The following is a 236,156-nucleotide window of genomic DNA, read 5'->3' as shown; positions in this document are numbered from 1 at the left end:
AGCCTTCACTCTGACACATCACATTAAAACACTGTCTTTAAACACATCTTAGCTGTCACATTTAAAACTACTTTGAGTTACAGTACACACTATGTCTCACAATGTCAGGATGAGTTTATAATCTTTAAGTTTAAAGGGGAAACTTTGGCTGTTTGCTTTGAACTGAACTATTTTTATCATAAAGGGCGTTCAGTCTTTTCCTCCCTCTGATAAATGTAAGATCATGTTAATCAAAGGAGTGAGATGACAGTTGACAACCAGAGGAAGACAAGAACGTAAAGAAAGCAGAACAGCTGGGAGGTTCTTGGGGGCATTACTGCCTTTGTGTTGAACCAGTGACCCATGTGACGAGGACCATAGCCTCTGTCCATGAGACACACGTTTAAAACACAAGGTCAACGGCGCCTCAGAGCTGTGAGTTTTTGACCTGATTTTGAAGCAGTGTCACTCTTAAACAGATGCCTCCATGATAGACAGAGCAGGTCTAGACCGTACTCTATGTTATAATATTAACAAAGACCCAACATCAAGACCGGATAAGATCCAGTCCCATCTTACAGTCAGGACTCAGTCTGATCTCATCTTAATCCACCATGAGCAGAGCACTTTGCAGCATTTAGCAAGTTACAGTGGCAAGGACAAACTTCCTTTAACAGGCAGAAACCTCCAGCAGGACCAGACTCATGTTAGACACACATCTGCTGAGACCGTGTTGGAGAGAGGGAGAGAGGGAGATGAAGAGAGAGAGAGATGATAGTGGTGAGATAGATAGTAGTAGTTGTAGCAGCTGGAGTCTGGCACGTCCATAACAGCAGGAACCTACGAGACAAGGGAGCTCAGGGACTCCAGAAAGATCTATGGTTAGTAACTTTAATGGGACAGGGAGAGTTAAAGCAAGTGACAGGCAGAGAGAGGGGAGAGACAGGATCCCAGTGTGTCAGTCTAAGCCTATAGCAGCATAACTAAGACCTGGTCCAAGCCTGATCCAGCTCTAACTATAAGCTTTATCAAAAAGGAAAGTTTGAAGCCTACTCTTAAAAACAGAGAGGGTGTCTGCCACCCGGACCCTGACTGGTACTTGATTCCAAAGGAAAGGGGCCTGATAACTGAAGGCTCTACCTCCCATACTACTTTTAAGTGTCTGAGGAAATGACGTGTTGCTTTAAAAACAGTTATGAGCTAATGTAATGTGCAGAGATTACAGAGCAAACATAACTCAAAGACTTGATGACAGCGAGCGTTTAACATTCCTGTGATGTGACTAAAGTACAAAGGTGTACAGAGGCATGCAGCAGAGCAGAGCAGGCCTCTGATTGGTCGGTTAGATTCAAACAGACCAATGGGGAGGAAGGAGAGCTTACCTTTCTCTTTTTGTTCTCACGCACACACACACACACACACACACACACACACACACACACAGAGAGAGAGAGAGCCTGGGGTCGAGGAATTACAGGTATTAGAGAAGCAGACAGACAGGTATGTCTGCTCTGCTTCACATATGAAATGAAGGCTGGAGGCATTTTAATAATACACTTGTTTGTGTGTGTGTAAGAGAGAGAGAGTTACTCGAGGACTCAGTTACACATAAATGGAAGAAGCTGTGTTATTATCAATCACTGACCGTGTCCAGGTTAATACTATAACATGATGTTTCAGCAGAGAGAGCAGCAGAACTAAAGGAGCTTTATGGTGCTCAAAAACAGGAAATTAGACCAGACTTGTTCAGACTGTAACTCTTACAACTGGCTGATAACTTTTAAACGATTACGGATATGTGCACCATTGTTCCTGGTCTGCAGAGGTCAGTACCTAAGAGAACCAGTGAACCAGGGACAGGGTCACGGGGGGCCAAGGCTCATTGATGTGTCTGGGAAATGAAAGCTGGACTGAAGAGCTATTGGAGCCCATCCTGCCTCTGTTTAATTCCAAAGGAGCCTACAGTGAGCAGTTTCCTTACAGAGTCATAGAGATTGAGGGCTTTAGGAGGATGGTACACACTAGAATCATGCTATGTCACCAACATGAAAATACATGACAGAAGTCACCGTTCCAAAGCTATACATGGGGTAAGGGAAGACCTTGTTGAGTTGTTGAAGTCAGAAGAGAGAGCTTAGACTGTTTGTTAAAATGAACGTTGTCATTCTGTAAGAGGGTGAAGCTTTATGAGCTTTATGGTGTTTGAAAACAGGAAATTACACGTGATTTATTCAGAGTGTAACTCTGTTGTACCTAAAATCTCTAAAAGTAGTATGGGAGGTAGAACCTTCAGTTATCCGGCCCATCTCCTTTGGAATCATCTACCAGTCAGGGTCCGGGAGGCAGACCCCCTCTCTACTTTTAAGAGTAGGCTTCAAACTTTCCTTTTTGACAAAGCTTATAGTTAGAGCACCCCCAACCCCCCATCACTTACTTTAACTCTGCCTGCCCCATTAAAGTTACTAACCATAGACCTTTCTGGAGTCCCTGAGCTCCCTTGTCTCGTAGATTCCTCTGAGCTGCCGTAGATGTCCTCCTGCTGCGGACGATCTGGACTCCAGCTGATACGGACGTGCTTGACTCCAGCGGCAACAGCTTCTACTACTCGTCTCATCACTATCACCTCTCTCTCTTACTCCCCTCTATCCCTCTTTCCAGACCCAACTCGGTCGAGGCATGATGGCTGCCTAACATGAGTCTGGTCCTGCCTGAGGTTTCTGCCTGTTAAAGGAAGTTTTTCCTCGCCACTGTAACTAGCTAAATACTGCGATGTGCAATGCTCATGATGGATTAAGGTGGGGTCAGACTGAGTCTTATCCTGTCTTGAAGTTGGGTCTCTGTTCATAATTTGTGGCGGTCTAGACCTCCTATGTTTGTAAAAGCGTCTTGAGATAACATTTGTTGTGATTTGGCGCTATACAAATAAAGATTGATTGATGATATTGGAAATGCTGAACTCTACCTAACTTCTGTCCAGCTAGTGTGAGGTGTTTCTGAAATCTTCTGTTCCAGTTGAGGCGCTTGGTTCTGGGTATTTCTTCAGTATGTGAAAAACTTGGATTCAGGATATGTTAAATGTCAGGGACACAAATAATCATACCGCATATTTATTTATGAAGACCTTGAAGATTATGACTTCAAGCCTTAGTGTGAAAATTGAGGACTAGGAGAAAGATTTGGAGGTTTTTCTTCTTCTTTTGATGCTCTCTAACGCTTCACACAGTCCTCTGAGGGCAGGATTCAGGACTCCAAACCGAGCTGGGCCACACTCTCTAATCCCAAACCCCTACCTGCTGCAGAGTCATGGGAAAAAACTTTCTCACACGCACTCGCCCTGTTTCTCACACACACACACTTTGCTCTCTTTTCTCACCCAATCCTGCGGCTCTCTCGCCCTAAATCCCTGCTGGAATCTCAGACCTGTGTGTGAACCAGACTGACTCTGACTCATATGAGTTTCTAAAGACTTGGACTCAAACTGAGCCTTTTTGGTTTGAAGACACCCACAGCCTCCAAATCTTTAAAATCGCCCCACTTTTGACAAATAAATGTAACAATCCAGAGTTTCTCTCTGAATTTACTTCTTGTCAGAGCTGAAAAGCCTCTGAAACTAAGTGTTACTTACTGGTAGTGCTGGGAGGAACACACACACACACACACACACACACACACACACACATACAAGACCACGTTTGATTTTCAGTAGAGCTGTAATAATCTAATAAAACAATACAATCCTAAGCCAGAGATAATAAAGACATCCACCAAGCTAGACAGACAAAAATGTTATTTTTATTACCTTCAGGAAATATTTCAGAATTAGGTCGTTCATAACACTGCAGTGAAGATTTACTTGTGAAGGAAATTCATGGTTTTTTTTTCATTCTTCTCAATTTGATGCCAAAAAGCAATGTTCACTCAAAGACACAACATTAAAGTTCAGTATGATTATCACCCGGCTGTGGTAGATGCTTGATCCTCATTGGTCAAAACCAGTTAACAGTGGTACCTGATCTCAAACACTACATCAATCTGAGGAAAGGAGTCCTGGCACATCTCCCATCGCCTGTTGACACTTCTGTTAGCTTTAAATGTTGAACATGCCGGTTATTCCTGTTACTTTTAATTCATTTTGGGAAACCAACCCTAACGACTTTACTGAAATATCAAATCTAACGACTCTCTTAGGACCCTTAACCAAAGATCTATGCTATGACCCCAACCCTAATGACTCTGTTACGAATCAAAACCTGATGAACCTTCCACAACCACCACCATAACAACTCTCCTATAACTCAACGCTAACCACATTTATGAAATCTCAAACCCAACGACTCTCCTATGACCCCAGCCCTAATGACTCTCCAACAATCTCAACCCTAGCAAGTCTCTTACAACCCTTAACCAAAGATCTATCCTCCGACCCCAACCCTAATGACTCTCCTATGATCCAAACCTTAACAACTCTCCTACAACCCTTAACTCAAAATCTATCCAACGACCCCAACCCAAACAACTCTCTTACAAACCAACACATGACAAAGCTCCAACAACCCCAATCCTAATGACTTTTCTACAATCACAAATCTAACGACTCTCTAATGATCGCAAAGATCTATCCTATGACTCCAACCCTAACGACTCTCTGACAAACCAAAACCTGACAAACCTTCTACAACCGCTGCCCTAACGACTCTCCTACAACCGCTACCCTAACGACTCTCCTATGACCCTTAACTCAAAATCAATCCTACAACCCCAACCCTAATGACTTTTCTACAATCACAAATCTAACGACTCTCTAATGGCCGCAAAAATCTATCCTATGACTCCAACCCTAACGACTCCCAACAACACTTAACAAAGGATCTAACCTACAAACCCAACACTAACAACTCTCCTACAACCCTTAAATCAAAATCTATCGTACGACTCCAACCCAAACAATTCTCCTACAAACCAAAACCTGATAAACCCTCTACAACCGCAACCTTAACGACTCCCCTTCAACCCTTAACCAAAGATCTATCTTACGACTCAAACCCTAACGACTCTCTTACAAACCAAAGTGTGACGAGTCTCCTACAACCCCAACCCTAACGACTCTCTTACAAATGAAAATGTGACAAATCTCTTACAACCCCAACCCTAACGACTCTCTTACAAAACCAAGGTGTGACAAGTCTCCTACAACCCCAACCCTAACGACTCTCTTACAAACCAAGGTGTGACGAGTCTCCTACAACCGCTACCCTAACGGCTCTCCTATGACCCTTAACTCAAAATCAATCCTACAACTCCAACCCTAACGACTCTCTTACAATCCAAAATGTAACAAATCTCCTACAACCCCAACCCTAACGACTCTCCTACAACCCAAACCCTAATGACTTTTCTCAAATCACAAATCTAACGACTCTTTGCGAGCCCAGCCCTACTACCTCTCCAACAATCTCAAAACTAATGACTCTCTTACAACCCTAAACCAAAGATCTATCCTACAACCACAACCCTGACGACTCTCCTATGACCCCAACCCTATTGACTTTTCTAAAATCTTAAACCTAACGACTCATTACGACCCCAGCCCTAATAACTCTCCACCAATCTCAACTCTAACGACTCTCCTACACCCCTTAGCCAAAGATTTATTCTTCTACTCCAACCCTCATGTCTCTCTTACAACCCTTAACCAAAGATCTATTCTTCTACTCCAACCCTCATGTCTCTCTTACACCCCTTAACCAAAGATCTAACCTACGACCACAACCCTAACGACTCTCAAACATTCAGAGCTGTAAATGAAGAGGTGACTTGATGTGGCTGTTACAAAGTTAAACCTCTAATGTTTGTATGTGCCCACTGCTGAACAGGAAGTATGGATTAGCTCCAGTCATTACAGCCCCCCACTGAGCTGATGTTTGATTAACTAAACACTCTCTCAACAGGATCGATAACACTCAGGATAACTGTGTGACGCTCTACAGCTCAAGTTCACACAGGTCTGTGGCCTTGTTTGAACAAGAACGAGACCATTATAAAAAGAAAAGTCTTTCTTTTGCATCTGACCCACACAGCAGCTGTCTTTCACTGTTTCCACACAGTGGACGGTGTCTCCAGTCTTTGCTTTTAGCAGCATGTGTCTGTGGCGAGCTTCACTTTTAGCCTCAGCCTCTCTCCGGGTGTTTTTAGGTGTCAGCCTCTGCCAGCCGTGGTCACATGTGTGGACACCTCAGCAGTTAGCCGTCATTAGCGGTTTCAGTATTTTCTGCAGCTAAACCAGAGATGAGCTCATGTCCTGCTGCTACTGCTGCTGCACAGACATGTCTCAGTGTGTTGGACTTCTACATTATCCTGATGCTTTTCAGGGTTTATTACATGGTGTTTGAGGTTCTTTGGAGGCGGTGAGAGAGTAGACAAAACAAACAAACATGATGATGTAAAAAGAAAAGAACAGCCGAGACAGAAATGGAAGAAAACGTAGAAACATGCTGGATTTGGCGTGTTTGTTTCACATATTCATTTGGAGAAGGTAATTCTTCGTATGGCAGGTGCAGTGAGATTTTAAAGCTCCTGTGAGGAACTTTCAGTTTGTGTCTGTTTTGGCGCCCCCTGTGGACAAAGTGGGAGCTTTTTCTCTCCAGATTTTTTCCTGTACGTTTTTCCTCATGAAAATCTCGCCTTGCTTTCATTAAAAGGTCAAACAAATCACTCACAATGAAAAACAAGGCTGTTTCTACTGCCGGGTGTTCCTTTCCTTGTCCCACATCATCCTGGTTTAATCCTTTCATGAATCTGAAACCAGTAGAAATCAATCAAAAAATGCAATTCCTGCACATAGTCCAAGTTACATAAATATATGAAATAGCAACGTTTTCTTTACTTTATTATGATCTAGGACTTAAGTGTTGCTATTAATTATAAATCTTTGCAAAACTGGACCAAGAGTTGGAGTTTGCATTTTCTGGAACCAGAAACAAAACAACAGTGAAATGTCTTGTTTTCATGGCTTGTTTGTTTGTTTATCTATTTTTATAAGTCTACAAATCAAAGAAAGTTGATCAGTTTATTGATTTTTTTGAAAGTAATGAGTTAGAGAATGAAGGGAGGTGGTTTCGTTTCATGGATCCAGAGATAAAAATGTCAAAATAACAAAAATTGTTAGCGTTTCAAACTTTTTGATTTCAACACGGATCAAACTTTGGAACCCTGACTCTCAACCATAGACTGTATAATAAATGGACGTAGTATCCATGACGTCACCCATCTGTTCCTGAAGTGCTGTTTGGAAGCCAATCGTTGGCGGGTGCCATATTGGAAATGCTGAACTCACCCTACTTCATCTGAGCTAGTGTGAGGTAAAGAGGCGGGCTTTGAGCCTCTAACAGCTACAGGGTGCCCACCTGTCAATCAAGTGAGCCATGCCCTTATTTGGGCAAAAATAATGAGTTATAAAAAAAAATGTACCTCCCGTACAGTGTGTGCCGATTGAGAAATAAGCTACTCAGACTTAAACATGTTTTTTGAACCAGGCTGTAAACATGTTTATTTCTGCTGTAAAGATCGTCTTCTCTGAATGGGTGTGTATGTGGTTTCCTGTGTTTCTGCAGCCTCAAGTGGACGCTGGATGAACTGCAGTTTTTAGCACATCTGCATGGGCTTCATATTTTAAGACTGCGGGTTGCCACTTGCTTGCAACCTGTTGTTGGAGTTCCTTTGGGCACCATGCTTGTTGATACAGTACATCTCTCACACACTCATGTTCAGTTGATTGTTGGAGCTGCAGAAAGGATCGTCTGATTGATCATCGGAGAGCTTTGGAGTTTCTCTCTCAGCACGACGCTCTCACACTTTCTGTTACTGTACGCATGAGAGCTCGGTGCTTGGTGAAACCCTCAGCTGTGCTCCAGTTAAAGTATAAAAAGATCTTAGAAAGCCGGCTCCTGATTCAGAAAGATGTTTTGCTTTTTGATTTTTTATCCCTGACAGCATTGTTGTGAGTTTGTGTGTGTGTGTTTCTGTGTGTGTGTATCTTGTTTGTAGCGGGCTTCATACTGCAAACAGGCTTAGTGTTTAACAGCAGTGACAGCAGGGAGTCACTCCCATAAACATTCATTGTAACTGAGTGTGTGTGTGAGAATGTGTGTGTGTGTGTGTGTGTGTGAGTGTGAGTGAGAGAGAGAGACAGAGATACCAGACGATCTATTGTTATGTGTTTGCTGACATGGTGCATCATCTACTGTCGCTTTCCCATCAGCACAAAGAACAGAGATGCTGAGCCCAACACTCCACGGCTTTATTTAGCTGAATGACACACACACACACACACACACACACACACACATGCAACACAGAGAGAGAGAGAGAGAGAGGGAGAAATTATTTAGTGTGTTAGCATCACAAAAGAACCAAGTGGAAGAGAGGTCAGAAGTCTCACCAGTTAAAGAAGCGGTTCCTTTCAAAGTAAGACGTTGAACCTCTGATGCAGCTCAGTCAGAACTCAGAGATACAGACGGTTAGTTTGTGGAAGTGAAGCTGCATCTTAAGTCGTTCAGCTGAGAGCACAGCAGACACCGATGCTCCCTGACTGCAGCACTGAGGGTCATTTAAATCCCAAATGTCGAAAATGAGACAAAAATATGCGTGAGTCATGAAAGCCTCATTGTTTAATATCCGCTCACTCATGTTTGGGAATTTGGGAGAGGCAGATTTAATAAATGCTGCTTGCACTAAGATAAAGCTGAAGTTGAACAATACATAAAGATAACTTCAGCATTAAATTACAATAAGTGTGAGGATACAGCTTTAAATTCTGGTTTAGTTGAATTTCTGGACTGTTCTCTGCTTGTTCTCTGATTTTTTCTGTTAGTTCTACCTTTTCTGTCTCTGGAAAAGCACTTTGCAAACATACATTTTTAAAGGTGCTATATAAAGAAAGTTATTACATTTATTTTTTAAATTTAGCTTCCACTAGGAAAGCAATTTGTGCAATTGTGAGTTCGGATCGTCTGCCTTTAGTACCAAAATAAAAGCTTTATTTCCAAATCATAGTCTGTCAGTACGGACTCCTATGGGTTACTATCCGTAGGTAGTTTTAGAGGCCATAAAGAGATTTCACAACGCCCAGAGACAGAGCTGACCCAGTTTATGGTACGGACAAGCTAAGTTGCTATTGCTAAGTCTGTATCAATTTATGAAGCTATTATTTTAGTATATCCGCTAGGCAGCAGTGTGAATTAGCATATTAGCTAAATATTTAGGGTTGCAATATTTAACACTAAAATTTAACATTTAGAATTAACACTTTGATTCAACATTTACCATTTATATTTAATATTTAGAATTAACACTTTGATTTAACATTTAACATTTAGATTTAGATTTGACATTTATATTTTACATTTAACATTTAGATTTAGATTTAACATTTAGATTTTTCATTTAACATTTAGATTTAACATTTATGTTTATTTTTAACATTTAGATTTACATTTAAACTTTACATTTAACATTTAACATTTAGATTTACATTTAGACTTTACATTTAGATTTATATTTTACATTTAGATTTATATTTAACACTTAGATTTAGATTTAACATTTAGATTTAGATTTTACATTTAGATTTAAATTTAACATTTAGATTTAACATTTAGATTTAACTTTTAACATTTAGATTTAACATTTCACATTTAGGTTTATCTTTCACATTTAGATTTATTTAACATTTAGATTTAACATTTAGATTTATTTAACATTTATATTTAACATTTAGATTTAACATTTAACATTTAGATTTAGATTTAATATTTAGATTTAAAATTTAGGTTTATATTTCACATTTATATTTCACATTTATATTTATTTAACATTTAGAATTAACACTTAGATTTAACGTTTAACATTTATATTTAATATTTGGATTTAGATTTAGCGTTTGGATTTAGCATTTGGATTTAAACTTAAATATATTTTTACAAAAAAAAAAATGTGAAGAAGATCACAAATATTAGATAGAGTTATTTTCATTGTTAATATAAATCTACACTCTCCATGGGCCAGCAGGGGGCGACTCTACTGGATGCCTAAAAGAGGTCTGATTGTATTGTCGTCCAAAGGCTCTTACATGTTACCATTTAAAGGCTGATTCACTGTGTAACGTACAGAGGCGAGACAGTGAGGTGTTCTGCCTCTGATCCCCCCTCAGATGTGGTAACAGAGGTGGATCAGAGGGAAGACAGTGGTGATGTGTAACAGCCTCAATGAACTGCCTCTTGCCGTAATGTAACATGAGATCACAATCACACACTGGGACTGATATCACACCGTTGCAGGATTCAGTGTGTGAGTACAAAGGTTAACAGTTGGACTCTGTCACTGCGCTGTTACAGAATTTCAGTGAGTAAGCTGCTTATGAGAAAATGAGTTGTTAACGTACTTCCTGCCCCAGTTTACATTTTCCAGAGAAGTTCAGGACCGAGATCACTTTTTAAACTTTCCTTCCACAATCCTTACTTTCTGAATGATGTGTATGTTTTAGGATTGATAGCTGGGATTGAAAGGTTCAACTGCAGGGAGACAGACCCTCCTCACCAAACTTTATTTATTTTAATATTTATCTCTTTGTTGATTGGTTGGTTGGTTGGTCGGTCTATTGGCTGGTTGTGTTGTGTCTTCTGGCTCCAAACAAATACCCCCAAAAAGGCTTTTTTGAAATGTCAAACCTGGGGCTTCATGACATCAACAGTGACTATTCATGTAAAAACATTCAGTGTAAGAGTTCAGTTTGTTCCTGCATTTTATCAAGATGAAATTTCGGAATTAAACTAGCTGCAATTTTAAAGAGGTTGTATTTATGTATTTATTTAACCTTTATTTAACCAGGTGAGTTAATTGAGAACCAATTCTCATTTGCAATAACAACCTGGGCGAGAAGGCAACACAGGTGGCATGACAACAAATAAAAGACAAAACAAAAAACAGAGAGGACATACAGAGAAACCTAGAGACAGAACAATACAATACAAATATATGACAGCAGTGAACAACTTAAAAGCAATTTAAAAGCAAGTGCAGTGATGTTGAGTTATGGGGTGTATTAAAGGTGACATATCACGCTTTTTTCATCAACATATATTGGTCTAAGAGGTCCCCAAAACATGTCTTTAAAGTTTATGCTCAAAAAAACACTTTGAAATCAGATTTTGGTCTGCCTGAAGAACCCTCTTCTTCAGTCCTCCTCAGAACACTCTGTTTTCTCTCTGACCACGCCCCCTCAGGAAGTGGATGTGCCTCGGCTGTCCAGCACGTTGATCTAATGTTTACATGTTGGCTGAATATACACGGCTGCTCAGAGATCCCGTTACTTCAACCCTCTGAATCTGATCCTGAATCTGATCCTGACGGAGAGGCGCCTGTAGCAGGACCTTTCTGAAGGATTTAGTGTTCCTTGTTGTTTTATTTATCAGTATGTAGACGTGTGTCTTGGTACACAGCTACGAACATGTAGCTATGTGGCTATGCTAACTAGCGCTAGCACTTATCCATGATAAATAAAAATCATCCACTAGATCTTCAAATCTGCAGACGTGTGGAGTAAAACCGACCTCTACCAGAAAGGCAGCAGGACCTTTCTGAAGGATTGGTCACAGATTTAGTGTTTCTTGTTGTTTTATTTGTCAGTATGTCGATGTGTGTCTTGGTACACAGCTACAGCTACAGCTATGAACATGTAGCTGTGTGGCTATGCTAATTAGCGCTAGCACTTATCCATGACAAATAAAAATCATCCACTAGATCTTCAAACCTGCAGACGTGGGGAGTAAAACCGACCTTTGAGTTTATTAAGACAGCCTACAACTAGCATGCAAGCATTCAGTATTATTTTATACAGTCTATGGGCTGAACAAGCTCCGAGCTCTGACTCCGTGACAGACCGGATATTGTTGTTACGTAACAAAAACACGGAAGTCTGAAACGGCTCGTTTCACACACATTTACAGAAAGGTGGAGAAATCAGAACAGGGGCAGAATGGATTTTTTTCATTCTCAGGGGGTTTGTAGACAGGGACACATATTTCAGGTAAAGAACCATTAAAAAGTCAATTTTGCATGATATGTCACCTTTAAGTTTTTGAAAGTGGCGAGTGGAATGAGAGAGGTCAGCTTTAGGGATTGTTGAAGGTGATTCCAGTCATTTGCAGTGAAAAACTGGAAGGAGGTGCGACCAAAGGAGGTCTGGGCTTTGGGTGTGATGAGTTTGATAAGGCTACTTGAGCGCAGGCTCCGGTTTGTGCTGTGTAGTTTGATTAGTGACTGCAGATAGAACGGGGTTTTACCAGTGAGGGATTTGTAAATGAATAGAAACCAGTGTGTTTGTCTGAGAGAGTGGAGTGAGTGTATCATTTTTAAAGTGATACCCTGCATGCCTGTCATGTTATATATTATGGTTTCTTTTTTATTCACACAGGATTAAGAAACAGAAACACACAGCAAAATTGAAATCATCTTTGCAGCATGCACATGTTTCTTGAAATAAGTATTCCATCTTGTTTTAAGAACTTCTTGCTACTTTTACTTGTTAAGCCTGATTTAGACTTCTGCGTTGAATCGACCTTCGCAGAAGCTTCCATAAGTAGCCTGACGTGCACCTTTGCAAAAATGTAACTCTGCATCAAAACAATGCAGGCAGCGAGCCCTGTGATTGGTCGACTGAGTAGCATCATATTTCCTGCATCCCAAATAATTTCTGCTGCAGCCTGCAGGGTGGTGTAAAGGTTAGCACTGTTGCTTCAAAGCAGTTTGCATGTTCTCCTCATGCATGCACTGGTAATCTCTGGCTTCCTCCCACTCACTAGGTTGATTGCTGACTCTAAATTCTAGATGTGTGTGTGTGTGTGTGGGTGGGTGAAGTCTGTTTGCGTTCGCACATGCAGCCAATCCAGAGAAATGTCTGTAATCTTTAGGAATTTTGTGCAGGTGTGAAAACAGCTTATGATGTGTTCAAAGGAGTCTTTGATCAACAAAATTACTTAGTTCATTCCAAGAGAGCATCTTTTTTTCTTCTTCAGAATAAGCACAACAATAAACTTTAAACTTACAGCCTGTTTGGAGTGCAACTTTTAAAAAATCAAAGCCTAACACTCAGAGAATAGCTCACAAACAGCCTCATATCACAGTGTTCCCCTCTTTTGTTACATCAATAGAAACTGTAGCTGATATCAGGCTCAGTTCAAGACCGTCCTCTCCTCTCTCAGCGCTCTACGTGAGGTTAAAACTCCAGAAACAGAAACACAGAGAGGAAAAAAAAACAACAAAAGAAAGCTCCAATCGTAAAAAAAAAAAAAAAAACCCTCCATGAATAATTCAACTCTTCCTTTGTGTGCTCTCCATTTATCTCTCAATCCTCTCTTTTTCTCTCTCTTCCCAGAGATGCTGCACACTCTGACAGCTTTATTGTTGCTGCTGGGAGCTATACTCAGTGTGTGTGTGTGTGTGTGTGTGTGTGTGTGTGTGTGTGTTTCTATTCTGATGTGAAGCTCTGGGCGTTTGCGATGAGTGTGTTCTGTGTCAGTGTTGTATTATGCAGCTACACACTCACATCCCTTTAAATAGCCCGGTAATTAGACAGGCAAATTACAGTCCTTTCTGCCCGCCTGCAGCTGAGGACTGTGGGAAACGTAGGCAGCCTAAGTGTTTCCTTTATTGCAGGGATGGCAGAGGACCAGGGGTGTTTTTATAATTTGTAAAGGTAGAGGGAAAAAAAGCAGACAGGGTGAGTGTGAGTCTGAGAGAAGAGCTGGAAATAGATGTTGATTAATTGCTTGTTTTATTATGTAGAACACTTTCCCGCCTTCACCTGTCTGTTTTTGTTTCCAGTCATCCAAACTAGCATTGTGCGTGTTGTTCCTTCAGTCTTACACTGAGTGTTGCTATCATCAAAACCTCTTTGTAGAGATCAGCAGCTTAGAGATGCAGGGTGCTGCTCCACTGTTCCCTCTCAGAGATGGTTGGGGTCCAGCAGCTCCTCAGGCTGCTCTCACATCTGTGCCCACTAACTGTCATTATTTCCCCACGACCAAGACCAGCCTGAGACCACACCAACGTTTTTACCACAGTGTCAACAGGTAGTGAGGGAATGTGACGGACTACTTTCTGTGGATTGATTTGATGTGACCTGTGTGATCAGGTTGTCCCTGATAGAATGAAACACGGTTCTACTTGGCTTTCATCAATCTATACATTCCATTATGCTGTGATGTGTTCTATTCTGTTTCGTAACATACTATTCTCCTTACTGTGGATTGATTTGATATGACGTGTGTGTGATCAGGTTGTCTCAAGCATCGCTTCTGATGTTGAGAATTAATCATCGCTGTTATGAGGTTTTGACCAATCAGAAGGATTCTATTGCATTCTTTTACATTCTGCTTTGATCCATTCCATTCTATCCAATACCATTCTAACATTTTTACCACAGTGTCAACAGGCAGGAGAGGTACGTACTGGACTCCTTTCTGTGGATTTATTTGATATGACGTGTGTGATCAGGTTTCTTAATCATCATTGATATGGGGTTTTGACAAATCAGAAGCATTCTACTCTGTTCTGTTACGTCCCTTTTCCCTTCCAGTCCATTCTATCCCATTCCACAGTTACCTTTTTACCACAGTGTCAACACGCAGAGGAGAAATGTCCAGGACTCCTTTCCATGGATTGATTTAATATGATGTGTGTGATCAGGTTGTTTCAAGCATCACTTCTGATGTTGATCATTTATCACCATTGTTATGAGGTTTTGACCAATCGGAAGCATTCTATTCCATTCTGTTCTGTTCTGCTTTGATTTGTTCCATTCCACTCTTTTCCTTTCCATCCCATTCTATTCTAACATTTTTACCACAGTGTCAACAGGCAGAGGAGGACTATCCCAGAGGAAAATTTTAATGCTCAAGGCTTTCCCTTCTAAGTCTCCAGAGACAAAATTGAGATTCTCACTTCAGCCTCAGTCAAGTTTCAAATTGCTCTCATTGGTTTCTCATCAGTTTCTCCTAAAATTCACTAGGAGGAATAGTTGAGACCATGACATGAGTCTGATTTGAGACTTAAATGAGAGATCTCATTAATGGCTCATTTTCTTCTCTTTTTTAAATATATATTTTGGCCTTTTTGCCTTTATTTGACAGGACAGCTGATGAGAGACAGGAAATGTGGGGAGTAGTGAGCGGGGGAAGACATGCAGGAAATGGTCGACCGGCCAGGAATCAAGCCGGTGACCCCTGCGACAAGGACTATAGCCTCTGTATGTGGGGCACTTAGACCGCTAGGCCACCAGCGCCCAAAAGAATCCACCCCTTTAATTATAATAATCTGGCTAAATCTGGTCAGCCCTTTTGCGGCCCATATATTAAATAAATGGTCGGTCATACCTGGTATGAAATCTCTATCTTTTGCAATTTCTCTCAAATCCACTAAATCTTTGTGAAGTTGTTTTGTTCCAAACAGACTTGTAAAGGAAGGACCATAGTGTGAAGTCAAAGAAGAGATCATTTCACATCTAAATATCTGATCTTGAAGTGGTTCAAATGTTTTAATGAGAATTGTAAGTTTGTGGACAATTACATTGAAATCTTAATTTTGCAGGGCACTATAAATGTTCATGAAAAGATGAGCTCAGGCTCTTTCTTTGCTCCATCTGAGCTCAACTTGAGACACAAAAACTGAGTCTGACAAAAACAAATGGATGAGGTTAGATTGAGACAATTGAGAGAGCTCCCTGATTTCTCCACCTGAGCTCAAAAGGAGTCACAACACTTGAGAAATACCTGAGAATCATTTCAGATTGTGACCAGATCTCCTTTTGAGCTGAAAGGGAGACTAAGCTGAGACTTTTTACAACTTTTTTCTGGAGGCAAGAATGAGAAACAGGAGACATAAGCTATAGTCTCATTTTGCTTTCAAACAGATCTCATTGTTGTCTAGGAGACATAAATGAAACACTTTTGAGATCTCCTCTCTAAATTTCTTTTCCTATGGGATGACAGACACCTGTATACAGGTGAATTGATAGGACATGTCTGATCCGGTTGTCTCAAGCATTGCTTCTGATGTTGAGAATTAATCATCATTATAATGAGGTTTTGTCCAATCAGAAGCTTTCTATTGCATTCTGTTCCATTTTATTCTATCATTTTTACCACAGTGTCAACAGGCAGAGGATAAATGTCCCGGACTCCTTTACGCTGGTTGATTTAATGGGACCTGTGCGATCAGGTTGTTCCTGGTGTTGCTTTTGCTGTTGAATCCCTGTTGTTATATCAAGTATTTAACATATCAGGACAATGTGAAGCTGAAATGTGTTGAAACATGAACAGAATTAAAAGTTACATAGGCATATGCAAGAAAAACTATCATATTTATCTTTAAATTTCCAAAACTTTCTTCATCATCTTCATAAAAAATGATTCAAATCTTCTGAAAACACTGAAGAGGAACCTTCATAGTGGTGCAGAGGTACAGACAACAACAGAGCATAAACAATAAATCATATGGGAACGCTTAAGGGTAACAAAAAAGAAAGAAACATGGACAAAACAAGGAAAAATCAATATATTAGAAGGTAAAAATGTGCAAAATTGGACAACACATGTGATAAAGATATCAATGAAAAATAATATTTAGTATGTTCCTCCAGTGTGGACACATTTGAGCAGATTCCCAGCACATTTTAAAGCATAAATCTGTCTGTGTCCTGTGTGAGGAAACAAAATAAGATGTAAATAAGTGTGACTTTGATTCAGCCTGAATGCAGGAAGTGTTAATTACCCCAACAAACAGGATGCAAGAGAAAAAAAAGCTTTTAATCCCATTGTTCTCAGGAACGAGCCGACCAGCTGATTCTGCACAAACTGGTTCCTGCTGCTTACACACACACACGTGCGCGCGCACACACACACTCATAGTCACATGATTTAGCAGCTTCCATGCAGACAGGTAGAGCAGCATTTACACTGTGTGACCTACAGTGTTTGTAGTTTGAATATTTGAAACGGGTCTAACCGGTCATGCAGCTCTGTGTGTATTACAGGTGAGATATGAAGGAGGCAAACACGCCGCACACAGAGAGCACAGGGTTTGACTCAGTCAGCTGGATCAACAGTTTAAATCGCTGCAGGTGTTGTTGCCTTTTTTTGCTTGACAGAGCCGAGAGACTGGTGTCAAAGTGTTTCAGGAATGACATCATTATCCAATCACAGCTGAGCAACACAGCAGGCTTATTATCTGACTTTAAAGACACCTTTTACGAGTCACATAATTTATGTAGCCTCAATTAACTTCATATTTACTCAGAATTTATATATAAGCAAAGAATAGCTCCTTTTAAATCCAAGGAATGGGTTACATCAGGCAGAGTTTGATAGTTTGATGACAGTTTTTTCCCGCTGTAATCACTGAATCAAGGATTCTCCTCCTCCTCCTCTCCTCATCCATGTTGTCTTTCTGGTCCTCTGAAAACCTCTGACCTGTTGACTCCAGGCCTGGCTCCGCTCATCATGACTTTGGTTTGTTGTTGTAGTTAAGTGAAATACGATCTGGTGATAACACAGAGTGTTTTATTCTGAAAATTAACCGGATGTTTTCATTTTGTTTTGGTGAAACCTGACTTCCTGTCCCGCTCCATCTGCTCTGTTGAGTTGATGCGTCGTGCTCCGGCATCCGGCAACAATAGAAGTCTTGTGTATCTGATCCGGAGGGGTTCTGACCTGCCGGATCAGAGATGCAGCCGTAACGCAACGGAGCGGATCCAGTGGAAGTTAACACATTAAACCTATCAGATCCGGTGCCGTATTGGATCAGACACAGACCGGACACGGATCTGGCGAAACTTGGCCGTTGGTCTTTAGCCTCTTTGCTAACAGCTACAGGGCGCCCACCTGTCAATCAAGTCAGCCATGCCCTTATATGGGCAAAACTCATAAGTTTAATAACAGACCTAAACTGTTTTTTGAACCAGGCTGTAAATATGTTTATTTCTGCTGCAAAGGTCGTCTTCTTTGAATGGGTGTGTATGTGGTTTCCTGTGTTTCTACAGCCAGCCTCTAGTGGACGCTTGATGAACTGCAGTTTTCAACACTTCCGCATGGGCTTCATATTTTAAGACCAGAGGTTGCCACTTGGGTGTGATGCTTTAATGTCCTCTGTTGTCTGGTGACCCAATGATCCTATTCATATTGTAAGACCTCATCAGCGCCGTAATGCAGCTCTGATATCATCACGCCTTTGTGCTTACATTTTGATCCTGCAATGTTGTAATATTGGGGCCCCAACGTGTCATGACTTCTTGTCTGTGAGGATGAAGTCATGTTTGTGCTCATGCAGCTCACCTAAAAGATGTCAGGACAGTTTCAGGAGTCTGCAGCTCGTCATGTGATTACAGCGTCTCCGTCCTCGGTCGTCCATTGACTGGTTTAATGTCACTGGTTCTTTAGCTTCCTTTGTGTGTGTCTGTCACAGTCTGCTCGTGACTACAGCTGACTTAATGAAGGTCTGCTGAGTGGTGGAGACTGATACTGATACTGTCAGACTGTGTATAAAACCCTGCTATTGTCTCATAAGTTTCTCTTTTGATTGACACGATATCATCAGTATAAGGAAACCCTTGTGGTGCTACTTTATCCGGGTAGAGTGGAATAATGTCCTTGAAGGGGGGTTATGGTATTTCAGGGTCAGTGGGTCGTCTGGCGCAGTTTCTTTGGAGGATTAAGGTGAGGTGGTGCAGTGAGTTTTTTGGCTCCAGGTGGAAAAAATCCATCAGATCAATTTGAGAAGTAGATCCAAACAGAGGTTGTTTCCCGTCCTTAACCTGGGTTGTTTGGCACTCTGATGCTGTATCTATTGTATAGCATCAGTAAACAACATGGAGAATATTTTAAATGTTTAAATGTGACCAGACACCAGGAAAACCTCATATTGCACATATTCTGCGTGATAAACAACACAAATAAGTGAAAAAGATAACAACTCTTGCTAAACTCTGCTGGCTGAAAGAAACATGTAAAGTTTTGATGATGTTATAACACTCTGAGATAATCCAGACTCATCCTCAAACAACATATGCAAACACTGAACTCCCTCTGCCAGACACAAGCACAGGCATCCAGCTCTCTCAGCCAGTTCCAGAGCAGCCTCCCTCCCTGACCAGCAGCAGTGTGTTAAGTCCTCATGTGAACCAGGTGCAGCTTTACTCTGCAGCAGACTCCAAACCCTCCTCTGGTATCTGGATCTGTGCCCACGGAGCCGAGGTCCAAGTATGTTGGTAAATAAATCCCTGCGGTTCTCCTCCACACCTTTTTTTATTCTCTGAAAGAATAATATCATAACCAAGTCTTGAGAAGCAAATGACTTTCCTCCTGTTGAATCAACAAGCAGACCACCCAGAGCTGAAAGCTCATTAACATCTGAGTGTGAAACAGAGATTACAGAGGTCACAGCATTCAAAGAGCCTGTTTGTGTGTAAAGGTCATTGTAATGAGTTCACTATGGCAACAGTGATGGCGGTAACAGCTCCCACAGTCATTAAAAGTCTGTTACCTCTACGTGCTGATGCAGATGTTTGCACAGATGTCTGAGGAGAGAGAGAGAGAGAGAATCAGTGACATGTGGAGAGTTTAATTTAAAGTTTGTATAGAGCTACAGTGGAGTGATGGTAAATATATTTATGGTTACAATGGAAGTCCATTATTTCTTTATTTTGACGTTCATATTTTAAAGTTAGATATTTTTTGGCCTTTTTGCCTTTATTGACAGGACAGCTGAAGAGAGACAGGACATGTGGGAGTAGAGAGTGGGGGAAGACATGCAGTAAATGATCGACCGGCTGGGAGTCGAGCCGGCGACCTCTGTGACGAGGACTATAACCTCTGTCCATAGGGTGGCTTAATCCGCTAGGCTATATTTGGAGTTTTTAATGTATCATAATAAAATGTATCGGATCCTATCATATGGCATCGGATTGTATGCACCACTGGAAACCAACACATATCACATTATATTATATCCTGTCGTATCTTAATGTACCATAATTCTATCATATCGTATCTTATCATGTCTTATTGTGTGGTTGCATCCTGGCATATAACATCTTAATATAATATGTTCCATTCATTATCTTCTATTATAAACAAAGACCCAACATCAAGACAGGATGAGATCCAGTCCCATCTTACAGACAGGACTCAGTCTGATCTCAGAAAGGTCTATGGTTAGTAACTTTAATGGGACAGGGAGAGTTAAAGTGAGAGACAGGCAGAGAGAGGAGAGAGAGGGAAAGACAGGATCCCAGTGTGTCAGTTCCCACAGAGCACAGAGCTGGTCCAAGCGCCGAATCCCAACAAACGTTATCTGAAGACTCATTCCAAACAGGGAAGGTCTAGACTGTACTCTATGTTCTATTATTAACAAAGACCCAACATCAAGACCGGATCAGATCCAGTCCCATCTTACAGACAGGACTCAGTCTGATCTCATCTTAATCCACCATGAGCAGAGCACTTTGCAGCATTTAGCAAGTTACAGTGGCAAGGACAAACTTCCTTTAACAGGCAGAAACCTCCAGCAGGACCAGACTCATGTTAGACACACATCTGCTGAGACCGAGTTGGAGAGAGGGATAGAGGGAGATGAAGAGAGAGAGAGTTGATAGTGGGGAGACGGATAGTAGTAGTTGTAGCAGCTGGAGTCTGGCCCGTCCACAGCAGCAGGAACCTACAAGACAAGGGAGCTCAGGGACTCCAGAAAGGTCTATTGTTAGTCACTTTAATGGGACAGGAAGAGTCAAAGTAAGTATTAGCAGGGGGGAGACAGGATCCCAGTGTGTCAGTTCCCCCAGTAGTCTAAGCCTATAGCAGCATAACTAAGAGCTGGTCCAAGCCTGAGCCAGCTCTAACTATAAGCTTTATAGGAGAGGGATAGAGGGTGATGAAGACAGAGAGAGATGATAGTGGTGAGATGGATAGTAGTAGCTGTAGCAGCTGATCCACGGCAGAGAGCCAGAGGAACCTACGAGACAAGGGAGCTCAGGGACTCCAGAAAGGTCTATGGTTAGTAACTTTACTGTACTAAAGAAGTCATCAGCACAACTTCTCCCTTTGACTCATGTATGGAAATAAGACACTGAATAAGGCAAAACTGGCTTCCTTTGGTTTATCAGCCTAGCTAACAAGATCACACCGGTGAAATGTTAAAATTGAGGTTATTGATAATAATAAAACCTGTTACAAAATACTAAGTTAGTCAAAAGTAGAGAATCTAGCATTTCAGGTGACATGTTTTGGTAAGGAGGCTAACAGAATAGATAGAAGTAGTGAACAAATCAGTCTCTTTAGGTCAACGTGGGCTTCAAATCTTAAAATTTGGCTCAACATATCTTAGTTTTGGAGCTTCTACTTCCTAACAATGCTTTAAATGAAATCTATATGAAAGGCGTACAGCTGTTCTTCTTCCTCATCCCACCCTGCAGCCTCTCCAGTGTTTGTTTTCCATTCTGCATCTATATGCTCACCAGATTATTCCAGCCCAGTTATAATGTTTACATACGTCAACCAAACTGTCCCTGCAGCTGTTTTAAGAAAAACCACGTTAAGACGAGAATTCTCCAAACCTCCGACCGCAGCTGCTGATGCTTTCTCCAGATGTCTGCCAATGGTCGCTCTGCCAAACACCAGATCCCCAAACATCTGTCGGACTCTGCGGCTTTGTCACCTCCTTCTTGTTTCTGGAATGTTCCTGCAGCTTCGCATCATTGTTGGAGATGAACGGCAACCAAAGTCTCTGTGGGCTGCAGCGAGCACCCACAAAACATAGATGTTCTCTTTCACTGTGTTTAATTGCTACAGCATGGAAGTTAAAGCATCGGATTGTCACACCTTCATACTGAGGAGAGAATAATTCTAAATAGAACAATTTATTCATCAAACTGGAACATAACATAACCATCGTGAGGACCAGCAGGGGAAATGTCTTCAGCTGTGTGTGGGTGGAGTAACTTCCACTGTGTTTCGTGACTAATAGATGTTCAGTCAACAGGACAGATCAACAGATGCTGCAAAGCCCCTGTGGCCCTTCAGCAGGCACACAGCTCCACTATGCATGCATAGCACAAAGGTAAAGGTACAGCACGGTTCTGCACTGTAAACCAGATCACAACAAACATTATCTGAAGACTCTTTCCAAACAGAGCAGGTCTAGACCGTACTCTATGTTCTATTATTAACAAAGACCCAACATCAAGACAGGATAAGATCCAGTCCCATCTTACAGACAGGACTCAGTCTGATCTCATCTTAATCCACCATGAGCAGAGCACTTTGCAGCATTTAGCAAGTTACAGTGGCAAGGACAAACTTCCTTTAACAGGCAGAAACCTCCAGCAGGACCAGACTCATGTTAGACACACATCTGCTGAGACCGTGTTGGAGAGAGGGATAGAGGGAGATGAAGAGAGAGAGAGATGATAGTGGTGTGATGGATGTAGTAGTTGTAGCAGCTGGAGTCTGGCACGTCCACAGCAGCAGGCAGAAACCTCAAGCAGAACCAGACTCGTGTTAGAGAGCCATCTGTCTTTGCCGAGATTCTACAGATCCAAAAGGTTCCACACAGTCAGTCCAACACTTGTCCTCTGTGTGATAACTCAGAAAATTTACGATGGGGACTTGAATCTGATTCCACACTGGCTCTGCGAGTGTCCACTTGAGGCTGACTCCAAAAGCCAACAAGTAACACTCTTTAGGTCCCGTGTTAAAACGCTCATTATGTTTCCAGCCTGGTGCAACAACAATTTCAGTCTCTGTCGCTTGTTCCTTTATACATTTGCAGCATTTAGCAAGTTACAGTGGCAAGGACAAACTTCCTTTAACAGGCAGAAACCACGAACAGGACCAGACTCATGTTAGACACACATCTGCTGAGACGGATAGTAGTGGTTGTAGCAGCTGGAGTCTGGCACATTCAGAGCAGCAGGCAGAAACCTCAAGCAGAACCAGACTTGGTCGAGACAGATGGCTTTCTAACACGAGATTCTACATATCCAAAAGGTTCCACACAGTCAGTCCAAACATTTGTACTCTGTGTAATAAATACGAATATTTACGATGGGGACTTGAATCTGATTCCACAGCAGCTCTGCCAATGTCTACTTGAAACTGACTCCAAAAGCCAACAAGGAACCCATGGACAAACTTCCTTTAACAGGCAGAAACCTCCAGCAGGACCAGACTCATGTTAGACACACATCTGCTGAGACCGTGTTGGAGAGAGGGATAGAGGGAGATGAAGAGAGAGAGAGATGATAGTGGGGAGACGGATAGTAGTAGTTGTAGCAGCTGGAGTCTGGCACGTCCACAGCTGTAGGAACCTACAAGACAAGGGAGCTCAGGGACTCCAGAAAGGTCTATGGTTAGTAACTTTAATGGGACAGGAAGAGTTAAAGTAAGAAAGATAGGATCCCAGTGTTCCAGTTCCCCTGGCAGTCTAAGCCTATAGCAGCATAACTAAGACCTGGTCCAAGCCTGATCCAGCTCTAACTATAATCTTTATCAAAAAGGAAAGTTTGAAGCCTACTCTTAAAAGTAGAGAGGGTGTCTGCCTCCCAGACCCTGACTGGTAGATGATTCCAAAGGAGAGGAGCCTGATAACTTCAAGTGTAATCTGCCTAAAACATGTATGAAATACATTGTAATGATTGGTATGATGAGCATGAAGAGGTTTGTGATTGAGGCACATCAGGTTACTAGCACTAATAGATCAAGCAAGATATTCTGGTCACCAGCAACACAATATGTTCACCGTTATTTAAAGGATGCGTTTGCACCATTCACTTCAGTCTCTTAAGTGTAGGCCAGAATCATCTTGTTGAAGTTTCATGTTCCACCATAGCGTGGAAATAAAAGCAGATTCTCCAGCATAGCTCTGACTTTAGGACTCTCCAGCTCTCTATTCCTTCACAATTTTCTGTCGGTCATTGTTAAAAATGTGCGTGTCAGAGTTCACCAAAGTTCAGCCAGACATGAAAGACGGACAAGGATTTACTTTCCCCCTGTGAGGCTTTTTAAAAGAGCTGCTGTGACCGAGCCTTTAATGCTGTTAGTTACACCTGAGCGTCTCTGGCTGTGAGCAGAGTAAAGGTCTACTGTAGGAAAGACACGCTGCAGAAAAGGTTGGAGGGAGAATAAAGTGAGAGTCTGAGGATGTCTTCTTTCAGGTCTTACATTTTACACAAACTTGACTGGGAAGTGTGAAGAGCAAGTCACTGTGGATTAAACAGAGGGTTTCATTTTTATTTAACCTTTCAGTGAGGAAAAACACAAATCAATGTTTGATCTTTTCTTCATTTTGTTCCCCCAAAAATGAAAGTATTTCACCTTTTTTTAAATAAACTTAATATTTTTAACAATTTTTAAGGATACAGGATTTAAAATAGCTCTGTTGCACAATATCAGCCATGGAAAGAAAAGAGTAAAAACTTAAATTAAAAATAAATGTAAATAAAATAAATAAATGTAAAATAATAATAATAATAATAATAATGATAATGATAATAATGATATAATAATAATAATAATAATAATAATAATAATAATAATAATAATGATAATAAAAATAATAGAATGATAATAATGATATAATAATTTAATAATAAATGTAATTATAATTATAGTATAATAATAATAATGATAATAAAAATAATAGAATGATAATGATGATGATGATGATAATAATAATATTAATAATAGAATGATAATAGAATGATAATAGAATGATCATGATGATGATGATAATAATAATAATAATAATAATAATAATAATAAAAATAATAGAATGATAATAGAATGATAATAATAATAATAATTATTATTATTATTATTATTATTATTATTATTGTTATTGTTATTATTATTATAACAATAACAATAATTATTATAATTATTGCTATTATTATTATTATAATTATAATTATTGCTATTATTATTATTATTTTTATAATAATAATAATAATAATAATAATAATTATTATTATTATTATTATTATTATTATTATTATTATTATTATTATTATTATCATAACCACCGTAATGAAACTAATAACCGTAATGCTAATAATAGTTAATTATATGTCACCTGTTTTTAAACCACGGTCATTACAATAACAGTCCCACATTGCCAGACCAGCATCCACACTTAATTTGAACCTTCTTCTAGGAAGACCTGGATTAGTCTGTCATAGTCCTGTACCAAGGGGAAGAAAGGCTCTAGGTTGTTTTAATTCTTTAAACCAGTAACAATAATCTTGATTGGCACGGGGCCCAGGATGCAGCAACTGTGCACTTAAAATATTTCTGAAGGGGAGTTTTTTTTAAAAGCATGTCAGGACATGAAGTTTTGTATGTAAATGGATCCTGCAGAAGAAAACAACATGTCTGCTGGGCAAACAGGGAGAAGGAAACTATTACAACGAAGCCATGAAGTTTGTAGAAATAATGTTTCAAAATTCTCGTTTCAAATTATTTTATCCTCCCTTCTAGAGTATCTTGTTTTAGTCATCTTAAAATAACTTCTCCTAGCGTGTTGTTGCTTGTTGCCTTGATGCTTTTGATTCCTCATGTGAAGAACGTAGAACTGCCTCGCTGTGAAAATGTGTTATACAAATAAACTTGTCCTGCCGGGGCCTAACTGCATGTAATTGCACAATATCCTCATTAAAACCTGCCGTTTTCAGAGTAGGGGATACGCTAGATTATTTCTGTTTCACATTGTGATTGTGTTTCGAACATCCTGTGAGTAAGACTAAAAAAAGCAACATGTTTTGGCACCAATTAAATCCACAATTACCATTTTCTTGTTCTGCTTCGTTTTAATCCTGTTAGGGTGAATTTGAATTATGTACACTGACTAATCCCTCCTGGTTGAAATTGAGCTTTCCACATGTGATCGGTCTTATTTTGTGTTTGTACAGGCAGAATTAGAATCAAAAACTACACTGATAATTTTAACAAAATACATTAATATCTCAGATGAGTTTGAACAACTATGATCAGCTGAGATGTCCCTTAAAAACAGGATTGTGCCTGTATTTTTTCCGTCTCTGAAAAGATATCAAAACTCCATCAAACACTAAAGTTGTGGTTCAGATTATCTGAACCTCTGTGAGAGAGGTGGGTGCCTGTTTGTGGCTAAGCTCTTATATTTTTATGTCAATCAATCAATCAATCTTTATCTATACAGTGCCAAATCACAGCAAACGTAACCTCAAGACGCAGGTCTACACCGTACTCTATGTTCTGTTATCAACAAAGACCCAACATCAAGACCGGATAAGATCCAGTCCCATCTTACAGACAGGACTCAGTCTGATCTCATCTTAATCCACCATGAGCAGAGCACTTTGCAGCATTTAGCAAGTTACAGTGGCAAGGACAAACTTCCTTTAACAGGCAGAAACCTCCAGCAGGACCAGACTCATGTTAGACACACATCTGCTGAGACTGTGTTGGAGAGAGGGAGAGAGGGAGAGAGGGAGACGAAGAGAGAGAGAGATGATAGTGGTGAGACGGATAGTAGTAGTTGCAGCAGCTGGAGTCTGGCACGTCCACAGCAGCAGAGAACCAGAGGAACCAACAAGACAAGGGAGCCCAGGGACTCCAGAAAGATCCAATTAAAAGTCTTTAAACTTTCTAAGAACTTTCAGGATTGTTAAAAGTTGAATATATAGATATTTTTATAAGGACAAACTTCCTTTAACAGGCAGAAGAGAGAGGGATAGAGGGAGATGAAGACAGAGAGAGATGATAGTGGTGAGATGGATAGTAGTAGTTGTAGCAGCTGGAGTCTGGAAAGGACTCCAGAAAGGTCTATGGTTAGTAACTTTAATGGGACAGGAAGAGTTTAAGTAAGTGACAGGCAGGCAGACAGAGGAGAGAGAGGGAAAGACAGGATCCCAGTGTGTCGGTCCAAGCCTATAGCAGCATAACTAAGACCTGGTCCAAGCCTGATCCAGCTCTAACTATAAGCTTTATCAAAAAGGAAAGTTTGAAGCCTACTTTTAAAAAGTAGAGAGGGTGTCTGCCTCCTTACTGGACCCTTACTGGTAGATGATTTCAAAGGAGAGGGGCCTGATAACTGAAGGCTCGACATCCCATACTACTTTTAGAGACTACTTTAACCAATCAGAATCAAGTGTTTAACACAGATGGGTGTTGAGTAATAAAGCCTGGTAATAAGCCAACCTTACATTGAGAATGCTGTGTTTATGTGAATACATATAATATATATTTATAATAACAGAATAAATGTTGGTTCAGTAAAAAGAGAATCCTGGACCTGCAGCATTATTCCTCTCTAGCCATCATGATTCAGAAGCCAGGTTACAGTACATGTTTCAGTGTGATGAATACTGTAAAACATCACATGCATACTCATGCTGACAGTACAAGGTGTCTCCCTAAGCAGCCTTTGCTGTAATCCAGTGCGTCTCTGTCAGATGACGAGCCTGTCATCTTTTCTTGAAACGAGCATTATCTACAAAGAGAGAAATGTACTGCAATGATCCAACATGCTGCTCACTCTGAGGTCGTGTTATTTCTGTTACAGGGGCGTACAGTCATTTGTTCACACCTTTAAATTCGTACAGTACGCTCTCCACCTCTGCACCTATCCTGTAAGACCACGTTTCATACCGCAGCAGATGTTTCCTGTTGCACTGAGTGGGAGAAATCAATGTTTTTCTTGGAGTATGAGCAACAGATGGTGAGAAGAGAACAGGAAAGGAGAAAGGTGTGTTGATAGATAACACTGAATCATGCTGACATGCAGAGAGAGAGGTGCATATTTTAGCTGCCTGTCTGATCACATGTCTGCGTAACAGGAGTTATAAACAGATCAAACACTGGAAGATAAAACCGCACGGAGCAGAGGCCGGGAGTGGAAATGTGAGCTTTAGGGAGGTTTTATTGAGCAGATGATGAGAACTCTAAAAATGTGTCTACAGTAACTCCTTGTCTCTCTGTGATGCTTATGATTTACATTGTTGGGTGATGAGTAATTTGCCTTATGCTTCCAAATCTGGCTTATCAGGTTACCTGCGCTCTTAATACGATTACACAATATGGTGGGACCTTTTAATCAGCTTTAATACATTTAGTTTTCATGAGAAGAAGAGAGTGATCATGGGAGCTGACACCTATTATGCTCCTAAACTGTGGAACTCTGCATCTGGACATTAAAACAGCGAGCGCTCTGGGTGTTTTAAAAAGTAAATTTAAGACTTACCTTTTCAATCTGGCTTTTATCTTGAAGTAAATTCTTTTAAGCCCTGGACTGCATTACTACCATTATGACCATTGTTTCTATTATCTATTTTGTTATCTTATTTTATTTTTATCTTTATTTGTCTGATATTTATCTGATTGTATTTTATCAATTCATTTTATTTTTCTGATATTAATCCGATTTTATTTAATTTAATTAATTGTGATGATTTGATTTGATTTGTCTGATATTTATCTGATTTTGTCTTCTGGATTTTATTTCAATTTTTTGGGGGGGGCATTTATCATATTTTCATTTTAGTGATTTTATTGTAACATTTTTTTTTTATCTGATATTTATCTGATTTTATTTTATTGATTTTATTTTTTATTTTTCTGATATTTATCCGATTTTTTATTTTTATTTATTGTGATGATTTTATTTTGTTTTCAGATATTTATCTGACTTTTTTATTGATTTTATTGTAATGATTTTAATTTATTTTTTTGATATTTATCCAATTTTATTTTATTGATTCGTTTGTAATGATTTTATTTTATTGTATTGATTTTTTTTTAATTCTGATATTTATCTGATTTTATTTTATTGAATTTATTGGAATGATTTTATCTTATTTTTTTATATTTATCTGATTGGATTGTATTTTATTGATTTTATTGGAATGATTTATTTTCTGATATTTATCTGATTTTATTTTATTGATTTTATTTTTTATTTGTCTGATATTAATCCGATTTTTTAAATTGTATTTATTGTGATGATTTTATTTTGTTTTCAGATATTTATCTGATTTAATTTTATTGAATTTATTGGAATGATTTTATCTTATATTTTGATATTTATCTGATTGGATTGTATTTTATTGATTTTGTTGGAATGATTGATTTTCTGATATTTATCTGATTTGATTTTATAGAATTTATTTTAATGATTTTTATTTTTAAGTATTTCTTATTACTTTCCTCTTGTTAAAGCCTTGTATCATTTCACCCATTTCTGTTGTTTTCTGCCTCTCTGTTCTTTGTGAAGCACTTTGGGCTGCATGCTTGAATGCATAAAAGGTGCTATATAAACAAAATGAGTTGAGTTGAGAGTTAACAACCATCACAGCTTGGGGCGAACAACTCCCACAGCATGACCTAATAAAATCACTAAAAACAGCATCAACAATCTAAACAACAGGGTTGCTTATTAAATGACAAATAATCAAACAACAACAAAGATTAACTGAAGAAAATATTTACAAATGCAACACAACAGAGGCACAAAAAAGTCTGCATGAGAGGCTGCAGTGCAGCAGCCCTTACTCCTAATGCCTCTGTTCTCTGCAGGCAGCACACCCAGCACCAGGCATGCCCACCTGCCAACCATTCACTGAGAGAAGAGAAGACAGAGGGGGGAAAGAACGTAGATAGGGAAAGAGCAACATGCAATAGGATGGATAAAAGCATGTGGTTGAATAAGAGCAGCACTGATATCAATGCAACACATGCTGCAGGTCTTTGCTGCTTGGTGCACCATCATGTTAGCGTTACACTGAGGCTTTCACAGCATGCTTTTGATGTCATGAGACTCATCTCCGTCCCCCGCCCACCACCACCTCCCTCGCCTGACAGTCTTCCCTCGCATGTGAAAGAGGCTTCTAACATCTCTCCTTTAAAGCATGTCCAAAAGGTCCTGTTAGTGTTTTGGGACTGTATGTGTGTAGCATGTTTCAATAACAGTACGTCTTCTCCTTCTTTTCACTCCCTGCAGAAGCACTCGTGACGTTAATTCCTCCTCTCTTATCCGCCTAAGAAGCAGAGTCTACTGATGATAATGTGAGTTTTTTTAATCTTCCACACTTGAAGATACTCTCTCTTCCCTTAGAAACCAGAGGGATAAAGATTATGTCATTAAAGGGAAGGTCTGATAAGGTAATTTTCTGGTTATAATTGGGAGTATGATCTGAGCTTTTACTGTTTGAGATTAACACTTGGTGAATGAAAACAGAGCACGGCTGACCTCGAGCTGCAGGCCTCACATATCATCATTAAACATGTCGTGTAAGGTCAGGTACTCTCCTCCACAGATCCTCTTCATACCTTTATTTCTCCTTTCTTTTATTGTTTCCATCTTTCTCCTGCTTCTTTAATGAGCTTTTCATATCTCTACTTTGCTTCTCCCTGCGTCTCGGTCCATCTGTTTTCATTAGCAGCCACACCCACTGTGTGTTCTCCACGGCAGAGCGTAGATTAGATTATTAATAAGGCGGACGTTCAACGTGACGTCAATATATCCAACACCCTTTAGACAACAGCGCACACACACACGAACACAAACACACACACACAGGTGATAAATTATGGGGAGGGGCCCGAGGCTGAGCAGCACTCCTGCTCATGAACACATGAACACAAATGTAAGAGGTCGGGTCTATTGGCTCAGCTTATTGAAATACATAAAAGACCGCAGTCGGGCAGGGAGCACCAAACCTCAGGTCTGAAATTAGTCTCTAGCACCCAGTGTTAGGTCAAAGTTGGCCCAGGTCACCAGTCCAAGTTGAGTCCCAATTACCTTGAGTACAAGTCCAAGATAAGCCCCCATTATTTGAGTGCAAGTCCAAGTAAAGTCTCTAGAAACCAGTGTTCAAGTCCAAGTTGGTCCAAGTCACTAGTCCAAGTTGAGCCCCGATAACCTCGAGTCCGAGTCCAAGATAAGTCTCCATTAACCGAGTACAAGTCCAGGAACAGTCTCTGGTAACCAGTGTTTAAGTCTGTGTCCAGGTCCAAGTTGCTCCAAGTCACTAGTCCAAGTTGAATCCCAATTAGCTTGAGTCAGAGTCCAAGATAAGTCCCTGTTATCTGAGTACAAGTCCAAGTTAAGTCTCTAATACCCAGTGTTCAAGTCCAAGTTGGTCATAGTCCCTAGTCCAAGTCACTAGTCCAAGATAAGTCCCCATTACCTCCAGTATGAGTCCAAGATAAGCCCCTATTATCTGAGTACAAGTCCAAGTAAAGTCTCTAGTACCCAGTGTTCAAGTCAGAGTCCAGGTCCAAGTTGGTCCAAGTCACTAGTCCAAGTTAAGTCTCCATTTCCTTGAGTACGAGTCCAAGATAAGTCCCCATTATCTGAGTACAAGTCCAAGTTAGGTCTTTTGTACCCAGTGTTCAAGTCAGAGTCCAGGTCCAAGTTGGTCAAAGTCACTAGTCCAAGTTGAATCCCAATTACCTTGAGTATTAGTCCAAGATAAGTCCCCATTATCTGAGTACAAGTCCAAGTTAAGTCTCTAGTACCCAGTGTTCAAGTCCAAGTTGGTCCAATTCACTAGTCCAAATTGAGTCCCCATTTCCTTGAGTTGGAGTCCAAGATAAGTCCCCATTATCTGAGTATAAGTCCAAGTTAGGTCTTTTGTACCCAGTGTTCAAGTCTGTGTCCTGGTCCAAGTTGGTCCGAGTCACTAGTCCAAGTTAAGTCTCCATTTCCTTAAGTACGAGTCCAAGATAAGTCCCCATTATCTGAGTCCAAGTCCAAATTAAGTCTCCTTTACCAACGTACAGGTCCAAGTCTAGTCCCCATTACCTGAATCTGAGTTAAGTCCCAATTACAGGGTCAGGGTTGACTTCCCATAACCAGAGTATAAGTCTTAGTTGAGCCCCAGCTATCTGAGTACAAGTCTGAATCAGGTCCTTGTCTGATTTATGTCCCTATTATTAGTGATCAAGTAAAGACCCCATAACCTGAGTCCAAATTTGAGTAAAGGCCCCAGCACCTGAGTCTGAATCCAAGCTGGGTACAGATAACCTGAGCATGAATCTGAGTCTAGTCCCAAATATCAAAGTACAAGTCTGAGTCTAGTTCCAAGTACCAATGTACTAGTCCTAGTTGAGAGGCCTCTTTAGGCACCCTGACCGAAAATGATGCCAAACAATTCAACCTGTGAACTTTGATGCAGGTGAACACGTGTGCCAGTCCTTAGTCAGGACTGAATAAAGTATCAGGGGCATTAAACTAACAAACAGGATAAGGAAGGAAGGAAGGAAGGAAGGAAGGAAGGAAGGAAGGAAGGAAGGAAGGAAGGAAGGAAGGAAGGTGATAACCCTGTTGATTGGTTGGCTGCCCATCTAGTTCCATGGTCGTGGTATGGGGGCCATTAGGATCTAAGTGCTAGGGTCATGTTGTGTCTCAGCCCTGGAAAGTCATTAGTCTTTATCCCCTTGAGACCATGAACGTCCACCAACATTTCTGGATGCTATCATGGCTGAAACTGGCAGGTTGGATAACAAGGGATGAGTGAAGCCAAGAGGAGATTACAGTCCTCCAGATTTTCTTACGTGAAGCTTGTTGCACTTCAAACCGCCTCATAAATAACTTTATCTCTCTCCTGCTTCCTTGTTTTGATCAGGTCACAAAGGAGCCAGCTTCCTCTTTTCATATTGCATTGTTTGACTCCATGTAGGCTGACATGAACTTAAAAGAAGAAGACATATGACCACGTTGTTCTCTATCTCTGTGAATAAGTACTGAGTGTGCTGAAATACTTCCTTACTCATTCTTTATCAAATGTTTGTCACCCTTGTTTTGTCTTTAAAGCGTGTTTGCATCAACTTCAATCGAACATTTGTGCTTTTTAAAAACAGACAGATTCAGTATCAGCTCAAAGCTGCTACTGTCAGTGAGATAAGGAGTAAAACACGTAACGTTCGTGCACGGTATCATCTCAGCCAGCAGATTAGAGCGGATTGTTGTGGTCCGGGCAGGAGACAAAATAAGTGATAAGCATTTAGGTGGTGCGGATGTTAAATAAGCATGTGATCTCATCTCTGTGAAGTTTAAAGATGAGAATGAAAGCAGATGATGTCAGTGGCTTTTAATCAGAACATGAAGGGCTCAACCTGTTATCAGTGATGACCAGAAATGAAGATATTTCAATGGAAACACTGGCAGCAAGAACACTGGGGTGTGTTTTTCCCCGTACAGATTTGTAGAAATCAGTGTAACCTCTGAGTGAGTGAGTGTGTGAGTGTGTTTGTGGCTGACTCAAGCAGTGATAGCATCACAGATAGAGGAAGTGGCGAAGCTATCTGGTGAAGTTGGTTTCCTGTTGTGGTTTCTCACTTCTGCTGCCGATTTCACTTCAGCAGAAACTTTTCTCACCAGTGGTGGGAGAAAACCCTGAACTCTAGAAAACACCCAAATAAAAGAGAAGAAGGAAACGTTAAAATAATAAAAGTTTTATAAGTTTCATAATAAGTAAAAGTCCTGGATTGAGAATGAAATACTTAAGTATTTCGTATAGTGTATAGAGAGCCTGTGGTAATGCAAAATAGAACAATTTTTCACCATGCTATACAACACTGATGTAGTAATTTTTTTATTGATTGTGTGAAATATTCTAATATTTGGAGATACGCATTTTTACATTTTTCAAGCTTTAGACCTTAATTATCTAAATTAAAATCTAAAAACACTTGAAACATTTTAGTTTGCATGAAGTGAGTTGAATATATCACATTTTTACTGTGCTGCCTTAAGAACCTTTTTGATAAAGCTTATAGTTAAAGCTGGCTCAGGCTTGGACCAGCTCTTAGTTATGCTGCTATAGGCTTAGACTGCCGGGGGGAACTGACACACTGGGATCCTCTCACTCTTCTCTCTGCCTGTCTCTTACTCTAACCCTTCCTGTCCCATTAAAGTTACTAACCATAGACCTTTCTGGAGTCCCTGAGCTCCCTTGTCTCGTAGGTTCCTCATAGAGCCCTATTACCCCTCGAGAACACCACGCCTCTAAATGTAGTATGGGAGGTCAAGCCTCCAGTTATCAGACACCTCTACTTTGGAATCATCTACCAGTCAGGGTCCGGGAGGCAGACACCCTCTCTACTTGTAAGAGTAGGCTTCAAACTTTCCATTTTGATAAAGATTATAGTTAGAGCTGGATCAGGCTTGGACCAGGTCTTAGTTACGCTGCTATAGGCTTAGACTGCAGGGGGGATTGACACATTGAGATCCTGTCTTTCCCTCACTGACGTTAACTCTTCCTGTCCCATTAAAGTGACTAACCATAGACCATTCTGGAGTCCCTGAGCTCCCTTGTCTCGTAGGTTCCTGCTGCTGTGGACGTGCCAGACTCCAGCTGCTACAACTACTACTATCCGTCTCCCCACTATCATCTCTCTCTCTCTTCATCTCCCTCTATCCCTCTCTCCAACACGGTCTCAGCAGATGTGTGTCTAACATGAGTCTGGTCCTGCTGGAGGTTTCTGCCTGTTAAAGGAAGTTTGTCCTTGCCACTGTAACTTGCTAAATGCTGCAAAGTGCTCTGCTCATGGTGGATTAAGATGAGATCAGACTGAGTCCTGTCTGTAAGATGGGACTGGATGTTATCCTGTCTTGATGTTGGGTCTTTGTTAATAATAGAACATAGAGTACGGTGTAGACTCTGTTTGGAAAGAGTCTTCAGATAACATTTGTTGTGATTTGCCTCTATATAAATAAAGATTGATTGATTGGTTGACATACATTCATTCAAAAATATAAGAGCTTAGCCACAACAAACTCTGACACACTTCTGTCATGTTTGATGAAGAGTGTTATTTTCATTAACATGCTGAAAAAGATCCAAACACACTTCCTCTTTGTTGGAGATAATTTGGATTTATTTGTGGTTGCACATCTGTTTTTTTAATCTACTGTACAGAGTAATCAGATGCTCTAATAAAAGCCTTTTTTGGTTTCATTACTCAAACATGATGTCAGCAAAGCACTCACACCCACAAATACATGCACAGTGACTAATGTGTTTATAAGAAGCCGTTCTTCACCCTGTCAATGAGAGGAAGAGGAGGGAGGGGGAGGAGGAGGGAGGTGGGAGGCCGACATGACTTACTCACCACTGTATCACGTCTATTTTTGTAGCTGTGATCATCACTGTATTCCTGACATTTCACATGTATCTGCCTGATATTTAGTGACCTTTCGCTGTCACTGACAACTGTGTGTTAATAAAGAGCTGCTGTTTGCATAGATGGAGCACTCTGCTGCTCATTTACACACACACACACACACACACACCCACACACACCCTATTACCTGAAACAGCCCACAGACTAACAGACAGGAAACCAACATTTGCTGATGGTGTTGTAGTTAGTCCACAGGAAGGATGCGTGTTATCAGCGATACAGGGCTGCAGACAATGGCTCATCCATCCCGTGCATGCAGACAGGAGATGTGCGTCTGAGCTGATGTCAGGAGAAACAACACTGCCCTAGAAAGTCGTAATAAATTACAGCAACACAGCAAAGGGCAGGCTTGTGTTGTTATTTTGTTGTCGTCCTTGTTATAGTCCCACTGGTGTTGGTTACAGATGGAGAGGGCTGAATGATGCACGCCTGCAAAGAAGGAGGATGCAGTCCTTGACCTAGTGGTCCCTGGTGCAACAATGACCCTTTGATGACCCTCTCTCTTCTACACACATTTCCTCTCTAGTCCAGGCAAAAATGCACCAAAAGTAGCTTTAAAAAAGGCGATAATAAATTAAATAAATACCTTCAAAATTCATACCTCAACAATAATTTTACAACAGTTTGTTCATACAGTGGGATTTTTATTCAACTGTTAATCCAGTCTGGTTGGGAAATGTGTTTAAAATATTTTCAAATAATTAGATGGATTTAGGGAATGTGGAAAAGTATTGCTTTAGCCTTTGTTTACCTCATTAACCTGTCATTATGCAGCTCATGGATGTGTTTGTGTGTATTTGACACATAATTAGCAGCAGTGTGTGGCATTCAGCGCCTGCTTTCTAGGACTTAATTAGGGGACAATATCACAACAGGAAAAACACATACTACTTCTCTCTCTTGCTGTTTGACAAAATAAATCAATACAAAAAAATGTGTACATGCAGATTTAACAGTCACAAGGTTGAGCCTTAAACCACAACTTTTAAAGAATATTTTATTTTAATTTAATTTAATTATTTTTGTTGTTGTTTTTGTGCTTAAAAACTCATCCTGAAAGTTTTAGGTGTAATATTTGTGCAGGAGAATTCTCACAGATACACTTTAATGAGACATTATTCAGTGAAAATTATATTTTAAAAAATTTGTTTAAGTCCTGCAATGATAATACTTAGGCTAACAATCACTTATTAAGTATCTTAAAATGTAACACTGGGCAATATAAACTGAGAAAATGCTGACTAAATATAAACATGCATAACCTTTTTGAAATGTACGTTCTTCCCATCTTTCCTTACTTTACTGTAGTTTTTAATTTTTTTTTCTTCCTATATTTGATGAATAAATTAAACTTCAAACATATCAGCATACATACAATTGTCAATATAATTCTCTTTATCTTTAAATTCTGTTTTGACCTGCCGGGGACTAAGGATGAAAATTAGCCTTATGGCTAACTCCATATTTACATTGATGCAAACGTTGAAATGTTCATTAATATGCACTGTGCCTTCAAATAAATTAATAAATAAATACACAAATAATGTTCTTAATTTATTTCATTATTTTATTTGATTATTTATTGTTTCTTTTTTTTTTATTAGTTATTTTAATGTTCCAAATGTATCTTTTCCATTTTCCATATTCTATTTTAAGCAATATATGCCTTCCAAACCAGCAAAATGCATCTTAAAAATCTGTGCAGCATGTGACAGAAGAGGTGTCGTGTTAATTTATCAACATCACTTCCTTAAAAAATAAAAAAAATAAATGTAGAATAAAATAAATAAAAAGATATGTCTTGTAAAACTATTGTATTTATATTTAGGGCTTTCCAACATACATTAAAAAAAAGTATTTTAATGAAAAAAGAGTGAGTTATCCTCATTGAATCATGATCTGTGAGAATTAAAGAACACCAGTGGACTAAATCTTGATTTAAATGGTTAGTAATGGAGTTAAAAATGTGATTAGAAAAAATGTGTATTGGGATTTTTTGAGGTTCTGACACTTTTGGATAATTAATTATGCCCCAGGTCAAATTGACCCAGGAACATTATTGCTGTTCCAGAGAAATGAACATAACAGGAGGGTTAAATGAAAATGTTTTGTTATGCATTGCTACCTTTCATAATTCTGTATAAGGCTGTATTGTTTTTGTATTGTAAAGATTTAATGACCAGGTATTGTGATCTGATGAACTAATGATTAAATACAATTTAAAAAAACAGAAAACATGTGTTTCATCTCTGGATGTATGTCTTATAATAAATCACTGATGTCCCAAACACTGTGTAGATGTGTGTGACATTAAAGGAGACAATAAATCGGCTTAATTAAAAAATGGGGGCTTAACTCCTAAAGAGTGACGTAATCCTCCTTCCTCCTCTGAGCAGTCATCATTAACCCCTTCACTGCTGCAGCGTCACGATCCGCGCGGACCTGGCGCTCAAACAGTTAACTGCTGCTGCGCCTGCGCGGACTCTCATACAGAGAAGCGCAGCGAGAACGCGCGTCAGACCCAGATCAGACAGCAGGTCGGTCTGTGAGCAGCGGGGACGGACCTTAGACCAGCAGACAGGACTCTTTGAGGGGTTGGTTTTTTGTGTGTGGCGGTGTTTTCTCCTCCTGTGGACTAACCGTGAAGGGGAACTTTTACTCTAACCACACCGGGGGACCGAGAGGGTCAGAACAGGCAGTCCACCATGACGGGGAGCAGGGAGGAGGAGAGGAGGAAACTGGCCGACATCATCAACCACTGGAACGCCAACCGGCTCGACCTGTTCGAGATCAGCCGGCCCACAGAGGTAGGAGACCCCCCCTAGGAGGAGCAGGAGAGGCCGTGGTCCTTCAGGAGGCCTACTGCTGTGTGGAAGGAGGCTGTGAAAGTATCTGTGGCTGATTCTGGAACATGTTGGAAGCTTGAATGTTGTGGGCAGCGTGGTTTAGCCCCTGTACGTGTGTGGAGATAGTGTCGCCAAACTCCATTGAAAAAAAATGGCTATTTTACTCAAACATGTCTGAAACACTAAATTAACACAACACACAACCTTAAAAGTTAAATTAATCTTCAGTTATTGAATTAAAGGGCCTAACGGCTGACTTTCAAGGTTGTAGTTTGTGTGCAAATGTGTCTGTTTTGACGTCATGCTAGCTAACACCCTGTACTATTTCTGTGAAAGCACACACAATTAATCATTTTTAAAGAAAACTGTGTATCTGACATGTAAAGTATATACGCCGATTTGATAATGGATGTGTAAGGTAGCAGAATATGTTCATAATTATTCAGTTAATTGTCCATATACACGTTAAGAGAGGCTTCTTTAAAAATGCTAATATCTGAATGGGGTTTGGCGTGTTGTTTGCAAGAGGGAACGGCACGTATCCAGGCTAGCTAGCTAGTTAGCAAAGCACATTACCTGTAGAGCTGGCAATGAATGCTGCCATTGTGTTTAACAAAATAAGGCCTAGCTCATGTCATGGTAACATCACTCCTTGTTTGAATGCAAAACATATGTCATGATACACGCAGCTTATGCATATTATGCTAGCTGTGTGTGTGTGTGTGCAGGGATAGTGGAGGAGCGGGGCTTGCAGCAGAGCCTGCAATGGCTGACCACTCACACGGTGAGGGTTGTTTGATACGCAGAGCAAATAGATAAAAGCTTAAAGTATTAGCAACACGCTGGGTGTAAATGCTCACAACAGGTAGTAGCCTTCCAAACCTCCCTGTCAGAGCAACACAGACACACACACACACCACTACCTGCCTACCTACCTACCTCCCTGCATTGTCCTGACTCCTGTTAGCTTCATGCCTGTTTGCAATCATTTGACCCTGCAACATATGGAGGAGCAGGGCTGCAATCAGGGCGTGCAATTAACTTTTTACCTCATCTGTATGGTGGCCCTGAAGTGCAAATCACAACAGCAATTCAGAAAACACTAAGGCAAATCAGAAAACACACACTATGGCAATTCAGAAAACACTAAGGCAAATTGGAAGAAGTAGGTACCCTCAGTCCAATCAGGGACGAGTCATGTCCGTATTGTTTTCTGATTTGCCGTTATGTCTTCTGATTTGTCGTTGTGTCTTCTGATTTGTCGTTGTGTCTTCTGATTTGTCGTTGTGTTTTCTGATTTGTCGTAGTGTCTTCTGATTTGTCGTTGTGTTTTCTGATTTGTCGTTGTGTTTTCTGATTTGCCGTTATGTCTTCTGATTTGTCGTTGTGTCTTCTGATTTGTCGTTGTGTTTTCTGATTTGTCATTGTGTCTTCTGATTTGTCGTTGTGTTTTCTGATTTGTCGTGGTGTCTTCTGATTTGCTGTTGTGTTTTCTGATTTGCCCTTCAAGGCCACCGTACATCTGCCATTGGCTAGTGACCTACAAGAATGTACGGGTCAAAAATATTTTTCACCGGCCAAATAAAAGAAATCATGCCTTATTTGATTTAAAACAATTACCATACGTTTTTATTAGGGATGCATAAAATTGGATTTTTTGCCGATATCCGCTAAGTCGATATTTTAGCCGATACCAGTATCGGCAGTAGCTCAGTCCGTAGGAACTTGGCTTGTGAACCGAAGGGTCGTCGGTTCGAGTCCCAGTATGGACAAAGTTTGGCAAGTGGACTGGTGGCTGGAGAGGTGCTGGTTCACTTGCCTGGGCACTGCCGAGGTACCCTTGAGCAAGGCACCGAACCCCCAACGGCTCAGGGTGCGCTGGTTGATGGCAGCATCCTCACTCTGACATCTCTCCACTGCATGTGTGTGTGTGTATGATTGTATGTATGTATACCAAAAAAAACTGTGCGTGTAGCATGACCGAAAAACAACACAAGTGAAAAAATTGAATTTCCTCCCTTGGGGTTAATAAAGTACGTTTCTTTCTTTCTCTCTCTCTTTTTTCCACAAACCTAATTGCAGAGATCAGTTCTCTTCTGTATTGGAATTAGAGTGCAGTATTATGATGATACTCTAACTGTATTTCTTGAATTGCTTTCAAACAAGATTCATACGTAAAACTTGGATGATGCTCACCCTGAGACAATCGTAACAAAACCCACAACCAGGGAGAATTTGGCCAATTTCACATTTGACATAGTAAGTAAACCGAACCTCTGTTCACAGGGAACATGTGCAAAGTGCAACTGTACAGCAATTAAACCTAAATTAAATAAAAATGTTTACTCTTAGACAGTAAATGTGCCTAAATTAGTCAGCTACATGTACCTTACAGACTGCTGCTTAAAGCTGCTGTGAGGTACTTTTGCTTTGTATCAGTTCTGGCGCCCCCCTTGTGGACAAAGTGATACCTCTTATCTCTTGTCCTATACATACAAAAGTAGTGTTTTCAACAAAAGCCTCATCCTGTTGTCTTTTAACAGTCAACTTTATCAGGCAATGTGATTATTTTCCATGAAAACAGTCAAATAAAGGCTGTTTCTGAAGTGAGATGTCCATCATGTGGTCTGACACCTACCCCCTCAGGGCGGTTTCAGGCATTAAAAATGTCAACAGAGAAGGTGTCAGTGTTGTCGCCGATGGTCTTGTTTGCTATTGAAGGTCATAAAGAGGCATCGGTATCATTTTCAGTCTGTTTCTCAGCCAGTTCAAAACTCCTCACAGGGCCTTTAAGTTTAAATTTGACTTAAAACATGAGCCCAACATGTGTGCAGCAGCCCATTATTTTATCGGTGAATTATATCGGCGCGTTGGACGACATCCGATAGTTCATTTCAGAGCCAATATCAGCTGATACCGATAATGTGCCGATAATATCGTGCATCCCTGGTTTTTATTATGAAAATCCAACTTAATCATCACTTAAAGAACACAGTTATGTACAGATACAATTAGATTATTGCTGTTTTATTAGGTTACACTTCATTTCAAGGTGACTGCTGCATCATCATGTATTAGAAATATTCAAAAGAGCAACCTTTTACATCGACTGAGTGAGCCAAATGTATAAAAAACATCAACTGGGATTGAGTCTACATGAAATGAACTCCACAGACCAGAGATATTTTTCTAGAATGCTATATGACTACAAGTGCATTTGGCTCACGCTGGGAATGTGTCGCCATATCTTCCTTGAAACGCTCTTCCCGCCGTGCCTCTTCAAGCAAAGGGAATGAGCCGTTCCTGACCAAATCACAACACGAGTACAGCGCGCCGCGAGGGTCAAAATAGCCTGACAGTCTGCAGAAATGGGCAAAAGTATGAAAGCAAAACCTCACATGCAAAACAACATTTTCCATTTCCTGGCGGGTGTGCGTTTTTGTTTCACACGCCAAACAATTTTTTTTACCCGCCATTGGCGCTTGGCGGGTGTTAATTTTACGCCCTGGCTCGTCTGGAGCTTGTGGATGTTTACTAACAACGTGCCAGGATGAGGATCTCCTCCCTGCACGCTTCAGCTAGCTAGACACAAAAGAACAGCAAGGTCTGGGGGATGTTTGTACTCCTTAAGGAGGTAGTCAATACCCATCTAACCTCAACCCCTCAACCGGTGCATCTCATGGCTAAGTAGTTTTGATTTATAGCTATGACTGTGATTGCGTCAGCTGCTGTGTCTTTTTAGGCGGGCGGCTCACAACCCCCACCTCTCCTTGGATAAGGGTGCAAGGGGGAGGGGGGGGGGGGCACAGGGTCCCCCGCTCCTCTTCTTGAGCCGATTAATTCATCAGGATTGAAGCTGGAAACCGTTGGCCAGAGTTGTGTACTGCACTCACAACCCTCTCCATCCTGTGAGCTGTGAGGAATGAACACCCCCCCTCCCTCCTCCACCTCCCCCAATCCAGTACAAGTGGCATTGCTTTAGCTTTGCTGCCCACGACTGCTCAGTCCAGCAGAACATGATTAAATGTAAGCAGATGCATGTCCTTCCTTCCTTCCTTACCACGCCACACCCTCCCCATATGTCAGCTGGTGGAGCCCCCGAGCTGCACAAGTGTCCTTCACACCGTCTAGACCGCTCCTCCTGAGTGCAGCTGAATGAATCATGCTGCGTTCTCTTACATGATGGAGTCGTGCTTTACTTACAGTTTCATTTACAACACAAATAATCATCATAACAGAAATGTGTTCTACATTTTAACATAACGGTCAGAGAGATGGAGGGAGGGAGGGAGGGAGGGAGGGAGGGAGGGAGGGTAGTGAGATCATTCGTGTGATTAGATTAGCAGTGGATGGCTGATTAGTCTGGAGCAAAGGTTCTGAAACTTTTTAATCTTGCAACCCAAACTGAATGAACCCTGCTGTGCAACTTATGCCGGGGCTTATTATAACATAACAGGTACCCCGTGTCACGTGGGGACTCGCCTCAGGGCTTATTTTTGCAGAATTCAATAAAGGGTCGGGCTTGAAAGACGGAGCACAATACATGGGATGAGATTCAGATTCAATCTCGCCACCAGTTTATTTGATTTGGATGAAAAGGTGGAGGGAAAGTTTACTTTGCTTCACTTTTGTGTTTTGCAAGTCTGAGTTACCCCCCAGAAAAATCTGGGAATGGTGTACGGTTCTAGGTTTTTGGTTTTGTGTGTGATGGTTATGATAGATGTTTCCCCTCTTCTTCCAGGAAGTTCTCACTCTGTTGTGAAAGCAGGCAGACCATCAGATGAAAGCCTCTGCAAGCTTCTTGATGCTGTCGCCTGGCTGCTAGTTTGAATGTGCTGTTGATTTAAGGTGAGGTTAAGGGACATACAATAGAGTGCAATAGATGGTCAAACAAACTAAGGATGGGCATTTCAAGCTAAAATACTGTCCGATAATCTCTGACATTTATTCGGTGATTATTCATAACCAAGCTCTCTGACAGCAGGTTTAAAACGTTAAGTTGACACAACACTTGTTGTGCTGCAGGTTTCGACAGTAAATGTAACCAGTCGTGTTAACCAGCACCGGGACAAGGTGCTGCAAGTAGTGGGGACTTGCAGCGTCCGTCTGGACCTTTATGTGTACTAGGGATGTCCCGATCCTGATCTCAACTATCAGATCACAGCCGATCTGGATGTTTTTTAATTGATTGGTGATCGGCATTTGATCCGATCATTTACACAATTTGCAGCTGAAGGCTAACGCACAAGTGTAGCTAAGCGTTCGGAGTTTGCTGAAAGCTAGGGTTGGTAGTCACAGAAAACTAGCATGAATTTGAATGTAGCATTTCCCCAGGACTCCGTCTAAAGGCTGATTTATACTTCTGCGTCTCCCCTACGCAGCAGGGGCTGTCGCGGACATGAGCACCACATACTTGTGCGTCGGTGTGTCCGTGTCGCGCAGCAATTCTCCACCGAAACGCCTGAGGGCAGTGTGGTCTCTCTGATAGCCGGTCGCCTGCTTCCGGCCCCGCTACGATCTCTGTTTACTTTTCCACATCGATTCAGAGCGTGTTATGTTAATCTACAGCTGATACATGTTGCTGTTTATCATACAGACATGATTACATGAAGAATAGAGAGGAGGAGACGAAACACACGGCCGATGTCCGGGATCCAGGAAGTGCTGTAAATGCGGGAAAGACAATGCTGCCAAGCGGACCAATCACAGGGTTTGCGGTCCGCGTCGGCTCTATGGGTAGTTACATTTTGGAGCAGGTGCACGTCAGCTACCTACATATGCCTCTGCGTAGGTACGGGAGCTACGTGGACCCCCGGCTTAGGGTACGCCGTCGATTCGACGCAGAAGTATAAATCAGCCTTTACTAAGGTAAAAAAAACAAAACAGTGTGCAGCTCAACTCTCTGACCTCTTGTGCAACTATTATCTAAGCAAACACAAGTATGGAATCGGGACTCGGTATCGGCAAATATTCAGTATTAAAAAATTGGATCGGGGGCCGAAAAAGCTGATCGGGACATCGCTAGTTAGCACTCTTCTTCTCCTGTTGCTAAACACGGTTAGCAAACAGCTTTAAGACGCTCTTTAGCCACCGTCTGGCAGGAATACTGTATTACAACCACGCACTGGTGAAAACATGTACTTTTAAAATGAGATAATATTCACATTAACTCTTCAAATTTTTAAAGAAGATCGCTGCTTTTGAAGGTACACAACACATGTTGGATGCTACACATATGTATGCTAGCTATAGGAGTTCTGCAGTGCTTAAATATCACTCCTACAGAGCTCTGTCTTATTAAAACAGTGTGAACAGTTGCCTTATGCACATTTGAAGTGGTTTAAATAAGACGTCATAATTTCCCCATACCTTAAAATGTTGTTAAATATTCGGTTCCTGCATTTCTATGTGATGCAAAGCCTATTGTCTTAGACCATGCTTCTGAACTGGACGTCTTTCGAGTGAGAAGTTGCCCGCTCAATCTGTTAGCATGTAATAACTCTGCATGTCCCACTCATAATAATGATGATACTCTGAGTCCTGTTTGAAGAGAAGCTCTGCACCTCTCTGGGATTCGAAGGCTGCAGCAGCATCCACAGAAATCCTCCCCACCTCAAAATGTGATTCATGTGTGTGAGAGAGTTTGATCGTCGACAGCTGATATCCAGTATTCTCCTTGTGCCTGGAAAGCTGCGCGCAACCGAGAAGTTGTTGTCAGGATCGTACCTAAATATAACTTCCAGAGAGTTACAGTCACACTGGATCTCAAAGCCACGACGGAGGGACGTGAAAAGAGAGTTTCTGAAGGAATCTTACAGTTTGTGTATTTTATTTATATGCTCAGGAATCACAAACAAACACGTCAGGCACATTTCTATATAACAGTATCTACTGACACACACTGTACAGGACGAGGAGACTCTGCACCGAAGCAGGAAGTGTTGTAATTAGCAGGTAGCTCCATGTAAGCCGGTAATTATATGTAGCATTGTTGTTAAAGAGGCAGCTCTGATGTCTGTTATGTTCCCCGGTAGTTGCAGTTTGATGTTTCAGTAAAACGACAAGGTCACCGCCTCTGCATGTGTGATTTCTCTCAGACGATGAATGCTGAATCATAAAAACCTGGCTGCGTCTCTTCATCACGGAAAGATCTGAGTTTAGGTGAGAGTCAGATCTGTACCTGTGATTCTCATGCTGCAGGCGAGTTCAGTTTTAAAGCCCCTTCACTGCAGCGCTAACATAAGGATTTATTTCCCTTTTTTTAAGAGCGAGTCCAGAGAGGCTTATGATTTAAAACTGGAATTGTCCACACAGTTCTGGATTGATCCAGCCTCCAAACCAGTCCTACTTCTCCAATAAACGCCAACCTCTTAAGATCCCCAAGTGCCAACTTTGCTTATACATTCCTGCTGTGTCTTGATTGCGTGTCAGGCTGTAGATTACAGACTTAGAGGATGCCGGAGTGTCTGGGTGTCTGCAGGGGCTTACAAAGAGAGAGAAGTATTAGATCTAAATTTGAGGCATTAAAAAAGAATACAGGTCTTGAAATAGACCTTTTAAAGCAGAGCTGGAGTTGAAGATGATATTATGTCAGGTAACATACTTTCAATCCAGTTCGGCTGCTGTTAGACAAACGAGCTCGAACACAGAAGAGTACGGAAGAGGATTAGGGACACTGGAAAAAAAATGAAGGTGCTGTATTTTTTTCTTCCTAGATTAAAGTCAGAATTCTCATTTTTTGCTCGGAATTCCGTTTTAATCTCAGAATTCTGACTTTAATCTCAGAATTCTCACTTTTTTCACAGGATTCCGATTTAAACTCAGAATTCGACTTGAATCTCAGAATCCAGATTTAATCTTAGAATTCCGATTTAATCTTAGAGTTCCGATTTACTGTCAGAAGTCTGACTTTAATGCCAGATGTCTGATTTAATCTTAGAATTTCGATTTAATCTCAGAACTCCGATTTACTGTCATAATTCCGATTTAATCTCATAATTCTGACTTTAATCGTAGTATTCCGAATTAATCTCAGAATTCCAACTTGATCTCAGAATTCTGACTTTAATCCCCAAATTCGGATTTAATCTCAGAATTCTGACTTTAATCTCAGAAGTCCGATTTAATCTCAGAATTCCGACTTTCTCAGAATTCGGATTTCATCTCAGAATTCTAGATTAATCCAAGAATTCTGACTTTAATCTCAGAATTCTGACTTTAATCTCAGAATTCTGACTTTGATCTCAGTATTCTGACTTTTTTCACAGGATTCCGATTTAAGCTCAGAGTTCGACTTGAATCTCAGAATCCAGATTTAATCTCAGAATTCCGATTTAATCTCAGAATTCCAATTTACTGTCAGAAGTCTGACTTTAATCCCAGATGTCTGACTTTAATCGTAGTATTCCGAATTAATCTCAGAATTCCAACTTAATCTCAGAATTCTGACTTTAATCTCAGAAGTCCGATTTAATCTCAGAATTCCGACTTTCTCAGAATTCGGATTTCATCTCAGAATTCTAGATTAATCCAAGAATTCTGACTTTAATCTAAGAATTCTGTTTTTTCTCAGGATTCCGATTTACTGTCTGAAGTCTGACTTTAATCTCAGAAGTCTGATTTAATTTTAGAATTCAATTTAAATCTCAGAGGTCCAATTTAATTTCATAATTCTGATTTAATCTCAGAATTCTGACTTTGATCTCAGTATTCTGACTTTTTTCACAGGATTCCGATTTAAACTCAGAGTTCGACTTGAATCTCAGAATCCAGATTTAATCTCAGAATTCCGATTTAATCTCAGAATTCCAATTTACTGTCAGATGTCTGACTTTAATCCCAGATGTCTGATTTAATCTTAGAATTCAATTTAAATCTCAGAGGTCCAATTTAATGTCATAATTCTGATTTAATCTCAGAATTCTGACTTTAATCCCAAAATTCTGATTTAATCTCAGAATTCCGCCTCAATCTCAGAATTCTACTTAAATCCCATAATTCTGATTTAATCTCAGAATTCTACTTAAATCTCATAATTCTGATTTAATCTCATAATTCTAGATTAATCTAAGAATTCTGACTTTAATCTAGGAATTCTGTCTTTCTTCTCAGGATTCCGATTTACAGTCTGAAGTCTGACTTTAATCCCAGAAGTCCGATTTAATTTTAGAATTCAATTTAAATCTCAGAGGTCCCATTTAATGTCATAATTGTGATTTAATCTCAGAATTCTGACTTTAATCTCAGAATTCTGACTTTAATCTCAGAATTCTGACTTTAATCTGAGTATTCCGATATAATGTCAGAATTCCGATTTAATCTTAGAATAAAAAAAAAAAATTGCACAGTAATTTTTTTCCCCCAGTGGCCCTTATCCTCTTCTGTAGTAAAGGGTTAACACAGAGTGATAGTGTGCTGACATCACACTTCCCATTTTACAATGCTTACTCTTCCTGATTAAATCCCTCGCTCATGTGTTGCTTATTTATAGATTTGCAACTTTTCAGACGCTGGTTTTTCTCATCATGTACTTTGTTTTGACTCCAGCCTAGTCTTTAAGTGTTTTAGAAACATCTGTGAAACCTGCAGCAGTAACTGTAGAGCCAGCTTTACTTCTTACTACAGCATGACGTGACAAAATGACACATGTGAGGGTGAAGTGTGACAACTCGTGTAACCTGTGTGAATGACAAACTGCCTGAAGAGGTGTGGAGGAGGATCCTGCATACCATTGTGCTTAGCTTGATGCACTAACCCTGCAGAGTGAGTGCTTGATGAGCGGATATCAGGATGGCTGCTTGTGAAAGACGTAGCTCAGCATTGCAAGGATGTAGAGGATGACGATGTGAGGGTTACTCTGACGGCCAAATTCCACCAGATCCTTGTCCGGTCCACCCTTGCCTTTTATGCATGTTGCAAGAAGCAGCAATAAAACATGCAACCACTTTAATGTTCAACAGCAGAAGCCTGAACAATAAGAACAGCAGTGTCTTGTTGTTTGTTCGAGTTAATCACTGCAGGCCGATGTGTTATATTTCTCCTGGAAAATGTCCATGTGTCAGGATTGTCAGGACTCGCAAAACTTGCAAATGTTTGTGAGTTTAGAAACTCAAACTGGGTCAGTCGTCTTGAAAAGTCTCACTTAGAGGAGCTCTGAAACTCTAAAGTGCTGCAGACGAGAGGTTTAAATATAGTAGAAGTTCCACGCCTTCACATGAAAACTTATTAGTGTGGATGTAGCCTGAAGGTTTGTTGTTTTTGCTCCTTGTGGGGAAACAAAAACAGAAGGAAAGAAAGCAATTATTTACTTTCATACTGCAACACGTCACGCAAGTTCACTTGTTCCTTGCTCACTCTTGTCAAGACATCCTGAACTTAAAGACACAGGAGTTAACTTTGCAACTACATGACTATAAAGTACAGGTATGCATATTTCACTCGCAAGAAGCGTGTATCCGAGTCTCCGACTTCTTCCTAGGTGACCGCAGCGTGCAGACAGACTCACGGTTACATCAGCGGCCCCTCCCTCCTTGTTCCTACGGCAGAGGAAGCAGGAAGCCCTCAGGAAGCGTGTGTTGTGTGGAGATAGTGTGTTTCCTGTGGTTGTAGGTGGAGTGACGCGGTTGTTTTCAGACTGATGTGTGATCAGATTTTATTTTATTTTACCAGACGTTTCCAGATCCCAGCGCTCCAGACGACTACATCTCTGTGCCTGTGGAACCAGATCTATTGTTAGCATGTTCGGACTGCTTTGTTTGGCATCATTGATCATGTATGGGCATTGATTATCAGAGAGCTTTCTCCTTGTATCTGTTTCCTCCAGATGTGTGGGGTTAATGCATATCACAGGTGTTGAACTTGTTAGCCTTTTTAAAAGATGTGCTACTTCTCATGTGCCCGGCTATTAGAAGTAGAAGAGGAGGAAGGAAAAGACCACTGTCGAAGACTTACGTCGGACTTCCACCAGATCTGTGTCTGGAGCAAGACCAACGGAAAGCTGGAGTCATGTCATGGAGTCACTGAATCAAGGATTCTCCTCCTCCACTCCTCATCCATGTTGTCAACCCCAGATCTGTGTTCGGTCCGTCTCTGATCCATCATGGCTCCGGATCTGATATGCTTCTAGCAATGTGTTAACTTCCACTGGATCCACTCCGTTGAGTACCAGCTGATCTGATCTGATAAGATACGCAAGACTATTTTTTGGGCATTTTCGCCTTTAATGGACCGGACAGTTGGAGAGAGCCAGGAAATGTGGGGAGTAGAGAGTTGGGGAGAACATCAGCAAATGGTCGAGACTGGAATCGCACCTGCGCCCTCTGAGACGAGGGCTATAGCCTCTGTATATGAAACGCGCTCAGACCGCTAGGCCAACGGCACCCCAAGACTTCCATTGTCGAGTAGCCGGAGCACGACGCATCAATCTCAACAGAGCAGATGGAGCGGGACAGGAAGTCAGGTTTCACCAAAACAAAATGAAAACATCTGGTTAATTTTCAGAATTAAACACTCTGTGTTATCACCAGATCGTATTTCACTTAACTACAACAACAAACCAAAGTCATGATGAGCGGAGCCGGGCCTGGAGTCAACAGGTCAGAGGTTTTCAGAGGACCAGAAAGACAACATGGATGAGGAGAGGAGGAGGAGGAGAATCCTTGATTCAGTGATTACTGTAGGAAAACCACGGTCACATGACTTCAGCTGTCCAGCGGTCTTGCTCTGTGCTCAGATCTGAAACACAACCGGTGGGTGTTTACGGACGAGAGAGCATGGGGCCAGACTACAGCGGATTTGACACTGATCTGGTGGAAGTCCCATGTTAAACTTAATCTGTATTCTTTACTTTAACGAGTCAACATTCATCCACCTACAAGCTATCTTCAGCAAACGTAAGACCCGTTGATTACAAGAACATCAGTTCCTGTTTCAGGTTCATACCGCTGAAGGAAGCCAGAGTGAAGCCTCTGTTTACAGTGAAGCTGAGACTCACCAGAAGTAGATAGATGGGCCCTACTCCTTAGGATGTAATGACCTAGAAATGACAGTTTAACCTCTTCAGACAAATTTGGAGACACAAATGTCAATTCTGTCTTCATATGAACGGGTTGTTTACTTGAAACACAGCAGTGGTGTTGACGGACGAGAGAGCACAGAGCTGGTGGAAGTCTGATGTTTGATTGTTTTGGATCTCCACTCTACTGTTGTGTATTTCTTCTAGCTCTAGTTGACATCTTGGCTTATTTTTGTCTTACTAATGATACAAAACAAAACATATAACTTCAACAGACATGCATGTACAAAGCTGGAACTGCAGCATGTTTCACATTTCTCTTTTTGTAAAGACTAAATGTTGCATCAGTCGTGTCAGCAGTGATGGTTTATGTGTTTTGAAGTGCTGCAGACGAGGTCACGAGGAACACGACCTGTTGTGCAGAGTGAGACACGGTGCTGGTAGAAAGGGTAGTCTGATGTTGGATATATAGCATGTAGTGTTATCTTCTGTATGTCGTACACTTACTGATGTTAGGTACCCTCATACAACCCCCTCTTAATAAAACAACAAGATGCAGAGTTGATAAGAAACGACTGTTATTGGTAGGAATAAAGGCTGTTGTGTGATTTGAAGTGAAAGGTCAGTATCAGCTCGGTGTGTGTGTGTCGTTGTTTGCTGGCGGTCGTAGCAGCATGTTTGGCAGCAGCACGGTGAAGGCCTGGTGAACAAATGTGCTGGCCTCAGCTACAACCACAATACCACGAGGTCCTGCACACACACAAATGCACACACACAGAAATGGCTCTGTGTTTGCATTGTCCCCGTGTGTGTGTGTGTGTGTGTTCATCAGCCCTCCCTCCCTCCCTCCGTCTCACTCTCATCATGTCATGTAGCTGCTAGCTGGCTGCATTGCTATGATAACACTTGTTGTGGTTGTACAGGAGCTCAGCTAAAGAGGCCTCTCTCTCTCTCACACACTCACACACACACACACACACTCTGCAGCTGACAGGCATGTGTGTGTACGTTTCAGTGTTTTCACTCTGCAGAGATAAGAGTTGTGTTTGCAGTCTTTCTTAATAAATCACCATCATCATCAGATGTTTGACGGTTCAGCTCTGAGCTTGAAGTGAGCGGTGTTGACTGACTCTGCTGCTCTCAGAGTAGCAGGTGAGTGGGCTGAGTGCGTCGAGGTGTCGCAGTTTTTTATGTGCCGTGATTCTCCAGGCCCTGAGGAGGATCCCACTTCAGCTCGGGCCCCATTTACACCATAATTATCAGATCATGGGTGTGATTAAAGTCCCTTTTTGGTTTTCCCAGGCTACATCCAAATCAAGCCTGTGCTGCCATTCAGCTCCCCTGAAAGGTAACTCCGTGTCACAGTTGTTGGCATACCTTTGAGGGAAATTAGCTTGATGCTAGTTTGTTGTAGCTGCAACATGAAGCTAAAACTAAAGTGGTGTTTTCCAGGCGTGGCGTTGTTAGACATACTGTGACCACTTTTTCCTTTTTTGTGATGCAGCAACTTTCATGAAAGTAATTGTTCAACATGTATTTGTGCAGACAGTTATATTTTGGGGCTTTTTCACCTTTTATTGACAGGACAACTGAAGAGAGAGAGGAAATGTGGGGAGGAGGAGGCGGGGGAAGACATGCAGCAAATGGTCAAGGCCAGCGACCTCTGCAACGAGGACTACGGCCTCTGTATATTGGGCGCACTTAGACCGCTGTGCCACGGGAACCCCAATATATACAGATATATATATATGTTTTTTTAAGTTGTATTTTTTGGGCTTTTTACACCTTTTATTTTTAGAGAGGACAGTGGATAGTGTAGGAAACTGGGAGAGAGTGGGGGGGGGGGGGGGGGGGGGTTGACATGCAGGAAGGACGCTGCAGGCTGGAGTTGAACCCGCGCCACCCGCTACAAGGGCACACAACTTAACAACTAGGCTAAGACCACGCCCACCCCATTACTTTTTTTTTAAGGTAGATAAAGCTCGACTGAATTTCAAAGAGCACCAAACTATCAACATGAATTTTTGCAGAGAAACTGAGAATGACACAAGATCAAAAACTGGCCTGTGCTATGTTGCTCCTTTGCTAGTAGCCTGCCGTGCCTAAAACAATGCAAGGTGCAATTCTCTACTAACACATCATCGTCAAATAGTCTTTATCATGTTTGAAAATCTTCTTTTTTTAAACTGTCAAAGTTTGTCTTTTGACTAGACTTCTGAAAGATCTGTTTCCAACCGTATTGAGATCCTGTCTATTCAAACACCTTCTTCAGACGCATTGTTCATTTACATAGAAATAAATCCTCCATACTGTGCTAAATGGGCTTTATGATGTTAACTGGAAGGATCAGAGTCTTCTCAAAGAGCGGTGTTAGTCTTTTTACAGGACAAGGAAAAGGAAGGCTGCATGCACCTGGATGCTGACTCAAATATCATCTTGTTCTACCTTCTTCAAGGAAATGTGGTTGAGAGTGAATATATATGATAGATGAGCACATTGGGTGTATTAAGAAGCCCATTTAGCGCAGTATTGACGATATATTTCTCTGAAAATAAATAATGCGTCTGAAGTAAGTACGTGTTTGAAGCAAAATAATCTTCAAACATGATCATGTAAGATTATTTGAAGACTGATCCCCAAAAAAAGTGGCTTGGGCCCTGACATGTCCTTAGAGGGCCGGGTAAAGGCTGATTTATACTTCTGCGTTGAATCAACGCCGGGGGTCCACGTAGCTCCCGTACCTACGCCGTGGCCTACGCACGTAGCTGACGTGCACCTCCTCCAAAATGTAACTCCCCGTAGAGCCGACGCAGACCGCAAGCTCTGTGATTGGTCCGCTCGGCGGCTTTGTCTTTCCCGCATTTACAACACTTCCTGGATCCCGGACATCGGCCGCACATCGGCCGTGTATTTCATCTCCTCCTCTCTATTCTTCATGTAATCATGTCTGTATGATAAACAGCAACATGTATCAGCTGTAGATTAACAGAACACGCTCTGAATCTCTGTGGAAAAGTAAACAGAGATCGTAGCGGGACCGGAAGCAGGCGGCCGGCTATCAGAGAGACCACACTGCCCTCAGGCGTTTCGGCGGAGAATTGCTGCGCGACACAGACACACCGACGCACAAGTATGTGGGGCTCATGTCCGCGTCAGCCCCTGCTGCGTAGGGGAGACGCAGAAGTATAAATCAGCCTTAAGGCCACTTGATGAGCAGACACAAACACTGGTACAAGTGCAGAGATGCCCAAACCTTGTAGGCCATTTGTTTGGGCGTTAAATCAACACACAGGAATAAATCAGATTGATCTTTTCAGGTTAGTTTAATGTAATTGATTGTATATCTGTAAAGAGACCGTGTTCAGAAGTAGGTTGGTTGTAAAACATCTAAAAGGTGGTGATTGTCGGTGATGCACTGAAAAGTCTCTTTATTGTACCCAGTTGCAAACCTTACTCTTCCAGCTCCCTGACACGTTTCTCTAAACTCAGCTCCTGGAGGACTCACATTTATGTACTGCCAGCCAGACACAAGCTTTATAGTCTCTCCCTCTCTCTCCTCAGTCATCTTGTGCTCCTCCTGTAGCATCGCTTGCTCTGAAACTTCCTCCTTCACTTTAAAGAAACAGGGAGAAAGAGAGTGTCACTTCAGCTGACGTTATCATGAAAGAGACCCTGTGAGAGGCTATTCTTCCTCTTTCCCTTTCTGATTCAGATTCACAGAGAGAAAAAGAGACATCTTGGATCAGATGCATCTTCCACTTTTCCGTCCTAGACGGCGTCTCGAGCCGCGTCCTGAGTGCAAATGAGGTCTATTATGAACGTCTAAAACTGTGGCTGTGAGGAGACCGCAAACACAGCTGCCGTGTTTTAACTCTCTCATATCTCCTGGTGGAGTTCGGTCTGAGGGGAGTAGAGTTTGAAGAATGACGCTGGAATAGCTCTCTGTGTGAAAACTGGCGACGGCTCAGTTGGATGTAAATAGAAAGCAGCTTTATCAGCTCTCTGGATGAAGGTAAACACACAGTGGTTGGTGCAGAGCTACACCAGCTACACATACATTCTCCTGCACTCGTTAATCTGACCTCAGATGCACCGAGACGCTCCGGTCCCAGTTCCTCCCACCTGCTCCAGCCTCCCTCTAACTCTCTGCAGACGTGGGACAATGTGAGCTCAGCTTGTGTCCACCTGTGTCCTCCTTGCCGCCGCTATCCTCTGCCAAGCTGTAAATATGCTGGATGTCACATTTCATGGCCAAACAGTTTGTGCGTTAGTGTGTACGTGTGAGTAATCGCGACACGGAGGTTCATTATGAAGCAAGGGGGACGGGATGGAGACTTATTGGCCTGTCCGGCAGAGTTATGACCCAGCTCTGTCGCACATATGTGACACACACACATGAGGAATACACTCATAAACACACATGGACTGATATCATCTGACCTTGCAGCCCAGTTCTGTTAAATTTGTGTCTCTAACACAAGCTGTTGTGTTTCCTCCGCCTGTTTTTAGAGATAAAAATATTGAACTGTACCCAATCTGTGTCTCGCCACATCGCTCACTGTAGTAGCTTCAATTAAAGCAGCCGGCTCGCTCTATTGGCTGCTGCCTGTTAAAGAGAAGGATGGGGGTCACACGGGACAGCCAGGATATTTATCACCTCCTGTGTAATTTTTCTTAGCACGTGAGGAAGTTCATCTTATCCTCCTGGAGAGTGATTCACTGTGCAGGTGAGACAGTCTGTATCAGGATGTTTAAAAACCGAGCAGCAGGTCTAGACCGTACTCTATGTTCTATTATTAACAAAGACCCAACATCAAGACCGGATAAGATCCAGTCCCGTCTTACAGACAGGACTCAGTCTGATCTCATCTTAATCCACCATGAGCAGAGCACTTTGCAGCATTTAGCAAGTTACAGTGGCAAGGACAAACTTCCTTTAACAGGCAGAAACCTCCAGCAGGACCAGACTCATGTTAGACACACATCTGCTGAGACTGTGTTGGAGAGGGGGATAGAGGGAGATGAAGAGAGAGAGAGATGATAGTGGTGAGATGGATAGTAGTAGTTGTAGCGGCTGGAGTCTGGGACGCCCACAGCAGGAGGAACCTACGAGACAAGGGAGCTCAGGGACTTTAATGGGACAGGGAGAGGGGAGAGATAGGATCCCAGTGTGTCAGTTCCCTCTGCAGTTTAAGCCTATAGCTCCATAACCAAGAGCTGGTCCAAGCCTGAGCCAACACTACAAACTTCCTTTAACAGGCAGAAACCTCCAGCAGGACCAGACTCATGTTAGACACACATCTGCTGAGACCGAGTTGGATATTCAGCACACCCCAGGAAGAGTGATTGCACAGCAGTGATGAGAGATGTTTGGAGTATCTGCACAGCTACTTATGAATTAGTTAGAATTTAGTTACACAACATTCAAAAACACTGGAGCTAACAGCTACACACAAGTGCTGTGAAATTTTGCGTCTGCTCAAACCTGGTCGTGACTTAGTATTGTTTTTTAGTAGTTATGACTGATGCCATGCTCAAACTTTCATTGGTGGAAATAAAAAATATTTGCATTCCTGTCTCTTTGACATTACCTTTGCTGTTATGAACAGGGATTGAATCAGTCTGGTGATAGATGACCGTGGTTCAACCATACACTGTATAATAAATGGACGTAGTATCTGTGACGTCACCCATCTGTTCCCGGAGCGCTGTTTTTGAAGCAGATCGTCGGCGGGTGCCATATTGGAAATGCTGAACTCAACCTAGCTTCGTCCGAGCTAGTGTGAGGTAAAGTGGCGGGCCTTTAGCCTTTTCGCTAACAGCTACAGGGGGCCTGCCTGTCAATCAAGTCAGGCATGCCCTTATTTGGGCATAACTTGTACATTTAGTAGTGTGTGCCGAGAGAGAAATGAGGTATTCAGACCTCAACTGTTTCTTGAACCAGGCTGTAAACATGTTTATTTCTGCTGTAAAGATCGTCTTCTTTGAATGGGTGTGTATGTGGTATCTTGTGTTTCTGCAGCCAGCCTCTAGTGGACGCTCAATGAACTGCAGTTTTCAGCACTTCAGCATGGGCTTCATATTTTAAAACCGGAGGTTGCTGCTTGCAAACTACAAAGCGCTGCAGAAGTCTGTGGGCGTGTTAGCATTGGAGTGTCATCAGCATGAAACGCTCTGTGACCTTGAGATGGAGCAGACAGCGGGGGGTTGATGATGCACATTTCTTGGTGCTAATAGAGGAGAGGCTAAAAATCACATCACGTTTGCATAAATGATGTTAGCAGCCTTCTTTAGCTGGCTTTAATGTCCATCTGCAGTCAACAGACTGAAATATAAATACAGTATTTTGTCCTTTTTGTGTGTAAAACGCAGCAACTTGTCTTTGACCTGCATTTGCAAATATGCCATTTAAAAAAACATAAGCCCAGCATGATCCACTTCAGTGCCTTTGCATCATGACGAGGAGATCAGAGAAACAATAACACGGGATTTAGTTGGCAGCCGCCGTGAAACAGCAACAGAAGTGTATCCCAAACACTCATTCATGAGGCCTTTGGGAACCTGAAATTAATTCTGCTCAAACTGATCGCCTTCAAATTGAACGTGAAGTCCTCCCAGTATAAACGGTGAACTCTAGTAACCCTCAGTTTTTATTCACACGTTTGTTTAGGTGGCGACTGCATCAGGTAATTGATTGCTACTTAAATGTAGAGGTTCTTTAAGCCTTGAATTAAACTCGGCCGGTCTTGCAGAAGCCGTGCAACGCTGTGGAGGCAGTTAATTCTCCGGGACGGGCCGCCGAGATGTGATCAATAAAATGTAAAGCAGGCCTTAAAGAAGCCTCCCTAAGCAGTCCAGTGCAACACATCAGCATGCTCTCCGTGAGTGGGTGGTGGGTGTGTGTGGGTTTTCAGGATCCAAATGGGTAATATGTCACAGGTTTCATGGTCCCTGCTGGGGCCGGGAATTCCTGGAATGCAAATGGAGTTTGGAATGGAGGATTCCAGACGGAGAAGGTCAGGTAATGGGATCGATGCTCTGTGGAAATTGGGGGGATTTTGCGGTGGAATATGTTTTCCTTTGAGGAGTTTCAGCTTTCAGAGGAAAACTTGGAAGGAGTCCAGACTCTTCAAAGAGGAAGGACAATTAAGAGAAGTCATGGAGGAGTCATGGAATTCACATTAGAGCCTCAGCGGGAGTTTCACATGAGTTGGGAAGCACCTGTGGTTCGTAATCTCGCTCTCGCTCTGCACTCTGCTCACATTCCTTCTCCGTGATTTGGCCTCTCTCTTATCTCTCTTTTCTCTCTTTCCTCTTGTTCTAAAACAAGCAGTGTATTGTGTGTGCTCAGCAGAGCAGCCCGCCCTAAAAGCTGCATGAGTGTGTGTGAGTGTGTGTGTGAGTGTGTGTGTGAGTGTGTGTGTGAGTGTGTGTGTGTGTGTGAGTGTTTGTCCCGGCCAGCCTGTCAGACCGTGTTAATCCCTCAGAGGCCCCGGCTCACCTCCTAACCCGCCTCGCCCCTTTTTTTCTCCCTCCTGCCCTCCATTGGTCTGCGTCCTCTCTTCAGGCAGCCCATTGGCTCTCCCACCTGTCAATCACTCCCTCCTTGTCTCACTGCGGGCCAATCACACAGGAGGTAACCCCCGGGTGACCTCACAGGATCAGACAGCAATCAGGGACCAATGACTGTGAGTGTTTAGCACCGCTCGCTACCAGCTCCCATGGTGCTTTGCAGCAGATCAATGTCTAAGTCGTGGCCCACAAGGAGGGAAAACAAGGAGGGCCGGCCTGTGTAGTGACTGGGAGGAGAAGCTATTGTCTGCCACATGTTGGCGGTGTGTGTGTGTGTGTGTGGTCAGAGGGGGGTGGCAGCAGGGCTGAGACCTAAATATTACATTTGGGTGGTAAACAAAAAACACTTTGAAGTTCAGACGTTCAAAACAAGTTTATTGAACATTTCTGTGCTTTATTGCTCAGTTTGATGATAAAATGTATTAAAAGAAACCGTCTCTGCCTTTTGCAACACTAGTGGTGGATTACCTTGTAACAGTCACACCAGGAGAACACATTATAGATGACATGAGAGTCTTTATAAAGCTCTGCTAGCTAACATTTATACCCACAATGAGACTGAAATGGAAGAACCAGAGCTTCTTTTCTTGTCTTAGAACAGCCTGGACATCGTTCCTAAACTAGTGGCAGCTGACGTTCTCTATACCGGCATGCCACTCAGTAGCTAGCGGCATGCTACCAGGCGTAGCGTAGAGTTCAGAGCAGCCTCGGATTTAATCGTGCTGTAACGCAGGGGTTCTCAGACCTTTTGGGGCCAGGGACCCCTTACAGGTGAGAACATTTTCCCCCCTCATAATTGTAACATAGATTAAGAACATGCTAACTACCATTTGCACTCTTAGATGCCCTTGGAACTGTTTGTATTGTAAAACTTATCAATGCAAATACTTCAGACCTGTTCCATAGTGATAAACAGATGACACTTCAATTTGAATCAAGTAAATACCACTTGTATGCTTTAAAACAGAGGGTCATTTTATTCCTTGTGGACTCAACATGACAGCATTTATACTTTTCAAGTAATTGATCTTAAAAGCTTTTGGAAAATTAACAGTAGCAAGACTGGCGTATACCTTTGAGCCACTAAATAAGAAGCCTTCTGCACTTTCTCTGAAGTTGTGGTCGCTTTAGCTTGGCTGGCTTCATAGCTTCGTTCGCTAGCATCTGAAGACACATGATGCATTTTGGTCTCCCATCACTGTTCCCAATAAAACCAAACTCTATATACTTGTCGTCATATTCTCTTAGTTTAGCTAGCTTTGACTTAGCATCACTTGAAGATGTGAACTGATTTAGAAATGGCTCCATGCTTGGGAGCTAGTAAGCAAAGCTAAGTAGTAGCAGGAACAGTGTGAAGTGATGAGTGAATGAGTGATACGTGACTGATTGATGTGAGTGTCACAATCATCTCAGTTTCTATTGGCCCAAAGCTAACTAGGGTGGGAGTAATGGGCACAATATGCTGGTTTCATTGGTGCAAATGGTCCTCATCTGTATATATGCTGTTTGTAATGACACAGCACAATTTTATAATTGATTAGAAATGTATTATAATTACTTCACAGACCCCAAAGCTATGGTTTGCAGACCCCCAGTAGTCCGAGGACCTTACTTTGAGAACCACTGCTGTAATGCATGCACACCAGTTTCTTGGTTTCATACAGCAGAGCTTGTAAACCAGATTATGAGTTCTACAACAATGCTAGCTGGATGAAGTTGACATTGCTAATAATGTTGACAAATTGCTGCATAATGTGACGGAGGAATTGGATTCTGTAGCTTTTAAAAAGATGGTTGTTCAAGACCAAAGACATACAGATGTCCCCTCAGGTTTTTGGACATTTTTGAGTGCACCCTTGATGATTTTCGGACCTGTTTTGGACAAAAGTTTGGTGCAGTCCTTCAAAACAGGAGTGATCTGATTGTATGAATTTGAAGCAACACCAAATATTCAGATGATTCTTGCAGGCTGAATGTTTCTCCAAACAGCACTGACAGAAAGTGGAGTCAGAGCCAGTGTGAAGCTTGAGTTGTTGCATTGTTGTATTTGGCCGGGGAAGCTGCCTCGGGGTGTGATCTTTTTTGATTGGTTGAACTTTATCACCAACATTAAAAGCTCCCTGTGACATTGCACAACTCTTGACTGGGACCGCAACATTTTTGTGTGTTGAAATGTATTTGCTGGTTTGGTGTTTTTGGCCTGTGAGACGTATCAGCATAACAAGCTAATGACGGCAGATGTGCAGAGGGACTTCACTGGACCCTTCACGATTTCTTAACTGAGAAGGAATCTGATGGAGCTGAAATGTGCTTTTGTTTTTTGGCTCATGGAATGAAATGCTTTCAGGAACTGTGTGTCCTACAGTGCCTCTGCAGCAGCAAACAGCAGAAGGAGGCTGATAACATAGATGGAGCATTGGCAGCTGAAGGACCAGGGCATGTAGCTGCAAACCATGATGGGATGTTAGAATCAGAAATACTTAATTTATCCAGGGGAGGAAATTCAGTTATTACAGTATGCTCTTATAAACAGTATGTAAGAATGAAAGAAAGTCAAAATATGAATAGAAAGAAGGAATGCAACAAAATATAAATACCAACAAAATAAAATAAAAGAACTAGTTTAAGTAAAATATTAAAATAACTAAGATAGATGAAATAAAATAACTAAGACAAATAAAATTAAATAGAATATCTAAGATAATTAAAATAAAATAAAATTACTAAGATAAATAAAATTAAATAGAATATCTAAGATAATTAAAATAAAATAACAAAGATAAATAAAATTAAATAGAATATCTTAGATAATTAAAATAAAATTAAATAACTAAGATAAATAAAATTAAATAGAATATCTTAGATAATTAAAATAAAATTAAATAACTAAGATAAATAAAATTAAATAGAATATCTTAGATAATTGAAATTAAATAAAATAACTAAGATAAATAGAATTAAATAGAATATCTAAGATGATTAAAATAAAATAAAAACTAAGATAAATAAAATAACTAAGATAAATAAAATTAAATACTATAGTAAACTGAATTAAAATTGATAAGAATAAAGTAGATACAGAATAGTTAGAATATTTAATGTAATAGTTAGGTGGACAGTAACACTTCCCTAAATTGGGCATCCAGGTGCTCGAAGCATCCTGTGAATTATCAACATAGTGCTCCGCTCTTAAAATATGAAGCCATTTGGAAATGCTAAAAACTGCAGTTCAGTGAGTGTCCACTAGAGGCTGGCTGCAGAAACGCAGGAAACCACATACACATCCATTCAAAGAAGACGATCTTTACAGCAGAAATAAAACATGTTTACAGCCTGGTTCAAAAAATGAGTTTAGGTCTGAATAGCTCATTTCTCTATCAACACACACTGCTATTATTTTTATTTATTTATTTTTTGAATGATTTTTGAAGATATTAAATGTACGAGTTATGCCCAAATAAGGGCATGGCTGCCTTGATTGACAGGCAGGAACACTGTAGTTTTCCAATATGGCACCTGCCGACAATTAGCTTCAAAACGGAGCTTCATACACAGATGGATGACATCACTGATACTACGTCCATTTTTTAATACAGTCTATGGCGTCCATGCACAAAAATGTAGCAAGCTAGCTCCTTTGTTTCATAAGTTGAAACAGATTTTTGAGACACCAGCAACTCCTCATCAGAGAGGCTCTTGTTTTTGTCCTCTCATCTGCTCGTTGTTAGAAAGCCCCCTCATGACCCCGTATGGAGCTGCACCCCGTCCTCACCCTGTCTCCCAGCTCAACCCCACCCGCCTGACGGGGTCTGGTGGAGAATCTGAACAGATACAAAAAAAAACAATAACACTGTGTGGGTGACCTCAGTGTGCCTGGGACTTCCCTACACACACTGCTCCACCCGCTCATATTTGTTGATCTTAGCTGTCCACCCTGTTTCGTAAGAGTGGCTTCACTTCAACACACACACACAGACTCTGACACATTTTACACACACACACAGACTCTGACACATTTTACACACGCACACAAACACACAGCGATGCAGCGGGACAGTGCTGATGTGTGACTGAGGCTGACATCGCTGATGCAAGCATAGCCTGTGTGTGCGTGTGTGTGTGTGTGTACCTGGAGTTCAGGGTGAGGTGCGATCCCTCAGAGAGAGAATACTGTCACTTTCTGCCAAGTGTGTGTTTTGCATTAATGTGTGCTCTGAGTCTAGCAGGCCTGCATGTTCCTCCTGTGTGTTTTTTGTAGATGGGGAGAGGCTGCAGCCCTAGCTCTGTTCCTGGTCAGTTGTTTGTCAAAGGAGGCCGCCGCGCTTGATGCAAATGCACCACACTGTAGCAGCGTTTATGTGGCAGTCCTCACCACATAATACCGTCAGTGATACCAGGCAATTTCACCCAACCAGCGGAAAGTATTTAAGCGACGTCCTGCTGCAGTAAATCCTGCACATGTGGAAAACTCAGGACTTTTCCTGCTTCAGACCAGAAGGCCACATGATGTCATCTGCTAATTTGGATACTTGTGGCATCAGTTGCATCAGGGTATCTGCAAGTTTCATCAAAATGTTTCCAAAGCTAGACTGGGTAGGAGTCTGCCCCAGACAGTTTGAGGTCCGGGGAGTTTTTATATGAATAGATTGAGGTTTTTTTGGAGTGTCAGAGAAATTCAGGTATCATCAAAGTGCCTAAAACAACCTGTAAACACCTATGTAGGTTACAGAATACTTTGGGACACATCAAGTGTTTTAAAGGGATCTGAAATGTCCCTGCAGACAGAAAGAAGATGCATGATTGTGGAGCTTTCACTGTCCAAAGAAGAGCTTTAATTTGACCTTATAAACATGGTATCCTCATTAATGGGAGGTCTTTGTTTGTCTGACCTGAGTAAAGGACATTTTTAACCCTTCTTTTAAAAAGTAGTTGTTATTTCATTTTTTACCCTAGTTTATCTCCAGGTTTTACCCTCAGAGTTGCCAGACTCGACTCAGTGAGGAGAGGAGATGAAATAAGAGGATCTGATGGGTCAGTCAGGAGAAGACATTTCAGATGTTTTCCAGCATTAGTGAGGATTTCAGGTATTTTGGTACAGAACTGAGAGTCCTCATTTTGCAGTCAGAGGCATCGTTTTTTAAAGTTTTCACCAAACAAGGCGAGGATTTGCTACCACAGCATATCTTCCTCCCTGCTTTCCATGTTTGTCCACCTGATACCTGAGTCCTGGGCATGACCTGCATACCAGCGATGCCTCGGACACATGACACCCAGCTGTAAAAGTGTTGTCATAGCAGCGGTCAGTAGCTCGTCGGTGTTGGGTTTCTTCGGCGTCTGTTTCTAACAGGAGTGTCAGCTGTTGGTCCTCAGAGGGATCCGTGTGTCAGTGTTTGGGACTCCAGTTGTAGGAAGAGTCATTTTAATGCATTGTATTAGTAAACGGTTGATCAGCCGTAGGGGTGGGCGATACGGCCTCAAATTATATCAGGATATTCCAAGAAAATTTGCCATAACGATATCACGATATTTTCCATCAAAGCATCAACTTTTTGGTTCAGCTGCCACTGATGCTTGTGGATTCCTAAACCTACTAGCTACTAGGGCTGTCAATGAACATTCTAAATACAAATATATATTAGAATATTTAAAAAAAATGGAGATTCGATTGTGAAAATGAATATTCGACTGTGGAAAAAAACACATCTGCTTTGCGAGTGGGCGCACTGCATGACGGGTCAGGGACAGGTCACAGGAGTCACATATGAACAGCGTGAAGCAGACCGCAGAGAGAAATCCTTCCGTCCCCCGATCCTCAGTGCGCCCTGAACGTGTCTTTTCCTCCGTTGGGAATACAGTGAATAAAAAGAGATCTGGCCTCTTCACATGTGGACTGGCCTCTTCACATGTGGACTGGCCTCTTCACATGTGGAATGGCCTCTTCACATGTGGACTGGCCTCTTCACATGTGGACTGGCCTCTTTACATGAGGACTGGCCTCTTCACATGTGGACTGGCCTCTTCACATGTGGACTGGCCTCTTCACATGTGGACTGGCCTCTTCACATGAGGACTGGCCTCTTCACATGTAGACTGGCCTCTTTACATGTGGACTGGCCTCTTTACATGTGGACTGGCCTCTTCACATGTGCACTGGCCTCTTCACATGTGGACTGGCCTCTTCACATGTAGACTGGCCTCTTCACATGTGGACTGGCCTCTTCACATGTGGACTGGCCTCTTCACATGTGGAATGGCCTCTTCACATGTGGACTGGCCTCTTCACATGTGGACTGGCCTCTTCACATGTGGACTGTCTTCTTCACATGTACAATGGCCTCTTCACATGTGGAATGGCCTCTTCACATGTGGACTGGCCTCTTCACATGTGGACTGGCCTCTTCACATGTGGAATGGCCTCTTCACATGTGGACTGGCCTCTTCACATGTGGACTGGCCTCTTCACATGAGGACTGGCCTCTTCACATGTGGACTGGCCTCTTCACATGTGGACTGTCCTCTTCACATGTGGACTGGCCTCTTCACATGTGGACTGGCCTCTTCACATGTGGAATGGCCTCTTCACATGTGGAATGGCCTCTTCACATGTGGACTGGCCTCTTCACATGTGGACTGGCCTCTTCACATGTGGACTGGCCTCTTTACATGTGGACTGGCCTCTTCACATGTGGACTGGCCTCTTTACATGTGGACTGGCCTCTTCACATGTGGAATGGCCTCTTCAAATCTGGACTGTCCTCTTCACATGTAGAATGGCCTCTTCACATGTAGACTGGCCTCTTCACATGTGGACTGGCCTCTTCACATGTGGACTGTCCTCTTCACATGTAGAATGGCCTCTTCACATGTGGACAGGCCTCTTCAAATCTGGACTGTCCTCTTCACATGTAGAATGGCCTCTTCACATGTGGACTGGCCTCTTCACATGTGGAATGGCCTCTTCACATGTGGACTGTCCTCTTCACATGTAGAATGGCCTCTTCACATGTGGACTGGCCTCTTCACATGTCGAATGGCCTCTTCACATGTGGACTGGCCTCTTCACATGTGGACTGTCCTCTTCACATGTAGACTGGCCTCTTCACATGTGGACTGGCCTCTTCACATGTAGACTGGCCTCTTCACATGTGGACTGTCCTCTTCACATGTGGACTGGCCTCTTCACATGTGGACTGGCCTCCTCACATGTGGACTGGCCTCTTCACATGTGGACTGTCCTCTTCACATGTGGACTGGCCTCTTCACATGTGGACTGGCCTCTTCACATGAGGACTGGCCTCTTCACATGTGGACTGGCCTCTTCACATGTGGACTGGCCTCTTCACATGTGGACTGGCCTCTTCACATGTGGACTGGCCTCTTTACATGTGGACTGGCCTCCTCACATGTGGACTGGCCTCTTCACATGTGGACTGTCCTCTTCACATGTGGACTGGCCTCTTCACATGTGGACTGGCCTCCTCACATGTGGACTGGCCTCTTCACATGTGGACTGTCCTCTTCACATGTGGAATGGCCTCTTCACATGTGGATTGGCCTCTTCACATGTGGACTGGCCTCTTTACATGTGGACTGTCCTCTTCACATGTGGACTGTCCTCTTCACATGTGGACTGTCCTCTTCACATGTGGACTGGCCTCTTAACATATGGATTGGCCTCTTCACATGTGGACTGGCCTCTTCACATGTGGACTGGCCTCTTCACATGTGGAATGGCCTCTTCACATGTGGATCGGCCTCTTCACATGTGGACTGTCCTCTTCACATGTGGACTGGCCTCTTTACATGTGGACTGTCCTCTTCACATGTGGACTGTCCTCTTCACATGTGGACTGTCCTCTTCACATGTGGACTGGCCTCTTAACATGTGGATTGGCCTCTTCACATGTGGACTGGCCTCTTCACATGTGGACTGGCCTCTTCACATGTGGACTGGCCTCTTTACATGTGGACTGGCCTCTTCACATGTGGACTGTCCTCTTTACATGTGGACTGGCCTCTTCACATGTGGACTGGCCTCTTCACATGTGGACTGGCCTCTTCACATGTGGACTGGCCTCTTCACATGTGGACTGTCCTCTTCACATGTAGAATGGCCTCTTCACATGTGGAATGGCCTCTTCACACGTGGACTGGCCTCTTCACATGTGGACTGGCCTCTTCACATGTGGAATGGCCTCTTCACATGTGGACTGGCCTCTTCAAGTGAGCTCGAGTCAAGACCCGCAGTAATCACTGAATCAAGGATTCTCCTCCTCCTCCTCTCCTCATCCATGTTGTCTTTCTGGTCCTCTGAAAACCTCTGACCTGTTGACTCCAGGCCTGGCTCCGCTCATCATGACTTTGGTTTGTTGTTGTAGTTAAGTGAAATACGATCTGGTGATAACACAGAGTGTTTTATTCTGAAAATTAACCGGATGTTTTCATTTTGTTTTGGTGAAACCTGACTTCCTGTCCCGCTCCATCTGCTCTGTTGAAATTGATGCATCGTGCTCCGGCATCCGGCGAAAATAGAAGTCTTGCGTATCTGATCTGAGGGGCTCTGACCTGCAGAATGCAACTGAACGGATCCAGTGGAAGTTAACACATTGACTAGAATAGAAACCTATCAGATCCAGAACCGTGACGGACTGGAAACCAACTAAACTCCAGAATCTCAGGGGCCCAGGTCTTTGTTTCTTGTTGCAACGATATCACAAAAAGATATCAACATCCTACAGTTGTTGCTAGTACCACATGACAGTGTAAGAATCTGATGTTGTTGGATTATAGTAGTTAAAATAAAACACTATCTTCTTCATAACTGAGATTGCACCATCTCCACATTCCTCTAAGTGCTGAGTCGCCGAATTGTTCCCAAGAATTTGCACCCGAAATGCTGCGAAGCCGTCACTAACGAGTGTCACTGCAGCTTTTCACAGCAGAGAAAGAGAGAAACACACACACACACACACACACACACACACACACACACACACACACATCATATCTAACACAGAAGAAGCCCTCTGCATGAACTACATAAGACTCATCATATCAGATGACCTCTAAATCAGAGCTCATTTGCTGCAGAATTGTTGCTCTGCAGATTAGCGACACAGCAGATTCACGCAGGATTAGACCCACAGGCGACCTCTGTGCTTATTAAAAATCTTAAAAGGACCCCAGATAATGCTGGTCCTGTGTGAATCCAGCTACAAAGGCTACATTACACAGCAGTTAATTACTGTGGAGGCCTTGGGTATACAGCAGGTAATCAAAAATGGGACTTATGAGGACTTCTTGTGGACCTGCAGACATCCTGACTCAGTCCGTTCATCAGCTGGTTTTCTGTGTGACTGGTTGGTCGTTATTTCACCCCCCCCCCCTCATGTTTTGCACCAAAGTCACTCCAAGGCTGAGAGAGAGAGAGAGATGTGGGCGGACCTGCATAATTCAGCGCCTCATCCCAACTGTGTGTGTTTGTGTGTGCGTGCATCTCTATTCTCTGCACGTTAGGACCTTCAGAAACGCCCGCTAAGGTCACGCGTGTGTGTGTGTGTGTGTGTGCGCACGAAGCATGTTTGTGTGTAACTCCATCGCCCCGATCACAAGGTGCCGTGTTCATCCAGCCCCCAGTGTAAACCGCTGCTATTGATCTGTCTTGTTCATACACACACAGAGACGCCGGCTCGCACAAACACACCCAGAAGCATGTGTGACCTTTCCGGGCCCTTTCTGAAGTCTCTATTCTCTCTCCGCTCGCCCCTCCATTCTCTTCCTTTTGTTTTTTTTTTTTTACAGAGACTGAGAATGAGGGCAGAAATCTCAGTAAATGGAGCAGAAGTGAGCGCTTCCTCTCATTATGCTGCGAGTTTGTGACTCTGGCTTTGAACATTTCCACTGGAGTCAGACTAATGTGACTTTGTAGTGGAGGATACAAACACATATGGTGGTTGTTTTTTGGGTTTCCCATGGCAGGAAGTCCGCGCATCTAAATCTGTCCAGTTTGAAGAACACTTATATTAGAGACGTGATATTATTACCCCTTAATGCATGATGTGTTTGTGTTGTGGTTTATCTCTCTTGGTGTGCTGTGTCACTGTTTTGTTAGTCATGTGTTGTGGTTTGTGTAAACATCTGTCTGCACTGAAGCTGGAGGCAGCTTTTTCTCTCACTGACAATAACGCTAATCTTATCATAGTCATCGGTATTCTGCTTCAGGAAGGGATCTGAGAGATATCTGTGATTGGTCCGATCTTTGTCTCTTTCCTTTAATAATTATGTGTTTAAAAAAACTTCAGATCTAGAGGATATGTCTAATTCTTGCAAAGTAGGCCTGAGTGATTCTATTGTTCAATTTTGCAGTAACTATATGAAGTAGGATAATTTAACAGATATTAAAGAGTGCATATTTACTGTAACTGAGTTTCTTCTCTGTCTGCCTTTTTATATTTTTTTACTCAATACCTGTGTTTGCAACATGTCCCTCTTGAACACAGATAATATCTAAGATAAGATAAGATAAGATTATACTTAATTGTTATTGGGGGAAGATTTGGTTGTTGCAGCAACACAGACATAATAGCAAGAGTAGTACAAGAATAATAGAGCACAAATGGAGAATACATTTAAATTAAGTAATATTAAAAATAAAATAAAATAGATACAAATAAGAATACAACTTAAAAATAAAAAATAATAATAAATTATGACATTTTTAATATAAATACAATTAAAATTTAGATGAAGTAAAAATAAAAATGGGAATACAATTTTGACTTAAACATTTAAAAAATAAAAAATGTAATCATTAAAATGTTACATATATAAGCATTTATAGTAGCTTTATTTGTATTTGATGTCTTTATGTTAAACATGTAGAGAACAGAAATAACAGAGAAAGATTCAGAGAATAAATTTGACATAAGAATAAAAACAAAAATAGATTAGTACAAATAAAAATATTTAATGTAATTATAAAAAATACATTTTTTAAATTTAAATATATAAGCATGTATTTTCTCTACTGCATCATGACCAGTTAATCTGAGAGTAGCTTGATTTGATGTCTTTATTTTGAACATGAAGAGAACAGAATTAACAGAAAAAAACATAGAGAATGAATGAATTAAATTAAAAAAATAAAATTAAAAATGTAATTGCAAAAAATGTAAAATTTAAATATATAAGCATTGATTCTCTCTGCTGAATAAATTCCACTTTATTTGAGGGTAGCTATTTTGAACACGGAAATAAAAAATAAAATAGAAAAAACATACAAAAAAAAAAAGTTAAAAAAAATAAAACAAGTAAATTCCATCATCAAGCACTGAAACATTTATCATTTACAGGAGTAGGAAGAAGTAAACACGGCCATTAAACCCAGGCCTCCATCCAACAGCTAAGATTTACACATAAGTGAGAGAGCATTGATTGTTTATGAAAATGACTTTCAGTGTGATATATTCAAACTTTTTCCATGTGTTTTGGGATTTCATCGTTAAGCCCTGATGCAAAGCTTGCCTACATGGTCTCTATTATCACTGGGGCATTGGATATTTAACCTCTGTAGCAGATGGACTCAAGAAACCAAACTTCAGTTTCCTTATCATGCCATAAGACATGCTATGAAGGCTAATATCAGACAATAGTTGCATCACTAAAAGTGGATTATCCATTCTATGGCCTTAAGTGACTCCCAAATTGGGAGGGCGTGACTCGAGGAGGCAAGGCTTGAAACTATTTCCATCCACCAACGTCGTGTTGTTTTTGTGTCCTAACTGAGCTGAAACATTACGTTCATCATGGAACAATTGCTTCCCTGTATCTCTCAGCAGCCTGGGCCTCCTCTTATTATCAAGAGTTTTTGTTTGTGTGGAAGTCCAGTCATACTTGACATATATAGACGAGTTCCCATCATCTGTTCTCACAGTAAAACTGTGGTAGGCCCCATCGACTTCTCTAAACAAAGGTCTGAGTTATGCTTTGATCAGCAGCTGAAACGTCCTGAAAAATCAGCATCATGTTTATTTAGTTATGTATGCATGTGTGTGTGTGAGTGTGTGTGTGTGTGAGAGGAAGTTTTCAGGTAATGAAACATGGTTAGACTGGTTGACAGCCTTGTCAGCCTCACATCATGCCTCCTATCACCTGTGGGGTTCTGCGTTTGAGTGTGTGTGTGTGTGTGTGTGTTCGGATGACTGCCGGACACAAACTCATCAGCTTCTAACGGCCTTGTCGTGGGCAATTACCTCCCACACACACACCTACACACACACTCTCTTGGACACACTGCTTTCCTCCCGGTGGCGGTGCAGTTATCAGCCAGCCTTGATCCCCGTGGGTTGCTCACGGAGGCGTTCGAGGCAGCAAGCGGGTCTGATTTGCGGCCAGCCGTCACCGCTGGGTCCAGACGATTTATGCCCTGCCTTCCCACAATGCCTCACTCTGTCAGGATGACAGGGCGAGCTGGGTGATTAGGGGGGTGGCTGGCTCGATACCGAAGCAGAAACTCACCTGAAACAAAGAGGCTTTTCTTTGCGGCCACAGAGGAGATGTGTGCATTTGGTCTTTTCATTCATTCAGGACAACAGGCCTCCGCTGCTGCTTCTACCGCTCGTTGTTTTTTCCTGCTGGTTCAGGTTGCTGCTGCTGTATCCAGTCATTCCAGACTGATACCGTCATCATGCTGCTTTTTCACTCCACAGTAAAGGAAGTCGTCTTTGTCATGTTTTGACTTCCTGTGAACTGGGTGTGACCGTGCTGCGATTGTGGGTTTAATTCTAACTGCAGGTCTCCCTGTAGACGGTTGAAAAGGTCAGCTATAAATCAAACAACAGCTCAAGGTTTCCTCCGTCTATCCCCCCCCCCCCCCCCCCCCCCGATAAAATACCTGAGAATGCCTCAGATTGAATAACCTCGCTGTTTACTGCCTGATTGAAAGAATTTGTCTCACATTCCCGGAGCTACTTCTGCAGCTCAGGAGATTTACCTGTGCTGCTTTTCTTTGAAACACATTCCAGTTTACTGCTACCTCTTAAAAAGAGCATTAAAACCCACGGCCAATGATTTAGGATGTGTTTAAGGGAGGAGCAATATCTCAGGGTTGATGACTGTAGACTGATATTAGCTGACCACTCTTTTATCTGCAAAATATACCAGTGTGCTTTTGATATGCACCACTGGGGTACATTTTTCCTACACGATAATGCTAGAAGGGATGCACAAGTGTGTAAAAAATACTGTCATCTGGGCCCCCGTTGGCATAGCGGTCTAAGCGTGCGCCCCATGTAGAGAGGCTATAGCCCTTGTTGCAGAGGACGCAGGTTCAATTCCAGCCTTGACCATTTACTGCATGTCTTCCCCCACTCTCTACTCCCCACATTTCCTGTCTGTCTTCATCTGTCCTATCCACTTAAGGCAAAAAATGCACAAAAAATAAAAGATAAATATAATCATCTGATAAAAAAGTGATAATATGTCTGCGTTTAGTCGATTTAAACGATCAAATGCCGTCCTTCTCACCAGTCAGCATCAAAACTCCCAATCCGTCAAACTAGTTAACATGATTGTCGGCCTGAAATGCCGCTCATATGTTGAGTCTAAGTTGTAACACGGCCATCTGCTACTGGTCGGGGCTGTAGCTCCAGTTAACACTATAAGGTTCACCTACTACCTGGATGTAAACAAGCACAGATGACTGATGATAATAATAATAATTGATAAGATTTGTATAGCACTTTCCTGGGTACTCAAAGTCGCTTTACAGAAAGTGCAAATAAATGAAACAGAACAAAGACAGAGGTGGGGCGGGAGTAGAGGTCATGTGTTGTATGTTTTTTTGAACAGGAAGGTCTTGATGTGGTTTTTAAATGAGGGAAGAGAGACAGAGTTGCGGTGCTTGGTCTTGCTGATAGGGGACAGGAGATTGGCATCTGATGATCTGAGGCGGTGAGATGGGGAGTGGCGTTTGAGGAGGTCGGTCAGGTATGAGGGGGCGAGGTTATCGTTGATTTGGTGTTGTATGGGGAGCCGGTGGAGGTGCTGAAGGATGGGTGTGATGTGAGCTCTGGAGCGGGAGTGATGGCGTCTCGTAGCGGGGTGCGGTTTGTCAGTGTTTTATCTACAAAGCAGGCTGTGTCTGGTTAAACTGACATATAACCACGCAACAAGAACAATGTGTAACCAGCACAGGCATGAAGACGCTAACCTGCAAGGAGGACAGAAGGCTGGTAGTGCTAGCTCTGCTATTGTTAGCAAACCAGTCTGATGTTGTTTACCTGCAGACTCTCTGATCCCATGTTTAGCTGTTATGCTGAGTGTTTCCTAACCTGTGGACTAGTCACTTGTAGTCAGTCTGAATTCAACTAAATATAACTTAATGAGGATGAAGAAACTATTCAGCGGTTTTGTCTGACTGATTTTCTTGGACGTAGGTCGTAGATGAAAGCTGAACAGACCTTATAGGAATCCAAACTGCATCTTGTTGTTTCATTTCAATCATATTTGTCTTGTCTGATTGCAAAAGCACAATTTCAACTGAAGCAAAGTTGGAGAGACTGAATGTGACGTTTCCTCCAGCCTTCTGTTCTGGAAAAGAGCGTAAGAGAGGAGGTGGGCTTGAGTTTCTGATGATACATCTGCAACCACAAGAACCAGGGAGACATTTGATACCGTGGCTACAGAGCCATGAGCCTGGCTGCATCTTTTGGCTATTTAAAGCAGGAGGAAAGTAATTCTCCAGCAGCCTCATGCTTCATGATGGGATTCTTTGTCTTCACTCCTCCTCCTCCACCTCCTCCTCCTCCTCCTCTTCTTTTTTTTTCCTGTCTCTCAGTCTGTCGGTGCGTCTGAAGTCTTTGAAAGCTCTCTGCTGGGATCTGAGGTTGGATGAGTTTCCCTCCCTCCCAACATCTGAGTTGAAATCTCAGTCCTGCTGACCTTAGACGGGGGCTTAGGGAGGAATCCCCCCACGTTACTGCAGGTGGGGCTGCAACAATATTGTCTCAGGAACTCAGTTCATTTTATTAGACTCATGTCAGTGTGTGTGTGTGTGTGTGTGTGTGTGTGTGGAGGAGACTGAGATGACGCACAGCAGCTGGAATCTATTCTCGCCATCATCCAGAAAGCTCCTCTCCTCCTTTCTCTTAAGATTCATCTCTCCGGAGCCAAAAAGAAGAACATTTAAATTCAAGTATTCAAGTGTCTCCATGGAAACTACTGTAGGGTTCACCTTTTCTCTTTTTGGTGTGCAAGTTCTGGTCTCTAATTAACCACAGGACTGCAGCGTGAGTGCTGGTGTTGGTACACAACATACATTTGGATGTTCACAGTGAGAAATAGAGCCTCAAACTGGGCCTCATGTCGCCTGAAGCTCTTTGTGTTCGGGGTCCACAGTCTCACTTTAACTTAACTAAATATTTGTTTTCTCAATTTCATCCAGAATAAAGAAAATCTGGTGAAAACAAGAGTTAGGAAGTCACAGAAGAGGGAGACTGCCCAGAGATTGTTGGCTTATCCGAGCGCCAGAGAGCCTCGGCTGTGAAACAGGAAACATTTTATTGCCTCTGATTGTTTTCATATTGCATTTCCATCTCAGGCCAGAGAGCTTCCCCGCCCAATCCAGGTTGTTTTTTTAGAGATCCTGACGCCTGCAGAAACTGCTTAGTCGTCACAGATCCTGATTAGATTAGATTCTCAGTTTTGAAAGTTGCATTTTTGGCAAGCAGCAGTCTCAAAATATGAAGCCCATGCGGTAGCGCTGAAAACTGCAGTTCATCAAGTGTCCACTTGAGGCTGGCTGCAGAAACACAGGAAACCACATACACACCCATTCAAAGAAGACGATCTTTACAGTAATAAATAAACATGTTTACAGTCTCGTTCAAAAAACGGTTTAGGTCTGAGTTGCCAATTTCTCTATTGACACACACTTTAGGGGGGTTAATTATTTTATAACTGGAAGATATTAAACTTATGAGTTTTGCCCAAATAAGGGCATTACTGACTTGATTGACATGCGAGAACCAAGAGTTACCTACCGGTCTCAAAATATGAAGCCCATGTGGAAGTGTTATACACCTGTAATTCATCAAGAATCCACTAGAGGCTGGCTGCAGAAACACAGGAAACCACATACACACCCATTCAAAGAAGACGATCTTTACATTAATAAATAAACATGTTTACAGCCTGGTTCAAAAAACGGCTTTGGTCTACTTAGCTAATTTCTCTATTGGCACACACTGTAAGGGGGGGTTCAGAAGGTATTAAGATTACGAGTTTTTGCCCAAATAAGGACATGACTGACTTAATTGACAGGCGGGAACACGTAGCTGTTGGCTAGGAGGCTCTAACTCCGCCTCTTTACGTCACACTCTTTCAGGATTTCCAATATGGCTGCCGCCGATGTTTGGCTTCAGGCTCAGGAGCAGATGGGTGACGTCACGGATACTACGTCCATTATTTATACAGTCTATGGCGGGAACACTGCAGCTGTTAGCGAGGAGGTTAAAGGCCCGCCTCTTTTCATCACACTAGCTCGGACGAAGTTAGGTTGAGTTCAGCATTTCCAATATGGCACCCGCTGACGATCGGCTTCAAAACAGATTGGTGACATCACGGATACTACGTCCATTTATTATACAGTCTATGCTGAAGAGAGACTGGAAATGTGGGGAGAGGAGAGAGGGGGAAGACATGCAGCAATTGGATGAGGCAGGGAATTGAACCAATGATCGTCACTTGGGAGTGCGCCCCATGTTTAGCCTCTGTACATGGGGCGCACTCCTTATACGCTAGGCCAACGGCGTCCTGCAGATTCTTATTTTTTGACATACAAAGGGTGGCAAAGATGGAAATGAACGGTGCTGACTCATTTCAGTTGATCTGTATGAAAGGTTGAGGCCTTCAGAGTGTAAACAGGATGTATTTAGTTACAGTGAATGCATTAAGGGAGACTTAAGCTTCGATTGAATTGTTCGCTTAAACTTCCTCACTCCAGGATCTATGCTCCGTGACTCACTATTGACTCATTTCCTGTCAATCCCTTCACAATAAAAGAGAGAAAATGCCAAAACCAGAGCTGGATTTTCACTTGACGTGCTTGTTAGTTATGAAGCATTGTGGATTTCTCGTCTATCAGTAAGGATGTTAAATGAATATAAAACCTGAGCCAACAGAAAGTTTTCCAGCTTGATTTCATTGTACTGGAAAAGATGTAGATTGTACTTTTTTCTAACTAGTCACAATCACAGGAAGCAGCAGCTGCTCCCTCGGGAGGGAACTGGAACATTAGCATGCAAAAATAAGGAAGCAACACAGAAGAAAATGAGAAGTTTTAGGATTTAAGAGTAGAAGGCCACAGAGAAGCATTGACAACTGTTCTTCTTCTTTGAATTGAGGTTGCTTTTTTGTCGTAGGTGGTCTCAATGTTTTTAGAAATGAGTTTGAGTCATCTCTTTGAAAATACATTTTTTTATGGATGTACTTTTACAGGAGATGTCACCTGAGCAGGTTTTGGCCTTTTCTACCTTTTATTGATAGGACAGATGAAGAGAGAAAGGAAACGTGGGGAGTAGAGAGTGAGGGAAGACATGCAGCAAATGGTCCATCTGGATGTCAAACCGGCGACCTCTGTGAAAAGGACTATAGGCTGCATGTGGGGCGCTTACCCGGGACCGGCAAAAATAGAAGTCTTGCATCTCTGATCCAGAGGGCTACAACGTGCTGGATCAGAGACTCATTGGAACGCAACAGAGTGGATCCAGTGGAAGTTAACACATTGACTAGAATAGAAACCTACCAAATCCGGGGATTGAGGCTATGACCGGTTCGATGAGGACTGCCTCTGTACACAGGGACTGAGCTAAACCAGCAGCCTCCCGTTTTAATCTTGCATCTTTTGTTGTTTTTATTCGTCCAACATTGTTTTATTTCTTGGCGGACTTCCTTTATACCTCTGTCACTTCTTCCTCACATCTCTCTTTAATTGTCTTTTAGTCTTATTTGTGAAGCACTTTGTAACCCTGTTTTGAAAAGTGCTATTTAAATAAAAACTAATATTATATATAACCAAAACGAAACCAGTCCCAAAGTCATGCTAGCAAGATGTCATTCATTAATCTTTTCCTACTTCCAGCATCACTTGGAGGTTGAAATTTTTTTTTTCTTCCAGTGTTTGAAACACAAACAAATATTCTATCGGAAAACACAGTGCAAAAAAACCCCAAACTGCAGTTCCTTGAGTGTCCACTAGAGGCTGGACCCAAAAGTTTAGCAATCCCCATTAACACCCATGTTAAACCGCCCATTTTTAGAGCAACATTAAACATGTTTGCAGCATGGTTTAAAAATTTTTTTTGGACTCAATAGGTAATGTTTTTATCGTACACACGCACAGGGTTCTAGTTTTTAAGATATTAAGTCTAAGAGTGATGTAAACATTAGCACAATTGGGGGTGTGGCTTTGTTGATTCTTGGTTTTACACAGTCTGTGTTGGAAAACCAAACATAAGAACAAAGAGGCTTTACGGTTGATGTCATCTTAAAGTTTGCAGACATTGAATTGATGTTTACAGCTTCAGTGGTGAACACCTTGTCTAAGAGAAACTTGAAGTATCTTCATTTTGTCTTCAGGACTCACTCAGTCGTGCAGCTCTGCTCAGCCTCGGCACAGCTGCGTCAGTCTGGAGGCTAAAAAAGTGTTTTACGTCTCAGGGACTGGAGCTCTGGTTAGTTTCCTGAACACCTGATAACCCCCTACCCACCTCTTGCCTACTTTCTCACACACACATGAATAAACTCAAGCTGTGTGTGTGTGTAGCAGGAGTTTAAAAATGGCTGAGAGGCTTGCTGCTTCAGTTGCAAGACGGAGGGGGGAAAAAGGAGATGTGGGAGAAAGATAGAGGGGCGAGTGAGACGTGATGGAGAGTCCTGAGACTGATAACTGTATGTGATGAAGTGCTCCTTATAAGCAGAGTGTCTCATACGAAGGTCGTAAATGAGCTGAATGAAGACAACAAACACTGAGTGTGTCTGAACTGTAGTGACTCTCGCCGTGTTTATGAAAGATATTCAGTCTGCAGAAATCCTCCGCAGCATTTTGAAATCGCCTTCACAACACTCATAAACACCGACCGACAACAACACCACTGGAAACTCCTCTCTCACATGACGGGGACGCTTCTGATAAGGAAAACAAAGACGGACGTGAGGAAGGCTGTCTCGTGTCTGAGCTCCACTCTCCTCCTCCTCCAGCAGCATTTTATTTGTCTTCTGTTTACTTCAGAGGCTAAAATAAATATTTATCTCAGTTGCAGCCACATTCCAGTGGTTGTTGATGTTTCTCTCAGCCTCTCTGGATCCCATTATTCTTCCTTGTATTTGACATACTGTGGATACCTGGATGCAGAGTGTGGGTAAATAGGGACTTCTGTGGCAGATGCTATTTATAATGCACAGGACAGGGTCAGTGATGTGGATGGACTCTACAGAAAACAGGGTGTGTAATATAGAGTGATAGTTTATGGGCCCCTTGCTCAAAGCCTGGTACTTCAGTGTGTAACATTGGTACTCTAGGTCAGGGGTTCCCAAAGTGTGGTTTGGGAAGGCATTCTTCATCACCAAACTGCCCTTGGATGGTTGGGAGAAGTTGCTCTCGGAGGACGTTCTGGTACCATTCTTTATTCATGGCTGTGTTTTTAGGCAAGATTGTGAGAGAGCCCACTCCCTTGACCGAAAAGCAACCCCACACATGAATGGTCTCAGGATGCTTCACTGTTGGCAAGAGACAGGACTGATGGTAGCGCTCACCTCGTCTTCTCCGAACAAGCCTTCCTCCAGATGCCCCAAACAATCGGAAAGGGGATTCATCAGAGAACATGACTTTACCCCAGTCCTCAGCAGTCCAGTCCCTGTACCTTCTGCAGAATATCAGTCTGTCCCTGATGTTTTTACTGGAGAGAAGTGGCTTCTTTGCTGCCCTCCTTGACACCAGGGCTTCCTCCAAAAGCCTACGCCTCACTGTGCGTGCAGATGCACTCACACCTGCCTGCTGCCATTCCTGAGCAAGCTCTGCACTGGCGGTGGCCCGATCCCGCAGCTGTAACACCTTCAGGAGACGGTCCTGGCGCTTGCTGGACTTTCTTGGGCGCCCTGGAGCCTGTTTGGCAACAATTGAACCTCTCTCCTTGAAGTTCTTGATTATTCGATAGACGGTTGACTGAGGTGCAATCTTACTCGCTGCTATAAACTTCCCTGTTAGGCCCTTTTTGTGCAATGCAATGATGGCTGCACGTGTTTCCTTGCAGGTAACCATGGCTAACAGATGAGGAACAATGGTGTCATGCACCATCTTCCTTTTAAAGTGTCCAGTCACTCAATCATGACAGATTGATCGCCAGCCTTGTCCTCATCAACACCCACACCTGTGTTAATGTGTGTGACACCTGTGTGTCATTGAAATGATGTTAGCTGGTCCTTTTGTGGCAGGGCTGAAATGCAGTGGAAATGTGTTTTTGGTGATAAAGTTCATTTTCAAGGCAAAGAGGGACTTTGCAATGAATTGCAGTTGAGCTGATCACTCCTCATAACATTCTGGAGTATATGCAAATTGCCATTATAAAAACTGAAGCAGCAGACTTTGTGGAAATTAATAGTAGTGTCATTCTCAAAACTTTTGGCCATGACTGTAAACTAGCCTTTTGGCTAACTCTGGCATATTTACAAAAGTGTTAATTAATATGCGTGGTCCTTTTAATGAGATGTCTTCCAGAATGTTATGTTAAATTATCTAAAAACAGGATATTTTACCCATTACAGTAAAAAATATCGACAAAAATAGTAGCTAAACTTGAAATAAGACTGCCGCTAATGTTTTCTTCTTCTTTTGCTATTAAACGCGTTAGCATTCTTCTTCTGTTTGCTAAAGGCGCTCTATAGCCACCGTCTGGCGGGAATACCGTATTACAACCAGGCAGCGGTGAAAAGTTGTACTTATAAAATGAGAAATTATTCAAGTAACTCTTTCGATTTTTACAAAGTGAACAAATATTTAAATATTCAAAAATCATTGCCCATCCCTATGATATGATATATAACCATTTTATTTTTTTTGGCTCAGTCTTACAGGCATTGTAGCTTCAAATAGCCGACAATGAAAGTAATATTTGATGAAAGGATAAATTCAAGAAGTTAATTTATCATAAAAAGGACCAAAAATGTGAGGCTAAGCAACGTGGGTCTCATTGAAAACAGGAGAAGTAAAACATATCCTAATACTAGGGGTGCAACGGATCAAAAAACTTACGGTTCGGATCGGATCACGGTCTTGAGTCACGGATCGGATCATTTTTCGGATCAGCAAAAAAATAAATAAATTAAAAAGACAAATATAACTGTGTCCTCCGTTTATTTTGTAAAACATTTGTAAACTTTTTCCCATTAAATAAAAACAGCAGTCAACTCAAAATGTACTGTGGGCCCAGACCTGCGTCTTTCACTGCATTTCATGGCATGGCAAGTGAAGGAGCAGAGGAACTTCAAAAGTTTCACTCCATTCTTGTTTTATTTGCTGATTTTCACCATCCACTTTTCTTTGAGATGCAAACTGAACACACCGTTTTCGTGCATTCTAGAGTCCTACAGCTGGCACAGTGCCAATATGCAAACTGCTCCATAAACGAAAGTGAAAGTAAAAAATTGCACTCGCAGCAGTGGACTCTAAGAGACCCAGTAACAGCCTGTCTGCGTATCGTTGGCATGGAGACAAGTCCCGGTAAACACGCGGTGATCCGACCAAAACACAGAGTGAAGGAAGAACAGTTCGGGGGCACAAATAGGCGGCCGGATGCGGTCCGTGGGGCGCGTATTGACGGCCTCTGGTCTAGTGGATGCGCGACGGAATTTCATAACGTGGCTCAATCACATTCAGCATTCACTGTATTTCACAGGGAAACACAAAATGCTCCCATTTTCAAGTTCCTCTCCATACATGTGACTTACAAGATGCAGGAGGGTTTTCCAAGTTCCTCTGCTCCTTCACTTGCCATGACTACCGCTGTGCTTGACGAGTGAGTGTGGATTGAACATGCGGTCATCACGTGAACACGTGCAACTTTTTTCATCAGCCGATCCGCTGACCACGTCCGCGCCGAACCGTGGAGAGGCATCCGTACGGATCACGGATCAACGATGATCCGTTGCACCACTACCTAATACCATCGCTGGACTGTAGTCCTTCCTGTCTGGCGTCTCTAATCCGCCATCAAAAATCAGCACCTAGCTAAACGCACTTCTGCCACCACGTTTGTTTGTTTGTTTGTTTCTTGATCTGCGAGTACTATAAACAAAACAACTTCTAGAAGGTCAGGGTATTCGGTGTTTCTTTAAAGCTGCTGTGAGGAGCTTTTGTTTTGGGTTGATTTTGGCGCCCCCTGTGGACAAAGACGCACATCTTGTTTTTTGACGACACTTCCCCCCTCGCTGCTTTTGCAGGCATTGAAAGTAGAATTTATAAGTCACATCATATTACTGATGGTCCTGTTTGCTTCTGTTGGTCATATTGAGGCATCACTATTCATTTCATAAGCAGTTAAAGACTCCTCACAGGAGCTTTAAAGATCTCCCCCTCCGTCCTCTCGTTGTACGGTGAATTGAATCTCACTTGTTGCACATTTTCTAGGGGAACGTTGACCGCTGCTCTGCTGCTCACTCAGCTGTTACTGGAGCACAGAGAAAGAAGGGCGAGGACGCACCAGTAGCGTTGACAAAATATGTAATAGGTGACACATGAGTGACTGTTTTCATTGGCTGATCCGGTTTATTAAACACTGAACAAGTGATGTTACTCATTGCATAACCAGAGAGTCTGAAAGAAGCCATGCTGTCGGGTAAACGGGTGTAACTTGAACTCCATCTATTCCTGTCTCCAGACAATAAGAAGGTAGAGCAGTGGAGCGGTTTAATGCAGCGTGTACATTATCAGCAGAGTGATTGATGGGACACTCTCTCAATGGGAGGTGCAGAGTGTTTCCTGTTCCTTCCTGTGTGTGTTTACACTCAGACATTCCTCTGTTCAGAGGTGTGAAGTCACTCAGTGAAAACGCAGAGGGAGGAGGTGAGAGTACGAGAGGTAATATTCAGAAAACACTCTCTCTAAGGTAACAGGAATGTAGACCAAATCCAATCCAGCCTGGAAAGGAATTCTCTGTTTTACAGGCAGGAAAACTACAGTCAGCTTAGAGAATAATCCACACACTCACACACACACTCACACACACACTGACATATGAGAGACAAGCACCAGGTGGGATCTGCTTTTTACAGCCAGAGAGTGAAGTTCAGTCACTTTCTCATAAGAACACAGAAGCGACCTTTGACCTCTCCCCAGGCAGACCTTTGACTCTGAGGTGTTAGTCAGAGAGGGTGATGGGTCAGGGTTATCTCTCACGCAGAGTGCTTACCCCGCAGAGTCTCACTTCAATCAGAGTCTTCTTCTTCTTCTTCTTCTTCTTCTTCTTCTTCTTCTTCTTCTTCTTCTGCTCAGTGTTATAGAGGATTTGATGGAGATGAAATAAGAATGTGATATAAACATTGAATAATATGAATAAATAAGTAATAATACATAATAAAATAATTCAGGAATAATAAATAAGAGCAAGACTAAAACATAGAACAAATTAGTTATAATAAATAAAAAATAAAATAGATTAAGAATTAGAATAAATAAAAACCATAAATCCAAAATAAGTAATAACTAAATATTAAGAATAAATAATAAAATAGATTAGTAATGATAAATAATATGAAATACATAAGAATAAATATAGAATAAATTAGTAAGAATAAATAATTAAATAAATTAGCAATAAAAAATAAGAATAACTAATTAAATAAATAAGTAATAAGAATAAATATCTAGAATAAATCTAAAATAAAGTAGTAATAACAAATTTTCAGAATAAATCATAAAATAGATTTGTCATAATAAATAAGAATAATACGTAATAATACACAATAAATATTAATGATGCATAATAATAAATAATAATGCAGTGATTAAGAAACTTATGTCTAAGTGTTTAAAGCTTGTTTAAATTTTGATGGTTTTAAACATTTTCAATACTGAGAAAGTTTCAAAAGAGACGCAAACTACAGACTTTTCTTTGACACAAGTTTGTCTCTGATTGTGGGAGTTTCTGTTTATCCCTACAATGTTTCAAAGAAGATTTTATTGAATTAAAAATCATTTATTTACACAGCTTTGTTATACAGATTATTTTCTATAGAGTGAAACATAGGTGATTTGTATTCTGGGGTGTTATCAAAGAGTGTGGCTCAGTGGCAGAGTGGGTCGTCTCTCAATAGGAAGGTCAGGGGTTCGATCCGTTGTACCCCAAAGTGTCCTAACCCCGACTTACTCAGCTTTAAGATGGTTTATACTGGCTAATATTGACAACTAAGACCTGAAGTATATAGCCCCTGAGCTTCACACTTAAAGACACACACACTTTCTCCCTCTCCTGTCTCCTTCAGGTTTTATCTCACCGATAACAGCTATCTGCAGAGCTGCCCTACTTTGCGCGTGTCATAAATAGTCCTGCCTCTTAACTTTAGTCACAGGTATCCCTCACATACCTTCGCTTACCCTCTCTTGAAGTGTGTGTGGGACTCTTCCTTGCACAGCGAGCGGAGGAGGAAGATTACAGCGCTCACATATCGTCCCAATAAACACTTTAAGTAGTAGCTCCAAACCTGAGTTAATTAGACTCCGACTCGGAGGCAGCGGTTTGCACACACTCTACATGTTGATCCACTTTATAAACACATTCTGACTGTGACAGAAGTAGTCCAACTTCAAAGCCTTCCCTAAACCTCGGCTGATACCTCAGCGCCTCGACTCGGCTGGAAGTCTGTGACAGACGGCGTGCGGCGGGTCTCATCCCGGTTTGTTGTTTGGTGACATATTGCTGCATTAGCATCTCCTCCCTGCCTGTGTGCTGTTTGCGAAATAAAAAGCTGTTAGGGATTATTAGAATGAAAGCTGCACAGAGGATAAACTGAACAGTTTGTTCTTGTTTCGCCCGAACATTTGAACATTTTGCAGTTTTTGAGCGTTTAGCTGACACGCTCAAATAAGCTTTAATTATACAAGCAGCTAAAAACGCCGCCCGAGGTCAAGCTTGTGTCCTAAATGTTCTAATGAATCTGTCCCTTGTGCCTTTTTCTCCTCCTCTGTTTTACATTTTCCTATTTGTTAAGTGGAGCTAACATCACAAGCATGAAGCCTCAGCTCTTTATGTTCTCTGGATCTGGTTGTACATCCAGCTCAGAGAGAAGTTCCTCCCTCACACTCCCTCACATTTCAGACCAGCTGTGTCCTCAGGCAGGAGGTTGTTGGAGTTAATTGTTGATGTATTAAGTTTCCCTGCTTCCTGACCATAAAACAACACTTCCCATGATTCACCTGGGCGGCCCTGTATCGTCAGAATGTTGTTGATTGTTTAATGAGTGATTCATTATTTATAAAGGAGGGGGAGTGTGTGGAGAAAGGAGAGAGAGATGTCCCTATTGTCCAAGAGGTTTCAGTGCTTTGACAAAAACTGAACTTTATGCAACACTGGTGGAAAATGTTCATGTTGCAGTCAGTTTGTTGTAACTAAACATGGGAGTAATAACACCTAGAGTACCAATGAATGTGTTTTTGGACAAAGAGGTTCCATACAAGTGATGTTTTTGAAATACTTATGGTTAAATCTGCAGAGTTGTGGGAGTTGACCCTGGTCTTGAGCTATGGGTCTGTGGGAGTGTATGTGTCCTGGAGGCGTTGTGCTGGACTCAACTCAAGCATTCATTATTTTAGTAAGAGCTGCACATCTGTCTTCATCTAGAACAGGGGTTCCCAAAGTGTGGGTCGGGACCCCCTGGGGGGGTAGAACATAGAGTACAGTCTAGACCTGCTCTGTTTGGAAAGAGTCTGAGGACAAAGTTTGTTGTGATTTGGTGCTGTATAAATAAAGATTGATTGATTGATGTGTTTGCTTATTTTTAGGTTGAACAAAAGTTAGGTGGAATCATCATTTCCAATATGGCCGCTGCCTTTGTTGGGCATAAAAAGGTCACTACATCCACGTTTTATAGACAGTGTGTAGTCCAGAACTTCGATCTGGAGGTACGGAAGTGTAGGATTGGACCATGATGGTGGATTGGCACTGGATTTTGGCCTCCACACATCAGATTTTGGACTTGACTGGCATCAGGATGGATAGGAGTGAAGGACTTGACCATTGCGTCCAAGTAAGGAGTCCTTGAGGTGGTTATAGTCCGCACATAGGTGGGTGGGTGTTAAACTAGTCCTTGGAGACAGGCAGGTGTGGAGTTGACCATTCTTCTGTAGGAGTGTACCCTGTCCTGTCCTGGTCTGGAGGTTTGTTGGACTAGACTCTGTTAGAGGTGTACATAAGGTGCTGAAATTTTCAATACTTTAGTCTGCAGAAGGTTTTTTGCAGTTCTGGTCAGTCTGGATTGGCACATGTCCCGGATGTGAGATGGATTAAAGGACTTTGGTGCAGAAACGTAAGGGGACGCTACCATTTTCAGACTAGACAGGAGTGTAGGACTCGACCACGGCATTGAACTAAGGAGACCTCGGTGGTCTATAATATATAAAAACAAGCGCATCAGACTGGACCATCGCCATGAGCATGTGGGTATGGCTATGGACCATACTCTGGGTGGTGTGGCCCTGCAGGACCGTACCATTTCCTGGACTTAAAGGGGTGCATGACAGTTGCAATGGACTTGAACTCCTTGCGGCGTCCGTTCCCAGTGCTCAAACTGGAGACTGTGGTTGTACTGGGCAGCGTGTTAATTATCCACTGCTGTCTCTTTGCTGGGCTTTGTTTGAACCCAGAGCGGACTCTTGTGTCTCCACAGTAACAGTTACCAACAGTTACGCAAGCTTGACAACAGCAGCCCTCAATGACCCACATTCCAGCAGTAAATCACAACTCTCTCTCTCTCTCTCACACACGCACACACACACACACACACACACACACACACACACACACACACACACACACACACACACACACACACACACACACACACACACACACACACACACACACACACACACACACATTCCCGGCTCCACCCTTCCCCTATCGAAACTGCACTCGGTGCTTCCACTCTGCCTACTGTTTCTCTATCAAAGATGGGAGAAAGAGGGGGGGAGGAAAACATGGGAGGGTGTTGTCTTTTATGCAAAAACACAACGTCAGTCTCCTCCCCCCTTTTTTCTAACACCCTGTTTATCCAAATTTATGAATCAGCCGTCCCTCACATCCTCTTAAATCTCCTCTTAACTGTGTGAATGTGTGAGACATGAGCAGACTTTAAACCGTGCTGCATTAATCTGGTTCAAATCACAGTTGCCTTAAATCACCTCGCTCACACACCCCTCAAACACACACACACACACACATCCACTCGATCAGTCCACTACCTCTCAGGGATGCCTGTCTTTACAATCAAACTCATAACCGCTCCTCGTGCGTCGCTGAAAGAACCACATTCAGGGTCTTTCCCACAGCAGCTTTACGAGCCACAACACCCTCTTCTTACATCAATACTGAGACTCAGTTAAATACATGAAAACATTTTCATCTCGTGAGGAAAACCCCTCCAAAAACCCACAGTTACACTTGTTTTTTAAAACTTCAGTGCAGCTCCAGGGGATGGGTATTATAAACTGAATAAAACTTCACTCATCAGTTTGTTCTCTGCAGATCTGAAGCCACAAGTTCAGCTTCTTTGCAGACGACACCTTGATTTATTTTTGAAGCAAGTAATGAAGAAAGAAGACTTTTAGAGCCATTAAACTTTGTGCAACCTGACAAATGTGTTGCTTTCGATGCACGACATTAAGGCATCAAAGTAAGAAAATATCCAGACACACATGCATGTCGCCATCTTGGCTTTGTTGTGTGTTTTGTCTTGGGTGCATACCATAGACTGTTTAGCTCGTCATAGTCTCGTTTTCGTCATGAAAAAATGAGACGTTGACGCAGATTTATCGTCGTGGGCGTAGGGGATGGGCATATAGGGCAGTAGGGCTCCATCTGATTGGCCAAATACATTGTCATGCAGAGGGTGAATGCATAACACATGGAGTACAATATATTGCAGTCCAAGCAGCCTTTTCAATATGTATATCATGCATGTTCATTTCCCAATGACGGTGAATTTTAGATATATTGTGCAGCACTAGAACATACCATTGACCGTGTAATATATGGACATACTAGTAGTCTCAGTAACATTTCGCATTTGTTTGAATACCCAACGTTAGTCATCATATTGGAACCCTAGCTTATGGTTAATCTACAGACAAAGGATGAAGATGAGGCAGCCATAAGCCTCCTAGTGTCAATCAAGTTGGCCACGCCCCCTTATTACGCCTTATTATGCAGAACGTGCAACCTTAATATCTTGAAACGAACATAGACTGCATAAAAAATGGGCACAGTATCTGTGACATCACCCATCTGTTTCTGAATCCGATCGTCAGTGGGTGCCATATTGGAAATGACTCAACCTAATGTCTGTTGAGCTAGTGTGAGGTACAGAGGCGGGCTTTGAGCCTCCTCGCAAACAGCTTCAGGGTTCCCGCCTGTCAATCATGTCAGCTATGTCCTTATTTGGGCAAAACATGTAATTTTGATATCTTCAAAACTGCTGAGTCATGAAAAACTCTCCTCCTGTACAGTGCGTGCTGATAGAGAAATGAGCTATTCAGACCGTGTTGTTTGAATGGGTGTTTATGTAGTGTCTGGTACTTCTGGAGCGAGCCTCAAGTGGACGCTTGAGGAACTGCAGTTTTTAGCACTTCCACATTGACTTCCTTTTTCGCGGCTTGAGGTTGCCGCTTGGTTTAGTCTCTTGTGGTACTGACAATTTGATAAATCTTCAGTGCCCATCACCCTCTTTGGATACAAACAGCCTAATAATATGATTTCAATCAATTAAACCACCCTGCTCTAAGCTTTGTATTCTAGTTTGCGTCTCTAACGGTAGAGATGTGTGTATGTATTCCCACACCAAGTACCTCATCTCTGAACAGTCATGTTGTAGCTTCTACTGTGATATTAAAGCACTCAGTTTGACCTCTCTGCGGCAGCACAGGGGCTGTTTCTGTCCCACTTAAAATTAGTTTTCAGCTGAGAGCGAGATTACGTCCTCTGTTAGCTCTGATTCTAGAGGAATAGCACACGCTGGCCGTCTCACGTCTACAAGCTCCTACAGAGATCTAAGGCTTTCTAAGACACTTTTAATGGCACTGGAAATGAAATATGAGGCCATTTCCACCCCTGAACCTTAATGAAATTCACACACACACACACACAGCTGCAAACTACAGCTGCTGTGTCAGCACCGTGTTATGTACGATGTTCTCTGGGTGTGTATGTGTTTAAGAGTCCTTGTTCTATGGTAGACCGTGCTGAGGGGAAATGTCAATATGTAGGTGATAAATTTGCACCTGCATACGGTCTCGATACCCCCCCGGGTGTCTATTCCAGCGTGCCACGGCCTGTGTTTTGAGTGTGTGTGGAAAGAGAGAGAGCACATATGGTGAGAGAGGAAATCTCAAACCCAATCAACGGCTACGCTTCACTCCTCAAGACAGGAAGTGGAGAGGTTTCCTGGAAAGAGGCGAGTCATTTGGTGCAAATTATCGAGGAAAATTACAATTTGCCTCCAACAAAAGAGGCTTTCAGAGCTGAGTTAATAGAAATGATTCAAAGCTTTATCATGAAGCTTTTAAATACATGAACTTTCATCTGTAAAGCCATCAGTGCAGAGAGTTAACAGGCTCCAGTTCGCATAAAATCATTCACGTATTGAATTTCTTCCATCAAGTTTAATCAAACCCTTTTCTCCCCGTGTCTCTCCAGGACTTGGAGTTCCATGGCGTGATGCGCTTCTACTTCCAGGACCGGGTCGCCGGTAACTTCGCCACCAAGTGCATCAGAGTGTCAAGCACGGCGACCACACAGGATGTCATCGAGACGTTAGCGGAGAAGTTCAGACCCGACATGAGGATGCTCTCCTCGCCGAAGTACTCCCTGTACGAGGTCCACGTCAGCGGCGGTGAGTCCCGTGAATACAAAGCCGAGCCGATATGAGTGAACATGTTTTAAAGAGAGGAATACTGATGATCTGAGGAAGCCGACTCTGAGATGAACTGATGTGTGTGTCTGTGTGTGTGTGTGTGTTAGAAGAGCGTCAGCTGGACCTGGACGAGAAGCCTCTCGTAGTTCAGCTGAACTGGAACAAAGACGACAGAGAAGGACGCTTTGTCCTGAAGAACGAGAACGACATCCTCCCCAAGGTCAGCTGCTCCGTCTGTTCACGTCTGTTTACTTGTTTGTTGTTCACTTGTTTGTCTGTTAACCAGTCGGTGTACTTGTGAGCAGACTCATCAGGTCATCCATCATGTGTAGAAGAAAATAACACCAAGTTTCAGGACAGTTGTACTATTATTGATCAGTTGTAGAAGATGAACACAGCACCAACACGCCTTATGGTTACCATATGATTACTTCTGTTTGAGCTCATTCCTCAGTTTCATCTCATTAAGCAGCTGTAGCTTTCTTAAAGATTTGATACAATCTATTCAATTATTAAACACCTGAAGGTTTCCCATCATATATAGTAGCGATAATTTTATACTATATATGTTTTTCTGATGTAGACTCTGTCGCCAAGAGTTTTAGATGGTGCTATATTTCATCACAGATGGATTCACTGAATCAACACGTGAGAGGAGATAAGCGCCAGTAGCAAAGACGTTTCAACACGGCTTTAAAATCCTTTTGAACTCAAAAAGCCGTGGCAGAGATCGCCCGGTGTTTTGGTTTAAACAGCGACCCTGTTAACTGGAGACTCTCAGCCGGATGCATCCCTCATAAACGTCTTTAGACGATCATTAAATATCTGATGAGGATATTTTGAAATCTTAATAAAAACTAAACTAGTTTGCATTCCCAGGAACTCCCTCTGTGTTTCAACAGCTGTGTAAACTCCACAAACACTGACACGTTCAGCTGAAGGTCTCCAGTTTACAGGGTCACTTTTAAAACCGGAACACCGGGAGGAGAGACGCATTCACGGTGGGCTGAGAGAAGACTACTGTTACAAGCTGCTAAATCAAGAGAATCACAGCTTCTTCTTTTGAAAAGTACACACACATACAAAAAAGATAGAACAAATAAAAACTAATGAAAGAAAGAGAAATCAAGAAAATCACAGATGGAAAAAACAATGACTCTGAATGGTTTTTGGAAAAATTTGAAAAAAAAAAATTGACAAAAATTTTTTTTTGACAAAAAAAAGTTGAAATATTTGAAAAAAAAAAAAAAAAAAATTGACATGAAAATTTTTGAAAAAAAACATTTTGACATGAAAAAATTAAAAAAAAAAAATTTGAAAAAAAAAAGAATTTGGAAAAAAAAAAACTTTGAAAAAAAAAAAATGGACAAATTTTTTTTTGAAGAGAAATCAAGTGATTCACAGATGTGTGTGATGTTATTGTGGACGGAGGGTCAATCGACCAATCAGACACGTTCAGCATTGCAGGCCCTGCCCCCCGAAAGTCCTGGGACCTTTGAAAAGTACTACCCCCCTAGCAGGTGCTTTTCAGGGAGGAGATTGTCTACCCCTGAACTAAATTTAGACCCTGGGTCCACCGGTCCAAACGCCTTGACTTTACAGTAAAGCTGATGACTTTGCACCAGCTCTGCAGTATTTCCTACCATTACATAATAGTATACTTATAAACCACATTTTTTAATCTATCGGATCATTGCATCGACTGGAATACCCCAAGATACACGACTGCAAAGTTTAGGCTGTAGTTTAGTAAGACAACATTGAAACATCTAAAAACAATACAAAGCTTCACAACAGTGTCACATTAACACATATATCTAGAAGACTGATGTATACAAAGGTCAATCAGTGATCACATGACCGGTTTGCCTTGAGCAAGCGAGTATCAAAGGCAGATACTGGCAATGATGTGGCATGAAGTCTCTTTTGGCATGGCATCATATTTAACCTTCAGTGGTATTTTTACAGCCCTTCAAAAAGTTTGAAATTTAGCTTTAACATATTGTGGATGCCTCTGGATTTATTTATTCCTTGCATTGTCAAAAAGCCCACTATTGAATGACAATCATCACTATTACTATACAATTACATATGTACCAATAATGCTTTAAACTAGTCAAAAACCTGTATCTGTATTTGTTTTATTTAATGTTAAAGGTGACATATCATGCAAAATTGACTTTCTAATGGTTCTTTACCTGAAATATGTGTCCCTGTCTACAAACCCCCCGAGAATGAAAAAAATCCATTCTGCCCCTGTTTTGATTTCTACACCTTTCTGTAAATGTGTGTGAAACGAGCCGTTTCAGACTTCCGTGTTTTTGTTACGTAACAACAATATCCGGTCTGTCACGGAGACAGAGCTCGGAGCTTGTTCAGCTGTAGTTGTAGGCTGTCTTAATAAACACAAAGGTCGGTTTTACTCCCCACGTCTGCAGATTTGAAGATCTAGTGGAGGATTTTTATTTATCATGGATAAGTGCTAGCGCTAGTTAGCATAGCTACATAGCTACATGTCCTAGCTGTAGCTGTGTACCAAGACACACGTCGACATACTGACAAATAAAACAACAAGAAACACTAAATCTGTGACCAATCCTTCATAAAAGGTCCTGCTGCCTTTCTGGTAGAGGTCGGTTTTACTCCCCACGTCTGCAGATTTGAAGATCTAGTGGATGATTTTTATTTATCATGGATAAGTGCTAGCGATAGTTAGCATAGCCACATAGCTACATGTTCGTAGCTGTGTACCAAGACACACGTCTACATACTGATAAATAAAACAACAAGAAACACTAAATCTATGACCAATCCTTCAGAAAGGTCCTGCTACAGGCGCCTCTCCGTCAGGATCAGATTCAGAGGGTTGAAGTAACGTGATCTCTGAGCAGCCGTGTATATTCAGCCAACATGTAAACATTAGATCAACGTGCTGGAGAGCCGAGGCACATCCACTTCCGGAGGGGGCGTGGTCAGAGAGAAAACAGAGTGTTCTGAGGAGGACTGAAGAAGAGGACTTTTCAGGCATGCCAAAATCTGATTTGTGTCTGAAGTGTTTTTTTGAGCATAAACTTTAAAGACATGTTTTGGGGACCTCTTAGACCAATATATATTGATGAAAAAAGCGTGATATGTCACCTTTAATGTTTAAAGTATTATTTTCTTTATTACAATCTGTGGGAGTGTCCCCTCGGTTCCTCTAAGAGCCTCATTCACTGTTCTTCCCTTTTCTACCAGAAGAGTCAGAGTAATGGTCCGGAGAAGGAGAAGGACGGAGTGATCCAGAACTTCAAGAGAACTTTGTCCAAGAAGGAGAAGAAGAAGGAAAAGAAGAGAGAGAAGGAGTTCGCCCGGATCCCTGATGGAGACGAGCAGGGGCTCAACAGGGAGGACGGGTAACACAAACGCACACCTCCACACTCGCAGTCATCCATCTTACTGTCCTGCTCTTACATCCTCTCAGTCCTTGGAGGGGGACTTAGCTTTTTTTTTAACGCCAAGAAAAGCACAGAAGAGGAAAGAATAGTGTTTTAAACTCTGACCTTTCTGTTCCTCCATCTGTCTTCTTCTTTTTATTAGTATTTTTCCACTTATTCTGTCGTCTCCCGCTCGTTCATCATTCTCTCATTGTGTGTTTTGTAGTGAAAACAGTCGTCTGGCTGCAGAGGTGTACAAGGACATGCCAGAAACCAGCTTCACGCGGACTATCTCCAACCCGGAGGTGGTGATGAAGAGGAGGCGCCAGCAGAAACTGGAGAAACGGATGCAGGAGTTCATGAGCAGCGATGGGAGGCCAGACTCAGGTATGCTCAACTCAAAGTCTCCAGGATTGAGGGAAGGGTTTAAACATGCTGTTAAAGTACACAACGTGATTCAATATGAGCTAGAGGGAGGTTTAACAGCACAAGAGGTTCCTACAGCCGGTCATCTATCAAGATGCATCACCTGGAGGAGAAGCTCTTTAGTCTCAGGGAGTTATTTAGGGCTTGATGACTCCCTTATAAAAGCTTGAGGACTTCTCAGTGCAGATTGGAGGACTTGCTGTGAGACTAACATCCATGCAACCTCTAACCAATCAGACAGTTATATCACAACAGCTTTACAGGAACAGCTTCTGAGCAAAAGACATAACATGCTTTAGTTGTCTTTAACTTTTATGAGTTAGAATGAAGACTTTTTTCTCATCTGCGCTCATGTGGATGATGCAGCACATGCAATATGACCTCAAATACAACACTAAAGCCAAAGATACAACTGAAACCAGATACTTTTTGTAACTAGACTTAAGGCCTCATTGATCAAGCTACCATTACAGAAACTTAAGCAATACTGATTTGATAACTTTGCAGATACCTGACATTTATGTTAGATGCCTTTAAGATCATCAGTATTCAGAAAGTCCTTGCTAATTTATGACTGGTGGTGTAACATCTAGTTACTACTACTGTAATCCATATTATGGCAAAACCAGATTATTTCATATTTATGATGTCTTCAGTATTAACCTACAATGTCAAATAATTAAAAACCATTGAATGAGAAGGTGTGTCCAAACTTTTGACTGGTAGTGTATATCCAGCAGTTTGGGCCTACGATAGCAATTTTATTTATAAAGCACATTTCATTACACGTACGTTCAATGTGCTTTAAAGGTGACATATCACGCTTTTTTCATCAATATATATTGGTCTAAGAGGTCCCCAAAACATGTCTTTAAAGTTTATGCTCCAAAAAACACTTTGAAATCAGATTTTGGTCTGCCTGAAGAACCCTCTTCTTCAGCCCTCCTCAGAACACTCTGTTTTCTCTCTGACCACGCCCCCTCAGGAAGTGGATGTGCCTCGGCTCTCCAGCACGTTGATCTAATGTTTACATGTTGGCTGAATATACACGGCTGCTCAGAGATCACGTTACTTCAACCCTCTGAATCTGATCCAGAATCTGATCCTGACGGAGAGGCGCCTGCAGCAGGACCTTTCTGAACAATTGGTCACAGATTTAGTGTTTCTTGTTGTTTTATTTATCAGTATGTCGACGTGTGTCTTGGTACACAGCTACGAACATGTAGCTATGTGGCTATGCTAACTAGCGCTAGCACTTATCCATGATAAATAAAAATCATCCACTAGATCTTCAAATCTGCAGACGTGGGGAGTAAAACCGATCTCTACAGCAGGACCTTTCTGAAGGATTGGTCACAGATTTAGTGTTTCTTGTTGTTTTATTTGTCGGTATGTAGACGTGTGTCTTGGTACACAGCTACAGCTACGACATGTAGCTATGCTAACTAGCTCTAGCACTTATCCATGATAAATAAAAATCATCCACTAGATCTTCAAATCTGCAGACGTGGGGAGTAAAACCGACCTTTGTGTTTATTAAGACAGCCTACAACTAGCATGCCTCCCTCCTAAGCTCCTTGTTAGCACACATTTGTGCAGGGAATGAAAAACGGAGGGGGGATTCAGTATTATTTTATACAGTCTATGGGCTGAACAAGCTCCGAGCTCTGACTCCGTGACAGATCGGATATTGTTGTTACGTAACAAAAACACTGAAGTCTGAAACGGCTCGTTTCACACACATTTACAGAAAGGTGGAGAAATCAGAACAGGGGCAGAGTGGATTCTTTTCATTCTCGGGGGGTTTATAGACATGCCAGGGAAACATATTTCAGGTAGAGAACCATTAAAAAGTCAATTTTGCATGATATGTCACCTTTAAATCGAGAATTAATAACATAAAGACATTTTTACAAATAGAATAAATAAAAACAGAAAAAAAAAGATGCAACAAACATCAGACACAGCAATCAGACAAACAGCAAATGTTGCTGCACATGCATCCAGTCACATCACTCATTAAATCATTCATACGCTTTAGAAAATAAATATGTTTTCAGTCTTTTTTTTAAAGTGGAGACAGTTGTTATGGACCTGAGGGCAGCAGGCAGTTTGTTCCAAAAAGATGGACCACAGTAACTAAAGGCTTCTTCACCGGACCTAGATTTGACCCTGGGTACATTTAAAAGACCTCCACCTGCTTTACAGTCATGAAAATATCAACAATTTGTTAAAGCAACTAGCAAAGGTTACCACCCCTACCTCTAATAATTGTAGATTTATCACACATTGGAATAGCACAGATGTCACAATGCTACTTATTTTAGAAGGAGCTACAGTACGATTTGAGTGGTCTCCAGTGTTTCTGAGAATTTGCTGTTGACATGAGGGTGGTCGGATGTCGGATGTAGCACCAATGAGTAACCATGCCAGTGCACAGTCTCAACATCTGGTTCCTTACCTGCAAAGTGATCAAAGAACAGCCACCTGGACCTATCCTACTTTTGCAGAACCTGTGTTATATCCATGCTGTTTGTCACCTTAAAGCTCCTGTGAGGAACTTTCAGTTTTATCAGTTTTGGTGCCACATGTGGGCCGAATCCAGTCTCTTATCTCTCTGCTGATTTTGTCATGTGTGTGCATCTGTAGGGATCACTTCCTGCTGGAAATATCCATCATATCAGTCAATTTGAAGCTCTGTAATTCACTTTGTCTGACACCTACCCCAGGAACTTCAACTAAAACTTGTCCATTCAAGCTTTTTGTGTGCATAGTATGTCAGTTTTGTATTATAATTAAAGTTGCATGTATATTTTTCCATGACAGCTGCATTAATATAAAGTAGAAAGAACAAATAATCAGTGTGGATGAGATTTATGCAGCTTTTTATGCTGGTAGTTTGACTTCCTGAACTCTTAATCGGACATAGTAGTGACTTTTTGAGTGTTTTTACAAGCTAGAAATGACATCAAGAGATCAATAAGTCCCTGTCTTCTGATTGGTTGGGGCTAATCAGAACCAAACCAGGCAGAAGCTCACAGCACACATCACCTGGCTCAAACCTCCCCTGATGGGATTTAAAGAGGCACCTCACAGCAGCAGAAGGAACTAAAGGAACCTGGAAAAAGGAGGAAAAGGTAAACAGAGCCGAATTTAAAAACCTGCTCCCGGAGAGAACGGGACACCATGCAGAGATTCACCTTTTCCAAATGACAGTGACCCAAATCTCACAGCCAAACACACACAGCCCCGGACCGGCCTCAGAACAAGTGTGAGGCTTAACGAAAACCTGACGTGAACCTCTGAGAAAATCTGCAGAGCGACCTGAAAATCACAGTTCACTGCCTGCTCCTTATCCAGTGTGACGGAGCCGGAGAAATCTGCAGGGAGGGGGGTGGAGGGAGCGGCTGCCGGAGGTGTCCTGGAGATGTTATCACTGCCAGACTCGCTCATTTTTCAGAGGAGAATACATTCAGAACCACGATATGAAGATTGTTTTTACCCCTCAGGAGATAGCGACGCTTCTTTCCTCCTTTTGAATCCACATCAGCTCGGGGACAGGGCGCCATATGTTGTTGGAAAGTGTCACGCTGACATGTTTACACTCACAAAAAGACATGTTAAGTGAAACAAACACAGGCTGCTCAGAGTGTGACTCAGGCATTACCTAATCACTCTGCCAGACAGACAGATGGACCAGTGAACCGGCTCTAAAAACAGCTTTAACCACTGTCCTCACTCACACACACACACACAGACACACACACACACTGGGACAGGACTGCTTGTGGTTAGACAGTGACGTTCTCCCAGGAGAGAGAGGGCTATTTTAACTAAACTCACTTTATGTAATGCGCCTGAAAATCCTGTTTTGACTCACTAAAGATCGCCTTGTGGGATTTACAAAGGTGATCATTTCTAGGTTGACACATCGCGGGCTCAGGGCCGCGTGTTCCTCGTGGTGACAGCGTGATAAATGTTCATTTTCAGAGAACTACAGTCACAGCTGAAGGTGTTAGGACAATTAATTTAGACCTTCAGATTATCAGGTTGTGACCCTAAATGTGTAGAGCTTCAAACAAAAGCCAATTACTCCATGGTAAGAATCTAAAACTCCAGACTTATTGATCATGTTGGTTGTTTTTTTAAGCAAAGATGTCAACACTTTGCAGTTTTCGGCCCCTCAAATTGAAGAGTTTCCTGCTTTTCTTCGTCGTCGTTCTCAATGTTGAGTTTGTAGGTGTTGGAAAGTTTGATGGACTCAACAGGCAAACAAAGGATGCTACTCTGAGCTAGGGGAACAATTACACAGGACTTCCACCAGATCCGTGTCCTGTCCGTCTCCGATTGGCGGCGGTCCAGCTCCGTGCTCTCTCGTCCGTCAACACCCACCGGTTGCGTTTTTGAATCCGGTGGGCATCTGGCAAAAGATAGAGACGCAACCGGAATGCAACGGAGTGGATCCAGTGGAAGTTAACACATTGGCTAGAATAGAAACTTATCAGCTCCGGTGCCGTGACGGATTGGTGACGGACCGGACACGGATCTGGTGGAATTCGGCCGTTAGAGTAACTGTGACCAGCAGATGAGTCAAAGGAATAGTTTGTTGGAACCATAGACTGTAAAAATAGTCCTAACACACCTTCAAATTGAGCGGTTTGTTTGCAGTAGGGACACAATAGTCATCGTCTCCAGCTACGCTACAGCGTTCGTCTCAGTGACGTCACCAATATGCATTATGAAGCCTTTAGATGATGGTCGCCATGTTGGAAAAGCTGACTCCAACTGACTTGCTCCTGGAGGCGGAGTTGCTGCCTGGCAATCAGCTACAACTTTCTCACCTGTCAGTCAGATCAGCCACGCCCCCTGTAACCAAACCCCCCAAAATAGAATACCTGACACAGTCTTTCTTTCTTTTTGTACCTGGCTATAAACACCTTAAATTCTATGAAAACTTGAATTAATCTGTAATGCATGTAAATGAATGTGATCACTCATAGGGTTTCCTCGTCTTTTGGAGCCAGCCTCCATTGGACACTAGGGGAACTGCAGTTGTTTTGCACTTCTGTATTGGCTTCATTTTTTAGCGCTGAAAGCTGCCACTTTGTTGGAACCCCAAATCTAAGAGTTTAATCTCCATAACCAAGTTTCACATTTTCATTGGTTGGATTCTAAATTAAAGATGCACAATGGAAAGACTTAGGAATTAGTAAGGGAAGGTAGAGACATGTCCCTACTGATATCCAGTTACTGGTGACCCAAAAACCCTTGACTGAAGCCGGCGGTTCTAACCACTTAGGGTGAAACATTCAAATGAATAATGCAAGTTTTAACCTTTGATGATTGGGAACTTTCTTGTCCGTCGCCATGTTGGAAAAGCTGACTCCAACTGACTTGCTCCTAATTTAAAAACGTGCAAACAGCTACAGCGTACCCACCTGTCAGTGAAACTAGCCACGCCCCTAAACAAAGCTATAAAAGGACTTGTTTAACCAAACCCCCCAAAAATCATACCTGATACAGTTTTAGGATTAAAGCATTACTTTTTATTTTGGACCTGGCTTTAAAACACGTTAAATGCTACGAAAACGTGTATTAACAGTCAAAGTGTTTCCTCGTCTTTTGGAGCCAGCCTCCATTGGACACTAGGGGAACTGCAGTTGTTTTGCACTTCTGTATTGGCTTCATTTTTCAGCGCTGGAAGCTGCCACTTTGTTGGAACCCCCAATCTAAGAGTTTAATCTCCATAACCAAGTTTCACATTTTCATTGGTTGGATTCTAAATTAAAGATGCACAATGGAAAGACTTAGGAATTAGGAAGGGAAGGTAGAGACATGTCCCTACTGATATCCAGTTACTGGTGACCCAAAAACCCTCGACTGAAGCCGGCGGTTCTAACCACTTAGGGTGAAACGTTCAAATGAATAATGCAAGTTTTAACCTTTGATGAATGGGAACTTTCTTGTCCGTCGCCATGTTGGAAAAGCTGACTCTAACTGACTTGCTCCTAATTTAAAAACGTGCAAACAGTTACAGTGTACCCACCTGTCAGTCAAACTAGCCACGCCCCCAAACAAAGCTATAAAAGGACTTGTTTAACCGAAGCCCCCCAAAAATCATACCTGATACAGTTTTAGGATTAAAGCATAACTTATATTTTTGACCTGGCTTTAAACACGTTAAATGCTACGAAAACGTGTATTAACAGTCAAAGTGTTTCCTCGTCTTTCGGAGCCAGCCTCCAGTGGACACTAGGGGAACTGCAGTTGTTTTGCACTTCTGAGTTTGATCATTTTTCAGCGCTGAAAGCTGCCACTTTGTTGAAACCCCAAATCTAAGAGTTTAATCTCCATAACCAAGTTTCACATTTTCATTGGTTGGATTCTAAATTAAAGATGCACAATGGAAAGACTTAGGAATTAGGAAGGGAAGGTAGAGACATGTCCCTACTGATATCCAGTTACTGGTGACCCAAAAACCTTCGACTGAAGCCGGCGGTTCTAACCACTTAGGGTGAAACATTCAAATGAATAATGCAAGTTTTAACCTTTGATGATTGGGAACTTTCTTGTCCGTCGCCATGTTGGAAAACCTGACTCCAACTCACTTGCTCCTAATTTAAAAACGTGCAAACAGTTACAGTGTACCCACCTGTCAGTCAAACTAGCCATGCCCCCAAACAAAGCTATAAAAGGACTTGTTTAACCAAACCCCCCAAAAATCATACCTGATACAGTTTTAGGATTAAAGCATAACTTATATTTTGGACCTGGCTTTAAACACGTTAAATGCTACGAAAACGTGTATTAACAGTCAAAGTGTTTCCTCGTCTTTGGGAGCCAGCCTCCAGTGGACACTAGAGGAACTGCATTTTTTTGCACTTCTGAGTTTGCTTCATTTTTCAGCGCTGAAAGCTGCCACTTTGTTGGAACCCCAAATCTAAGAGTTTAATCTCCATAACCAAGTTTAACATTTTCATTGGTTGGATTCTAAATTAAAGATGCACAATGGAAAGACTTAGGAATTAGGAAGGGAAGGTAGAGACATGTCCCTACTGATATCCGGTTACTGGTGACCCAAAAACCCTCGACTGAAGCCGGCGGTTCCAACCACTTAGGGTGAAACGTTCAAATGAATAATGCAAGTTTTAACCTTTGATGATTGGGAACTTTCTTGTCCGTCGCCATGTAGGAAAAGCTGACTCCAACTGACTTGCTCCTAATTTAAAAACGTGCAAACAGTTACAGTGTACCCACCTGTCAGTCAAACTAGCCACGCCCCCAAACAAAGCTATAAAAGGACTTGTTTAACCAAACCCCCCAAAAATCATACCTGATACAGTTTTTAGGAATAGAGCATAACTTTTTATTTTGGACCTGGCTTTAAACACGTTAAATGCTACGAAGACATGTGAATTAACACTCATAGGGTTTCTCATCTTTTGGAGCCAGCCTCCAGTGGACACTAGGGGAACTGCAGTCTTTTCGCACGTCTGTATTTGCTTCATTTTTCAGCGCTGAAAGCTGCCACTTTGTTGGAACCCCGAATCTAAGAGTTTAATCTCCATAACCAAGTTTCACATTTTCATTGGTTGGATTCTAAATTAAAGATGCACAATGGAAAGACTTAGGAATTAGGAAGGGAAGGTAGAGACATCTTCCTACTGATATCCAGTTACTGGTGACCCAAAAACCCTCGGCTGAAGCCGGCGGTTCTAACCACTTAGGGTGAAACGTTCAAATGAATAATGCAAGTTTTAACCTTTGATGAATGGGAACTTTCTTGTCCGTCGCCATGTTGGAAAAGCTGACTCCAACTGACTTGCTCCTAATTTAAAAAGGTGCAAACAGCTACAGTGTACCCACATGTCAGTCAAACTAGCCACGCCCCCAAACAAAGCTATAAAAGGACTTGTTTAACCAAACCCCCCAAAAATCATACCTGATACAGTTTTAGGATTAAAGCATAACTTATATTTTGGACCTGGCTTTAAACACGTTAAATGCTACGAAAACATGTGAATTGATGTGAATGAACACTCATAGGGTTTCTCATCTTTTGGAGCCAGCCTCCAGTGGTCACTTGGGGAACTGCAGTTTTTTTGCACTTCTGAATTTGCTTCATTTTTCAGCGCTGGAAGCTGCCACTTTGTTGGAACCCCAAATCTAAGAGTTTAATATCCATAACCAAGTTTCACATTTTTATTGGTTGGATGCTAAATTAAAGATGCACAATGGAAAGACTTAGGAATTAGGAAGGGAAGGTAGAGACATGTCCCTACTGATATCCAGTTACTGGTGACCCAAAAACCCTCTACTGAAGCCGGCGGTTCTAACCACTTAGGGTGAAACATTCAAATGAATAATGCAAGTTTTAACCTTTGAAGATTGGGGACTTTATATTGTAGAAGCAGACCTCAATCATTTCAATAAGATACGATTTATTCAGACATTCTCAGCCATGAATGAGTGCATTAAAACACACCTTCGTTCATGCCTGCTGGTCTTTTATTTGTAGTGCAGTCTCAATGGTTAAAACATCTTTCTGTTCTTTCCTGCAGGAGGAACTTTGCGGATATACGCCGACAGTCTGAAGCCAAACATCCCGTACAAAACCATCCTGCTCTCCACCAGAGACACGGCCGACTTCGCCGTAGTGGAGGCGCTGGAGAAGTACGGGCTGGAGAAGGAGAACCCCAGAGAGTACTGCATCGCACGGGTAAGAGACCTTATCGTGTAATCCTGAGCTTAACTCTGTAAACAAACCTCCTGAACCTCCTTGTCCAACATAAATCACATCCTGCCTCTCAAGTTGAACTAGTCTGAGTGTAGCGGACTGTGAACTTGTGGTGTTGTGTGATTCACGACCCCTCCAGCTGCAGATGATCCCTCCGAACACATCATGACGATCACACTCTGATTAATCACAGATCTATTAATTGACTCTTTTAGTTTGGAGAGTGTTTCTGCTCTTCCCTTCTTCTTAACACCGACATCCTTTTTCCTCCCTGCTACACACAACCTCTGTCTTCATGTCTCATCGATAAACACCTCCATCACTCTTCAGAGGCTGTGAGGAGGACAGCCAAGGTCACGGTCATGCTCACACTCACACATAGACACACAGATGAACGCACACACGCCTCTCTGGACGGGTGGATTGAAACAGAACGCTGCTTGGCACTCAAACCTTTTGGGAGGGATGCAACTCAATTGCTTTCAGACTGAGTGCTGTAGCAGCAGATGCTCTACGTCTGTGTGTGTGTGTGTTTGTGTGCGTGTGTGTGTGTGTCTTTCTGTGTCAGTGTGTGAAAGTGTGCATGTTCGTGCATACGTGAACTTGCCTGCCCCCTCCACAGCCTCTCCCGTATCTATCCTTTCAGATGGACTGTGTGTCGATAGCCAATCACATGAACTAACTCCTGCTCCCTCAGCCAATACAGTGAAGGACCCTCCAGAGACCACACAGACACACACACACACACACTCACTGACGCACACACACTGTTAATAGTCAGTAGCAATTTGCTGATGAGGCCGCAGCACAGGGGAAGTCCATTAGCTTAGTGAGCATGAGGACTAAGCAGCGGCGTACTAGCTGGTAGCATGTTTGCTGGTGTGTTTATGTGCAGGGGGAGGGGACGTGAACTGATGAGAACCAACAGGATGAAAATATGTCGGGCGGCTGTGCTTTACTTTAAAGAAAACTCAGCCACACTGTTTTATTCATGGAGCCTGAGAGCATCTTTATCTCGTCACAGAGGAGAAAAGTAAGCCTTTGGGGAAAACAGAGTACTTCTTCTTCTTTCTTAAAAACATCAACACACCAGTTAGTCATCACAACAACCTAAACTAGAACAATTTGTTACAGCAGAGTCATCTCATGGGGAATAAGAAGATTAAAGTTTGATCATTCTGATTTATAGAATCATTATTTTAAGATAACCGCCAAGGCTGCACGATTTCTGCCAAAATGATCACCATGTTTTGTTTTTTTAAAGTAATATTGCAATCAAATTTCTTAAACACGATTATTTATTAACTTTAGGGACATTTTTAAAATTTTATTCTTAAATAATAACATAAATATACTAATTGGTTTGGATTCAGATTTGAAAATGATGCATTAAATAACAAGAATATCCCAGGAAACCGACCCAGGTGTTTTTAGCTCACACTGACTGCAAACATGAGCTCTAATACAGCTTCAGGTGGTATTAAAGCTCCTCTTTTATGAGTAGGCTAACTTAATTTTGATGCTAACAGATGTAGCCGCTCATGCTACCTTTCGGCTTCTCGTCAGGGTTTATTGTAGAATTCTAGAATAGGAAAGTCGTTCCTCGTCACTTCCGCTTCCCGTTAGGACCGTTAACTCTGTTTTAAAATGCTCTGTAAGCTTCATACTCGCTTTAATTCAACGGCATTTAAACTAGAAACTGTAAAATCTATTGATGGAATCGAGTCAGAGCATTAGCAGCAGCTCTAAACTTTGAATTTGTACACTGAAAAAACAAGTGTGATAACTTTCTGTTCTGCAGGGGCCTCAAGTTGATATCTAAAGTCCCGCCCCTTCTTGATACTGATTGGTCATTGATGAGGAAGTGACATTAAAGCTGCTGGGAGGAACTTTTGATTTATATCAATTGAGGTGCCCCATTGTGGACAAAGTGATACCTCTTATTTCTTATTCTTATCCAATCTGCAATGATGAAATGTTCAAACCAAGCCAGAAACCTTGGTGTAGTCAGAGACTCAGACCTTAATTTCAGCAGCCACATTAAGACAATTACAAAGTCCACCTACTATCACCTTAAGAATATATCAAGGATTAAAGGACTCATGTCTCAGCAGGATGCAGAAAAACTGGTCCATGCATTTATCTTTAGCAGACTAGACTACTGTAACGGGGTCTTTACAGGACTCCCTAAAAAGTCCATCAGACGCCTGCAGCTCATACAGAATGCTGCTGCTCGAGTCCTAACAAGGACTAACAAAGTAGACCACATCACTCCAGTTCTTAGATCCCTACACTGGCTTCCTGTCTGTCAGAGAATAGACTTTAAAATCCTGCTGATGGTTTATGAAGCACTGAATGGTTTAGGCTGATCTGCTACTACTTTATGAACCACCTGGACCTCTGAGGTCATCAGGTACTGGTCTGCTTTCAGTCCCAAGAGTCAGAAGGAAACATGGTGAAGCAGCGTTTAGTCATGATGCACCACATATCTGGAACACACTCCCTGAAAGCTGCAGGTCTGCTCCAACTCTCACCTCTTTTAAATCAAAGACTAAGACTTTCTCATTTACCACTGCCTTCCTATCTTAGATTATTTTAACCCACTTTAAATTAAAATTTTAATGTAATTTTTTATATATTTCTAATTTTCCTTTTCTTCTCTGTTTTATCATATTTGTCATTTTAATTGTGTTCTTTTATGCCTGTCTGAATGTCTGAATGACAAATATAAGGAAAACATAGAAAAGCATTTAAAGCGAGTTAAAATAAGCTATGATAGGGAGGCAATGGCAAATATAAAGGTCTTAGTCTTTGATTTAATAGAGGCGTTTAGGATTGTTATAGTTCAGTGTGCATATTGAAAGAAACAGAGGCTAACAAGCTAATGAACAAACTAAGATGTAGCTACAGCTAACAAAACATACGGCTGAATCTGTCTTTGTTTCCTCGCTGCAGAATTGTTTTTCATGCTCTGAAAGTCGTCTCAAGAGGAGCTTTAGGAATCCTGATCTTTGAGTCATATAATGATCGTAACAAATAAGAACTAACACAGGCTCAATCAGCATCATCGCTCCTTCACATCGAGACATGTTAATGGAAGTGTTGGAGCCTCTGAACACGAGGAGGACATCATAGTTCAGTCTGATGTTGAAGTATCTGTTAGTCATTCAAAGCTTCTGGAGCTCTCACATTATATCTGTCAGTCACATGAAAATAAGAGGGCAGCTCCACAGACTGTCATTACTGAGCTTTGTTATCAACTCGCTGAGTTCGACTTTGTTCTTTTCTTCTCTGCAGCAAGATGACAAGTCAGGCAAGGAGGCGATCCTGGACGACTTAGAGTGTCCCCTGCAGATCTTCAGGGACTGGCCTGCAGACAGAGGTAACACACTCATGCAGAAACACACACGTCACTTTCCTGGTGTCCTGGTTTCTTTGACTCTACCGCCCCCTACAGCTGCTTCACAGTCATTACAGCGTTAAAGTAGCACTGCTCTCCTTGTGTCCTTTACTCACATTGAAGTCACAGACGAGCAGGGTTTGAGACATGAGCACACGATGTACGGATGGGCTTTCATTTTTAGGAAGATGAAAATCAGAGTACAACAGGACATTTCATGAATCAGCTGATCATTCCTTATCATTAATGATCTATATTCTATTTAAAAAAAGGTGAAAAATGAACAATTTTCATGTTAAAATGTTCTAAAATATGTCTGATGTGTGTCAGGTGCACTAGTGTTCCAGCTGAAGAAGAGACCGCCAGACTACCAGGGGAGGAAGGGAAGGAAAATGGAGGAGAAGGGCCTGAGGAGAGACGGGAGCAGCAGCTCACTGCCGCCTGAGAAACTGCCTTACCTTGTGGAGCTGAGCCCAGGTACGACCACAGCACACACACCGTCCTTATGTCAGCTTCTGCATCTGTGATGTCTTAGCTCTCCATCTGTCGTACGTGTGACAGTAGGAGAAGTGTTGCAGACGCTCCTGTTATGACGTGTAGTGGCCAGTAGGGGGCACTACAGCTGCATTAAAACAGCCCCAGCTCCTCTCCCTGCTGAGGTGAGTTCATCACATGAGGCTGCTTTATGGATCCCAGCTGTTCTGTGGTTTCTGCAGGATTTCCTCAGTGTTTAAAAGCCTCAGCAGGAGGTCGCTGAAGTGTATAGCTGGGCGGAGATGGCCGTTAGATGTAGCAGCAGGTACCTGTGGATGATAGTTAAACTCAACTGAGACAGGGAAGCTGATTTTAAACACTTAAATCTAGAGCAGATGTTATGGTTGTAATTTAAGAGCAATAAAGAAGTTGTCAGTATCCCTACCTTTTAAAGCTCCTCATAATTTATACTTAATCATGACAACTTAGCTTCTACACCTACAAGAGACTTAAAGATGAGGCATGATTGGCGCCTTTCTAGAGTATATAAGAGATTGGAAAGGAGACTCCTCGTAAATTCTGGTAACACTATCACACTTGAAGTGAATGAACGCAAACGTATGCAATCAAAGTAATTTAATTAAACTAAATTAATACAATTATGTCATAATTATATTATAATTGTATTATTATATTATGTATTATATTATTTTATTTATTATGTTATTTTATATAATAAGTGAAGCTAAATTAAAGCTCCTGTGAGGAGTTTTTGAGTGGTCATGAAATGGACTGTGACGCTTTCTTATGACCTAGAAAAGCAAACAAGGTTGTTAGAAAAGATATTATTCATTTCTGTTTCTTTATTTTAAAGCCTGAAATCGCTGTGAGGGGGTAGGTGTCAGATGGGGTGATTGACAGCACGTCAAGAAAAACCCTTTTTCTGCACTAAATTATTCTTAATGAGTGAAATAGTTAACTGTTAGTTGAAAGCAAGACGAGATAACATAATTTACACATGTACAGGACAAAATAAGCAAGATCACTTAGTCCACAGGGGGGCGCCAAAGTCAACACAAACAGAAAGTTCCTCACAGGAGCTTTAACTAAATTATGTTTTAGAATTATACTATCATTGTATTATTGTATTGTTTATTGTATTTAATTCATGATGTTATTTTATTTTATATAATTAAAGTAAACCCAGTTAATTAAATTTTGTTAAATCATTATATCGTAATTTTATTCTCATATTAATCATTATAATATGGTATTTATTATATTATTTTATATAATTAATTTAAACTAAATTCATTAAATTATGTTTTATAATTGTATTATTATAGTATTCATTATATTGTATGTATTATATTATATTATTTTATATAATTAAATTAAACTAAATTAATCAAATTAGCTCATACAATTATATTTTAATTGTATTGTATTATTTATTGTATTTTATTGATTAGATTTTATCTTTTATATTTTATTTCATTAAATGAAAATAAATTAACCAAATTAAATTAATTTGAAATAATGCAAAGAAAAATCCTAACTGTCATTCATACAAATAAACTTTGTTTATTTTGAAATTCTAGTGTTTATGTAGGAGCCAATTCACTATATGTATAGTGTTGTCTTGTGAGGCTGCTGTGTTAGGTCATTGGTCATGTGATTAGGTTAGGTGTTGTAGGTTGCAGGTGAATAGGAAGTTAATGAAGCACAGGTGGAGGGAGCATGCAGCTCTTAACTTCATCTCTACAGCAAACAGTTTGAACTTGTATCATCATCATTGCTGCTCTAAACAGAAACCCTGAGAATCAGAAGGATTGTGAGGCAGCTGTCATACGACTGAAAATAAAAAAGCTGACTTAGAGTATCTCAAAAGGTCCCTAAAAACCTGAGACACTGTTTGAATTAGAGGTAGATTTGTCTGTGTGAGGAACTCAGAGCAAATTAAAAGGTAAGTTGCAAAAACCACGCTCTGGGAATGCGGTATGGAAACCTGTGACACCACCTACGGGAGCATTTTGAGAACCAAACCCGTCCTGAGTCTTGCTAAATGTGTGTCATGAAGCCCTAACAGCTTGTTTCTTGCTACTGATCCCCTCTCTTCAGCCTCCTCTCTCTCTCTCTCTGTCTGTCTGTCTGTCTGATACCTCATCTAATAATCCAGCCTGATGAAGCAGGAATGAACTAACTCATCTTCACACACCGTCAGGTTGACGCTCACTGTATGAGGACGAGATATGGGGACTGACTTTGTTGGCTGTTGTAAATAATGGGTGCTGGGTCTGTGTGTGTGAGTGTGTGTGTGTTTGTTCTTGTACTATCATAACCAGGTGACATCAGAGCTTAAAGTCCATCATTTATTACTGTATTTAAGCATACATTAATTACCTTATTACTGAATATGTTAGATTTTAATGCTACTTTTTGGTGAAACATCAGTAAGAGTGAACATTTATCTGAGATGCCAGGTGATGACACCCCTTGAGGCACATTTCCAGCCTGAATTAAATGTTCTGAGGCTGTAATCTGACTCTGTTCTCTACTTTGTGTTTACATCGACACATAGAAGCACATAAAGCGTCATAAACACACAGGAAAGGACGTATAAATGTGTGTGTGTGTGTGTGTGTGTGTGTACATGCAATTAATGCTTTAACAAGGAAATGCTGCATTTTTCCTCCTTGCTGCATTCTCACCCTCTGCTATGTGTCTTTTCTTTTCCCTCTTCTTATGGCATGGTGTGTGTGTGTTTGTTTGTGTGTGTGTGTGCGTGTCTGCTCGTGTTTGTGTGTCTGGGGGTCTTGTGCATGTGTCCTTCTACCTCTGCACCTGCCTGCCTGTTTGCCTAGGGCGAGGGAATCACTATGCCTACTACGCCTATCGGCACCACGAAGGTAAAGAAACCCACCACACTTCATCTGTGACTCGTGCACAAGCTCATGGGATTGTTTTAGCTTACTTTTGGGGGGTGAGGTTGAGGGGCTTTGTGCTCTGTTGAGAGTGGAGAGAGTAGGGAGTTGGGAGAGGCTGGAATCAAACCTGAGCGGTCTGCAGCTTCTGCACACGAGGAGGGCTTAACCTGCACCTCTTCATGGGATTTTCTGATGCAGTGACCCTCTAAATGTATTTTTATGATGTGCTTGTAGTCCTCAGTAGGATAACTGTGCATGTTTTTAAATAAACAAACTAAATCTGCTCAGAGAAGTGAGAGGAAGTCAGTTTAATATTCTTTTTCTCCACATAACACTGACTGCAACTTTGAGCATATGAGACTTAAAGGTACAGTGTGTCATTTTTAGCTGCATTTATCAGAACAGACTTGATACAAATTAAACATAATATTTATAAGAAGGTTTGTAAACATAAACATTATTTTGATTAAGTAAACTCAGAATGAGCTTTTAAATCTACATAAGAGCGGGTTCTCTTCCCCGGAGGCGGCCATCTTGCACCGCCATGTTTCTTATTGTGGTCAGTGACAGCAGACGTAAATGATCGGATGAGATGTTCGGCTCAAATGCCGATCACCGATCCGATAGTTGACATCGGGATCGGGACATGCCTGATTTCTTCCAAACTGGGAACAAACGTGCCAAAAATTGCTTTAATTGAAGTTTTTGATTTTCAAAGTTTGACAAATGGAGGATCACAGGAGCTTCTTGTCCTTGAAGGCCACCGTAGCTTCACTAAAAGAAGGTGTGAGCATGGAAGCGTTCAGTCTAGAATCTGACCTTCCATTTCTACACACTGTACCTTTAATTCCTCATCATAGCAGCTCAAAAATTATACAGATTTATGAATATTTTGCAGACACCTTGACAAAAAATATTCTAAATCTCACGATTGTTTGATAAATGTGAAGCAACAGCTTGTTAGCTTAGCATTAAGAGTGGAAGCAGGGAGAACAGCTAGCCTGGATTGTAGTTGAAGCTTTTTGTTTACCCTAAAAAATGCAAGAAAGCAAATAACTGCTTTCTAAAATGTCAAACTTTCTCTTTTCATGCTATATTAAGTAAAAATATTACATCAGTAAAGGAAAAGGTGCAGATTTAGAGTCTTTTAATGCTTTAAAGACATTCCTGAGCACTTTTTAAAGACAGTTTATGCTGCACTTGGGTTTTTATTGACAGGTTTAATGACATTTTTCAGCTAAGATGAAGCAGCTTTACTTCAATAAAGATGATTGAAGTGCATAGTTTTACATATTGCTGTAGAAAGGCAGAGAAAAGTGAGTAAGAAACAGTAAGTTTGATGTAAAGAATGAAATGAAACTTGCACAAAGTGAGCTTCAGTGCAGGAACGAGTTGTAAGAACCGAGTAGAGAGAGCAATCAGTGACGATCACATTGATCCTATGATCAAAGCCTCAGCTGAAATCTAGGACATGCTAATGCTTCTTATTAGATCTCAGTATATAACATGGAAGGAGGACATCAGCTGTCCTCGTAGCTCCTCCTGGTGATTTTTCTGCTGTATTATTTTCAGAATGTGGTTCTGAGGTTTTTCTGAAACTCACTCTTTCTTGAACCAGAATCTTATTTTCCCACAGAAGCTACATTTCCCCTTCTTCCCTTTTTGAAGTGAACTAATATGCTTTGCTTGTACTAAACTCCTGTTCACTAATAACTGTCACCACACGCCACCCACTCCTCATGCCACATTAGCTTTATATGACCCGCTGTAGACCAGTGTGTGTTCAGATGATGGATTGATTCTTCCCTCAGAGGCTGATAGAAGTGTGCAGTAAAGTTTTATGTAACAGTTCTTCTTTGTGATGTAAATCTGATGTGAAGAACGTCCTGCTCAGTGCTGAATGTGTCCATGTGTGTGTGTCTAGACGGGTCTGACTCCCGGGACAAACCAAAGCTGTACAGACTTCAGCACAGCATCACTGAGGTCGGATCAGACTGCACAGAGGACGGGGCCATCCAGGTAACTAGAGACACACTCAAGGGTGGTAAAGATGAACTCAGCTCCCATCTTTGATCTGGAATAGACATGTTTCTGTTTAATGATAAAAATAGAATACTTCATGTGACAGTTATCTCAGCTGAAAATGTATGGTTGTGATGAGGTTTCAACTGTCACACCATTAAAAACCAAAGAAGAAGAAGTGAGAGATTCAGAACTAGAGAATAAAGCCGAGACTTCTGCAGCCGTCAGAGATCTGAGAGGAACTCCAAACTGTGCAACCTAAAACTAGAACACATCTAGATCATACCTGTACATTAATCTAACCATCATGTCTACAACTGTGCAGAGTCATAGAGCTCTTAAGATAAGATAATACTTTATTGATCCCAGGGGAGAAATTTGGTTGTTGTAGCAAAAGTAGTACAAGAATAAAACAGCAAAAAGAGAATAAATTAAAGGTGACATATCATGCAAAATTGACTTTTTAATGGTTCTCTACCTGAAATATGTGTCCCTGTCTACAAACCCCCCGAGAATGAAAAAAATCCATTCTGCCCCTGTTCTGATTTCTCCACCTTTCTGTAAATGTGTGTGAAACGAGCCGTTTAAAGACTTCCGTGTTTTTGTTACGTAACAGCAATATCCGGTCTATCACGGAGTCAGAGCTCGGAGCTTGTTCAGCCCATAGACTGTATAAAATAATACTGAATCACTCCTCCGTTTTTCATTACCTGCACACATGTGTGCTAACAAGGAGCTTAGGAGGGAGGCATGCTAGTTGTAGGCTGTCTTAATAAACACAAAGGTCGGTTTTACTCCCCACGTCTGCAGATTTGAAGATCTAGTGGATGATTTTTATTTATCATGGATAAGTGCTAGCGCTAGTTAGCATAGCCACATAGCTACATGTTCGTAGCTGTGTACCAAGACACACGTCTACATCCTGATAAATAAAACAACAAGAAACACTAAATCTGTGACCAATCCTTCAGAAAGGTCCTGCTGCAGGCGCCTCTCCGTCAGGATCAGATTCTGGATCAGATTCAGAGGGTTGAAGTAACGTGATCTCTGAGCAGCCGTGTATATTCAGCCAACATGTAAACATTAGATCAACGTGCTGGAGAGCCGAGGCACATTCACTTCCTGAGGGGGCGTGGTCAGAGAGAAAACAGAGTGTTCTGAGGAGGACTGAAGAAGAGGGTATTTCAGGCAGACCAGAATCTGATTTCAAAGTGTTTTTTTGATCATAAACTTTAAAGACATGTTTTGGGGACCTCTTAGACCAATATATATTGATGAAAAAAGCGTGATATGTCACCTTAAATGAATAATAAAAAAAAGTAGATACATTAAAAATTGAAATAAAAATTAAAGGTATATACAAATGTTACACATGATGTAAATAGTTGTAATTACAGGCAGTAAGCAAATGTGATTCAGTAGTGACATGGTGTTATTATGGTGTGGTTATAATGGATTGTATGCAATCTACATAAATAAATGTATATGTATATATAGAGATGTCTGTATACAGAGATGGATAATAGTAAAAAGTACTTTATAACAGTAACATGACCAGTTGTAATAAATGATAATATTATAATAAAATAATAATAACTTTATTTATATAGCACCTTTAAAAACAAATTTTTACAAAGTGCTTTGACAAACAAAGCATGGCAGGATTTAAAAGAGTAAATGCAAATGAAACAGAATTAAGTGGTGAGACAGTAGACTGATAAATCATGAACAAAGTGGTTTTAAAAAATATCTAAATAAATAAATGAATAAAAATAAATAAATAGGCTCATAACACTAAACGAATAAATACATATAAATAAGTAAATAGAAGCATTAATGGACAATAAAGATGTTTTAAGAGGAATAATCAAATCAGAGAAAATAGAAAATGGAAATGTATTGATTAAGAACATTAAAATAATAAATGAAAAAGGAAATAATAAGAATCAAATACAATAAAAAACAATTAATTAGTTAGTTAAAAGAGGAAAAATAGATAAATAAGAATAAAAAGTGGTTACAAGAGTGAAGTCACATAAAAGCAAGTCTTAAAAAATGGCTGAATGATATAGCCAAAAAATAACTCATTGATTTTTTTCTCACCAAACTTGATGTTATGATTTTAGCTGATTTATTTTCCCTTTTTAAATTTTCTTTAATGACAAAGAAGTGACTCAGAACAAGTTTTTAGCCCCTGGGAGATAAGCTGATATTACAACTATTGAACAGTAATTTTGCTCAAAATGCCCATCCATAAACTACAACTATCTATTCATTTAAGGAGAGGTGTAAAACATATAAAGCATGAATATATTAATATATCACCGTCTCTTTACATGAGCTAACATATTTCTTGATGTTACTGTCGGTGGTTTAAGATGTTTGTCTCTTTACATCAGGCACACTATGAAGATTGAGGCTGTCTAGATATTAGACTCAGCTCGAGTTTCCACTTGACATCACTTTTATTTACGTCCCAGGTGTTGAGTTTATTCATGCTAATTTAAAAGCTGTGACATCCTCAGCAGCTCCTGCTCACTGAGCGTGTGTTCGTCTGACACTGAGTGTAAGAATAAGGTGTTAACTGGAGGATGCTGACGTAGGAACATTGTCACAGTTTAAAAATATCATCAAAGTCTTTTTTTTTAAAGGAATATCATCAAAATTCTCAGATTTTAGAGTCTAAAATGTGTTGATTGTGTTTGTTTTTCTTTTCATCAATGATTTTAAACTTTATCTTTGTGTCTTGGTGAAAACAAGACATGTGAGAACGTCTTATCTGACTTTGTGAAATCTGCTAAATCAAAGAAATGAAGGGGGGAATAATTCATGAAGAGAATAAATGTTAGCTCCTGCACAAAGTCATAATAGTAACCAGGTTGAAAACATTTAAAATGCAGCCTAACAATGTGATATACATGTCTCCCTGCAGCTGCTCGGTCCAGGGATCTTGCCCCACCACTGCAACCTCATGCACACCGAAGGCATGGTGACGGTGACGCCGCACGGCCCGGACGCCGACACCTTCGTCGACGGGCAGCGAGTCACCGAGACGACGGTGCTGCGTTCAGGCTCCACCATCCAGTTCGGTTCTGCGCACGTCTTCAAGTTCGTGGACCCGATGTTCGACCAGGGCGGGAAGAGAGAACCGGCGGCCATGATGAGAAGCCGACACAAGTCTGGGTGAGTGAAGAGAGAGTGCGAGTCCTCCCTGCACGCTGCCTCCTCCAGAAAGAGGGTGTTACTGAAGATGAAGGGAGGAGAGGCTGAGGTTTGGCAGCCACACTTAGAGATGAAGGGGGAGGGGAGGGATGGAGAGAATGAGGAAATGAGAGGAAGAGCGGAGGTCTGGGGTTATGGCAGGCGGTCTGCCCTCTAATCTGATCAGCATGGTGCTGGGTGTGGCCTCCTGCTCGCTGTCGTCTCACACACCAACGCGAGAGAGAGAGGGAGAGAGAGAGAGGGAGAGAGAGAGAGAGAGAACACAGCAGATGAGAGGAGAGGGAGTGTGTGAGCTGTTATGGATGAGTGAGGGATAAGAAAGGAGGTCTGGATTAGAGATGAATGGCCCTTTAATGACTCAATGGAGGACTAACACCGGGAGGCAGAGAGAGGTGTAAGTACCACGCTCTTTAACTCACGCTCTGTGTGTTTCTGCATGAGTTAGCTCTTTCTAATGAGTCCAAACCAGAACCAGAACTTACATGTTCCGCCCTCTCGTGTTAACATCGTGTTGTTTGAGGCTTTTCAGGGTTCTGGAGGTCAACCGTACAACTTTATGAAGTGTTTTTAAAGTTGTTTCCTGAAGTTGACCTTGTTCTTTTAACGTTGAATGCATTTAGAGTTGTCTGAAGTTGATGGCAGAGTATGAAAGGAGGACTTCTTGAGCTCCGTAGGAGACGTGAAACTCGTGTGTTAAAGCAGTGATGTATAAATAACAGACAGCAGGAGTTTCTAAACTTTCTGGAGGCACCATTTAGTCGAGTCCATGTGGCACATTTCAGCCACAAAGCTTTGCACAGGACATCCAAAGCATCGTGAAAAAATGGGAAGAGAAACAGATTTTAAAACGAGACATTACAAGCTGAGAGAATACAACAACAAGAGCCAAACCAGGAGAAGTATCAAGAGGAATTAACCACCAACTTTGGTTGTCAGTTGGCGTTAAGGTAGGCAGTGGAAGTTTTAAGTTGACTGGATGTGGATGACATGAAACCAGTGACTCAGGCAGTCTTTTTAAAGAACATGAAAACAGCTGGGAGGAAAAGTGGCACCCTTTTTTTTTCAGCTTTCGGCAACCAGGAATAAATGTCCCTGTGTGTAACAGATACCTCACACCGTGCTCTCAGAGGGTGAGAGAGTCTGTAGTGCAGGTCACATTCCTCAGAGTCTGTCAGGTGTATTTGATTAGCACCCTTGACCACAGAGGAAGAGGCGATCAACAGGAGTAGAGAGCTGGAGCTACTCTACATTCACAGGCTGCTTCTAAAGTCCTGGTTCAGAAGCGGAGGGAGTCTTTCTTTTAACTTTGATTAGTTGTGACGTTGAGGCAGCATGGAAGCTACAAAGATGTGTTGAACTTCAGTGCTTAGAGCGTAATGTTGATGCTGTTTTCATAGTTTGCTGCACAAGAATATTCCCTTAAACCACTGAAATATGGATGTGTGTGACTAGTAGACACCTGCCACCAGGTGGGGCTGTAGCTCCAGTTAGTGGCCCCTGTCACGATATTGTAATGCTCTACTACCTGGATGTAAACAAGCACAGATGACGGATAGCCTCATGTTGCGTAGTGCGGTTTGGTGGTATTTTGATTTAGAGAATTGAGATACAGTTGCCAGAATGAACTGGTGGATTGACAGAAAAATGATAAAAGTAATAATAATAAAAAGAAAATAAAAGATATAATAAAAAGAAAAAAAGAGAATAAAGAATTGAATAAAAAAGAGAAATAAAAAATAAATGAATATGTAAAAATAGAATAAAAATAAATCAATAACAAATTTAAAATAAAATAGAATAAAAACAAAAAAATTATAATAAAATGTGTGAAAAAATTAAATAAAAATAAAAGATGAATAAAAAAAAAGAAACGATAAATCAATAAAAAAAGATTAAAACAATCAATAAAATCTTATTAAATAATTAAATTCATAGAAATAAAATAAAAGAACAATAAATAAATAATGGATAAATTAAAGAAAAAAAATAAAAGATAGATAAGTAAATAATTCAATAAATATAGTCTGTCTATGCCCCTGATTGGAGGTAAATTAAATGGGGCAAATGATACTTCTGAAGGGATATTTATCTTTTTTCTCTGTACAAAAAATAAATTATTAATGAATTAAAGCTCATATGAGGAACTTTTTGTTTGCTAGATTTTGGCGCCCCCTGTGGACAAAGCAGGACCTCTAATCTCTTTGTGGATCCTGTCTTGTATCAAGTGTATTCTGATGTAAAATCTCTTCCCGCTGTCCTTTAACATCAAACCTATCACTCATAGTTTCAGGAGATTTTATGGCTGCATGGTGTAGCATCTTAAAAACATCTAAAACTAATATATAGAAATAAACAGGGTTGTCGCTGACAGGCTCATTAGCATAGAAATGTCATCATCAAGACACACTAATGTTAGTTTCAGTCAGCTTTATAACCAGAGACCTCCTCTGTAGATCCTCTGAGCTCTGTGTCGTCTCATATCCTCTCTCCGCTCTTTGTTTTGGTTGAAGTCTCACATCTCTGGTAGTTCCAGCCTCATCACTTTGGTCTGCTCTCATCTGGAGCAGGCAGCTGTTTGCAGCGCTGCAGATCGGCTGCCAAGCACCGAATAAAAAATGCAGACTGAGTTAGCGAGCAGCTGCTGAAGAGGATTTGGCAGCTAAAGAGGTAAAAAAAACAAAAAACACTCAGGTTGGTGAGAAGCTTAGGGAGAGTAAATATTTGATTTAACATTCATCTGGTGGACAGAAACAGGGCTTTAAAGTTGATGCTATGGTGCAAACTGGCTATCTGGATGTGTAAACAGGCAGCAGATCTGACACAACACTGCAGCTATATAATAAATAAAGCTCTGATATGTTTGTTGAATGTTTACTGCTTCTTTTGCTGCCTTCAAATACTAAAAATACTTAAACACAGCTGCTTTAAATGAACAAAAAATGATCCAATCAGTCAGAAATACAACTTTGTTCATAATTAGACCAACGATTTGTCTCTCTGGATATCAAATGTGAAAATGGGAGTAATATCTGGTGAGTTTCTGTCACTCTGTGCGGCTCAGTGTCACCTCAGCGTGGAATAAAACCCTGATGCTGTGGATGTGGTTTTCCAGGCTGCTCTCCAACGCTCCGCTGCACAAACTCAGGAGGATACCTCGTTCATCCGAGCTGGAGACGCATCAGGATGTTCAAAACGATTAGCGCCACAGTTTGGCATCCCCCCCTGATTTTTTCAGATATTTGGCACCATGTTTTTTTGGCAGCTGGTCAAATGATCTTGTTGCTCTGAGTGTTGTGAACTTTAATCTCCTGCCTGTCAACAAGTATTTGGAGTTAGTCGGCGAGAAAAGGGCATGAAGGACGGGAGAGTCTGGGATGAAACGTAATCCACCAACATGTTTGGATGTCTGAAACGTTAATAACGAAAAGACATCTTATGTAGACTTCATTAATGTGGACATGGACATTTTGAAACGTCATTTTAAAGACACTTTTCTTCTTCTGGTTGTGTAAGAGGCTTGATTCTGATTGGTCAAAACCCCTTGACAATGGTTATTAACTTTCACTAGCATGAGCAACACCAGAGGCAAACTGATCACACGTCATGTCAAATCAGTCCACGGAAAAAGAGTAGCAGAGACGTTTCAACACGGCTTTAAAATCCTTTTGAACTCAAAAAGCCGTGGCAGAGATCGGCCGGTGTTTTGGTTTAAACAGCGACCCTGTTAACTGGAGACTCTCAGCCGGATGCATTCCTTCATTAACGTCTTTAGACCATCATTAAATATCTGATGAGGATATTTTGAAATCTTATTAAATCTAAACTAGTTTGCATTCCCAGGAACTCCCTCTGTGTCCCCCTTTTTTATTAATACAACACAGCAGGAACTATCGGTGCATTTCGACCAAGAGTTCCAGGGTCTTTTAACCCCCAGAACTACTTTACTCTGAACTAAAAGGTTCCTGAGCCCCCATTGTTGTCTGCGTTTTGGCCGCGGGCTGAAGTCCTGGGTAGATTGTGCAAATCAGGCCAGTGACGTATGGAGAGAAAAAAAAGTAAATGCCCTACACCACCAGACCAGTAGAGGGCAGTAAAAAATGACTGTGAATGTTTTTTGGAAAAAATTGAAAAAAAAATATTTGAAAATTTTTTTTTGACGAAGAACATTTTTGAAAAAAAAATGTAACAAAAGATTTAAAAAAAAAAAAATGTAGAGAAAAAAAAATGTAGAAAAAAAAAATGTTGGAAAAAAAAAATAATAAAATAATTTTTGAAATTTTTTTTGAAAAAAAAAATGTTGGAAAAAAAAAAAATTAAATAATTTTTGAAATTTTTTTTGAAAAAAAAAGTGTTAAAAAAAAAATCTTGTAAAAAAATGTTGAAAAAAAATTTGAAAAAAATGTTGAAAAACAAACATTTTGGAAAAAAATTGGACCAAGAAAATTTGAAAAAAAAAATTTGAAAAAATAGTTGACCCGGAGCCTGTTTTAGATGGTGCTATATTTCAGTACACACACATACAAAAAAGATAGAACAAATTAAAAAAAGAGGAGGAGATTAACTACCCCTGAACTAAATTTAGACCCTGGTTCCTCCGGTCGAAATGCACGTAGTTCCGGGGTAAAGTCCATGCGGTCGAAAAACGCCTTTACACTACTGCAATGCATGATCTAAACATTCACATGTTTGAATAGAAGTTAGTTTATATTGCATTAATTAGGCTTTAATGACAAGGTTGGTCTGTTACTCTGTGTGTTTGTTGCTTTGGATGCAGGGATCATGGGCGGTCCTAAATGTGGTCTCACGTGAGCACACACTGTGCTAGACCAATGTGTGTGTCCGCCTCTGTGTGTGCCCTGAGTTATGAGACCTCTGTCCTCAAGGTGGAGACGGGGGCTCCAGGTTCAATAACTTGTGACCGTTGTGTCGCATGTTGTACAAGTTCTAAAACCCTCTGAGGCAGATTATCACTTTGTGCTTTCAGTCTCTTCGATAGAATTGACTTGTTTCTGTTTCCCGGTGCAGAGTTCATCAACTTCACTTCATGATCGTGAACGTTACTGACACACCAGCTGAGAGTCGTCACACGTCGTCTTTAAAAACAGTCAGGATCAGGATCTAGAAGACCGGATGTGTCGTTCTGGATTGAAAAATGAATCTAATTTCAGGTCCATGAAGTGGAGTCCTGCTGTTAACGGTTTAACCTACTTCCACTGCGGCTGGTTTTTTGTGTACATCACAAAGAGCTCCCCGTCGATAACACACACCACCGCAGCTTTGTGTGTTTGTGTTCGTGTAGCGCTGTTTATTTGACACCGATGCCCTCCCGTCATGTGGGGCGTGAAAAGCAGAAGCCTGTCTTTTAAACTCAACTCCTGTCACTCTCAATTACTGTCACTCAAACACACACACATCCACACACACATCCACACAAACAGTGAGCTGTCTGTCGGTACTCCTGGCATTGCCTCTTTATACCTAATTAGAGAGTTATGTAAGTGTGTGTGTGCATGTGCATAAAGCAAACTGTCTGCATGTATTAGTGGCTCATTCATTTACTGCATCTCTGATCCAGCTCTCTGCTCCCCGACTGTGAGTTTGATAAGAGTGTGAGTGTGTGTGTGTGTGTGTGTGAGAGTGTGTGTGTGTGTGTGTGTCTGGATTAAGCCTGAGCTCTTGTCGTTGTCAGTAATGAAAAGTCAGCTGTAGGGAGCACAGTTCTCGTCTAAACTGCCGCCTGTCTGTGTGTCTCTGCTGCAGCAGCGTACCAGAAACCACCTTCGACCTTCACGGAGACATCCACAGTGGAGCTGCCCTGCCTACCAGCAAGGTAACACATGCACACACTCACACACACACCCACACACACACACACATGGAGCGTTTGAATGTTTGCTGGAGGTGTTGTATCCTGTTGAGCATCGGGACATTGTGCTCACTTGTTCTTCTTCTGCAAAATGATGTTTTAAATTTGGTTTAAATTCTTGCTTTAGACGTCTTGTTAAAGTCTTTAAAATCCACATTAGATATTGTTAAAGTCCACCAAGTGAGCATGAGTTCATTTGACATACATGCCTTTGGGTTTGGATCCTGTACAGGAACATAGAGCGTGAAGATCCCCATCTATGGTTGTAAAATGCTGCAAGGTAAAAGATGATGGATAAGATCTCCTGGGTCATCAAAACAGAAGGTTACAGCTTTGCACTTTTTAATATTTAATGCAATCACATGAAGTACAAAGCTGAAGTGATGCTTACAAAACTACAACTACATCCGTCGCTTGACTTCTCCGTCACCACCGCTGCGGCGTCCAGCTCGTCCACGTGCTGCGAGACGACTTGTCAAGTCCGCAGCTCCCTCTGCCGTGTGTTTCATCCACCTGTTAGCGTCTGACTTTTCAAAGCATGAGGAAGATTCAGAACACAAGAGTGAGCTAGTTTATTTATTTAATCGTTGAACTAATTCAAGCTTGTGTAAGCTGAGGGCTTTATGTTGGTTAAAAAAAGACAACATCCTCCTCACCAAGGGAGCAGCATGTGCACAAAAAGGGAACACTGGACGCAGAGTCGAGTCACTTGATAGTCGGTGAGCTACAAGTGATTCTGTTCATGTTTGATTGATCAATTAATCCACTTATTTAAGCAGCTATCTGCATTTATATGTAAAAAAAACTGAATTTTTTCTTTCTTTTCTGTTTTTATGAATTTTAATCTGCTGTTTTTCATCAGATTTTTTATTTTGAATGTTTTTATTAGACTCAGCCAAAATATCACAAATAAACAATGCAGCCATCAGACTCAGAGGCAGAAATAAAGGCTTTTTAAAACACCTGGTCCATAGTCTGAAAGTAAAATAAATAAATAAATAATACAAAATTAAAAATAAGTAAATAATGCATACAAAATATAATAATAATAAATAAATAATATTACTCTCTGTTGCTAGGATGAATCAGGCAGGCCAGGTTATTCTTAAAAACAGAATAAATGCACTCAACTTGGCAAGAACTACATTATGAATTGACTTGTTACATTTGGCCATTGTATTCATATATTAATATCAATCCTGTATCTATTTACTTATTTATTTATTCATGCTGTAGTCCTTTTTTTCTTGTTTATTAAGTTGCCTATATATTTTCCTGACTTAAAGTTAATAAAAACTGATCACTATGTTCTCATTGTGTTCTCTTATGCATTGTCATCATCACAACTGTGACTGTATGAATTGTACAGACAAAATATTGCACAATGTGTACCTGAGAAATCAGTCAAAAATGAATAAAAAGTTAAAGAAAAAATTATAATAATAATATTACAATTACTCATAATAATTAAAAATAAATACATACATAAAAAATAGTAATAATAATAATAATACAATTATTGCTAACTATTGAAAATAAGTTAATAAATATATACACAATAATTATAACAATAATACAATTTTTAAAAATAAGTAAAATTAATAAATAAACAGTTTTGTAAATAGTAATTAGGATGATGATAAAAGATACATATGGTTAAGTTGAAAAAAAAAAAGTAAATAAAATAAAAATAAAAATATTTATCACAAATCAGTTCATCAGAAAGTCAACCAAAAACAAACAAAGCTTTTTAACTGTAGTCTCACAGTTTTACTCTCCTTTATACGCACTACATGTAATGACACTAAAGATACATTCTATTCTTCTATTTCTTCTATTCTTTATCACACACAGTAATAATTAAAAAACAGTGCAAGAAACAAAAGTTTACTTTTGTGTTAACTTTGATTTTAAAGAGCTAATGCTGATGTTTCTATCCAAAACAAGACGTTGAAGCAGTTCCAGTTGCGTGTTGTGTAATCTGACTGTTCGCCGTGGGAGTCCTGATCGTTAACCTTAACACAAGACATCATGTCGGCGCTTCCAAACAGAACCACATGAGACCACATGAGACCCTGATTGAGATCAGATCAAGTCAGAAGCACCCACGTTGAAAGATTTGAGTTGTTGAATTAGTACACTGAATGTAAAACAGGAGCTCTAATCTACATCTCTGCACATTCTCACATCAGGAAAGTCTCTGCTAAATAGAGTTAGAGTGAAATTAGATTCCTGTTTGACATTATGTGTGTGTGTGTGTGTGTGTGTGTGTGTGTGTGTCTGTGTGTGCAGAGCTCAGGAAAGCTGGAGATGGAGCGAGGCATGGTCAAACCCATGATCAGAGGAGAGCAGCTGGACAGCAGGTCAGACACGCACTCTTCTCCTTTTTCACCCTCCATTTTTACTCCCTCCTCCGTCCTCTGCCTCGTCCTTCTCTCTCTCTCTCTCTCTCTCTCTCTCTCCGCTCCTCATGGCGTGTCTTTGCCTCCTCAGGTCTCAGGACGTTGCGGCAGACAGATCCGAGTTGACTCTACCGGCCGGCATCGAGTTCAGAGACAACTGTAAGTATTCGTGTCCTCTCTGCATTCCCCCGCTCTGCGTTAGTGAGTCAGTCATCAATAGCTGGAAACTATTGAACCCTCCTGGTTGTCTTTACATTACACACGGACAAACCTGCTGACCTCTCTGCTCCTGCGTTATTGGTGTGCTATAAATAACTTGTTGTAAATGTAGGACTAAACTGAATGCAGGATATGTCTGATTGTCTGCAGACGTTGTCAGTGCAGAGTCAGGGCAGTGTGTCATCATTACACAGATGTGGACAGGATGGCTCAACAAAGAGAAATATGGAAGCATAAAGAGTAAACAATGCTGGATTCATGTATTCATCCAAGATTATTTTCAGGGTGTAAGTGACCGAATTTCAGTTAAAGCTGAAGAGGAGAAATCAGCATGAATAATGTATATTTTTGATGTTTTTTAAGCTGCCTTATGCCCCAGGTTACCCTACTTCCTTTTATTTTACAAAGGCAGCAAAAGGGACTTCAAGTTGTCGTTGTATCAGTATCTATTATATCTCTCTCTCTCTGTGTGTTACTACTCAGGATTTGTATTTGAGAAGTAGAGGAAGAGAGAGTGTCCTCTTATTTGTTGATAGTGGATAGCTACTTGTACATCTATGTGTGGGACACACTGACAGAGCATCCTCTTCTATTCAGTTACAGCTACAGACGGTATAAAACATGCATTTAGTCTCAGTGATATCACCAAGTGGTTTCTGTGGAGGCTTTTTTTTTTAAGTTTTATGTTTTGGGGCTTTTTGCCTTTATTCCATAGGACAGCTGAAGAGAGACAGGAAATATGGGGAGTAGAGAGTGGGGGAAGACATGCAGGAAATGGCCTACCGGTCGGGAATTGAGCCAGCGACCCCTGCGACGAGGACTGTTGCCTCTGTATGTGGGGTGCTTAGACCGCTAGGCCACCAGCGCTCCTGTAGAGGCTTTTTTAACCCCAACGATGGTGGTTGCCAAATCAAAAATGCTGTCAGAGTTTGGCTACAACACACCCACCTGTCAGTCAAATAAGCCCCGCCCCTAATCATACAAATATTTCAGCTGTAATTCATCAAAACAGATGAGTACCCCGCATAAAATATGTTCATGTAGTCTTGCTATACAAACAGGCATTTTAACATGGATGTCAATGGGGTTTCCTTGGCTTTTGGAGCCAGCCTCTAGTGGACACTTGTGGAACTGCAGGATTTTTGCACTTCTGCATTTGCCAAGTTATTTTTTGCCTTCATTGGATAGGAGAGCTGGAGAGAGGCAGGACCAAGCGTGCCGGACACGGCCCTGGTGGTGAGGCTTTCAGCAGTGTGTCTGCCCCCTGGTGGCTGGCTGCGGTATAGGTCAAAAAATCTGTCTCCCCCATTCATTTGAATGGGGGAGCAGTCAAACTTTAAAAAATAAATACACGTCGTACGAATGTTTCTCACATCCGTATGCTGTGGTGATATGTAGTTAGTATTTGACTGTTTTGTGTCCAAGGCCTCTTTTTTTTGAAAAGTTTCTTTTTCGTTAGTTATTAGAGTTTAAAAAACGGGGTTTTACTTCCTGTTTCCTTTGATTCACAGCCGCCGTGGAGTGAAACTTCAGAGGACACACAGCGTCTTGTGACGCAACGCTGTAGGGCGGAGCTTATTACAGTGGTTTCGCAGGCTCTGGCTGCTCAATGGCGGCGCCCAGGAGAGGGATTTTTTGGCTTCAGAACCGTACAACGGGAAGAGGCGGAGCAACGCTGTCCATTTTATTTACAGTCTATGGGCAGGACATTGGGGGGGTAGAGAGTGGGGGAAAGACACGCTTAGACCACTAGGCGAACAACGCACCTTTGGCTTAATTTTTAAACACCCCAGGTTTCTACTTGTTGCTTGTCTAATGACATCAAACTACAGAAGTTGAAGGCAGATGGCGCCCTCTGCTGGTCAAAAAGGGTATCACAACTAATTTTCATCTCACTGATTTGAATCCTCACTTATGTGGGCGGATTCTCGACTTCTCTCGAGAGCTACTGTTACAAGTCAGAGTTACCGTTGTCAAGTCTGACACAAATCTTAAGAGAAAGGGAAGTTAAGTCTCTTTTTGGTTACAACATGTGATTGTGTTTCTCTTTAATCAAATCATGTTGAGATTTAACAAGGGGATAGTCTAACCATCAAACACTGAGCACACAACCAAACAAATAACAAAACAAAACCGGCTTTGTGAGTCACCATAAACTCAAAGGATTGTTCTTCTCAGTCACGCTCTACTGCCTGTTACAAACCATCAAACCAAACAATGAGTTTATTACATTTGACACAGATCTTAACTCTTGTTGTGTTTGAGCTTTAGATCTCTTTGTTGATAAAATAACACTCCTCTCTCTCTCTGTCTGTCTGACTAAATCTCTTTAGTTTCATCAGACTGAGCCGGTCTTGGTCGGTGAAGTCGTCTTAAATCAGTCCCAGAATCTGAGGACGTCTGTTTTTTCTGACACTGGATGTTTCCCACACTCTCTAGCTGTTTAACGCGTCTGTTTGTTGACTTTATTGTGCTCTGGGTCTTAGTGTGACTGTTTGCACTCAGTGTAGATTTGCTTTAATGTGAGATCATCTGTTTTCACCAGCCTGAGGAGGATTTTGATTGGTCATCGGTCAGAGCGTGGTTATGAGTCCTGTACCCATAATGCACCGGGAGAAACCATATGTTGTAAGAAGGACAGAGAGTGTGGGACAATGACGCACGCACACTTTGGAAAAACTGGGAACTTGCTGCTGATCCGGTGTTCAGGTTTTCATAAAGAGAGTTGTTTCAGTGCAGCTGCAGCCAGTTTGCCATCAGATACTGAACCAACAGAGCGAAACTGAAGGAAACTGACACCGCAGACGGGCTCAGGGTGGTTTCACTGGTTTATCCCACATGAGGCATGTGGTGCCAAGATCTGAGACCAAGCAACCACCAAAGTGACTTAAACAAACTGCTCACTGCTGCTCCGAAAGATCTATTACAGTCAATGTCATGTGTGGCATGATGAATAACGTCTGATGCCGTCTGAGGTTTTTTTTAAGGTTTGTTTTTATAATAAAAAAAGGTTTAATAGTGTAATGCTATTTATCCCCAAAAATCCTCTTTATTAAACACACATTTTACATCATAAAAATGCACCACAGTTCAGGAGACAGACATAAAAACACAGTAAAATACTTGAAACATAGAGAATACATTTAAATAAAGTAAAACAATACATTACAAAATAGATAAATGAAAATAATTATAATGATGATTATCAATCAATCAATCAATCAATCAAATGTTATCCTCAGACTCTTTCCAAACAGAGCAGGTCTAGACCGTACTCTATGTTCTATTATTAACAAAGACCCAACATCAAGACAGGATCAGATCCAGTCCCATCTTACAGACAGGACTCAGTCTGATCTCATCTTAATCCACCATGAGCAGAGCACTTTGCAGCATTTAGCAAGTTACAGTGGCAAGGACAAACTTCCTTTAACAGGCAGAAACCTCCAGCAGGAAGGAAGGAAGGAAGGAAGGAAGGAAGGAAGGAAGGAAGGGAGAGAGGGAGAGAGGGAGAGAGGGAGTGAGGGAGTGAGGGAGGGAGGGAGAGAGAGAGAGAGAGAGAGAGAGGGAGAGGTGAGCGAGGGAGAGAGAGAGAGAGAGAGAGAGAGAGAGAGGGAGAGGTGAGAGAGAGAGAGAGAGAGAGAGAGAGAGAGAGGGAGAGGGAGAGGGGGAGAGGGAGAGGGAGAGAGAGAGAGAGGGAGAGAGAGAGAGAGGGGGAGAGGGAGAGAGGGAGAGGGAGAGAGGATGAGAGAGAGAGAGGATGAGAGAGAGAGAGGATGAGAGAGAGAGAGAGAGAGAGAGAGAGAGAGAGAGAGAGAGAGGATGAGAGAGAGGATGAGAGGATGAGAGGATGAGAGAGGATGAGAGGATGAGAGAGGATGAGAGAGAGAGAGAGAGAGAGAGAGAGAGAGAGAGAGAGAGAGAGAGAGAGGGGTACGTCCACAGCAACAGAGATCCAGAGAGAGAGAGAGAGGGGTACGTCCACAGCAACAGAGATCCAGAGGAACCTACAAGACAAGGGAGCTCAGGGACTCCAGAGAGGTCTATGGTTAGTAACTTTAATGGGACAGGGAGAGTCAAAGTGAGGGAAAGACAGGATCTCAGTGTGTAGCAAATTACAGTGGCAAGGACAAACTTCCTTTAACAGGCAGAAACCTCCAGCAGGACCAGACTCATGTTAGACACACATCTGCCTGATAGTATAAGATAATACTTCAGAGGGAAATTTGGTTGTTGCAGCCACACAGACATAATAGCAAGAGTAGAACAAGAACAGTCGAGCATAAATAGAGAATGCATTTAAATATAATAAAAAAAAGGGGGTACATAGAAATAATATTTAAAAATAATAATAATAAAAATCATAATGTAAAATATTTAATTAAAGTTAAGAAAAAGATTAATACAAATAATAATTGAAATATTAATAAAAATGATGCAGATTACTAAAATTGAAGAGATGGGACATCAATTTATGGATGCAAATTAATATATGAAAGTGTATAAATACATAAACTACATTCACCAAGCATCTCATACTCTTATTATTATTATTATTATTTATTCATTATTTTTATATTTTATTTTCTGATCTTGTATGGGTGAAAACAATAAATAAATATGAAAATAAATATATGTTTTTATTTTCTTTTATTAAATATGAACAATATTGACACAATAAAGTATTAAAAAAAATAAAAGTGTATTAAAAATAATTGAAAAGTGTCAAGTTTTACCACAGCCTTACTTCTAAGTATTGCACTTGCTCTGTGAAGCTCCTCTTCTTTAAAGGCTGCTGTTTAATTTTGTCATAATTTAAAATCTTCAACCCTTCAGTGCCTTTGATCGTCTCCATATCAACTCATTATCTTTCCTTTAAATGAAGATTTCAAGCTGTAGGGAAACACTCCAGTAAAGCAACTCTTTGAGCTCCAGATTGTTATCATTGTTGTAATTCTTCTCTAACCACGAGTCCGTGTAGCTCTGTGTCAGTGTACGTGACAGTGGTCTAATTACTCTCCTCTGTGTCTCTGCAGCTGAAGACACCTTCCTGTCAGCCATCATCAACTACACCAACAGCTCCACGGTCCACTTCAAACTGTCGCCCACCTACGTCCTGTACATGGCCTGTCGATACATCATGTCGCCTACCTACCGGCCTGACATGTCGCCTTCTGAGAGGACGCACAAAGTCATCGCCATCGTCAACAAGATGGTGAGCATGATGGAAGGCGTCATCCAGGTCAGTAAACACTTCTTCAAAACTTCATGTCATTGTACATCGGACTGACTTTTTGCATTTCCACAGTGTGTGCTGCTGTTAGTTTGGCCGCGCTTCTTCATCCCCCTGAGGTTTATGCACTTCATACTGGATCATTTTAAAGCGTGTGATATTTCTTTTGCATGCCCCCTCCCCCCCCTCGTGTTCCTCCACTCTTACAAACCGTTGTTGTAAGATGTGTTTAAATGTTTGTACGTTGCTGCTTTCTTTCCAGCAGCGGTCTCTGCATTTGTCCTGTGTTTGTCTTCATGTCAGTGTTAAACGCTTGTGATGTGAAGCCTGCTATGAAGCGATATAGTGTTTACTAAATGTCAGCTGGCATGGCGCTACGATCACTGGCAGTAAGAGCTGGAAGTATGCTGATGTGACAGCTGAGAACGACCCTTAGTAACCTCATTAATGTGTGTTTAAAAAGCATAAACCTGGGGAAGAACGTCCTTAAGGCTGCATTAACATATCGGCTGTTCAACAAGATGCATCAATTTAAACCTGTCAGAGAAAAACAAGACACAGGAAGGGACTAACTTCTAGAATTTGACTAATTTTTAAATGATTTTTGGTAATTAATCAAAGGAGGTATTACTCAATAAACAGAGAAGTGATTGATTTAAAGTATTAGAATAAAGTCTAATGTAATAATCAGTATCACTTGGATTATGGTACCTTTAGAAGAAGACACTTAATGAGTTAGACACTAAATTTGTAGATATGTAGCTTGTGCTTGCATTTTTAAATATATCAACACATTAACCAGGAGATTGTGTTCAATATTGAGAACTTAGAAGACTTAGGGCCTGTGTCCACTAGTGGCGTTTCTGCTCTGATAGCACCAAGCAGCAACCTACGGTCTTGAAATATGAAGCCCATGCAGAAGTGCTAAAAACTGCAGTTCATCAAGCGTCCACTAGAGGCTGGCTGTAGAAACGCAGGAAACCACATACACACCCATTCAAAGAAGACGATCTTTACAGCAGAAATAAACATGTTTACATCCTGGTTCAAAAAACAGTTTAGGTCTGAATAGCTCATTTCTCTATCAGCACACACTGTAGGGGGTGAATTTTCAAAGATATTAAACACACGAGTTTTGCCCAAATAAGGGCATGCCTGACTTGATTGACAGGCGGGCACACTGTAGCTGTTAGGGAAAAGGCTAAAGGCCCGCCTCTTTACCTCACACTAGCTCGGACGAAGTTAGGTTGAGTTCAGCATTTCCAATATGGCACCCACAGACGATTGGCTTCAAAACAGATGGGTGACGTCACGGTTACTACGTCCACTGCTCAACTGACCAATCAAAATGAAGAAGGGGCGGGACTTAGGTTATCAACTTTGTCAACAACAATAGGGAAGGATTTTTTTTCCATTTCCTTTGCTCTGTCTGCTTAAATAAGAGCTTTTATTAAGCAGACAGAGCCATTTATAACACATGTAATGTGTAACCACCAAGGGAAGTAAAGGGGTGTTAGAAAGCTCTTGTAAAATAGCAACAGTAAGCATTAGTGAGAAGTGTTTTGAATTGAGGTTGTGGGTGTTGCCAGCGCAAAAACAGCCATTAGTGGAGACAGGCCCTTAATCGTATCTGCAGATTGAAGCCACATTAACTTTGTGTATTGCATCCTTGTGCATCCTGCATTACAATCTGTCCTTGATTGATCACTTTGAGCCTTACGCAATAACAAAGTTTGACATGTGAAACTATTTGTAGTCACAGTTCTTTGTTATACTGAGACTACATTTCCCATGAGCACCTGCTGCTTGTTTCTGCAACAATAACTGAGAAGGCTAACACCCTTTTCAGTTATTTTAAAAGGGAAATTTGCTTTAAAACTCAACTTCTTAAATATGATGAAGGTTTTATTCATGTTACAGGTCACTTAAAATGTCGACAGGAGTTGAGGAAATTTAAACTGTTTTAATTTAAAATATTTTTTTTTTTGTCTTTTTGTTTTAAAAAATCTGTTAAAATTAAATAAATCAATGCATTTTTAAAGTTTTTGTTCTGTATACACCTTAATATATTTAAAAATCTAAGTATTTTTTAAAAATTAATCATGTTAATTTTTCAAAGGTCGTTTCTTGCCTTCGTTGAACTAGCTAAACGTGCAGACATTTGCAGTATTTTGTTTTTAAGCTGACCTTCATCCATAATTATCTTTACTTGATTATAACGGCTTTACATTGTTCACCATGAACCATGTGTGTGTGTGTCAAACTGTACATATATGTGTTTGTTACATGGCTGTGTCCATACTGTAGCTGTTGACGTGTTTTCTCTCTGTCCTGTGAACGTGTTCCTTCCTCCTCCTCCTCCTCCTCCTCCTCCTCCTCCTCCTCCTCCTCCTCCTCCTCCTCTTCCTCCTCCCCCTCCTTCCATCCAGGAGATTCCTGAAGGGGATCAGGTAGGATAGCACATTAGCACACCATGATACGGCTGCTACAGACTTCTTGTCTTCCTCCCTTGCTCTTCACTTCTTCCTCTCTGTCTCTCTCTCTCTCTCTCTCTCTCTCTCTCTCTCTCTTCTGGTGTGGGCAACATGGATAAAGTAACATTTCATCGCAGTAACTCTCTGCTTCTGTCAGGATCTGGTGGAAGTTTTGACTCAATTTAAACTTACTAATAAACATGTCATGCATACGTGTATTTTAAAACAGGCAACATAGAGTAAGAAATAGCTCTTAGAATTGAATGAATGGCATCACATTTTGTTGCAGGTACTTCATTTTCTTGATTAATAAAGATGCACTTTAGTACCGCTAAATTAAATTTGTGATCTGGCGGACATAAAGAGCACGTCTGCAGATATTTCAAACTGCTTGGCTCTTTCAACAGCTCACTTTAAATAGGTGATCTAGTTCATTTCTAAAACACTTTACACCTTTTAAAATTGTTGCAAAGGTAAATATGACTTGCTTCCTGAGATGCCTATGATGTAGCAGTTCTCTTAATTTGGCAATAAATAGGATTAATACCATATTAAATTCAGAGCAACACAAATATAGATAAAACAGCATCAAATGTAAAACTTTCCTAATAAACCAGGTCCAGGTAGGACCGCCGGACAGCTGGAGTCATGTGACCAAGGTTTTCCTCTCCTCATCCATGTTGTCTTTCCGGTCCTCTGAAAACCTCTGACCTGTTGACTCCAGGCCTGACTCCACTCATCATGACTTTGGTTTGTTGTTGTAGTTAAGTGAAATACGATCTGGTGATGACACAGTGTTTTATTCTGAAAATTAACCGGATGTTTTCATTTTGTTTTGGTGAAACCTGACTTCCTGTCCCGCTCCATCTGCTCTGTTGAGATTGATGCGTCTGGCAGAACCTTAAAAATAAGATAAGATATTACTCTACTAGTCTCACAACGGGGAAATTTAAAGTGTTACAGCAGCAGAGTACACAGTGCAAAACAGTATGAAGTAAACAAGAGCATATATAGCAATTATTAAAAAGTTATTAGCAATTAAAATAAAACAAAGTAAAAGAAGCATATCTTAAGAATGTAGATACTAGGGGTGAGCCCGACTAAGGATTTGCTTAGTCGAATCTGATTCATCAGATTTTGCCCATAGTCGAATGTTTGTTGTTTTTCCTTATTGACCCAGGATCATCTGAAGTTTTATTTCCTAACATTTTGAGCTACCATGAACGTAGAAAGATTTAAAGGCCAGCTGAGGTACGTCTGCTCCACAGGTACCCACTAAATGGGAGAGTCCACCTTTAATTACCAGGGGAGATTTAATTACCACTTTAAGGAGATTTAACACTTCAAGAGCTGTTCTCAGAATTACATTAAATAAGTCTATATTTATATCAAAATAGGATAAATGAGACACTATTTTTACGGGAAAAGGGAAAATAGTGTAAAATTAGACATTGAGCACCCCCATGGTTTGAATGGAATGATCCACATTTCATATGCAAATATTCGACTTTGAGATTGGCAGTCGACTAAGACTCGTTAGAACCAATCGTCGAATATTTGACTATTTGGGGTCACCCCTAGTAGATACACACAACTAAATAAGTGCATTTAAAAATATTTACAAAACCAGTGATGCAGTGAAAAATGTGCACAGACTGGTAACATAGGTTAAAAGCGATGTGCAGAACTGAGAAGATGGGTAGTAAAATGTATTGCACATGAGGAAAAAAATAAAGATTAATTCAATTAATGTGAATCATTTCAATTTCAAATTTAAACTGACAAAACGTAGAAATTCCAATTTTTTTTTTGCCAGTTCTGTTTACTGAGCAAAAATCAATGACATTGTAATTTGTGTACAAGTTTACATTTTTTAGTTTTTCATTTAAACGGAAGAAAGGGAAAAAAAAACAAAAAAAACAACACAACAATGAGACTGGGAAAAACGACACTCCTATCAGGAGAAACAAGGTGCATACATGTGCATAGTTATATACCTGTAGAGGTCCATAGATACAGAATTACAAGGGAGCTCAGGGACTCCAGAAAGGTCTATGGTTAGTAACTTTGAAGGGACAAAAGGAGTTAAAGTAAGTGAATAAGTGAGGGAAAGACAGGATCCCAGTGTGTCAGTCTAAGCCTATAACAGCATAACTAAGACCTGGTCCAAGCCTGATCCAGCTCTAACTATAAGCTTTATCAAAAAGGAAAGTTTGAAACCTACTCTTAAAAGTAGAGAGGGTGTCTGCCTCCTGATCCCTGACTGGTAGATGATTCCAAAGGAGAGGGGCCTGATAACTGAAGGCTCTACCTCCCATACTACTTTTAGAGACTCAAGGTGTGAAGAGCAGGCCTGCATGTTGGGAGTGTAGCGTTCTAGAGGGGTAATAGGGAGGTCCATAGATACAGAATTACCTGCACATTTACAATATAAATACACCAGTCCCAGAACTCAAAAAGAAAAAAAAACACCTTCCTCCCTAGCCCAGCTCAGCAGGAGAAATTAATGCACACAAATGCGGGAATACAGCAAGAAATTCCAATATTGAAAATATCTTTGCATACAGCGACAGTAGACTAAAATCTGTAGCAAAATAATGCCACAGTTAACTGCAGCAATACTTAAAGATCACTTGATAAAAAGCTAAAGGATCCTAGTTTTAAAAATGAAATGAAGACAACAATATGCAGAATTTAAAAATGTGTTGTGTCTTTCCAACCATAAGTCTATTTATTCTAGATCTTTAAAGCACAGAGAAACTGTTCTATTGTACTTTAATCTGTCACAATGTCTGGGATAGAGCTCAAACTAACCCTGATCATCATGTTGCCTCTCAGATCTCTGAACTCTCTCTAACTCTCTCTCCTCTCCGCTCTCTGTCGGCTTTTGTGACCAGCCCTTCATTGTTGCTGCTGCTTCTTTTCCTCCATCCTAACAGAAATGTCAAATAAAGCCATGATAACTCGTCCTCCCACAGCTGGAAAAACTAAGCAACAACAGCAACATCAACCTGACTAATTCCATTCAGCTTCCTGGACCTGCCTGGTACTAAAAAAAAAACCAAAACCAAAAACAGAACAAAAAAAATAAACAAAGCAACCACCCTTTCTGTCATCGCTCCATCTCTAATGCTGGCATCCATTTTTATGTGACCACGTCTGCTTCTCCTCCTCGACAGTGTGGACGAGAGACGAGTCTCTTCGTCCTCTGACCTCCCTCACCTCCTCTGCTTCATTCAGATGTTAAACCACCCGTCTGTGTTTTAATGTTCCCCAAATGTTTGACTGTCTCGTTTCGATGCACTCGGCTCCATCTCTCATCCTCTGGCTGTTCTGAATCTGAATGAAGGGTTTTTTATTTGTCTTTGTTTTGTTTAATTCCAAGGCGGGGGATAGATGAGTGCGGGGGAGCAGCGTCGCACATTCCTCCCTCTTTGAGTGGCGGGGGTTATTAACCAATCAGCTCCTCAGACACTCGGCTCCGTCCTCCCCGTTGATCCCATGACCTGAAATCTGTCCTGTAGACTGTAGACTGACACATGGAGCAGACGCTCGGCTTTACATAGAGCCTGGTATTATCCACTTCAAGATAATTGTGTCATGAATTATTCTCTGGTGTTATCCTCCTGGTCCAGCATGTTGCTGCTGGTTCAACCTGTGAGCTATGAGGCTGATGAATCACTTTCCTCTGCACAAGATGAGGCATTGAACATGTTTTCAAGAGCTTACATGCTCCTCTCTAAAAATGTAGAGTTTAAAAGACAAGAGGACGACATTTTGAGAAATATGTTTGTCAATCAATCTTTATTTTTATAGCGCCAAATCAGATCAAATGTTATCCTTAGACTCCTTCCAAACAGAGCAGGTCTAGACCGTACTCTATGTTCTATTATTAACAAAGACCCAACATCAAGACCGGATCAGATCCAGGACTCAGTCTGATCTCATCTTAATCCACCATGAGCAGAGCACTTTGCAGCATTTAGCAAGTTACAGCGGCAAGGACAAACTTCCTTTAACAGGCAGAAACCTCCAGCAGGACCAGACTCATGTTAGACACACATCTGCTGAGACAGAGTTGGAGAGAGGGATAGAGGGAGATGAAGAAAGAGATGATAGTGGTGAGATAGATAGATAGTAGTTGTAGCAGCTGGAGTCTGGCACTTCCACAGCAGCAGGAACCTACGGGACAAGGGAGCACAGGGACTCTAGAAAGGTTTATGGTTAGTAACTTTGAAGGGACAGAAGGAGTTAAAGTAAGTGAGAAAGTGAAGGAAAGACAGGATCCCAGTGTGTCAGTCTAAGCCTATAACAGCATAACTAAGACCTGGTCCACGCCTGATCCAGCTCTAACTATAAGCTTTATCAAAAAGGAAAGTTTGAAGCTTACTCTTAAAAGTAGAGAGGGTGTCTGCCTCCTGATCCCTGACTGGTAGATGATTCCAAAGGAGAGGGGCCTGATAACTGAAGGCTCTACCAACCATACTACTTTTAGAGACTCAAGGTGTGAAGAGCAGGCCTGCATGTTGGAAGGGTAGCGTTCCAGAGGGGTAACAGGGCACTATGAGCTCTTTAAGATACGAAGGTGACTTTCTTTAACAGGCAGAAACCTCGAGTAGGACCAGACTCATGTTAGACTGAGTTGAGGTTGGAGAGAGGGATAGAGGAGATGAAGAGAGAGAGATGACAGTGGTGAGATGGATAGTAGTATTTGTAGCAGCTGGAGTAAGCAAGGAGGTAGAGATCGTTTAATATTGACTCCAAACTTTCCATGATGGAGGTCTACAGTCTCAACACTCACTGAAAAAGCTCAAGCATCAAAAGTTAGAGGAGGAGGAGTCCGGTGTCTGTGAACCTGCTAACAAAGTCGTGTCTGAGAGGAAACGGCGTGGTCCCTCATGTCTCTCATAAAGTCAAAACACATCTCTTTGTGATTGACAGTGACGACCACTCTTCTTCTCAGCACTGGGTTGGCTTAGAGGGAGGAGTGGGCGGGGCATGAGCCTATCCCTGAAGTAACAATTGCTCCTTCTGGCTGCCACTCAAACAGAACGCCCCCCCGTCCCCCCGTCCTCTCTTACCTAACGGTTTCTCCTTCATCCTGCCGCTCTAACAGCTCCCTCCCTATGTTCTTTTTTTGTCTCCGTCTGTGAATGTGCGCTTGTACGTTACAGAAGCAGAAGAACATCGCGGGAGCTCTGGCCTTCTGGATGGCCAACGCTTCCGAGCTGCTCAACTTCATCAAGCAGGACCGAGACCTGAACCGCATCACGCTGGACGCACAGGACATCCTCGCCCACCTGGTCCAGATGGCGTTCAAGTCAGTCCAGAGTGTGGTTGTGAGATTTGAGAGTTTGAGAAAAGTGTGTGATGTCTAACGAGCTGTGCTGTGATTGGTGCAGGTACCTGGTCCACTGTCTGCAGGCCGATCTGAACAACTACATGCCGGCTTTCCTGGACGACCCCGAGGAACACAATCCACAGAGACCCAAGATCGGTAATCACACAGACACATTCAGTATCCCAGAAAAGTCCACAGGGGGACTTAAAATCTCAATGACCCTCTTGTTTCTCCACCTCCCTCCAGAGGACGTCCTGCACACGCTCACCGGAGCGATGTCGTTGCTGCGACGGTGTCGAGTCAACGCCGCTCTCACCATCCAGCTCTTCTCGCAGCTCTTCCACTTCATCAACATGTGGCTCTTCAACAAGCTGGTGACCGACACGGATTCGGGGCTCTGCTGTCATTACTGGGGCGCCATCCTCCGTCAGCAGCTCAGCCACATCGAGGCCTGGGCGGAGAAACAGGGGCTGGAGCTCGCCGCTGACTGCCACCTCAGCCGGATCGTACAGGTGAGACAAGGATTGAGGAGTTCAAGGGCTGTGGGATTTATTTTATGTAGTCCTCCAGTGTTTCCCTTGTTTGTAGCAGCTGTTTAAGACGACTTTATTATTTAGCTCTGGTGGTCTTAAGTTGAGGTTGTGCATTTATGGGAAGAAGTTAAAAATTCAAGGATGTGTGAGGATAAATAATCTTTAGGGAGCAAGAGTTCCATGTCCAGTCTGTCTCCGATCCATCACAGCTCGGGATCTTATAGGTTTCTATTCTAGTCAATGTGTTAACTTCCACTGGATCCGCTCCGTTGCGTTCCAGCTCCATATCTGATCCGGCAGGTCGGAGCCCTCCGGACGCATCAATCTCAACAGAGCAGATGGAGCGGGACAGGAAGTCAGGTTTCACCAAAACAAAATGAAAACATCCGGTTAATTTTCAGAATAAAACACTCTGTGTTGTCACCAGATCGTATTTCACTTAACTACAACAACAAACCAAAGTCATGATGAGCGGAGCCAGGCCTGGAGTCAACAGGTCAGAGGTTTTCAGAGGAAAACCAGAAAGACAACATGGATGAGGAGAGGAGGAGGAGGAGAATCCTTGATTCAGTGATTACAGCGGGAAAACCTCGGTCACATGACTCAAGCTGTCCGACGGTCCTGCTCCGTGCTACATTCTGTCTGAAAATGTCGACAGATGAGAGAGAACAGAGCTAGAACGCAGCAGATTTGAGACGGACCGCACATCTGCCTCTCGCTGTTGTTTGATCAGATTTGACTGACGAGGGCGTCTCCCCTGGAAATAAAAGCAAACAGCCTCACAGCTGTCATCACGCTCTGATTATGAGATTGTTCAATTTGAAGCGGTGCATGGAAACAACACGACCTCGCCTTTTCAAAAGCAGTGAACGGAGCACAGTCAGAATAAAGGAAACACTCCTTCTAACTTTAGATTGTTTGAGCATGTTGGGCTCCATCGCTTACGATCAGAAATCAGATTAGAGGATGAAGCTGTGGCCTGCGTGTTGAAAGGGAGTTAAAAATCAGGGTTTAAAGACATGAAAGGATGACAATCAGTGTGATTCTAACCTTTGAATCCACCACATTTGGGAATTTGATACCTCTTGTAACACAAACATACATCCTTTATCCTCTGGTGATAGATAAACCGATGCAAAAACATGCAAATAAACGTCATACCAGCTAAAAACATGCGCAGGTGTGTCCTGATGTTGAATCTTTTGGGCTCATTTTCCCAATAAAGGGACAATCTCACTGTAAAAGAAATATATAAACATGTAGTTTTGTCTTTTTGCTTCCTTCATATTCACAGAAAGCAGCATTTAGTTTAATTCCACTTAAATACAGAGAATAAAATGTTTGTTTTGTGTCTTCCAGGCCACCACCCTGCTCACCATGGACAAGTACTCCATGCAGGACGTGCAGAACATCCACAACACCTGCTTCAAGCTCAACTCCCTGCAGCTCCACGCCCTCATGACCAACTACCACTGTGCTCCCGACGAGCCGTACATCCCACCCGTGAGTCAAACGCTCCGAATACAGCATCATGTCAAAAACTTAAAACCGCTCTGCTCATGTTTCTGTGTTCTGTTTGTGCGCAGGAGTTGATAGACCACGTGGTGGCGGTGGCGGAGAACACGGCCGATGAGCTGGCGAGGAGTGACGGCAGAGAGGTGCAGCTGGAGGAGGATCCCGACCTCCAGCTGCCCTTCCTCCTTCCTGAAGACGGATACTCGTGCGACGTGGTGCGAAGCCTCCCCAACGGCCTGCAGGACTTCCTCGAGCCGCTGCTGCAGAGAGGTAAAGGCGACGTCTGGGACCTTGACTGATACAAGACCTTAATAAAGGGATTAGTGTTTGAAATCAATCAACTGATCTTGATGTAAGGGTTTCGTGCTCTTACTCTGAACATCTCTACTCTTGGAAGAAGGTGTTTCAGAGTTTGACACAGGTTTGATTTAAGCAAGATAGAAGAAACAGACATTTTGAAACATTTTTCATCCAAACTGTCTGTTTATACGTCATAAAACATGCCTGGTGGGAACATTTAAACAGTTATAAATAAGTCAGAAATCTCAAAACATTAATAAATATCCCATAAAACCTCGTCTGGATCCTCATAAAGTTTTTGTTTTTTTAAATGTGGCTTTTTACCAAAAATAAACTGACTTTCAAAGTTCCTCTTACTTCACAGTTTGGGGTTTTACATGAGAGGATAAAGTCTGGATCTCTGTGATGTTAATTTGTCTGTTTTTTATTCCAGGTTTCTGTCGGTTAGTACCTCACCCTCGCTCTCCTGGTACCTGGACCGTCCACTTCGAGGGAGCCGACTGTGACAGCCACTTCTCTGCTGCTGACAGCTCTGAAATGGTACGACACACACACACACACGCATACACATGCATACGCTGTCTGAACCACTTTGTGATCATGCTCTTGTGTGGCGGGGGACAGTGTAAGGTGCAGGTTAAGTAATGCTGACTCATAGAAGCTGTAGAGACTGAGGCGTCCTGCAGAACTGACAGAAGAGAGGCAAGGAACAAACGTACGGTCTGGTAAAAACAGCAGAGGTAGAATTTTCCAGACAGATTTTTCTTTTTGATAACATTTTAATTATGACAAAATATACACTTTAATTTGAGATAAACACAAGAAACCCACCCCCCATGCCCTCCACTCATACGTCTAGTAGCCTACCACATGGCTCCTGATGTCCCCCAAAGCCTGAGATAGAAAGGACAGATTGGCAGCGAGAGCCAGAACATCCCTGGGGTTATCAAGTGGGCTCCTCCCTTCACTGTGTTTTCCTTTAGTTCGTCCCACGACACCTCAGAGAGGCTAAACAGTTAACTGTTAAACCCCCCCTCCATATCCACCAGCAGAACACCCAAATTTAACAACCCAACCCATCAATACTGCCACGTTCAACAGACCCAGGCTCCTACCCTCAATCTCCAGGTAGTGACAACCAATACTACCTACTCTACTACCTGGACCCTAGCAGCCCCCACCACCCAACTCACAACAAGAAGAGTTTCCTAATTCCCCAGGCCTGGCTGTTCTAAAGGTTTACTCTGATTCAGATGTTCAGTCATGGATCAGGTGACGCATCTCACTCTAGTCCCAGTTTTTTAAAAAGTAAACTGGATTTAATGAACCTTATCAGGATTCAGACTTTAAAAGATCAAGAAATGAGGAATATTAGAGTTCTAAATGAGACTTCATAATACATACTTTGTCCACAGGGGGCGCCAAAATCAAACTGAAAGTTCCTTAGCTCTGATTTAAACACATTAAGTTAGATATTAAACAGCTGTTAGATAAAATATTTAAAGGGAACAAACTCTATTATTTCATGACAGCAATATGTCTAAAGTTTATGCATGATGAATAAATGTGGTTTTGTTAGATCAGTTTAAAAGTTTGGTCACATTTTGTTCCTGTGAATCAGAATAATCCTGTTTTTTTTGGATCAAAGTTATCCCAATGCTCCTCAAAAGTTTTGAGCCACACAGACTGTAGGTTTTATCTGGATAAAAACAAGATTTAGTTTAGTTTAGTAATCCTTTTTATCTTCAATACAACCTTTTCTCAAGATTTCATCCAATCTGATAGTTTAAGAGCAACTAAGGCCCTTTCGATCAGCTCCACAATGTTTGATGATAACATTAAATTATTACTCCCTGCTTGTAAGTAAGCATCTTGATTAGTTAGCATAGCTGTAGAGAAGCTTCCCATCACATCTTATTATTTAGAAGATGGAGAAGCTTCTCATTCACTTGGATCTACAAACTTTAAAGCTCCTGTGAGGAGTTTTAGCAGGTAGTGAAAACAGTCTGGGATAATTATTGATGCTTCACACAACACTTATATTATTATGGGTTGAACAACAAAAGACATAATCATAAGTAAAATACTTACAAATAAAATAAAATCAATTAAGCCAAATTAATAAAATAAGTAAGGGTAGAAGGAAAAATAAAAAATCAGTTGAAGTTAAAAAGAACAAGGAATGAATATAAATAAATATCATCAGAAATAAATAACAACACAACACTTATATTAAAGTTTCCCAGGTGCTTTCCTTGTGATCATCACGATCAGATCCAGAATAAACCTGAACCTCACCTCCAAACGATCCTCTCAGGGTTACATCTAAGCTCATCTTTCCATCCTACCAGTTAGCTCAGGTGTGAGTTAAACTGGCTTTAATGGGTTTAAAGTAGATCTTAGATGAATTCCAGTTGTGAGAACATTCCTAAAGGAGACCATGGATCAGTTTTCAGGTGGATTCAGGACTAAAAAAGGTCAGAATTCCTGAAAAGAAACCGAGCAGCAGACGACGTGACGACACAGCCGACATACTTTGACTATTTTTAGAGAGATTTAAACCTGGAAGCTGCTTTGATTCTCATCCAGAGGCTTCTGTGTGTGTGTGTGTGTGTGTGTGGTCTCCCACTTGCAAGGCAGTGATTACAGTGACTTCAGAAGGGGCAATTTACTTTTCATAACAAGCTTCAACACACACACACACACACACGGGGACTCAAAGACACGCACACACATTTTAATCAACACCAATCACACTGCTGAAATTAGTTAGTGAGCCTCGAGCGGTAAATGATAGAGCTCTTTACACACACACACACACACACACACACACACACACACACACAGCCACTTCCTCTGTAATTGGTGTGTTTATCCCTGCTCTAGTATTTCATGACTTTAGTCTCGACATAATGCAGGCGTCTCTCTCACACACACACACACACACACACACACACACACACACACACACACACACACACACACACACACACACACACACGCACACACACACTTTGATAAGTGGTGTGTGTTTGGGCAGACTGAAGGGGGAGGTGTTCATGTAGCTCATGGTCTTGCTCTCTATCCTCTCCAGCTTGGTGGATGTGAAGTTAAAGATGTTAACACTATTAGGGAAATGATCTTCAAAAAGTTCCAGGTCTTTGTTTTCTGCTCCTTTTAGTTGTTTAGTTCTGAGTTTGATTCATTTTAATGCTTTTTTTTTCACCAATTAATCCGTCATTGCGATAAAACTGCTTAACAACACCCACCCACGACTATTCAGGCCAATAGTGTTGTTGGAAATCCAGCACTTGATATTTAAATACTTTGAAATAAAGGTAAAGAAACACTGATGCGGATACAAAGTCAAAAGCTTTCCTGTTGAAAGAAATAATTCGGGTTACGTGCTTTTTTCCTGCTTCCTCTCGTTCAAAATCCAGCAAAATTTTGAGTAATTTTAAGAATTAACTGTACAGTAGATACATATAAAGGAAGACTACCCCCCTTAGAATAAAGCCTGGCTTATACTTCTGTGTTGACTCTATGCATCAGTGATTAACGCAGACATTAGCTCTACATACTTGTGCGTAGATGTGTCCGTGTAGCGCAGCAATACTACCCCAAAACTCTAGAGGGCAGTGTGGTCTCTCTGATTGTTGGGTCGCCTGTTTCCGGCCCTGCTACGATCTCCGTTTACTGTTTCACAGCGATTCAGAACATGTTATGGTAATGGAAGACTATCAATCAATCAATCAATCAGAACAAATGTTCTCCTCAGACTCTTCCCAAACAGAGCAGGTCTAGACCGTCCTCTATATTCTCTTATTAACAAAGACCCAACATCAAGACAGGATCAGATCCAGTCCCATCTTACAGACAGGACTCAGTCTGATCTCATCTTAATCCACCATGAGCAGAGCACTTTGCAGCATTTAGCAAGTCACAGTGGCAAGGACAAACTTCCTTTAACAGGCAGAAACCTCCAGCAGGACCAGACTCATGTTGGGGGAGGGATAGAGGGAGATGAAGAGAGAGAGAGATGATAGTGGGGAGACGGATAGTAGTAGTTGTAGCAGCTGGAGTCTGGCATGTCCACAGCAGCAGGAACCTACGAGACAAGGGAGCTCAGGGACTCAAGAAAGGTCTATGGTTAGTAACTTTAATGGGACAGGGTTTGACCAAAGAGTCTTTTATGTTTTTCAAATGTCATCATAATCGCTGCCTGTCTTCTGGTAGTGTAGTAGTGTTTTGTGGAGTTGATGATCTTCTCACTTCTCCTCTGTTTACGTCAGAGTGTTGTCCTGCCACACACAGCTACACACACTCGGCTCGATTGAAGACATACTTTTTATGAAAGTCTGACACAAGCATATTTATTTTGGAGTGTCCTTTGTCAGAGTATTTTTTCATGATGTGGGAAACCTCCACAGCTCTCTCTCTTTCTTTGTTTCCCTCTCTCCCTCTCTCCCTCTCTTTCTCCACCCAGCCACCCAGCCCTGCTCCAGTGAGCTGTATATATGTGTGTTTATACATGTGTGTGTGTGTGTGTGGGGAGCCATGATGTGGTTTTTTCATTCTTGACTGGATTCCAGCGACCACAGGTTCCTCTGTGGTCTTCCCCTTTCCCCTTTATGCCTCCTTCATTCCTTCCCTCCCTTTTTCTCATCCCTCCCTCCTCGTGCTCCTCAGTCTGCTTTCAGAAACAGAGCGAGGGAACACATGAGAGGACGCTCACTGAGTTTACCCCACTGAGGCTGGTAAAGGTGCATCTTTGAGGTTTCATCCTCACTCACAGTCTGTCCTTCCTGTCCATCTCTCTTTTCAGCCAATGAGGAAAGACCCGGAGGTTGTCACAGTGACCCTGAAGAAGCACAATGGCATGGGCCTCAGCATCGTGGCTGCCAAGGTAGGAAACACCACCTGGAAGCTGTGTGTGTGTGCATATGTGTGTGAGTGTGTGTGTGTGAGTTGAAGGGTTAAATCCAACTAAAGCAGATCTGAGGTTTGTCTGAAACTTTTACTGAATCAGAAAACTTCCAGGAGTGAGTTTTCATGAGCAGAACTGTGACAGATTCTGACAGGAAACCCCAAAATAAGTCGGATGTTTTGATCTTGGCTGTTGAAGAAAGAGTGCGTTGGATTTGTCTCGGCGTGTGTGTGTGTGTGTGTGTGTGTGTGTGTCACAGTGCTGCTATTTAAAATAGACGGCTCTTATTGTTGAGTCTGACAGCACAGCAGAGACTAAACAGAGTCCCTCACAGAAAGCTGTGGACCGCTCCTGGAGGTGACTGTGGTCTGTTCAGTTTGGGGAGTAGGCGTGAAGGGTGGGCTCACTTGGGTGGGACTGCAGGAACACTGTGTGTACATGATGTTTACTTGTTCACACCTTTGATGTCTGGATGGAAACTTTCAGAGTTTTACATCTTGTCTTTGTATTTCTACCCAAAAGGGCAATGAATGAATAAGAACTACAATAAAAAATAAAATAAAAAATATAATAACAATAACCTTAGCTATAAATACAAAGAAACAACAAGTAGGCTTGACTAATATGTACAAGCTAAAATAATATGATAAAGTGCAGTGGTGAGTAGCAGAGGTAGTTTTTACATTATAAAAATAGAAGTTAAATAATACAAAAAATAGAAATATGGAATTCTGCTTGAGAATTGTTGTATTGTGTATCTACATGTATGTTTACAGAGAGTATTGATCTGACAGGTATGACACTGTTATGGTTGAGTGTTCATCAGAGTCCTCTGCTGGGCCTTTTTTCTGATATTGTCTATGTGGGAGGTCCACCTCAGGTCCCGGGAAATAGTGGATCCCAGGAACCTGAAAGAGTCCACAGTAGACACAGTGCTGTTCAGGATGGTGAGGGGGGGGAGTGGGGGGGGGGGCTTCTCCTGAAGTCCACTGTCATCTCTACCGTCTTGAGCGGGTTCAGTTCCAGATGGTTCTGACTACACCAGAGTGCCAGCTGTTCCACCTCCTGTCTGTAAGCAGACTCGTCTCCGTCCTGGATGAGACCGATGAATTTGGTTAAAGGCGACTGCCGTAACCCTATAATGCTCTACTACCTGGATGTAAACAAGCACACATGACAGATCTTGTAGTGCGGAGCAGTTTGTCAGTATGTTTGGCTTTTATTTATTGTCATGCCACCTGTGTTGCCTTCTCGCCCAGGTCGTTATTGCAAATGATAATTGGTTCTCAATTAACTCACCTGGTTAAATAAAGGTTAAATAAATAAAATAAAATGCTGATTTAGAGAATGGAGATAAAGTTGTATGTGGAGTAACCAGCACAGGTATGTGGATGTTAACCTGCAAGGACGACCGATTGCTGGTGGTGCTAGCTCTGCTAGTGGTAGCCACAGTTAGCAAACTAATCTGGCATCGTTCAGCTGCAAACTCTGTGATCATGTGGTTATGTTTTGGGGCTTTTGTGCATTTACTCTGAGAGGACAGGACAATTGATAGAGCAGGAAACTGGGAGAGAGAGAGTGAGGGGTGAGACGCTGGAAAGGGGCCTCAGGTTGGAATCAAACCTGGGATGTCTGCTTGAGGACTATAGCCTCTGTACATGGGGCGCAACGGGCCAGACCAGCGCCCCAAATTGTGCTAAATTTTGACTGTTTTCTGAGAGTTTTCTAACCTACAGACTATTCAGTTAAGAATTTGAATTTCCATTTAAATTAATAGGAAATAGTTGCCGAACATCAGCACTCTGTAGACCATGAACTAGTTTTCTTTGCTTAGAAATTTTAAAAGAAGCGAGTTAACTTGGAGAAACAAGAGTGACACAAGACCCAAGTGCAAATGGGTATTCATGGATCACTCAATTTTTAAAAACTGACATTACTGGCCTTGAAATCTTAAAATTTTAAACCAGAGTTTGACAGACTGCAGAGAGTCAGCTTTCAAGCTTAAAATATGTAGAGATGAAAATGTAGCCCATATTTTTACAACTTTTATTAAGAGCTAGAACCTCCTTTTATTCTGAAAAAACAAGCCCCTCAATCTTCCATCCACACTGCCCATCATGTGAGAGAACACATCCAGCTGTCAGGATCCAACCCAGACACCAGAAGTTAAACAAACTTCTCTATCATCACCCTTTAATATAATAATACAAGGCTGATCCTCACGTCACTCCTCCTGAGTATTGAACAGTGAGACAGCATCAGGAAACATAAATCCCTCATCATTACTTCATCAGAAAAGCTCCTTATGCTGCTGCAGACTTCCTGCTTCTGTAGTTTACATTTTGGACTCCCAGCACAAACATGGTGAGCACTTCAGAGCCGCTGCCGCTGCCGCTGTGTCCCGTGTTGCTTTGATTATAATTTCAAATGGCAATGATTTTAAATGCAGCACAGTTGGATGTTCATTTTGACTAACACATTTCCTGTGGGGGAAACCCTGCACTTAGAAGCCAGACAGTTATGCAATGCAGTGTCAAGGTCCCTCTGTCAACACATGCGACCTTAGATGAGGTCCTTTTATACGTCTATGTATCTGAGCATGTTTAACTTCTCCATCCGGCTTCAATCATCTTCTTCTTCATTTGTACTTGAAGCTCTATAGTATTTTCTTAAGGATTAAAAAAGTTGCATGTTATCTCAATAAAGAGAGAGGGGATCCCAGTGTGTCAGTCTAAGCCTATAGCAGCATAACTAAGAGCTGGTCCAAGCCTGATCCAGCTCTAACTATAAGCTTCATCAAAAAGGAAAGTTTGAAGACTACTCTTAAAAGTGGAGAGGGTGTCTGCCTCCCGGACCCTGACTGGTAGATGGTTCCAAAGAAGAGGGGCTTGATAACTGAAGGCTCGACCTCCCATACTACTTTTAGAGACTTCAGGTACGATGAGCAGGCCTGCATGTTGGGAGCGTAGTGTTCTAGAGGGGTAGCAGGGTACCATGAGCTCTTTGAGATACGATGGTGACTTCCTTTATCAGGCTGAAACCCTGAGCAGAACCAGACTCATGTTAGACCGAGTTGGGGTTGGAGAGAGGGATAGAGGGAGATGAAGAGAGAGAGAGAGAGATGATAGATGTGAGTCGGATAGTAGTAGTTGTAGCAGCTGGAGTCTGGCACGTCCACAGCAGCAGAGATCCAGAGGAACCTACGAGACAAGGGAGCTCAGGGACTCCAGAAAGGTCTATGGTTAGTGACTTTAATGGGACAAGCAATAACATGAACCTTACTGAGACACTGTAAACTACAGCTTCACATCCTCCTCAAACAGCACTGCTGGAACAATAGCAGCAGGTATGTCAGTAATGTTGATTCAGGACCTGACTGTAGGCCATAAAGGCTCTGAGTGGCCCTCTAGTTTTATAATAAGATTTTAAGTGCAAAGCTAAAAGTATTTGTTCTCTCTGGGTTGAAACATAAGGAGTCTGTGTCTTTCTTTAGAGCAGAGTGTGTTTCCTGCTGAAGGCGAGAGCTTTCCTGTGCGGCTGCGTGCATGTGTGTGCAGTCTGTGTGTGTGTGTGTGTGTGTGTGTGTGTGTGTGTGTGTGGGGAGGGAGGGAGGAAGGATGTGAAGGAAACCTCCTCGCTCTGTTTGCTTTCAAAGCTGCGAGGATGTACGAGGAGGAGAACAGGCAGCGGAGTGTGTGTGTGTGTGTGGGATTGGAAAGACAGGTAGACAGAATTCAGTCAAACAGCTGCTTGAGTTCTCTGTAAACTGGGCTGAGCTTCTGTCATGTTATATAACTCAGTGTGTGTGTGAGTGAGTGTGTGTGTGTGGTATCCGTCTGGTGGAGCTGCAGCAGCGTTCCACCTCAGTCTGACCAGCCGGCGTCCAAGCCTACACCTCACCTCTGGACCTCCGCCTGGACTCTGCTTCTTCACAAACACGCTGCAATTAGGAGCTCGGGGAGGAATTCCTCTGCACTTGGGAACATTCGAGGAATTTACTGCAACTTTTTAAAACCGCTCGTTTGGAATTTATGCAGCTTTTTAAACTTCCACAAGCTTCAAGTCTTAAAAATGCCATGTGCTAAATTTCCACTACTTCTAGAGGCTGCTCTTTGTCCCACTCCGTCCAGCTGTAAATAGTGATTTAGAACACATGGATTACTCTTAGCCGGTGTAATTTTGCGGTGTTGAACTTGTCGGTGCATGCAGCTGGGAGAAGAGGAGGCGTGTGCTCTCGTGTGGGTGTGAGCGTGCCCCAGTCTGGACGTCCCAGAGTGAACTGGTGTGGACCAGCGGCTGGCTGCAACATGTGGTTTTCTGTGGTGGGCAAGAAAGACCAGGTAACGTTTGAATGATTAAGACAAAGAGAGTCTTGTTTATGTTTCTAGTCTCAGGCTTTTAAACTCTGTTTGAAAGACCAGATCCTTAATCTTCTCCCTCTCTGTTGGTTGGAGGGTTGTGGCTTCGTACATGCTGACAGATACGGTGGAGTTTGCAGCTGCAGGTTGAAAGCTGGATGTATCCCTCCTGTATATCAGACGTCTGTCACTGCTCCATGTTTGCTTTCAGGGCCGTTCTGCTAATGGTTAAACTAAGGTACACACAGGAGGTCAGAACACACATGCATTTTGGGCAATGTGCTAAGTCAGGTTAAAAAGAAAGGAGCTTCTTTCACTCATCATAAATTTGTTGGTGTGAAACTGTCTTATACTTCAAACTAGAGGTGAGAGATGTGATCTTAAATCCACATCATGGTTGATTTTCTTGCTTCTTCCAGTATCATAAACACAGGTTCCCTCCTCTTCTGTTCAAATGAGCGCGGGATGTGAACCTCAGCTCACGTCTGAGCCTGAGAGCAGACGAAGTTTAATCTGAATCTGTGTGATCTGAACTCTCTGTTTGTATTTTTAGAGACTACTATTCAAGCTCTGTTTAGTTGCTGCAGGCCTGGCTGTTTCAGAATAAATCCTCTACATTAACTCCACAAAAACAAGGACTTTTATTGTGAAGAATACGTCAGAAACTAAATGTGTTTATCATCAAAGTAAGTGAGCTTTAGAGGAGCTATAATTAGCAGCAACTGTCAGGAGTTACAGTCGCTCCTTTTGACCACGAGTCCCAGCCCCAGCTCACGTCTCTTAATCATTTCAGACTTAAGATAATCAAGGCAGCGCTCTGACTCTGACTTCAAACGTGGACAGAAAGGAGCAGAAGTTTACCCCGATCGCTGAGTCATGTTTCTCTTTCATTGTAAACACTGGCGCCTGCTTTGATGCGGTGTTACTGGTCATTAATCCACTCCACGCTTCTTGTTTACACGCCACCATGGAAGAATCTGTGTTGAGGGAAGTAAATCTTCATGTGTTCAAAAACTAAAAGGTGTGTCTGAACCAGTGGGAAAGCAAAACTCATGCAGGTGCTCAGACCGCTTATGGACCAATCACTGTGCACTTGAGAAGCGGGATAAAAAGGTTCCTCTAAATGAGGTCCTAGGAGCTAAAGTAGTTCTTCTCTCAGCCCACCGTGAATGCGTCTCTCCTCCCGGTGTTCCGGTTTTTAAAGTGACCCTGTAAACTGGAGACCTTCAGCTGAACGTGTCAGTGTTTGTGGAGTTTACACAGCTGTTGAAACACAGAGGGAGTTCCTGGGATTGCAAACTAGTTTAGTTTTTATTAAGATTTCAAAATATCCTCATCAGATATTTAATGATCGTCTAAAGACGTTTATGAGGGATGCATCCGGCTGAAAGTCTCCAGTTAACAGGGTCGCTGTTTAAACCAAAACACCGGTCGATCTCTGCCACGGCTTTTTGAGTTCAAAATGATTTTAAAGCCGTGTTGAAACGTCTTTGCTACTCGCGCTTATCTCCTCTCACGTGTTGATTCATTCATTGCTTTTTACATGTTTTTAACCACAGGCGCAAAATTTTCACTTTTTTTCATTTTTTTCTGCTTTTGGAGCACAATTTCAATTATGAGGAAAACGTATTATTCCGACAGGCTCCGGGTCAACTTTTTTGAAAACATTTGTCAAAATTTGTTTTGGCAAAAAAAAAGAAAAATTCAAATTTTTTTTCAATTTTTTTTTTTCATTTTTTTTTTTTCAAAACAAAAATTTCAGTTTTATTTTGTCTTTTTTTTTGTCAAATTTTTTTTTTTCATTTTTTTTTTGTCAAATTTTTTTCTTTCAATTTTTCCCAAAAAACATTCACAGTCATTGTTTTTTCCATCTGTGATTCACTTGATTTCTCTTTCATTAGGTTTTATTTGTTCTATCTTTTTTGTATGTGTGTGTTCTTTTTAAAAGAAGAAGCTGTGATTCTCTTGATTTTTGCAGCTTGTAACAGTAGTCTTCTCTCAGTTAACAGGGTCGCCGTTTAAACTAAAACACCGGTCAATCTCTGCCACAGCCTTTTGAGTTCAAAAGGAAGCATCTAAAACAGCGCCAGCTGAGTCTCTTCATGCTAACAGGCTAACTGTTGTGTTGCTCATAATGATACCTGCCTGTCAGTCTGCTTCTATGGTGTCATCTGTGATGAATGGCATTCCTCTTTGTTTTACTGCCCTCTACTGGTCTGGTGGTGTAGTGCATGTACTTTTTTTCTCTCCATACGTCACTGGCCTGATTTGCACAATCTACCCGGGACTTCAGCCCGCGGTCAAAACGCAGACTACAACGGGGGCACAGGAACCTTTTAGTTCAGGGTAAAGTAGTTCTGGGGGCTAAAAGACCCCGGAACTCTTGGTTGAAATGCACCGATAGTTCCTGCTGTGTTTTATCAATAAAAAAGGGGGCAGGCTCCTTGAACTATGAGAATGTTCCTGCAGTCTGAAGATGCCTACGTATGCATATCTTGGCAACTTCAACTTGTGTGTTTCATTTCTTTGTTTTGATGCGACTCAAAGAGATGCTCGTCTGTTTTTAAGTCTCTAAATGTTTAAAGTTAAATCCTTCCACAGATGCTGAAACTTTTTAACTCAGACGAACATGGAGTCTATAAATAGCTGCATGAGTTGAAGAAGCAGTTACAGAAGCAGCTGTTGCTTCATTGCTCCGTGGTGTCTTATTGAACATGACAGTGTTATGCTGGTTTAATTTAAACCCTCTGACCCTCAAAGGAACATCTGAAGAGAAGAATGCTGTTTGTTGTATGATTAAAAATAGCATCCATCAGTCAGAGCCACATGTGAGGCTGTTTCGGAGTATTTTATCAGTCATTGTTCTTCTCTCTGGACAGCTGGGAGGTGAGGAAACTCTCCCTCTCCTCCTCCTCCTCCTCCTCCTCCCTCTGTGCTGGTGTGATCACTCCTTTATATATGGCGGTAGAAGAATGCCCCGGACAGAACATTCCCTTTGTGCTAATGGAGAACAAACAAAACTGTTGCAATCCAGGTTTCTGTGAGACGTGCCAAAATTTAAAACAAGGACGAAACTCCAGATCAAAGTCCAAAAAAAAAAACCTCAGAGTTTAAAGATAGAGTGGGGAATCATTCAGCAAACAAAGACACACTTTAGATACTCTTCATGTATTCTATGAAACGACATGAGTGTACATCCTTATTATCAGGGATGCACAGATATTATCGTCCCCCCTTGTGATTGGATGAGCATTCTGTCTGTCACAGTCATTACGGGCCAATCAGAGCAGCAAAATACATGATGATTTGTAGGTGTGCCAAAGAGTAACTACACAATTCCTGCAGGTTTTGTAACATTCGGGCATTAAAGGCGTTTTCTCTTCAACTCGACTCAACTCAACGTTATTTATATAAATCACCTTTCATATATAAAAGCATCAGAATCAGAATCAGCTTTATTCGCCAAGTATGCTTGAACACACAAGGAATTTGACTTTAGTAAACTGTGCTCTCTTTGTACAAGGCATAAGAATAAGACATGCAAATAAAAAATAAAATAAAAATATAATAACAATAACATTAGCTATAAATACAAAAAGAACAACAAATAGGCTTGACTAATATGTACAGGCTAAAATAATATGATAAAGTGCAGTGGTGAGTAGCAGAGGTAGTTTTTACATTATAAAAATAGTAGTGAAATACAAAAAATAGAAATATGGAATTCTGCATGGAGAATTGTTGCATTGTGTATTTACATGTATATTTACAGAGAGTATTGATCCATGCAGCCCAAAGTGCTCCACAAAAGAACAAAGCAACAGCAATGGGTAAAATAATAAGACTAAAACAGGGAAGGAAAATGGTCAACTTAAAAATAACAAAATAAAAAACAATGAAAGCTAAAAAGATGGGGAAAATAATAGAAATAAATAAATAAATACAATAAAATTAAATTAATTAATTGTAATAAAAAAACAAATGAAAGTTTAAATAATCTGATGAATATCAGAAATAAATAGATGAATAAAATAAATAAATAAAATATTTAATGGTGGAAAAAAATGTAATTACAAACGATGAAAGTTTAAAAAAAAAAGATTGGATAAAAACATAAAATAAATAGATAAATACATGAAATAATAAATGTAATAAAATAAGTAAGGGTCAGAAAAGAAAATTGAAAACAATGGAAATTAAAACGTTTGGACAAATACTAGAAATTAATAGATAAATACATACAATTAAATAATTCATTTTTTAAGGTATGATTAAAAAACAAAATAACAAAGAAAGTTAAAAATATCAGATAAATACTAGAAATAAATAGATGAATACAGAAAATAAGATAAGATAAATAAAATAAGGGTTAAAAAATTTAAATTAAAGAAAAAATCATACAAATATTAGAAATAAATAGATAAATGTTGGTAAAACAATGGTTATAATAATGCAGTACAAGGCTAAAAGTTATTACTCCAATTAAAAGTCCAGTTCTGATTAAAGTGCCTCTACATCTGCCTCCACGCTTCATCTTCAGGGGCCGACATTATTTACAGGTTTGCAGAAGCTTCTTGGTTACAGGTCAAAGTTTTAGCTAATAGAGGATGTAGAGTAGAGGATGCATCAAGCAGAGTAACATGTATGTTTAAAGACCGGCTCCTCTGGGTAATATGCTCAAATGTTAAAGTGTGTTCTGTTGGGTTCATGTCGCCGAGGACAAAACAGGAAAGTGAGTTTTTACAGAATCAGAAGTTCTGAAAGACTCTGTGAAAGTTCTCCTCCTTTGTTCAAAAAGACGTGAAGTCCAAACTCTGAAGCCGCAGTGGGTCTGTTTGTTTGCACAGTGTGTTTGAAGTGTTTGTTGTGTATGTGTGTATGTGTGTGTTAGCTGACCTCATGGTGTTTGAGTGGAACAATAGTATAAGAGGGTTACCCCCGCGAGGACCCGGGACAATGGGAGGATGTGCCACACACACTCACATACGACATCTTCCTGTAAAGCTGCAGACAGGAGGTGTTTACGAGATGTGTGATAGAGAGCTTCTGCACATCTTGGCGCTCGTTTTTGAAGCCGCTGGAGGTATCTTTGGTGGAATCTCAGCTTTGGCAGGACTTTGTGGAAAAACAGGGACGCTTGCAGGAAAGGACGCGCGGTCTGTGTTTGGCTAGGTCCAAAATATCACGTGTGGTTTGCTTTGTCATGATGGAAAGTGAGATTACTGGACTACATGTGTCAGCTTCTGTTCTAGAGTTCATCTCTTGGGGTCAGTTCTGAAGAATGAGGCTCTGCTGAGGTTATCAGAGGACACCAGGGCTGCACAATGAATCCCATTATTAGCATCCCAAATAAACCCAACACAGCAGTCTGCAATTATCTCAATTAAAAACAAGAAGTATTTATCAATGAGCAATGCTTTCTCCCTCCCTGAGCATGTCTACGTTTCACTTGTTGGATGGAGGCTGTACTTTATGTTCTATTATAAACAAAGACTCAACATCAAGACAGGATAAGATCCAGGACTCAGTCTGATCTCATCTTAATTCACCATGAGCAGAGCACTTTGCAGCATTTAGCAAGTTACAGTGGCAAGGACAACAGGCAGAAACCTCCAGCAGGACCAGACTCATGTTAGACACACATCTGCTGAGACCGTGTTGGAGAGAGGGATAGAGGGAGATGAAGAGAGAGAGAGAGATGATAGTGGGGAGACGGATAGTAGTAGTTGTAGCAGCTGGAGCCTGGCACGTTCACAGCAGCAGGAACCTACGAGACAAGGGAGCTCAGGGACTCCAGAAAGGTCTATGGTTAGTAACTTTAATGGGACAGAAAGAGTTAAAGTAAGTGTCATTCCCCTGGCAGTCTAAGCCTATAGCAGCATAACTAAGAGCTGGTCCAAGCCTGAGCCAGCCCTTACTATAAGCTTTATCAAAAGCTTATTCTAGAGGGGTAATAGGGCACTATGAGCTCTTTAAGATATGAAGGGGACTTCCTTTAACAGGCAGAAACCTCGAGCAGGACCAGACCCGTGTAAGACCGAGTTGGGGTTGGAGAGAGGGAGAGAGGGAGATGAAGAGAGAGAGAGATGAAGTAGTAGTGGTGAGATGGATAGTAGCAGTTGTAGAAGCTAGAGTCTTGCACGTCCACAGCAGCAGGAACCTACGAGACAAGGGAGCTCAGGGACTCCAGAAAGGTCTATGGTTAGTAACTTTAATGGGACTTGTTGGGCTTAGCAGGGATACATTAAAAGTCTTGAAACTTTCTAAGAACTTTCAGGATCATTAAAAGTTAAATATAAGGACAAACTTCCTTTTAACAGGCAGAAACCTCCAGCAGGACCAGACTCATGTTAGACACACATCTGCTGAGACCGTGTTGGAGAGAGGGATAGAGGGAGATGAAGAGAGAGAGAGAGATGATAGTGGGGAGACAGATAGTTGTAGTTGAGGAAATAGACTGTGTCACTAGTGGAGTGCAGCAGAGAGATGCTTTGGAGCTGAGACGTGCTGCAGCGCTCTCTGTGGAAACAAGAGCTTTGACTAGGATGAGCACGGATCTGTCCAATGTATGAGTGTTTTAAAACGATGCTGTTTCATGGTTTTGAAGATGATCCAAGATTTTAAAAAAGCAACTGATCTCCAGTCTTATTTCCCACCGAAGCACAACAGTAAGAGCAGCAGTGGTCAAAAGACATAGAGAAGAAGTGAAGAGAGAGAGTGCTGCAAATGGAAACAAAGCGGTGTATTAGAAATAAGATGCTGTTATCTTGAATGACTCACTAAAAACAAACATGCCCATCCTTCAGAAGCACCCTGCAGGAAGGGGGTAGATTTATTGAATCCAGTAGCACATCAAAGTTAAACTCCCTGATCAGGTTTCTCCCTGAGTTTCAAGGAAAAGCTCATGCACTGTATGCATCTACTTTAATTGTTCCTAATTTAAACAATGCAGCTAGTGTCAAAAAGTTATCTGTATTCGCATCAGGCCAAGACCGTTAGTGACTGACTGAAACTGTCTCTCAGCTTTAAGGAGATCCACTCTCACTGCGTCTCTCCTGTGGTTCTCTGACTTTGATTCAAGGTCTTGTTTGATTATTGTTTTGTAAATGGAAGCGCGTCGACAGAAGGAGGAAGCCTCTCCAAGTATATTTCTGACCTCCTGGGAAAAACAGCATTCCCCTAGATTATAGCTTCCTCCTTCTATTCCTGTCCTCGCTTGCTCCCTTACTGGCATGGAGTGTGAAAACTCTCTATGGAAGCAAACAAACATTTACAAACAGCGTCACCGAGCATTTGTATAGTGCCAAATCACAACATAGTCATCTTCAGACGCTTTCCAAACAGAGCAGGTCTACACCGTACTCTATGTTCTATTATTAACAAAGACCCAACATCAAGACCAGGATAAGATCCAGTCCCATCTTACAGACAGGACTCAGTCTGATCTCATCTTAATCCACCATGAGCAGAGCACTTTGCAGCATTTAGCAAGTTACAGTGGCAAGGACAAACTTCCTTTAACAGGCAGAAACCTCCAGCAGGACCAGACTCATGTTAGACACACATCTGCTGAGACCTACCGTGTTGGAGAGAGGGATAGAGGGAGATGAAGAGAGAGAGAGATGATAGTGATGAGACAGATAGTAGTAGTTGTAGCAGCTGGAGTCTGACACGTCCACAGAAGCAGAGATCCAGAGGAACCTACGAGACAAGGGAGCTCAGGGACTCCAGAAAGGTCTATGGTTAGTAACTTTAATGGGACTTGTTGGGCTTAGCAGGGATACATTAAAAGTCTTTAAACTTTCTAAGAACTTTCAGGATCATTAAAAGTTAAATATAAGGACAAACTTCCTTTAACAGGCAGAAACCTCCAGCAGGACCAGACTCATGTTAGACACACATCTGATGAGACCAAGTTGGTGTTGGAGAGAGGGATAGAGGGAGATGAAGAGAGAGAGAGATGATAGTGGGGAGACGGATAGTAGTAGTTGTAGCAGCTAGAGTCTGGGACGTCCACAGCAGCAGGAACCTACGAGACAAGGGAGCTCAGGGACTCCAGAAAGGTCTATGGTTAGGACCTTTAATCATACAGGAAGACTTAAAGTAAATGATGAGGGGGGAATTGCATCCCAGTGTGTCAGTCTAAGCTTATAGCACCATAACTAAGAGCTGGTCCAAGCCTGATCCAGCTTTAACTGTAAGCTTCATCAAAAAGGAAAGTTTGAAGCCTACTCTTAAAAGTAGAGAGGGTGTTTGCCTCCCGGACCCTGACTGGTACATGATTCCAAAGGAGAGGTGCCTGATAACTGAAGGCTTGACCTCCCATATTACTTTTAGAGACTTTAAGTACGATGAGGAGGCCTGCATGTTGGGAGTGTAGTGTTCTGAGCTCTGGATAGATGTTCTCAGGTAGAAATTAGACGATGCAAATGTGCTAAAGAGACAGAAAAACAGTCCTGTCCTGACAGGTGGGTTAGAATAAAAGAAGCTGTCGTTCAGTTGCGGTCTGTACATGCTGAGACAGTACTGAGACGTCTAATCCGTTAAAATCACTCAACATACCGGTGTGGGCGTGCAGGATTTCTTCAGTATCTGGACTCCCTCTTTATCTGTAGAAGGTTTGTAGCCCCAGAAAGGCTGCAGGATTCATGTCAGGGTGCATTAACTCAATGCGACCTCAGCTTTCTTTAAACTCCACCACCCTCAAACGTCTTGTTGCTCTGACTCTGCTTTGAACACATTTGAAGAACTGTTCCAAAAAAAAATCCAGGCTCATTATTCTACGATCAGCTGTCTCAGAATGTTGCAGACAATCAAACTGTGTGATTCCACTCTAATGATGGAGACTGTCTCTCTGTCTCTGCCTCAAGAAACTGACAGATTTGTGTTCATGTCTATCCAAACACACGGTTTGATCACAGAGCACAAAGGATCCACATCCAGTCGTTAAGATGAGTTTTGTTTTATAAAGTTGTGGAGTTTCTATCAAGGCTCCTTTTTAACATTCTTACTCTTAATGGAGGCCGGGCAGCTTTGAGGTGCGCTTGATTTGTTTTTGTCAGGGCACTTAAAGAGAACCAGAACTGTCCATTAAAAACACAGTAAATCAAGCAGCAGAGTTTCCCCTCTCTCTTTATTACATGGTCATAAACTCTCAGTCATGGGTAAGGTGTCATTTTTTAGGAGATGTTTGTTGATAAGCTGAACGGCGGTGATGTTGGTAACAAGCGCCACATCTGTTTCACTTCAGTCACTCGTGTTTTTGCTGCATTATCGTGTCAAACCTGCCGTGTATCTGCATGTGAACACGTTTCAACATGTCTGTTAACATCTGTGTTTGCAGGGCAGGCAGACTTCTGCATGTGGTGGGATTACTGTTAATTATTCTAATGATGATTCCTGTTCTCGCCAAAGTCCTGGTGCAACACACTCAGGTTGCAGCATCTTGTTGCCTGACATACGGATGATTTCTCTGACAAGATCAACCTTTCAAGTCATCTCGAACTTGGGAGGCAACAAAAGAGAGTGCGGTTTCTTTGCACCAAACATTGGGAGAGTAGTGAGGAGGGCATGTGGTGTTACGACCATAGACTGTATAATAAAAGGACGTAGTATCCATGACGTCAAGCGTTGTTTTGAAGCTGATCGTCAGTGGGTGCCATATTGGAAATGCTGAACTCAACCTAACTTTGTCCAAGCTAGAGTGAGGTAAAGAGGCGGGCCTTTAGCCTTTTCGCTAACAGCTACAAGGAGCCTCTGTCAGTCAGGTCAGCCATGCCCTTATTTGGGTAAACCTTGTACGTTTAATATCTTCGAAAATAACGAGTTAGAAAAAAATTCACCCCCGTTCAGTGTTTGCCGATAGAGAAGTGAGCTATTCAGGCCTAAACTGATTTTTTAACCAGGCTGTAAACATGTTTATTATTGCTGTAAGGATCGTTTTCTTTGCATGGATGTGTATGTGGTTTCTGGTGTTTCTGCAGCCAGCCTCTAGTGGACGCTCGAGGAACTGCAGTTTTTAACTCTTCCGCATGGGCTTCATATTTTAAGACCGGAGGTTGCCGCTTGGTTTTGACCAATCAGAATCAAGTATGTAATACAGCTGGAAGATTATTAAGAGAACAGGATGTACTTAATGGAATAAATGCAGAGCTTTACTTTGGTGTGATAGCAACTTTTCAGTCACAGATGCATACTCTGCTTCTCTGTCAGTTTTCCCTCCATAGGGGACTCTAACTTACTAAATGAGCATCATAATCTGTTGACGAAGAGTTGAAATTAGAGATTGAGACCATAAACTCACAGTGAAAATGTAAATCACAGTAGAAGAAAGCTGTGTCGCCCCCTGCTGGTCATGAAATAGGATGCACGATTAAGACACTTCTATACTGCCTTCTTCTTTCAAACTCAGAGTCTGCAGCTTCTGCTACTTTCATGCAGCTGAAGTTCGAGAACAGTTCCCTCTGCACCCCCTTTGGGACCCCTTTAACTTTTTAAAAGCCCCTCTAAACATCCCTCGGGGGAGCTTCAGGGATTTCCCAGCAGAGTCTGTGCAGCCTGATTTGGCGCCTCACTCCCCGGGCCGTGTAAGAGCACAGATCTGTGGCTCCGTCTAACACACAGAGGCTCTGTAATGTCGTCTTCTGGTAATGTACAACAGACCTCAAACAGTCTGAATGATTCACTGCTCTCGTCTGTATGTCACTCACAGGAAACTCATGCCTGCATGAATCCAGACTCATTATTACACACATACAGTACAGTGGAGCTGATGCATTGTGGGTAAAATAGTTTGAAGGGATGATGTGTTTCTGCTGGGGAAACGGGGACAAAGATCTGTTGATGATGGACGGCATGAAAGTCGCTCTATTCTCTGAATTCAAAGTTAATGAAGGAAAGAACCGGATCAGGATATCAGACGCATGCAAACATGATTCCTGTCTGAACTTTAATTGTTTCCTGCGATACATCAATTAAATAATGTTGCATGAACACTGAGATTATAAATAATGGCTGAAATAAAACATGGCTGTGAAAAACATGTTTTCACTCAGTCTGAAAACTCATTCAGATGAGAAATGAGCCTCCACTTCAAACGCTCAGGAATGTATCAGCTTCAGTTTCGCGACACAAAGCTCTTTGTTGATGCATGTGTGTGACCCTGAATGTTTCAAAAGTTGTCTCCTGCTGCATGAAAGACGACAATCATCACAGCTCGCAGTAAACAAAGTCCTCATGCAACAAGGGAAAGATTGATTGTATGAGGAAGAAAGAAAACAAAATCAAAGAAAACCATGTTTTTCTGCTACTTGGAGGTAAATGAGAACAAAAAAGAATCACTTGTTGTTTTCTTTTCATGGATTTTGTATTCAGACATCAGTTTTGGTGTAAATCCCACAATTATACGACCAAATTCCACCAGATCCTCGTCCGGTCCGTCTCTGATCTGTCACAGCACCAGATCTGATAGGTTTCTATTCTAGTCAATGTGTTAACTTCCACTGGATCAGATACACAGGTCTTGAGCATTTATTTTTAGATGTTTGATTTATTTATGCTCTAAATCATGGAAAGCTCTTTGTGAAAGTTTGTTTTTCTTTAAACAAGTATTACTTAAATCAGAACTTTCATTCACACTGTTTTAATCAATCTGTCGGTTTTCTGCAGCTTTTCAGAGCCCAGGTCAGATTATTTAATCTCACTGTATTATTAATGATGTTACAGCTTGAAACAACTCGCTAAAATGTGAGATAAACGTCAGTAAATTCATATATTTGATAAATGTCATTGGCTTTGTTGTGTTAGTTGGTTTTTCTGTTGTATTATTGCAGTGAACGTTATAAAGTTTTGCTCTTTATGGTTTTAAAAAGACATTTATGACGTGAACGATCGCCTGCGGACTTTTCTTCACTGCAGCTGACGAAAGGGTTAAAAAACATGTGACCTGAAAACAATAAGAGCTCATAACCTGAGAGTAGACCTGCACACGCACGCACGCACACACACTCAGTCAGTGCCACGTTGCCAGGTCTGGCGAGTGGCAGCAATTAGCCGTGTCTTTAATCCACTGCAGAGTTTAATGAGTGATTTTATAGACATGCTGCAATTCTTAATGTGCAGGTAGTTTTCTCCTCCTGAGTCATGTCTGTTTTGAATCTTAGCTTCTTTAACCACCTTTAAGAGAAGAAGAAGAAGAAGAAGATGCAGGTCTGACATTTCTCCAGTTTCAGGTCAGAAGCTTTTCTCCTCATCGCCCTAAAAAACAAAAACAACAAATAAAAGACACCCCTCTGTGTTTAAAGTGTTGGAATCCAAACAGAAGTTTCATATTGAACACAACAGCCCGTCTCTATAGTCTGCATCTACAGTTTCACAAACTCTGAGGATAAACACGTCAGAGACGGTAAAGAAAGCACGCAGCCCGGCGTCTGATCACGTGCCAGCTCTCTGCTGCTTCCTAAATCTTCTCCCCACTTCACAAGAAAACCCCTAAAACACCAGAAGCTCTGGCTCGTGTGTGTGTTTCTGCACCCTTTGTATCTGCCTGTCAGCTCTTTTGTTGCTGCTTGGTAAAGAGAGGATTTGGTCTTCAGTAAATATTATGACATCAAATTAAACCTTACACATTCCTGCGGGGAGATCTGATTTGTTTCAGCAGCAAAGAGAAGAAACCTCCAGTATTAGACATGAATTTGTTTGAGTGCTGCTGATTTTCAGTAAATAGCTTTCAGTGTTTGAGTTTGACGTGTTGGTGAACTTGTTACCTCGACTTGAAGAGGCTCAGTTTACTGGAGAGTTCTCACTCTGAGAAGGCCGTGGATTAAAATGTGTGTTTCAGATGTTTTGGAGGTGACAGTCTCTCTGATGGTCCAAACTTTCAGTAGGTGTTTCTGCTTTAACCTCTCATGTAGGCATGTATCACTCTAAGTCTTTGGGAGGGAGATACGCCTTTACCTTGGCGATCAGTATCAGCTGGAAGAAGCTGGACCTAACGACCGATTCGATTTATTCACCAAATTTAAAAGAACTGTCAAAATAAACACCAAGGCACTTAACAGAGGAGTGAATATTTGCAGCAAGAGGGCGGTTGTGCCAAATGGAAGACCTCAACAAAACAGAACAGGGCCTAACTAACCACAGAGAGAGACATAAACAAAGAGGCCAGCTGTCTTCTTTAAGGAACAGTCATTTTACTCTGTGCATCTAACAAAGACCCAACTTACCTAATGTGGCAACCATGATGTCATCAGCACCGATAAGGAAGCACAAGGGAGAAAGTGAGGCACAGGATTCCTCTGGCGTCCAGCTCGTCACTTAATGGAGTCAAAAGATAGGGGTGCAATGATCTAATCACTGAGATTTAAACCTTATATTCACTTGTGCATGCTGCATCATGTCAAGGCAATGGACTAAACTGTTCCCTCAGGATGTCTTTGCAGTATGAGTGCAGCTTCTTCACACCATGCTCTGAATCCTTGCAGCGTGTTGGAGTGAGGGTCTGCATGGTTGTGATGCTGCAGATGCTGCGTGGTTATTGCTGACACAACTTGCAGCTTCAGTCCGTTGTGCATGCATTCTCTGCCCAACGAATGCTGCACATCAACTCTCAGCCTGGATGCTCTTGTAACCTCCTCGCCTCCTGACGCCATTTCTGCACATTTCTCTGCCGACTGCTGAGGGATTGAGACTCGCCTGCTTTGTTTACACTCTTAAACCTTACTTTAGTGTTTTTCCAGTGACTCAGACAAACCACAGACCTGTTTCAGTAGCCTGAATTACTGTCTAAATTTAGTGTGATGTATTTTTAAGGTGTGTGTGTGCCTGTTTGAGAGCTTGTCTGGTCTAAATGTACTCTCTCTTTAATGAATGGAAACACAGTGGGTTAAGGTCTCTGTGTCTGTGTCTCTGCAGGGTGCCGGTCAGGAGAAACTGGGCATCTACATCAAGTCTGTTGTCAAAGGCGGAGCGGCTGATGTGGTTGGTATACAGTACAAACACAAAATGTGATCATAACAGAAAGTTAAAAGATGCTGACTCATCCCACGGTGTCTGTTTGGTCTTTACAGGACGGGCGTTTGGCGGCAGGAGACCAGCTGCTGAGCGTGGACGGACGCAGTCTGGTCGGCCTATCACAGGAGAGGTAAGGACTGATTTCAAGGCTTTTTTTCCTCCTGTTTCATGCGAATTTAAACTCGTTACCTACTGAATTTCAGCACTTATTAAGCAAATAATTTTTAATGTGATGAAAGTCGACTTCCTGTACTCTTATAGAGGTTCTGCAGCCTGTTAAAACCCCCAGTAAGCATTGACTTAAAGGCTTGAAACAACAACTATGACTGATTAGATTATGGACCCCTGGGTGCATCTCAAAGCATCTATCCTAATGAATAAATTAAACAAAAATAACCTTTTAATAGATTAAAATTGAACCTGGTTAACCCTGAAAAATGCGTCTAAATTCCTAGTAAACTTTAAAGAAAACTTCATGGTATATCTTCATCCATACGACATCTTTTTCATACGACAGGTGCAGGTAACATTTTGTACTAGATCATCAATAGTTATCTATTTATTTCTTATTTATCTACCCTCATTTCTTTTATTTAAAATACTTTTTTAATGATTATTATTTTACTATTTTATTTTTTTACCCATTTATATTGTTTTCTGTCTCTCTGCTCTTTTATGAAGCACCGTGAGCTTCATGCTTGTTTAACTCAAGACAGCTCATTTTTATTTATATAGCACCTTACATACAGACAGTCTGCATGATTTAGATCCAGTAGGTAAATATATACATAAATAAATAAATAAGTAAATAAATAAATAAATAGATAAATAAATAAATAAATAAATTAATTAATAAATAGATAAATAAATAAATAAATAGATAAATAAATAAATAAATAAATAAATAAATAAATAAATAAATAAATGAATAGATAAATAGATAAATAAATAAATAAATAAATAAATAGATAAATAAATAAATAGATGAATAGATAATAAGTAAATAAATAAATAGATAAATAAACAAATAAATAGATAAATAAATAAATAGATGAATAGATAATAAGTAAATAGATAAATAAAGAAATAGATGAATAAATCAATCAATACATAAAAAAATAAATGTTAAAAGTAGAAAAGTAACTAGATAAGTAAATGAATAAGAAAGTAAGTAAATATATAAATAAATAGATAGATGAATAAATCAATCATCAAATAGAAAAATACATTTTTTAAAAATGGAAAAGTAAATAAATAGATGGATAGATAAATAAGTAGGCGTGCAGCTGAGTTTTGTATGTATTGTAATTTGTTGAGGAGGGTGTTGGGTGTACCGTAGAGGATGCTATTGCAATAATCGAGTCTTGAGGTGATGAAGGCGTGGATGAGAGTTTCAGCTGCTGTGAAGGAAAGGGAGGGGCGGAGACGGGCGATGTTTTTGAGGTGGAAGAAAGCAGTTTTTGAAATATTGTTAATGTGTTGTTGAAAGTAGAGTGACTGATCAAAAATGATACCAAGGTTACGGATGTGGGTGGATGCTGAAACAGTGGATTTATCAATAGTGAGTGAGAAGTCCGGGCAGGTGGAAGTGAGGGATTTTGGGCCTATGATAAGAATTTCGGATTTATTACAATTGAGTTTGAGAAAGTTTGTTTGCATCCAGGAGTTTATTTCAGTGAGGCAGTTTGTGAGGGTGGTGTGGGAAGCAGCGGTGATGGATGTGGTTGAATGATGTCACTCGATTTTAATTTCACTCAAGAAAATGTTTCAGTTATCTCGTCGACGTCATATGAGGTGATCACATTTTATAAACCTCTGTTTTGAGACATCCTGAGTTTCTTTCTCTGAGTCAGTAGTGTTTTTTTTTCTTCCTAAAAACAAGAGAACATATCTGGAACATGCAGAAAAACACAGGGTGTGCGTGTTTTGGAAACAGCAGAGAAGTGCTCAGTGGCTAACGCCCTGCTCAGATTAATCCAGTTGTTGGTCTCTGTCAGCGTGCTCGGGCTTGATGTGTCAGACACAAACAGTGTGCACGAATCATACGTCAAAATGCTTCTGCATGCAGAGATACATCAAGCCTTCTAAAGTAAGTCAGAAACATCAGAACATCATGTGATATTTCCAAATGTGGTTTAAAGTCTCGTTACATTCCCCAATTCCCATCCAATCACACACACACGGCTCGTTATCGTGTGTGATCTGCCCTTCAGCTATTTATAGGATTAATCTAAAGCCTGCTGCACATGTGGCTGCTGCAGAAAATGGCATGTGTTAGTGTGTGTGTGTGAGTGTGACACAGCAGGATTGTACCCAAATTGGAGTGAAGTGATTCTCTGGCAGTGACAGATATAATCCCTGCCTTCTCTGTTTCAAAATAAAAGCCCTCCAGTTTGTTTTCCTGCAGCCCAACACCCAAACACAACCCTACCCCTCCAAAAGAAAGACACACAATCCATCATTAATGGATTCATGAGCACTCGGTTTATCTCAGCCGCCATGACTTTTCCTGCAACGAGCAATGTCTCTGCTCTGCTTGCATGGTCCTACCGAGGGCGGAGCTTATTCATGCTTCACACACACACACACACACAGCAAAGGCCTGATATCAATTACAGCATGCATGTTGACAAGTCACACCTTTCAGACTCTCCAAAACTGACTATTTTTTGGGACTCCAAAACACAGAATTATAACGATGATGGAGAGCGGTACAAGTGCAGCTGTGGAGATCTTACTGTTTTGCATACATATTAGAAAATTAGGAATAAAAATTGAGCTTAAAATGTTGAATATGATTTAAATATGACAAATGATAATGAAGGAAATCTGAATGGGATTGTAGATCAAGAGATAAAGCTGCCTCCTGCCGCAGTAAAGTCAAATCCATGCAGAGGAGCTCCTAGCTGAGAAATGATCCCCTCTTACAGGATCTGACTTTAACAGTATGAAAGTCTCTCCATCTTCAAGAAGTCGTTGTGGTTCTCCACATCACTTTTTACTCACGCTGGTTTTTCTTCTGCCAAAACTATCAGACTGAAACTCTGTCGTCTGCCAGAAACAGTTTATGTTGAATCTGATGTGTGTGTGTGTAATCTGATAGAGCTTCAGCAGAGTATTATTATCACAGTGTTCAGAGCACTGTGGATGAACTCGTTCCACATAACGGTGATTTAAAGATCGGGCTTTAAATAGCTCGTCGCAGAGAAAGAGGAGACTTAAATATTAATGTGTATTATATTAATTTAATTTCTCCACCGCAGACTGAAACTGTGTCAGAGCCTTTGAAGTTCATTCTCTCTCTCTCTCTCTCTCTCCCTCTCCCTCTCCCTCTCCCTCTCCCTCTCCCTCTCTCTCTCTCTCTCTCTCTCTCTCTCTCTCTCTCTCTCTCTCTCTCTCTCTCTCTCTCTCTCTCTCTCTCCCTCTCTCTCCCCCTCTCTCCCCCTCTCCCCCTCTCTCCCTCTCTCTCTCAGGGCGGCTGAGCTGATGACGAGGACGGGATCAGTCGTCACTCTGGAGGTCGCCAAGCAGGGAGCCATTTACCACGGCCTGGCCACGCTCCTCAACCAGCCCAGTCCTCTGATGCAGAGAGGTGAGCACACACACCTTCACACACACATTCCCACACACATTCACACACACATTCTCACACACACACATGATGTTAAGATGTGATATAAAGTATGCATGAGTATCTCCTCAGTGTAATGTTGGATTTCTCACTCTGCTGGTGAAGTATTTCACATTTAAAGACGAGGCTGGTAACACATTAGATGGATTTTATTTATGAAGGGACAAATTAACAGTGCTTAACTTGCATGATTTTATTAATCTTTAATACTTTTGATAAACTTTGCATCTTTTATGTGAATCTTGCATCATAACTAAATCAAATATGAGGCAGTTGCATCAAATGAAGCTTTTATTTTCAAACATTTTGTCAGAGATCTGCAGAGATAACCAGCCTGATTGAAGCATTCCGTGCAAATTTGCAGAACTTATAAATGTTTAGTCTGGTCCTTGGTGGTAAAATTAATTTTAAAAACATTTCTAGACACCAATTTTTTTTTTTAAAGCAAGCTGTTTTTATAAATTTTTAAGTTTTTCTTCAATATTTTTTTAGATACTTTGCATCTTTTATGTGAATTGTTCATCATTTCTAAATCAAGGACTCAAATACTGGGCAGATTATTCAAATGAACCTTTTACTTTCAAACATCTGGTCAGAGATCTGCAGAGATAACCAGCCTGATGAGCATTTCTTGAAAATTTGCAGAACTTATAAATGTTTAGTCTGGTCCTTAAAGGTAAAATAAATTTAAAAATCTATCTAGACATCAATTTTTTTTGTAAATCAAGCTTTTTTTGATCATTTTTAAGGAAAAATGTGAATTATTCTAGCGAAAATCTGCAGATTTTGTCTGTTTTTGATGATTATGAATGAAACATCTTCATTTTTGTACGATTAACTGGAAAGAAAAGTTGATCCTCTTACGTCCACTTGAGTTTTGGATAAATATTTAATGTATTTTCTCTGTTTTTGGTACTCATAGTGCAGAAAATGCACCAAATAATCAATAAAATTCATGAAATTTAAAGCAGTTATAAAATGCAGGTCAGCTGCAACTCAAAATAGAGAAAGCTCAATCTTAATAATGTGATAGTTGTTTACTTTAATTGTTTGTTTTGCAGCACACAGTTAAAAGTCAATGCACCAGAGTTATCTTGAGGTGATTGTGCATGTGGTTTCTTAAAAAGCAGCAACAGGACGGGACACAGAGCAGCAAACAGCACACTTCACTTCTGCAGAAGGAGCTCATATTTCAGGAATCAGAAGTCACTTAAACGATCTCACTGGGTCATAAATCTCCTTCAGTTTCGTCTCGAGCTGTCGTCGTTATAAACGCTCTTTTGTACGTTTCTGATTTTGCGTTATGAATGAAAGAGAAGAAGCAGACTCGTCCAGACAGAGCGCCCTTGTTGTTGTCGTAGTTTAAAAACCAGCGAACAGACTGACGGATATAATGAGTGTTTGTGGCTGCAGCCAGATATGTGTGTGTGTGTGTCCAGACATGCACTCACTCACACACACACATCCAGCATGGTAAGGTTTACTGGGCTGTCTGGCTGTGTGCTGCTCTTTGTCTGCAGGAATGTGACCTTAGATTCATTAAGGAAGTCTTCTGGCCGGAGCCGCTCTGTGGTCCAGGATGACGCTAACCGGGTGTTTCTCCTGAATTCTCCCGACCGCAGAGTGTTTGTGTGGTTAGATAATTCTGTCTGCAGTGGAAGTGAAGGACGGTGGTCATTCTGTAGGGAAGTTAATGCTGGGAAACCGGACAATAAGTGGAGGTTCTCACATACTCAGGAGGAGGGTGGTCAAAATGTACAGGAAGCATAAAATAAATGCTGTATTTTCTGATAGTTTCACAGAGGTAGTCCTTTTAAAAACAACAAGTTTTATGTACGACTACTGCGTGCACACTATAAATTAAAATCTAGATAAGGAACCATCTTTTGGTGCCCCCTAGTTCATTTCTTGTAGCCGTGGTGTCCTCCTTGCTTCTCTCCCTGCTCTTCACTCCTCATCATCTCTCTTTCTTCTCTCCTCCCTCTCTTTCTTCCGTCCAGCGTCAGACAGAGGCCGAGACAAAAACGGGAAGCTGCGACCAAAGAGTGAAGGCTTCGAGTTGTACAACAGCTCGGTGCAGAACGGCTCACCTGAGAGTCCGCAGGCCGGCTGGGACTCTTACCCCGAACCAAAGAAGATGAGCGGAGAGGACCGACTGCTGAAGAACCGAGCAGACCACCGCTCCAGCCCTAACGTAGCCAGTAAGACCTCCTGCTGAGCTTCAATACTTACCTCGTCCCTTGTGTACCTGCATCTGAATCAGAACTCTAGTTTCACTGCAGACATTACATCCAGCATCAGATTGCAAGTTCTCCAAATCCAGTTATTTCCAAACAAATCCTACCTTAACTTTTTGTCCTTTAACACCTCTTTTCTGCAGATTTAGCAAATCAAATAAATACAGAAGAAAAGAAGTCTCTATATTTCAGATCAAAGCTGCAATTCTGGCAGAGCTGCCTCATTTTCAAAAAATTGCAATCATCATATTTCCTTTTTGAAATGTCACAAAATGTTATATTTAACCCCTGAAATCTGCAGATCTGCTGCTTTTCTCTTTTTAATATCTTATCAAACTAAATAGCTTTTACTTTTCTATCTTTCACCCTTAAAATTAGATATTTAAGAGCATCACCTTTGACTTTAAGGAACTTAGATTAACTTTTTGAACATTCATCCAAAATTTTAAAGGTTTTATCTTCAAATAATCTTGAAAATGATCTGCAAAATAATAAATAATGCTTGTTTTTGTTAGTTTGTAAACTCAGTCTCAGCAGATCTGTGTCTAACATGAGTCTGGTCCTGCTGGAGGTCTCTGCCTGTTAAAGGAAGTTTGTCCTTGCCACTGTAACTTGCTAAATGCTGCAAAGTGCTCTGCTCATGGTGGATTAAGATGAGATCAGACTGAGTTCTGCCTGTAAGATGGGACTGGATCTGATCCGGTCTTGATGTTGGGTCTTTGTTAATAATAGAACATAGAGTACGGTCTAGACCTGCTCTGTTTGGAAAGAGTCTGAGGAGAACGTTTGAGTAATTTGGTGCTTTATAAATAAAGATTGATTGATGAACTATATATGTTTCATTAAAAACAACACTACAGAAATGTGACATTACTTTGAGATCATATCTTTAAAATGTCACCCACACTAGAGAGCAAAATCCCATACAGAAGATGAGTTTAAAAATGATTTGTGATGAACAAGTCTTTGGGTAGAAATGGAAATTTATGGGACAAAAAGATCCAGTCCCATCTTACAGACAGGACTCAGTCTGATCTCATCTTAATCCACCATGAGCAGAGCACTTTGCAGCATTTAGCAAGTTACAGTGGCAAGGACAAACTTCCTTTAACAGGCAGAAACCTCCAGCAGGACCAGACAACCAGAGTTAAATCACTCTGATGTTATTCTTTTATAACTCCGCCCTGATGTAGAAACTTCTGCAGCTTCTTTTGAAATATATTTTTGATTACTAAAGTCTTTAAACCCTGTTTCAGAATCAGCATTCGTCCTCTTTCCCTCCCCTCATTAATAACTTTGTTCTGCATTTTGCTGCATTTACAGTGAGTGCTTTAACCCTCCTAACTCTTCACTGTCTCGTCTGCAGATCAGGGTCAGAGTCCTGCGAGTAAAGCTGTGTACCCCGGAGGACCTGGCACTAAGATCACCTCTGTGTCCACTGGGAACCTGTGTGCAGACGTAAGTAACCACAGGACTGATGCAAGCAGCATCTGCATGAGGAATGTAGACTGTATGAGGACACAGTATTTAACACAGAGAGGAGAATCATTCCTCTTTTCACACGCTCTTATTTTTTGTTTTTATCCGTCAGGACGAGCCCTCCCCTCCCCGCCCAGAGGCCTACCCCATCCCCACACAGACCTACCCCAGAGAGTACTTCACCATCCCGGCATCCAAGAGCACGGATCGGGTCGTGGGACCGGGGCAGGTGCCTCCTCAGCACTGGCAGGGCATGGAGGACAGAGAACGCCTCCCTGTGGTCGACAACATCCACAACAGCATGCAGGTAGAGCAGCATCAGAGAGCAGCTTTCAGTCACTTCTCTGAGAAAGTCCAGGACCTTTATATATAAGTATTCTTCAGCTTGTTTGCTTCACTGTTCTTTAAGTAGAACAAATAATAAGATGGAGTTTGTATTCTCTGGAAATCTGCAGAAATTAAACAAACTTAAACAGACAAATAAGTCAGGAAGTGTTCAAAACTTTCAACCTTCCACCTGTGCACCTCCTGTGGTCTCTAACTTGATGTTGTTATCTCTCTGCAGAGGGTTAACCACTCACAGGAGGACTTGTACCCGCCACCAGGAGTTATGAGACCAGATGAGCGCATGCTGCCACATTACCAGCAGGACTACCAGCACAGGGACTTGGACTACCAACACAGAGATATAGACTACCAGAGAGGTCCACCAGGAGGTAAGAGGATATAAAACTTTGTTGAAAAAACCTGGGCTGCAGCACCTGATGGTTTTTCTGCCAGATTATGAACAGCTCAGTGTGTTTTCTCAAGTGTGATTTCATCGTTCAGGGTTATAATCCGTCAAAGAGAATCCCTGCAGAGAAGTCTCAATGTTCCCTTTGTGTGTTTCTGTCTGCAGGAGTAGGAGTCCCTGACCTCTGGGCTCCACAGCCTCAGGTCTCCTCCTCGTTGGAGTCCTCCACGTCCAGCCAGGAGCACCTCAACTTCTCCGCCTCCTCATCCTCCTCCAACAAAACCCTGAACCAGAAGACCGGGCCGGGTCGATGGAAGACGCCAAACGCCCCTCACTCCGCGCCGCAACATCCGGCTCAGCAGCCATCCCGCTCCGACCTTCCCCCTCCCCCGCCCCCACCGCCAGCCCCGTACCCCGACGCCTACGAGCACTATGAGCCCCAGCCGGAGCTGCCGCTGCCTCCGCCTCCATCTGCCGTCACCGCCGTAACCGCCCAGCAGGCCGCCGACCGCAAGAAACGAGAGGAGCAGCAACGCTGGTATGAGAAGGAGAAGGCTCGGCTGGAGGAGGAGAGGTGAGTTACTTTCTCCTTGCCGTTTATAACAAACTGTAAACATGATAAAAGTCCTCATGTTGACAATGATGATTTTTCAGGGAGAGGAAGAGGAGAGAGCAGGAGAGGAAGCTGGGTCAGATCCGGGCCAACCCTGTCATGCCCGTCCAGCCTCATAACAACGGAGGATCCATGCCCCCTCCTCACCACCAGGCCCCTCTGCCCTCTGTGGCCGCCCCCCAGCCTTACCTCCCCCCTCAGCCTCAGCCACAGCCTCCCCCATCCAGACCGGAGAAGCTGTCCAGCCTGCCGCGCTCGGCTGTTCCTCCCCCTGTCAGTGCCAACCACCCTCCAGGTCAGTAAGGTTTAGACTTGAACATTTCCTCCTGTGCCTTCTTTCATATTTTAAATAATAATAATGATGTGTTGTTCCTCCAGGTATGGATACAGTGATCAGGGAGCTCTTACCACAGCAGCAGCCACGCACCATCGAGAGGCGGGACCTGCAGTACATCACCATCAGTAAGGAGGAGCTCTCAACCAGCGACAGCTTGTCTCCAGACCCCTGGAAACGAGACGCCCGAGAGAAGGCCGAGAAACAGCAGCAGCTGCACATCGTAGACCTGCTGGACAAAGAGATCCAGGATCTCCAGGTGAGAACAGATTCAAGTTTCCAACATCTGCATTTTTTGTTATGACCAGCAGGGGGCGACTACACTCATCGCAAAGAAGTCTAAGGCTATGGCCGGAGGTATTCTTGCTGTTTATCCTTGCGTACTGTTATTATACTGGACTATACTTTGTGCATGTTATTGGAGAATACCTCCAGAGGGCACGCCATAAAGTTCAGGCTGTCCACAACTGCAGGGTGTGTTGGATGCAAACAACAGACACTTCAGGAGGTTGCTAAAGGCAGAGAAAGCGATAGTAGCAGCATCATAGGAGGTATTTAGGACACTAAATCAGGACAGTGTTGCTCATCCTGCACACATCTGCTCTGCCTGTACACTACCCCCTGCTGGTTATACACATTCTGCACCTTGTGCAATTTTTTAAGGGACTTGCACTTGCACCAATGCTAGAGTCATGTTGCAGTTGTCATGCTTTAGCTTATGCATGGCTGACAGAGATCATATCTCTGGCCTGAGAGAAAATGACCTTACTTCTTACAGTTTCCTGAAGATTTTCTAGTCTCAATCACTCGTTTCTTTAAAGCTTAAGTCTTTTTAGACACAGCAGAGTGACTTCATGATTGAATTCTTTATCCTTTGGATGCATTTGGAGAAAAAAGACACCTTGGCTAACTTGTAATTGACAGATTTCCTCCTGTGCAATCTGAAAAATGTCTCTTCCAGAGCTTGATTGTCCAAAAAGATGTTTTGAGATTTAGTTTAAATCCAGATACTGCTGGACTTATTAGCATCCATTTCTCTTCATGGTTACCTTGAAATATTGATAAAGCATCAGCATTTGCTAATCTTTGCTGATCTGTACACCAGCCTGTTTGGATACGGTCACTTCTGACTTCAAAGACAAACGTGTGACACCTCGAGTCATTCATCTAAAAGTGTCCGGTATAAGTTGAAACAGTTCTGAGCGTACTTTTTTGTCTCCAGGCCAAACCAGAGCGAACAGCGGAGGAGAGCGACCGCCTCAGGAAGCTGATGCTGGAGTGGCAGTTCCAGAAACGACTGCAGGAATCCAAGCAGAGCGACGAGGACGAGGAAGAGGAGGACGACGAGGACGTGGACACCATGATGATCATGCAGAGGCTGGAGGCCGAGAAGAGAGCCAGGGTGAGACTCGGGGTGTGGTGGCGGCGGCGGGATTTCATGAGGATAGATCTGAGTAGTGATGGCATTCAGCCGTACACGAGGAAAGGGCGAGCCGCGGGAACACCGGGCTGATGGTTGTTGGAGCGGGGGGACAAAAACCGGCTTTCAAATGCAAGAGGGGGGAAACAACTTCCTCCGTGGCAGCACTCCCACTATGAATGTCCTGCAATGTGCATCTGCAACATGCTTCTGTCATCGCTTTGCCATGCTGAGCTGCTTAAACCTGATTGGCTGAAGGGTTGGAGGGGAGGGGAGGGGAGGGAGGGGTTCTGGGGCAGGCAGGCGGGGATGTGTTTAAATGCTGCATTCACTTTATATGGAGTTATAGAAAGACGTACAGAAGCTGCAAGAAGTTTAAAAGTGTGATTATGTTGTTGCAGAACTTTTCCTCCATATAATGTAAATGCAGCATTCATGCTGACGTGCTTAGCAGGAATGAGCCATGACCAGAGCGTCACTGGTCTCATTTCAGCCGGACTCTCTGCCCCTGGATGGATTTTGATGACTTGATTATTCCACTTAATGAGGTTCAGTGTGATTTATACTTTAATTTCACAGAGACACCTGCCAACTCCAACACAGCAAGGGACTAATGAGGACCATGACAGAGGCTTTTACCCAGTTTCTAGACTGGACTAGTCGAGCACCGATCAAGCGAACAAAACTTGGGACATAATTTTAAAAATAGTATTTATTTTACATGAAAATCAAACAGGTAGTGTGGTTAAATTCTAATGATGAAGACACACAGGTGGTTATACAAATTAGAATACTGACACTCTGAGTGAAGTCGCACCCTGAGCTGTCTTTATAATAATAACTTTTATTTGTAGGATTGGCAGGACTCAGGTGACAGAATAATCCTTTAACAGATGAAGAGGAGTGTAGAAATTCCAACAATGCAAAACACACAATACAACGCAAAAGGTTGAAAATAATAAATGTAAGTTAAATAGAATAAAAGGATAAAAAGTAGAGCAAGAAAAAAACTGTTAAAGAGGTTTAACAATATTTTTAAAAGCATTAAAGGACAATAAAAAAAAGATAAATAAATAAATATGATTATAGTGAAAGTAAAATTTCAGCATGAGCCCCTACAACAAATTTAACCAAACAAACAGCCCCTATTATGGTATGTTATTTAAAAAAACTTAAAGCTCCTGTGAGGATTTTTTTTTTAGGTTATGAACCAAACTTGAATTAATATTAATGAGTCTCTATGACCTAAAAAATCTAATAAAACCATCAGCAACAAGTTAGATTACTTCTTTATAGTTATTTGTGATGTTTAAAATTACTGGTGGGGGGTAGGGGTCACTCAAGCTGGTTAGCTACATGCTAATTTCCATAGAGGAGTTGAATTAAAGTTATAAAAGTACATATTTTTATTATAATTATTATTATTTGGGCTATTTGCCTTTTATTTTGAAAGGGTAGCTTGAGAGAGACAGGAAATGTAGGGGGAGAGAGATGCAGGAATGAGATGCACAGCGCCTAGCTAGCGCCCAATGGTGATGTTTTATGATAGAAAACACAAATTACACACGTACAGGACAAAAACATCAAAGAGATAAGAGTTATAACTTTGTCCACAGGGGGCGCCAAAATCAACACCAACTAAATGTTCCTCAGAGGAGCTTTAAGGAAGCTGTTATTATGAATTCAAGTTGTAGTTAAATTAATGGCTATTCAGCAAACCTGAGATTGTGGTATCAAATATTTTCACTTCCTGCCGTTCTTTTCAAAATAAAAGCACTTTTATTCATAAATGAACGTAAACATAAACAGTCAGTCGACGGTGTATCTAACTTTTCAGAGCCGGGTTTTGTTGATTTTGTTTTGGTGAAGTTTTTAAAAAGTCATTAATCAGCTCAGAGGATAAAAAGGAAGTTGAGTAATGTTTTCACTTTACTGTCTGTCACTCCCCTCCCCTCTTTAAAACACTTGACTCCTCAGTTTCTCCTTTCTTTTCCTCCCTCGCCTCCTCTGTTTGATAACTTATTGAAATCTGTATTGAATCCTCCACACCTCCTTTTTTCAGTATTCGGGTATTTTCCTTTTCTCCCCACACCCCCTCCCTGTCTCCCCCTCTCACTCTCTCTTCTTCTTCTTCTTCTTCTTCTTCAGCAGCAGAATGCTGTCCCAGCTATCTCTGTTCTAGACTTGGTATGTTCTTCCTGTTAATGACCAGTTTCCTCTAACCCTTCCCTTTTACATCACTTCCTGTTTTTTTGGTCTGGGCTGCCCACCTGCCCGTGTTTCCTCTCTGTCTCTCCTCACCCATCTTGGACTTACTGTCGTCGTTTCATTGGTGGTGGGGTTTAGGGGAGGAGGCGGGGCTAAAGAGCAGGGGGTCATGGAGAGGCCGTCCTGGGATGCTTGGTGTTGTTTGGCTGGGGTAGCTGTCCATCTCTTTGTGCACTCAAAACCTCTGCTGGACCCCAGCGATGAACCTGCTGCTAACTAAAGAGGAACAGAAGTTTCTAAGTTATAAAAACATCAGAAACCAAACGTTGACCTGCCGACAGAGCAGCAGATCTAACGCAGCGTGGTTCTGTTCAGCAGTGAGGTTTTGAGTGACTGGAGTCGGTGCCTGCATGGCTGAGTGCATCACAGGGGGCGTCCAGGTCAAAGTTCATGCATGAGAGTCCTGTGAGCCTCTGATGCTGCCTGCGCAGGGCAAACTCATGATGTTGTTGTGGTGTCCATGACTCCATCCGTTCATCCATTTGTGTGTGACCAGCTGAGCCTCTCTGTGTTCTGTTTATTAAGGGTCTGTTGAACTGAAACAAAAACACATGTTTTCTTACATCTTGTTCTTCCTTTACATCGACACAGCCCAGGTTAGAGGAAAACTTTAATACAATTAAAATACTACTGAATCTATCTTACATTTTTTATGAATCATAGATAATAAAACACTTCAACAAATATAGAAATGAAATTGCAAATAGTAACAAAATGTTAATTATTTTAGTGTATTTTTAAACAATAAAAATTAGCTAAATAAATGCACCAAATCAAAAGTGAATTTCAAGAAAAAATTAAAAAAGTACTGTAATTAAAACATATGAATCAAATGAACAATTAATATGCAATTAAACAAATATACACGTTTTAATCCTGTAATTTAATAAATATTGTAGAAATTAAAAGTAAAGTAGGAATAATTTCATGATTATTAAAAACAAATTTCAGTAGAAGAAATAACACATCTTGTGCATCTCAAAAAAATGGAATATTGTGAAAGAGTAAAAAAAAATTGTAATAACTTAAAGTTAGTCTCTCAAAATTAAATATAGAAATATTTTAGATAGTTTTGTTTATTTGTGTATTTATTTATTGAGCTGTACAGCATAGTTATTAAAGTTAGACGGTTTAGTTTATATAAGAGTAGAATATATTTAATTTTCCCTATTTCTTAATCTTAAAATTAACAAAGTTACTAGAAATGAAATAATGAAATATTTTTTTATTTTACTTATTTATTTATTTTTACATTTTTTTGAGTTTGTGAGTCTAGAATATATTTTTTCATTATCATACATCTACTTTTTTATCTTAAAATCAGAAATGTTACTTTAAATGGAAAACATTTTGAGATTTCTATTTTTCTATAATTTTTTTTTTTTACATTTTTGAGTTTATGTGGGACTAAAATATATTGAATTTTCACTTTTTTTAATATCTTAAAATTATCAAAGTTGCTTTGAATGAAATTATAAAAAAAATTGAGATATTTTTAGTTATTTGTTTATTTTAATTTTGGAGTTTACATGAGAATATTTTAGATTTTCACTTTATTTTACATAGCTGATGAGAAATATTAAACTTTTTCACAATATACAATTTTTTTGAGATGCAGTAGTACATGAGATTAATAAAGCTTTACTATGATGTCACACTATGATGTCACGCTATGATGTCACACTTTATTTATTATATATATAAATTAAGGTATTTCTCCAAAAAGCAACATCTTTTGTTTGTTGATGCAGGGAGTCTATGGTATAGAGATTTTGCCCCATCATGCTGTTTCTGCATGGACTTTAAACTTCACCTGAAGTGAACAAACAGGTTGTTTTGATATTTGGTTGAACTGATCCTTTAATACCGCCCAGCCCAGAGAAAGGGTCCGTTTGTATCGTGTGTGATCATCTTCCTTCTTCAGGGTTTGTGTTGGGATGGTTTTGTTTTAGAACATTTCTGCAGCAGCTTACATTTACTTCAGGAACATCTGATGAATCTGACGAATCGGCCCTCTCCTTCACGTCTCTTCAAGCTAAATGAATTAAACTCTAACTGTCTGAAGGAGGGGCGGTCTCTGTTTCTGCCCTGCTGTTATTGTTGTTGCATGTTGTTGTTGTTGTTGCATGTTCAGCAGTGTGTGTTTCTGCCTGTGCTGTGAGTTTGCTGTGCACGCTGCTCCTCCCCTCTGGAGCAGTCCTGTGAGACGAATCCAACCTACCTCACATCACACACAACATGCTAGAGTACATTTATTATCAGCTACACAGAGACTTTAACGTGGGAATGTTCTCGTGGTCTTGTGATTGAAGGACATGTGAATTATGTTGTGCTAATTGTGTCTCTGTTTGCGTGTGTGTGCCTGTCTCCGTCTGCTTTGTCCGTGTGTTTGTGTGATCAGTTGCAAGACGAGGAGCGACGGCGTAAGCAGCAGCTGGAGGAGATTCGTAAACGGGAGGCGGAGGAGCGAGTGAAGCAGGAGGAGGAGAGGAGGTGGAGGGAGGAGGAGAGAGCTAAACGAGAGACCGAGGAGAAGGTCGGTTTGTCTGTGTGTGAAACTTTAAGCGTTGTGTGGTCATGTTAGCATTAATAACTTTAAGATAGTTATTGAGTTAATGTGCTTAAAGTAATAATGCTTTAAATGTTACTATAATTTTGACTTTGGAGGTTTTAAATAAGCAGAAGTGTGATCCGGTGTCAGCTCACCCATCTCTGTGTCGTGTGTGAAGTCAAACATATTCAGTGTTTGTTGTCATTGTGTCGTGTTCCCTGATCCACCATGACGCCATCACTCTGGTGTGATTGTCTCGTGACCTGCAGACACCTGATCACACTCATGCTCGTTTAAAACCACCACAGATACAGAAAAACTCAAATTCAATATGATACGATACGTTAAGTTACAATACTATACCAAACAATACGTTAAGTTACAATTCAACAGGACACGACATCATACAGAACAATACGTTAAGTTACAATTCAACAGGACACGACATCATACAGAACAATACGTTAAGTTACAATTCAACAGGACACGACATCATACAGAACAATACGTTAAGTTACGATTTTATATTTTCAGTTACAATAAGATACGATACATTAAGTTACGATTCGATACAATACGATACGTTTTTTTATACGATACGATACAATTTGATACACTAAATTACGATACAATACGGTACGCTAAGTTACAATACGATACAATTTGATGCATTACTCTTAAGTTACAAAGCGAAATGTTAAGTTACAATACAAAAGGTACCTTAAATTACGATTTGTTACGTTACAACTCAAGTTACAATATGTTAATTTTTGATACTATAAAAAACGATACAATTTGATACGATAAGATACAATACAATACCGTACGTTAAATGACTATACGAAATGATACATTAAGTAAGGATACGATAGGATACAACACAATACAGTATGTTAAGTGACTATATGATACATTCCATTACGATATGATGCAATATGTTAAGTTAATATACAATACAATACGATAAATTAAATTACGATACGAGACGTTTTGATATGATACGATACAATTTGATACAATACATTAAATGATGATACAATACGATACATTAAGTTACGATACGGTACAATTTTATACGATACATCAATTTACAACATGAAATTCAAAGATACGATATAATACACAACCTACCTTAAGTTGTGACTCGTTAAGTTACAATACATAAAGTTTTGATACAATGCAATACGATACAATTTGATAGGATAAGTTACAATACAATACCTTACGTTCAATGACGATACGAAAGGATACATTGAGTAAGGATACAATACAATACGCTAAGTGACAATATGATATATTCCATTACAGTGTGATGCGATATGTTAAATTAATTTACGATACAATACAATATGTATATGTTAAGTCACGATATGATACGCTAGAATACGGTTTAATACATATGTTAAGTTCCAATACAATACGATATACGATAAGTTACGATGCGACACGCTACAATAAGTACATTAAGTTACAATACAATACATACGATAATTCAGGATACGATACAATGTGATGTGCTATGATATGGGACGATACAATACATTACATTACGTTACAATACCATATGTTAAGTTACGATATGATATGGTACGACAGAATACGATAAGTCAGGATCGGATACAAGATGATACGCTAGGATACGGTTTAATACATACGTTAAGTGATGATCCGATACACAGATAAGTCTGGATAGGATACCATATGATATGCTACGATACAGTACAATAGATATGTTAAGTTACAATACAAAATGATACAATACAATACATTATATTACGATATGATACGATACAACAGAATACGATTCAATAAGTCAGGATAGGACATGATAAGTTACTTTCCCATACGATATACTTTAACCTCAGTTGTTGTCTTTATATTTTGTATCAATGTGAAAATTGTCTTTTTAAAGTGTCTCCAGTGTCTTGATATAGATATATTGTTTTATAAATGTTATGACTGTTAAGTTGATGCTGTCTGTTTAATGTGAATTTGTCCAACTGCATGTCCTCATCCTGTGCACCCCCCACCCAATGTGATGTGTTGATGTGTCATGTTACGTGCTCCCACCCACCTCAAGCATGGGACTCCCATCATGTTGTTGTCGGTGTGTGTCAGGAAGTTCAGTTACTTCAGTTTGTTGGGGAAGCAGTCATGACTTTTGAGGTTTTTATGTTATTTATTTTATATTTTTGTCACCATCTCCATCCAGCATCGCTTCAGTTTAGGGAATGCCGCCCACCCTCCCACTGTTCCCAAGAAACCCACATGCTTTTATCCTCACTTCATGCACACAGGCGTACAAACACACAGACATCTACGCCCACCCACCTGCCTCATTCCCGCCCTCAGCCATCCATACCGTACATACAAACCCAGCCACCCACTCATTCAAACCCCACACACCCACTAATCCCTCCCAGTTTCTTCAGATTCTCACTGGGCCGACTCAACCACCAAAAGGCAGCTCTGAAACATCCACAGCACAAGAGACCGCTGCCTTTCCTTTAAGGACATACACAGCTCTGACTACACTCAGCTTTCCACACATGAAACGGACACACACAAAAAAAGAAGATAATCTGACTTCAGAAGCAGTGAGATTGAGCACATGTGACCCGGAGCTGCTGGTCCGGCTCCAAACCCAGAAATCCAAACACATTCCTGCAGAGTAGATTCATGAGTAACATCACAGATCTCTCCCTGAAGTGTAGATACCGGAGTCGAGTCAGGGTGGGCTCGGATCAGAAAAACGTAGCCACAAACCGTGGAGTGTAAACTGAGGACACACAGAGAGCTGAGGCACATATGGACACTTAAATACACAGAGCGTTGAGGGAAGGGGAGATGGTGGTAGACAGGGTGGTCCAGGAAGCACTGCTGGTTACTGTAAGGCCAGAGGCAGCCGTCACGAGGATGCTTTATGAAGTCTGGACCAGTTTGAGAAGACTCTTCTGCTGTTTGTTATCATGTCAGACCAGTTAGAGGGAGTGATTGAGGAACAGATTATTAAAGAAACTTGCAGAGAAGTTGAGCTTGGACCAGAACTGTAGCAGAAGAGGGAGTGAAAATGAGTTTACACAAGCTGTGAGTTACTTGGAATCAAACAGGTTGAGATTCTTTTACTGGCTTGAGATTTCAGTCAGAACTCCGCTCTAAAAGCAAGAATTTTACAGACATCTTGTCTTATGCAGAGCGCTTTAAAAGCTTTGAATGTCCATCGTTCAAACCTGAATATCATGCTTTTATTTGGGCATCTTCTCCACTTTTATGTGGACTTGACCTGCAGGAAACTCAGGCGTATATTGCTGCAGTAAGAGCTGACATGCTACTAGAAAGTGGCACCAACCTGAGACAGATTTAAAGAATCAATCAATCAATCAAGCTTTATTTATAGAGCATGTTTCATACAAATCAAATGCAACCCAATGTGCTTTACAGTGATTGAAAAACAAGAAAGAAGTACAACAATGGCAAGACATATTAGGGGATAATAATGATAATGATAAAAATAGTACTAATAAAAAAAATATATAATAAAATAAAATAAAATAGAGACTAATGCACACCAACAATAAAATATGTGGAATTAAAATAAGTTAAAGCATCAAAATTAAGAATACAAATAGTTAAAATATTTTTTAAAAGGGTAAGGATAAGAGTTGAAAATAAAACTAAGAATAAAATACAATAAAACACAGTAAAATCTGTGTAGATAAATGAAATAAATAAATGAATAAATAGATAAATAAAAATAACAGTTAAAATACTAAAATAATAAAGCAGCATTCATTTCAATATTACAGTAAATGGTAAGTAATAAAATTGTTACTTGTTGTTAAACCCTACATAAAAGCCAGACTGAATAAATATGTTTTGAATTTACCTTTAAAAGTGTGAATATCTCTGTCAGCTCCTCTCAGATCTCAGATGGAGTTTTGAAGAAGCTCTGCAGCTGAAATCTTTCAAGGATTTCCTTTAAATCCAAGACACTAAAAGATCAACAAAATCTGCACAAGTCGACTTTAAGCAGCTGAAAGAGGCGGTTAAGTTTAGCTAGCTTCGGTGTCTGGTTGGTTTCTGATCTAGCTAAAGTCCAGGTCCAGGAGCAGTTATTTGAGCGATGATCTTTGGGGGTTTTGAGCAGATCTAGTTCAGGTAGAAGAGCCCTGTTAGATGGGAGTTTTATCAGATGTGAGGTAACTGAAGTAGGAAAAGCAAAGTGGAGTTTGTTGACTAGTTGAATAGTTCCCCAGGTGTATCAGTTAGCGTCCATTGCTGAGGTGCGAGCCAATGAGAGTGGAGCTTACTAACAGGTTGTCCCTCCCCTAGAGGAGACAGGAGGAGGAGTACTACACTCGCCTGGAGGCCGAGCGGCGCCGGCAGCACGACGAGGCCGAGAGAAAGCTGCTGACGCCCGACGACCCGGCCGGTCTGTATCGGCCCCCGCTGCCCCGGGACTACCAACCCCCCGCAACCCCCCACAACCCTACTAACACCCCCCCGCCCCCCCCACAGAGAAACACCTCCTACCTCAAAACCCAGGTCACCTCCCCCGACACGCTCTACACCGCCAAGTTCGTCTCCTACGCGGGCGACGAGGACGAAGACGAGGAAGCGGGGAGTGGCGGCGGCGGCAGCCAATCAGGTCAGGTCAAGCTGTCGGCCACCCGGAAGTCGTACGGCGACCTCCCGGCCTCCGCCAATCACGGCAGGCCTCAGCCGCCGCCCACTGCGCGCAAGCCCCGCCCTGTTTCTGACGGCATCTTCCTGTCTGGCTCATTCCAGCCGCCATTCAACAACTCCAACAGTACAGGTCCCCCCCTTCCTGCAAAACCCAGCTCCATGCCCCCCGGAGGCTTTAAAGGTAGACTCAGAGAGAGGAGAGAGGAGGCAGGCTCGCCACAGCGCCCCCTACAGCTCCCACACCTCCCTCTCATTCACTCACCTCCTCTTTTACTTTCTTCTTAGTGTAGCGTGTTTGATTTTGATTTTCAGTAGAGAGGTGATCTGCCTTTTCACTCCCACCGTCTCCTTTTTTTTTCCTTCTTTACATGTTTGTTCAAATTTTTCTCAGTCCGTCCCTCCGTTCATCACTTTTATGTACGTTTATTTTAAATGTGGAAATTCTCCCTCTCCTCCAGCGAATCAGACTTTGATTTGTTTTGTAGTTTTTTATGTTGGTTTGTCGAAAACACCTCTTCCTGTCCCCCACTACCGGTAATTTTTCCTCATCTTCCTCCAATCACAACCTCCCCCTCCGATCAGCACAAGAAACCAGAAAAAGCAATCGATAATCACGGCACCACTTTTTTTGCTGCAGATTGAGACCCATCAGAGCCAATCATAGTACTGTTGGTGTTGTCGCTCGCCGCCTCCTTTGTGTCTGGTCTGTTGCTGCTTGGGAAACAAGGATGGGGGGGTCGAGGCCAGCCAGCCATCAGTCTGCCTGCCTGCCTGCCTGCCCCCCCTTCCTGCCCCGTGGCTCTGCTTAGCGGTGTTGGCTTTAAAGGGAAGGAGACACACCATTGGCTTCACACGCCCATCAATCAACCCACTCAAACAGAAACCTCATTTCATCACAACACGGCGTTCACGCAGCAGCAGCGAGATGAGAGAGAGGCCTCTGATTGGTCTGTTGCTGCTCTATTCATCACATTAGATCAAACTTCTGTTCACCACAGCACCCCCTAGTGTCAGCGATCCCTCACAGACGCTCATATCTGCGATCTGAAAGGTCACGCTCCGGTCACTCTTTAACAGAAACTCTCTTATCTGTCTCCACACGGATCAAATATTCAACACGCTGGCTGTTTTTCTTAGTTTATCTCTTTCAAATATTTTCTTTAGATATGTATCTCAGATTCTTCAGAAGGCTCCAGTGTTGGGAAGGCGATATCTAACAGTAGAGAGGTCAAGCTGCAGTCACTTGGCAGCTGTCTGGAATTTTATCCGACCCTCGAAACGCCGTCTGTGCAAGCCAAGCCGCAAATTTCTTACAATAATGTAAACAGTTTTAGGCAAATACACAAATACTGGACCCCAGTTATCAAAGAAATGTAAGTCTCATTAGTCCGTGTGGTTGCTGACTGGATCCAAAGTTCATGGAGGGAGTTGCTGCGACAATCAGTGAGACTTTTTGCCACAAAAAACACAAAAATTGATTTCCTCCAGACGTAAATCTTTCATATTTTTCTTGGAAATTCAAGTAAGTTTAGTAAGATAAGATAAGATAAGATAAGATAGTCCTTTATTCGTCCCACATAAGGGGACATTTAAGTGTCACAGCAGCAAAGTAGACAGTGTAAAAGAGTATAAAGCAAACAAGAGCCTCTAAAATATCAATTATTAAAAAGTTATTAGTAATTAAAATTAAAGACGTATATTATTGGTTATAGAGTCTGACCACTAGTCTCATCAGTCATCACAGGCTCAATAGAAGTCTAAAAGACAGAATGAATCGGTCGCCCAGATGTTGAACCTGTAACAAATGATAGATATGTAGGTCCCTAACAAGGCCAAAACATGGTCCAGAGGCGCCCCATGTACAGAAGTTTTAGACTTTGAAGCTGGCAGTGAGGCTTCAATTTCAACCTGTAGCTTTTTGCCGCATGTAATTCCACAATCCCTACTTTATACTCCGTCCTGTCTCTAAAATAAAAGGCATAAAAGCCACAAATAAATGTTAAAAAACGAACTAGACAGTTTGAAAACAACTGCTTTAGACTAGCAGTTCTCAACGTAAGAGTTGGGATCTTCATACAAGGTCATGAGTTAGTCCAAAGAAACTTTTGCAAGATCCAGAGAAACTTTTACAAAGGATTTTATTTATCATATGTTGGATTAAGCTGGAAAGTGAATGTTAAGTAACTATGTCAAGAAAGATCTTAAAGAAATTAAATCTTAAATGCTAAAAAATGTTACTTTTCTCTAATATTAGTGTTTTTTTCCTCCTCTTATGAGATATATAAAAATATAAACACCCTGATTTCAAATACCAACATCTGGCATAAGCATTATGTATTCTTCTTCAGATTCTATTGAGGTTTAAACACGCAGAAGTCAACGTTTACCACTTTAAAACAACTCCCTCTTATAGTTTAACATCTTTGTTTCATATTTCAGATTTAAGACTTTTAGAGAAGCGTGAAAATGTTGAATTAATGGAGTGTAGCGGCCTTAAACTGTTTAAAACAAGGACTTAGTCTCAGTGATGTCACCCATTGGCTTCACTTTCCAACACATGGAAGTTTCCCCAACCAAAAACTCAGACTCCCTGAACCCTGATCATGGACGAATCTGTCTGAACGTCCACAGACAAAGCGAGCCCTGAACGCACCACGCTCTGAAGTCTGAAAATCAAACCTCCTCCATCCCTGCTGCTGCTCACTGAACACTAAACCACATCCAGAACCTCATGGAGAACTTTGAGTTGCACTTTCACTCCAATCAGATCCATCCACTAACGCCCCCCTACCTACCCACCCACCCCACCTCCCACCTCCCACCCCAGAAATCTGCATGTCTCACCTCACACATGCATCTTAAACACACCACACTGCACTCTGGCTGCCAGCAGCTCACCCCAGTAACCGGCTTGATGTCTATTGCTTTTTACTGCCTGTGCGTAGCTTCCACCAGACTTACACTCTTTACTTTGCTGCCTGTTCCTCACTCTGCCTCTGTGTGTGTCTGTCTGTTGACCTGCCCTTCCCAAAGAGCTTTAACTCTGACTCTGTGTGTGTGTGTGTGTGTGTGTGTGTGCTTTGTCTTCTGTCGGTCTGTGTCTCTGCTGTAGCTGTGCTGCTGTCTAACGCTGCAGCTTCTTACTAAACCTGACTACAACTCCCACAGGGCTTTGCAGCAGGTTCAGGTGACCGAACAGGCACCTGAGTCTCTGGCTTCCCCTGATGAATGAAACTTGAAATGTGATAAATGAGTTTGGTTTGATGAGCTGGCAGCTCCGAACACTCAGGTCTGGGTTTTATTTAAAACAATATGTCCTCTTTTCTTGAATGCAGACGTTTCTGTGATCAGATTTAAGCGTCCAGGAAAACAACGCAGAGCTTCGTTTCAGCAGATTTAGATATCCGAAGAGACGGATTTATTTGGGTTGTGAAAACCTGGAAAGACTGCGTTTGTTTTCCAGATAACTGAACCAGAAAAGAAAAACTTTCAGAGAACATAAAGAGTTTTCGATGGCAGTGCCAGGAGTATAATTTTCCATCTCTCTTGGCTCCACAGAGGAATGTTTGTTGGCCTTGAACGAGGCTTGTTTCTCTGTGGTTACTTTGTTCTCTGCCACTTTGTGTTCATGTGGTCTGAGAACGAAGAAGGACCCGGCTTGATCCCGTCCAAAACTGCGCTTCAGATCTCGGTCTGCTTTAGTTATAAAACCCAGAAGAAAGGGATCAGGAGCTGCCAGCTGGATCGATCCGTCTGGGTTCACACCCTGTCTCTGTGTCTGTGAACCAAACCCTCCTTCATCTCATCTGAAACACTAAAACAACACGCATTTGGACTCCCAAGTTGTGTTTCTTGAAATATAATCAAGAGATTTTGATGCTTGATGTCTGAAGTCTAAAGTCTGGGCCAGGAACAGCCCAGGTATCGACTCCAGACTCTCCTCAGTCATTTACACAACAAAAGAAAGAGATCGGTCTTTTATTGGATCCAGAGTTTTCTGTGGTTTGATATTTTGTGCCATGAAGAGAGTTTGTCGGGTTTTATTCTCTGAATTTAAACACGTTACTCTGATCAGATCCTGCTCACTCAGAGGAGGTGCGTTAGAAAATCTGACGTGGTTGTTTCATTGGTGGGAAACCTGCTGGATTCTCAAAATCCCATGAAAAGACCAAAACCAAACACCAAGCCTGACAAAATCTACGTACAACTTCATACTGTGCAACGGTACAACTCTTGACAACTGCGTCAAAATCCAGAGAAATGTTTGGAAGACCTTGACAAACTTTAACAAGATCCAGAGACATTTTTGCAAGATCCAGAGAAACTTCCCAGATCCCAAGAAAGTCTTGAAAGATCCAGATAAATGTATGCTCAATCCAAAGAAACATTTCAAGATCTAGAGAAAGTCTTGCAAGATCCAGAGAGACTTTTGCTAGATCCCTTGAAAGTCTTGCGAGATCCATAGAACCTTATGATAGATTTAAAGAAAGTCTTTCAAGATCCATATACACTTTTGCGAGATCCCAAGAAAGTTCTGCAATATCCAGAGAAACTTCCTAGATCCCAAGAAAGTCTTGCAAGATCCAGTGAAACTTTTGCTAGATCCCAAGAACCTTTTCAAGATCTTCTAGAGAAACCTCTGCAGGATCTAGAGAGACTTTTGCTAGATCCCTAGAAAGTATTGAAAGATCCAGAGAAATGTATGCTCAATTCAAGAAACATCTCAAGATCCAGAGAGTCTTGCAAGATCCAGAGAGACTTTTGCTAGTTCCCTTGAAAGTCTTGCAAGATCCATAGAACCTTTTGCTAGATTTAAAGAAAGTCTTGCAAGATCCAGAGAAACTTCCTAGATCCCAAGAAAGTCTTGAAACATCCAGAGAAATGTATGCTCAATCCAAAGACGCATTCCAAGATTCAGAGAGACTTTTGCTAGATCCCTAGAAAGTCTTGCAAGATCCAGAGAAACTTCCTAGATCCCAAGAAAGTTTTGCAAGATCCAGAGAAACTTTTGCTAGATCCCAAGAACCTTTTCAAGATCTTCTAGAGAAACCTTTGCAGGATCTAAAGATACTTTTGCTAGATCCACAGAAAGTCTTGCAAGATCCAGAGAACCTTATGCTAGATCCAGAGAAACTTTCCAAGATCTACTGAAACTATTGCTAGATCTCAAGAAATTCTTGCAAGATCCAAAGAAACCTTTCAAGATCTAGAGAAACTTTTTTAATGATCCAGAGAAACTTTAACCAGATCCAGATAGTTTTGCAAGATCCTCAGAAACTTTTGCTGGAGTTGTGGTCTCTTCTTAGATTCATTGATGTTTAAATTAAAACACTTTGAATCAGGAGGACGGAGCCGTTCTTCTTCTCTTGTTTTAGTTTCTGTACAGAGAATAGAACCCAGCAGACTCTCAGGTGACAAAGTCCCACTCAGGTGAATCTGTTTCCGGTGGATGTCCCATGTATGCTGGACACTGCCGAGGTTTAGACACAGGGACATATGAGCAACTTGATTAACGTCTCCTTTGGGGTCAAAGGTCGGGGTCACCCTCCTCAGGTCATTTCTGTGGTTAGCCATTATAAAAGATAAGATTTTCATGTATCTGTAAAAGCTTTTTAAAGTTTGGATCAAAGAAACTCTGAGTTTGATTGAATCAGTCATCTTCAGGGTCAGACGTGTTCGACGGTGACCTCCGCCTCAGACGCCTCTCAGACTTCCACAGACCATAATGGCTGCTTCTGAATGGCCCTTTAACAGCTTCTTAACGCTCCCTCTTTCTCTTCTGTCGGCTCGCTGCTGTAGTTCAAAGAGATCTGACTGTTTCTGCCTAACGCTCCACCCCTCTCTTCCTTCCTCCTGCTCAGGCTGGTCTGTGGGAAATGAACTGATGTGGACTGGAGAGGCTGCTGGGGGCCGGACATCAGGGTCTCTGGTTTAAAATCAGAACTGCTTAGAGGAGATTCATGCATCATTTTTAATTCAAACAGTGTTTTAATGATTTAAATACAAGAAGTAAGACACAGACCGCAGAGACCCTGACAGTCCTGAACCAGCAGCTTCTGTCTCAGGTGTTTTCAGGTGTTATGAGTTTTAGAAATGAAGGTGCTAACTGTTTTCTCACTGCTCTGTCTGTCTGCTGTGTGACTCCTGAACCTCGTGAAGGATTCAACTCGTACACTGGAAACTCAGCAGGAGTTGTAGGATCGGGAGAAGTCTACAAGGACCCGCGAGACAAATGGACGAAGAGGTGAGCGATCTGTTTCTTTGTAGGTTTCTTATTTGAAGGACTCGATCACCAGAAAGCGTCTTTATCTGTTAGAGAAACCCCGACAGGTGAGCTGCTCTGTGAAACTGTCCCTACAGGGAAAGCAGGACTCATGTTAGACCTCCAACGTCTTGGTGTTGGTAAAACTCTGAAATGCTCATGGATCTTTGCTCACAGTTCTCATCCTTACTTCTTTTGATTTGAGAAGAAAGCTGCAGAACATGTTTTGGCTTATTCTGCCATCTAGTGGCTTCATTTTGTACTGCACCACAGCTGATGTGTTCTTCACATCCCTGTCTCTGATGTGTAACATGCCCACAGCTGAACATATTAGCAAAGAGGACATGATAGCAGATCCATATATTGATTATTTTTTTTAGCACAGCATAAGTTCCTTTAGGTCAACTCATCTCTGCTCCCCTTGCAGATAGATCTGTAACTGTCACAGCCCTCATCATGTTGGAATGGATGTGAAGCATTATATCCACTAGAGGGCGCCGCTCAGAGTCAAAAGTTACCCCCGAGAAACTCTAAGGCCCAATCTGGATTCCTGCTCAGACCATGAGCGCTTAAAGCTGCCTCACTGTCAAACCTTCAAGTCCATTAGGGATCTCTCACAGACTTTTTGAGACCTTTACGACCCCTCTCCGCAAGCGGGCATTTCTGTAGACTTACCTGAGACTTCAACCAGATCCGTCTCCGATCCGCTGCAGTCCGCCTCCGTGCAGGACCGCCAGACAGCTGGAGTCATGTGACCAAGGTTTTATCCTCCTCCTCTCCTCATCCATGTTGTCTTTCTGGTCCTCTGAAAACCTCTGACCTGTTGACTCCAGGCCTGGCTCCGCTCATCATGACTTTGGTTTGTTGTTGTAGTTAAGTGAAATACGATCTGGTGATAACACAGAGTGTTTTATTCTGAAAATTAACCGGATGTTTTCATTTTGTTTTGGTGAAACCTGACTTCCTGTCCCGCTCCATCTGCTCTGTTGAGATTGATGCGTCATGCTCCGGCATCCGGCAGAAATAGAAGTCTTGTGTATCTGATCCAGAGGGCTCAGAGACACAGCTGGAACCAGATCCAGATAAACTATTGCTAGATCCCAAGAAAGCTGGAACCAGATCCAGATAAACTATTGCTAGATCCCAAGAAAGTTTTGCAAGATCCAGAGAAATGTATGCTCAATCCAAAGAAACATTTTAAGATCCCGAGAAAGTCTTGCAAGATCTATAGAGACTTTTGCTAGATCCCTTTAGCAAGATCCAACCTGCCGGATCAGAGACGCAGCTTGAATGCAACGGAGTGGATCCAGTGGAAGTTAACACATCGACTAGAATAGAAACCTTTCATAGCTGGTGCCGTGACGGACCTGTTACGGATCTGATGGAATTTGTCTTGGCAATCAGTCTGTCTCTTAAGCGCCTTGAATTTGAGGAAAGTAAAACTTCCTAATGTCACTAAGGTGAGCTTCATGACGTCATGCAGGTTACCTGAGAAGTCCCAAAGTGTGGTCCCATTCCCAGTTACACAGTTTTGAGCCCTTACAGCCTCCAAACACTTTCCAGGTGACGTCAATGAAGTCAAGAGGGGCTCAGGGTTCAGGGAGGACATTGAGATTCAGACTAGACTAGATGTTCTTTCTCTGGGCTCGGCCTTCAAGGTCCTGACACTTTACTTCCTGTTGTTTCTGCCTGTGAAGCGTGTGGATCAAAACTTGAGTTACATCCATTTCATGTCTCAGAAATGGTTCCATGTTTTAGTTTGGATGCTGACGTTTTAAAAGCTCTGAATAAACACCTTTTTAAAAATCCTCTCATGATATAAATGCCTCACCTTGATTCCTTTGTTCCTGTGTTGTGTATAACCTACATTGTTTCCTTACGTGTGTGTGTGTCTGTGTGTGTTGCAGTCAGGAGCAGGAGAACTCGAACCCCAGCGGCGCCCCACCGGAGAGTCTGACCTTCAAGGAGCGCCAGCGTCTCTTCTCTCAGGGGAAGGAGGTTTCCAACAAGGTCAAAGCTTCACGCAAACTCATGGAGCTGGAGAACGAGCTCAACACCAAGTAGTAGACCCCGAGCCTTCAGGGTCCCAGTGCCACCTTAAACACAAACTCCACCCACGGTAAACTTTAAGGTGCTCCTGGGACACACCTCGGGAGGGGTCCAGAGGGCCGGCGCTCGCTTTCCCCCCCAACCACTGACCGTCTCCTCCTGTTTGTGTTCTTTTCCCCCTCTTTTTCTTTTTCTTTTAATCATCAAATAACTGGACCGTTCACTTTGTTTCGACGTAGCTATCTCGTTGCAATAGAAGAGACATTTATGGCTTAAATTTCCTTCCCCTCTCGTTAAGGTCTGTCAAAGATATATAATGATAAAGCACTGTAAAAAAGTTTTAATTGTATCTAGTGAGGATTTGAGAATCACACCACAAAGGGGGATATATTTTTGTTTATAAAAAGGTTCTCGGGGCGAGGGGATGGAGATAGTTTTATTCTCATTTTAAGTTTTTTTAAATAGCTCACTGAAATATGAACAATTTTACGATGTTATTTTAAGCTCTTCTTCCTCTTCTTTTATTCTGCATCATGATTTGTTTTCAGTTTTAAGTCCTTCATGCCAGCAGATTCGCCCCCCACGGTTCAGCTCCAGACCGGCCCTTCTTCTTTTGATTCTCTTGTTTTTTAAAGTGAAACTCTCAGTGAGTGGAAACACTGTTCTTTCATTCCGTAGCAGGAAAGCATGGGGATTTTTTTATTTTTATTTTGGTGATGTTTTAGATGAACTCTGAAAGATTCTCCAGAGGAGGATCCAACAGTCCAGAGAAGGATCTTCAAGTGCACAACATTACTGTAAATATCTGGGTCCACAACTGTCTCACTCTTTTACTACTGTAGAAACCTGCCAGGCTACTAAAAAAAAACTGCAAAACTAATGTGATTTAACAGAAAGTTCTGCAAAAACTGGACTGTCCCCCTTGCTGTCAGTGGAGTTAAATTTTTAAATGTCCGCCCCGATGTGAGGTAACTTTGATTTTACTTTCTTTTAAATCTAATAGTCATTTTTTTGCAGAGTTGTGTGAGATTAATTTGACTGATTGTTCCCTAAATTCAGCAGAAAGAGGATTTCTTTCACTCACAATGTGATTAATGTTGGTTTTCACAATAAAAAACAAACAAAAACTACTCTTTAAGTCCTAGTTTGCTTTACAGATATTTATTTCAAACCTTGTGGGGAAAAAAAAAAAAAAAATCTTGCACAAAAAAGTTGTTTTTTTTTATATTGAATACGTGTCTGCAAACTGTGTGGAGAAGTGGATGACATTTGGGACCTCTCATACTGTGGTAATAATCTGTGATTCTCTGCGTTAGGCTCAGAGAAGTTGTGTGTTTACACCAGCTGTGAGATCCAGAGGGAGTCCAGGTGACTGAATTGTGGTTGTACAAAATATATATACACACAATTAACGTTAAACTAATTCACCAAAACTGAAACACCCTCCAGGATTATAATAGTGACGTTTCAAATGTTTCTCTCTCTTCTGCGGTTTTGTTCGAGTGACTCCATCCTGTGTGTGGATTTATTTAATTTCTCTCTGCAGGAGCCTCCACTGAAACCCACTCCACACGATGAGATCAGAAGCTGTTAGAATTACTGACCTGTACAAACACTGCAGACGTGTCTCCTCTCCTCCACAACGACTCCTTTTTAGGTTTCAAAATGAACTGAATCATTTAAATGGTTTCATGTTTAGCCTTTTGTAAATCATTAATAAATACAGATTTTTCAACAGTGCAGGCTGGAAGTGTGGTCTTTCATCGATGCAATAAAAAAAACACACTGAACATATCATCAAACTTTACCATGCCAAGGCCCCCCAAACAGCATTAGCTTCTGGACTGGGACCCCCTTTGCAAACCCACAGACAAGGCTTCAAAATATGTAAAAACATCAACTTTTAGAATGTATTTTCTCACTTTAATTCACTTTTCAATAATTATTAAATGTGTTTAGTGTAGTAAATTATTAACAAACATGTTGTTAAAGACATAAAAATAATTAGATTCTATTTTTTTCCCTTCCCTCCAATTTTCTGAGGCCCCTCTAGCGCCCCCTGGTGGCCACCACTGTATTTTCTTACTTTAATTCACTTTTCAATAATTATTACATTTGTTTAGCGAAGGAAATCATTAACAAATGTGTTGTTAAAGAAATAAAAATAATTAGATTCTATTTTTTTCCCTTCCCTCCAATTTTCTGAGGCCCCTCTAGCGCCCCCTGGTGGCCCCTCACTTTGAAAACCCACTTTAAGCAACTCTTACCTGAATGGAAATTAGAATCCCGATGAGGTGAGCGAGCCCTGATAAGAACCCATTCACTATGTACTATCCCTCCTCTCTTATAGGTGCATTTCCACCATGAGTTCCAGGGTCTTTTAGCCCCCAGAACTACTTTACCCTGACCTAAAAGGTTCCTGTGCCCCCATTGTTATCTGCGTTTCGACCGCAGGCTGAAGTCCCGGGTAGATTGTGCAAATCAAGCCAGTGACATGGAGAAATATATTTTTGAAATCTTAATAAAAAAACAAACTAGTTTTTCAACAACAGTGTAAACTCCACAAATACTGTTACGTTCAACCGAAAGTCCCAGGACCTTTGAAAAGAACTACCCCCAAGTAGGGTCTTTTCAGGGGGGAGATTATCTACCCCTGAACTAAATTTAGACCCTGGTTCCTCCGGTTGAAACGCACGTAGTTCAGGGGTAAAGTTCCTAGTTCCTGGGTAAAGTTCCTGCAGTCGAAAAATGCCTTATCTCTCACATCTGTTTCCCGACTCTGAAAAGCAGCCGGAGACGGACTCTAACGTTTTTACCACAGTGTCAACAGGCAGCAGTGAAATGCAGTGATCAGGTTGTCCCTGACATTGCTTTTGTTGCTGAGAATGAATGTGGTTATTATGGGCTTTGAACAATCAGAATTACGCATTTAACACAGCACAGTGTTACAGATGGAGGTAGTCTGAGACCTCCAGGGCTCCTAACGAGCCCCTCATTGAGAGCACCTGCCCTCATTGCACCCAGCTTGAGCTCATCAGCCCGGCTGCTCAATGAAAGGAGCTCCTTTCCCTCAGTTAGGTGAGTCTGCAGCAGAGAAGACAACACCTTCAGTTGTTTCCTCTGGGGTTTGTTTGAAGAGTGTGTTGTGAGAGAGAGTGTGTGTTTGTGGAGGGAAGGAGGGTGGCAACAGGATCATTAAAAAGAGGATTGATCTCTCAGGCGTGTTCCTTAGTTTGTCTACTCCAGGGGTGTCAAACATGCGGCCCGCGGGCCAAAACCGGCCCGCCAGAGGTTCCAATCCGGCCCGCGGAATAACTTTGCAAAATGAAAGGGTTACATAGAAGACATTAAGACTGCAATTTTTCAATAAAAGTAACTGCGATTTCAGATTTGTCCTCTAGGGGTCGCATCAAATTATATTGTTAAACCCTTTAACAGTGTTTTTATGAGCAGCCTTATAACTGACCAATTTTGTGCATTTATTCTGTTACAAAACCATTCAGGGTTAGGATTAGGATTTGGGTTAGGGTTAGGGTTAGGATTAGGGTTGTGATTAGGATTAGGGTTACGATTAGGGTTGGTATTAGGGTTATGATTAGGGTTAGGGTTGCGGTTAGGATTAGGGTTAGGGTTGTGATTAGGGTTAGGATTAGGGTTAGGGTTGTGATTAGGGTTAGGATTAGGGTTAGGGTTGTGATTAGGGTTAGGATTAGGGTTAGGGTTGTGATTAGGGTTAGGATTAGGGTTAGGATTAGGGTTAGGGTTATGATTAGGGTTATGATTAGGGTTAGGGTTGTGATTAGGGTTAGGATTAGGGTTAGGGTTGTGATTAGGGTTAGGATTAGGGTTAGGGTTATGATAAGGATTAGGGTTGAGATTAGGGTTAGGGTTAGGATTAGGGTTAGGGTTGTGATTAGGGTTAGGATTAGGGTTAGGGTTAGGGTTGTGATTAGGGTTAGGGTTAGGGTTATGATAAGGATTAGGGTTGAGATTAGGGTTAGGATTAGGGTTAGGGTTAGGGTTGTGATTAGGGTTAGCGTTAGGGTTGTGATTAGGGTTAGGGTTAGGATTAGGGTTAGGGTTATGATAAGGGTTAGGGTTAAGATTAGGGTTAGGATTAGGGTTAGGGTTGTGATTAGGGTTAGGATTAGGGTTAGGGTTGTGATTAGGGTTAGGGTTGTGATTAGGGTTAGGGTTAGGGTTGTGATTAGGGTTAGGGTTAGGATTAGGGTTAGGGTTAGGATTAGGGTTAGGATTAGGGTTAGGGTTAGGGTTGTGATTAGGGTTAGGGTTATGATAAGGATTAGGGTTGAGATTAGGATTAGGGTTAGGGTTAGGGTTGTGATTAGGGTTATGATTAGGGTTAGGATTAGGGTTAGGGTTAGGATTAGGGTTGTGATTAGGGTTAGGGTTAGGGTTAGGGTTAGGATTAGGGTTAGGGTTAGGGTTATGATTAGGGTTAGGGTTAGAATCAGAACTAAACTTAAGCAAACAGAACCAGAACCAAACCCAACCAGAACCGAACCAGACCCGAACCAGAACCGCACCAGAACCGAACCAGAACCATACCAGAACCATACCAGAACCATACCAGAACCATACCAGAACCGAACCCGAACCGAACCAGACCCGAACCAGAACCGAACCAGAAGTGTACCAGAAGTGTACCAGAACCGAACCAGACCCGAACTAGAACTGAACCAGAACCGAACCAGAACCGAACCAGAACCGTACCAGAAGTGTACCAGAACCGAACCAGAACCGAACCAAAACCGAACCAGAGCCGAACCATACCAGAACCGAACCAGAACCGAACCAGAACCGAACTAAAACAGAACCGAACCAAAACAGAACCATACCAAAACCGAACCAGACCCGAACCAGAACCGAACCAGAACTGTACCAGAACTAAACCAGAACCGAACCAAAACAGAACTATGCCAGAACCGAACCGAACCAGAACCAAACCAGGACCAACTCAAGTAAACAGAACCAGAACCAAACTGGAGCAAACATTATTAATGTCCTCAGGTTGGTATTGAGAAAAATCCGATACGTTAGCTTGGATGGGCTGATCTGACTCCTCTCAGAGAGTATTTACCCGGTCTTCAAGAAGACTCTCTCTGAAGGAACAGATGAAGCCACAATACACAGCCTCCCCTCCATCACCTGTAACCTGTATCCTCACATGTGATGGTGGTGGTTGCATTATTCTATTATCAATTTGCCATCATTTTTAAGTATGTAAGAGATGATTTCATTGATAGCCATGGACTACATGTCTTTCAATGTAGACTTCCACTGAGAGGAACATATCAGACTATTTAGGAACTAAATACTGTCATACCAGCTTGATCATCAATGAAAATGTCCTTGTAAATTTGCTCAAACACTTTGACTAATTTCCTAATGAAGTTTGACGTTTGCACTGCGTTTCTTTAGTGATAATTTCTCATCCTTGTCTTTAATCTAACCTTACTCTGCGTTAAAAGAGTTCTTTTATCAGATGACGTTACACAATTTAATTTCAACCGCGTTAACCCGCATGTTCAGATGGTCAATATTCTAAAGAGCGTTTCGACGTTTATTTTGAAATTCTGCAACCGGATGCTCTGCCGTCGTCTGTTCGCGCTTTACAACATCGTCACAACTACCGGGGTCGCGTGGGTTCGACTCCAGACCCCGCCGTCCATATATCAGACTTATGCTTATACCTCCTCAGTGTAACGGTCACAGTGGAACACGTCATCAAAGACTCATCGAACGTTCGTGTTCACGTTCGAACTTCATTTAAACCGCGTACACGCTCGTGCCTGCGCCTCCTACGTTCATCTATGAAATTCGCGAACGTGACGTCATTAGAATCTAAACCGGAAATCATGTCGTTGAAACTTCAAAATAAAACCGACATCTCACACGTAAATGCAGTTAGCTTTATAAACAAAATGGCGGCCGCGCTGATATAACTGTCAGGATGGCCGAGCGGTCTAAGGCGCTGCGTTCAGGTCGCAGTCTCCTCTGGAGGCGTGGGTTCGAATCCCACTTCTGACATCAACATTTTTTCCCGTGTAAACTGTTATTACATGAGTTTTTACAAAACCACTGACTTTATCTGACACATTTGATGCATGATGATGAAACTTCTTCAAGACTTTTGTGTATACTGTAATATTAAGTGTATGGGAGCCTCTATGAACACCGGACAGAGAGCTTTGTTTTTATGACCCTAAGCTATGGAATTCTGCCTCTAGACATTAAGACGTTGAGCTCTCTGGGTGCTTTTAAAAGTAAATTTAAGACTTACCTTTTTAATCTAGCTTTTAAACTGGAGTCATTTATTTTTAGCCCTGGACTGCATTATTATTATTATTTGAATCCTTATTGCTTTAACATTTATTTATCTAATTTAATTATTTATTTATTTCTTGTATTCACCTGATCTTGTTAGCACTACCTCATTTTTAACTTTTCTTTCCACTATTACTTATTTTATTAATTTCCCTGTATTAATTTTATTTAATTTGTAAGTATTTTTTTATAATCATGCCTTTTTATAATTTTACCATTGCTGTTGTTTTCTGTCTCTCTGTTATTCTGTGAAGCACCTTGGGCTGCATGTTTTTATGTTTGAAAGGTGCTTTATAAATAAAGTTGAATTGAGTATGAAGGCTTAAATATTAGGTGAATACACTGAAAATGCGCTTTTCTATACTCATTTCCACTTTTATTTGCATCATTGCTCTTTTTTGTACAAAATATAAACTGCAAAGATAGTTTTTAGATAGCTTTTCCAGGATTTGGATTATGTAGTATGTACTTCACTCTCAGAAAACACAACATATAGGTACTGGTTTACAGTACTCCATGGTACTAGTAGTACACCAAACTAGCTCAGGTCTACTGTTTTGTTTTTGTTTTTTTACCTGTAAGAGCCACAACTGTACTCTCAATACTTACACAGATGTTGAAGTATTGAACAGCACTGCCTAACCTTTGTCCACACATTGCTGTCTATAATCAATCACTCCTGATACAACAGCTCCCTCTAGTGGTGGACCATGAACATGAATTTCTGCAGGCTTATTTTATATTTAAGGTTAGTTTTTAAAATTAATGTGTAATGAAAATATCTGTCCTACGTCTAGTTAAGAAATCAAAACAGGAACATCAACAAGGATATAATTTTTCTTCAAATGGCTTCATAACTCAAAATTTATTCAGCACAAGGAACTTAATATAAAAGGTTCAAACAAACTGTAAAAAACTCACAAGTCAGTTGTCTTTCTATTTGGTGAAAAACATCTTACTAAGAGGGAACTAATACACAAAACAATGTAGAAATATTTACAAACTCCTATAAAATGTTTCAAATTTAACAACATGTTAATACTTCTCTTATTTAATCAGTACAAACAAACGTTCAACTCAATTTTCTTCAACAAAAATCACAGATTCACAAAATGAACTGAACATACAGCGACATATGCTCCATAACACCTTGTTTAAATCACACTAAAATGTAAGACTTCCTTTTTTAGGAGCGAACACGGTGCCGCTGACTCAACAAAACTGTGAGAAGTACCTCAACTGAGTGAACAAAATGAAATAAATCTGTTTCATTAAAGAAATACAGAAGGATCAAAATACTTTAAGGTGAATTAAAGGTCGTATTGACAGATCTGAGATCTAATCAATCCGTTTTTGTAAGTGTGACTGAAAATGCAGAAGCACATAATAAAGCAAGCAGCATCTCATGAGAGTCTTCTGATGCTGGTTGGAAGGCATCAAGGCACCCTGAAACTCATCTCAGTCATGACATTCAAGCAGGCTGCCTTCACATCAGAAAACCTGGAACAGAGGACAAACAAACTGATAACCTTATCCTGGTAATCACATGTTTTATCCTTGAGCACATAAAGAATTATTTCAAAACAATTAGGATGAGAAGGTTTGTCAAGCACTGGTGGAAACAAGTGTGTCTGTACTAATCCAGGTCCTCCTTCTTTTGGCCATACTTACATTGTCTAGATCCGGACGTGAAGCTGATCTGCATCTTCTCCTCTGCTTCATAAGTCGACTCAACTAAAACATTGGACTTTCCATCAGAGCCATTGTCGTCCTGGGCACACTCTTCCTCACTGTCAGGGCCACACGGGGCGGCTGTGCAGAGGCTCTGTTCTTGGAACCTGAATGCATCAGAAACAAGGTGAGTTTTTATACTGAGCTTTAAAATATACACTCATTTGACCTCTGACGTTAGAGATGACACAATTCCAAAGCGTCAAATACTTAGTCACAGTGAGCGCCACTTCAAGTTACAGACATTTTCAGGCTAGAACAGGGGCGTCAAACTCATTTCAGTTCAGGGGCCACATACAGCCTGAGTTGATCTGAAGTGGGCGGGACCAGTAAAATCATAACATAATAATCTATAAACAACTACAACTCTACATGTTTCCCTTTGTTTTAGTGTAAAAAAGTACAAGTACATTCTGAAAATGTTCACATTTAATGAACTGTCTTTCTACAAAAACAGCTGTTGTATTTTTTGCCATGATGAGTCTCACAGTGGGGTCGAATATTTTACTCTTTAAGCCCTGAAACCTGCTGCAAACACACCGAACACACAGGTTACCCATTCACCTGATACACAGAGTGTAATGTTTACAGCAAAAGAACAGATGGATTATAATAATGAAGAAGGTAAAGTTGATTATTTTGGACCCCTCAGCTCCAGTATGGACAGTTTGCTTGCTGGACAGTGTTGTATGCAGGGGTGTAGTGCTAGTGGATCATCTTATAGTGCTCTAAAAAGTCTTTATTAATCTCAACCGGATTATGCAAACAGCAAGTCATCTATTTTCTCACTTTGAGAAAAAAAGTCCCAGAAAAAAAGTTTTTTTATGCGACCCCCAGTGGACAAATCTAAAAATAGTAGTCACTTTTATTGAAAAATTGCAGTTAATGTCTTTGTTCACTTTGCAAAGTCGTTCCGTGGGCCAGATTGGAACCTCTGGGGGGCCGGTTTTGGCCCACGGGCCGCATGTTTGACACCCCTGGGCTAGAATAACCAAAGAAGAAACGTACGTCATGTGGAATAGATATGTGCAGTGAGAATAATTTTACTCCAACGAGGAAGAAAGGTTTAAATCAAGTGTTAGGAGGATATTGAGCTGAATAACAAATGGCACACACCATCCTCTTAATGGGAATGTAACTTCTTTCTGAATGGGCTGGATCTGATACCGATTGAAATCTAAGAATCTAATCACGAAACAAGTTCTGTAGATAAACTTCATTAAAAATGTTCATAAATACAAAGTACCAAGAACATACCTCAGTCCAAGCATGTTGTCTAAATAACTGGCGTGTCCAGCATCCACCAGCTCCTTGGCAACATGGACGCCATCAGCCAGGATGTCCACCTTCCAGTGTGAGTTTGATACAAACTCCCTGAAGAAGATCTGGAGGTTCTTCTGGTACAAACACTGCTGGAAGAAGACCGCCGCCTCATCAGTCCACTGCCCATTGCCTTGAACTGACTTCACCCCTCTCAGGATGCTGGGGTATGTCATCTTTGGGAGGTTTCTGATGTCCTCTGGAAGCATCATCAGCTTGGATAGGTCGTTGCACGGCATGCATTCATAATGGCCGTAATCGACCAGGTATAGAACCGCCGTGGAGTCCAGGTTTACAATTTCAGCCCTGCACCACTTGTTTGTGGACTCGGATTTGATCAGGCAGCAGTTTCCAGAAGCAAGGTGGGCTTCAGGAAGAGGAGGCATCTGCTCGGGGAGGCTGTCCAACTTTATGGACACTTTGTTCATAACGAGAAGCAAGTCTTCCAGAACAACACAAAACTGGAAAGGAGTCGTCACTTCAGCAGCAAACCCAGAGTAAGCTTTGTCTAGATCAACAGGAGCAAAGGTAAGTTGTTGAGGAGGGCTTGTGTCCAAGTCCAAGTCCAAATGCAATTCTCCTTTTTCTGTCTCGTTCCTGCTTTCACTCGGTGTTGGAGTAATGTCCTCATTATTCTGCGATGGGGCTGGAGGAATGAGAAACAGTCCATTCAAGATGATCTCCACCATCCAAAGATCATCAGCACCTGAATGACGCACAAACATCAGCTTGACTTCTTTGCCCACCATTGGTTTGAGGGTTTCACACCACAGTTTGTCAGCACACACTCCTTCACTGAACCCAAGGCAGTTCACTTGACACAAAACTGCAAGGTTGTGGATTTTTTTCAGGCCACTACAACGTCGTCGGATCGAGTCCTTTGGGATTTCTTCTGTTTTTCCATGATCCACGAGGAAGGCTTCGCACTTCCTTGGGCCTACATGTTGAACAACAGCCCTGTGCCACTCCTTGTCTACTTGAACTAAGCACTGAAGGCCTGTTTTGACATCCTCCTCAGCCACCATCTTGCACTTGGAAAGGTTGTCGGTTATGTGACTTTGCAATGCAACAAGCTCTTTGCTCGTCTTGTTCAGTCTGACGTAAAAATTGCTGTTCCCGAGGACGGACAGGATTGTAGCGTTCTCTGTGTCTTTAGCTTGGATAGTTGTCGGCGTGATTGCAAGGTCACTCTTTGCTTTGGGGGATTTCACTTTTGTTTTCCTCTGACTCTTCTTGTAATCACTTATGTTTCTGATGGTTCTTCTGCGGAGCATGCTGATAATCACCTTCACTTTGGATGGCAATGGTGTAAGTGGTGGTTTTAGGGTCGCAGTATGCAGCGTTCTTTGGGAAGTAGTTGTTTCACTCTGGATCACTGCTTTTGTAAAGTTGTTGTCTCTACAGGAGCTCACTTTCTCTTCTATTGTGGGTGCACTCTCAGGGGCATCCCTTTCTTTTTCCATTTCGGCACTACTCGAAACATCAGTTTCAACGGTATCTGGGAGTCCAACTGCTGCTTTAATGATCTCAACCTTGACTTTCCACTGAGATCCACACTCACTGACAAAATCCACCAAGAGAGGCTCCTCCATGACAGCTTCAGTGAAAGACTCGTCACTTTCAAACATGTTGGCATCCAATAGAGAGCATGGGATACTGAATCTTGGCTGAGCAAGAAACTCCTTCGGTATGGAGTAAATCTTCTCCTTCCCTATGACTGCTGAGTTTCCATAGTCCACAAACTCCACTTTGAGACAGGAACTTCCTTCGTTGTCCTTCACAGCGGCACGATACAGAGCACCATCTTCCTCATACTCGGCTAGAACAAGGTCATTGATTCTCAAAGATGAGGCAGCCTTCAAGGTGTTTTTGATGACACTCGAGTTGAGATCTTCAACCATTTTCAAGATGTCAGGTTCATCTGTTGACAGCTGAAGGAAAAAACTGCTGACAGAGTCCACATGGGTGGTAAAACACTTTGCCTTGAAACCAGCACACACTTTGATGTCAGGCAAAGATGAGACTTGAGGAATCTCTGCTTCTCTTTTGGGTTGTGGATGCTTGGTCTTTGGATTTGTATCGAGGGACTCTTTCTGTTCTTTTACGCAAGAGGTTTCTTGAGGTTTTGCAGGAACACAAGTCTTTGTGTCCCCATCATCGCCTTTTGGGCACTTTTGTGCTCGCTGTTTTTTTCCATGAACATTTTTTGTGTTCCCTGTCTTTTTGGGGGATGCCCTCCAAACGTTAGTGCTACTGTGGGCATTTGATGTGGGAAACCTTGAAGACTGGCCTTTTTGATAAGTCTTGCATCTGACTGAAATCTTTCTGTCTCCTTTGAGGAGAGTTTTATTTTTCATCTTAGTGCTGCTTCTTGTGGCAAAACTCACAACTGTTTTTGGTTTCGGTAACAGACTGAGAATGAGGTCATTTACCTTCTCATTGATGTTCACATCTCCGTCAAAAAGTTTGACATCAAATGAACCATCATCACTCTTTCCAACTATGACGGCTCTCACTTCTTTGTTGAGAATAACGTTGTCAAGCAATGTCTTTACCTCTGCATAGACTTCTCCTTTGGACAGTGACGCAAGGCTACATTTCACTGCCTGCATGGGTGTGTACAAGAGCTCAACAGAGTCTCTGGGGATGAACCTGACATGAGTTTTCTCGGATACGCTGGTGTTACCATAATCCACAAAGAAGACATTAAGATGCAGAGGTGACTCAACAGGATTGATCAAGCCCCTGTACCACTTGCCATCCAAGTATTTTGCCAGGCACAGCTTCCCCACAACAGTTTCTGTACTGGCTTCCAACATTTTCTCACTCTCAACTGAGATTGTCTTTTCGAGCTCCTCAATATCGTCAGTGTTTCTCTCAAGGTGGCAGTAGACCTCACAGTGACTGCTTACATGAGTGATGAAAACCTGCTCTTCTTTTCCAGGAGTCAGATCAAATGAAGAGTAGGCAAAAGACTCGGGGAACACCGTTGAAAGATGCCTTTCTGAGATAGTCACCTCTCTCGCCAGACCCTTCTCCAAGAGCAGTTTCGTTATACTTTGTTTGGTTTTGGGGTTGTAGAGGTCGACAACATTATACCGCCCTTTGTTTTTCACATTCAACTGGGAGACAACTTGGCATCTTAAGGAACCAGAGCTGGTGAAATCCTTCATTAAGCTCAGCACCTCCTGACTCCAATCCCCTGAGTTCTTGGGATCAGCAGGTTCAATAATGTTGTAAAGGCTGCACCTGAAGGCTTGTCCTTCCAAATGAGTCAATTCTGGTATTACTGCCTGCAGATTGTGATCCTTGGTTATGATGCTATGGCCATAGTCGACCAATATAACTTTGGAATGCATGTTCTGTTTTCCTCTCAAAATGGCCCTGTAGAATCTTCCATCTCGAGTAGACTTGGCAACACAACATGAATCCTCTGATTTGATGGGGACTCTGTGAGCTGAGTAATATTTCTGAGCTTCATCCATCATTCTCTCCAAATCTTGAAACGTATCTTGAGGCTGGCACCAGAAATCTGTTGGAGAGCTGATGTTAGTGCAGCGCACAGCGAAATCACACCCTGGATTAATGCTTAACGCTTTGAAACTAACCAGGGTTTTGGGCTGCTCAGTTTCCTTTTTGCTGATATCCTCTTCGCAGTCCTCCCATTGCGTGTTACACCCATTCATGTCTGCTGCCACATCAGATCTTGGGCAACTTGTTTTTTCTGTGCTTTCCCACAGCACAGGCTCTGTGCGAATGTTGTTCCAGAATTCAGCTTGTTTTGAGGAGATCAGCAGCTCCGTGATACTCCCATTGCTTTCACTCCCCATCTCAAAGAGATCCACGACACATTTGTTTTTTCTCATCTGAACAACGTGGACTTGCAGGACTTTGTCTGACACAGCTTGTTTAAAAAAGTCAGAGGTGGTGCTGGTCCACACCTCATCCAAAGGAACAACATTAACAAGCGTACAACAAAAGGCAAACGCTGATTTGCTGGCAAATGTCTCAGGTATCTTCTTGATCAACATCTGTGGGACTTTCTCGATGTTGCCAAAGTCGATAAAGAAGACTTCAGCTCCATGCTCAAGAGTGTCTGTCACTACACCCCTATAGTAATGCATGTCTTCCTCAAAAACTGCACAGCACATTGTCCCTGGCTCAGGATTCAACAGTACATCTTCATCCATCTTCACTTGATTGAAGTGTTCTGCCAGTTTGGTCATCATTTCTTCAAACTCATGATTGCGTTTCTGTGTTCTGACCCAGAAGTAGTTTGGATTATGGACATGTTCAACATAGCCCACAAAGACAGAGCTGACTTCAACCTGTTCTTCTTCCAGTGTTTGACCCAAAGCTTCTCCCAGGATTGCCTCAAAATTCAAATAGCTACTCTGAGTTGACGATTCTTCCGCCCCAAAAACTGACTCGCCCTTCATGTCAGGAATCTCTTGAAGGGGTTTGGTGTTCTTTGCACAGATATCTTCAGCACTGATTAATGTGATACAGTACAGATGCTTTTCTTCATCAAAACTTCTGATGTCCACTTCTAACACTTTTCCAAGCAAGCCTTCCTTGAGGAAACTCAACTGTTGAGTTTTGAGCGCCTCATCCTGATCACTGAGGCATGACAGTGAGCATGGGAACGCCATGGTGGGTGTTGAGTAGATATCTGAGGGCAGCATATGGATGTCCTCAACTTTGACAGATTCAAAGAACCCACAGTCGATGAACCAAACTCTAACTCGAGAGTTGACTGGGAGATACTGCACAAAGCCTCTGTACCATTCCCCATCTTTCCCTTTAACAGAGCAGAATAAACCCAGGTTTTCTGTTGTCTTTTGATTGTGGTCTTTGGTTCTGTATTCACAAACTTCAGCCAGTTTCTTTGACATTTCCCAAAGATCTGTTTCCTTATCAGCCATCCGACAGTAAAACAGCCCAGGGTTGACAGCAGCAGTCAAATGCACTTTAGCCTGTGTCCCACTGGGAAGTCTAGGTCCACAAAATGACAGAATTTGTTCATTCCCCTGCAAACTGGATGGTTTGTAGCTAAATTCTTGTCCTCTTGGCTTTTCAATGAGTAAGTCAGGAACTGGCTCTGTGTTTTGTTTGAGAGGCACTTCTGTTAGCATCTCAACCAGAAGGAGAAAAGTATCTGTGTCCACATGCCTCCCAAACCCATGTTGAACCAGGTCTTTGTTGATGTCGGAGGCTTCCAACAGTAGCACTTTGTGAGGAAGGAGGGCTTGGATGAAACCTGTGACACTTTGTCCAATCAGGCTTGAAAGGTACTCCTCAACTACAGAGTGAGAAAAACCTTGAAGCAGAAGCACATTTGCAAGAAAGCCACACACTATCTTTGGAGGAAGGATGAACAAGTCACTTGAACAGGGAGATATGTGGGCGATGTCAACACTCAGGACATTACCATGATCTACCAGGAACACATCAAACAGGCCCTCTTTTAGGTTCTGAACCCTCCCTCTGTACCACCGGGCTGAAGTCGCATCTTCTGCAAGGCAGAACTCTCCGATATTCACTGCAGCTTTAGTCTTTGGTATATTCTGTATTTCTCCTTGGAGGATGCTGTAGTCAAGTTCGCATATGGTAAGATACTGCCCCTGGAAGTGTATCAGGGTTGCTTCAGGGTTCCAGTCCAAGTGAGTTAGCTTAAGGTCCACTGGCCAAAGAGCACATGGTGCAGACTGACCACAAGTCTGAGACCTGCAAATTTAAGTGGATTATTTTATCAACCATAAAAGTGTATTTTACATTTTGGTGGGTTAAAGGCTTCATGCATTTCAGAAACCAGACTTCTCTACCACAAGACCTCAGAGCCAAGCATGGCGCAACTGATGTAATAAAAGCTCTATAGACGACTCCATTACTCAGTCCCTCCAGGATTCCGTGGGATTTTTTTGTGATTGTTGCGGCCCAAAAAGCCTGAATTTGCGACAGCTTTTTGAAAAAATTGCGGTGAAAGTTGCAATTTTTTTTTTGCTTTTTCCCCCCAATAACATCTCAGGGGCAAGTAAATACGCTAAATTACAGTTGTTTTTAGAAAACATTATTGATGTGGCCACTGACTGTATTTTGATTCTCTTGTTTCACAGAAAAATGCCATGAAAGGGCTGTATTTCACATTTACTACGGTCCCTGAATGCACCTCGCAGGGACACAGGCACTTGACAGTCAGTTCACGGCACTCTGAAATGAATCTGCATCTTTGATGACTATGAGTTGATCAAAACTTACTGAATGTGTCTGATGTATCACCAAACTGGATTAAATCAAGCTTTAGACGTGGAGCTTTTTACAGTAATGGCGGCAAAAACGTCAAACCTCAAATAGTAAACAGACGTCCACCGGTTGTGTCTTTGTCACTAACGCTCACCAGGGGTAAAAATCATGTATGAAGATGAGACAGATGCATGGAGGTGAGGAGAGCTGGTTCATAAAGCACACCTGCTGCAGGTAGAGACCAAGCTAACACTGTGTCCCTCAATCTGTAACAACGTTGTCATGGTCACTTGTCCTGCCTGCTGTCCTCTCTCTTTTCACCCGTTCTCTGTGCGTGTTTTGTTGTTGAAAAGTGCCGATCAAGTGAGGACTGATGTTTATGTTCCAATGAAGTGAAATTGATGACAAAACCGATGACGCACAGGGGCTGAGGTTAAGGTGATTGGTCAAATTTGCGGGAAAGTTGCGGTGATTGTATAAAATTGCAAGGCCGCGAAAAAATCGCGCTGATTGGTTGAATTTGCATTGATAGTTGCAATCGCGAAATCGCAACTTCCTGGAGGGACTGATTACTAGCATCAAATTAGATTTTGGACAAATTTTCAAACAAATACAAGTAAGTAGAATTAGTTGTTGTAGTTAGGCCGGGAGCCAGGCCCAGCCCTCAGGATGTTTTTGCTACCTTTTTTTCACTAGTATTTCCAGTTAGCCTATATCCTTGGGCCATCTCAAGATGATGATGAGCACTCTTAACTCAGGGCCGTTTCAGGGCCAAAAACCCCTTTTTTGCTCCTGGCATGATAATCTAAATCTATAAAATAAGGTGTTAAAATTGCATTCTGTTATATCCAGGTATGAAATTTGGCATAGAGTATCCTGACAAATAGGGGAAAGTGGCAAAATGAGAATAAGTATAGATGCATCTAAAAAAAATGCAATATCCTGTTATAGTGGTTTCACATTTACTTAAGTTTGAACACAATCCTAAAATAAAAGTCTGGTGAGTTTTTGCTTTTGGAATCATAACTCTATTGAATAGCTTAGCTGTAAAAAAAACTGGCAACATACTCAGAGAATAATGCCTTCATACAATATATTAGAGTTTATCTGAATGTTGTTTTACTTACCTCTGATGTTCGGAGCCCACCACTGACTGCATGGCAGCAGCATCAACAATGCTCACATCGTACACAGAATCTGAGGAAAGAATCACAAATAAATGAATGTACCTTTTTTTTTTTTTTTGATTTATAGGCAGATCAAAACCAGCTCTGATGTTATCCTTCAAAAGCATGCATTGACATTAATGCATACATCCTAATATGATTAAATTATTTTTCATTTCTTGATTGCCATTAAAGTGTTTCTTAGAAAAAACTTTCTTATATAATGGGAAATTTCTCATTTTGGGCTGTAAAAACTGGACTCAGTAGACTTTTATCACTGCTTATATTTCAGTGACAGCCATGGAGTCTAAAGTAGATCATAATAAATAACTGATAGTTACCACAGAAGAGAATCCTGCCTTGTCAATACACCATGTTCTCATATAATTCAGCCTCAAAAGGGGAATAATAACATATAACTGGGTTGCCAACTCTCAGCACCAGTCTCACGCTCTCATACCTCTGTGTTTATCGGTCAGCTGTTTCAACATATGAATCTGATCTGCCCTGACTCTGAGTAACTTCTGTCAGAGACAATGAACGTGAGACTATCAAAAAACGAACACAACGGTCAGTTATGGTTTTGAGATTTAAAGGTGACATATCACGCTTTTTTCATCAACATATATTGGTCTAAGAGGTCCCCAAAACATGTCTTTAAAGTTTATGCTCAAAAAAACACTTTGAAATCAGATTTTGGTCTGCCTGAAAAACCCTCTTCTTCAGTCCTCCTCAGAACAGTCTGTTTTCTCTCTGACCACGCCCCCTCAGGAAGTGGATGTGGCCTCGGCTCTCCAGCACGTTGATCTAATGTTTACATGTTGGCTGAATATACACGGCTGCTCAGAGATCCCGTTACTTCAACCCTCTGAATCTGATCCAGAATCTGATCCTGATGGAGAGGCACCTGTAGCAGGACCTTTCTGAAGGATTGGTCACAGATTTAGTGTTTCTTGTTGTTTTATTTATCAGTATGTCGACGTGTGTCTTGGTACACAGCTACCAACATGTGGCTATGTGGCTATGCTAACTAGCGCTAGCACTTATCCATGATAAAAAAAATTATCCACTAGATCTTCAAATCTGCAGACGTGGGGAGTAAAACCGACTTCTGCCAGAAAGGCAGCGGGACCTTTCTGAAGGATTGGTCACAGATTTAGTGTTTCTTGTTGTTTTATTTGTCAGTATGTCGACGTGTGTCTTCGTACACAGCTACAGCTACAGCTATGAACATGTAGCTATGTGGCTATGCTAATTAGCGCTAGCACTTATCCATGACAAATAAAAATCATCCACTAGATCTTCAAATCTGCAGACGTGGGGAGTAAAACCGACCTTTGTGTTTATTAAGACAGCCTACAACTAGCATGCCTCCCTCCTAAGCTCCTTGTTAGCACACGTGTGCAGGTAATGAAAAACAGAGGAGGGGTTGAGTTGTATTTTATACAGTCTATGGGCTGAACAAGCTCCGAGCTCTGACTCCGTGACAGACCGGATATTGTTGTTACGTAACAAAAACACGGAAGTCTGAAACGGCTCGTTTCAGACACATTTACAGAAAGGTGTAGAAATCAGAACAGGGGCAGAATGGATTCTTTTCATTCTCGGGGGGTTTGTAGACAGGGACACATATTTCAGGTAAAGAACCATTAAAAAGTCCATTTTGCATGATATGTCACCTTTAAGGTGGCTTTATTGACACGACATTAACTCTTTCAGAGTAATGCAAAAGTAATTACTCCACCTTAAAATTTCCAGTAGCTGCCAAATAGTGGCCGTACAGTAGAGGCACAATGAATTTGCTTTAGTGTAACTACTGCAGTAAAAAACTAAAATACAGCAAGGCATCCCTTATTTGAGCTAAGCTATCTCTGTTATCTCTACCTGAATGATTGGGACCCCTGACTCCTACAGATTTGGGAGTTTCTTTCAACACCCCCAGAAAGTCTTTGATGATTTAAGTGTTTGATCTTATTTTAATATTTACCTCTAATTTAAATTCCACTATTTAGTTTTTAAAAAGACCACATGAAAAATAACAAATTCATTTTACTAAATTATAAGCTTCTTTCAGAGACTTTCATTTTTATTTTTTTTCTTACATATGTATCAATAATTTTGTGTTTTCCTTTTACACAATTTAATTTCCACCACAAATGGTCACATAAATATTCAACAGAATGCAGGGAATTAAGTGTCGGACGCTCAAAAAGTCTTATGTTAAATCCATATGTGATCAAAATATTAATAATAATAATAATAACAATAATTTTGTTTGTAGAGCACTTTTCAAAACCGAGTTACAAAGTGCTTTACATGGGCGGCAAAGTCAAACAGACAATTAATAAAAACACATAAGTCTAAATGAATAAGTCTCCAGAACTTTCATAGCACTTGGGATGGTTTCCTGTGTGTGTATGTGTGTGTGTGTGTGTGTTTTTTTTGTTTTTATTTGTTTTTTTGCTTTTGTTATTTATTCTAACATTTTAATACACTCTTCAATTTCTCATATATTGAATATTATTATTATTATTATTATCTAATGATTGTTGTTGGTTTAGTGATGTCTGGTACATTCTACCTGCACCCTTGATGTTCCTTTCTAGGCTAATTTTGACTATACTATGGATATTTGTGTCTATATTCAACATTGTATCCCTGATTATTATGAATGAATGTCCATGAAAAATCAATAAAAATATATTGAAAAAAACAACAAAAAACACATAAGTCAAGATAAAGAAATAAAACATATTTTAAAAGACATAAAATTCCCCCAAAAGAACTCTAAAGGAATAAAATTATTTTAAAATATGTTTCTGAAGACAGTTAAAATTAAATTAAATTTAAAAAATAAGTGCACATGATTTAATGCAAATTTATGTGATAAGGTCTATGTCATAAAAATCACACTCAAAGTTGGCCACCCTGTTTAAATGCACTTTTTTCCAAATGTGGCACCACTACATGAGAAGTAATGAATATACTGCTTTGTCAATACACCTAGTTCTTTTACAATGCAGTCTCAAAAGGGTATTAGAGCATATAAATAAGTGAAAATTAATTCAAAGATCATTAGAGGACATCAAATCTAGGTTATCTAGATCAGGGGTTCCCAAAGTGTGGGTCGGGACCCCCTGGGGGGTCGCGAGACACAAATGGGGGGGCCTTAGATGTCTTCCAGAATGTGTTTTTTTTCTCAAATTATTTATTATTATTTATTTCTGTTTATTTAGCTTGTTTTCTTATGTTTATCTTCATTTTTGGTTGTACTGTTATTTATGATTATTCCTTTATTATCATTATTATTGTTGTATTTTTTGTATTTATTTATTTTTTCTTCTCTTTGTTGGTTTTGTGTTACTTATATATAATTTGTTAACTTGTGATGAACAAAGACATACTGAAAAAATGCAATAAAAAAAGTTGAATGACAAAAGTTATCTAAAAATAGTTAATTTTACCCATTTATTGTAAAAAATATCAACAAAAATAGTAGCTAAACTTTAAATAAAACCTTGAAAATAGAAAATGTAATGAGTTTTCTGCCTTTCTTTTTGCCAGATGACTCCTAAGTTTAGGATTAGTGAATCTTTAATTATCAAAAGCATCAGTAGCAGTAGGTTAATTCATAATGGCACAGGAAACACAGCCACATGCTCATATAGGTAGGGTCATTTTCTGCAGATCAGATAAATGAAGCCACATTAAATCACTTTGAGGGACAGTGGGGGTCGCAAGTCTTTGGTACCTATATTTTGGGGGTCACGGGCTGAAAAGTTTGGGAACCCCTGATCTAGATGAACTAGCTTTGATTGAATGTCAAATAACAAACATCTGGATTAGGGATGACCACAATTAATCGATTATCGATTAATTGATTGTTAAGAAATTACTCGAAACACACATTTTTGTCATCAATTTTCCGTCACGTGGAACAAACATCATGTGGTCTCATATTACACTCATCTATCAGGGAGGTGTTTGAAGTTTAAAGCATGTTTGGATGTGAATCAGCTGACTGAAGGTGTTGCGCACAGCGGAGACGCTCAGCTGGCGGCTGTGCGTCAGGTCTCCACGTGCGCTTTTTAAAAGAGGATCAATACAAAACTGCTGCCAACAACAACACGGACACAAAGGTTGACAGCTTTAAACAGGATATTTCCCACCTTTGGATACAAAGGCAACAGACAGGTGGGAAATTCTGGTACGCTACGTTTACAGAGCAGCAACATCAGAGCCGTCTGAGCTTTTCTCAAGCGGGACTGATTCTGACCCGGTTGCGCTCCTGGCTGACACCTGACCGAATACACATGATTATTTTTCTCAATAAGAACGAGTAGACAGAAAACTGGACACTGTGAGTCTGAAGTACGTTTCTGTTAGTATCATGAGCCTTCACTTTATAAGATTATGTCCGCGGATAATATTTTAATGAGCCTGATCGTTGATATTCTGCGTGTCAAACATGTACTCCTATTCAATCTCGTCAGTTATTTGCATTTTGTTGCTGTAGAAAATAAAATTCAGGGGGAAAACAACCTATTTGGCATTGTTTTTGACGTAAGAATAATAATGGTTTTTTTTTTTTTCAATTAATCGATAATTGATGGTTAACATTTCCAAAAATCGATCACAGAGAATAATTAAAAAGTACATCCCTAATCTGGATGTAGGAGGGGATTGATTCAAGATGTAGCTAGCTAACATAGTTAACCGTTATTTTCCTCATATTACTGAGTCAAATGTAAAGATAACACTCTTCCTTAAACCCACAGCTTACAACAGGGTGCCCAGGTAAACTAACGGGACTCTGCAGACTCTTAAAAGTGGAGTTCATATGTTTTATAGACATTCAGCCGAAGTTAGACTAAAAAGGTAAACTAACTTCAAGCTAACTACAGAGCATGCTAAAGCTAACCTCACAGCTAACGGTCATCCAGCGTGCCCGCACACCTCAACCTCAAACAGCTGTTTAATCTCAAACAGCTGTTTAATCTCAGGTTCTCCTCCTCAGAGTCTGGAGGGACCAGGTGTGAGAGATCTCCCTGCTTCACCTGTTTCTTACCTTCTGTTCCTCCTCATGTCTCCCACCTGCTGTCAGGTAAACGATGCTCGGGGTGTCAGGAGGTCAGGAGGGCACGTGCCTGTGTCTCACTTCCTGTTTCTACTTTCTGAATTAAAGGTATGACGTCATTTCGATCTTCGCGTACCGTTGGAAGACGCCTTCAAAATATCTCTGCTCTACGGAGGCCCTGAAAGGACATGATTCAATACCTTTTATTTTTAAATTTGTTTTCTTGAGATAATGAGAAAATTAGACCAGAAAACAGAGAAAATAAAATATGTTTAATCATGTCATTTTTAGGTCTACTAAACTTAAAAGGAGCACATTTATACATATGTACGGAAGCCCTAAAAGGACATGATTAAATACCTTTTATTTCTATATTTGATTTTTTGAAATAACAAGACAAATAAGACCAGAAAACAGAGAAAATAAAATGTGTTTAATCATGTAATTTTAGGGCTTTTGTACAAAACATAATAGGAGCACAAATACATATATATGGAAGCCCTAAAAGGACATGATTCAATACCTTTTATTTTTATATTTGTTTTCTCAAGATAACACGAAAAATAAGACCAGAAAACAGAGAAAATAAAATGTATTTAATCATGTTCTTTGAGGTCTACTAAATATAAAAGAAGCACATTTATACATATGTATGGAAGCCCTAAAAGGACATGATTCAATACATTTTATTCTTAAATTTGTTTTCTCTAAATAACAAGAAAAATAAGACCAGAAAACAGAGAAAATATAATGTATTTAATCATGTCCTTTTAGGGCTTTTGTACAAAACATAATAGGAGCACAAATACATATATGGAAGCCCTAACAGGACATGATTCAATACCTTTTATTTTCTTATTTGTTTTCTCAAGATAACGCGAAAAATAAGACCAGAAAACAGAGAAAATAAAATGTATTTAATCATGTTCTTTGAGGTCTACTAAATATAAAAGTAGCACATTTATTAATATGTACGGAAGCCCTAAAAGGACATGATTAAATATCTTTTATTTCTATATTTGATTTCTTGAAATAACAAGACAAATAAGACCAGAAAACAGAGAAAATAAAATGTGTTTAATCATGTAATTTTAGGGCTTTTGTACAAAACATAAAAGGAGCACAAAAAATATATATGGAAGCCCTAACAGGACATGATTCAATACCTTTTATTTTTATATTTGTTTTCTCAAGATAACACGAAAAATAAGACCAGAAAACAGAGAAATTAAATTGTATTTAATCATGTTCTTTGAGGTCTACTATAAAAGGAGCACATTTATACATATGTACGGAAGCCCTAAAAGGACATGATTCAATACATTTTATTCTTATATTTCTTTTCTTGAAATAACGAGAAAAATAAGACCAGAAAATAGATCAAATAAAATGTGTTTAATCATGTCATTTTAGGGCTTTTGTACCAAACATAATAGGAGCACAAATACATATATGGAAGCCCTAAAAGGACATGATTCAATACCTTTTATTTTTATATTTGTTTTCTCAAGATAACAAGAAAAATAAGACCAGAAAACAGAGAAAATAAAATGTATTTAATCATGTTCTTTGAGGTCTACTAAATATAATAGAAGCACATTTATACATATGTACGGAAGTCCTAAAAGGACATGATTAAATATCTTCTATTTTTATATTTGATTTCTTGAAATAACGAGAAAAATAAGACCAGAAACCAGATCAAATAAAATGTATTTAATCATGTTCTTTTAGGTCTTCTGTACTAATCATAGAAGGAGCACATTTATGTACGGAAGCCCTAAAAGGACATGATTTATTACATTTTATTTTATATTTGTTTACTCAAGATACCGAGTTAATTTTCTCGTTATCTCGAGGAAACAAAGCTAGTTACCCCAAAATCTCAACTAATTTTCTTGTAACATTTTTTTCATTATTTTTTTCTTTACTGAGGCAAAATTTTATTAACAATGTTTGTGAAAAACACAGAATAATTAAAGAAACTGAATACAGTCCTTACCTATTAACTGAAGTTACGTGGGTACCATACATATAAATGTGCTCCTTTTATTTTTAGTACAGAAGCCCTGAAAGAACATGATTAAATACATTTTATTTTCTCTTTTTTCTCAAGATCTCAACTTATTTTTCTTGTTACATTGAGAAAACAAAGTTTGTGATCTTGAGATAACGAGAAAAATAAGTGGTTATCTCAAGAAAACAGAGAAAACAAAATGTATTTTATCATGTTCTTTTAGGGCTTCCATACTATTTGGAAACTATCAGAAATTCTAATATGATTATTACCTAAAGGTTATCAATAATCAAATGATTATTTGGTCTAAAAAATGTCAGAGAATGTAAAATAAAATATATATATACACATACCAGAATAAAACTCATAGTATTACTTTTTTTCCAGAGCTTACATTTAAAGAACCAGAAAAATTGATATGGAGATTATTTTACTTTTTAAAAATTACATAAACCAGTAATGGAGTGGTTTATTAGTCAATAATTGAAATATAATGGATTGCAGCAGTAGTGTAGAAACAACTATAGTTGAATAATTGACTTAAAGATCAATTAATTTAAATCAGTAACCAATCAAAACCTTTGAAATGTTATTTTGTTTCTGATTTAACAGGTTTTATAGTTCTTCTCTTTGGTTTTGGATTTCTGGTCTTAAAAAAACAGATCTTTATTTTAGTATTTCTTTCTCAGTTTGAAACAAAGGGATTCTTTTTTTAAGTTAGGTTTCTCTGTGGTTAAACTAACTCTTCATATATATATATAAATCTTATATTTCTGGTTCACATCAGGCTGTTTTTATGCATACAAAGGGCCGGATAACTGAGGCAGGCAGGATGGATGGATGGACAGATGGATGAGGGTTTTTCTGTTAATCATTAATAACCTGGATTAGCCTTAGTCTTCTGTAAATATGATGAATGCATCCCCAGCTTCATTAGCTCTGCCTTTCCACAGCACTGACTTATTATTAGTCTGAGAGGTTGATCTGTGAGGTTTACCAGAACGGCACATTTCTCTCCTTTTCTTCAAACTGTGATCTTAAAAAGAAGAGGGATGTTTTTATCTGTTCTTGGACGTGAAAATGGGATTGATAAGAAGTGCTTAAAGGATTGTTTGCAGATCTGAGGGACCAAATGAGCTGCAGTGGATTTGTTCTTCACCTCACAACAGGCTGACTCCACTTTTCTTCTTGTTTTTTTTTTCTTTGGTTGATTGATTCATCAACATTTATTTTATGTGACCATGCCGATGAAACGCAGCTGCAGCGACGGTTCAACCAGGGATGGAGTTTTTCTTATTCACTCTCTAACAAAGACTTTGTGCAGCTCACCGGAGGAAACACACACAGACTTTAAGAAACAGACTCTTTTTCATCAGGAGGATGACTCTGGGATTAAATCAGGTAAAGGAACAACCACTCTCAATTACAAAATACATTAAAAAAATCACTCTTTAAAACACTGCTTGTTCTAATGTCCCTCTTATGTCTAAAAAAATTATCCCCTAAAACTCTTTAAATCTGTTTTACTTTGTGCGTTTTTGAGATCTGCAGAGGGAAAGAAAGGGACTGAAAATGGCCTCATGGTCGTGCTACAACTACACGTGCTACAACCCAGAGATTTTTTTCTCCTCAGGCCTTAAGCATGATGATTCACACACACAGCAGAAACAATCTATAGTCTTAATATTGCTGCTTTTAAATAAACTCACACTATATAAATCTAATGAACCTTAAAAGCCTCACCTTTATAGAAACATCTCTCCTCAGAGCATTTCTTCAACATTTTCAACGTCAGAAAAGTTGGCTCTGAGTTTGCTCTGAATGCTTCAACAATAACACCTAAAACTGTTTTAACAGCACCTTTGAAAACACGACTTTACAAAGTGTAAATGGAGCACTTGTGTACTTCTACTTTAACACCATCTTGCCTTGAGTTGAAGCTTTAAACATAGAGAAGGTAAGGCGCTGTTGGTCTAGCATTTCAAGCGTGCACCTTATGGGTCAACTTCTGGCCACAACCACCTGCTGCACGTATTCCCCCCCTCTCTACTCCCCACATTTCCTCTTTCATCAGCTGTCCTATCCATTAAGGGCAGAAATGCACCCCAAAAAACAACATTGAAAACGTTCTTTTGAAGGGTATTAAAGCTCCTGTGAGGAACTTTAGTTTTGGCGCCCCTCTGTGGACAAAGTGATAAATGGATGTAGCATCCGTGACGTCACTCATCTGTTTCTGAAGCGCTGTTTTGAAGCCGATCATCAGCGGGCGCCATATTGGAAATGATGAACTCAATCTAACTTCGTCCGAGCTAGTGTGAGGTAAAGAGGCGGGCTTTGAGCCTCCTTGCTAACAGCTACAGTGTTCCCGCCTGTCAATCAAGTCAGCTATGCCCTTATTTGGGCATAAATCCTAAGTTTAATATCTTCGGAAATACTGAGGTATAAAAACATTCACCCCTAGCTTATGGAGAAATGAGCTATTCAGACCTTAACTGTTTTTTGAACCAGGCTGTAAACATGTTTATTTCTGCTGTAAAGATCGTCTTCTTTGAATGGGTGTGTATGTGGTTTCCTGTGTTTCTGCAGCCAGCCTCAAGTGGACGCTCGAGGAACTGCAGTTTATAACACTTCCGCGTCAGCTTCATATTTTAAGACCAGAGGTTGCTGCTTGTTTTCAAAACGTGTTCTTCTTTGATTAATGCGCACTTGTCTGTTTTTCATGACCTTACCATATGTGCTGTTTTTTTACGCGTGTCTCGTCAGAAGCTGAGGACAGTAATGAGACTCCATCCTCAGAGGAAGACCAGGACCTGTTGGACTTTAACCCCGACCTGACCATCAAAGAGAGCCTCTCTTCCTCCAGGAAGACGATCAGTCAAATCATCAAGGATAAGAAGAAGCAGACTCAGCTCACTCTGCAGTGGTGAGAGCAGGGGTGGGGGGAGGATTCAGACCTGTTACCTTATTATGATCTAAATAATCCACCTGGACAAAACCTGGAAGATACTTTTAGAACCCTGCAGCCGCTTTGAAGGCAGAAAACTCCAGTTTTTACTCATCTAGTTGGACTTGAACACTGAATTAAATAAACATTTCCTGTTCTGTGTTTTATAACTGATGTGTCTCACCAGGCTGGAGGAGAATTACATAGTGTGTGAAGGAGTGTGTCTGCCTCGGTGTATCCTCTACGCTCACTATCTGGACTTCTGCAGGAAGGAGAAACTAGAGCCCGCCTGTGCTGCTACGTTTGGAAAGGTGAGTGTCATAAGTCGGCACCAAGAGTCCTGATTTCAGACATTTGAGAAATTCTTCTGTCTTTGGAAACTATCACACTTAGACACCAGGTGAGTAAATGTGTAGAAGAACTTCCAACAGAGCTCATATTGATCAAACTTTCACCTTCTATCCCATCAGACTATACGACAGAAGTTTCCTCTCCTCACAACAAGAAGACTCGGCACCAGAGGACATTCTAAGTAAACTCAAAACATCACTTCTGTTCTGTTGAATACTAATCCTGCTCTAATTTGATATTTGATTTTTGATGTTTGATCTTGACTTCACACAGATATCATTATTATGGAATTGGCATCAAAGAGAGCAGCGCTTACTATCACTCTGTGTACTCTGGAAAAGGTCTGACCAGGTAACAGAACATTACATCCTCTTTATCCACTTCCTTACTGTCATGTGAGTGTTTTCATAGTTTAAATTTCTAGATGCTGTAATATTTATAATTGTGTTTTTTCACAGGTTTTCAGGGAGCAAGTTAAAAAACGAGGTGAGTGAAAGTTGTGACCTTTACTTTGAAAGTACCTTTACATGATATTTAACTATATTTGCTGCAAACTTGAACTAATGAATGAACTGTGTTGACCTCTGACGGCCAAATTCTACCAGATCCATGTCCGGCCTGTCTCCGATCTGTCACGACACCGGATCTGATAGGTTTCTATTCTAGTCAATGTGTTAACTTCCACTGGATCCACTATGTTGCGTTCCAGCTCTTTCTCTGATCCAGCAGGTTGGAGCCCTCAGAATCAGATACGCAAGACTTCTATTTTTTTACACTACCAGCACTCTCAGATCTTCCTCCTCCATGCTCCTCACTGTACCCCATGCTCGCTTGACCTCCATCTGCTCTGGAGCATTCAGCTGTGCAGCCCCCTGTCTCTGGAACTCCTTAACATGCATCCAGAACTCAAACTCTCTTTCCCATTACAAATCCTGCCTAAAAACCCTCCTTTTTAGAACTATATTGTATTGTATTGGTGTACTGAAATACATGCAACTCCTGTGTTTTTCATCTTTTATTAAATTACTCTTTAAATGGATGGAAATCACATAAAGGAAGAAAAGTTATTCACAGAAATATGAGATGTTTCAAGATATTCAGAGGGTGTTGAATCACTCTTTAACACAATCTATAAAGTGTAAATAAAAGTCAAAGTTAAGAATTATTTTTTAATACATATGTTTTGTGTTTTTCAGGGAGGCTTCACCAGGAAATACTCCCTGAGTTCTAAAACCGGGACTCTGCTGCCAGACTTCCCCAACGCTCAGCATCTCCTACTGGAGGGAAACACCTCCAGAGAAAAGGTGGATGAGGAATAAAACTATATTTAGAATATCCTGTTTTTCTGCAACACTACCCTGACAGTTTTTCTTAATGGTCTGTTCTCAGGTGGACACACTGATCATGATGTATAAAACACACTGTCAGTGCATCCTGGACAACGCCATCAGTGTCAACTTTGAGGAGGTGAAGAACTCTTCTTTAATCAGAGAAAAGAGTGAAACCAGAAAAAAACTCCTCAAACAATCAAAACTCTTCTTTTCTTTCAGATCCAGAATTTTCTCCTCCATTTTTGGCAGGGGATGCCCGACCACCTGCTGCCTCTGCTGGAGAACCCTGTGATAGTCGACATCTTCTGCGTCTGTGACTCCATTCTCTACAAGGTGAACATGAAACACACATTTATTGTAGAAGTGAACTTAAAAACAACTTTATGGCACATTTTAGTTTTTACTGGATAGCTTGATCTTTTACTGATGAATACTACCTTAAAGACAGCTTTCTCATGGAGCACTTTCACAATGAGATGTTACACAAATCAAATATACAAACTATATTTTTGTCATGGGTCTATTAAGATGAGAGAGACGCTTGAAATCCTCTTCTTGTTTTCCTGACATGTTTCTAATTTTTCAGGTTTTAACAGATGTTCTGATCCCGGCTACCATGCAGGAGATGCCTGAAAGGTTTGTTCAACTTCACCTCATTCATTAAAGCCAAATTATTTTAATGCTCATGAAACAGAAACCTTTCTCATGAAACCACATGAAGCACTTCCTGATTCCAGAAACAAGATGAATTCTATAGAAGGGATTTTTCTGATCAACAGAAATCTGGAGTCCATCTCTGGGTGGAAAAAGACGTTCAGCCTTTAATGTTTTATTTATTTATGTAAATTGTATTTAACCAGGAAAACCTCACTGAGATTAAGAATCTCTGTAACAAGAGTGACCTGGCTGAGATCAGCAGCAGCACGTTCCAACAAAGTTACAGACAACAACACACAACTCTTAAACATGGCAACATCTCATGGATCACATAACAGAGAGTCATCAATCAAGCATCTACAAGATGATGCATCTTCCTCATATGCCTTCAATCTGCTTTTAAAAACATTTAAAGAGACAAGCTCACTCAAACCCAGGCTCTCCTGCAGTAGATTCCAGGCTGTAGGAGCTGAGTATCTAAAACTCTTTTGTCCCATTTTAAGATGCACTCTGTGGACCGAATTGGTCACAGATTGGAGACTGTAGATTCCAGTATTTTTTAAATGAATGAAATCACATAAATGAGAGGGAAGCAGGTCCTTATAAATAAGGACATGCTGTGATTTAGTCAACGGGTAGACAATGCAGACCAGCCAACTCGAACATACAGGGAGCAGTGATGAGTTAGAGACTTAAGACTTGTAATGAATGTTACCAAAAGATGTCCTCAGAATGGACAAAGACACGAGGCAAACAAATACTTACTGACCTTAAATGTTTTATTTAATAGATCCAATCCCATTTTTTTCATTGCACATTTAAAAACACAAAGTTAACCAAAGTGCTGCACAGTGAGGTAAATAAGTTAAAACACAGAATATATAAAAATTGTTTAAAAAACCAATCAATCTTTATTTATAAAGCACCAAATCCCAACAAGTGTTATCTGAAGACTCTTTCCAAACAGAGCAGGTCTAGACCGTACTCTATGTTCTATTATTAACAAAGACCCAACATCAAGACAGGATAAGATCCAGTCCCATCTTACAGACAGGACTCAGTCTGATCTCATCTTAATCCACCATGAGCAGAGCACTTTGCAGCATTTAGCAAGTTACAGTGGCAAGGACAAACTTCCTTTAACAGGCAGAAACCTCCAGCAGGACCAGACTCATGTTAGACACACATCTGCTGAGACTGTGATGAGTGATTTGAGAGTTGGATGGATTGTTTAAGTGGTGTTCATCAGTCTGTTGGCAGATATTCGCAACTTTGCCAAACACTGGGAGCACTGGCTGGCCTCCTCCCTGGAAAACCTCCCAGAATGCCTTGCAGCCAAGAAACTCCCCATTGCACGGCACTTTGTGTCCTCCCTGAAGAGACAGACGTCCTTCTTACACCTGGCACAGGTACAACATTCAGAGAATAAGAAAGTGTACTACTTAACTGCCTTATACTCTCATGTCATGACATTATCTCCTCTTTTGTTTTCCAGATAGCCCGCCCAGCGCTGTTCGACCAGGCCGTGGTGACCAGCATGGTGTCAGATATCGATAATGTGGATCTCAGCAGCATCAGCTCACAGCCTCTGCTCAGTATTAACACCTCAGGAGACCAAGACCCAGATATGTACTCTGAGTGTGAGTCAGATACTGAGGATGTTACATTTACAGATTTATATTCATCATCAAACTTTAGAGAGAAAATAACGTAGTACGATTTTTAACTTCCAGACGACTCCATCAGCATCTTTCAGGAGCTGAAGGAGCTGCTGAGGAAGAACGCCACAGTGGAGTCCTTCATCGAGTGGTTGGACTCTGTAGTGGAGCAGAAAGTCATCAAGGTAACAGCTGTTCATCTAATCTTTATCTATAGAGCGCCAAATCACAACAAACGTTATCTGCAAACTCAAAGACAACAAAGACCCAACATCAAGACGGGATCAGATCCAGTCACATCTTACAGACAGGACTCAGTCTGATCTCATCTTAATCCACCATGAGCAGAGCACTTTGCAGCATTTAGCAAGTTACAGTGTTTTTGTCCCTTGTTTTCCTCTGATCAGCCCGGTAAGCAGAGCGGCCGGTCGGTGAAGAAGCGGGCTCAGGATTTCCTCCTCAGGTGGAGTTTCTTTGGAGCCAGAGTGATGCACAACCTCACACTCAACAACGCCTCCAGTTTTGGTAAGAACCATTGAGAAAACACAAATTTGTGACGTATAGAGTCAAGTTTTTTGATCACTGTTATTTATAAAACCAAAAGATAGGCAAGGCAAGGCAAGTTCATTGAAAAGGACCATTCATACAAAGAGCAATTCAGCAATTACAGAGTTAAAAACAAAAAACAGTTATGTTTGATCTCCTCTCTCTCTCTCCCCTCTCTCTCTCTCTCCCTCTCTCTCTCCCTCTCTCCCTCCTCTCTCTCTCTCTCCTCTCCTCTCCTCTCCCTCTCCCTCTCCCTCTCCCTCTTCCTCTCCCTCTTCCTCATCCTCTCACTCTCCCTCTTCCTCTTCCTCTTCCTCTCCTCTCACTCTCCCTCTCCCTCTCCCTCTCTCTCTCCCTCTCTCTCTCCCTCTCTCTCTCTCTCTCCCTCTCTCTCTCTCTCCCTCTCTCTCCCTCTCTCTCTCCCTCTCTCTATCTCTCCCTCTCTCCCTCTCTCTCTCTCCCTCTCCCTCTCTCTCTCCCTCTCCCTCTCTCTCTCTCTCTCTCTCTCTCTCTCTTTCTTATGTAACTTAACGTACATATTAAATAGTGTTGGGTCTTGTTATTTATTTAAATTAGGAGGGATTATTATAAATAATCAGGCCCCCTTCGCTGCTCTGAAGTCCGTATCTTGCAGAGTCTTACTGTCCCACCGGACACAGAATCACAACTGATCTTGTCTTAACTGAAATGAACCTTTAATAATTCGATTCATCTCAGAACTTTTACCCAAGGATTAAGACTCACACATTGAATCTTTCGTGTGTCAAGTCGCAGCCCAGAGCTGGCTCAGACCTCTTGACACCCCTGCAGGATGCCCATATGCCCAACATTTAATTGTAGATCCAATATCAGGTTCATTCCATAACGCCATACCTTGTTGGAAAATATCCAATTTAAAATATGACATTAAACAAACATAAGCATGAAAACAAAAAATGTTTTAAAAGCTAAGATCAAGAAAGAAAGAAAGAAAGAAAGAAAGTAAATTTAGTTACAAAATTTCATTAAAACTCAGTTTTTTAAAATTAAATTAAAAGTTTGTAGTTACAGAAATAAAAACTAAGGTTGAAAAATGACTTTGCATCCATTTAAGGGAGAGTAAGCAGGTAAAAGAGGAATGTTTTTGAGTCTATTGGGTCTGTTTTTTAATTGGGTAGGATTATTTTAAATACCCTAGATATGCTTCAAACTTACTTTATTAGGTTGTATTTTTCAAAAGTTTGTGTTTTCAGTCGTCCAAAACTCAATTTCCGGCCAAAATGCAACAATAGTTTACCGTTTTCCATCAAACAGCCCCTTAATATTTCAAACAGAAGATGTTTAATTCAAAGCACCAGCTTGTGTTGATTTTGGCGCCCCCTGTGGACAAAGTATGTCGTTGAGGTCCTACTGTTTTGGCCAACTTTAGATATAAGTTTGTTGTATTGATGTTCTTAAATGAAAAAAGGGATCTATATCAGGAGAGACAATATTTATGGTTGATGTCTTATAGGATTGGACATCTGTAAGCAGCGACTCAAGGCCCCTTTAGTCCTTTCAGTTTGAATTGATCATAGTGTGACTCAGCTTATTGATTCTGTGCTCCTTCTTTTTTCATTACTAAGCCCACATGATACGTAGAACACACATCAACACACACACACACACACATAGGGCTGATACACACCAGCTGGGAGCAGATTGCTACAATAGCGTCATAAATTAAAAAGGCCGGACTCACCTTGATTAAACAAAGTCTTATCTGGCTGGTCGCGTGCTCTCTGTTCAAACACTCACGCACACACAGAGTGTGTGTACGTGAATAAACACAAACCATTTGGTGGCTCCTTCTCTGAACTCTGAATGAAGCTCAAACACACACAGAAGGTTTGAGGGGCCAAACAAAGAGCAGCTTGAGCCTAAAGGTCAGGGAGGAGGAGATAAAACAGTGAGCTCACCTGGAGTCAAGAAGACAAATAAACACCTTTTCTCTCTCTTGTTTTCATTTTGACATCGGCAGGGTCCTTCCACCTGATCAGGATGCTGCTGGACGAGTACATCCTGCTGGCTCTGGAGACTCAGTTCAACAACGACAAAGAGCAGGACCTGCAGAACCTGCTGGATAAATACATGAAAAACGCAGGTATCAGACACTGAAGCCACCTGACACAAACTAATTCAGGGTTTTTCTTCAGTATGAGGGAGAGAGTCAGGAAAAGACCAAATCAATTCATCCATCCATCCTTTATCTTTACTGCTTGTCATCTTCTGGGTCATGGGTTATATTGCTATACCAAAAAACCTCTGTAGGATTAGCATTACAGGTATTAAGTCTAATGAATGTAGCACTTTTAAATCTAAAGTAAGTTATAATGTTATGTTATGCCAACAAGGATGCACAAGTGAGAGTAAATTCTAGATAAAAAGAGTAAAAGAAAAGGTCAGGAAATTGTTTCCTACCCCAATTTCAGAACATTACAATATTTATTTGTATTTTGCATCATATTTTAAAAATTAGCTAATTGAAAATAAGCAGTTTTAATTGTTTTTGTTTTCAAAGCATAGAGTTTCAAAGGGAGTTACATAAGGCTTAAAATAACAAGAAAACTGTATTTAAAAACAGCCTAAAGTGAAATAAGATACATTTTAATACATAAAATGCCATAAAAACAAAAAGGAACAATATTAAAAATGTGTTTTTCCTTTAATAGTTGAGATGCTAATAAATAGCAGACATGTTTTTAAATTATTAAGGACATCAAGGTAAAACTAAGACAATAAAACAAGCTGTTTTTTATTTTTATATTTATTTAATATTTTTATTTTTAATCTATTTTGATGATTTATTGCTGTCTGTGCAATACATTGGTCATATTCTTTGTGTAAGGGCAATGTTTAATTAGATTTTTGAATTTTTTAAATAGATTAATTCAATAGTAAATAAATAAAACGTGAATTAATTTTTAAGTGCCAAATTTGATAGAATTTTTCTCTATCAAAAAAAATGCGTAAAAAATATATTTTGATTGCACGTCACATCACTTAATATTTTAAAATAAGTGTTTAAATGTTGTTGAAGTAGTCCCAGGTGTGTTAATGATGACATCATGAAACTTTGTCACCCTCAGATGCGAGTAAAGCAGCGTTCACAGCCTCGCCCAGCTCCTGCTTCCTAGCCAATCGTAACAAGGCCAGCGCTGCCATCGACCAATCCGTGAAGAATGAGTCTCCAGGAGAACACGCCTACATTTCTCTGTCCACCAATCAGCAGCAGCAGAGTCTGGAAACAAGCACAGGCATCTATCAGAGCACAGAGCCTGCAGGGTTCACTCTTTCAGGTAAGAACTCTCCTGATGCATCAACAAGGAGCTCAAATAACTTGACTGATGACTAATTATTCCTCTCAGAGAACATGATTCATGGATTTCATTGTTTCTTCCATGTTTAGGTGTTCAGATGGACTTCTCTCAGGTCAGCGGCCCCCTCATGACGCCCCCCATCTCCCCGGCAGCGTTAGTGCACCGAGGCTCCGTCATCAACCAGGGGCCCATGACAGGGAGACCTCTGACATCAGCTTCTTCTTCCTCCACCTGCTCCTCCTCTTCTTCCTCCTGCATGTCCTCTCTAAGTGCCATGACCCAGCCCAGCCCCTGCTCTTCATACCCAGAGACCCTGTATCACTGCTTACCTCAGACCAGCTCCAGTTATTTCTCTCCTGTCAGCGGCTCCTCGGCCTCAAACTACCAGAACGCTCTCAGGTCAGCTTCATGTTGTGCTGTGTATCTCAATCAATCAATCGGTATTTATAAAGCGCCAAATCACAACAAATGTTATCTGAAGACTCTTTCCAAACAGAGCAGGACCGTATGTTCTATTATTAACAAAGACCCAACATCAAGACCGGATCAGATCCAGTTCCATCTTACAGACAGGACTCACTCTGATCTCATCTTAATCCACCATGAGCAGAGCACTTTGCAGCATTTAGCAAGTTACAGTGGCAAGGACAAACTTCCTTTAACAGGCAGAGACCTCCAGCAGGACCAGACTCATGTTAGACACACATCTTCTGAGACCATGTTGGAGAGAGGGATAGAGGGAGATGAAGAGAGAGAGTCCACAGCAGCAGGAACCTACGAGACAAGGGAGCTCAGGGACTCCAGAAAGGTCTATGGTTAGTAACTTTAATGGGACAGGGAGAGTTAGAGTAAGTGATGGAGGGGTGAGACAGGATCCCAGTGTGTCAGTTCCCCTGGTAGTCTAAGCCTACAGCAGCATAACTAAGACCTGGTCCAAGCCTGATCCAGCTCTAACTATAAGCTTTATCAAAAAGGAAAGTTTGAAGCCGACTCTTTAAAGTAGAGAGGGTGTCTGCCTCCTGGACCCTGACTGATAGATGATTCCAAAGGAGAGGGGCCTGATAACTGAAGGCTCTACCTCCCATACTACTTTTAGAGACTTTGGGTGCGACGAGTAGGCCTGCATGTTGGGAGGGTAGTGTTCTAGAGGGGTAATAGGCTACCATGAGCTCTTTAAGATACAAAGTGGTCTGTCCATTAAGAGCTTTGTAGGTCAGAAGACAGATTTCAAATTCTATCCTAGAGTCTACATCCTTTATAAAGTTCAGTCTGGCCACTGTTCGAATGATGTGATACAAATGTGGGGCAAAGATAGACTTCTGTTGTCATCATTGAGTCTGATAGTTTGTCTGCTCTCTGTGTTTCAGGCCTCAGAGTCAGTGTCTCGCTTCAGCTCAGTCTCAGGCCTCGCCTCTGACCTACCATCTCTCCCGGTACCCCTCCTTCAACGACCAGCACCTGAATAAAGACGTTTTCTACAGCCACCCCCACATGTCCAACAGCTCCACCTGCTCCATCACGCCTTATAACTCTGCAGTCAGAACCACGTCAGCCTACAACTCAGGCTCGGATCCAGCTCAGGCTGAACAGGGACTGGACTCTCAGACCGCAGCTCAGATTCTGGAGTCTGCAGAGGGATTTGGCTTTGTGGGGGCAGGGCTGAATCCAGCAGGCGGTGGGTGTCAGGGGCAGACGTACTCTACAGCAGGACATGGAGGTAAGGATGAATCAGTTTATGGTTCTGGTGTGGGTGGACTTACAGAACATTAACTCTAAAGTAACCTCTGTGAGTTCTGTCAGGTCTCTTGTTTACATCCTGCAAATTTGGTAGTTGCATGCTGCTTTAGCTCCCTGGTGCGCCCTCTAGTGGTATCCTCCAGTAAGACATGGAGTGCAAAATCAAGCATGTGCAGTTACCTTCATGACGCAAAGCAAGCCAAAAACATGGCACCAAACTTTCCTCATTGCAGGCTACTATGGTAATGGCAGTTACCAGGACAGCCAGCGGATGACATCACTGGTGGACCAGCACGTGTCCGTCATCAGCACTGTAGGCAACCTGCGCCAGTTCCCTCCAGCCTACTCTGAAGTTCACGATCCGCTCAACATCCTGGATGAACCCGGGAGAAAAACAACAGGAGCGTATTTCACAACAGCTGAGACTGGAGCAGGTGAGCCCAACAAAACACACACAAATTCAACTCTTAAAGGGATGTTTCAGTATTTTTGAAGTGGAGTTGTACGAGTTTTATGTCACTAGTAATTGTAGTAGCCACAACGGATGCCGGTCAGCTTGGCCCCTTTAATTAGAAACTGCAGGTAGAAACAGCACGCAAGCTAGGCTACAGATTCCTGCAGGAAGAGGAAGGTGGAAGAGCATGTCTGAAAATAGTCCAAACCAAACAGGCTTTCTGGTGGCAAAGCAAAGTGCTGAAAAAATCCACTGTAGAGCATCCACCTAAACCAAGATGAGTGCGTGAGTCAGAGTCTTTCCCAATTAGTTAATTACATGGCAGAATCGGCCCCATCTGCAGAAACTGTAGCTGAGCTTGCGTGCTGTTTCTCTCTAGTTTCTCATTAAAGGGGCCGATCTGACCGGCATCCATTGGGCGTAGGTTTGATGTTGACATTGGTGGGGACATTCTGAAAGAAGAAATACATCCTCCCAGCGTCCGCCTGTGTATCTGGCTGCAACAGAAACTATGTTTTGCATTCATTAGCGGTTGCCTATAAGGGGGGACTATTTTCCTCTGGTGACTTACCCTTTGTTTGTTGAAATAGCCTCTAATTGGTGGGGACATTTCAGCCATCGTTTGAGATTGGTAGGGACACGTCCATACGGGTCATACACAATTCTACGCCTTTGATTGTGGCTAGTACAATTACTAGTGACATTAAACTCATACACCTTCACTTAAAAAACACTGAAATATCTCTTTAAACAAAGACTTTTTTTTTTAATTAGATGATCTCAGTGCAAAGATGAAGATCTTTATAGTCAGCGTGCAATACAGGAGTTACAAGAAAATTGGAAAGACACTTTCCGTTGCAATTCTGGAAGAGCACCAGACCAAAGTTCCTCCATCACTACGCCTTTGTGCTTACTTATGTCATCCCAAATTGACAAATGTTGGAGTTCCAGTGTGTGACTTCACATGGCGTTCATGGCGTTGTTGAAGTGCCAGCTCAAACACTACACATTGCCACTGTCTCCCTATCATTACACCTCTGTAACAACCTCTGAGGAAGGATCAGAAAGGAGCTGCCTCTGTGCGTTATACAAAATGTAACAGGGGTGTAAATATCCTGCCTTGACCTGGCAGTATGTAAGAGCTAACTATTTGTTGTTATGACCTTATTTTGATGTTTACTAATCATGAAAAGGGACACGTTGCAGACCTATATGAGCAAGAGTTGATAATATGTAAATGTTGTGTTGAAAGCTTGTGTGTAGTGCCCCCTAGTGGTCAAAAGAATCTGTTGCTGCATGTTTATACTGTATTACACATGTAAAAAGAAACCTGTTGATTCATCTCCAGATCATTCCCTTCCCTCATCAGGATCGGCTCCCTGCATGTTCGGAGTCTCCTCTCCCTTCAACTCCCAGGATGCATTGCTCTCCCAGCAGCGTGGGCCGTCGTCTTCAGAGGTGCAGGACCTGGTGTCTTCGCTGCCTCCCATCAACACGGTCTTCATGGGAGCAGGAGGAGTACAATGATGCCCGGGACTAGAACGGACAGTATGTGGATCTGGATCAAGAACGCTGGAGCGAGAACGTTGACGAGAACAACCGGATGATCCTGAAGGTAGAGTATGAGTGACGGGAGCCAGGATGCTTCTGCGTAAAGAATAAAGACTGAACTATTTATATTAATATATGGATCTTTAATTTAACTCTCAATCTGATGCAGTTATCGTTTTCGGTTGTTCCTAAAAGTTGGACTCATTGTAGGACTTCCATTTCCTCTGTTTGCATAATGTTGTAAATAAACCTTTATTGGTCTCAGTGGTGTTTTTCACTGACGGGCAGCCTAACAGCACTGCTATTTACAACCACTCTACCCACACACACACACACATATATATATACATTAGTCAGGCTGGATGCAGTGCAGAGAGTTCATTCATGGAAGCTGGTTTTGATGCTGCAGGATGAAGAATGATGAGGGGGAAATAAAGAACCTGCAACTGTTTTCAAATGTAAAAAAGGTATGGGTGTGCAAGTATGACTGTGTTTTTGAATGTATGTGTAACTGTGTTTATTTTGTTTGAATTACGTAGTTACAGAGCACCCCTGAGGAAGAGACATCAGTCTCAGTGGGTCCTCCTGCTAAAAGAAAGGATAAATATAAGCTGTAGAAATGTTAAGGTACCACAAGTAGAAAATTTTAACCATGAAGATGTTCTCAAAGTCACAAAAGTAGAACACCCTGGTTTTAATTTATTTATATTTTCTGTACTATAACAGAAACCAAATCAAACAGTACGTGTTGTAGCGCGGCTGCTGTAGGTGGAGAGAGCTAGCGGTCTTAGCAGTCCACCAAAGATAGCGCGGTAGCATCAGAAAGCTTCAAGATGACAGAGTGGGGATCTCCACATGGCAGTGGCCGTATAATGCCAGGTCTCCATAGCGCTATATTCATATATCATACGACAAATAGAAAACAGGCGCAGCTAACACTAACTCGTCACTACTGTAGACTGTATAATAAATGGACTTCGTATCATGACATCACCCATCTGTTTATGAAGCGCTGTTTTGAAGCCAATCGTCGGCGGGAGCCATATTGGAAATGTTGAACTCAACCAAACTTCTGTCAAGCTAGTGTGAGGTAAAGAGGCGGGGCTTCAGCCTTTTTGCTCACAGCTACAGTGTTCCCACCTGTCAATCAACTAAGGCATGACCTTATTTGGGCAAAACTCGTAAGTTTAATAGCTTCAAAACTACCGTTATGAAAAAAATCACCCCAATACAGTGTGTGCCGATAGAGAAATGAGCTATCCAGACTACACTGGTGTTTTGTACCAGGCTGTTAACATGTTTATTTCTGCTGTAAAGATTGTCTCTTTGAATGGGTGTGTATGTGGTTTCCAGTCTTTCTGCAGCCAGCCTCAAGTGGACACTCGAGGAACTGCAGTTATTTTTATTTTTTTTAAGTTATATTTTTTGACTTTTTGCCTTTAGTTGATTGGACAGCTGAAGAGAGACAGGAAACATGGGGAGTAGGAAGAGTGGGGGAAGACCTGCAGGAAATGGTCATGGACGGGAGTTGAACTGGCGACCTCTGCGATGAGGACTGTAGCCTCTGTATGCGGGGCGCTTAGACCACTAGGCAACCAGTGCCCTGAGGAACTGCAGTTTTTAACACGTCACCATTAGCTTCAATTCTCACGGCCGGAGTTTGCCGCTTGGTCACTACATGACCAACTTGTCTGTATAATGACACCAAAACAAAAGGTGGCACCGCCTTGTGGCGTTGCGTGTTACTGCAGCAGTATTACAACAACTAGATTCTGAATGTTAGTAAATAAACACAATAGTGTCAAAGCCTGATCACATGATGACCCTTCGTCAGCTATCAAAGGCTGCAGGTAAACATGGGAGCTTTTTATTTACTTTGGACTCCGATGCGTGTTCACCAAAATACTACAGACCAACACTGTGATGAAATCTTAAACCACCGCACCGACCCTGAAACAGTGAAGCATGTCTGCCTTTCAGTTTGTCTGCACTGCAGCAGATGGGACGTCATAAAAGCACGAGATCAAAGCAGACTGAAACTGGACTGTGTGGTCGGAGTCCTCTGATTAAACAGACTTCATCTTTCTTACTATCTGGCACTGAAGTCATTTGTTGGGAGCATCTTAGTTTACTGAATTTAACTAACATGTGGCATTTAATAATTCATCACTTTCAGATATTTAACATAGAGGTATAAACTGTCAGCATGTATTTTATTCTTGTACTGTTATGGTGACAAGTCAATCTAATAACAACGACTGCAGCTCTCTTATCTGTTGTAATGTCTTTATCTTGTATTGAAATCAGAGGCGGTAGAAAAAAGAACACTAAATGCAAACAAACCCACGTGAGCATGAGTCAGACTGATTCAGATGAATGGCGGTGACGTGGATCTCCTCCCTCCTCCCGTCTTGATTGGTTTTTATACCTTATCTACTCAGGAGGAAAAGTCCATCTCAGGTGCTCACACAGCAGAGCAGGGACAGATGGCGGCGTCTGTAATGATTACAGAATCCCCACGTTAAAATACTTTAATTACTAAGTCAATAACGGCCGCAACAAATGCACGAGCTCCAGTGTAAAAACAACAGAAGGCAGAAGGCAAACTTTGGGCCAATGTTTAACCAGAACTTTGCATCAGAGCAGACAGAGACAGCCTCTCTCTCTCTCTCTCTCTCTCTCTCTCTCTCTCTCTCTCTCTCTCTCTCTCTCTCTCTCACTCTCTCACAAAGACTGTTTCAGGTAAGGCTTCCTTCACACACCTGTTGTATCTGCAGTGAGAAATAACATTTCAAACACAGCTACCACCCTCCCAAGTATTACATCAGCACTGCTAACTGGTAAGTAAATAAATAAAATGAACACAAAAATGAGAGTCGTGTCATTTCCAGATAGAAACAGAAACTACATCTTTTTTTTATTATTTTAAAATCCATTCACAAGTATGTTTTTTTTTTTTTTGTTACAGCATAAGCAATTCATTTTTGCCTGGTGGCAGTATAATAAAAATAAAAATATATAAATTATAACAAAAAAATTTAAGGAAATATTTAAGTTACAGTGTATGAAAAAATATTTCTAAAATTGAACATTTTTGATTTTAAAGTGAAAAAAAACTACAATAAATTAAATTTTTTAATTTCTAATCTCTTTTTATTATACAAAAAATGACAAAATACATAAAAATGTATTTTCACAATTTAAAAAATTACTGATAAAGCAAAAAAAAAAGCTAGGTTTAATTATTAGAAAATTATTTGAGAATTAAAGTTCAAGCTTTTAAAAAATCACCATCAACATTTACAATTTCCATAACTAATAATATTCTGTTTTCTTATAAATATATATGTTATAAAAATATAACTATTTAAACACCTTTCTTTATGTGGGAAAGATAATTGTTAAAGTTCCAGAACTGTCCACTAGAGGGCAGCAAACTCCATATTAAAGTATCCATTAGAGTTTAAGGCTCTGACAGCTCCTGAAAGAGAGATTGGGGCAGAAGTTGAAAACATCTTTGGGAGCAGCGAAGTCAAGGTCTCCATTCACAGAATGAAATGAAGTTGTGTGCACTGAAAAAACTGGTTTCTGCAGTATCGATTTTAAGTGCTTCTGGTTTGTCGGTTTCTCAAACACTTCAAGTTCTCTACAAGAGGGTGTCATGAAAATATATTACATGAAAAGCAAACTTATTCTGTGCTCAGCCCTTATTTTGACTTCCTGTATGTAATAATGATGCCATAGTATTACTTAACAAGTTAACCCCTCTACTGAAATCAGGTCTAAAATAATTAACAGAATTGTGTTACTGACATCATATCTAAATAACTTAACCATCATTTGAGACTCATTTTATCATCAGCTGTGAGAAAGTGAGAGTCATTTTAATCAATAAATAACTAAGTTGAATATTTGATCTCTTTCCAGCTGTGAGCTTCACCCAAAGGATCAACAAGTGATGATCAACAAGGATGAGGTTTCTCCATTCACCATCATGACTGCACTAGAGGTATTGTAAATGGAACACTGGCTGGGTGTGATGGCACATTTTACCCTAAACCGACTTAATAATTTCATTACAACTTAATTCATTACTACTACTTTTGCAAAAAAATAAGAGACATGACAGTCAGGGTGTAATAGAGCAACCATCTGTGGTCCTGAAAACTAAAAATCATGCAACTGCGAAACATAAAAATATTAAAGAAAGCATAAAGAATCAACAAATCTTCATTTTAAGGCCATATGACCACAAATTAACACTCCGCATAGCAGCCTCTCCTATCAGTGTGTGTGTGTCTCCATGTTGTGAACATTTAATCATGACAGTTTACAGCACAAACACACTGCATACTTCAAGGTCCATTTAGCTCGTAATGATATCAGTTCTTTGTGCGAGCAGAAGTTTAAACCGCGGCTCCTTTAGACAAAACAGAGATTTGATCAATGACACCACAACGGAGAAAATGTAATCTTCTGTTTCTGAGAAAATTCAATTAAAGAACAAAAAGGAGGATGGAACAACGGACAGGAACAAAGAAACATCACAGTATTGTAGGAGGTGATATTAAAAGACTGATGTTTAGCAGTTAATTGCTTTCTTTTTGAGAAATAGAGGAAATAAAGAAAATGGTGGATAAATAAAGAAGAATTTATTGATGGTCTGTTTGTGTAAGAGACAGATATTTAATCTGTAATGTGTACAGATGTACAGGAGTAAGAGTATAGCAAGTGCCGAGCTGAGTAAAGTTTCATTTGTCTTATATAGATCCCTGCTTTTCACAGGAAGTGGCGTACATCTTTTTTCCAGCCTGTTTAATCCATTCAAAATGACATTAAGCTGTTTGAAGGAATAACTTAGCTTTTACCAAAAAAATAAAACCAAATTCAAACTATATGTTTGTAACCTATCTCTAAAAATAATAATCATTAGTCATATGTATAATTTTAGTCTACTCGTTTTATTCAATCTTTTAATTGTTTGTCCTTAATTCAACCTTTTTCTGGTTTCTCTAATTGCTTTCTTGTCTTTGCTCATTTTTTTTAAATGCATCTGTAAATTACTTGATATTATAAATGAGGTTTGCCTCTCAATGATCCCTCCAGATAAAGGCTGAATAAAAAAAAAAAGTCTAAATCAGAAATAAGAAAGTGAGGCTATTATAGTAACTTTCTGTTTTTTTTTTTGTTTTTTTTAATTCAATTTATTTGTAAAGGGACCATGTACAATATTTAACATAAATGTCACCATCTGATGCATTGTACCAGAGTTAGCTTAAAGCTAATTTACATCTGCAGTCCCTTGGCAGGTCACAATTAAAACATCACATTGTAAAAACACTTGCTTGCACACACACAAGCGCACGCGCACACACGCACGCACACACACACACACACACACACACACACACACACACACACACACACAATCAAACAAACAATCAAACAAACAAACAAACAGTATGTATATCAAGTTAAAAGTATCAAATCAGTGGTTGCAGTGTTCAGTCCGTACAGGATGGTCAGAAATGAGCCCCTGCTGTTTAAGGGAATAACTGCCTTTTCCAAAAAAATCACACTGCATATTAAAATGATTTATCTTTTCATTTATTTCTAAAAATATGTTTCAATTAGGAATCAATGAGAAAATATGGTTAAAATAATAAAGGTTTGTTTTTTTAATACATGAGAACTTTTCCTGTAAAGTGGCGTACGCATCTTTCGTGAACGTGACCCTAACTACTGTTTCAGGCAAAACCAGAGCATTTTAAAGAAAACTGCACAACATATTTAAACTACACAGTTTGAATATTTTTCAAAAAAAATGTCACAATTGAAAACAAATAAGAAATAAATCCAAGTAAGGCAAGGCAAGGCAGCTTTATTTGTATAGCGCATTTCATACACGAGGGCAACTCAATGTGCTTTACATTAAAACATTAAAATCATTGGAGACATTCAGACAGGCATAAAAGAACACAATTAAAATGACAAATATGATAAAAAAGAAAAGAAAAGGAAAATTAGAAATATATTAAAAATTACATTAAAATTTTAATTTAAAGTGAGTTAAAATGATCTAAGATAGGAAGGCAGTGGCAAATAAAAAAGTCTTAGTCTTTGATTTAAATTAGGTGAGAGTTGGAGCAGACCTGCAGCTTTCAGGGAGTGTGTTCCAGATATGTGGTGCATAATGACTAAACGCTGCTTCACCATGTTTCGTTCTGACTCTTGGGACTGAAAGCAGACCAGTACCTGATGACCTCAGAGGTCGAGGTGGTTCATAAAGTAGTAGCAGATCAGCCTAAACCATTCAGTGCTTTATAAACCATCAGCAGGATTTTAAAGTCTATTCTCTGACAGACAGGAAGCTAGTGTAGAGATCTAAGAACTGGAGTAATGTGGTCTACTTTTTTGGTCCTTGTTAGGACTCGAGCAGCAGCATTCTGTATGAGCTGCAGTCGTCTGATAGACTTTTTAGGGAGTCCTGTAAAGACCCCGTTACAGTAGTCTAGTCTGCTAAAGATAAATGCATGGAGGAGTTTTTATGCATCCTGCTGAGACATAAGTCCTTTAATCCTTGATATATTCTTAAGGTGATAATAGGCAGACTTTGTAATTGTCTTAATGTGGCTGCTGAAATTAAGGTCTGAGTCTAAGACTACACCAAGGTTTCTGGCTTGGTTTGAACATTTCATCGTTGCAGATTGGAGCTGAGCAGTAACCTTTAACCTTTCCTCCTCCAAAGACAATCATTTCAGTTTTTTTTTTTGTTTAACTGAAGAAAGTTCTGGCTCGTCCAGTCATTGATTTGTTCAATGCATTTACTCAGTGTTTGTATGGGACTATAATCCCCTGGTGATATGGTGATGTAAATGTGTGTCATCTGCATAGCTATGGTATTTTATTTGGTTGTTTCTTATTATCTGAGTATACAAAGTATACTAAAGGCCTGTTTGTTTATACAGATCACAACGCTTCATGGAAAGTGGCGTATACGCATCTTTTAGGACCTGCTTGGTTCGTACACCACAGCTTTGAATAAGACCCTTCTGTTTTAGGGAATAACCCTGCCTTCTAACAATACATATTACAATGATATGTTTCCATTAGAAACCAATGGGAAAATCAAGTTTACATAAAGTCTTTTTTTTTTCCTATCACGAACTTTCGTGGAATGTGGTGTACGTCTCTGTCAGGCCACTTTCAGTCCGTACACTCAGGTTATAAATAGGATCCTGCTGAATTAAAGAATAGTTGAGCTTTTCTAGAACATTTTACCACATAGTAAAAAAACACATTTGTGATTTATTTCTGAAAAATCAACTCAATAAAAAAATCAATAGCCCCACAGCTTTTTAATGCCTTTAGCTCAGAGGTCAGTATGTGCTGAGAGATGGAGTAACACACAGCTGGTTTTAGTGCTTTTTTTTAATGTTGAAAATTATAAACAGAGGAAAATGTTCTTTAGTTTATTCAATCCTTTTGTTCTGAAAGCTACGGGAACAATTTAACAGAGGGGGGTTATAACTTCAGAGGGAAGTTGAGATTAAAGATGATGAGCGTTCGGACCACAAGGAAAAGCTTTTGTATTTCAGTCTGTGGTGTTAAACTATGGAACAGTCTCAGTATGGAACTAAAGCAATGTCTGAACATAATTCAATTCAAGAAGAAGTACAAAGAAATGATTTTAATAAGGTACAAGGAGGAAGACAAGTGTATATAATCACGAGGGGTTTACTTTTGTTTGTTAGCATAAATATGAAGATAATAGATGAAGATTTGACATGTGGGACTGCACTCATATAATGGCAGAAAATAGTGAATAGAGGGTAGGATTAGATAAGTTTTAAACTTCTTCCTACTCCTTTTCGTACATGTAGAGTAAATTGTTTCACTGCTTGCTAATATTGATTTTGTTTCTTTTGTAAAACTGTTTCTTTATATTTTATGTTTGTATAACTCTTTCTTCTTTTCTGCTTTTTTTTTAATTGTATTTTTTTTACTTTTACATGTTCGAAATAAAGTCATCAAATCAAATCAAACACAAAACATTGGTTAAAAAAAATGATGAAATATTTGGAGGTTTGCAAAAAATAAACAATAAATTCATCACTACACTATAAAATAGTGAAAATGTTAAACTTAAGAAACACAAATGTGTACATTTTATTTACCATGCGATCAAAATTCAATGTGTTTGAAACTCAGAGCTGATGTTTGTTTAAAATAAGGTAACTTGTTTAAAAAAAATCAGTAATAAAAATAAAAAGAGGAGCTCGATTCAAGAGTCTGATAGTGTTAGGGCAAACAGTTTAAACAGCAACAAATGTTATAAAATCTTGTTTTATGTGATTTTTATAATTTTATCTATCTAATTTTTTTTAAATCTCTTTATTGTTTGTTGTTTTGTTACAGCCTCTGCACCTCTTATTCCTATTGTAAAACACTATGCATCTAAAAATTGTATGTTTTAACTTGTGCTGTCATTTTCATGTAACTGTTTTTTATGACGTGCTGCTGACCTCTTGGCCAGGTCACCCTCATTAAAGACATCCTGATCTCAATGGGTTTTATCTGGTTAAATAAAGGTTTAATAATAATAATTATAATTGTATCTGCAAGACACCTGAGTTTCTAAGTAAATTCTATTCTATTCTAAATGTTTGGGGTTAAAACCAGTGAAGGCAGCAAGGTGGTGCATTAATAAATGATCTGAAATATTTGAGATATTATAAAAAAGCAGTTTTGACTACATGGACGATACTTGAACTAACATTTCGTTGTTAAAGAGGTTTGATATTAATGTTATCACTGAGGCTTTGAGAAGAAAACTCCACACTTACTCTGTCATTAATGATTTTAATGTGTTGTCCACATTTTCATGCTCTTACTTTATTATCTATTGCAGAAAAACACACATTCAAAAAACAGAAACTGAGTTTCATGGACCACTTTTGTGGAGCTAAATGTTTGTTTTTGAAACAGTCTTATGAACATTTTTCTCATAGTTCCAGTTTCAGAAATTAACACTTATATGATCCATGTATACTTGAGTTTGTGTGTGTGAGCACTCAGGTAGATATGTTCATCTGGCACACACAGAAATGAACTCTCATAGGATAAAAGAAGGAAACTATTCAGCACAGTCAAGCCCGTCCCTCATAGAAAGAACATAGAAAAGACTGGATGAAAGACTTTAGAGGTTTCTGCTCTTATAAGACTCTTCCCTGACTTGGCTCACCTTGGCAGAACCAACAGACATTAATAAGACTCCTAATTACGTCCTTAGCAGCACCTCAATAGCTGCTTCACCGCGTCAAAGTTGAATTAAATCTCACAGTTTAAATTGTGGGAGCTCGCTGCTCTTCAGGGGCCGCCTGTGATTTCTAAGTTGTTTTTCCTTCGCTGGCCTTGTAATTAATTTTTAAAACAACTTTTTACAAGCTTCTTTCGCATTCTCAAGTGTGTATTTAGTGAATTAATGTTTTCTTAAAGACATAAAGCGAAGCTGCTGTCGATAAAACGGTTCTATTGCTCAATAACACTGAGCTGAAGGGATGTGTTTTTCTTTGGATTCTTAAGTGATCTTATAAAACAGTGCTTTGAGAAGCAGAAAGTATAAAATAATTCAGCATTTCTCTTCATTGAAGGCAGTTTCTTATGTGAATAGATGTCTTATAGCCTCATCCTCTTAAACACTACAAAACAGAGAGGATGTGAAAACCGCCTCCAGGTAAACAACCTCATCTGAGACGGTGATAAATGAAAGTT

At 41.1% G+C, this 236,156-nt stretch overlaps 3 protein-coding genes and 1 non-coding gene across 19 annotated transcripts; 3 read left to right on the top strand and 1 right to left on the bottom strand.

Annotated features, from left to right (window-relative positions):
* The first annotated feature begins 37,712 nt into the window (after positions 1–37,712).
* On the top strand, positions 37,713–189,650 carry afdna (afadin, adherens junction formation factor a). 15 transcript variants are annotated; one of them, XM_034699034.1, is made up of 38 exons: positions 37,732–38,050; positions 87,632–87,827; positions 87,956–88,068; positions 91,089–91,243; positions 91,491–91,651; positions 100,252–100,409; positions 103,725–103,809; positions 104,158–104,304; positions 107,166–107,210; positions 109,153–109,247; positions 112,183–112,433; positions 118,233–118,302; positions 120,631–120,701; positions 120,832–120,899; positions 125,996–126,201; positions 128,622–128,642; positions 133,841–133,986; positions 134,069–134,163; positions 134,254–134,519; positions 135,900–136,043; positions 136,127–136,325; positions 136,789–136,895; positions 141,181–141,261; positions 159,552–159,617; positions 159,707–159,780; positions 163,124–163,242; positions 165,282–165,482; positions 166,885–166,976; positions 167,110–167,304; positions 167,563–167,713; positions 167,896–168,304; positions 168,385–168,638; positions 168,722–168,936; positions 169,900–170,079; positions 174,767–174,901; positions 179,249–179,783; positions 185,762–185,846; positions 187,772–189,650. In XM_034699034.1, exons 1-38 carry the CDS (start codon positions 37,949–37,951, stop codon positions 187,926–187,928), a joined length of 5,850 nt encoding a protein of 1,949 aa, XP_034554925.1. In that variant the 5' UTR covers positions 37,732–37,948; the 3' UTR covers positions 187,929–189,650. The 15 variants fall into 15 exon arrangements, with proteins under 15 accessions (XP_034554927.1, XP_034554937.1, XP_034554925.1 ...); XM_034699040.1 differs by having other exon boundaries at positions 91,086–91,243; positions 179,249–179,348; XM_034699033.1 differs by having other exon boundaries at positions 91,086–91,243.
* A 4,231-nt stretch (positions 189,651–193,881) lies between these two features.
* On the top strand, positions 193,882–193,964 carry trnal-cag. The gene has a single exon. It is a non-coding gene; the product is annotated as a tRNA-Leu (tRNA).
* A 1,128-nt stretch (positions 193,965–195,092) lies between these two features.
* On the bottom strand, positions 195,093–209,917 carry tdrd15 (tudor domain containing 15). The gene is made up of 5 exons (XM_034699711.1): positions 209,790–209,917; positions 204,683–204,752; positions 197,250–203,039; positions 195,933–196,099; positions 195,093–195,761 (listed from the first exon to the last, which is right to left on the bottom strand). Exons 2-5 carry the CDS (start codon positions 204,712–204,714, stop codon positions 195,748–195,750), a joined length of 6,003 nt encoding a protein of 2,000 aa, XP_034555602.1. The 5' UTR covers positions 204,715–204,752; positions 209,790–209,917; the 3' UTR covers positions 195,093–195,747.
* rfx6 (regulatory factor X, 6) lies at positions 195,941–226,646 on the top strand. 2 transcript variants are annotated; one of them, XM_034699714.1, is made up of 20 exons: positions 195,941–196,119; positions 214,579–214,738; positions 214,947–215,070; positions 215,230–215,291; positions 215,384–215,461; positions 215,569–215,596; positions 216,307–216,414; positions 216,500–216,577; positions 216,661–216,774; positions 217,028–217,077; positions 218,348–218,507; positions 218,594–218,738; positions 218,832–218,941; positions 219,164–219,281; positions 221,302–221,424; positions 222,410–222,619; positions 222,730–223,039; positions 224,008–224,357; positions 224,611–224,811; positions 226,180–226,646. In XM_034699714.1, exons 1-20 carry the CDS (start codon positions 196,104–196,106, stop codon positions 226,356–226,358), a joined length of 2,724 nt encoding a protein of 907 aa, XP_034555605.1. In that variant the 5' UTR covers positions 195,941–196,103; the 3' UTR covers positions 226,359–226,646. The 2 variants fall into 2 exon arrangements, with proteins under 2 accessions (XP_034555605.1, XP_034555603.1); XM_034699712.1 differs by lacking the exon at positions 195,941–196,119 and adding an exon at positions 213,057–213,216.
* Positions 226,647–236,156: the final 9,510 nt, after the last annotated feature.

Source organism: Notolabrus celidotus, chromosome 13 (genome assembly GCF_009762535.1).
Source record: "Notolabrus celidotus isolate fNotCel1 chromosome 13, fNotCel1.pri, whole genome shotgun sequence".
Taxonomy (NCBI): domain Eukaryota; kingdom Metazoa; phylum Chordata; class Actinopteri; order Labriformes; family Labridae; genus Notolabrus; species Notolabrus celidotus.
Note: the sequence above shows the minus strand (reverse complement) of the source record. Positions and strands in the feature narration are given on the sequence as shown.

Bases quoted from the DNA above. Each gene is read 5' to 3' on its own strand.
- tdrd15 (XM_034699711.1), bottom strand. From the start codon at position 204,714: ATGCAGTCAGTGGTGGGCTCCGAACATCAGAG. The intron at 203,040-204,682 runs GTAAGTAAAACA...TTAAATTTGCAG, and splicing joins GTGGGCTCCGAACATCAGAG to GTCTCAGACTTGTGGTCAGT. The intron at 196,100-197,249 runs GTATGTTCTTGG...TGATGCATTCAG, and splicing joins GACAACATGCTTGGACTGAG to GTTCCAAGAACAGAGCCTCT.
- rfx6 (XM_034699712.1), top strand. From the start codon at position 213,057: ATGCCGATGAAACGCAGCTGCAGCGACGGTTCAACCAGGGATGGAGTT. The intron at 221,425-222,409 runs GTATCAGACACT...TGTCACCCTCAG, and splicing joins TAAATACATGAAAAACGCAG to ATGCGAGTAAAGCAGCGTTC. The intron at 224,812-226,179 runs GTGAGCCCAACA...ATTCATCTCCAG, and splicing joins AACAGCTGAGACTGGAGCAG to ATCATTCCCTTCCCTCATCA.
- afdna (XM_034699033.1), top strand. From the start codon at position 37,949: ATGACGGGGAGCAGGGAGGAGGAGAGGAGGAAACTGGCCGACATCATC. The intron at 126,202-128,621 runs GTCAGTAAACAC...CCTTCCATCCAG, and splicing joins TGATGGAAGGCGTCATCCAG to GAGATTCCTGAAGGGGATCA. The intron at 141,262-159,551 runs GTAGGAAACACC...GTGTCTCTGCAG, and splicing joins TCAGCATCGTGGCTGCCAAG to GGTGCCGGTCAGGAGAAACT.